Raw genomic sequence first — 288,358 nt, forward strand, 5'->3', positions numbered from 1 at the left:
CTAACTTCCCACTTGGATAGCCACATTTCTTGCTTCACCAAGGATGAGCTTGGCCTCACAGTTTACCGTTTTGATGGTCCTCTGCTTTGGCTCGGGCTTCAAGCCAAATCGCTTTGCCTCTTTCCACGAGACAAAGTTGTGTGTAGCCCCGAAGTCTACCATATTTGAAGTAGACTTTTCATTCGTAATGACTTCGAGATACATCAATTCTTTGCTAACATGCATGTTCTCAACTGCGTAACTTCTAGCTGCGTTGATGGACCGCATGGCTCCCATCCGCGATTGCATAGCCTCAGTGTCACTGCATTCTTCCTACATTGCATTGGCTTGCCCGTCGTCCTTCATGAGGCGCTTGGGGCATTGCCTGACGATGCGCCTATCGCCACAGAATCAACATGTCACAACCGCACCCTTGTTGGTGTTGTTATACTTTGGGTAGTATTATTTCTTGTCGGATTAATGACATGTTGATACCTCACCTTTGTCATCGCGTCACTCGTCCTTCTTGCCTCTGTGGTAAGGCTTCTTCTTGACTTTGGTTGATGGGGTAAAAAGCTTGCACTGAGTATCAAATAAGCACTCGGTCGCCACATATGCATCTTTCAAAACATGGGGGTTGCTCCTTTCCACTTCAAACTGTGCTCATGGCTGAAGTCCCACAATAAACCAGTTGAGCTTGTCATCTTCTGGTATGTTAGGAACCTCCAGCATGAGCATCTGGAACGTTCTAACATAGTCTTGCAATGAAACAGTATGTTTAAGCTCACGATCCCTTTAATACGCCTACCTCTGCACATTCTTTGGCATGAAGTAATTGTGTAACTCCATTTTGAAGTCGTCAAAGGTGTCTATCACGCATTGACCCCTCTCCATGTCACTGCGCTTTTGCCTCCTCCAAGCGATAGCATCCTCATCCAGTAATGATACTGCAGCCTTGATCCTAAGATCTTTAAGTGTCATATTTTGAATATCCAAGTGGTCTTCTACTTTGAATAAAAAGTTTTCAATGGCCTTGTTGTCTCGAGAACTATTAAACTTTGTTGGTCTTGGCACATCAATCCTTGATGGACTCTCACCATTTTCTCCATTTAGGGTCACTGACCGCTGCAATGTGCAATTTTTCAACTGAAGTTCCCCTACTTCAGTATGTAAGTCAGCCAGTGTTGTCGACAACGAAGTGATCTGCCCATCTGTAAGTTCACCTGCTCTTGCAGGCTCGTCACCATATCATTCAGTCCACCGAATGATTCAACTGCATGCGAAATCACTTTCTCATGTGAAGTCACATCTTTCATCAGCTTGTTGACAGTTGCATCCATCTCCTCTTGGCTCCGAGGTGAACCCATCCCCTCAGCTTCGGCAACTGTCTTGCATTTGGTGTTGCGCAGGTTTTGATAAGGCGCCACAATGTCTTGCTCACAAATTGCAGCTTATCGACGTGTCTGAAGACACCGACTCCAAAGTCCCTTCCCTAGCACGAGAACAGGCTCTGATATAACCTGTCATGGACATATTTTCTTTAATGGGTCAGCACAGCGCGATGATCCTTCCTTACCGCCACAAGCCTACTTATCAGCTCGCTTGTAATCAGAGTGCAAGAGAGCAAGAGAGAATAGAGGAATAAGAATTGCAATCACAAGAAGCAATCGCAATGAGGGTGAACAAAAGAAAGCTCAACACATTTAATTCATTCACAATTTTGCCCGAGGGCTATTACAGTTCAAGCATACGGGCTGTCCCTTCGGGGTATTGATTCACCTGAACCGGGTAGCTTACATCAGACTCAACAAAAGCAAAACAGACTCTAAGCACAACTTTACAATGTAAGACGCAAGGGAACACCTACAATTTCACTACAAAATTGCTAGCCAACTGCGTAAAATCAAAAGTTGTCAACATAATATCACAATTTCAATGTGCTTTCTTGCAGGAATATCGTATTCATGATTGCGATCTGCTTGCAAATAAGGGAGTGCATTCTCGCTCTAAGAGGAAATCACTAATTTTCATACTAATGCTTGACATAAATAAGGCATTCAACACAGTCCATTGACATTCATTACAATCTTGTATGGAAAATATGGGCTTTAGGTGCAATTTCAACAAGTGGATCTTAGCATTAATCACCAATGCAATTGGCCATCTCATTGAATGGTGAACATGAAACTTATTTCCGCATGCATAGAGGGCTCTGACAAGGTTGGCCCCTTTCACCCCTCTTATTCAATATAGTGGGAGAAGCCTTAAATGCATTGTTTAGAAAGGCGATCTATGAAGGGCTCATTAACGACTTCCCCCTTCATGGGGCTTGATCAGTTTTATATGAGATATCATCTTCAGAACAACCACACCACCATAAATTGCACGTATTTGGTTACTGTTATAGGATTTTAATATATCATCAAGTCTATCAATCAGTGAGCCCAAGTGTAGTGTAGTTAAGCTCAACGCACCAACTGAGTTTTGCTTGCTTTGCCCAACACATGTTCAAACGAATCAAAGCCAAAACTACACTGTGTGCAACATAATAATAAAACTTCCAAACAATCGTTCATATCCAAAACGCCAAAATAATGCAAAAAAACTTCCGAAAACCAACCCCAACATGATACATCTACATACAAAAAAGACTTTACAAACAATAGTTCTATCTACATTGTGGGCATGTTTGTGTGTCATGGAAACAAGGGGGTTTATGTGTAACGAACGAAGCACAAAGCGTTTTCGCGGACCTCACTGTGGCTACAAAAACATGGCCCTCTCTTTCCTCACAGAAAAAGAGGGTTGTTTTCAATGTGACCTCTCTCTGCCTCGTCGATGGTTGCACAGGAGAGAGAGAGGAACGAAAAAGGGAAGAGAATGAGAGGGTTGGGAAGACACCTCCCCCTCCCCCTTTTTTTTTCTTCTCATACTGACCTTGGCATAACTAGGGGGTTCTAGAGACACCGAGCATGCACCACGTCTCTTGTTTGGTGGCCCCAGCTTGATTTGATTTGTCGTCGTATCGTCCCAAATCATGCTTAGAACGAGTCACCAAACAAGCCCTTAAATAGACACTCCAAGATACAGTGGCTGGTCCAACTAGCTGTTGGACCAGCTCCAATAGCTTATAGCCATTGGGACTGGTCCAATAGCTATTTTGACAGTCCAACAAATATATTACAAAAAATATATAAAACAAAAAATAAGTCTCTCTCTATAGAGAACTGACACCTATTACAATTACAAGGGACATGACTGAAATATCCTTAAATGGTATTTCAATTTACACAACACAGAAAACATAAATAAATATATATATATATATATATATATATATATATATATATATATATATATAACTACCCTGACAAACTGCATATAGTAAGGGCAGAACCAAATACATATATGATTTACATCAAGCTAACTGACACAATAGGTCTCCATGAACAAGGTCAAAATGACTATCAAACTCGACCTCCCTACAACTAGAGGAGAGAGCATGAAAAAGCTTACATGATACAAAGAGTCAACCCTTACAATACACAAAAATATATCCATCATTTACAACCAACCATTTCAACTACACTATGTACAAAATAATAACAGAAAAAACAAAAATCTTTGTATCCTTAACTATTTAAAAACAACTATTCTAACTACAACGTACAGAATAATAATAGAAAAATGGCACAAATGTAGGTCGACCCCCCATTCTAACTTCCCACTTAGGCTTTTTGACTTTACAACCTGATAAGCGATGACAAACATCATATACAAGGAGTAGGGCTAAATACACATCATACACAAAGCCTTCAAGAAAAAGTTAAAAAATGGCCATCAGACCTGACCATCCCATATCTAAATTAGATAGCATGAACCCTATCTAACACACAACTCTCATTATACCTAACCTCAACAAATACTTTATATTTATATTCTCTAAGAGCACCAAAAGAACAAATATACTACAACTAAGTAGGCAGACACAATAGGAGGTAGCCATGGACGATCAAAAGAACTGTAACTCAACCTCCCTATATCTAAAGGAGAGAGCATCAACCAACTAAGCAAAAACTCTCATAGTAACTATATTCATCAAGTCTACATAACCGACCTACACCAAAAGGTCAAAACATATAAAAACTGACTCCTACTCTAAACTCTTAGACTTTTACAATCATTATATAATTAGACTCTAGTGGGGTTAAAACCAAATTCACATGATGTAACATATACAATATAAGAAGGATCAAAAGGACTAATCTAAAAGAGAGCGTGAACCTTAGCTAACGTACAACTCACAAAATACCTACAAAAGAAGGAAGATTATTTGCAGTCAATCATTCTGACTACACTATGTACAACATAACACTATGTACAACATAATAATAATAAAGAAAAAAGAAAACTCTGGTCATATCCCTAGTATATCAATCAAGTTCACATACAAAGAACTATACCATGTACATAATAATAGCAAACTAGTAAAAATTACCAGCCAGTTGTATCCCTAATACATCAATCAAGTCCACATATAAAGAAGTCTATTTACAAAACAACCATCCTAATTACACTATGTATAAAACATTGTATCCCAAAGACATGACCAACCTAATATTCAAATATAATAGACTAAATTATATCCAAACATCTAAAGAATGTCAAGACTTTAAAAAATGAACCTGCATTCTAACTTCCTATTCTAAAACGGACAACAATGAATATAGTGGGAGTAGAACCAAATACATAGTACATGTCTGACCCCATATATATCAAATATTCAGGTGATGAGTAGTAGCGTTGCAAGCGATGGCGTGATGCGATAGCGGTGCCAAGAAACAAACATTCCTTAGGATCCTGATAACTTGACTTAGATTGTTATTAAGTCATAAAAAAAATCATGTGTAGGATTTGAGGTTTTTCCTAAATTTGAATTATATCTGCATATTAGAATTGAGTTTTATGTAAATCTGAATTTTAAATGCATGTTAGAATGATATTTTATGTGAATTACAATGTATGCATATGTTAAAATTATATTTTTATGTAAATCTAAATTTATTCATATATTACAATCATATTTCTAAGTAAATATAATTTTTTTCATGTATTACAATCATGTTTCTAACTAAATCTGAATTTATTCACATGTTAGAATATGTTTTTATGTGAATTTGAATTAAAACATGTGTTAGAATCATGTTTCCTTGCAAATCTAAATTTATATATGCATTACAAATGTGTTTTTATACAAATCTAAATTTATACAAACTTTAAAAATGTGTTGTTATGCAAATCTAAATTTATACATGCATTACAAATATGTTTTTATGTAAATATGAATTTTTACATGCACCAAATTTTCATATTTGATAGAATGCATGAGTAAAATATATATTTGATAAAATAAATCGATGAAAAGAAATTTCAGATTGATAGAATACATGTGCAAAAAGAAATTCAAGATTTGATAGAAATGTATGTTTATAAAATAAAATAAATTTCAGATTTGAGAGTGTGCTTGTATGCACAAAAATTTCAGATTTGATTATATATATATATATAAGAAATGTCAAATTTGATAGAATGCATGTATGTAAAAAAAATTCAGGTTCGAGAGTTTGCTTGTAGGCACAAAAAATTCAAATTTAATAATATACTTGTGTGAAAGAAATTTCAGATTTGAGTGTGCTTATATGCATAAAAAATTCAGATTGATTATGTATATGTGTGCACAAAAAATTAAAATTTGATAGAATGCATATGTAAAATAAATTTCATATTTGAGTGTGCTCATATACACAAAAATGTTAGATTTGAAATTGTGCTTGTATTCACAGGAATTTCAAATTTGAAATGGTACTTAGATGTACATAAATTTCAAAGTTTATATGGTCTTTATATATACAAAAAGTTTAGATTTAAAATGGTGTTCATATACATAAAAATATTAGAATTTATATGGCGCTCATAAGGACATAAATTTTAGATTTAAAATGGTGCTTAGATGCACATAAATTTTAGAGTTGAAATGGTGCTCATACGCATAGAAATTTTAATTAGATTTAAAATATTGCTTATATGCACAAAATTTTCAGAATTTATATGATACTTATGTGCACAAAAAATCAGATCTGAGTTATGTGAATAGTGACACGCTTATGTGCAGAAAAAATAAGATTTGATGTATATGATTGTGCAAAGCTTATGTACATAGAAAATCAGATTTAAGGAATGTGATTTGCACCATGTATATGTGCACAGAAAATCATATTTGTTGCATATGTTGATTATATAAAATTTATGAACCGCAAGAAACAAGTATTGAGAATGAAGACTATTCTCCTTGTCAAAGTGTGTTGGAAACATCACAGTATTAAAGAATGTACATGAGAACCCGAAGTCAATATGAGAAAAAAATAGCTCAGCCTATTTGAGTAGTCCTTATATTGAATTTCGAGGAGAAAATTCTTTTAAGTCGGGAGGATGTAATATCCAAGATTTTTTAATTTTCCATCATTATTACATAAATAAAAGTAAAATTTTGCCTTAAATATGGTTTATAATTTTAATTTATATTTAAATTGCATTTGAATTCTGAGTTGAATTTATTTGCTATTTTTGTTGAATTAGCATTTAATTTTGGTTATATTTAAATTGATATTTAATTTTAAATTTAGATAGTATTTAAATTTTGATTTGCATTTGGTTTATATTTTTAATTTAATTAAGGTTTTAATAACCCTTAAAAAAAATGTCTAAGTAATAGTATTTGGACCTGGATGAGGACCTAAGTGTGGGTTGACCCATGGGAATGCAGTTTGAACCGACTTGGAAGGGGATCCAAGTGGGAGGGTGCATGAGCATAGTGGAGATAGTGGTGGTGGGGAGCATTCATTAAGGCATCCCAAAAAGGAAAGGAGGAGAAGCTCCTCTCCTCTCTCCTTAGCCGCCACCCCTATCCCTCTAGTCATCTCCAAAAGTCGAGTTTCACTATCTCTCTCTCTCTTTAAAACCAAACTCTAACCATAATTTTTTACTATTTCTAAACCCAACTTCACCCCTCTTATCATCCCCCATTGATCTCTCTCATTCACATTTTGGAGGAAGTTTTTTATCTGTCTCTCACGATTTTTTAGAAGGCTCGCTCTTTCTCACTATTTTGAACAAGGAGGTCCCTCCCATTCACGGTTTTGGAGAAGTTCACTCTCTCTCACATGATTTTGGAGAAGCTCAGTCTCTTTTTCTTTCACAATTTTGGAGAAGGTTCTCTCATTAATGATTTTAGGAATTCTATATTTCATGGGTTTTTTTAAGAATTTGAATTCTATAATTTAAGATGTAGAGAAATATTCTAACATTGTATGGTTGTACAACTTTAAGCATGCTAAATTTGAATTCTATATATATGTTAGAATTAATAGAATTAGGTTTTATATAAATCTAAATTTTAAATGCATGTTAGAATAATGTTTTATATGAATTAGAATTTATTTATATGTTAGAATAATGATTCTGTATAAATCCAAATTTATTCATGTATTACAATCATATTTCTAAGTAAATATGAATTTATTCATGTATTACAATCATGTTTTTATATAAATTTGAATTTATTCATATGTTAGAATCATATTTTTATGTAAATCTGATTTGAAGCATGTGTTACAGTCATGTTTCTATGTAAATCTGAACTTATACATGCATTAGAAATATGTTACTATACAAATTTAAGTTTATACATGCATTATAAATGTATTTCTATGAAAATCTAAATTTAACATTCATTAGAAATGTGTTTTTATGCAAATATAAATTTATATATGTATTAAAAATGTATTTCTCTCAAAAAAAATTAAATATGCGACAATGACGATGACTGAAATTTCTTAAAGACTCTGAATTCATGCTTTCCTATCATTCTGAAAAGGGGAATGTTGTAGTCGATGCCCTTAGCCACAAGACGAATGGCACTCTTGATAGCCTCATAGGACAATGGAGGTTGATGGAAGATTTCGTTAGTTGAAAGTCATTTTAAAGATTCAATTATCGAATCTAACAATGGAGCCTAAGATCTTCACCTTAATTGTAGTTGAACAAATCATGGATTGTCAATACGTAGAGCTAAAAGTAAGAGCTGTGAAAGATGATGTTTTTCTTTCATTTGAAAGAAGACGAGAGTATATGGATGAAGGAAAGGCTATAGGTCCCAAATAACCCTAAGTTAAGAGAATAAATATTACAGAAAGTGCACAATAGCAAATATATCATTCACCCAAGAAGCATCAAAATGTTCAGAGATCTACAAAGAAAATACTAGTGGAGGGGTATGAAGAAAGATGTAGCTATGTACATTTGAAAGTGCTTGACCTGCGAGTAAGTAAAGATAGAACATCAACAACCTGGTTGTATGACGCAATAGATTAAAATTCTATAATGAAAATAGGAAGACATTATGATGAATTTTATCGTAGGATTACCTCTATCTAGAAGACAACATGACTCAATCTGGGTGATCATGGATAGACTCATTAAGTCTGCTCACTTTCTGTCAATCAATACTAAGTACAAAAAAAAATGGCAGAACTCTATATTAAGGAGATAAACTGCATGGAGTACTAGTCTCAATTATCTCTGATTGTGACCCAAAGTTTACCTCTCACTTATGGGAGCAGTTGTAGAGAGCCTTAGGGACGAAACTGAAGTTTAGCATGGCATTTCATTCCCAAACTGATAGACGATTTGAGTGCACCGTAGAAACTCTAGAAGATATATTATAAGTTTGTATGTTTGAATGGAAAGGGGATTGAGATTCACACCTAACATTGGCAGAGTTCACCTACAATAATAGTTGTCACGCTAGCATCGGGATCGCACCATACGAAGTCCTTTACGAAAGGCCTTGTCGATCACCAATCCACTAAGGTGAAGTTGGTGAGCAAACTTTAGACTCACCCATCGTGCTTCAGCACTACACTCAGCAAGTGTGCATGATTCAAAAGAAACTGATCACCGCTCCTAGCCGACAGAAAAACTACGCAAATCAACAACGTAGGGAACTCATTTTTTCAGTTGAAGACAAGGTTTTTGTTAAAGTATCTCCAACTAAAAGTGTTTTTCGCTTTGAAAAGAAAGGGAAGTTAAGTCTCAAATTTGTCGGTCCCTTCGAGAACTTGAAAAGAATTAGAGAGACAGCAAACCAGATAGCATTGTCACCCCAATATGCTCAAATACACAATGTATTTCACATGTCAATGCTTAGAAAATATGTTCATGACCCTTCTCACGTCATTCAACATGAGGACATTGACAACAGGGAAGACATTACTATGGAAGAAAGATATGTAAAAATCATGGACCGTCGAGAAGAGGTGATTAAATCAAAGGTCATCCAACTTGTTAAAGTGAGATGGCAATACCATATAATAGGCGATTGCACCTGGGAGCTTGAGTCTAATATGCATGAGAAATATCCTGAGCTATTCATGTAGTACGTACCTACAACGAAATTTTGAGGACGAAATTCTTTTAAAGGAGTAATGATGTAAGATTCATAATTTTTTAGTAAATTTTAGAATAAAAATGAGGTATTTTTACGTAATTTCATCATATTGACTTGTTATGCAGAACGAAAGAATTCTGCAGAGCCAATTATACTTAGGACAAATATATCTTCAAGGACATACGCTCAAACATTCAGAGAGTCATATCGCACTCATTTGGCAAAATTAGAAAATTTAGCAGTCCATCAGATTCGAGACAAAGAGAATGATATAGTTACTTTTTTTATGAAAAATATCGACAAAACCCGAAAAAATGTGCGGGGCCCCACATAAAAAAATATTTTGTGGGCCTTATATAAATATCTCAAAAATATCTTGTGGGTCTCATATAAATATTTCATGAAAATATCTAGGTGGGCCTCCGTAAAAGATGTAGTTGTCCTTATCTAAAAAGGTAATTGTAAAAAGAAAAAAATGAACATGTTTATCCCTTGGAGTGGGGCCCACACCCAAGGCCTATAAATACCCTCACCACCTTTAGAAAAAATTGCCCCCCCCCCCCCTTTCTCTCTCTAGTTTTCTCTCTCCTCTTTTTCTCTCTTATTTCTAGCCTAGATCAAGCCCACATGAAGTGGGCTGAGAAATGACAACTCCTAACCTCTTTTTTGTTTTTGTTTTTGTTTTTTTTACACTTTTTGGGTGGTCAGCCATTTTTGGATCGATGGGCCCATCAAATGGTTGGCCGATGGCATCCTTTTGTATCATTTTTTTAAATGTTTTGGGTGATCAGCCATTTTCTGTCTAGCCACTGGCAATTCTCGGCTGGTGGGTAGCTGGGAAATGGCCGGCTGTGCCTTGAAACCTGACAAAAAAAACTGGTTATTTCTCAACTGCCAGAAATGGCCGGATAACAGTGAGATTAAGGTGAAAAACTTGTTTGGTAGCCAATACCAATACCTTGTATTGACAAAACCATTTGAAAATCAAAGAGAGTTTACAAACAACTCATGGAATTGATAGCATCATAATTTTTCAAAACCATGTTTTACCAATGCATATTTCCTCCCAAAATGTAAATTTCTACGGAAATGATTTTTTTTTTTTTTGAAAGACACGATAAACGTTTTTTTTACTTCCTCCCAAAAAAACAAAAAGAAGGAATCAAAAACGGCCACTTGATGCTTGAACTTAAGCGGATAAAAAATTTATTTAATTTCTTTTCTTGATGTCAGGAAGAAACCACCGATTTTCTGGGTCACCAAGTTGATAAAAGAATTAAAGATCTAGCGCCTGGCTGTTCTTTTTTTTTTTTGGATAATCCAAAGGAAAATCCAGCTTGATATTTATTTGGTGAAAGAAGAAGAGTATTCATGACTATAGTTTATACTTGTTTTTGTTTCAAAATGACATCATTTCTAAAGATATATTTAAAGAAATTTTGGATTGTTTGCCCTTACCATTGTTGTATACCAGTATATAAATGATGTCTAAGTTGCTTTTATTAAATTTTGACTTTAAATACAATATTTGGTAAATTAATGAGATACTCGTTTTCTCTCATTTAACATGTTTATCTTTTACTTTTTTAGATAAAAATTGCTCATGAATTCTTCGTAAAAATTACACAACCCATGGTGTCAAAAAAAAAAAAAACTCGTCACTTTTTCGTTTATTATACTTTTGTTTGAATTAGAATATTTTAAAATGCTTGTGTCCTGTCTTTTAGCTATAAGTAACCTAACTTTTATCTAAATTGTTTGATCTTATCTTCACACATTCTACTTTGTAGTCAAACTGGGGATAGCCCTGGGTATTCCAACTGTAAACACTTTGGTAATGACAGTGTGATCTAACAATCGGGATACTGCATTTCACCCTTATCTTTACACTTTTAGGACCCGTTTGGAAGCGAGAAAGATGTAGGAAAAGTGATGCAAAATGAAAAATTCATTTTGCATTTTTTGACCCTTCCAAATAGGCGAGACTTTTTTGCTGAGAGTTTTTCTAAAACGTACACTTTTTGATAGGAAACATTCCTCCACGAGGGGTGGAAAAATGTTTCCTACAAAGAGAATTTATTTTAACACTCCCCCACCACCCATCTTACCACATGTCACCACCACCACCCACCATCTCACCATTACCACTATCATTCATCTCACCACCACCCACCACCATCAACACCACCCTTCTCCTCCTCTTTCATTTTTTCACATTTTCCCACTTTGTTTCTCATGCTACACAAAAAAGCGAAAAACTTTCTTTTGAAAACTTCTCATATAAAAACTCTCATAGGCAAAACTTTCTTTTCCTATGAGAGTTTTTGTCTTCCAAATGTGCCCTTAATCATAGTTAAAAATATCACCAAGATTTTGAAAAATTATAGTGTTTTATTAACAAACAGTGAGATGTTATTGCAAGATTTTCAAAATCTCACCTATTTTAGACATACTATGATATTATTGTAGTTTTACCATTGTTAGTTTTGCTTTTTTGCGTTTTGTTTGGTTTTTTGCATTTTTTAAAGATGAAGGAAAACCTTCACTGAGAATGGGGCCCCTACGAGGAAAAACTCAGGGTTGAGGACACAACCACACCCAATGGTGATAAAGCAACAGCAGCACGCACTTTCAGGTTGACAGAGGACCCGCATGGGCAACCAGAGTTTGCTACTTTTAAATTATATAAGCAAGGGCATCTTTGTAGAAGCAGGTTATATGTTCTCCCCCGAAGAGTGCAGTTAGCTACATCTTGTGTTCGGGGGTCCCAATGAGCACCACGTATTTAAGCATGTGTGTCTTGTATCCCCATGTTTGTCAGCATTAATTAGCGTTGGAGTTTGATGTGATTACAAAGACTTAAGTACCATCTTCTCCATTGGTGCCAAAAAAAAATGATGATTCTAAAAAAAGGAGTGGTTGTAAAGACTTAAGTGTCACGAATATGATTATTTAAGACCCAGTCTCTGCACTGCAGGATTATCCGAGAAAGAAATCTCCCGTGGAGGAGGCCATGAACATCAACCCTCTCACTCTCTCTCTCTCCCTTCTCTTTCTGCTTCTGTGCACATCCAGCAGAAGATCCTACATTGCTTCATTAAGCACCGACTGACCTGCACATTGACTGCTGTGGAGCTTGATTCAGAGTTTTTGCCCTTACAGAATGAGGGTTTGGGGGCTCCTCCCAGCGTGGATAGCATCATTAAACTTAATGAGTTGTGGAGCCTGATTTAGAGTTTTTGCCCTTACAGGAGAGGGGTTTGGGGGTTCCTCCCACCGTGGGTAGCATCGTTCAACTTGATGAGTTGTGGAGCCTGATTCATAGTTTTTGCCCTTACAGAAGGGGGTTTGGGGGCTCCTCCCAGCGTGGGTAGCAGCATTCAACTTGATGAGTTGTGGAGCCTAATTCAGAGTTTTTGCCCTAACAGGAGGAGGGTTTGGGAGATCCTCCCAACGTGGATAGCATCATTAAACTTGATGAGTTGTGGAGTCTAATTCAGAGTTTTTGCCCTTACAGAAGGGGGTTTGGGGGCTCCTCCCAGCGTAGGTAGCATCGTTCAACTTGATGAGTTGTGGAGCTTGATTCATAGTTTTTGCCCTTACAGGAGGGGGCTCCTCCCGGCGTGGGTAGAATCATTCAACTTGATGAGTTGTGGAGCCTGATTTAGAGTTTTTTCCCTTACAGAAGGGGGGGTTGGGGGGCTCCCCCCCCCCCCCTGGGGGCGCCCCTGGCAGGGGCTCGGGCGGCAGCGCCCTCCGGACCAAATTTTTTTGGGGCCTTGTATAATTTTTTTATTTTCTTTCCCTCTTTTAACTATCGAAAAAGAGCAAATCACGTTTTGTTTAATTGTGTGGCTCATGTTTCCTTCGGTTGTTTCTTGCTCGAGGTTTGCATAACACCCCTTCCCACAATTTTTTTATTTTTCTTTTTCTGTTTCTTTCCCGTGAATTTCAATGACTCCCCTACAGTGTTTTTTAGTGTTGTCGGGTCTCTAACGAGCCCCACAGCGATTTATAGTGTTGTTTGGTATTTCAACAGTGATTTATAGTATTGTCGGGCCTTCCTACAGCGATTTGTAGTATTTTCGGGACTCCAACAAGCCCCACAATGATTTATAGTGTTATTCGGCCTTCCAACAGCGATTTGTAGTATTGTCAGTCTTTCCTACAGCGATTTGTAGTGTTTATAGTGTTTTTGGGTCTTCAACGAGCCTCACAGCGATTTATAGTGTTTGATCTTTTAACAGCGATTTATAGTATTATTGGGCCTTCCTACAACGATTTATAATGTTTTCGGCTCTCCAACGAGCCTCACAGTCATTTATAGTGTTATTCAGTCTTTCAATAGTGATTTGTAGTGTCTTCCGCAAATCACTATAGCGATTTGTAGTATTTTTGGGTCTCCATCAAGTCCCACAGTGATTTATAGTGTTGTTGGATCTCAGTATAGTGATTTGTAGTGTCTTCCGCAAATCACTATAGCGATTTGTAGTGATTTGAGTTGCACAACACAGAATAATAGGGGTCTGGTTTTTAGTTAAAATGGGGAATGAAATAACAATAGAAATCGCTGAAAATTTACAGTAATAAACTAGACTCAATAACGAAGACACCACTTTTTACGGATTTGGAAACTAAACCCTAAACCCTAAACACTAAATACTAAACACTAAACACTAAACCCTAAACACTAAACACTAAACCCTAAACACTAAACACTAAACACCAAACCCTAAACCCTAAACCCTAAACCCTAAACCCTAAATATTAAGCATTAAACACTAAACACTAAACATTAAACCCTAAACCTGAAACACTAAACCCTAAACCCTAAACCCGAAACACTAAACCCTAAACCCTAAACCTTAAACCCTAAACCCTAAACACTAAACACTACAAATCGTTGTAGGAAGGCCCAACAATACTACAAATCGTTGTTGAAAGGCCAGATAACACTATAAATCGATGTGGGGCTCGTTGGAGACCCGAAAACACTACAAATCATTGTAGGAAGGTCCAACAATACTACAAATCGTTGTTAGAAGACCGAACAACACTATAAATCGTTGTGGGGCTCGTTGGAGACCTGACAACACTAAAAATCGTTGTAGCGGAGTCATTGAAAAAATCGTGGGAAAGAAACAGAAAAAGAAAAAATCGTGGGACTCATGTTTCCTTCGGTTGTTTCTTGTTCGAGGTTTTCGTAGCACCCCTTCCCACGATTTTTCTATTTTTCTTTTTTTGTTTCTTTCTTATGATTTTTTCAATGACTCCGCTACAGCGATTTTTAGTGTTGTCGGGTCTCCAACGAGCCCCACAACGATTTATAGTATTGTTTGGTCTTTCAACAATGATTTGTAGTATTATCGGGCCTTTCTACAACGATTTTTAGTATTTTTGGGTCTCCGACAAGCCCCACATCGATTTATAGTGTTATTTGGCCTTCCAACAACGATTTGTAGTATTGTCGGGTCTTTCTACAGCGATTTGTCGTATTTTCGGGTCTCCAACAAGCCCCACAGCGATTTATAGTGTTATCCGATCTTCCAACAGCGATTTGTAGTGTCTTTCGCAAATCACTATAGCGATTTGTAGTATTTTGGGGTCTCCATCGAGCCCCACAGTGATTTATAGTGTTGTTGGATCTCACTATAACGATTTGTAGTGTTATTCAGTAAGCAAATCGTTGTAAATCGTTACCCGCTATAAATCGTTGTTGGGGCTTATTGGAGACCCCAAAACACTACAAATCGCTATAGTGATTTGCAGAAGACACTACAAATCATTGTTGAAAGGTTGGGTAACACTATAAATCGTTGTGGGGTTCGTTGGGACCTAAAAACACTACAAACACTACAAATCGTTGTAAGAAAGCCCGACAATACTATAAATCGTTGTTGGAAGGCCAGATAACACTATAAATCATTGTGGGGCTCGTTAAAGACCCAAAAACACTACAAATCATTGTAGGAAGGGCCGACAATACTACAAATCGTTGTTGGAAGGCCGGACAACACTATAAATCACTGTGGGGCTCGTTGGAGACCCGACAACACTAAAAATTGCTATAGGGGAGTCATTGAAAAAATCGTGGGAAAGAAACAGAAAAAAGAAAAATAGAAAAATCGTGGGAAGGGGTGTTACGAAAACCTCGAGCAAGAAACAACTGAAGGAAACATGAGCCCCACGATTAAACAAAATGTTATTTGCTCTTTTTCGATAGTTAAAAGAGGGAAAGAAAATAAAAAAATTATACAAGGCCCCCAAAAAAATGGTTCGGGGGGCGCTGCCCCCCAAACCCCCCGCTAGGTGCGGCCTCCTTGGACCCCCGTCCACTGACCGCGCCGAGGGGGAGCCCCCGGACCCCCCTCCTATAAGGCCAAAAACTCTAAATCAGGCTCCACAACTCATCAAGTTGAATGATGCTACCTACGCTAGGAGGATCCCCCTCCTGTAAGGGCAAAAACTATGAATCAGGCTCCACAACTCATCAAGTTGAACGATGCTACAATCAATGTGCAGGTCAGTCGGTGTTTGATGGAGCAATGTAGGATCATCTACTGGATGTGCACAGAAGTAGAAAGAGAAGGGAGAGAGAGTGAGAGGGTTGATGTTCATGGCCTTCTCCAGGGGGAACTCTTTGCCTCCCTTGATTTCTTCTCTAGAGAGAGGGTTTTACAGTGTTTTACAGATAAGGAAGAAGAAGAAGATGATGATGAAAAGTTCAAACAAACATTTTTGATGGCTCAGGTTCGTTTCGTCGGATGACCATCTGATCGTCGGCTCACCATCATTTCGTCGGATCACCATCAGATCGTCGGCTAAGGTTCATTTCGCTGTGTAGACTTTGAAGAGTCAACATCATCCTCGACTTTCTCGATGAAGGACATGTTTGTCCTTTTTTGAACCGTTTGTTTTTCTTTTTTTAATGAAGGACATTTTTGTCATTTTCTCAAATCATCGTTTCATGACAAAAATAGCAAGAAAGGGTACTTAAGTCTTTGCAACTGCACCAGACTCCAATGCTGAGTGATGTCAACATACACGAAAATTTGAGCCCCATGTGCCTATATAAGTGGTGCTTTTTGGGACCCCCGAACATAGACGTGAGATTCAGTGAATCATCAGGGGCAAACATACACCACCCTCTTTATATTTGTAGGTTAGTCGACCTGTCCACTGGTTCAACATTGAGGCTATGTTTTGGAGCCTTGAATTGGCAGTTGTATTGTGGTTTCTGTCATGCTTCCGTAGACTTTCTATTTGAGAGCAGTGGCATTGCCGAAACAACGTGTTGGGATTGGCATTGGGCGACTGGTGTTAGCATGCCCATTACCACACTTCAACACTTTTCATGAGAAAATGTTTTTGGCAACTCCATCTCTCGACATCACACATTGGCAAAATGATATTTTGGCAACACACTGAAACCCTATTTTTATCCCATTGCAAGGGAAGCAGATCTGGTCATGCTGAACATGAGTGTTTTTTCTCATGCTGACATCATGGCCGTCCGATTTGCATTTTAAAAAACTCAAAAGTCACCAAAACCGCGTGGCATTCATCCAAAATGCAAACAGACGGCCACGATGTCCCCATGAGAAAAAACGCTCATCTTCAGCATGACCTGATCTGTGCCCCCATTGCAAGGCTTCCAATCATAGCCAAAAATTCTTAAGAATACATTTAGAAGGTGACTATGTAGGTCGGCTCCAGTCCAAAGGGGCACTACTACACAAGAGGCCTCTTAAATAGAAGGGAGAGGGGCCATACCTTAAACTTCATAACTTGGCGCCTATCCAAAATATCACTTATAAAGGGTAATATGTATCTTACCTTTTATATAAAAAAAAAACTATTTGTTTTTTTTGCCATTGACCAGTTGTTATTCGTTTGTTCGGAAAATGTTATCAAAAATTGTATTTCAGATTCACTTAAAATTTTCAAAATCTGTCAAGATATTTCATTGCTAAGAAAATTGGCAGGAATGACATGTGTGATTATAGATGGGTGGATGAAAATTGATCAAGATGCTTAGGTTAATCTTTTCTACCATTTTCCTTTTTAAATTAAAGTGGAATAAATAAGCAGCTATTTTCTTTAATCAGTTTCTCTTGTTTTTAATTTACAAATAAAAATGCAACTCATTTTAAATGCTATAAAAATGTCTATGACTTTAGCTATTTCAATTTTTTCATAATAAAAGTTTAATGCTAGTCTCACTAAGCTAAAGCCTGTCCATACCGAGAGATAGTTATACTACAGCAACATTTAGCCTTTGGTAGGAACGGGCCATGCTGACATGATTTTTTCACGAATGAACATTATTTTGAAATTTTAAATATTTTTAACGCTTTTTAATAGTACATGTTAACATAGAAAAATATCAAAATTTTAATTGATTAAAAATAAAAAAAGTTGAAATCATTTGACCTGTTTTTTCAAAAACTTTTAGAACTGTGTCGAAACCGAACATGACAGGTCGCACACATATCTTTGTGACATCAAGTATGTGTATTTGGGAACACAGTTTGAGTGCATAGGCGTTGTTTTAGGGATGCGGCATGATATTTGTAAACACCATTTTAGCAAAGAGGGTTTTAGAATCCCCAAAATCCTCCAAAATGCACAAATGCAGTAGTGATTGGACACCCACAGGGAGAAGTGGATTCTGTGGGTTATAGGAATGGCCTCCCTGCTGTCACTGACGGCACATCAGGTGCAATCACATTGCACACTTTGAGTGTACCGCTGCACTCGCTACCCTCCATCTGTTGTTGCCATCATCCCTCGTTGACACCATGCTCGATGCCCTCACCCTCCATCCATTTCCGGCCGGCCACCAGCAAAAAATGGCCAGAAAAAAATACAAAAAATTTATAATGTGGGGGCACAATGGACCATCTCCAGACCACCCACCAGCCAGGAAATGGCCGGGATGGTGTTTTCCACATCGGGCGACATCATCCCGGCCAGTGGGTGGTTGAGAAATGGCCTGATCGTAGCCTCTTTTGTCTGTTTTTTTTTTACATTTTTTGGGTGTCAGTCAGCCATTTCCCGATCGATGGGCCCATCAAATGGCCGGCCGATGGCATCCTTTTTTCTCATTTTTTAAATTTTTTGGGTGATCAGCCATTTTCTGTCTAGTCACTGGCGATTCTCGGCTGGTGGGTAGCTGGGAAATGGCCGGCCGATGGCATCCTTTTTTCTCATTTTTTAAATTTTTTGGGTGATCAGCCATTTTCTGTCTAGTCACTGGCGACTCTTGGCTGGTGGGTAGCTGGGAAATGGCCGGCTGTGCCTTGAAACCTGAAAAATAACTGGCCATTTCCCAACCGCCATAAATGGCCGGACAATAGTGAGATTAAGGTGAAAAACTTGTTTGGTAGCCAATACCAATTCCTTGTATTGGCAAAACCATTTGAAAATCAAAGAGAGTTTACAAACAACTCATGGAATTAGGGATGGCAACAAGGTCTCCACCCCCGCCCCGCCTCAAGATTTTATCCTCCACCCCCACCCCACCTCCCTGGCGGGGATAGATTTTATCCTCCACCGCCGCCTTCATCCCCGTTTCATGTCCTCCATCCCCGGTTCAAACGGGGATGAGGCGGGGATCGTGGCGGGGACGGGGCGGGGAAAAGTGCACGACCTTCCCCGCCTCCACCCCCCGACGGGGATGGATTTTAACCTTCGTCCCCGCCTCCATCCCCGTTTCATACCCTTCATCCCCGGTCCAAACGGGGCGAGGCGGGACGGGGCCCCGCTTTTCCCCGGTCGACTGCCATCCCCACATGGAATTGACAGCATTATAATTTTTCAAAACCATGTTTTACCAATGCATAGAAACCACTTCTGCCATCTAAATGCCCATTTTAAAGTCCCATAATCCTCCTGTTCTCTTTGTGCAAATAAAGCCCGACTACAACAGGAGCCTCTTTGGGTCCGTTACAGATCAACGCATCCGGATCAAATTTAGGATGCAAATGGTTGGCCCAGCCGCCCACGTCCACATTGGATACAACCATACTATCTGATCCAAATAATATGTATCCGGATCTTGTCTTCTGACGAAATAAATTTGGCAAGGTTTGTATGGATTTGGATTATAATTAGGTAAGCAAATATAACAGGGTCCAGGTCAAAATCAGGTTCACCAAGCCGTGTAAGAAGCGTTAAATCTCTTCGGTCGAACATCAGATCCAGATTGTATTTGGATTTCACTATAATATCCAAGCAGATTTTGGATCTAGAGCTACACCCACTCTTAAAAAATAGAAAGTGATGGGTCAGGTCTAGACCCACACATATCTGACCCATTCTCATCCCTTCTTTGAATCCAAATAAGCCACATTGGGTTATATTTGGCCTAGATCGAACCAAGGTCTGACCGATAACATAAGGGGCTGTCAATGGATTGGGTTTAACCAGGACCTGATCCATATCAAACCCTATAGGGTTAGGGTTTGGTGCAAAAGGTCTGATTCGAACTTGAATCAAACTCAAAGGGCCCGATTTAAGATATGGAGTTGGGTATGGCTCGTGAAATTTCATATGATACCTAGATCTGACTCGAATTCTGTTTCAATGTAAAAAAGATATAAAAAATTTTATTTTCCTGAATATGTACCGGGTTTGTAATCTTTATATGAACCGGGTATGTTTTTTTTTATGATTGGTCTTATCAAAGCTGAGAAAAGACCTGGGTTCGAAGCCACCCAGGTCAGACCCGTAGACACCCTTAGATTGCAACAACAGGTTTTGTAAGACCGTTGGCTGAATGTTCGTTTAGGGTTTGGTGTGAACGTTTGGTTAGGGTTTGCTTGCTTAGGGATCTGAGAAGCACAACCAGAAAACCCTAACCCTAACCCCAATATTTCACCCAGGTCGGACCCGTAGACACCCTTGGATTGCAACAACAGGTTTTGTAAGACCGTTGGCTGAATGTTCGTTTAGGGTTTGGTGTGAACGTTTGGTTAGGGTTTGCTTGCTTAGGGATCTGAGAAGCACAACCAGAAAACCCTAACCCTAACCCCAATATTTCTTTCAAGGTCTGCGTTGGCCATGACCGAAGGACAACGCCACACCGTAAAGCCCCTAAAGGTGGGATTTGAGGAAGGCCCAAGGTTGGCCCTAACTGAGTTAGGGTTTGCTATGACAGATCTGTTCCCACACTATGACTTACTATTGATTCGTACTTCTCAAGAGAGATCTTACAAAATCTTCGGATAGAGCACACATATCTTACTTACTTCCCTTACCTTTCTGGTATTGAAGGGCGTATATGAAATTGGATAATTTCTGCCAGCTCCATGAGACGCCATTTAGATGCTCAAAATGATGGTTTTGCCCTATATGATGTTTACAAAGCCAAACAAATCACAAGTGTCTTCCCTTCTAAAACTTAAAAATATGTCAAACCCTTTGTGAATCTTCGTCAAGGCATCTCTTTTGCGGGTCTGCCATGTTCTTAAATTTTAGAGGAGAAGACAGATACGTGCTCTTGCCTTTGCAAACGAAAAGAAATCAGAAAAACGGAAAAAGATCGAAAAGCTATTCAAGATAATTGAAGGACCCAAGGTTTTAATACCCAATCTATTGCCTTTGATTCTTATTTCTCAAGAGACCAAGATCTTAGAAAAACTTTGGATTGAGCTTAGAGATCTTACCTTCTTTGCTTACCTCGACTGGTATTGAAGGACATACATGAGGTTGGATCATCACTGCCACCTCCATGAAGCACCATTTAGAAACTCAAAAAGATGGATATGAAAACCTTGCATCCTTCAGTTTATATGAATAGTTTTTTAATCGTTTTGGCCTATTCTCCATTTGCAAAGTCATACATATCACTTCGGGATCCTTCCCCCCTAAAAATCAAGAACAAGTTAAACCCATCTTGCATCTTGGTGAAGTCATCTTTCTGATGGGATCTGCCTTGTTCTTAAGGCTTTAGAGCAGAAACACCAATCCGTGCTCTTGCCTTTGCGAACCGCGAAAAATGACAAAGGATCGAAGAGCTATTAAGGATTATTGAAGGATCCAATATTTCCATATCAATATATATAGTCGAAATGGTGCTTGATGGAGATAGAAGACATGATCCGGCCGCGATAATGAGACCACCTGAAAGGGTTTCTCAAACCCTAAGTTGAAAAGGAGAAAGGATGAAATTGTGATGATGTTTCTGCCCTTTTATATACAACACATGGGGCTGCCTTGGGTTGTTGGAGGAGCTTCATCTTACCTAGGGTTGTCAACCGGCCTGGTTTACCCGGAATAGACTCTAACCAAACCCTATAGGGTCCGGGTATGATGCTAAATAAGAAGACCCGACTCCGGACTTGAAGTATCAATTAATACATGAATCCGGGTATAGTTTGTGAGATTTTATACCAGACTCGGACCCAACATTTCGATTAAGACCCACAATTTTTCAATGTAAAAATGATAAAATACATGGTTTTACCGGGTTTGGTTCATATAGTTTTTATTGGATCCGGGTATGGTTTTTCTTATAGTAGACCCGATACTATACCCAGAAATATGGTAGAAGTCTGGTTTCATCTGGGTCCAAACCAAACCCGACCCATTGACACCCCTCGTACCCTGATGAGTTCAGACAATGATCCGACTCAGAGATGCTGCCTGTTACCAGGTTTTATGTTGCCTGCTTTAGGGAGATCCAAGCTCAGATAACTTTAAGGTCTACATAAACCAGATCTGATCCATTCTCGGTAAACTAATATTTTCATGTCTTTCACATTGAAAAGTTACAGATCTTAATCAGGACTTGAGTAGGGTCTGAGTCTGGTATCAGATTTCTTAAAGAATACCAGGCTCCGTGTAAAGAATATGACATTGAAAATATTGAGATTTTGTATCCCTATCCGACGGATCAATAAATTGCAAAAGCTGCCCTAATTATTACCAATTTTCATGAACATGCTCAACTTTTTATGTAATCTCTTTTAATTGTCTAAGATTTAAATCATTGGCACAAAGACACATGGTCCTTGTTTGTGGCCTAAAGCGGGCTAAAATACCCAATTTATCTACAAAACATGGTTATTCCATATATGAAGAGTTAAACAGATGATTTTTAAATCTCAAACCCAAAACCAAATTGTTGACATTCAACAACAACAACAACTACAACTACGCCTTCATCCCAAAACAATTGGGGTCGGCGATATGAACCAACAAAGAAAATCATTATGGGTCTTCCACATAAATCCTTCTCCTCCATTCATTTCTATCCAATGCCATGTCCTCGGTGAGGTTCAGAGCATTCATATCCTTTCTTATCACCTCCATCCATGTCTTCCTAGGCCTACCCCGACCTCTTTTAACTAATATATTTTCTCATTTCTCCACCCTTCTAACTGGAGCATCATTAGGCCTTCGTCGAATATGTCCAAACCACCGTAAACGATTCTCTCTCATCTTATTTTCAATGGGTGCAACGTACCTTCTTACGTATCTCCTCGTTCTGAATCTTAGCTTTTATTGTATTTTCACACATTCATCTTAGCATGCGCATCTCAGCTACACTCATTTTTTGAATATGATGTCTCTTGGCAGCCCAACATTCTGTACTATATAGTAAAGTGGGCCTAATAGTCGTCCTATAAAACTTTCCCTTCAACCGCAATGGCATTTTACGATCGCACAACACTCCAGTTGCACTCTTTCATTTTATCCACCCAACCTTTATCCTATGATTTACATCTCCACCAATTTCTCCGAATGATAGATCCCAAATATTTGAAAGAATCATCCACCGGTATTTGGTGCTCACCAAGCTTCACTACACTCCCATCACTACTTCGTTGCTTACTAAATCGACATTCCATGTATTCTGTCTTACTCTTACTCAACTTAAAACCTCTTGCTTCCAATGTTTGTCTCCATAATTCTAACTTAGCATTAACCCCAGCTCTAGACTCATCAATCAAAACAATATCATCAGCAAACAACATACACCACGGAACATTTTCTTGAATTGATCTCGTAAGCTCATCCATCACTATAGCAAATAGGAAAGGGCTTAAAGCAAATCCTTGATGTAACCCAACCGTTATAGGAAAATTGGTTGTCACCCCTCCACAAGTGCGGACATTGGTTACTACTCCTTCATACATATCTTTAATTATACTAATGTACTTGAGAGAAACACCTTTCTTCATCATTGTCCACCAAAGAACGTCCCTAGGTACTCTATCGTAATCCTTCTCCAAATCAATAAAAACCATATGCAAATCTTTGTTCATCTCTCTATTTCTCTCAATAAGTTGTCTAAGAAGATGTATAGCTTCTATAGTTGATCTTTCAGGCATAAAACCAAATTGATTCTCCGATATCATGACAATCTTCCTCAACCTAGACTCAATCATCCTCTCCCAAAGTTTCATAGTATGACTCATGAGTTTTATACAAATTGTTGACATTCTGTTTACAAAAAAAAATCAAGAGGAGACTTACTCGAATTCGCTAAAATCCTTTCTAGAAATGTGAGGGGACACCGTATACGAGTTTTGATCATCCTTCGCCTGACAAAAATTTAAGATCCAAACAAATTTTCTTATCTTCGTAGCTCGAATTGCATCGTCAGTACACTTGAATATGCAATTAAGTTCAAAAGTGTACAAGTATTAGTTCTTAAAATAATAAAAATTGAAATGAAAGAATGAATACATATGAATGATTTAGAAGATTACCTTTTTTGAACTTGAGTTTTTTTTTTTAGTCCGACGACACTTTCATGCAAGTACAATGGTTGTTGAAATGACTTATGTCGCACATCTACATAGGTATGGCAGCTTGAGAGAGGGGTATGGAAAACTAGGGCTTGTTCTCTTTAGTATTGGTACTCTGACAGTAAAAATCTCAATGATCAAACTATAGAGGTGAGACCCTATTTATAGAGTTTGTGAAGGGACACGGATCACTGGATCTCCTATATACAGATCCAACCCGAATAGATTTGAGTCTATCCCCAAATCAGGATAGAGCTCTGATCATGCATATAATTTAGGGTTTATTAACATTTAAATATGCATGATTTTATAAAATAATGTTTCAAAAACCCAATTTTATGTTAGTTTTTGAGTAAATGTGCTAAAATGATTTAAAATTAGAAATTGAATAAAAAATAGTTTTATTTTACATTCTTATGCCTATTTTAGTTTTTTTAGTTGGTTTTAGTTTTTATTAAAAAGAAAAAATAAAAAATTAGAGAAAAATAGTTTTATTCATTTTAAGTGTTATTTTTTTTTAAAAAAAGAAAAAAAAATATATAGTAGATTAGTTTTGAAGTTCTTTTATAAATAGTTTTGTTTTTGAAAATTTTCACAGTTTTCTTTACTTTTGAAAAAAAAAATAAAAATAAAAAATAAAAAAAATATCTAAATAATAATACAAACCGGGTGGAACCGGTTTGTATTTCTAAAAAGGAGAAAGTGAAAAAACCAAACCGGCTGGAACCGGTTTGGAAGTTTTGAAAATAAAAAAAGGGGTTGTTTCAAACCGGTTCCAACCGGTTTGAACCCTTTTAAAAAGGGGCGTAAAGCAGATCGGAAGGGGCTCCATTTTTGCGCCAAAATTTTCTTTTCCCCCTCTGTTTTTTTCCCTCTTCCTTCCGTTTCCCAGTTGTCGGATCTCACGCTACTTCTTCTTCTTCTTCTTCTTCTTCTTCTTCTTCTTCTTCTTTTTCCTCCAGCAGCAGCAGCAAAGATTCATCCGGTGGCAAGGAAATCTTCACTCGATGGAGGCGCCTGAAGTGGAAGCCACCTCTTCCTTCCCTTCCCGGTAAGTCGTTGTTCTTCTTCTTCTTCTTCTTCTTCTTCTTCTTCTTCTTCTTCTTCTTCTTCTTCTTCTTCTTCTTCTTCGTTTTAATTTTTTTGAAAGATAATATGCTAAATCTCAATTTGAAAAAAAAAATATAAAAAGGAAACATAAAAAGAAGAAAATTCTGTGAAGAATCCGGCGATCGACAAGGATCTGCCTGAATATTTGTTCTGATCAATAGTTTTGATAAATACTTGCATTAATTTTTAATCAAAACATTGATCTGGATTTGCTGGATTAAGCTTTGTATATCGATTATCTGAATCGATAGAATTCTGTTTTTAAAAGAAGGGATCGATCACCTGGATCGATCAAAATTTCTGGTGAATTTTTTTCGAAAGTCTGTAATAAGCTAACGGAGACCTCTGATTCACGGTCACTTTTCTAGCACTGTCGGAATCCATTCTGTTCTCCGGTTGGATTTAAAACAAAAAAAAGAATCATATCTTGAGAAGTTGCCGGAATTTTTCATCATTCGCCAGAATTTCTTGATTTGCCGTGAACTACTCTGCAACGGCTTAGCAGAGATCAATCTGTTGTTCATCTGAATAGCATAGCTTGAGATGCTTCATTACCTCTAATTCACGATACAGCAGACTAATCGGCTAAAATCCAGCAATTGAATGTCTGATTTTTGGATTAAATGGCTGAAATGTGTATGAATCCAATCAAATGTATGCATGAATTTTCAGTCTGAAATACATTGAATATCTACCTAAATTTTGTTCATTTACTAAATTCTTGTTGTTAATTTCTTCTGATTTCCTGTTTTCAATCTATGATTGTTTTTACATTCATTTTCTATAATTGTTTTTAATTACATCTTCCTGTGTTTGTTGTAATCATTCCATTTGCTATTGTTTCCTTTATTTCTTATTTTTCAGTTGCTATAAGTCGATTTCCTGTTTTTTTTTTTTACCAAGAATTTTTCCTGTTTTGCCTCATTCAATATTCTTTACATGTTTCTTTTCTTGTTTTCAATACCTGAATTTTGTTTTTCATTAGTCATTCCTTGATTTTTACAGTATTTGATTTTACTGCTTTCAATTCCTTAATATTAGTTTTTCAATCGTTTATGTTCATAGTTTGTTAATGAAGTGTTAGTGGTTTTTTTCACTTTTAGTTAATTGAAATGATTAGATTTCATGTAGTTAAGTGTTAGTAAATTGAAATTTAGTTAATTGTTTTAGTTAATATAGTTTTAATTGTCATTACATTCTGTTGATGATATCTTTCAGTGTTTTTAGTATTTAGTTAGTTTAATATAGTCTATTTCTATTTCTGGTACTGCTCGTGTTCAGTTGCATTGTGCAGGATAGCACAGGAGTGGAGCGAAAGTGATTACACGACACACGAAGTGCAAGAATAGAAGAATTTTACTTTTCAGTTTAGAATTAGGAATTTAATTGGGTTTGTAAATATTGCACTTTACGCCCTCTGCGAAGGGTATTCATTTGTTGTAATAGCTAGTTGTTTTTACTTTTCTGAACATTTTATATTTCAATAATTCGGCAATAAAGAATAGTTTAGATTTGTGTACTTGAATACAAAATATTCCCGTTCCCTGAGTTCGACCCGGTCTCATCCACTAGTGAGAACCGGTTTTTTTTATTATTTGATGTCTGGTTTTCACATGCTTTTCATATAAAAATCTTTTCAAAATTACAACGATTGCAAAAAGCCATCAAGCTCATCCAAATGAATCTTATCCTCTTGAAAAATGCACAAGAGGGGAAGATGATCGAATAGGGATAAGCCATTTGGCTTATATACACAATCGATTAACTGGACGACAAAGACAAGTGGGGTGGCATAATTGTTCTACCATCAAAGATACTAGGTGGGACGACAGAATTGTTCTATCGTCTAGGACACCTAGGATAGGTGGGGCAGGTTGGGACATGATTGGACAGCAGGCAAGACCTATTGTCTAGCCTTGGAATGACAAGAATAGGTGGGATGGCAGAACTGTTTTGCCATCCAAGATACTTGGGACAGGTTGGACGACAAAATTGTTCTACAGTCTAGGACACTTGGGACATGAGATAGGTTGGGACCTTATTAGACAGTAGGCAAGACCTGTTGTCCAACCTTGTGATGGTAGAGACAGGTGGGATGGCTGAACTGTTTTGCCATCCACGACACCTGGGACATGTGGGATGGCATAATTGTTCTGTCGTCTAGGACACCGATGTCACAAGTTATGTCATCCCATCCTAGAACTCTGACAAAGAAAGGGGCGGGCATGATGACACAGACAGTGTCATCCCAGATCTACAACCGGTCATGATGCCCTGTCTCGAGGTAGGACATCCAGTCCCGGGGGTTAATGACTTGTCTTGAGGGGGGGGGGGGGGGGGTTGTCTCAGGGGACAATGGTCTGAGCAGAGAGAATGGCAAACAATGTGCCAACCCTAGACGAGACCCGGGGTCTGGACGACACTTCTGAGGTATCATCCCAAGGTAGGACAAATGGATTTCCTGGGAGTTTTAGGCATTTTGGAAAATTTAGGTGTTTATAGATGTCCCTCTTTATCAATAACTTATGTGCTTCGATTTATAACAAAGAAATGGACACACCCAAATTTTGAAATAACTCGGTTGTTGAGATTGTGTTTAGTCCCGCCAAACTAGGTCAAGCAGTTTTGAAAACCACTGGATTATAGGGACTGTTTGGGTCTTGCCGAACAAGATCAGACCAGTGCTTTGTAGAGAAAACTAGAATGTTGAGATAATGATTGGTCTCGTCAAACGAGGTCGAGTCATTTTGAAAACTATTGGGTTGTGGAGACCATTTGGGTTCCACCGAATGGGATCGTGCTAGTGTTTTTAGAGAAAATTTGGGTTGTCGAGACTATACTTGACCTCATCGAATGAGGTCGAGCCATCTTGAAAACCGTTGGGTTATGGAGACCGTTTGGGTCTCATCGAACGAGGTTAGGGCAATATTTTTTACATGAAAACTAAGTTGCCAAGAACGTGCTTAGTCTCACTAAGAGAGGTTGGTGCCAACATCCGAAGGGAGGAGCTAGACTGTTATGGGTTTCATTGAGTGTGGTCGGATCAGTCTGAGGACAATTGGATTGCCAAGACCATTTGGTGATCTTGTTGAGCGAAGTCAGTGCTAGTGCAGGGACAACTGGATTGTTGGGATCATTTGGTGGTCCCGCCAAATGAGGTTAGTGCTAGTGTCAAAAAAAAAAAAACTATAATGTAGAGACCGTCATGGGTCTCGTCGAACGAGGTCAGGCCAGTTTAAGAACAACTTTATTTGTAGTAGAAAAAAAATGTTGGACTTCAGACACGGATAACACAAGAGGAATGTAACTCTCTTCCATGCCTTTTACTTCTGTTTTGATTTTTTATGTATTTGTGAATGCTTTTTTTTATAGAATTTGTGAGGGCAAATATTAAGAGTACTACACCTCTCATGGGTTTATGGATGGGGCAAAGTTGCCCCAATAAGGCATTAGGGAAGAGGTGCCCTTCTAGGATTAGGGGTGGCAAAATCTGACACGACCCGCCAACCCGCTTCTTAGTCTGGTTCGGGTTTAACTTAAACGGGTTTGTGTCGTAAACGGGTCGACCCGCCTAACCCGTTTATTAAACGGGTCAGGTTCGTGTTAGATGTATGTCAACCCGCCAACCCGTTTGACCCGTTTAATAAATGGGTTAGGTGGGTGGGTCAACCCGCAACCCGTTTATATATATATATATATTAAGTCCAGGTTGTCCAGCATTATTCAAAAAGAGGGAAAAAAATAAAGGAAAATGGTATTACACGTATTTCTTAGAACTTTTCTGACACGTAGATAATTACCACCGTAAACACCAGTTTTTGGACGTTGAGTGTTGAAGAATGAAACAAGCCTCATAGAAGGGTCTCCTTCAACCCATCAGCAATGGTAAGGCATTCCAACTGCAACACATTGTGCTCTTTCATGGTGGCGAGACATTGGATCCCCGTCTGTAATCCTCCAACATAGGGTCGTGATCAGCAACACAAATCAAACATGGAGTTGGAGGAGACCTACTTACCTGGGAAAAGCAGTTCCCACTAGTGCCGACCAAGGAACTCTGGCGAGATTCAAGAACACTAAATCATGAGGAGTCTCCCCATGCAACTTCCTCATTGGCTTAAAGGAAAGACGTCTCTCTGGCTCAAGGTGAATTATTGCAAGCTAGCGTGGAGACCAAAATATGCCTTGGGCACTCCAAGAGACGCCCCTCTAAAGGGTGCTTCATCTTCTGCCAGTGTGTCCTACATTACCTTCCCAAAGAACGTCTCCCCACTTGTCGTCTCACAGAATGCCACTGTGGCTTGAGCAAAAAAAATCTCCACTAAAGGCGCCTCTTGAAAAGTCATCTCTACTTATCCTACCAAAAGATGTCTCTCCTCCCAACGTCTATCATGCCAACCACTAAAAGCTTAAAAAAGAAAAAAAAAGCAGAGCTCCAAATGGCATCTCTGACAAGGATACAATTACTCCCTCTATTCGATTACAACCTCCACAGAAGTCATGTCAGAGGTTATCGTTGTAATCTTGTAGTGTCGACCTGACCCATTTATTAAACGGGTTAACCGGGTCGTGTCGGATTACCCGTTTAATAAATGGGTTGTGTTCGTGTTTGCCACATCTGACCCATTTAATAAACATGTCGGGTTCGTGTTGAGGTATTCTGACCCGCCGACCCGACCTGATTGCCACCCCTACTTAGGATGATCAATTTAGACATGAGACTTCCTACCCTAGTAAAGGAAGTTAAGCAAATTTCGATCAGGTGTTATCACAAAAAAAATAATAGAATTTTTTGTGTACTCTTCAAACTTAGGATCTTTATGGCTCGACTCTTTGGTGCATGTTGATGCATGAATGAACATTTAGGACTTATGCACTTTTAGCATAGTGAGTAGCCTATGTCAACTATGAATGATTAATTATTTATGGCCAAAGATTTTTATTATTTTCTTCCTTTCTCAAATATTAGATCCTTCCTAACAAGTTGGGCACTTGAGATTTTGATACTTTGAACTTTTTCCTCTTAGGCTGGTCTAAGATAGTGATACTTGGCTTCACTCAAATTCTTCTTCTATAATTCTGTCTTGGTTTTAAGCGACTAGTTGTATGAACATCAAATTAGGTCTCAAGGCATTCATGTTTACTCTAATAGTCCCCACTAAGGCTTAAACTCTGAAGGGCTTGGGCTTGATTAAAACGCATCCAAGTACATCTCTTGTCCCTAAATAACTTTTTTGGAGTCTTTGGTTTTAGCTTGGAGGGGGATTATTCCTCACTTTTGCCATCCCTTGAACAAAGGTTTGGCAACCGTGAGTCTCATGGTTCCCCGGTCCAAGAGGAACGCCATTATCTATTTAATACTCGACAAAATTTTGAAATTTTAAAGTAATTAAAAATAAAATTATTCTAACATTCAATTTATTTTTTTGTTTTTAGGCTAATTAATTCGATATTATTCATTAGTTATATTTAATTAAAAAATTAAATAAATTTTTTTAAGGATTTAAGAGAGTAAATCCAAATTAACCAAGTATTGATTTGGATTTATGAGATCATAAAAGGTATTCAGATTTGAATCTTCATAACGATCCGATCAAAACCCACCTATGAGATTTCAAATTCAAAATATCCAATTAGAATGTGTCAGATCCAATAGATCCAAAAGTCATTTGAGTTTTGATCTTAATGGATCCACACGAGTCAACCCACCTAAAACATTTTTTTTTAACCTGATGTGTTTGGATCCTTATTTGGATCAAAGGGACCCAAATGGATCAACATACCTTATTGAGATTGGATCCACTTGATGGATTTGATCCAAATTAAAACTAAATTGTGTTTAGATCCCTATTTAGATCTAGGGAATAAAATGGGTATTGGATTTGAATTTGAATTTGGATATAAGGAGTCAAAACCCCAAATCATTACATCTCCTCACCCATCACATCTCTTATTTCAAATCTTTTAAATGTCTCATCAAACACCATCACAATTTCTTAAATCCTTGACCAAATAATCTCTTAAATCCCTCACCTACCTCTCGCTCACATCACTCATCTTACATCACACTCACACTCACCACTATGTATTTTTCTTTATAAATACCCCTCCCTTGTTAACTTTCTATCTCTCACTCTCATGTTTTCTTTCTCAATCTCTCTCTTTACTCATCCTCTCCATCTACTTTTTTGCAAAACCTTTAGAGGTCCTGCCTCCTTTTCCTCTCCATCCTCGATCTGCTGCAGACATGCGAAGACACTGTTGGACCTCCACCATAGCTTCGTGTTTCCCCCTCTTTGTGTCCCATCGGGGTCGACTGCCACGGGTAGCCCACCCCCACAAATAGTTGGTGGTTCTACCAGTCAACTACTGTTTTTTTATCAATTATCATAAATGCATAATTTATGCTGTTTGTGGGAATTAGAGATTATCATGTTTTTTTATTATCATTGGGTAAGTAATGAATATTTGATTTTCATTAGAATATTAAGGAATTAGGGTTAGCATAAATGCATGATTTTTTTTAGGATTTGGGGTATTGATTTGGATTCTTACAAATAACATGAGTGTTTAATTAGGGTTTTATGTTTTTTATGTTTTTTTTAATTACTATTAAATATGAATTCATGAATAATGAATGCTTGATTTTACTTATATATATATATATCCCACTAATCAAAATTCTATTGTTGAATATAGTGGGGTCATCGTCTATGAATATGAATCAATCGTGGATACACATTCACGATAGAAGTTATGAACCTTATATATATGAAATTGATCGATGTCTTGAAGCGTCACATGCTCATGTTTATTCTGCTTGTAGGACGTGACGCCCATGTCCGGACTGCAATAATAAAAAAATTAATTTTTTATGACTAATCAAATTATAATTGATGAAATGTGGTTTAAGTCTTAAATATATTCAGTCCTATGTGAGTTTGGCCCAAACCCATGTAGATGCAGTGCATGTACATCATGATGGGACCGATGATATGACAAAGGTTCATGATCAGGTCGAAGAAATGTTGCATGACGTTATTATGGGGATAACATTGGATCCAACCGTAAATGATGATGACAAACACAAACCTTTTTAAGACTTAATGGGTAATGCCCGGAGTCATCTATATTCAGGTTATACAAAGTTAACAAAACTAGTTTTCATTCTCAAGTTGTTACATATCAAAACAAGACAATTGGAGTAACAATTCATTCAACATGCCAATTGATTTATCCTAGTTTGTGATCTCAAAACTATAAGATCTCTCTCTTTCTCTCTTGAATGTATTTTGGACATATGAAACTTGTTTTTTTAATCATTTTTTGTATAGCCAAACTTGAATAGATTTTTTTTATAAGTTTTGTGTGTATGAATATTGTCAGATAACTTTTAATTCTTGTGAGTTTGTGTGTTTTTGAAAACTTGATGTTTTGGGGCCATTTGTCTAATACTTGGACATTGGTTCAAATTGAAGTAAGTGGTAGACTACTAAGTCTTGACCTGTATTGATGCTTATATAGTCCTTGAGTGCCTTAAAGCATCCTGATTCAACTTGTTGAAGACATAGTGCAGGTTGCACTGCAAAATGCAAACGAAAAGGCAACCGAGCTGAGGAAAAATTTGGATTGCATTATAGGAGAACAAAGAACTTCTAAGGATAAGATCAAGCAGTTGGATTGCATCATGATCAATCAGGAGAGTTGTATTTTGCAGCATCCTTGTCCTTAAGTTCCATGTTCATATCAAGGTATAATTTCACTACTTATTGCAATGAACATTTAGATTGACATTCTCACATATATATAGTAGAGCATAGGTGCTTAATGGTACATGCTTAATGGGTTTTTAATTTTTTATTTTATTTTTGAATTCTTACTATACATATGTGATCTATGTATTTGATTTTATAGGGATCAACTCTTGAAGGGTTTGATTCTGACATATGGGTGGGTTTTTATAAGGTTAAAAAAAATCAACGGTTCAAAATCTTTGTAAAATTTTTAGGCTCCAAATATCATTTTTCTTTGAAAACACATGATCTAGGTGTGGATTCCTTGTAAATCGATCATGCCCAACACATTTATGGGGTCAGAAGTACAAAAAAACCCGAATCAGCCGAAAAACCTATCAAAGATGTATCATTAAGCACCCACGCTCTACTATATATATATATATATATATATATATATATATATATATATATATATATATATATATATATATATATATATGAGAAAAGGGTCTTCAAAATCTGCATGTTATTTAGTGTAGACAATTGCCGGTCATTTCTGAATGAAGTGTTCACCTTATGAACTTTGTCGTTTGTTTGAACTATTATTTTGCATGTTAGCATGTCTAAATTTATGAAGATGCAATACCTCTGTAAATATTTTTTTTATTGAAAATAAAGCATGGGCTTATACTTGTTTGTGTAATGTTGAAGACCAGTATCATTTTGTGACCTTAACTTTTGTTGTAAATACTTTGAGTTGCCTTAGGTAATGAAGTGTATGATTTATCTTGGAAAGTTTTCATGTTGATGAATAGTCTTGCTTGCCATAGGTACCCAATATTCAAGAAAAATGCTAAACTTTATCAGCAATGTTGCAAGGTACCTAATATTCTGTCATTTTCTTGAGCGTCAATATTGTCTGGTTAAAATGGTGACCGTGTGACTATTTATCAGGTTTTGTTGGTACGTACATTTTACTGTTTTCATTGATGTTGATTAATATCTTTCTTATGCTTGTTTTCCAATTGCTTATCCTTAGGAATGTCTACTTTGTGTCTTAGAGTAAACTTGTAATATTGGTGATGGAGCTTGTTTTTGTCATGATAAATGTTTAGTGCACTCTAATGTTTCAAATTTCTATTTAATGTTTATATTCTCCCAATGTAAACAACAATTAAAATTGATGTTTTGTTTGAGATCTCGCCGTTATAGGCTATAAACCTGTCTCACCATTATAGCCTATACCGACGAGTTAATTCTCACTGTTGTTGGTTATAATGGTGCATAGGATCTCACTGTTATAGCCTATAACAACGAGAATAGTACCTCATTGTCATAACCTATAAGTAGCTTATAACGGTGAGCCAGGTATCTCACTCTTATATCTTATCTTGCCATTAAAACAAGCTCATTGTTAAAGATTGCCACACCGCTTTCGAGGGTGATTCTTCGCTGCTGTTGGTTCACCCTTTAATGGCGAGCAATAAATATGGTTGTTATTACTCAATAAAGGCCATTCATTTTTTATGACTCTTTGGTGAGAATTATTGTCGTTATAGGTCTATAGCGGTGAGTAATAGGCCAATAGTGCCGAGATATATCTCCGTTGTTGACCTGCAACCTTATAGCGGATTTTTAGCATTTTATTTTTATTTAACTGTTATTTATTTATTTAAATATTTACCTTGCTTGTTTTACACTAAAAAAAAAATTGAAAGCCAATGTGAGGCCGATAAATGAGCAGAACAAACCAAATGTATAGTGTTCAAGCTCAAATAGTTTCTATGGCAAATTGAGTGGAGAGCTCATGCTGAGCCTGAGTTGAGCTTGAGCTAGTTTTTTTTAATATCTCTCTCTCTCTCTCTCTCTATATATATATATATATATATATATATATTTCTCAAACAAAAATAATAGAATTTTGACTCAAGATATATGAGTCAAACTCAAACTGTTTCATTTTCAAAAGAAATACATTAGTTAGAAAGTTGTATGTAATGAGATTTGAACTCTACACTTCCGATCGAAGATCCATGAATCACATACCCATGGTCTTTTGCCTCTGAATGCCTCAAGGGTAGCAACAAACCTGTCTTAGTTAGACAGCCATTAGGTTTATACTATGATTGGACTCTATTCATGTTAGCATATGATATGCTAGTGTAAATAGATTGGTAGGAGCAGTCAGTTCCAGTCCCCTTGTGGTATGAGATTGCAGGTTCAAAACCTAATGGTACGTTGAATAGCTAGTGGGTGTGTCTGCCTAACCCCAGCTTGCCTTTAAAAAAAAAAGAAAACCGCAAAACAAAGTAGAACCTGGAAAAGGGTGAAAAACTTACGCCATGATTGAGAATGATATTGTCATCGGGGATTAGATCAGTTGGTAGTAGGTACGATCAATTAACTTCCTGCCAAGAGGCTAAGGTAGCTTGCTTACTCTCTATCATTAGTTAGAAGGAAATGCACCTTGATTGATGGGGGGAGGTTGATATTATTCAATTCTATTTTTTATAGCGGGTTGGTCGATGATGTGATTGGAATTTGTCCTTTAGAATCATGATACTCCTCGCTTCATGCTTCATTTATTCTTATATGTTTTCTTATTCAACTTTGCATGTTTTTTATGTGTTTTATCTTACTATTTTCACTCACTTTCACGTGCTTTCTCTAAATAGGTAGTCATCAGTTTTATATTTTGTTAAAAATATAATTCTTACACTAAAAAATCATGAAATTGAATATTAAACACTTTTATTTTAGTTTTTATTTGCGTTTCATTTTGATTCACATTCAATTTTTATATATTTTTTTATTTCTCGCTTCCTACTTTCTATACATTTTAAAATGCATCGATTGTTGCTTTCCCTTTCGGTATCGTTTTTTGCTTCCGTTTCCTACTCAAAAAACCTTGAGACAAACACTTATAAGGAAATTAGTTTGTGCCTTCTTCTTTGATAGCATCAATTAAATAACATCATTGGAAAAGATGGCCGTATAATGGGCTTCATGCACAACCTAGTCCGTTACAGCCCCCTCAAAGAGGTCATATGCATCAATGTCATTTGTACTAGTTCTTGCTAACATTGGATTTGAGGCATCAATGCACTAACTCCTTCGTTGTTTGCTTGCCTTTCTTGATTCTTTGTTTGGTTTCTTTCATGCAAACTCACACTTGGACTGAGGATGACATTTCTTTCCTAGCTTGAAATCCTTGTACAACTACTATTCATGAAAACATTCCCAGTTGCTCATACTTCTTTTCCCTTTCCCTTCTACTCTGAACTTAAAGATAGCTTTGTTGTGGTGACAATCAACTCAAATATTTAAGAGGGTGTTGTGTGTTCTCTCCTGAACACACACTATAGTTACAGTGCATGTTTTAGGGTTTCAATTGAGCGTCGAGTGACGCTCAGTCGAGTGTACGGGTGCATCGTACACCATCGTACAACAATGTACAACACAACTGTACACCCGACTGAGTGCTATGCGATGCTCAATCGGGATAGAACACGCACTGTAGCTACAGTGCATGTTTGGAGGGGGGTGGGGCATATAACCTGCCCCCAAATATCTTATTTGCTATCCTATAATAAGAATATCATATTCAAGAAAAGAGAGTCAAAGAAAGTTGCTTTAAGAAGCAATTGAACTTTCCTATGAGAATGCAACAACACATAATGAGAGAGAGAGAGAGGGTGGGTTTGGGGGGGGGGGGGATGAGGGCTATAGACAGATCTGCCATTACTAGACCAAGTTCTAAGGCACCAAATAAGAGCTATTCAAAGCATTTCGAAAGAAATGTATGAATAGAAGCGCTATCACACCTCTACCATTTTTGTTCGACCTTACGAGTGAGAATTTTTAGATAATGACTTTTGAGGAAAGAAAACCATTATTTTTATGTCTGAAACAAAATAGTAGGAATCAGCCACTTAAACTATGCTAAAAGGAGTACACCAACTCTGAGGAATTCATTGGGCCAAAGACTAAACCAAACGACACCCTACGATGGAGGGCTTGTTGGGTAGTCTCTTCTTTGAGAAGTATGGGTCGACTTTGCTTGTTTTAATTTTTTAACACAACAAACAAAATGACACTAAAGCTTTAACTGACCCAGCCCAGTACCCCGGATCCATGGTCCGTGGTGGGTGCCTATAAACACTCATGTTTGACGTCAATTTCTTATGCAATGAATTTGATCAATTTCTTAAGGCCCGTGATTTTTTAAATATGTAAAAGATAAAAATATACTTTACCGAGTCTGGTTCATGCAATCCAAATTTGTGTAGGACCTGGCTATGTCTTTTCACATAGTGAACCCGATAGAATCCGGTCCAGACTGGACACCAGCACAGGCAAAACCGGGTTCGGTTCTACCTGGGTCCGAACCAGATCCGACCCGTTGACACCCATACTCACAGAGGATAAATTGTGTTTTTAACGTTCGTGAATTCACCTTTAAAAATCATCACCGGCGCATTATACTCGTCCCCGTTCATTCTTCCCGCCGTCTCTGAGAGAGAGAGAGAGAGAGCAGAGCAAGAAAATGGGCGATCTGAGGGATTGGGATGAAGAGGAATACAGGGACGCCATCCTCCGCGAGAGGCAAACCCTAAACCTAACCCTCTTCCGCACCCTCTTCCCGCCTTCCTCGCGCTCCCCACATCCCGACGTCCTCGTCGCCGCTTCCAGCGACGGCTCCCTCGCCACCTACTCCGTTCCTTCCGCCATCTCCCGCTACGTGAGTTCCCTCCCTTACCCTTTCCTTCTTCTTCTTCTTCTTCTGAGAACCCTAAGATTTCAGACTTCTCCTTCTTCTTCCGTCTCCGTTTCTTATTCTTTATTCGCTTTCGTGTTGCAGTCGATGCGCTCCAATTGGAACGATTCTCATCAGTACGTTACTTTATGTTTTTTTGGGGTTTCTTCTATCTATTGTTTTGTTCTGGGACTGTTTTTTTTTTACTTTCTTTTTTGGGAGGTCTCTCAGCGACGAATTTATAGCCTCAGAACCGCACTCGTTTGTCAAGGCGCATAACGGGCCTGTGTACGATGCCAAATTCTTCGGCGACGATGAAGAATCGTTGTTGTTGAGGTAAGCTTCCTTTCCAGTAATTAAGTGATCTTCGGTTTGATTCGTGCGTCATAAACATTAGAATTCCGTTTATTTAATGAAAAAAGGGGTTTTGCCGACGTATGTCTCGTGTTAGCAGCTTGTATATGACAATCCTGATGCATGCCTTTGTAAAATGTGGTTAGAGTGGGAAACATTTTGAATGCATAACAAGGACTTGCAGTGGTTGTTGGTGTTTGTTTCGCCGCATAATGCGCTGCAGCCACCTCATTTATCAGCCTGCTGACGCTTAGAAATTAGAAGCGTCTCACTTTACCTCACACTGATACAGCTATAGGATGTGGGATACTGCATTTTTTATTCTTGAATTTCTCTGCTAATAATGAGATATATAGGGTTACAGTAAGGGAGTAAAAATGAAGTATCTGGTGGATGTGGGACTCGATTTGTTATCTAACATGCGCTTTTAAGTTGCCGTTGAATGTCTTGTATGGAGCGGTATGGCTGTTAGTCTCTTAGAAAACATGATAGAGCGTCTCCCTTGTCTAATTTATGATTTGGAGCCTTTGATTGCGAGATTTTCTGGCTACACATGCCTATGCGATTTTTTTACTGCTGCATGACTTATATCTGAATGCCTGCAGCTGTGGAGACGATGGTCACATTAGAGGATGGAAATGGAAAGAAATTCTAAACTGTGACATACCCTTAGCAATGCAAGGTAATCTGCACATGGAGCCTTAGTCAATATAATTTTTGACTAGCAATTGCATGGGAATATTTCTAATTTAAAATTCACTGTTCTCCATATGATCTCATTCTGTTTGATACGTGATGACTATGGTGCTTCCAGTGAGACCAATATTTGATACTTTGTTCCATGTTTTTGTTTGCAATTCTAGTGCGGACTATCTGCGCTGTGCACGTGCAACAAATTTTCAAACATTTCCGAGCTTATAAACTTTGCCTCAGATTCCAACCTTTCTTTTTCAAATGATAATTTATATGAAAGTGCTTAGATTTATCATGGAAACTGGATTTAATGCCAATACCAAGACACTTCTATTATTTCATTTAGCTGTAAATCTGTCAACCATTTTGCGTGAAATGTTCATCAAGCTTGGTATCCAGTATCCACACCATATCTCAAATGGTTCCAGCGATTAACCTATATTCAACTTCAGCATTTGAACGTGTCACTCTTTTGCTTCTTGTTTCATCATGAAATTAAGTTTCTTCCCAAAAATATACAATATCGTGACACTGATCTTCCTGTATCTGGATCTCTTTCCAATCAACATTTGAATATTCAACAATAGAGTTCCTTGTGTGCTTTCCAAAATCATTCCCATGATATGTAAGGCCCTAGGAAATGGTTCTCTATGCAAATTGCATTATTCTCTTCACCATTGCCATGTGAGCAGTTGTGGGCGAATGCATAAATTGCTAAACTTGGTTTGATACATATGATATGTCTGACCAAGTTAATATAAGATATTGAAGCACAACAACTGAAATTATGTATCTCTCAGGTTCTTCTAACAATTCTCTTTAATTTCTTGACAATTTTGTTCATTGTACATGGAGTCTCCATGAGATTGAAGTTGGTCATGTTAAATTTATGAAGCAATTATGTGGCATACTTTTGTTGCGATAACTTTATTTCATTTTCTCTTCTATCTATTTCAATATTGAGAAAGTTTTGTAATTCTCTCCTACATAAGAACTCCTTAATTTTACTTATCAAGGCTATGGAGCTTCCTGTAATTATAATGTCGTCAACATATAGGAGTATAATCACCAGACTATGCTTGTTTCAATTGGTGAAAAGTAAATAATCAATGGTGGCTCTGACAAAATTTCTCTGCTTTAATCTGTCATGAAAACTTTTAAACCACTTATGTTATGCTTGTTGTGAAGCTTGAACACATATTTATGAGGATCAACTTCATAAAATTCAACAGGTTGTTTCATATAACCTTCTTTAGTTTTACATGCAAAAATGCATTCTTTACATCTAGTTGATGAAGATTCCATCCATATGTCAATACGAAGGATAAAATTACTTGAACTGTGGCAATTTTGTCCAGTGGACATTTCTTCATAACCTAGTCCATGTTGTTGATGGGATCCTCTGATCATTGGACCTGCCTTATATATCTTCTAATGCTCTCCTCAGATTTGTGTTTTATTACGTAAACCTATTTACATCCTATTATATTCTTGTTTATGAGTCTCCTCACAATTTCTCAAGTTTTGTTAATATGCATTTCCTTGTGTCTCTTTTCACATGGCGGCCATTTATCATCCTTTGCAGCTCCAAAGTATATAATTGGTTCTCATCCTTTCAAAACTTCACTTATTTTATATTCACGAGTAAATCCTTCACAGGACAGCTACCTGCGTATTGAGTGTTTTTCATTGGTAGGCCTTCTTAAATTAACAAAAGCATTATTTGACTAATTTGCATTTTGTGTGGAATTGACAATAATGCTACTTGATCGATATTTCTTTTGGGCATTATCATTTTGTATCTCAGCTTGTTTGGATATTCTATTAACAATTTCAGTAGTTTATCTCCCGATTTGGTAGATTCATTTTCCGCATTCATACCAGTGTCTTGGTCCAGTTGACCTAGTAAGTCTTCCTTGTAAAATTGCTCAAATTCTTCTCCTGAATTGCTCGGTACATTGCCAATATCAAAATTCATGTTGTTATCAACTGTTACATTATTTCCATGATTTGATAATTCACTAATAAATAATTTTTCTTCACGTCGCTCACGATCTGAGATATGTTCTATCTCATTATTATTTTTACTTCCATTAAATACATTTGGTGCAGTAAAGAATTGATATTCCTCAATGGTTGCATGCTTGGACGCCAATATTCTCCTTAATATTGTAGACTAACATCTATATTCTTTGTACATGTCGGGATAACCAACAATCCGCATGGACTTTGTGTCCAATTTCTTTCTCTAACTTCTATCAATGTGGACATAGCAACAACATCCAAAACTTTTTAGACTTGAAGTTTATGAGAAATTTGTAAGGTGTTTTCCTGTTGATGACATTTTTGCTAGTTGATTTATGATATATGTTGCAGTATGGAAAGCTTCTGTCCACAAATATTTTGGAACACCACTTGTGTAAGTGCCAAACCCACTTCAGTTACATGTCTATGCTTTTTTGGCTATCCCATTTTGCTATGGAATACTAGGGCATGATATTTATTGCTTTATTGATTTATTCTATATCTTCTCAAATAGTTTTGAAGTACAAGTGAATAATACTCTCCATCATCACTTTGAAGCTAAGTCACACGGACTCGGCTAGGGAGGCGCCACACCCGTGTTGACACGCCCCGACACGGGTGCGGACATGGGTGCAGTTTAGGACACGGCCCAGACTTGGTCAACGACGAGTCAGACTCGGTCAACGAATCGAGGTCGAGTCTGTCCTCGTTTTCAACTCGATCAACGTTGATCGAGTCCAAAAATATCAATTTCGAAATATGTTTTGGATCTGGGTCGGGTCCGGATCTGGACCGACCCAGATCAAAACTTATCTCAAACCCTAAAAGGGGTTTACGATAGGGGGAGGGGCTTACCCTGTCGATTTTGCCTCCCCCCATCCCCTGCAGCTTCCTCACGCCAGCAATCCAGACTCCGACGACGGTAGCCGCAGGCGACGCCAGCCACCGTCTCCCCCTTTCCTCCATCAACAGGTATGCCCCCCATTCCCACTCTCTCCTCTTTGTCCGGCGGGGGCTCCCCCTTCCTCCTTATTTTCCGGCAGGTGGCAGAGCCCCTTGCCTCCGCCCCTTGCCGGAAATAAAGAACAAGGCTCGTTCTTATTTTCCGGCAGCCCCCCCCCCCACCCCTCCCTGCACCCTCTGCTCGCAGAAGAGGGGCTCAACTCCTCCTTGTGCCTCCAATTCACAGAGGAGGGGCTCGGCCCCTCCTCGTTTCCCTTTTGTCCGGCAGGGGTAAGAAGGAGGAGTGGGGTTTCCCCACTCCTTCTTACCCCTGCCAGAAACGAGGCAGGGGGCTCCGCCCCTGCCTCGTTCTTATTTTTCGGCAGCCCCCCCCTCCCTGCACCCTCTGCTCGCAGAAGAGGGGCTCAACCCCTTCCCTGCTGCCTTTGGCTTTTTGGCAAGGGCGAAGCCCTTGCCATTGATAAGGTTAAGCAGGGGCTTGCCCTGCCCCTCCTTTTTGTGTCAGACAAGGGGTAATCTCCCTGTCTCGAACCTGGTTTGCAGAGAGGGAACAAACCCCCTCTCTGCATCATCCCCTCGCAGAGGAGGGCCCGATTTGAACTTGATTTGCACAAGAGGAACGAACCTTGAGCTCCTATTACTATTATTTTGAAGTGTTTATTAACTTTATTTTATTTAGTTATTTTCTTTTCAGTTTTCACTTTTCAGATATAATGGCGAGTTCTAGCGGTAGTGTCAATACATTTGGTTCAAGTTCTAACCCTGAATTAGAAGATTCTCAATCACTTTGGAGGCTTGTGACAAAAGGGATAAAAGCTAGTGGTGGTGGTGGTGGTGGGAATATGCAGTTTCATTGTAATCTATGTAAGACTGTTTTCACGGGTTCTTATACGCGTGTGAAAGCACATCTTTTGCATATTCGTGGTCAAGGAATTAGGGCATGTTCTGGGGTTGACAAAGACATGTTAAAGCAATTAAAGAAAGAACAAGAGGAAACTGAAAAGAAGAAAATTGCAGAAATGAGAAGTGATTCGATTAATCTGTCTTTTCCTATTGCTAGTGATGTGCAAAAAGAGCTTTTAAAGAAAAGAAAGATGGAAAGCAATAAAACAATACAAGCGTCATTTAAAAACATGGCAAAAACAGAAATTGATAAAAAGATTGGTCAATTCTTTTATTCAAGCTCAATTCCTTTTAATGTAGCTAAAAGTCCATACTGGAAAGATATGATTACATCTTTGGCTAATTGTAATTTGAGTGGTTATGTGCCTCCTAGTTAAGAAAAACTAAGAACAGTCATTCTTGCAGAGGAAAAAAATAGAATTGAAGACTTGTTAGAGACCAAAAAGTTTGCATGGAAACGACATGGAGTGTCGATTGTTTTTGATGGGTGGACTGATATACAAAGGCGACCACTGATAAACTTCATTGCTTACTCACTTAATGGGCCAATCTTTTTGAAGACTGTTGATGCATCTGGAGAGTATAAAGATGTTGAATATTTAAAGAGATTATTTGTCGAAGTGATAAAAGAAGTGGGTGAAGAAAGTGTGGTGCAAATCATTACTGACAATGTTCCAGTTTGCAGTCGTGCAAAAATGAATTTGGCAAGTGAAGATACATATTCACATATTTTTTGGACTCCTTGTGCAGCACACAGTTTAAATTTGGTACTTAAGAGTATATGCAATCCATCAAAAGATGATGCACATGCACGTGAAATGTGTTTATGGATTGAAGAAATAGAGCATGATGTTCGAAATATTAGAAATTTTGTTGTAAACCATCATCATGGCCTTTCTATATTTAATAGACATTCTGTTCTCAAGTTACTAAAAGTTGCTGAAACTCGTTTTGCTTCTCTCATTGTTATGATGAAAAGAATTAAACAACTCAAGAATGCATTGATGATGATGGTTGTTGATCAAGATTGAGATTTTTATCATACTGAAAATGATGTCAAGGCTCAAGCTATCAAAAAATGTATCTGTGATGATTTTTGGTGGGATAAAATTTCATATTTTGTTGAATTTACAGAGCCTATTTGGGAAATGTTGAGAGAAATTGACAGAGATGTACCCATGCTTCATAGAATTTATGAAATGTGGGACAATATGAATAAAAAAGTTCAAAGTATCATTTTTAAACATGAGAATAAAGATATTGCACTTGATGATTCAGAATTTTATAATCATGTACATTCAGTTTTAGTGAGAAGATGAGATAAATGCAATACACCTTTGCATTGCATGACACACTCTCTCAATCCAAAATACTATGCAAAAAAATGGTTGACAACAGGTGTTGGTCGTACTTCTCCAAATGAAGATCCTGAGATATCAAGAAATAAAATGATATGTTTGGGAAGACTTTTTAATGATCCTCACATGTTTAAGGTTGTAAATAGTGAGTTTGACAAGTTTTCTACTGAGAGATTTGATTCTTTAGCAGCACTTGTGGCAACGGACAAGGAAGATTCCCTTAATTGGTGGACAACATATGGATCAGACACACCAAATCTGTAACGTCTTGCAATAAAGTTATTGTGAAAATGTCTATGAATAGACAATACGCATACAAGCATAAATATTTTATAAAAGAAGTGTACGAAGACACTCTCACAACACTTGAACAAAATACGCAAAAAGCGTAATAATAGCAAACATGCAATAATTCATGTATTTCATAAAAGATGCAAATGCTTGAGACTCTCAAGCTTAGGAAAAACAAAGGGGGAACACCCCTATTTATACAAGAAGGAGAAGGTGCAAAGGGGAGCCCCCAACGGAGTCGTTGGGGAGCCCCCAACGACTCTATTGGGGGACCCCCAATGCACCTTTTATGAAAAAGCAAAAAAAATAAAAAATAAAAAAGAAATACAGAAAAATAAAGATGAAAAATTATAACATATTCCAAATGGAATATGCGCAAGAAAGGAAATTACAAGAATACCCTTTTCGGGTAAAATAAAGTAAAATATATAAATATATATATTTATATATAGAGAGATACATATACATATAATATATATATATATATATGTATCTCTATGTATATAAGTATATATATTTATACTTACAACAAAGATTTTTGGGAGGTACATTTTAACACCCCCCCTCAAACTTACGGTGCGATAACCGCAAGTTTGCCAAGAAGAAAATGAAATCTGGGCGAACATAGAGCTTTTGTGAAGAAGTCTACAAGTTGATATTCAGACGTCACGTATGGTAGATCAATAACCTTCTTCAAGTATTCTTCTATGACATAATGGCAGTCCATCTCTATATGCTTTGTTCGCTCGTGAAAGGTGTGATTCTTGGCAATATAAATTACACTTTTGTTGTCACAACGCATCTTTGTTGGTTCTCTGATAAACACTCCCATATCTTCCAAAAGGCGTCGAATCCATACAATTTCCATGGTGGTAGATGCCATGGCTCTATATTTGGCTTCAGTGGATGACAGAGAGACCTTCTATTGCTTTTTACATCGCCATGAGATCAAGGACTCACCTAAGAAAACACAAAAACCAGTGGTGGAGTGACAGTTACTAGGGTCACCTCCCCAATCTGAGTCAGTATAAGCAAATAATTTTAATTCAGAAGAATAAGATATAAATACTCCCTTATTTATTGTCTCTTTCAAATATTTGATGATCCGAAGGACAACACCCATATGAACGGTTGTAGGAGCATGCTGAAACTGACTGACAATGTGTATAACATGTGACAAATCGGGTCGAGTAATGCTAAGGTACATTAAAGAACCTACCAACTGCCTGTAAGGAGTAGGATCGGTTAGATGAACACCGTCGTCAATCTTCATTTTTGATCCCACAACTTCAGGAGTTTCGCATACTTTGTCATCAGAAATTCTTGATCTGTCAATAATCTCACAAGCAAGTTTAGACTGAGATAGGAAATAACCACGTTGCGAATAAGCAACCTCAATTCCAAGAAAATATGTCAGAAAACCCAAGTCCGACATCTCAAATTTTGAAGTCAAGACGAACTTAATACCCTTCACCTGTGATTAGCATGTCATCAACATAGAGCAAAAGTATCACAATCCCTGCATTAGATTTTCTAGTAAATAAAGCAGTGTCAGTATAACATGAGGAAAAACCATTTTCCAGCATAACACTACTAAACCTGTCATACCAGGCTTTGGGGGCCTGTTTCAAACCATAGAGGGCCTTTCGAAGACGAAAAACTTTATCTTTAGGAATCTTCATGCCTGGTGGGGCTTCCATATATACTTCTTCGTTAAGATCATCATTTAAAAAAACATTTTTCACATCCATTTGAAAAATGTTCTAATTTTTAATAGATGCAATAGTAATAAGACATCTAACTGTAACCATTCGGGCTACAGGAGCAAAAGTTTCTTCATAATCAATTTCATATTCTTGTCCATACCCTTTTGCGACTAGGCGAGCCTTATACCTTTCTAAAGATCCGTCACACATGGTTTTAACCTTAAAAACCCATCGACAACCTATAGTTTTCTTTCCTATAGGTAGAGTTTGGAAATCCCAAGTTTCAGCCTTTTTAAGAGCATTAAGCTCATTTTGCATGGCTTCCTGCCATTCTATACATTTTTTAGCTTCTTCAAAATTCTTTGGTTCAAAATAAGAATGAATGGCACTAAGACAAGCCCTATATCGGGGTGAGAAGGAATCAAAAGAGACAAAGCGAGTTGGAGGTCTCCTATTCCTTTCAAATCTTCGGTGATCTAGAGTAGGAACAAGTTCACTATATTGGTCAATAGCACTTCTAAATGTGTTTTGGTTTCTACGAGAGTAGGTTATTGGATCACTTGAAATTCTACTTTCTTGTTCATTATGTGAGTTATGTTCACCCACATCACCATCATTTTCTTCATCATGATTTGATGATACATCATCATCACTAGATATATCATCATTACTAGACAATAAGTCAAATAGGAAGGAATAATCAAAATTTTCTTGTAGAGAAACAATTTTTTCAAAACCACTTTCATTTTCTAAAAAAGTTACATTTCTAGAAACATATAACTTATCATCTCGAAGATCATAACAATGAAACCCCTTTTGAGTTTCGGAATATCCAAGAAAGGCGCAATCGATAGCCTTGGGAGAAAGCTTGTCATTCTTATCCGTAAGTATAAAACACTTACACCCAAAAACTCGTAACCTATTATAATCATGTTCAAGCTTATATAATATCTCAAAAGGGGATATTTTTCCTAATATCCTAGATGGTAAGCGATTTAAACAAAGGCAATAACTGCTTCTGCCCAAAAATTTTTAGGAATATTTTGGGAAATAAGAAGGGTCCTAGTGGTCTCAATGATGTGCCTATGTTTTCTTTCGGCCAACCCATTCTGTTGAGGAGTTTTGGGACAAGACCTTTGGTGAACAATTCTGTGATCCTCAAGGTATACTTTAAATTGATTGAAGAGATATTCTCCTCCAGAATCACTTCTAAATATCTTTATGTTGCTGTTGAATTGATTCTTGATTATTGAATGAAAAGTTTTAAAACATGAAAAAACTTTATGTTTGAATTTAAGAATGAAAAGATTATTTTGATAAGCTATTTAATGAAAGTCATGCTCAGGATCTTGGAGACTTCTCCATTTCTTTTCATGAAATGAATCGTGACTTTATGCGCAAGATTCAAAGGAAAGGAATTGCAGAGGCTTTGAAGAAAATGAAATCAAGAAGGGCAGTTGGCCCAGATGGTATACCTATCGAGGCTTGGAAATGCTTGAGAGAGAAAAGATTTAGAATGGTTGACAAATCTTTTTAACAAGATTTGGCGGATAAATAAGATGCCTAATGAGTGGAGGAAGAGTACTTTGGTGCCTCTATATAAGAATAAGGGTGATATACAAGATTGCACAAACTATCGTGGTATAAAACTCATGAGTCATACTATGAAACTTTGGGAGAGGGTGATTGAGTCTAGGTTGAGGAAGGTTGTCATGATATCGGAAAATCAATTTGGTTTTATGCCTGGAAGATCAACTATGGAAGTTATACATCTTCTTAGACAACTTATTGAGAGAAATAGAGAGAAGAACAAAGATTTGCATATGGTTTTTATTGATTTGGAGAAGGCATACGATAGAGTACCTAGGGACGTTCTCTGGTGAACAATGATGAAGAAAGGTGTTTCTCTTAAGTACATTAATATAATTAAAGATATGTATGAAGGAGTAGTAACCAATGTCCGCACTTGTGGAGGGGTGACAACCAATTTTCCTATAACGGTTGGGTTACATCAAGGATCTGCTTTAAGCCATTTCCTATTTGCTATAGTGATGGATGAGCTTACGAGATCAATTCAAGAAAATGTGTCGTGGTGTATGTTGTTTACTGATGATATTGTTTTGATTGATGAGTCTAGAGCTGGGGTTAATGCTAAGTTAGAATTATGGAGACAGACATTGGAAGCAAGAGGTTTTAAGTTGAGTAAGAGTAAGACAGAATACATGGAATGTCGGTTTAGTAAGCAACGAAGTAGTGATGGGAGTGTAGTGAAGCTTGGTGAGCAAGAAATACCGGTGGATGATTGTTTCAAATATTTGAGATCTATCATTCAAAAGTATGGAGAAATTGATAGAGATGTAAATCATAGGATAAAGGTTGGGTGGATGAAATGGAAAAGTGCAACTGGAGTGTTGTGCGATCGTAGAATGCCATTGCGGTTGAAGGAAAAGTTTTATAGGACGACTATTAGGCCCGCTTTACTATATGGTACAGAATGTTGGGCTGCCAAGAGTCATCATATTCAAAAAATGAGTGTAGCTGAGATGCGTTTGCTGAGATGGATGTGTGGAAATACAATAAAAGATAAGATTTGGAACGAGGAGATACGTAAGAAGGTAGGCGTTGCACCCATTGAAAATAAGATGAGAGAGAATCGTTTACGGTGGTTTGGACATATTCGGCGAAGGCCTAATGATGCTCCAATTAGAAGGATAGAGAAATGGGAAAATATATTAGTTAAAAGAGGTTGGGGTAGGCCTAGGAAGACATGGATGGAGGTGATAGGAAAGGATATGAATGCTTTGAACCTCACCGAGAACATGGCATTGGATAGAACACAGGTGGAGTTACGACACAGATGTTTACTGAATATATTTTTCAATTTGGAAATCAATCTCTTATTGCATAGGACGAGAGTGATTCTTGACTACAATGACCTAAACGATTGTGCTAGACATCAGATCATTATTAACCCTTGATTATATACCTCACGAGTTCTGCCAAGCGTTGGTGGAGGAGATCATTATTAACTCTTGATGCTATATTTGAAGCTTCTTTGACTCTCCTTCTAAGGCGTACAGTTCTCCATGTCACAAACCTTCAGCGTCCGTGGCCGCTGTTCTCATCCTTCAAGATAAGAAGGATGCACTATTTTCTCTAGACATTTGGGACGTTGATATCAAATTTGTATGGAAATCAGGGACAAGAAAAACATTATTTATTATAATCAAACCTTTAGAAAGTTTATGATTTGCTGCATTTGTATGTGTAACATGCATTATGCCATCTTTGTAAGGGTGGTTGCATTACCTTTGTAAGGAGCAAGAATCAAAAGCAAATCTAAGTTACCCATCACAAATGCGTTGTTGCAAGTTTGTTACTTTTTAGTCATGGGTAGCAAAGGTCCAAAGACCTTGGTCACTGAGTCTCGTGGGCCATCTCTAAGAAATTCACCAACTTTTTGAGAACTGAAGAATTTAGAATGAACTTTTATCGAAAACACTCTTTAAAGTTCTCAAACAGTGTAATAATACAAATTTAGGTGATCATAACTTTTTAAGTATTCAACCACAGTTGGTCTAGATATTTATGATTGAATAGGAAGAAGTATCCAAAGAGTGGAGAAGGTTATTAGGCCACTCATCTGAAGAGAAGGCAGGACCTCAAGTAACATTTATTTTCCTAAAAAAATATTTTAATCATAAATATTTATAATATTTATTCTCTTTAAATAATAACTACTGGGAATTCCAAATTATAAATGTACCATAAAGTGTAATTTCTTATTCATGTTTACCTGATTTCTATGGGGACACATTGAATTTAAATAAACCCAATGCTCATGTTGAGTAAAATGTGCTTTCATAAGGCGTAAGCTGGCTACTTAAGGTAATTATGCAATGAGTCCATGAACCCTGATCTCTATATAAACTAGCAACTTGAATTGGGATCTTAGTCATGTAAAAACACATGCTGGTGATAAAGTTCAATTTTCCATGCCTGTTAGGACTGTGAACAGACCATAGTCTCAATGGTTGGTGAAAGCTCTTAGGTCTAAACCATTTCCCAAAGTAGGCATGGATAGACACACAAACAATCAAGACCTGACAACCCCTCCTCATGTCATTAGTAGTTTGCACTTCCACTAGGTGGCTCCATGCATAATTTCTCTTATATAAAAATCAATTATTCATTGATACATTATTTACTGCTTGAAAGGCTTTCAGAAACTAATGGGGAACAGTTCAGGGCCATCATAACTAGCTTCCTTATCATGATGCTCAATTTTGTTCCTTAACCCATTTAAATACATATCATTTTGGATATTGTTATTAAGAAGTGAAATGTATTCTATATAGAATTCCCAATTTGAGTTTTTTTGTGTTTTGTTTTGTTTTTGTTACCTAATTCTAGGTGAAAGGAGCTTGCTTTTTAGTTACTTATAAATGCTTTTTACGTTCTATAATGATATGTGCAACACATTTTTCTGTGACCAGCTTATTTTAATGGAATACTGGGGTCTAATATTTGTTGGCTATGGTTAATTATGTGGTTACTTATATCAGACTATGGTAGTCTATACCTTGGATTTGCTATTAATATTTAGTCTTCTTTGCTGCAGAGCAGCATTTGGGGCCTTCATTTGATTTGGTGAGCCCTCAACACAAGTGAGTTCGTAGAGGTTTAAGTTTGTCGTATATATTTTATTTTTCAAGAGCTACACCATTTTTGAGACTTTTGGTTTTTGATATTTTTTGGTATGACAAAGGTTGTAAAGAGGCATTTCAATTGTTGTCTTCTTTTTATTTCAACACACAGTATAACAGTGATTGTTTTGTCATATATATGAGAAGAAGCACATATACTTTACAGATCATAATGAACCACAGTTACAAGTATTAAAAAATTGAAGTTTTTCTTTGAATCATTAATATCATGTGTCTTTTAATGACAATATAATGGAATTTTCTAAATTAGATTCTCTTGTTTATATATTGTGGTGTAAATTCTATATTTATGGCGTTTGCATTGATGATTTTAGAGGGCCTTGGGATGCACTCTCACCAATTCCAGAAATCAATTCCATTGCCACTGATATACAAGTGAGTGGATCTGCCTACCCCTTTATTTTCAATGGCATGCTAAACTTGGTTTGCTTGTAGCTTTTAGGTATTTGTGGTTATGAGTAAGCATATGTTAAAATGTAATCCTTAATCTCGTTGTATGTAAATATATATATATATATATATATATATATATATATATATATATATATATATATATATATATATATATTGCTCATAATACCCGAAAAGGGTATTTCTGTAATTTCCTATTTTACACATATTCCATTTGGAATATGATTGTATTTTTTTTTCTTTTATTTTTTTCTTTTCTTTTCTTTTCTTATTTCTTATTTATTTTCTTTTTGTGGTTTGTGCCACTTAGGGAAGACTCCCCAAAAGAGTCGTTGGGGGCTCCCAACTACTCCTTTGGGAGCCCCCTATGTGGCTCCTCTTGTGATGGATAAATAGGGGTGTTCCCCCTTGTAAACCGTCTGCTTGGGAGCTCAAATTCTTGTTCCATTTTCAATATATTTTTCTTTTTCATGCCTTTGTGCATGTTTATATTATTTTACGCCTTTGTGCGTACTTGTTCAAGTGTTATTTGAATGCCTTTGTGCACATCTCTTGTGAGGTATTAGTGCTTGTATGCGTATTGTCTCTTCGTATACATTTTTACATGGTATTAGAGCTTGGTTAAAGATTGAAGATTGTGTGATTTTTCATTTTTTGGGTGCCTCGAAAAATGTGCCTTTAGCTTCTTGGAGATTGGAGTGAGGGCTTCTCTTCCTTCAATATTTTAGAAGGGCATTACGACAAGACTTAAAAGTCTTATTGTGGTACGTATTTCCTCTTCCATCTTTCCTCTCTAATGGGTGAAAAAGAGTCTCATTTCTTCGATTTAAACTCAATGGCTCAAATATCACGTTTGGGCCGGAAACATGGAGGCTCACATAAAAGGAAAATGTCTTTGGGGTTATGTGTAAGGCACAATCTCGGAACCAGAACAAAAAATCACCTTGATTGAGAAAGGTGAAATTAAGATCCTTGAAGGAGAGAAAAGAACCAAAGCCCTTGAGGAATATTCGAAAAAACATGATGAATGAGAAATGAAGAATTTCAAAATATTAGCTTGGATTTTTGCTTCCGTTGAGATAAAAATCAACGCGAATATTATCCTATTCAAAAAGGTTTCTCAAGCATGGGAGTATCTTGAGAAAATGTATACCTCAAGGGACTTGTTCCATAAATATTACCTTCAAAAGAAGGCTCTAACTCTTCTTCAAGGCGAAATGATCATTAGGGAATATTTTGCCGAACTTTTTTCCATTTGGAACGAGCTTGCTATGCTCGAACCAAAATGGAGTGAAGAGGCGATTGAACTTCGCCACAAATAATTAGAAGAAGATCAATTCTTCAATTTTTTGAATGGGCTAAGGCCCAAATTTGAACAAATAAGGTCTTCTCTTTTGTCATCTTTCACTCCCCCTACTCTTGAGGATGTTCTCACCAAATTAAGTGGGGAAGAAACCCGTATGGGTATAAGTAAGCAAGGGTCAAATGTGCTTGTGGTTCCATCCAATTTCGAAGAGAATGATGGGGTCAATGCGGTGTCTAGGCCCGAAAACAATTTAAGAGTTTATCGTCCCCCTCATTTTTAAAATCAAAATCAAGGAGGAAATAGTGGACAAGGTGAAAAAAAGATTATAGCAAAATTGTTTGCCATTTTTGTAAAGAACCGGGGCATATCAAACCCATTTGTCCCAAGTGAAAGAAGTTGTTAGCCAAGACCATCACCTCTTAATCGCAAAAGGAGGAGACTTCTTCAAGTGAATCTCTTTCACTAAACCAAATTGTGGAGACACTTCAACCTCTCATCAAGCGAGCCATCTCGGGAGCCGCTGTGTCTACTTTCTCTCCTCCAAGTAAAACTTCTTCGCTTTTGGATTCAAGTGTGTCTTTTCATATGTCCCCAAACATGTATTCTCTTTCCGAATATTCAAAAAATATTTCCTCTGTTTCTACTACGGATGAGACTTCTCTTGAAATTAAAGGTGTTGGGAATTTTGAAACTCAAAACTTTTTCATTCCTAAAATTAGATTTATACCAAAATTAAACTTGAACCTTCTCTCCGTTTCTTAACTCTCGGACCATGGATGTGATATTAAATTTTCTTTTGATAAATGTTTATTACAGGATCGTCAGTCCGAGAAATTGATTGGGGAAGGCTCTAGGAAGGGAGACTTATATTATATGGACTCTCTTTAAGTTCTTAAAAAATCTTTTTGTAATGTTGTCCAACATAAGGATATAATTGTTTGGCACAAAAGACTTGGTCATCCCAATATTACCTAGTTATTTTATTTGCATTTTGCTAAAAATCTTTGTAAAGATACATTCTCTTGTAATGACTGTATTCTTGAAAAAATAATAAGTATGCCTTTTTAATAAAGATCCATGTTTACTTCTAAATCTTTCGAAATTGTTCATTCGGATGTTTGGGGACCGACACTTGTTGTTTCAAAAAGAGGGTTTGCCTATTATGTGATTTTTGTAGATGTTTTTTCTAGGTACTCTTGGATATATTTTCTTAGATATAAAAATGAAGTTTTTTCATGCTTTAAATCATATCATGTGATGATTAAAAATCAATTTAATAGCAACTTAAAGATATTTAGAACCGATTCCGGATGAGAGTATCTCTCAAATGAATTCAAAAAATAGCTTCAAGATAGTGGTATTGTTTATCAAAGGTCATGCCCTAAAACCCCTCAACAAAAATGGGTTGGTCGAAAGAAAACATAGGCATATCATTGAAACCACTCGAACTCTTCTCATATCTCAAAATATTTCAAAAAAAAATTAAGCTAAAGCGGCTCTTGCATCTGTCTACCTTATCAATCGTTTACCATCTAGAAATTTGGGTAAAATCTCTCCTTTTGAAACATTATATAAAAGGAACCTGATTATAACAAATTGCGAATTTTTGGTTGCAAATGCTTTGTTCTAACAGATAAGAATGACAAACTTTCACCTAAAGCTATTCCCTACGTCTTTCTTGGATATTTTGAGACTCAAAAAAGGATTTTGCTGTTATGATTTTAAAAATGATAAGTTATATGTTTCAAGAAATGTGACATTTTTTAAAAATGAGTGGCTTTGAAAAAAATGATTCTCATCATAAAAATGTTGACTATTCTTTCTTATTTGACCTATTATCTAGTAATGATGATATGTCTAGTGATGATGAAATATCATCAAACCATGATAGTGATAATGAAGTAGACATTAATGACTTCAACTCACCCAATACTCAAGAAGATATAACATCAAATGACCCAATAACCTATTCTCGTAGAGATAAAAATACTTTCAGAAGTGCAATTGAGTAATATAGTGATTCTATTCCTACACATGATTCCAGACGATTTGAAAGAAATAGGAAGCCTCCAACAAGGTTTCTCTCTTTTGACTCATTGTCATCTAAGTATAGAGCTTGTCTTAGTGCCATTCATTCTTATTTTGAACCAAGAAATTTTGAGGAAGCCAAAAAATGTGTAGATTGGCAAAAAACTATGAAAAATGAACTCAAAGCTCTTAGGAAAGCTAGCATATGAAAATTTCAAACTCTACCTTTTAGAAAGAAAACTATAGGTTGTCGTTGGGTGTTTAAAGTTAATACTAAGAGTGATGGATCTCTAAAGAGGTATAAAGCTCTCTTAGTCGCGAAAGGGTATGGTAAAAAATATGGAATTGACTATGAAGAGACATTTGCACTCATAGCACGAATGGTTACAGTCAGATGTCTCATCACTATTGCATCTATTAAAAAATGAAACATTTTTCAAATGGATGTTAAAAATGCTTTTTTAAATGGTAATCTTAATGAAGAAGTTTATATGGATGCCCCACCAGATATGAAAGTTTATAAAGATAAAGTTCTCCGTCTTATGACAAATTTAACAATGTTATGTTAGAGAATGGATTCTCTTCTTGTTATACATATACTGCATTATTTATCAAAAAAATCCGATGCAGGTATTGTGATATTATTATTATATGTTGATGATATGTTAATAACAGGTGATGATGTCAAAGAGGTCAAGGATATCAAATCTATCTTGGCTTCGAAATTTGAAATGTCAAACTTAGGTTTTTTGACATATTTCTTGGGAATTGAGGTTGCTTAGTCCCAACGTGGTTATTTTCTATCTCAAACTAAACTTGCTTGTGAGATTATTGACATGTCAGGAATCTTAAATGACAAAATCTGCGAAACTCCTGAAATAGTGGGCTAAAAAATGCAGATCGATGATGGGATTCCTCTGACCGATCCTACTCCTTACAGACAACTGGTAGGCTCACTAATGTATCTTAGCATCACTCGGCCTGATTTGTCACATGCGATCCATATTGCGAGTCAGTTTCAATATGCTCTCACATTTCCCATGAGTGTCATTTTTCGCATCATCAGATACTTAAAGTGAACTGTAAATAAGGAAGTATTTTTGTCTTCATCTTCTGAATTAAAGTTAATTGTCTATACTGATTCTGATTAGGGAGGTGACCCCAATAACCGTCACTCCACCACTGGTTTCTGTGTTTTCTTAGGTGAATCATTGGTCTTTTGGAGGTGCAAGAAGCAACAAAAGGTCTCTTTGTCCTCCACTAAAGTCGAATATCGAGCCATGACATCCACAACTATAAAAATTGTAGGAATTCGGCATCTTCTAGAAGATATGAGAGTCTATATTAAAGAGCCAACAAAGTTATGCTGCGACAACAAAAGTGCAATATATATTGCCAAGAATCATACTTTTCATGAACGCACAAAGCATATAGAGATGGATTGTCACTATGCCAGGAAAGAATACTTGAAGAAGGTCATTGATCTCTCGTATGTGACGTCTGAGTACCAACTGGTTAATTTCTTCACTAAAGCTCTTTGTTCGCCTATATTTAATTTTCTTCTTGGCAAACTTGCGGTTATCGCACTGTAAGTTTGAGGGTGTGTGTGTGTTAAAATGTAATCCTTAATCTTGTTGTATATATATATATATATATCTTTTGCTCATAATACCCGAAAAGGGTATTTCTGTAAATTTCTATTTTACGCATATTCCATTTGGAATATGATTGTATTTTTTTTCTTATTTCTTTTTTATTATTTTTTTGTGGTTTGTGCCACCTAGGGAAGACACCCCAAAAGAGTCATTGGGGTCTCCCAATGACTCCTTTGGGAGCCCCCTATGTGGCTCCTCTTGTGATGGATAAATAGGGGTGTTCCCCCTTGTAAACCGTCTGCTTGGGAGCTAAAGCTCTTGTTCCATTTTCAATACATTTTTCTTTTTCATGCCTTTGTGCATGTTTATATTATTTTACGCCTTTGTGCGTACTTGTTCAACATCTCTTGTTAGGTATTAGTGCTTGTATGCATATTGTCTCTTCGTAGGCATTTTTACAGCATCTTCGATGCTGAAAAAGTGATTGATGATGTTTCTGAAAAAACAGTTAATTTGCTTTGCTCTAATTAGATAGATATAAGAGCCCTTGCTCCAAGCCAACATAAAGTGCACCATGAAACTAACTTAGAAACTTTTGCCTAATAACCAAATATGGTTTCTTTCAAACCCAGCCTCATCTTCATGCCAAGTTGCCAACATTTAGGAACAAGTTCTTATGTGTAAGTTTGTGATTAGGGTCTTATCTGGTTACTTGATCATGTTTTTGGGATATCATGAGCAAGGTTGTAAAAAATGTATCATAACTCGTATTGGCCAGACCGAAAATAAGATACATATCATAAAAAATCATGTTTTAAATAAACAAATAAAAATACAAAAAATAGGAAAATCTAAAAAATTCATACCACAAGAAATAATGATGAATTACATAAGATAAATCTATAATATCACATATCAAAACAATTATGTGCTATGAATGGCATGCATAAAACACCACAGTATCAAACATTCAATAATAAAAGATAATATGTTATAAATGACATGCATATCTCACAAGAGAAATGCAAACTATGAAATAATATGCATATTAAATAAAAAATCTAAGCTAACAACTCACAAGATTCATAATAATGTGTCTTTACAAAAATGTTTTTTCAATACTTACAATTTTACATAACCAATTTTTTTCAAAATTCAAACAAAAATGAATTAGATAACGTCAACCATGAGTATTATATCTTCTTCTTCCTTTTTTTTTTGCAAAAAATCTCCCTAAATCACTCTTAAGCTCTTTAGCGATGTATATGAACTATCCCTAAGGGGCCTTATATGTTTTCCAAAACAAAAAAATTGAAATGAGTGCATGCAAACTGCATCTATAGCATATCTTACGATGCACCCCATATCAGAGTGCATCATAAGATATAGGGGTGCATCATAAGATACAGGGGTGTATTATAAGATTAACACCCGTATTAAGATCCAGGCATGTATCATATTGGAACACCTCATAGATACGATACGTATTGTACGATACACTACGATACTTACATCATTGATCATGAGATGCACATTGTATGCAAAATTTTGAAGAAATAGAATACCTACTTTTATTTCACAAAATCCTTCCTGATGCTATGATTCAAGCCTTGACTGTCATCTTTTGGTGAAGAGGTAAATCCAAGACAAGTTTGGTCTTTTGGGGCTTAGAGTCTACTTTGGGATAAGATTTGGATCCATGAAATTCCAAACTTGAGGAGGAACAATATTTTCATTCAAAACAAATCAACGTGCAACAGATGCATAAAAAACAATTCAAAGAAAACAATGAGAATCTTAAATTGAGAATATAATTGGATCTTAAAATGCACCTTTTTTCAGAGTCTGGGTGAAAATCCAAGAAATTTGATGAAAACGATGGTAGAGTTGAGAGGAAAGAGAAGAAGACGAAAGGCCACCTCACACTTTTCTTTTCTTGGAGTGTTTTTTTGGAAATTGATTTCTGAGAATAATTATTGCCTTTTTATGACATTTATTTTGTCTATCACAGAATTTTATATGATACATCATTTTTTTTGGCCTTGTTATCAGAGATCTTTTGATTTGTGAGTGTGTTGTATCACTCATTTGTTTTTGGCCATTGTTATTATTATGAATGCTTATAATTTTGTTTATATCTGATGATTATTTATTTTTTAAACCATGGTGTTTCGAAAAATTGATATTTTTATTGGTAACATTTGTGTGTTTTCATTATAAGCTTTCTTACTTCTAGTATGTTCTCATTTTATGCCTCTTATCTAGGTGTCATTATATGTAGACAAGAGATGTTTGTTCACACTTTTGTGTGTGTTTTTTATCTCATTGTTGGCATTGTGAATATACTCTTGATCTAGTCACTGATACACTTGTTTTCAGTGTCATTATATGTAGACAAAAGATGTTTATTCACACCTTCGTGTGTGATTTTGACCCATTGTTGGCATTATGATTATGTTCTTGTTCTAGACGTTGATACACTTCTTTTGAGTGTCATTATATGTAGACAAGAAATGTTTATACACACCTTCATGTATGTCTTTGGCCTTTTAGTGACATTATGTTTATGCTCTTGTTCTAGTCGCTGATACACTTGATTTTTTAGGATTGGAGGTCTAGTGAGGTGATTGCTTGTGATGGTCAAACTAGAGTTTTGATTTGCAAAATTCATTCATTATGATGTATGAGTTTTTATAAATCTCTTTATAATTTTTGTAAACTCATTTGCTCTTTTATGAGAAATGGTTGTTGAAAATTTTCATGCATTTTGCATTGTATATGCTTTAGTTGTATGAGTTATTCTATGATTGATTGTCTTGCCTAATTTGCATAAGTTTTATTAATGCTTTTGTAAGCATTTCATTAGTGAAATCTCTTATGTATTGTATTGTGTATGCCTATAAGTGGCTATTATGTGCAGAGATTGTTCTCACTTTGTATTACATTTTGACAAACTAGTGTCTGAGCACTCCTATTGTATTTGTGTGGATCCTTATTGGGATCTCTTTTTTTTTGTAGTTTCACTTGTTTCTAAGCATGAACTCTTGAAAATTTATTTATTGTTATCTCTTAAAATTGATCCATAAGTGACCTTTTTAGTTGTATTACTGATATTGCTTCCAAAATGTAATTGATCTTTGTATTTAACTTCTCTTAATTAAATGATGGAAATCATTTCTTGTATCTTTCATTGTATGAAAATGATTTGTAATCCTTTGTGAGTTTTTTCTTCATGATATTGATAATGTTGATATACATTAATGTGACCTTTTATGATAAATATGTGTGCATGATTTTCATAAAATGACTTTATCGTTACTATTGTTTGCATCTCTCTTCAATAGTATTCTATTATGTTCTCTTGTGAATTAAGAACTTTTGATTAAGACGAGTCTTTCAATGACTATCATATTTGAAGTTAATAACTGTTTAAAATTAATTCTTACTTTAAATGATTTTGAAAATATTAAATTGACTTATTAAATATTTTCTAATATTGTATGTTTGTGTTCTTGGCCATCCTCTCTCCATAATTCATATAAGTATAATTATTTCTTGTTAGATTGCTCTTGTTAGATCTTCTGGTAAGTTCCTTTTCTTGAAGATCCTCTGTTTAATGGAGCATATGATTGAACTCTCTCTAAAGAAGCACCAAATAAAAGAACTTAATAAAGTCCATGAAGACATTTTATGTAAGTTTGAGGGAGGTGTTAAGATGGGTATAATCTTTTATATATATAATATCTTCATATACTTTATATAATATACATATATATAATATATAATATATATGTATATATTCATGGCTGTTCACATAATATATATTATATATTATTTAGTGAGCTTGGGTTGACTAAGTCAACTAATGTTGACTTTATATAACCGTTGAAGAGGGTCCAACGGTTATATTTCTAGCTGTTAGATCTTCTCCAATGGCTAGAAGGGTTCTCCCCTCCTTTTTTTCTTTCCTTTTCCCTATAAATAGGGGTGGGTGTGTGCCTTTTAAGGTGAGAGAGTGATGGGTAGTTTTATGATTATCCGAGTATTTTGAGTGGTTGTAGTGAGGCTTCTTTGTAATTTTTTATATTTTTTGTATTATTTGAATTTCATTCTTAATGAAATTGTTTATTTTTAAGTCTTGTATTCTGTGTATTTCTATTGTGAATGAGTGTTCAAATACATTGTATTCTTGGTCCTTGGGATCCAATTCGGAGCTCATTGGGATCAGTGCTATTTCGTGACACTACCTATCATGCACACTTATGAGGTAGAATACATGCTTGGAAGTAATTTTCAGTCATGACTGGCAAAAACTGTTAGTAACTATAAAATGTTTGGCATTGAGTGGCAAGGTTGCCAACATTTTTGAAAGTAGAATGCGATTATAAATAGAGCTCTTTATGGTCAGTCCGTAGTATTGTCATTACATCTGGTTTAGAAATCAGAACAGCTTTTTGCTTTTGCAGTCATTGGCGGTTCTTTTAGTCTAGGTAAGATTTAAAAGCACTGAATTGTCATTGTCTGGCATTTTTTGATGTCTTTATTTGGTTTTATATTATTCCTTCGTTCCTTTCTTCACATATTAATCAACACTTTGAAAGTTATTATAAAAAATTCAACAATTTGAAGGTTCCATGGCATTCTTTATCTCAATTTATTTGTATGATTATTCTAGTTTCCTGATAATGACATTTATCTTATATAAATTCTGCATATGTTTGTTTTCTTTGACAGGGTGGACGTGTTTTTGCAGCAGCTGGTGATTCATGTGCCTATTGTTGGGATGTGGTAGGAAAATTGTGCTTTTCTCTCGACTTGGTGATTTTTTTTGTTTCATTTAATTTTTGTCTCTTTGTTGCTTTAAGTGAGTCTGATATCTGACCACCTGGAATCTGTCCAGTTGGGTTTGGTATAGAAACCTAAATTCAATTGCTAAATTGAATTGGATTTGGTATAACATGATAGAATATGATTGGATTGGAATCCATATTACATCACTTCTAATCTTTTATGTGGAGGTTGGTTGAGTGACCTAAGTACAGCATTGCAGTCTTTATGGCCTCAAAAGGAATTCACCATTTCTGACAATGGAAGATCTATGATGCTTTCCCACATTTATTCTTCTCCATGTAATTTGGTTCATAACATTAATCTAGTTTCTTGGTTAAGATTCTCGATTTTGGCAGAAAAGTGCACTGGTTATTACTGTTTCCCTTCTGAAAAAAAAACTCTCTGGATAGCACTTTAGTGGGCAATGTTTTGACAAGTTTGAAATTTTTGAAATGCTTTTCTGCCTTGGATTATATGCTACTGAATCATGCACTTCATGGTCTCAATGATCACTAGTGAGCTATAGGGCCTTCAAGTCGTGTTAGCAGAAGGAAATTTCACTACTGGTAGTATTTTTCTGTAAATATTAGTCGTAATGCATATGTATTTTGCTTTTCAGGAAACAGGTAGAAGAATGATGACTTTTGCTGGACACTCAAATTACTTACATTGTGTTGTTTTTCGAAGATCAGCCAATCAGGTTGAAAGTCACTCCCTATCAAATTATAAACAGTGAAAGGAGTTGAGACCTCATCTATAGTGAAATTTATTAATGCCTTGGTCTTTTGAGATGCTCCCACCAATGCTCTTTTATGCAGGGAATGCCATTTAACTGGAAATTCTTAAACTAGCTCCTCTTTGAAAGTTACTTGCAATGGAGTTAGTTTTGTTGATCATGATCTTGTGATTATGTATGCATTGCCATTTATCTCATTCAGGCTTTTAGGTTGAACAAAGAATAAGATATGATTCTATTGTGGCTTGGTATTTTTTTCAATCACATGGGCATGGATAACCCTATGGTAGAGCCTTGTAAATTTGGTGCATTTACGAGGTCATTATACATTTGGAAGGATATTAGGGTAAGTTGGGAAAACTCAAAAGTTACAAGTGATTGTTAAGAGGTAACTTGATTTTAAAATTAATAAATGAGTAAAATAATAAACTGAAAACTTTCTAGTTGGAGTAAAAAATTAAATGATTTTTTCTCCACTTTTCTCCCTCTCACAAATAATGTCAGCTTAGATGGTTAACTCATGCCTTTATAATTTAAGAATTTAATAAAAGAAATTCCTCAATCTTTAAGTTGGATGTCGAGTCACCAGTGGCTGGTGTTCTTTACAATTACATCTTTTGATTTGTTTCTTTTTTGTCATACTTGTTATAATCTTTAGAAGGTGGTGTTATAGTTGTAAGGAAATGAGGATCTTCCATGAAAGCACAAATGCTTGCAACAAGTGTCTGTCAAGGACACCTTAATCATAACCCACAAAAGGGCACAAATAAGAGAACTCAAAAGAAAAATAATAAACTTTATTTCATTCACATAAAATGCTTAAGAAGCAGTGATACAATGAGAGGGGAGTTACCCGTATTTATATACATGAGAGAGAGAGAGGGAGAGAGGAGCCTTTAGAAGGTTCCAAAAGAGTCGTTGGAGCTAGTCCAACAGCTCTATTTGTAGCCATCAGACTAGCTCCAATGGCTATTCAAACTAGTCAAAAAGTTTGACTAGTTTGAATCTAGTTCAATGTGATCTAAACAACCTAAAAAAGACAAAATAAATAAAGAAAAAGAAAAAAATATAAAAAATATATTATATATAACTATATTTATATGTATATACACTTTTTAACACTCTTCTTCAAACTTACGGTACAATGAACGAAAGTTTGTTTAAGAGGAAGTGAAATCTAGGAGTAGCGAGAGGTTTGGTAAAGAAATCTGCTAATTGGTATTCTGATGTAACATAAGGTAGATCAATGGTTCCATGTAGATGTTCCTTTCTGACAACATGACAATCCATTTCGATATATTTGGTGTGTTCATGAAATGTTCGGTTGCTTGTAATGTAGATCATACTCTTGTTGTTACAGTACATGCATGAGTTTTTTGTCACTTCAACTCCTATGTCAGCCAACAGTTTTTTGAGCCAGACTACCTCCATCGTTATGGTGGCCATGACTTGGTATTCAGCTTCTTTGACGAAAGAGAGACATTTTGCTGCTTCTTGCACCGTCACAAAATCAAGGATTCACTTAAGAAAACACAAAAACTAGTGGTTGAGTGTCTGTTATTGGGATCACCTCCCTAGTCAGCATCAATATATGCAATTAAATCTAATGAAGATGAAGCAGACAATAGACTTCGAAAGAGAAGACTTAATGTATCTAATAATAATCCAAACTACTCCCATGTGAACAGAAGTGGGAGCGTGGTGAAATTGACTACTTGTGTGTACAATGTATGTTATATCAGGTCTAGTAATGGCAAGATAGAAAAGTGCTCTAATAAGTTGTTTGTAATGAGTAAGATCTTCAAGAGGTTCTCCATTATCATTTCTCATTTTGGTGTTGACAACTTCTGGAGTATCTACTTTCTTATCATATGTGATTTCAGATCTGAAAACAATATCAAAAGCAAACTTAGATTGAGAGAATAAATAACTTTGAGGAAAATAAGAAACTTCAATTCCTAAAAAATATTTCAATAAACCTAAATCAGTCATTTCAAAATGATTTTTAAGAGGCTTTTTAATGTTTTCAACTCCCTCTTTGTCTCCTCCGGTGATGATCATGTCATCCGCATAAATAAGAATAATAATAATCCCTTTCTCAGAAATCTTAACAAACAAAGTAGTGTCAGTCAAACAAGTTCTGAATCCAATATCGAGTATAACATGACTAAACTTGTCATATCAGGCTTTTGGTGTCTGTTTAAGACCATAAAAGTTTTTTCTAAATGAAGAGCCCTACCCTTAGGAATACTTATACCAGGTGGTGCATCCATATATACTTCTTAAACTTGGTTTTCATTGAGAAAAACATTTTTGACATCCTTTTGAAATATCAGTCATTTTCTAACAGAGGCTAAGGCTATTAAGGTCCTAACTGTGGTCATCCTGACAACTAGAACAAAAGTTTATTCGTAATCTATGCCATACTCTTGGGAATACCCCTTGGCCACTAATTTGGCCTTATATCTTTCAAGAGTTCTATCACTCTTGGTTTTAATCTTATAAACTCATTTACAACCTATAGGTTTCTTTCCTTGTGAAATATCTTGAATAGTCCAAGTGTTGGCTTTTTGTAAGGCTTTTAATTTTGCCCTCATGGCTTCTAGCCATTTTATATGTTCTTTAGCTTTAGTATAAGATGAAGGTTCTATATACGAGTGTATCAATGCAATGAATGCCTTATATGTGGGACAAAAGGATTCGTAGGACACAAATTTACTGGGAGGTTTAGAGATTTTGGATGACCTTTTGGTTTGTACTTCTCAATATTTCTCCAATACACATGTAAGATTTGATTCCCTAGGTCTTGAGTATTGTAAACAATTAGTATTCCTATGGGTTTGCTCTTTCATTAATTACATTATGTTTTGTATCTATAATATCTTGACCATCGTCAAGGTCATTCATAGTCTCATCTATCAGACTTCGAAGTCAAATCTATCAAAAAAGAATATTCAGTTTCTTCCTTGGCCTTTTCAAAATAAGAAAATCTTTCTTTTTTCAAGAAAGATACATTTCTTAATACATAGAATTTTTCATTTTTAATATCAAAACACCTATAGCCTTTTTGGTTATCTGCATAACCTAAAAAATCACAAGGAATGACACAGGGAGAGAGTTTATCATTCTTGTTAGTGAAGACAAACATTTGCATTAAAAAACTCTTAATCTAGAGTAATCATGAGATAATTTAACAAGTTTTTCAATTGGAGTTATATTTTTTAAAAAAGAAGATGACATTCGGTTAATAAAGTAGGTAGCAGTTAGGGCTTCTTCAGCTTAAAACTCTTTTTGGTATTTGGTTTGCTATCAATAAGGTCCTAGTAGTTCTATAATATGTCGGTGTTTTCGTTCGGCCAAACCATTTTGTTGTGGTGTGTGAGGGCAAGATCTTTGATGTGTGATGCCATGTAAATAGAGATAATCTTTAAATTCTTTTGACAAAAATTCTCTCCTTTAGTCTGTGCGAAAAATAAAAATATAATTTTGAAATTTATTTTTAGCCATTTTGTGAAATGTTTGAAAATACAAAAAACCTCTGATTTATGTTTAAGGAAGTAGATCTAAGTATACCTAGAGAAATTATCAACAAAAAATTACATAATATGAGTATCCGCCTTTTGATATGATTGGTGCGAGACCCTAAACATCTGAATGTATTAACTCAAGTGGTCTAGATGAAACAAAAGTTCTATCATGAAATGGTAATCTTTTCATTTTTCTAAGAATACAATCGTTACAAGCAAACTTTTTAGAATTACAATTTTTTCTTAAACTTGGAAAGTATTGGATTTTGGATATATGAGGATGGCCAACTCTTCTATGCCATAAATCCAAATCCAATTTCTGAACACTATAACAAAAAACATTCTTGGGTAATTCAAAAAAATTCATATAGTAGAGTCCTCCTCTGTGGCCTTCCCTAATCAACTTCCTTGACTGACGATCCTGTACCCAACAACCATGCGAAAAGAAGAAGATGTTACACCCATAATCAAATATTTGAGAAACAAATAAAAGATTTAGATTTAATTTAGGAATATATCTAACTTTTGGGATAAAGAATATTTTGGAGTTTTGAAATTTTTCGAAATTTCCTATTTCTTTTATTTCAAGAGATGTACCATCGGCTGTGAAAATATTTGACATGAGTTATTATTATGACATTCAGAAAAACTATTATTATTTGAGGTCATATAAAAGGAAGCACTAGAGTCAAGAAGCTAAGAAAAGTTACCAAGATCGGAAAATGATGAAACAATTGCTCAAGTTGAGGCTTCAGTTGAGGAAGATGCTTCTTTGAGAAGAGGTTCAAGAATTTTCATTAGTTGTGCCATAGATACGAGTGCATCTTGATTGACTTGGTCTTTTAATTCTTGTGATGAACCAACTTATGCAATTTTCTTTTCATCTCTTCTCTTTAATTTAGGACATTGAGGCCTATAATGTCCTAGTTCATGACAATGGTGACAAATCACTCTTAAAGTATTGTGTATATATCTATACCTAATTGATATATGTATATTTATAAAATATACGTATATCAGGGGTATTTTGATCATTTTATGTGTATTTTTGGTACAGTCTATTAGGGACTGAATGATCATTTTCTTTTATTTCTTTTTCTATTTTTTTTATTATTATACAATCATTTGACTATTGGGGTGACATTCCAACCATGTGAGGCTCTTCACCTTTCCATGTAAAAGCATGCTTTTTCTAAGCATATTCAATACAAGCTTATATTTATTTTAAGTGTTCTTGTGGGTTCTTTCTGTGTGAGGTAATCTTACCCATAAGTGGCTTATTGTATTTGGTCTATAAGTGACCCTTGTGTTTGTATTTGTGCACCTTTGTAGCCCTTTGTGGCATTATACATTGTATTTGTGCACGTATTGTTTCATTACATGGTATCAGAGCTCGACTCTTGGAGTAGTGAAAGCTATCTTGGAATTGCTCTCCTTGTGGTGCTCTTTAGCCTTTAGTTCTCATTCATTCATTCTACACAAGTCTTCTTCGTTATGGGAGATAGAGATTTCGCCCCCGTCATCTCCTACAAGCCCAACAAAAACAACTATTTGATGTAGGCGACCGCTATGGAGAATCAAATCAAAGATAAAGAACTTTGGGGTTTTGTCAGTTGATCCGCTAATGAACCTCAACTTAAATTGACAAGAAGAGAAGGCGATCAAGTCAAAGCTCTATCCGAAGAAGAAAAAGAGAAAGCTTTGCAAGAATATCAAAATAAGTTAGAGGATTGGGAAGCTAGCAATGCTTAAATTCTCTCCTGGTTCATGAATACCATGGAGTTCAAAATTGCCACCAACATCATTAAATTTAAAAGGGCATGTGATGCATGAATTTTCCTAAAGAGCATCTCCATCCAAAAGGATATGGCTAGGCTATATTATCTTCAAGATAAAGGTATGGAATACCAAACAAGGAGATAAAAGTGTAAGAGACTTTTATGGTATTTTATCTCCTATTTGAGATGAACTAGTTATGTTAGAACCAAAATGATAAGGTTCGGCTATTGAAATGAGGAAATTGCAAATTGAAAGAGAAAACCTTCTCTTTTCTTTATGGTCTCCGACTAGAATTTGAGCAAGTTATGTCGCTTCATAGGACGTCGACTCTTTCTATAAGTGAGGCTTTTGCTCAAATTTGCCATGAAGAAACAAGACTTGGAATGTACAAGTCTAATGATGAGGTTCTTGCCGTATGAAGACCCAAAATTTTTGTAAAGACTTATAAACCACATCCCTTTAAAAGAAAATTCAATGGAGGACATAATGGGGGAGGATACAAAGGTAAAATTATTTGTCATCACTGTAAGAAACCGGGGCATATAAGATCGGTTTGTCCCAAGTTCAAGAAAGTGACCGCTATAAGTGAAGAACCTCAAAGAATCCAAGAAAGGGGGCAACTTTAATGATTTGACAATTGCCCAAATAGCAGAGGCCGTCTCACAATTTCTTAAAGCCACTCCTTCTACATCCGACACCACCATCTCCTCTTCTTCTCCTTCAGGTAAGTCTTCTTGGATTTTAGATTCGAGACCCTCTTTTCACATGACTCATAATGTCTCTATTATCCGATTACACTAATTCATATTTTTCATGTGTATCAACCGTCGATGGTACTTCTTTAAAAGTTAAAAGTATAGGAAACCTCAACAATATCTCAAAAAAACTTTTTGTTCCAAATGTGAGGGTTATTCCAAAATTAGATTTAAACCTTTTTTCGGTATCTCAAATTTTTGATTATGGGCGTAAAGTATTCTTTTCATCTAAGGCTTGTTGGGTGCAGGATCTCCAGTCAGGAAAGCTGATTGGGCAAGGCTATAAAAGAGGAGATCTTTATTATATGAATTTTTTATGTTTACCCAAAAATCTTTTTGTAAACATTTCAAAGACATTAATTTAGATCTTTGGCATAAAAGATTAGGACCCAGGTATATCCAAATTATCTAATAGATAAAGATTTTGTATGTGAAGATTGTATACTTGAAAAAATGCGAATGATGCCTTTTGAATTTAAAACTTCCTTTTCTAATGAAATCTTTGAATTAGTGCATTTGGATGTATTGGGTCCTGCTCTCGTTATGTCAAAAGGTGGTTATTCATATTATGTTACATTTATAGATAATTTTAGTAGACATACTTGGATATACTTCCTTAAACTCAAATCCAAAGTTTTTCGTGTTTTAAAATTTTTCATAATCTAGTTAAAAATCAATTTAAAACAAATATTAAAGTATTTTGCTTCGACTGAGGGGGAGAGTTAGTTTCAAATGAATTTCAATTATATCTAAAAACTCATGGTATTTTACACCAAAGAGCTTGTGCTAGGACCCCACAACAAAATGACATTTCTGAAAGAAAGCATCATCACATTATTAAAACTACTAGGACCTTACTCATTTCAAAAGAAATTTCAAAAAAAAATTGGGCCGAAGCTGCTCCCACCGCGGTATATCTAATAAATAAAATGCCTTTTCAAACTTTAGAAAACAAATCTCCTATTGAAAAGCTTTTTAAAATCTCTCCCATTTTGAAAAGGCTAAGGGTATTTGGATGGAAATGTTTTGTGCTTCTTGAAAAATATAACAAACTCTCTCCTAAAGCTATAAAATGTGTTTTTCTTTGATATGCCAAAAATAAAAAAGGTTATTGTTGTTATGTTCCAATAAATGATAAATTTTATGTCTTTAGAAATGTTACATTTCTTGAAAATGAAAATGAATTTGATTTTGAAAATACTAAGAAAGAATTCGAGTATGCCTTTTAATTTGATTTATTACCTAAATCAAATAATGAAATTGTTGATAATAATGATACCGATAATTTTGAGTCTATTAACGACTCAAGTAAAGAAAGAGAACCAACTCATAATCTCGTACAATATTCTAGACGAGATAATAGGGAGCATCCATGTGCTTTTGAAAGGTATAATCAATCAATAAATGTTAAATAAACTAGTGTTAGAAGATCTGAACGAATACATAGGACTCCAAATAGGTTTGTTTCTTGTGAATTCTTTTATCCAAACTATAGGGCTTGCCTTCTAGCAATTCATTCATATCATGAACCATCTAACTACAAAGAAGCTAAAAACATAAAAGAATAGGTAGAAGGTATGAACATCAAATTAGATGCATGACACGACTCATACTTGGGCAGTTCAACCTCTTCCCAAAGGAAAGAAGACAATAAGTTGTAGATGGGTTTTTAAAATCAAAACAAAGAGTGACGGGTCCCTAGAAAAATATAAAGATTAGTTGCAAAAGGATACTCCCAAGAATATGAAATAGATTATGAGAAAACATTTGCCCTAGTAGCTCGTATGACGACAGTTAAAACTCTAGTTGCAGTAGCATCCATTAGAAAATGACTTATATATCAGTCTGACGTTAAGAATGCTTTCTTAAATAAAAATTTAAATGAAGAAGTGTACATGGATCCTCCCCCTGGTCTGACTATTGAAAATGGTATGATTCTTCGTCTTTAAAAAAGCTTTATATAGGCTTAAACAAGCTCTTAAAGCATGGTATGATCGTTTTAGTGGAACTGTGTTGAACCTTGGATTTAAATCTTGTTACACTGACACTGCTCTTTTTGTAAGATCTACATGTACCTCACTTGTCATTCTACTTTTGTATGATGATGATATGATCATCACTGAGAATTATCAGAAGAAAATTGAAGAAATTAAAATTATACTTAAAAAATCTTTTGATGTGACTGATCTTGTTTTTTTGAGATATTTGTTAAGAATTGAAGTAGCATACTCGCCAAGAGAGTACATTTTGTCTCAAATCAAGTTTGCAGCTGATATTGTTGTGCGTTCGGGAATCACTGACACAAAATGTGTCGATACTTCTGAGTGATAAATACAAAATTGAGAGTTGAAGACAAAGTGTTATTAGATGATCCAATTCCTTATAGATTCAATATTAAGAATAGTTCGATACATCAAGAAAACTATATCTAAAGGGCTATTCTTATCTTCTTTATCTTTCTTAAATTTTATTGCTTATACTGATTCTGACTGGGGAGAAGATCCCAATAACCGTCACTCAACTACAGGTTTTTGTGTGTTTGTAGGTGATTCCCTCATTTCTTGGCGATATGAAAAGCAATAGAAGGTGTCTTTATCTTCCACGGAAGCTGAGTATAGGGTGATGGCTATAACCACCACCGAGGTCGTGTGGATGAGATCATTACTTTTAGATATGAGTGTTGATGTTTCAGAACCTTCAAAATTATGCTATGATAACAAAAGTGCCATATATAGCCAACAATTACACAATTCATGAGCGAACAAAACATATTGAGATAGATTGTCACTATATTCGAGAATAATACTTGAAGGGGACAATTACTCTATTGTATGTTTAGTTCGAGTTTCAGATTGCGGACTTCTTCACCAAAGCTCTTCCTCTACCAAGATTCTTGCATCTTCTTATCCAACTTTTGGTGATTTCATCGTAAGTTTGAGGGGGAGGGGGTGTTAAAGTATTGTGTATGTATCTATACCTAACTGATATACGTATATTTATAAAATATTTGTATATCATGGGTATTTTGGTTATTTTATAATGTGTATTTTTGGTACAGTCCATTAGGGACTGAATAGCCTTTTTCTTTTATTTCTTTTTCTATTTTTTATTATTGTATAGTCATTTAATTGTTGGGGTGACAGTCCAACTAGTCGTTGGACTGCCCCCAACGGTCATAAATATGATCGTCGTTGTACTTCCTCCCTTAAACCATGTGAGGCTCTATAAATAGAGCCTCACCTCTCTATGTAAAATCCTACTTTTCTAAGCATATTTAATACAAGTTTATATTTATTTTAAGTGTTCTTGTGGGTTCTTTGTGTGTGAGGTATTCTTGCCCATAAGTGGCTTATTGTATTTGGTCCATAAGTGACCCTTGTGTTTGTATTTGTGCACCTTTGTAGCCCTTTGTGGCATTGTATGTGTGCACGTATTGTTTTATTACAATCACTTTCTTTTTGTCATAATCATTGCCTTGTCTACCAAAATGAGACGGCCTATAAGTGCGCATATAGTTCTCCGGTCTAGATTCAACTAGAACAAAATACTCTTCGTTCTCTGGAGTATTCTTTTTTAACCTATTTTCCTCCATAGTTAATTCCTCAATAGTGTCAACAATAGAGGAAACTTTTCCTCTATGTAAAAGGGTTGATTTGATTGTTTCAAATTCTGGCCTCAAACCATTTACAAATTGGTAAAAATGTTCCATGTCGAGTTGTTTTTGTCGAAACTCGATATCTTCAGGACAATGTCACTTTGGTTCAAGAAGAACCAACTCTTCCAAAAGTTCGAACAACTCATTATAGTATTCTCTAATACTTTTGTCCCTTTGGGTCATACTTCACACCTTGTCTTGTAAATTGCATACATGTGCAATGTCTTTAAGGGAATACATATTTCTAAGATATTCTCAAGCCTTGTTGGCATGCTCAAATTTTGTAAAACTAGAGCATTTCTTGATATCTACGCTATTAATTAGCCAAGACATGATCTTGGCATTGCCTTATCCTCCATTCTTTCCACATTTTCTTATATGTAGCTAATGCCTTAGTTTTCTCTCCTTCCGTGAGAGGTACCTATTTCTTATTTTCAATTTTTGTGAGAATTAGTTTTGGTTTCGAATCAGAACCATATACTTGTTAAAATATGTAATCTCATATAATATCTCATATGTAATCTCATAGGCTTGTAGTACCTTTCTCTTTTTCCTAGTTAGTTTTTAGTTTAGTTAATCTTAGTTAGAACATAACTAGAATTAGGTTAGTTTTTTTGTTTTTGGACCTTTTTAAGCCTTCACCTTTTTGACTAGTCAAAAAGGTGCTTTTTGACTAAAGTCAAAAAGCATCTCCTCTATAAATATGGGGACTATTTCCCCTTGTATTTTATGGTTTTTGTGGGATTGTATCCCAAGTTAATAAAATTCTTTTTCTTTTGAATACCCTTTTCGGGTAGTGTGTGTTCTTATGCTTGTATGAACCCTTGTGGTTTTTGTAACCTCTTCGTGAGTGTGTGGTGAAGACATAATTTGGTTGTGAGTTTCATTTTCTTTCATGGTATTAGAGCAAGGTTGGTAGAGGCAATCAGTACAAACTTCTTTGTGTGCATTGGGAAACATGTTCAAGTTTTCTTCAAGAGAGTGAAGCCTCTTTGAAGGCCTCTTTGAAGGAGTGGTCGTGTGTAGCCTTGAAAGCTTGGAGGACTACTTATTCTTGCTCTTTGTGGTAGAGTATTCTCCTCTTTTACTCGTTTATTTCTCTCTTCTCCTTCCCAAGTGTGTAAAATGGATGACAATGAAAATGTCACCATTAAACCCATAAAACTCAACGATTCAAATTATGTAACATGGGCTTCTATCATGAAGCACTTTATTTGGGGAAAAGGTCTATGGGGATTAGTGAATGGAACCGATGAGGAACCTAAACTAATTTTCACCAAAGAAGGAGGAAGACAAGTACCTCTTTCGGAGGTAGAAAAAGCCAAAGCCATCTCCACATATGAGAAAAAGTGAAAAGAATGGAGAATGGGCCACGCCAAGATCATGTCTTGGCTTATATCTAGTGTTGATATAAAGAAGTGTTCAAGTCTTGCAAAATTTGAACACGCCAATGATGCGTGGGATTATCTTAAGAGAATGTACTCTCTTAAAGATATTGCCCGCATATGTAATCTTCAAGAAAAAGTCCATAATATGGTTAAAGGGGATAAAAGTATTAGAGAATACTACAATAGCTTGTCCGAGCTATGGTAAAAATTGGCTCTCTGCCCTTTCAATGTTTTTTTTTCACAGTTCTGACCCCATAAATGTGTCTTGCATAGTCGATTTACAAGGAATCCACACTTGGATCATGTGTTTTCGATAAAAAAAAATGTTATTTGGAGCCTCAAAAATTTACAAAGATTTTGGACCGTTGATTTTTTGAACCTTATAAAAACCCACCCATGTGTCGGAATCTAACGCTTCAAGAGCTGGTCCGTATAAAATCAAGTACATAGATCACATCTGTACGATCAAAATTTAAAAATAAAATGAAAAAAGGTTGAAAACCCCATTTAGCAACATGTGGGCGACTAACAATCACTCATATATATTATACATATATAATATTATTATATATATATATATATCTTAACTCCCCCCTCAAACTTATGGTGACTCACCGTAAGTTTAAAGTTACAAAAGAAATACCATTACATGAGATATCAACATGTTTTTCATAATACAAATTCTTGAAAGGGCTTCTAGAGCTTCCTTGATATGCTCGAACTGTCTTTAGAATTATCAATGTCTCCAATATTTTGAGAACCTGTAAAGAGAGCAAAACAATAATGACAAACAATCATCTTTCTACCTCTACCATAGTTATTATTGTAGTTACCTTGCTTCCCAAAGTGTGGGGGTTTGTATGTTTTAACATTGTTGCCGAGTTTAGACACGGCTAGGACCTTATGGACACTCTTACTCATGCCAAGCCGAATTTCTTTTTGAGTAATTTCGGCAATAGCATTTTCCAAAGGAGGAAGAGTGGATCTATGTAGAAGGGAGGATCTTACTTGCTCAAATTCGGGACGAAGCAAAAATAGAAATTAAAGCAATCTTTCTTGTTCCATTTGTTTTTACTTAAGTTTCAAATCCTCAATGGCCACCCACTTAGGCTCTAAAAGTGCTAATTCATCTCATAGAGGATTTAGAACGCTATAATAATCTTGAATGCTCAAATCACCTTGTTTGGTGGTTTTTACTTTTTCTTGCAAAAAAAATCTCTTGCAAGATTTTTTTGAGTATACATACCCTTCATAAAGAACCAACCTTCATTGGCTTTACGAAATTTAGCTATATTAGCACATACCTTGAGTTCTACATTATTCATGAACCATGCAAGAATCTTTGCATGATTGCTCTCCCAATCTTTCACCTTTCTTTGATGTTTTTTAATGGCCTTAAGGCGAGCATCTCCCTCAAGAATTTTTTCTTGACCTCCTTCTATCTTGGTGAGCTTTAGTTGAGGTTACGGAATAGAACCCATTACATAACCCCAAAGTTTTTTTCCTTTGAGATTATTTTTCATTGCGAATGCCCATATCATGTAATTCTTGCCATTGAGCTTGAAGGATAGGTCGATCTTGGATTCCATTGCACAGATCAAATGTGAGAGGGAAGAAGGAGAGTGTCGTCACAACTTCAACTCCAATAACCATATGACTCTGATACCATGTAATGAAGTATGCGAAAATGTAATATAAGAATGCTAATGCATTCACAATGTCTTACAAAGGCACAAAAGAAAGATAATAGGGAAGTCCATCATGGGACAATACAACAAGCCTTAAAAGGCTACACAAATAAAAGAAATAGCTTTATTAGAGAGGAGCTCTAGAAGCTTAAGAATACAAGGGGAGAACCCCCTATTTATACACAAAAGGAGATAGCCAAAAGTGAGCCATTGGGGCCTCCCACATATTGTCGTTTGGGGGTCCCAACGACTATATGTGGGATCCCTAATGTGAATTAAAAAAAACAAAATAAAAGAAAAGAAAAATAGAAAAAATTAAAAGGAATCTAACTTATTTAAAATAGTTGTTAGAAACAATTATGTAAAAAGATAAAAATACCATATACACATATATATACATATATTTTAACAAGATCATCTTCCAATCCATTCATCAATTAAGAGTTTTCTTTAGAAGAACAAACGAACAAGATACCAAGACCAAGATGCCAAGCTCTTATACCGTGCCATGAAATGGCATAGATCCCAATGCACTCTGGAATGCATCTTATGAGCCAAAAATACAATGTAGTTAAACCCTCATTCACAATGAAAATACCCATAGAACACATGACTTAAAAATAAACAATTTCATTAAGGATGAAATTCAAATAATGCAAAAGAAATAAAAAAATTACAAAAGAGACTCACTACAAGCACTCAAAACCTAGAAAACTAGCCATCACTCTCTCACCCTTATAAAGGCATACACCTGCTCTTTATATAGAGAATAAAAGGGAGAGAGAAATTAAAAAGAATGCAAGGAGGTCCAATCTAGCCGTTGGACCAGCAGTTCACAATCCAACAGCCAACCATCCTCAAGTCAACCAATAGTTGACTTGGGTATAATATATATAGTAACTAGAATATGAGAACTGAAATGAAGTCTGAGATCCAATATGAGTGTTGAATCCTGGATCCTAAAATGGATTTGGAGTTAAATTCAAAAGATGAATCAAGAATTTCCAAGTTTAATTTAAATTTGAAAAAATGAATTGGATCTTTTGAATATACAAATGGATTTCAAAGTCAAATTAGACCTTGGATTTGAAATTTAGAAGATGAATCAAGAATCTCAAAGTTAAATTGAACTTGGAGATTGGATTGGAGTTTTGAATGAATTTTGGAATGTCAAAGTCAAATTTGATTTTTGAAATCTGATTTGAATTTGAATATAAAATGTATTTTGGAATCTCAAAGTTAAATTGAACTTTTGAGATTGAAAATAGAAAAATGAAAGGATGAGTTGGTTTTTACAAGAATTGAAGATTGATTGAAGAAGATATTTACATCACTTGGAGTTTTGGAAAGGAAATTTTGAAAATATGATGTTGCTCTATCCTAAATGATGAATGAATTTGAAGAATTGGATTTTGAAAAGCTATTTCATTCTTTTGATGAATCAAAATAAGATTGAAGACATAATACATCCTTGACTGTGGTCATCGGATGTATTATATAATAATCTATATTTAGATTCAAGTAAAGAATAAAATACATTTGGTGCTTTTATAAAATTTAAGATGAAATGAACTCTCAATATACCCTGACTATGGCCATTGGTATATGTTTTGAGTTAATTTTAAATTAAATTCTGATAAAAGGAGAAAATATTTAAGAAAAATATGAATTTTGAAAACGGATCCAGTGTGGGTCCAATGTTATTTCGTAAAAGATAAAAATGCTAAGTTTTGTCCACACCCTGACTATGGCCATTGATATGGATCATCAACTTAGTATCAATTACCTCTTACGAAACAGTGCACGTGCCATTCGTGTTCCACCATTCGTGAGTTTTTAGAAAATAAAAGGTAAAATGAGATGAAATAAGTAATTTCTAAAGTGTGTGCATGCTTATGCATTCTATTCTAAGACAAGGAACATAAATTTTCATTATATCTAGCTATTACAATCATTGAAATCTGAAATTAAAATTGTAAGACTCCCTAACTTAGGATGGAAAGTACCATTGTTATACGTTTCCTGCAAAAACCAGAGTTTAGCATAGGACAAATTTGCAAAAATACTAAGAATGATGGAAAACATGAAGTAAAATCTAAATATTATGCTTATACTGAATGGAAAATGCACAGATAAATATATTTACTTAAATGGAGATGCTATGTAAATAATAAAATATATGCTGGGATGATGTATTGAGTGAATGCTAAAATATTGGAATTTTAAACACTTTTTTTGCAAATCCAACCATGTGGATGTGCTTGGCATGGTGAATTTGCTAGGAATCAACCATTGGATCATGTATTTTTGATGAAAAAATATGATTTTTGTCTTGAATATTTATGAAGACTATGAGCCATTGATTTTAAAGCCTTAAAAAAATCTCATTTATGCATCAAAATCGGATGATTCAAGAATGAGTTCTTATAAAACCAAGCTTGCAGATCACATCTTTAGGGTTAGATTCAAGAGAAAAGAACAAAAAATCCATGAAAATCGCGGTTCACACATTAGTTCTCATATTCTAGTGATTCTCTCTATATATATAATATACACGTATATACATATATAATATTATATACATATCTTAACAAAACTTTGAATTGATTTTCATTGCTAAACAAGATTTGTTGAGTAACACAATTTCCAATAAACTCAAAGAAGGTAATATCAAAACCAAAAGTGACATGCGTATAATTAAAAGAACAATCAAATCCATAAGAGTTGTAGTTAATTGCTTTTTGAAACAATTGTGAAAATCCAATAACTTTTTGAAGGAGATTGTAAAAGCATATTGAATAACAATAAAACTTTGTGATTTAGGAAAAATCAACAATTTTAGAAAATATGAAAGTTGGAATATGTTATTTGACTTACAAGATTTACTTATCAATTACCTAATTAAAAAGATTAAGCATTCAAAACAAAATTCTAAATCGCTAAATCAGTTACTTACAATAACTAATTTATCAAAATTGTAAGAATCATCATCATCAACTAAGTCAAGAAATATTACTTGATCCTAATTATCAAACAATAATACGTGCAAAACTAATTTAAGAAATCTAACTCTAATTTTTTAAACCATAATTAAACTACTCATAAGACTAATTTAAGAAAAATCTAATTATGAAAAGTATAATTAATCACTTATAAGAAAATAACCTAATTACCAAAACTATAACTAATTACTTGCCTAAACAATGGGAGCTTCACATGTGGCTCTGACACTTATGCTCCTTAACTCCTCTTCCCTCCTTCCTCTTTTCATTTTTGTATCCCCTAGGGGTGTTTATATGGAGAGCTAACACGATAAAGTGGGAGGGGTAGGTTAGTTTGTAATAGAAAAAAACTACAAATTTGCTCATGTGCAAAATTACAAAGTTGCAAGTAAACGTCCTCATTTACATTTATTTTATTTTCATTCTTTGTTTACTTAAAACATTACATGTAAATAAGCAAATAATTCCCTATTTGAACCTATTAAAAAAAATAAAAATTCAAATTCCTGAAGAATAAAAAGTCAAATTCAGGCCCATTACAAATTTCAAAATTTTACTGATGGGTCAAAAATTGTATTTCTTTAAATCATAGACTTTTATTTGGTTTTATATTTTTTAAAATTCTATTTTAACATGTTATTACTTTGTTTCAAAAGTTCAGGAAAAATTCCTCTTAATTTAATTATTAAAAAGTATTTTCTCGTTATGGGCACCTTTTACATCACTTGGACAGATAAGGACCCAGGAAAACAAAATGGCATTTACTCATGCAAAATCTTAACTTTTATATAAATTGTCTTTTTTGAAGTGAAATAATTGGGGAAGATAGGGTGTTATGTTACAAAAATACTAGAACAAAAGGTCACCTAAATGTCATGATATGTAGCAATACCTATATTTTAGTTGGTAATTTACGTAAGCTGGGTTTTAAGTTGTATCGCTGTATATTGCATTTTAGTGTTGATATATATACAACATTGGCAATGGTGTGAATGTCTTTCCTTTTTCCCTTGATTTCCTTTAAAATGGTTTAATATGGTAAGTTGGACTTGGTTTACTACTATAAAGTATAAACTCTTATTCAACAGTTCATAAGGATAATAAGCTATGTCACATGGGTGCGGGTGCGACACGGGTGCGGTGCAATTTCAAAAAATTTGGACACGGGGACTCGGCTATATATATATATATATGACTCGATCAAAGTTGTGCCCATTAGGGGGACAGGTGATGAGTTGTGAAGCCTGATTCAGGGTTTTTTTCCTTACAGGAGGGGTTTTTTTCCTTAAATTCTGTAGCCCAGAAATTGAAAAAAAAAATAAAAAATGGACCAAAATGACCCTGAGTGCGTTGACCGCACCCAGGGTTGGGTTGACCGAGTCCGAGCCGCACCTGTGTCCACACCCGTGTCGGTGCGTGTCGACGCGGGTGCGTCGACCTTGGAGCCGAGTCCGTGTGACATAGATAATAAGTCAGTTTTTTGGGATTTATCTCGGTTAGTTATTTTCTTGTGTGTGGGCACACAACTAGATCTTATGATTGACATCCATAATTAGTGGAACACTATTATATTATTTATTGCATGGAACTGAGCAATCAATTTCCTCTTTTTGTAGCATATTCCAAAGTCCTTAAAAAAAGTGTAGTTCCTTGTTATTGTTTGCAACACATGTTTGTCTCTATATATGATTAGTTTCTTTCTGGCTCATCATAGTATGAGTTTATGCCAGTGTTTTAGAACTTTGATACTTCCTGGTGAGACATTTGGAGAAAACAGTCTGTTTTCAAATTTTTCTTTATGTGGTTATCATGCTTGATGTCTGTTGTTTCTTGTTCAGTTATTTACTTGGTCATTTTTTATTTTTTTTAGATCATCACTGGTTCTGAAGATGGAACAGTGAAGCTTTGGGGTGAGTATTAGTTATAGACTTTTTGTTGGTATTTGCATCTTTCTGCTTAGTTGGTTTTCCAATTTCTCTTCCAATGGTGTGGGGTGTTCTATTGTCTTTTCTTGGTATTTTGGATCTTGCTGCTTAGTTGGTTTTCCTATTTCTCTATGCATACCACTCTATGTATGTATGTTTCCTGTTGCTACTCACGATAATGGATTACATTTCTTTCTTTTGATTGTCATGTTGATGGCAATATATGGAACTATTTATGTGATGTATTACCCTCCACAGATAGGCATTTACTTTTTACCATTCAACTTTTGGCATTTTTGGTCGGTGCAACATGTCTCTCCCTTTGTTATAGTCATGGAATAAATGACTTAAATCACAAAATGGGCTTTTGATCAAGAACAAGACCTTATTAGAACTGTCCATATCACATCCTGGATGTGGTGAAACAGGATGAACTTGAGATGGTATTTTTTGTACATGTATTTATCTTGAATATATTAACCGTTTCTTTCTTTTCCAATTGCCTGGTAAGTCGAGTTTAGACCTTCAACCTAGCTCAAGACTTGTAAATTAACAAACTTGTCTTTTATTTATGATCAGATAGAGAAATGATGTTATTTGTAAGGTTTAAGATAGTGAAGTGGGAGAAAAGTGAAGTGGAGGAAAAGGAAAAGATGACTTTGAGGGAGATAGAGATTATTTATTCTAGAAATAGGAAGAGGAGAAATTGATTGGGTAGGAATTGAATCACATTTGTAATTTTGTCCTTTGATATGTGTGTTCTCGCCAAGCAGTTTTTTTTTAAGGGTTAACTATTTTTGAGAAAGCAAAAGTGAACTAAGAAAGAAGAATATCATATTCAAAGATGCTTTCTTGTGGAGGGTCATTTATTATGTAATTTTTCCCTTTGTGAAATGCGTCAGCATCACTGCTCTTCGTGGCCTTTCTTTAAGGAAGATATTTTATAGGGAAAATTCCATTTAGGGGCCTACCTTTTGCCATTAATCCTTGTTAAAATGTAAAAAATGTAATATATATAATAATAATAAAATTATATTATATTATTTATATATATATATATTTTTTACTCTTCTTTTTCTTTATTTTTTCTGTTTTATTATCTAGTTCAAATAGAACTAGATTAAATAAACTAGTCAAGTCTTAGTCAAGACTTGACTAGATAGAGAGTCGTTGGACTCTAGTCCAACGACTGTATTTAGAGTCGTTGGACTAGGTCCAACGACTCTATGGAGTCTTCTCCTCCTCCTCTTCTCGTGTGTGTATAAATAGGGGTGATTCCCCTCTCTTATGTATCAATGCTTCTTAAGCATTTTGTGTATGAATAAAATATAATTTATTTTTTGATTGTTCTTCCATTTATACCTTTTTAAGGGTCATGCTTGTAATGATCCCAACTCATACCCTTTGAAAATACAATTTTTTTTTAAAACCATTGCAAAAATCTTCCTAGAGACCTGGGGCCTTTACAATTCTACTCACAATTGGATAACGAACTAAACCACTAGGGATATTACATTTATCATCCACACCATAGCAAACCAAAATTTTATTAATTAAGAAATGTATTGAGACAATTGCATAAGCAAATCAGAGTGCATAGACATTTAAATGTAAAGAAGAAGTAAAGAAAAACAGAGTCATGTTGTTTATCTGTGAAGTTGTTTAGCAAATGTGTAGCACTCGTAGCTCTCCTAGAAGCGAGTTACTTCATTGATCCCCTGAGGCTGCGAAAAACACCAAAAGTATGGTGTCAAAATCCTCCAAGAAATTTTGTGTATGAATCCCTCTAATGAATCAAAATAAGATTCATGTAATATTTTAGAGGAAAACAATTATGACAAATTTATAATTCAATTAAGCATTCATGTAATAAAGAACAATTATTAAACATGAGAGAACATTTAATAAATAGCAAGAATCACAAATTAAGCAATACAATCATTTAACATGCATTAGGGAACATCATGCATTCACTAGCATGTAACAATTTAGGAAACGAGTAAATATGCATGATCTAATTCCAAATAAGAAAATGCATGATTTCTGTGCACATGCATGAATACTTTATTATCTTTAATCAAGTTCTCTTTTTATATGCATGCTCCTATTAGAATGCACACAATTTAAGTTCTTCTTTTTATTACCGTTGCCTGCGGATACACCAAACAGGTAAAATTTTCCGAGGTAAAGTAGGGTTCTTAGGGTAACTTAGCACACAAATTGTATTTTATTACTGGGTTCCAAACTTAGCCCTCGACCGAATCACCTTCGGAACATTAGACCTTCACATCTAATATTGGGACGCTAAAGACTTCCACATCCAATAATGTCACTTTCTTGGCATACCAAAACAACAGTTGTGTCTACACACCACTCCCAGGTAAAGTGACAGACTCTCCCTAAAATCGTGGTCAGGAGAAAGAACTTCAATATCGGGTTCAGGAGTAATCAATAATGCACACAGAGTTTTTCTATCCTCGTGGTCCTCCAAAACTGAAACTTTAAGATTCTCATTCTAACGACGGGAGATCTCAGAACGTATATTACACTGTTTTTTTCTTTTCTTTATCTTGTTATTAAAGGCCAATTATTTAGTTTGCAATTCAACATGCAAAAGCAAAGGCACAAGCTCACATATTCCCCCGCGAGAACCATCAAGGGACTACCGCTCGCGGAAAAGCATAGAACAGTGCAACACCATTAATGTGATTTTTTGGGATGCATTATAAACAAGTAAAGAATGAGCAAACCAAAGCTCAGGGCTCACCAAGCCTACGATGATTCATTTAGATCATCAATGCATCATACGCAAAAACCATAGTGACATGCCATATATGCAATAGAGTCACATGCTCTCCAATGCGCATCCACATATGCCAATTTAACAATGAGCAAGGACTACAACAGTCATATGCACGTGTCCACACTATTCATGTGCATGTATTCATGTACTCATGACACACATGCTTTTTATTCAATACCCATATTCATATTAAAGCATGATTCCTTTTAATGCATGTGTGCATGTCAAATGCATATGCATGCCATTATGCACGTGCAAAGCCTATCTATCTCACATATGCATGTGCACATTAAAACCACCTTGCATTAACACTTTAATTAGGCATGAGGTACTAAGGTGCAAGCATCCAAAACTTTTACTCTTCTATATGCACAAAGTCATGTCTAATGCACATAACCAGCTTGGAAATTTACATGCAAACTTAACATGCCATTTTCAGATTTAATGAAACATATTATATGGGCATCAATGAAATTCACAAGGTAGCCACCTGTACATGACAACCCTATGTAATTTTTTTTTAACACCTATGACCCAGCCGACCCGGTCGGCTGGGTCTGGCACACAACCAAACCCACCCAGCCAACCCAGTCGGCTGGGTCAGTTTCTCAGCCCAGCCGGCTGGGGCTGACTGCTCATGGCTCAGTCGGCTGTAGCCCAAATAGTTAAAAGAAAACTGTTTTTTTAAAGGTTCACACCCAGCCGACCTAGACGACTGGGGTTCCAACCAGGCCTAGCCGACCCTGGCCGGGCCTGGCAGTGGACTGCCAAGCCTGCCCAAGGGATGGACTGGGCCTGACAGGTCCCTGCCAGCCCAGGCTAGCTGAGCCAGCCCATGCACATTATATATATATATATATATATATATATATATATATATATATATATATATATATATATATATATATATATATATATAAAATGCTGCGATGTATGGTAAACATCCATATATACATATTCAATTTGACATGCCGACTTCAGCCTTATAAATCTATTTCACACTCATGGCCACACTCAGCATGCTTGTAGATGGAATTTTTCTTGTCTAAGTATAAATACCTTGATCAAGTGTACTAAGGTCCATAACTCAGAACATGGTCATACAATACATATCTTTTAGTACCACAACAGCAAACATTTTCATTTTTGGTGAGCACATATGAAAAATAACTTAAACATATGTATGCACATCTCGATTTTACGATCAACTCTTACATAAACCCCTCTACACAACCCATTGTCATGAAATATACCTTTAAACATACCATCATATCATGGTAAAAAAATTGTTTTAATATAAAAATACATCCACATATATTTTATTCCACAATAACCTTCAAAAAGAGGAAAATACATTGATTTCAACCATGGATCTTAGAGTAAATAATCAAGATTACTCTTTTTCATGGATTTTCATGTAAAATATTGCATGAAATACCGATCCATGCTTTTTTTCTCATTCGAAACAAAAGAGGAACCCGTACCTTTGCGTGAATCGAGAAAAAAAAACAAAATCAATGGTGGGAAACACGGATAATAGAAGAAGGAAACCCTCTTTCTTCTTCCTCTCATTTTTCCTCTTTCTCTTTTTTTCTCTCCCTTCCTCTCTTTCCCCTTTTTCTTTCTCTTTCTTTCTTTTTTTTTCTCTCTCTTTTTGATCTATTTATAAAGTTCTAGATGGGCTAGTGAAGAGAGTGCAGCCCCAGCTGGAATTCTCTTCTCTCTCACCCACTTTCCCGAATTTTTTGAAACTTTTCAAGTGTTGACTTTTCAAAGTTAAGTGTTTTTAAAAGTCTTTCTTAAAACTTCTAAGGCATGAACAAGGGCTCTATAAAGAGTCCTAAACTCTCTAAAAATAAATCTCATAATTAATTAAAATTAATTAATTAATTATTATTTATTAATAAATAAATACCTAGAAGCTTTCAAAAATCATATGATTGAACTGAACACTTCTAAAGTGATTTTATATGGGTTTAAGGGCTCTACTTAGAGTCCTAAACAATTGTCAAATTAAATTTTTGGAATTACATTAAATTAATTAATTAATTAATGTTAAATATTAAAAAAAATCCAGAAACTTTCAAAAATTACCAAATTAACCTAGGAGGCTTCTTAACATTAATAAACCCTAATTTAAAGGTTTCTAATGAATTTAAAGTTGGCAAAATCGTTGGGCATGGATTTAGATATGGATTCGGATCCAAGATCCAAATCCATCTCAAAAATCCAAATGGGTCTTGGGTTGGATCAATACCAGATTAATATGGGTCTTGGGTAGAGCCCAAATTCATATTAATTTGGATCAAATCCATCAGATCTGGTCCGATCTGAATCTTGACCCGAACCAACAAACTGCTCTATTTTTAAAAAAATGTGATTTTTGAGCCAACCGTTGCCCGAATCAAGGAAAATAAAATATCGTTGCGCTCAGAATTTTGATACGCATCCATCGACATATTACATGAATATCAAGTTCTGAATTTCACCCTAAAATAACCTGAATTTTGCTTGAATTTCGCTTGAATTTAAAGGTAAAAAATAAAACTTTTTCTCACGTTTGGCTCATTTAGGCCTTGACAAACAGACCTGGGCCAAGCCCAAACTCAAAAGTATCGGTTTAATATCGAGGTTCCAATGATTTTTCTCTCAGACTTAGCCAAATTTTTTAAAATGTCAAATTTAACTAAGGGTGAAAATACACGATATTACAATGCTTGTAGTGTCTCCAATAGACACCTCTTTGTGAGTTCTTCGTGCATTTGTGGAAGACCACCATTTGATTACAATCCCAAATATGGGCCTCACGTTTTTGAAATTCCAAATATGGGCCAAACTTTTCCTGAAAACAGTCAAATAGAGACCTCATATCAATATCTATCATCTTGGAAAACATGATTTCTTTTTGGTTTCTTGTGTTGTCCTTTGGAAATTGAAAAGTACTCATTCATCCTCATAAAAAAGGAAAAGTAAAGAGTTTGAACTCTTAATGATGAAGGCCACTCTTGTAATTTGACTTGTGATTTAACCTGAGTTAAAGGACAATAATAAATGCAGGTCTTTATTTGGCACTTTCCAGGAAAAAGAAGATGATATTTGGAATTTCGGAAATGTGATGCCTATATTTGGAATTAATGACAATTTTTTGGCCCCTAAATGGAAATTTCCCTATTTTATATATGCTCATAGATCCCTCTGATATATTGTGGAGCTTTACATCTATGTTGTGAGATACCTTTCAGGTGGGGAAGTTTTTTATGGCAGTGTGACATGCAAAAGCGAATTCTTTAATTAGTCTAATTTACTTTTACATACTTTTTTGTCTTTTCTGTCTCCATTTATTTGATTCGCTGTCTTGTAGACTGTAGAAGTGGTAAATGTGCTCAAGTTATAGATCCATCAACGAGCCTGGCCGTACCAAAGGGAAATAAGCGAGCCTTCTCGTGGATTAGCTGCATAGCTATTGATACTAGTGAAAGCTGGTTGGTATGTGCTTCCATATTTCATATGGTACCGTTCTGACGGAACATACATCGTGTCTGTCTTGAGGGTTGCTTGTCTTTTCCTTTTACCATATTATAATAATTGCAGATGAGTATCCAAGTCTTTTAATCGCTCTTGATGTGTTAATGGTTGCCTTGTAGATGCACTTTTATAAATTTATCTTTCTTGAAATGATGATGAAAACTAATTAAGAACTGATGTACATGAAACAGCCTAAGCAACAAATGAAATGAGAAATTGGAAAATTGTCAACCTCCATTGAACTAGGTACTAACACAATGAGATGAGATATTACACATTACACCTCGAACAAACACCTCCACCATTCCCCTCTAACTTGCAAATCACCCAAAGCCTGCCTCTGAACCTACTGCAAATTCAATCCATTCTGTTCATTTCATTTATAAGACTTGGAAATGTAATCCCTTTAATTTATTGAATCATTGATAAAATAACTAAACTATTAAAATAAGACTAACTCAAGTTTCTGAATAATTTCAACTGACTTTTTATGCAGATGATAAGTAAAAAAGCAGTAGGAACTAGAACGAAGCCAGATTCTGTCCTCTCAAATCTGTAATATCCTTGTCTGAGAATAACGTATCTGATTGTGATGTGATTTTGTGATAGGAAACAAACACATATTTATGAGGATATATAATGATAGTTTCTTTTAGCATTGTGGGAGTGGTTCAGTCCTTGTCCATTGCGCCTTCTAACACCTACAAGAAAACTATTAGGATGATGAACTCCAGGTCATCTTTATGCAAGACCCAACCAACCTAGGTGAATGCATGCGAACTTGATTTGATTTTTTCTCCTCATACATGGCCATCTGATCACTAAACAAGTCATTGTATGCTTTTCATTGTTGAAATAATTTCAGAGCAAGTAATCCCTTATTTCATTACCGGTTGTTTCATGGATCCCATGTTCTTGTTCCATCAATTATTTTTATTCTTTGATCTCATTTGAATCATGATATTAACAAACGAGAAATATACTCTGTATATGGAAATTTCAATCATGATTAGGCATGGGAAAATGGGATGAGTTTGTGTCCATTTATGTAATATCAATTAGTTTCTTATATTCTATCCCAATTTATTGTTAAAAGGTGATCGAATATTACCGTCTTTGCATTAATAAATGCCCCTTTCTCCCTCTCTCTAATCAGGCAAAGGGAAAGATTCATTGTACTGGGCAGAATAGTAGCAAGAGTTTGATGACAAGAATCGTCCAAGGAATCAATGCTTAAATCTCGTCCTTCTCCAAGCCTCCCAATCATAGTCACAAATCTTTGTTTCAATAATGACCAGAGGCTTTGAGTTACTACAGAAGTAGTGCCTACTATGTTTAAGTCACATGCTACCATGTCAACTTAGCCATCTATCTATAATGTGTGGCCCATTGCCTACATGTATAACTCATTCACTCTTCAAGGTAAAGCATGTTATGCCAAGAGTTTCAACCATATGCACACAATTATTGCCAAACTGTTAGAAAGAGAGCCTTCATCTCTTGACCCCTTTTACAGAGATGGGGACTTTACTGGGAATCATTTGTACAATGGTATACCAACTGGTAGGGCAGTAAGATTAGTTTGGTTTGGGCCCAAGATAGCTAAGTGGGCCAAGATAAGTTTGGGATACAATTCTTTTTAATGTCTACTCAGATGTGTATAGAAATGGTCATTCAAGATGGGCTCCATCTAGGTTAGACTGGGCTAGGCTAATGTGATGACATATCGCGCTGGGCTAGGCTCTTTCATGTTCAATCCAAGCCTACTCTCAGCCCAGCTTGACATCTACCCATAACTGTAATACAGACATGAATGTCCTAAATGAATCTCTGTGAAAACGTTATGAACTATGTGGCCAAATGCACTGAAAGTTGCCTAGGCACCTCAATCTGTCACAAATATCGATGATATTTTTATTTTTTCATAATAAAAAAAGGTAAGATCATGATTTAAAATCACCTCTTTGATATGTCATGATATTATAGTTTTTAGTTTTATTTTCTATTTTAATGTTAATAAATAATTTCTAGTTTTAAATTTATATACCAATATTTTCCTGCTATTTTCCTAAGACAGAAAAAATTATAAATTTATCATGTTCTTTTTCAAGATTTTCCTTGCCAAGAAGATCTCAATACCAAGATTTGTGACTGTAGTTAGTACTCAAGGGGGCCACCATTGTGGTGATTTGCTTTCTTTGTGGAATGAGGACCTCATTGTCTTTGGCATGCCTTGATCAAGACCTGGTAATTATCTTGAAAAGTTTTTAAATTAATATTTTTCTCAAAATATATTTTTATTATTCTAGTGCCAAAACAAGCTAACTCACTGGATGAAATTTGTTGACCCTAACAACTTAGAATATAAAAAATTGTATCTTGTATGATTTTTAAATAAATGTGTAACTAATAAAAGAAGTTGTATTTACTAAATAAGACCCCACATTGGAATTTAACCTGTACTTGGGAATCAAAATCTCATATAGACACACAAACCTTAACTAAGTTTGTGTTATGTGAAAAACAAAATCCAAGATCCCCAATTCTTTGCACTCTTTGAAATAATGTTCATCTTCCTATCTTATTCTTTTTCATTGTAGCATTGTAGGTATATAGGTAGATAGAGACCATTCTCGTAAAAGTAATGGATCAAAATGGACTTTAGCTAAATGAACACAAAGAAAGAGAATAGAAAATATTGTTCGCTAGGTGCTTGGTGCTTTTGACTGCGTAGGTTTTACACAATTGGCCAATTTTATTGATCACTTCTGTTCATTTGAATTATTGCTGATCTTATGGTGGTTATCCAACTAATTATTATTACTTTATTTTGTTATGTAGGTTTGCGGAGGTGGTGATTGTTTATCCCTTTGGAGCCTTCCAGCTTCTGAGTGTATTTTAAGATTTGAAACACATTCTCCAATTCAAGATGTACTCTTTGACAATAACCAGGTATTTTGTGAACTTTTGCTTTAAAAATGACCTTTAGTTGCTTGGCCGGTGCTTAACCAACTGGTCATTTTCATCTAGCTAATTGATTAGTCTTCTTGCCCCCACGTTTGCCTAGATAGAATGATGTTTTTCATCTATTGAATGTGTTTTAAGCTTTTGTTAGGGATTTTTTATGACATTGTTGTATATTTGATCATCCAATATATGCTATTTTTTGTGATCCATTACATTGTTTGAATTTTGGAAAGTGTTTTAGGAATTGCTACCCAGTCCCTGTGCTCTTTGATCATCCAATATATGCTATTTTTGTGTTCCATTACATTGTTTGAATTTTGGAAAGTGTAGGAATTGCCACCTAGTCCCTGTGCTCGACACAACTTGCTCACGATGTTACTAGTTAGGTTCCCTAGTCCTAGGAGAATGAAATTTTTATGTTAATTATTAACTAGACGAGTTCTTTCATTTTGAATCTTAAGATTGTTAAATGTACATATTATTATGTTGTATATAGTCTTCTGTACATACATTATATATGTACATGTGTATACATACCCATGTATATGTATATGTACATATATATTGTTTTTTATTTGTTGTTTGGGTAGAATAGGAATTATTTTTATTTTTCATTTATTCTTTTTTGTATTTTTTTGTAGTAGTCAACTTGGGTTGACCAGCCGTTAGACTAGTCTAAGGTCCTTTTGGCCTCCATCTTTTGTATTTTTAGTGCATCTTTTGTGCATTTTATGAGTGATTAATAAAGTTAATGTTTTCCATTTGTACGAGTGCTCTCTTTCCCTTAGTGGCTTGTGCTATTGGCCCTATTGGCTTGTGTTTATGCCCGTAGTGGCTTTGTGTGTGCATCCTTCTTGCTTCATTACATGGTATCAGAGCCACATGCTCTTGGGTCTTGAAGATTTTGAGATCGAGGTGCTTGTGTGATCGTGAAGCTTGCGGATCGTGTGCTTGTGGATTGCGTGCTCGTGCTTCCTTTATTATCTTCTTTTCTTTGTGCTCATCTCTTTGCCATCATGAAAAACAAGGAGGCTTATAGCTGTCATTCTTGTGAAGCGTAACGACACCAACTACCTTGTGTGGGCATCCATTGTGAAGCACCATATATGGGGCACATGTCTACGGGGGCTAGCGGATGGTGTCGAGAAGGAACCTAAATTAGTTCTCACCAAGACTGATAACGGGAAGGAGGTGGCTCTGCAAGGAGAAGAATCATAGCAGATTATGAAAAGAAGTGGAAGGAATGAAAGATGGACCATTCAAAAATTATGTCATGGCTCGTAAATAGTGTGGACATCAACAAGTGCTCGAGTGAGACTAAGTTTGATTGCACCAATGAAGCTTGTAAATACCTTCATGATATGTATTCCCTAAAGGATATTACACATATATGCAATTTCTATGACAAAGTGAGAACGATGGCACAAGAGGATACAAGCATCGTGAATATCACAACACTATGTCCCTTTTTTGGGATGAACTTGCTCTTTTGGACATTCAACTTGGTGAGAAGCAAATTCAAATAAAGCACTTATATCAATTTATAAATGGTCTTAGGCCCGAGTTTGAGACCACCGAATCCGCTATACTTCATATGAGTATTCCTACTATTGTTGAAACATTTGAAGAGTTGACTATGGAAGAGAATAGACTTAAGAAGAATGCCTCCAAGAACGAGGACACAATGTTGGCAATATCTAGACCAGGATCCAACACTCATCTTTACAAGCCACCACATCTTGGAAAAACTTTCAATGAACATGAGAACAAGAAGAAAATAATGTCACTTTTGTAATGAATCAGGTCACATAAAGTCATTTTGCCCAAAGAGGAGAGATGAGAAGAAAGAAGAATGAAAGTGACTTCCATAAGACCCTCATATGAGAAGGGTGACGATGAAGGCTCTGAATGCATTAGATCAATGTCACTCTCTCAATTAGTGGAGGCCGCCCTACAACCAATTCTCAAAAGTCAAGCCTCTTCACTCTTGGGTGTCGTGGTTTCCACTCATTATGTTCCCGATAAGTCTTCTTGGAATATTGATTCTAGAGCATCATTTCATATGACCCCAAATGCATCTATTATATCTAAATGTCAATTCAATTTAAATGACTCATGTGCCTCCACCACCGATGGAACAACTCTTAAAATTCATAGTTTGGAATTTTAAAAAAAAAATCTAAAAATACTCAAAAGTTTCATGTTCCAAATATTAGAGTAGTGCCCAAACTAAATTTAAATCCTTTCTCGATTTCATAAATCTCGGACCATGGATGTAAGATCACCTTCTCACCTAGTGATTATTTGGTGCAGGATCTCCACTAAAATAGGCTGATTGGGCGAGGCCATAGGAGAGGAGATGTTTACTTCATGGACTCTCTATGCTTACCAAACAAATCTTTTTATAATTATGTTGAAAAGAAAGACAAAAACTTGGCCTAGGAGACTAAGACATAAGTCACATAACATTGCTTTATTTGTTAAGACTTTTGATGTAGGTATTGTTATTCTCTTTCTATCATCACTGTTGGAGACAAACATGGAGTTGATTATATTAAAGTTTTTAAGAAAATTTTTGAAATGCCCGATATTGGTTTTCTTAAATAGTTTTTTTGGAATTGAGGTTGCTTATTCTACCTATGGATATTTATTGACTCAAATTAAAGTTTGCAACTGAGATTATTGACAAATTTGAAATTTCGAATGAAAAGACTCGACATTCCAGAAGTCATTAATGTTAAAATGAAGATTGATGATGGAACATCTTTGGAGGATCAGATGTCATATCGCCAGATGATTGGATCTCTCATATATTTATTAATCATCGACCAAATATTTTTCATGCAGTTCACACAACGATTCAATTCCAACATTCTCTCACCACAGTGTATATGAGTATTATGATGAAGATTCTTAGATGTATTAAAAATAATAATTTTAAATTACTTTTATTATCCTCTTTTTAACTCTTAGATTTATTGCTTAATGATCATCCTTCAACCATTGGATTTTCTGTCTTTTTAGGTGACTCCTTGGTTTCCCAAAAGTACAAAAGCAATAGAAGGTGTCACTCTCATTCAACTAAAGCTTAATATAGAGACACAATAACTACAACTTTGGAGATAGTCTAGTTGAGGCGATTATTTAAAGACATGGGTATAATTATGTTGTAACAACAAAAGCACTGTTTATATTGTTGGTAGTGACCACGGACTCGGCTAAAAGGTCAACGCACCCGCGTCGACACACCCCGACACGGGTGCGGCTTCAGACACAGGGCGGACACGGTCAACTAAGTGTCAGACTTGGTCAACGCACCGGGGCCGAGTTCGTCTACATTTTGGACTCGGTCAACTTTGACCGAGTCTATTTTTGTCCATTTATTAAAATTAATTTGGACTTTTGTTGGGTCCGGATCCGAACCCGACCCGGATCCAACATGGTATCAGGGTCGGATCTTATTATATATATATATAGTCGTGTCCCTGTGTCCAAAAATTTTGAAATTGCTCTGCACCCGTACCCGCACCCATTTGACATAGGTAGTGACACGTTTTATGAGAAGACCAATCATATAGAAATAGATTGCCATCATGTTCAAGAGGAGTATTTAAAAAAGACCACATATTTTCTTTGCATGGCTTTGGAGTACCAATTGGTGGACTTCACTAAAGCTCTTCTCTCTTCGCGTTTTTACTTTCTCCTTAACAAACTTTTGGTTATTACAGTGTAAGTTTGAAGGGGAGTGTACTTGTATGTACATTTTGGTTTGTATCATATGTTATATGTACTTAGGTAAAGGACGTAGTTACGTCGTATGTTATATGCACTTCAAGAGCACTTGTATTTTTTTTCTTTTGGTAAGACTTACTAGCCATTAGAGTCCAACGGCTAACTATGCTAGCCGTAGAAACTCTCTAACAGCTAGTTCCTCTCTCCCTTGTATATATATGTTAAAATACTGTGTATATATTTGTATACCTAACTGATATACATATATTTGTATAATATACGTATATCAGGGGTATTATGGTCATTTAAATATCATGTAATATAGTACAGTCCAATAGGGACTGTTGAGTATTTTTACTTTTTATTTTTTCTTTTTTGTTTTTTGTTTTTATTGTAAGTCCAATGACTGTTGGACACTGCCTCCCTCTCACAATATATGAGGCTCTACTCAATGTATCCTAAGCTTTTCTAAGCTTATTTGCCCATATATAAATTTCAGTTTTTTATATTGTGATTGTGTGGAAGTTGTGCCATTGTGCTCTTGTGGAATTCGTGTTTTTTATCTTTTTTATGATATTGTTATCGGTCCATTAGAGACTGTATTGTATTCGTGCACTTGTGTAGCCCTTTGTTGGCATTGTGATTGTGCACATCTTGTTTCATTACAATATATGTATATATATATATATATATATATATATATATATATATATATATATATATATATATATATATATATATATATATATATATATATATATATATATATATATATATATATATATGGGACCAAGTCCCCTTGTTTCTAATGCATATTTTGTGCGTTTTATCAATAATAAAATTATTGTTTTTTATGTGTGTGCTCTGTTAAGAGTTGTGCAAAATACTGTATTATTAGTTGTGTGCTGCCCCTTTTTCCTTTATTATTCTTTTGTACATTATAACATAACCATGGGTAGTTTTGTCCTGTACATTTTCTTCTTCTTTTGTCTTTTAGTGTATCTAGAGGGAGTCACCCTTAAGAGGGACTCACCTTCTCTTTTATGAAATTAATGAAGTTAGTTTTTCCTCTCCTTGTGCTTTCATTATGAACCCTAATGCATGTATATGTTTTAATAGTCTCTTGTGTAGCTTTGTGAGTGCCCTTAGCAGCTTGTTCATTGCCTTTGTTGATTTGTGAGATTACTCTGTGGGTTTGTGACCTTTTATATTATTGAGCCTATTCCATTACATCTTCGTATCTTATTTCCCAAAAAATTTACTTACTTGTGAGTTGAACTCATGTCATGTGTCCTCGTGTCTACATATCTTTGTGGCATAGGATGCATTCAGTCATTAAATGTATGCTATGATACCTGAACACTCTTGGAGGTCCAAGATATCAGTGTCCAGCTATGTCTGACATTGACACTGCCAACATCAATCCATCAATTTGGACATGGTTTGGACAAGGTTATTTTTGAACTTCAAAATTTCCACTTGCGAAGATGCTGAACACAATATACCGAATGTTGGGTACCCCCTCTGTGGTATATGGACACTTTAAAAACCAAGTGTAACACTTCTAAGCCACTTTTTCCCAAGTATTGACTAGATTGTAAACAGTGTCTACCTTGAGCACCAAACAGGTTCTTGAGTTTAAACTTTCAATTACTTATCTCTCTCTCTCTCTCTATATATATATATATATATATATTGTCACACCTCTTTTCTTCTGCCTTTTCTCACTTTTTGTCTTTAGTTATTGGTGATGGCTTTGTAAAGTTTAAACCCTAACTGGTTTGAAGGATAGGGTGCTATCGGCTGGATTTTCGCAGGTGAACCACTGCCAGCGTCGCATTCTGTCCTTATTCTTCCAATTCTTTGGGAGTGGTCCTCCTATGCAATAAAAAATGAACTTCATTGCCTGGCCAAACTGTGAAGGAGTGGGTTTGATAACTTGATTATCCAAAGTAGGGTAAAAAGGGGAAGGGAAATACATATATCAATGATAAGATCCCACTCAACTGTAATATCCTTCAACATGCTCCTACTTACTGAAATGAAATGAGGATCTTCCAAACACGAACTTAGATCTGCACGAGAAGGTGTCTAAAAAGACACTAAAGCATAACCCTTAAAAAGGGTATAATGGGAAACAAAAGAAGAAATAAAATATTCTTTATTGATATGAAAACACCAAATGCTTAAGAAGCATTGGAATTGAAAATACAAGAGGGGATGCACCCCTTTATATACAAGTGGGAGAGGGGAGCTCTCCTTTGTAGCCGTTGGACTAGTCCAACGGTTATAAATGTAACCATTGGATTAGTCCAACAGTTACATTATTAGTTAAGTTCCAAGTGGAACTTAACTAATAATGTAAGTCTAGTTCTATTAGAACTAGACTTTAAAAAATTAAAAGGAAAATAGCAAAAAATACAGAAAAATAAAAATACATTAATATATATATAATAATATGAATATTATTATATATATATATTTTACATTTTAACACTTACTGCCATGATAGGATGTGTGCCAAAACCTATGGCACATCCTTGCTCCATCTGCTCATTGTGGATAAGGGAGAGTGGGCTGAACCGGTTTACCAATCATTACTCCTTAAATCCTTGTTAATATCCATTCTAAAACTGGTTCAGTTTATGAAAACTGGTTTTCCATCTTATTTGACCCCAACCAAAGGATCAAATCCTGCTCCAAATTACTGTATACACTGATTCAAATTCTTTATTAAACCTTACCAAACCTTGAATATGCACCAAGCTGTATCTAACCCAAGTGTGTTTCCTACTAAACATCTCTCAAGCTATGTCATAGGGATTCGGCTAGCAGGGTGCCGCACCCGCGTCGACGCGACTCGACGCGGGTGCGGTCAACCCGATCCTGGGTGCGTTGACCGCACCCAGGATCATTTAGGTCCATTTTTTTTTGGATTTTTTTTTAAAAAAAAATTGCCCTATGAAATGGGCTGCGGAATTTTAAAAAAAAATCTGCTGACAGCTGCTGCTGCTGCTGCTCCTGACTTTTTCGTAAAGGATTTTCTCTCTCCATAATAAATGATAATGATGGTGGTAGCCTTGCTGATCCTTCTTTTTCGTAAAGGATTTTCTCTCTCCATAATAAATGATAATGATGGTGGTAGCCTTGCTGACAGCTGTATATAAAATGAAATTTGAAATTCGTAAAGTATTCACTGTTCTCCTGATGAGATGGGTGCGCTATCGTGCAGCTGTATATAAAATGAAATTTGAAAAAACCTGCGTCGGGGGAACCCTCGGACCCCCTTATATATATATTTTTATTTTTGCCCCTGCCGCACCACCGCACCCGGGTTTTTTGGAAGTGCCGAATCCCCGCACCCGCACCCGCACCCATGTGACATAGCTCTCAAGATTAACTCAAAACTCATTCAATTAAGACATTGGGATCTAACAATTGTTACTGCATTCAAATCTATCTTAGTGGATCCATTTAAACATGATTCCCTTCTCATTGTTATAGGCCAAAATAGATATTTTTAACCTAAAATTCAAACCTAGTATGGCAGTATGTCTAAACCAAGTAAAATCTATTTATATCATACTTAATGATTGAATCCAAAAGCAACCTATGAGAATCTTACCTGCCCATGACTTGTTTCAAATCCCAAATTTGTTTGCTGCTGATTAACATCAGCTAAAGTTAAAAAAATTCTTCCACGACATCCAAACTGCCATTTTCAGATCTTGTTCAGATTAAATCCCACAATTGCTAGATCCACTTGATCCAGATCTATCATATTCAGTTGATCTTGAAGGTTTCGTAGATGGTTATGAATGGGTTGAAAAGTATATTTGGCCTTCTAAGCTGTGGAATGGACCGTATGTATATTCAGTGTGTTAAGCACCATGAAATTCTTGTTTCGTATTGAGGTCATAACCCACAGCTCAATTAGATGGAAAAAGGTGGAAGATTCATACTTCAAGGCAAGTCTTTCTTGAACCATATGAAATGGCTCTTTCTCCACCCTAGGAAAGGATGCATGTTAGGAATGAATTGCAACCCAGATCTAACTCAGGTCTGTTTAGATCCATATTTTATATTTGGATATTTTGGACTTTGTTTGGATCTTTTAGATCTAACTAATCAATATTGAAAAATAGAAAATGTTCAGTTTTTTGTATAAATAGCAGTTAGAAGAGCTTTAGAAGAGCGATTGATTAATTGAAGTTTAGTTTTTTGTTCTCTGCTTTCCTGTTAATTTGTTCGATCTTCAATTAAAGTTAGTTAGCTTTAGATTAGGGCACTGTAGATTTTTGTTAATTTCTCTCTTTCTGTCTTCCAATTTTCAAAAAGGATGGATCGAGTTAATCATCTCTTTTAAGCCTCATGTCTTTTTGTGGTGATAGGTTGAGAGCTTATCATGACTAGTCCTTAAATTTTTGCCTAATAATAGATAAATTTTACACTTCATTTTACTTTATAAAAAAAATCTTTCCAGTAGATCAAATGCATCTATGATTCCCTTGTCAGTTTATATTCAGAGGCAGCATCACAGAACAGCCAAGATTTCCGCCTTGTGTATTTGTAGGAGTATATATTACTATTATCGAGGCTGATATATCTGGTATAATCCCAGAATGTTCCCAAAATTTTGCATATGAACAGCAATTTTATGTATTGCTGAATATGCTACATTTATTTTCTGGGTTATTTTTGTCATAATCCTTATCCCTTGATCTATTTGCTGGGCTATGCTTAACCTAAACTTTAGGCATTCAGCAATAAGAACAGTGTTGCTTAATGGTGTTGTAATAGGTCTATGAACCTATTACATGAGTAGTTTCCCCCTTGTGTATTTGTAGGAGTATATATTACTATTACCGAGGCTGATATATCTGGTACAATCCCAGAATGTTCCCAAAATTTTGCATATGAACAGCAATTTTATGTATTGCTGAATGTGCTACATTTATTTTCTGGGTTATTTTTGTCATAATCCTTATCCCTTGATCTATTTGCTGGGCTATGCTTAACCTAAACTTTAGGCATTCAGCAATAAGAACAGTGTTGCTTAATGGTGTTGTAATAGGTCTATGAACCTATTACATGAGTAGTTTAAGTCAAGTAGTTGGAAGGTGCTATATCATATTTTTATTGTAAATTTTGGGGTTTTTTGAACTAGGCATGGTACTAAGTTATCCTGCTACCACCACTTTGGCTGGTGGTTACTATGATAGTAGGAGTGATCTACCTTGTCAGTAATTGCACTTTTCATTAAATGGAGCTGCCTTGTTGTCCCGGTGTGTATAGCATTCTGATATCTCAGTCACCCTTTTTGTCAGTTTGAAGATTAGCTTTTGAGGCAAGCATTCCAGAATTCTTATTTGTATATCTTTTCTGTCTTTGGTGAATGTATGCTTCTATGGGTATTTTCCACTGTTTTGCACCATTAATTTCAGAGATTGTGTATTTTCCAAAATTTTCTTTGTGCAGAGCCCTTTATGTCTTTTCTCACATTCAAGTATTATGTATACGTTTTTCCTCAGTGGGTTCTCTGAAGCTATATCACAAATATTGCTGATATTTTGAAATGCCACGATTTTAACACTATTCAGTGGCCAACATTAGACCAAAAATAAAACAATATTTAACATGACGCTATATTGAAAATATCATGTTTTTAACATGATTTTAACCCATCATTAACACTATGAAAACAGTTGTTGCAATATCTTTTATATTAGTGATATATTTAAATATATTTTTCTATATACTGATGTTTTCCTGAGTTTTTCAGTTGAAAAACTAGGATTTTGAAAATATAGTGAGATTTTTTCGAGAATGAGATTTGTGACTGCTCTAAAATGTATGCAAAATTTGTTCGGTCTCTGAGAGTTGCTATCATGTCCGCATCAAACACTACATAATGTGCTAATGTCTTGTGGTGCGCATAGAACAGTTACTAAATTAGTACTGGCCATGCATACTTATGCACATGCATATGTACACCCATGATGCCCTTGTATTTTCACTATATTATGGAAAAATAGTAATTAACTTTGCATAGCATGAGGAGTTTTGCTATTTGTTTTCCTTCCAGATTTAATGGCTTCTAAAGTATCATGTTCCTTTATCAACTCTCAGATTTTGGCAGTTGGGGCCAGACCTCTGTTAACTCGCTTCAATATTGGTGGAAAGATTCTCTCACAGATACAATGTGCTCCTCAATCAGCATTTTCTGTTTCCTTGCATCCCTCAGGGGTATGTTTTTTAACATGTTTTTAATATAATGATTTCATGTCAATAATGCACTATATTTATTTCTTATTTATCTTTCTTTTCCTCTTTTGCATATTGAGTTCTATGTTTCATCAGTGATGATTTAGTCATCTTTGACAGTGTTGGTGTGTTTTTTCGATGACTAGCAAGTCTATATTAGACTTTTTATTTTCCCTCTATTGAATTCTTGGAGAATCTCATTATATGTATCCCAATGCTCGTGAGATGCATGGTACTGCTTACTTGACTTTAATTAATGTTGGACAGACTACCAATTTGCGGCATTGTAATCTAATTCATTCCAATGTTGTCAATATTGGTTTCAGACCTGAATCGATTTAGGGATTCAGCCGATTCGGACTCGATCCAAATTGAGCTGAATGGGTCACTTCTACTCTTTTTTAATAAAAAAATCATTAAAAAATTAAGCATATTAAAATATAAGGGCCTATTTGACCCCGATACTGACAACGTCAATTCATTCCAATAGCATTCCATGGATCAAGCACAAAAATACAATACAAGCATCACTTTGTTGTAACTTAAACTTTAAGCATTCAGCAATAAGAATAATGTTGCTTAATGGTGTTGTTAACCCTGTCCTATAAACCATGGTTATCTGGAAAGTTCAAGATTCGGATAATTGCAGAACATTTTACTAAGTCCTCCACTAGGCGTCTTGTATGTAGCTTTACCACTAATAAAAGGAACATAGTGTGGGCAATTAGATACAACCTGCTCAAAAATTCTGACAGCAACTTTGTTAGGTTGATGTATTGTACATCGATATTACTATGCTTCAATATTGCAAACTGGAGTGTGATATAACACCTATAGATATCTTCCATAACTTGTCATTTGAAAAGAGTGCATTATCAATATTTTGGTAATGGCAGTCTCCGTTTTAGGTATAGTAGTGGACATAGTGACAAATATCGCGAGATTTATGAAATTCTTGCGAGAAATTGCCTGACAGTTTAAAACGGCAATTTCTCGCGAGATTTTCAAAATATCGCGAGATTTATGAAAAAACATAAACACCACGATTTAAACATGATATTTACGTTTTAAATGGCTATTTATCATGAAAAACCATGTATTTTTATTTTTTAAAAAATTTATTAATATTTTCTTATAAAAAATATTTTTTATATTTTTTAATTTATTTTTTATTGACGAGATTTTGCAGGAAAAAAATGCGAGATTTATGAAAAAATTTCAAATTCTCGATTGTTTTTGAAAAACAAGATTTTGCCGTTTTTAATGTTTGTCACTATGGTGGTGGACCCACCACCTTTCTGGCAGACTACTACCTTCTCTTATTGCAAAAATTAGCAGTCGGAATCTCCAACTACATGGCATTGACTAGGTATCTTCTGATGCAGTTGATGCTTTAGACATGAACTTTCTCATCCTTGTTTGTCTGGTTTCGTGTGGCAGTTACTCAGCCTGGATAAACTCCAGTTCATCATTAGGTTAAGTAAAATGTACTGCCATAAGGTCTAAATCAACTACTTATGTAATAGGTCTATGAACCTTGATCTTAGTGTAGAAAAGCTTTTGAATTGAGAGGTTGTCTTTCCGATTAGATGAGAATGCTTTCTGCTTTAGGTGGTGATAAAGTTCATTTTGCAGGTTCTCTTTAGGTCCATGAACAAACCATGCTTGCACAGCCTCTTGATTTTTGTTGAAGCTAAACATCCTTTTCCAACTGGTGTAGGGGTGGGTCACACTTAAGCCACCTGTCATGAAATACAAGAAATAACTATAGGATGCCACTTATGAGCTTTACAAACACACAAAGGTGTACACAACAAAAGACCACTTATGGGTCAAGATACAAACACACACAAAACCCACTAGTGGGCAAGAGAGAGAACATAAAAAATATGGGATCTTTATTTCAACAAGTGCTTGAGATAAGCATAATTACAAGAGGGGATTCATCCCCTATTTATACATAAAGAGGGACCAAAAAGAGCCATTGGGAGTGTTGCCATTGAGAACATTTCCAACGACTTTTATCAAAGGCATTACAAAAACAGTAATGCCCTTGACAAAAAATAAATAAATATAACAGGAAGTATAACAGGACATAGCAGGAAGTAAAACTCAGTATAATCGTAACAGAACTAAATCGATCATACCAGGTTTTAGGAGCTTCTTTAAGACCATAAAGTGCTTTTCTTAGGTAAAATATTTTTCTAACACTTCATGTTCAGGTGGTGGATTCATATAAACTTCTTCCTTCAATTCACCATTAAGGAAGAAATTCTTGATGGACATTTGATAAATAGGCCAACATTTAATGACAGCTACAAGTATAAGAGTTCTAATGAAGGTCATCATAGCTACTGGTGCAAATATTTCATCATAATCTATACAATACTCTTGTGAATAACCCTTGACTACTAATCTAGCTTTATGTCTCTCTAAAGTTCTATCACTCGTGGTTTTGACTTTAAACCATGGTTGCCAGTTGAGGAAGCGGGGGCGGGAAGCAATACGGGAAGCGGGAGCGTGAAGCGAGGCACTTTTGAAATTTTAGGAAGCGGGAAGCATGGGACCACTTAGGAGCGAGTCAGGAATCGTCTCGGTGAAATGAAATGGGGATCTTCGAAACACGAGCTTTGATTAACAAGAGCAAGTGTCAAGAATGACACTAAAGCATAACCCTTAAAAAGGGTATAATTGGAAACAAAATAAAAATAAAAATGTATTCTTTATTGATATGAAAAACCAATTGCTTAAGAAGCATTGGAGTAAAATACAAGAGGGGCTGCACCCCTTTATATACACAGCTGAAAGAGGACTCAATAGAGCTGTTGGGCACAGTCCAACAGCTCTATTTAGAGCTGTTGGAATGTGTCAGTCCAACAGCTCTATTGCTAGTCAAGTCTGGACAGGACTTGACTAGCAACAGTCATTCTAGTTCAAACTGAACTAGATGACATAAAGACAAAAAATAAAAATAAAGGAAAAAAAATATAGAAAAGAAAGAAATTAAAAATGTATTTATATATATATATAATAATATAATATTATTATATATACATATATGTACAGTTTTACATTTTAACACTCCCCCTCAAACTTACGGTACAATGAGCGAAAGTTTGTCTAAGAGAAAGTGAAATCGGGGAGCAGCGAGAGGCTTTGTAAAGAGGTCTGCTAACTGATATTCTGAAGTGACATATGGCAGATCAATTATCCCGTGTAGATATTCCTCTCTGACGTAGTGACAATCCATTTCGATGTGTTTGGTGCGTTCGTGGAATGTTCTGTTATTGGCAATGTAGATCGCACTTTTGTTGTCACAACACATTTGTGAAGCCTTTGTTGCTTCAACTCCCATGTCAGCAAGCAGTCGTCGGAGCCAAACTACTTCCATGGTCGTGGTTGCCATGGCTCTGTATTCAGCTTCGGTGGATGAGAGAGATACCTTCTGCTGCTTTTTACACCTCCACGAGATTAATGATTCCCCTAAAAAGACACAAAAGCCAGTGGTTGAGTGTCTGTTATTGGGATCACCTCCCCAATCAGCATCAGTATATGCAATTAAATCAAGAGAAGAGGAGGAAGATAAGAAAAGTCCTTGTGAAAGTGAGGACTTGATGTATCTGATAATACGCATGACTGCTCCCATATGAACAGAAGTAGGAGCATGTTGAAATTGACTTGCTGTATGAACAGCATGTGCTATATCTGGTCTGCTAATGGATAGATAGGAAAGTGCCCCGACAAGCTGTCTGTAAGGAGTAGGGTCTGCAAGAAGTTCTCCATCATCAATCTTCATTTTAACATTAACAACTTCTGGAGTGTCAACTTTCTTATCATCAGTAATACCAGACCTGAAAACAATATCAAAAGCAAATTTAGTCTGAGATAATAAATATCCTCTAGGAGAATAAGCAACTTCAATGCCTAAAAAATATCTCAACAAGCCCAAATCAGTCATTTCAAAATGAGATTTAAGAAGTGTTTTGATTGTTTCAACTCCCTGTTTATCGCTTCCGGTGATGATCATATCATCCACATAGAGAAGAAGCACAATGATCCCTGCATCAGAATTCTTAATAAACAAAGCAGTGTCAGTTAAACAGAATTGAAAACCAATATCAATCATAACACGACTAAACCTATCATACCAAGCTTTTGGTGCTTGTTTAAGTCCATAAAGAGCTTTTTCTAAGCGAAGGACTTTACCCTTAGGAATACTTAGACCAGGAGGGGGTTCCATATATACTTCTTCAACTAGCTTTCCATTTAAAAAAGCATTTTTGACATTCATTTGAAAAATAGACCATTTTTTGATAGAAGCTAAGGCAATTAAGGTTCGGACAGTAGTCATACGAGCCACCGGAGCAAAGGTTTCTTCATAATCAATCCCATATTCTTGGGCATAACCTTTGGCTACTAAACGGGCTTTATATCTTTCAAGAGTACCATCACTCTTGGTTTTAATTTTATAAACCCATCGACATCCTATAGTTTTCTTCCCTGGAGGAAGATCTTGAATATTCCATGTAGAAGCCTTTTCAAGTGCATCTAATTCAACTTTCATGGCTTCTATCCATTTGATATCATTTTTTGCTTGAAAATATGTGGATGGTTCTTCATATGAGTGAATTAATGCAATAACTGCCCTATATGTGGGTGAGAAAGACTCGTATGATACAAACTTTTCTGGAGGCCTCGAGATTCGGGATGATTGTCTAGTTGGAATGTTAGAATATTTCTCAAGTGCACATGGAGTATTAGACTCTTGTCGCCTGGAATATTGAATACTAGTATCTCTATGAACTTCTTCATTTTCAACATTAAGATCAATAATTCTTGGATCATCATCAAAGTTACAATCAAGGTCATATTCATCAGATGTTGATGTTAGATCTAGCAAAAAGGAGTACTCAGTGACGTCTTTTAATTTTCTAAAATCAAAGAAGCTCTCCTTTTCAAGAAAGGAAACATTTCTAGACACATATAGTTTATTATTTTTGAAGTCAAAACATCTATAACCTTTCTGGTTTTCAGCATATCCTAAAAAGGCACAGGGAATCGCACGAGGGGAAAGTTTATCATTTTTGTCAGTAAATATGAAACATTTGCACCCAAATATTCTTAATCTAGAGTAGTCTGGAGAAATGTTCATAAGTTTTTCAATGGGAGTGATATTTTGTAACGAAGAAGATGGCATCCTATTAATGAGATAGGTGGCAGTTAAGGCAGCTTCTGCCCAAAAGTCTTTAGGGACTTGATTTGCTATTAATAAAGTTCTAGTGGTTTCTATAATATGGCGATGTTTTCGTTTTGCCAGTCCATTTTGTTGAGGTGTATAAGGACAAGATCTTTGATGTGTGATGCCATGCAATTTAAGATAATTTTGAAAATCTGTGGATAAAAACTCTCCCCCTGAATCTGTGCGAAAAATAGTAATATCATTTTGAAATTTGTTTTTAACCATATTATGAAAAGTTTGAAAGTATGAAAATACTTCAGACTTATGTTTGAGAAAGTACATCCACGTATGTCGGGAGAAATCATCGACAAAAATAACATAGTAAACAAATCCTCCTTTAGAAATTACTGGTGCAGGACCCCAAACATCCGAGTGTATTAATTCAAGTGGTCTTGAAGAGAAAAAGGTTCTGTTCTGAAATGGTAATCTTTTCATTTTGCCGAGAATACAATCTTTACAATCAAATGATTCAGAGTTACAAAATTTCCCTAGATTTGGAAAATGTTGGATTTTGGCTATATGTGGGTGACCAAGTCTCTTATGCCACAGTTCCAACTCTATTTTTTGAATATTATAACAAAAAGCTTTCTTCGGCATTTCCAAAAAATCCATGTAATAGAGTCCTCCTTCTCTATGGCCTTCCCCAATCAGCTTGCCTGACTGGCGATCCTGTACCCAACAACCATGAGAAGAAAAAGAAATATTACACCCATAATCAGAAATTTGAGATACAGATAAAAGATTTAAATTTAATTTGGGAACATGTCTAATTTCTGGAATAAAAAAATTTTTTGTTTTATAAATTTTTTCAAAATCTCCTATTCCTTCTATTTCAAGAGAAGTCCCATCAGCAGTAAAGACCTTTGACACACTTGTTTTATTTTTAACACATTTGGTGTCACGGGCCTATTTCCTTCAATGGGCCAGCGCGGCGCGACGGTCCTTCCTTACCGCCGCAAGCCTACTCGTCAGCTCGCTTGCCGGTCGCGGAAGCTTATGATCAGAGTGCAAGAGAGCAAGAGAGAATAGAGGGAGAGAAGTTGCAATCACAAGAAGCAATCACAACGAGGGTGAACAAAAGAAAGCTCAACGCATTTGATTCATTCACAATTTTGCCCGCAGGCTATTACAGTTCAAGTATACGGGCTGCCCCTTCGGGGTATTAATTCACCTGAACCGGGCAGCTTACATCAGACTCAACAAAAGCAAAACAGACTCTAAGCGCAACTGTACACTGTAAGTCGCAAGGGAACATGCTCCCCCCTTCAAATCATGCGCCGTCCTCGGCGCCATCTGTTTCGTGGTAAGCCCTGACTTCAGCCGGGTAGCGGCTGTTCATTCGAAATGCAGGCTCCCACGTTGGTTCCGCTGTTTCCTCCCACTGCACCAAGTATTTCTTCGCTTGCCCCAAGTAGTTGACCTTGTGACGAAGGATCTGACTGAGGTGCTTCTCGGCCCGTTGTGCTGCCGGGGCCCTCTGCATGATGGGAGCGCGTTGCGGCACATTGCGTTCTGGGTATCCATCATCTGGATGGAACTGCTTGAGGTTGCACACGTGAAACACGGGGTGCACCTTGAAGTCTGGGGGCAACTCCAGCTTATAGGCTAGCTTGCCCACCTTCTTTGTGATGGTGAATGGTCCCTCATACTTTCTGAGTAGTCCGCGGTGCCGCCCGCGGAAGATGCCTGTGCGACCAGGATATAACTTCACCAACACTTGGTCCCCAACTTGGAACCCTGCGGGCCGACGGTGTTTGTCCGCCCACTTCTTCATTCTCTTTGCCGCTTTATGTAGGAATGCCTTCGCCAACTCATTCTGCTCGTGCCAGTCGCGAACAAACTGATAGGCAAAGGATGGCCTTCCCTTTTCTTGTGCGGCAAGCGTGTGCGGGGTCAGTGGCTGCTGCCCCGTGGCTATCTCGAACGGGCTGTGGCCTGAAGACTCGCTCTTCTGCAGATTATAGCAAAACTGTGCCACATCAAGGAGCTTCACCCAATTTTTCTGATTGGCACTAACAAAGTGCCTGAGGTACTGCTCCAAGATCTCGTTGATACGCTCTGTCTGCCCATCAGTCTGCGGATGAAAGCTAGTTGAAAACAGCAACTCAGAGCCAAGTAGCCGAAATACTTCACGCCAGAACTTGCCCGTGAAGCGAGCATCGCGATCACTCACAATGCTCTTTGGTATGCCCCAGTGCTTCACCACATGCTTTACGAACAACTCTGCAGTCTTCTCTGCAGGGCACTCCTTAGAAGCTGAAATGAAGGTGGCATACTTTGAGAAACGATCCACCACGACCAAAATAGAACTGAGGCCCTCTACCTTTGGCAGACTAACAATAAAGTCCATGGAGATGCTATCCCAAGGACGTTCTGGAATTGGTAGAGGCTCAAGGAGACCGGCAGCCTTCTGGTTTGTCCCCTTATCTTGCTGGCAAATGAGGCATGTCCGCACATACCCCTCAACATCGTCTCTCATCTGCGGCCAATAGTAGCCGCGCTCAAGGAGTGCTAAGGTCCGCTCCTGACCAGGATGGCCGGCCCATAGTGTATCATGGCACTCCTTGAGTAGCTCTCGGCGGAGGCTTCCCCACCGTGGTACAAAGATGCGCCCCCCTTTTGTTACGAGGAGGCCGTCTTGTAGCCAAAATCGCCGAGTCTTCCCTGCCTGCGCCAGAGAAACAAGGTGTTGTGCGGTCGGATCTTGCTGCGTACCCTCGCGGATGCGGCTCAACAATGCACCCTCCAAATGCACTTCAGAAGACTCCGCACGCACAGCTGCCAGTTCAGCCCTACGGCTCAGGGCATCCGCCACAACATTGGTCTTTCCAACCTTGTACTCCAAGGCAAAGTCGAACTCAGCCAAAAACATCTGCCATCGAGCTTGCTTGGGCGTCAGCTTCTTTTGCGTTTGAAAATAGCTCGTGGCCACATTGTCCGTCTTGACGACGAACTCGGCACCCAAAAGGTAGTGCCGCCAGGTCCTGAGGCAATACACAATGGCGGTCATCTCACGTTCGTGCACTGTGTACCGCCTCTCTGCATCCTTCAACTTACGACTCTCATATGCGATCGGATGCCCGTCTTGCATAATAACTCCGCCAATGGCAAAGTCTGAGGCATCAGTGTGGACTTCGAAGGGTCTCGAATGATCAGGCAGTCGCAGCACTGGCTCTCTCACTAAGGCTTTCTTCAAGCCCTCGAAGGCATCTTGGCACGCTCCTGTCCAGAGCCATACCCGATTTTTCTTCAACAAGTCTGTGAGAGGCGCAGCAATGAGGGAATAACCTTCGATGAAACGCCGATAATAATTTGCCAAGCCGAGGAATGACCGCAATTCTGGCACTTTGCTTGGCGGAACCCATTCCTGGATGGCCCTTATCTTCTGCCCATCCATACGCAGCACACCACGCCCCACAACGTGGCCAAGGAAGCTGATCTCCTCCTGCCCGAAGAGACACTTCTCTCGTTTAACACAGAGGTCATTCTCCTTCAGCACCTGAAGCACTGTTCGCAAGTGCCCGACATGTTCCTCCATGTTATTGCTGTAGATCACGATATCATCCAGATAGACTACCACAAACTTGTCTAAGTAAGGGTAGAAAATCTGGTTCATTAGAGTCGTGAATGTGGCTGGAGCATTTGTCAACCCGAATGGCATTACTAGAAATTCGTAAGCACCATAGCGGGTGACACAAGTTGTTTTCGGCTCATCACCTTCGGCAATCCTCACCTGCCAGTAACCCGATCGCAGATCTAGCTTGGAAAAGATACGGGCACTGCCTAGCTGATCGAACAAGTCTGCTATCAATGGCAATGGGTACTTGTTCTTCACCGTGACCTTGTTCAAGGCCCGGTAATCCACACATAACCGTTTAGAGCCATCATGTTTCATCTGAAAAAGGACCGGGGCACCAAATGGGGCTTTTGATGGACGAACAATGCCTGCGTCCAACATCTCGTCTAGCTGCCTGCGCAGCTCCTTCAACTCTGCTGGCCCCATACGGTATGGAACCATTGCGGGAGGCTTTGCTCCCGGGGTCAACTCAATCTTGTGGTCGACCTCGCGTCTTGGCGGAAGACGCTTTGGCAATTCCGGAGGCATCACCCCCCGAAACTCCTCCAATAGAGGGGCTAGGGTCGGCGGCACTGCTGCTTCTACCTTCCCTTCATCTGCACGCACTGCAACTAGGAATGTCTGCTCCCCATGCTTGACACCCTTCTTCAGTTGCATTGCTGATAACACTGAAGACTTGCCTTTCTGCGTGAGGCACTGCACTGTGTGGGACAGGTCTGATCCCATGATCGTCAACGTGTTAAACTTTGGCAGCATCATCACATTCTGGCTTCGCAGAAACTCCATACCCAGAATCACCTTGAAATCGTCCAGGGGCACCACAGAGAAGTTGGCTTTGCCGACCCAACTCCCCACTTGAGTAGTCACATCTCTTGCTTCACCAAGAATGGGCTTGGCCTCAGAGTTTACTGTTTTGATAGTCCTCTGCTTTGGCCCAGTTTTCAAGCCCAACCGCTCTGCCTCTTCCCGCGAGACAAAGTTGTGTGTGGCCCCGGAGTCTACCATTGCCGAAGTAGACTTTCCATTCATAATGACTTCTACGTACATAAGTTCCTTACTGACCTGCATGTTCTTAGCTGCGCAACTTCTAGCTGCGTTAATCGATCGCATGGCGCCCATCCTCGGTTGCATGGTCTCAGTGTCACTGCCTTCAGTGTCGCTGCATTCTTCCTGTGCAGCATTGGCTTGCCCGTCGTCCTTTACAAGGCGCTTTGGGCATTGCCGGGCGATATGTCTATCACCACAGAACCAACATGTCACAACCGCACCCTTGTTGATGTTGTTATGCTTTGTGTAGTTCTGTTTCTTTTCGGGTTGATGGCGTGTCGACGCCTCACCTTTATCGTTGCGCTGCTCATCCTTCTTGCCTCCGTGGTCAGGCTTCTTCCCAACTTTGGTTGATGGGGTGAAAGGTTTGCGCTGAGTATCAACTAAGCGCTCCGCCGCCACATATGCATCTTCCAAAATACGGGGGTTGCTCCTTTCCACTTCGGACTGTGCCCATGGTTGAAGTCCCACAATGAACCAGTTGAGCATGTCATCCTCTGGCATGTTAGGTATCTCCAGCATAAGCTTCTGGAACGTTCGGACATAGTCTTGCAACGAACCAGTATGTTTGAGTTCACGAACCATCCGGTAAGCCTGTCTCTGCGCATTTCTTAGCATGAAGTAGTTGCGCAACTCTACTTTAAAGTCGTCAAAGGTGTCTATCACACATTGACCCCTCTCCATGTCATTGCGCTTCCGCCTCCACCAAGCAATAGCATCCCCATCAAGTAAGGCTGCTGCAGCCTTGATCCTCAGATCTTCAAGGGTCACATTTTGGATATCCAAGTAGTCTTCTACTTGGAACAAGAAGTTCTCAATAGCCTTGCTGTCGCGAGAACCATTGAATTTTGCGGGTCTAGGTACATCAATCCTTGATGGTCTCTCACCATTTCCGCCATTCAGGGTCACCGTCCGCTGCAACGTACGGTTCTTCAACTCAAGATCGGTCACTGTAGTCGTCAACGAAGTGACCTGCCCCATTAGTAAGTTCACCTGCTCTTGCAGGCTCGCCACCACATCATTCAATCCATTGAATGATTCACATGCGCGTGAAATCGCTTCATCATGCGAAGTCACATCTTCCACCAACTTATTAACAGTTGCAGCCAACTCTTCTTGGCCCCGAGGTGAATCCATCTCCTCAGCTTCGGCAACTGCCTTGCCTCTGGTGTTGCGCAAGTGTTGATAAGGCGCCACGATGTCTTGCTCACAAATCGCAGCCTGTCGGCGTGTCTGTCGACACCGACTCCGGAGTCCCTTCCCCAGCACGAGAACGGGCTCTGGTACCACTTGTCACGGGCCTATTTCCTTCAATGGGCCAGCGCGGCGCGACGGTCCTTCCTTACCGCCGCAAGCCTACTCGTCAGCTCGCTTGCCGGTCGCGGAAGCTTATGATCAGAGTGCAAGAGAGCAAGAGAGAATAGAGGGAGAGAAGTTGCAATCACAAGAAGCAATCACAACGAGGGTGAACAAAAGAAAGCTCAACGCATTTGATTCATTCACAATTTTGCCCGCAGGCTATTACAGTTCAAGTATACGGGCTGCCCCTTCGGGGTATTAATTCACCTGAACCGGGCAGCTTACATCAGACTCAACAAAAGCAAAACAGACTCTAAGCGCAACTGTACACTGTAAGTCGCAAGGGAACATTTGGATAAACTTTGATTATTTGGGGTCATATGAAAAGATGCACTGGAGTCAAGAAGCCAAGAAATTTTACCTAAATCAGAAAAAGATGAGGCTGTTGCGCCGGTTGAAGCTTCAGATGAGGAAGAGGCACCTTTGATGAGAGGCTGAAGGATCTCCATTAGTTGGGCCAGGGAAACTGGTGCATCCTGATCTTTAGGCTCCGATCCAGCAATTGCAGCTCTTTTTTCTCTCAGCTCCTTAAGTTTGGGACATTGTGGCCTGTAGTGTCTCGGTTCATGACAGTGATGACAAATAACTTTCTTCTTATCATAGTCACCATTTTGTCGGTTAAAGTGAGGAGGCCTATATGATCGAACATGATTCCCTGGTCTAGACACGGCTAAAACGGAATCATCTTCAATTTTTAAAGAACCTTTCCGGAGACGATTTTCTTCCATTGTTAACTCTTCAATAGTTTCAACAATAGAAGGAATTTTTCCCCGGTGAAGTAGGGCCGATTTAGTGGTTTCAAATTCCGGCCTTAATCCAGTGATAAACTGGTAAAAATGTTCAACATCGAGTTGTTTCTGACGAAGCTCGATGTCTTCGGCACAATGCCACTTTGGTTCTAAAAGGGAAAGTTCTTCCCAAAGTTCGGACAACCCATTGTAATATTCACGAATAGTTTTGTCTCCTTGTGTCATCATTCGAACTTTTTCTTGAAGGTTGCACATGTGTGCAATATCTTTAAGGGAATACATATTCTTAAGGTATTCCCATGCCTTATCGGCATGATCAAATTTGGCAAGACTTGAGCATTTTTTAATGTCAACGCTATTGATAAGCCATGACATTATCTTCGCATGAGATATTCTCCATTCTTTCCATTTCTTCTCGTATGAGGCAATAGCCTTGATTTTCTCTTCTTCCGATAGAGGGACGTCTTTATCTCCCTCCTTTTTAGTAAGAGATAGCTTAGGTTCTGAATCGGAACCATCCACAATCCCCCATAAGCCTTTTCCCCATATATGGTGCTTCATGATTGAAGCCCATGTTACATAGTTCGTATCGCTTAGTTTCATAGGCATGATGGTGACTTTATCATTGTCATCCATCGATTACAAGGAGAGAAAGAATAGGGATAGAAGAGAAACAAGAAGGAAAATGAGAAAGAAAGAAAAAAAAAACAATACAACAAGATGTGAAATCTTCTCCAATGAAGTGATAAAACACTTCTCTTCAAGTGGCGAACACTTTTGCAAACGGGCACGGAAACCGAGGCAGCTTTTCCTCAAGATTTAGTACTTCCGCGGCTCTGATACCATGAAATGAAATGGGGATCTTCGAAACACGAGCTTTGATTAACAAGAGCAAGTGTCAAGAATGACACTAAAGCATAACCCTTAAAAAGGGTATAATTGGAAACAAAATAAAAATAAAAATGTATTCTTTATTGATATGAAAAACCAATTGCTTAAGAAGCATTGAAGTAAAATACAAGAGGGGCTGCACCCCTTTATATACACAGCTGAAAGAGGACTCAATAGAGCTGTTGGGCACAGTCCAACAGCTCTATTAAGAGCTGTTGGACTGTGTCAGTCCAACAGCTCTATTGCTAGTCAAGTCTGGACAGGACTTGACTAGCAACAGTCATTCTAGTTCAAACTGAACTAGATGACATAAAGACAAAAAATAAAAATAAAGGAAAAAAAATATAGAAAAGAAAGAAATTAAAAATGTATTTATATATATATAATAATAATATAATATTATTATATATACATATATGTACAGTTTTACATTTTAACACTCGGAAGCGACCTAGGAAGCGAACCAGAAACGAACAGGAAGCGACCTAGGAAGCGAAAAAACTAAAAATAAAAAATACAAAAAAGTTGAAAAAAATGAGGAAGCACGGGGGAAGCGTGATAGGAAGCTTCCCATTTAAAAGGGACGATTCCCCGCACGCTTCAGAAGCTCGACGTTTCGCGCTTCTGAAGTGCGCTTCGGGGAAGTGCGCTTCCCCTTTTACCTAGGCGCTTCCAGTAACTCTGCTTTAAACGCCATCTTATTGTCTTCTTTTCATGAAGATCTTTCAAGTCTCAGGTTTTGAATTTTTCTAAAGCTCCTATTTCTTCATTCAAGCACTTATCCATTCAGGATAATTCTTGGCTTGGTTGTACGAGGAAGGTTCAAAGTAAGAAAAGATCTTGGCGAAACATGCTCTATATTATGGAGTAAAAGACTCATAGGATACGAACCTATCAGGAGGTCTATGCGTTCTTTTTTATTTTCTAAGAGTGTTTGGTTCTTGATTTTATAAGTTAGAATAATTTTCTAGGGCATTAGAAGGTCTCACTTCCTCTTCTCCTATATTGGATAACTAGTGATTCACTATCTATGTCATGAGACTCACCACATTGTATGTTGGAATGAAGTTCATTATCAATATCACTATTGTTATTTAACAATTCATTAAATTTGGGAACTAATTCCAGAAAAGAGTAATCATTTTCTTCCTTAAGCACGTTTATATCAAAGAAACTTTCTTGCTCTATGAGGGTAGCATTCCTTGAAATATAGGGTTTATCATGTTTAAAATCATAGCATCTAAATCCCTTAGCTTTCACCATAACCAAGAAAAGCACAAAGAATGGCTTTGTGAGAAAGTTTGTCATTCTTATTTGTAACAACAAAACATTTGCGTCCAAAAGTCCTTAATCTAAAATAATCAGTAGTTTTATAAAGTTTTTCATATGGAGAAATATTTTGAAGTTTGGTTGAAGGAAGTCTGTTTATACCACAATAAGTGTAACTTCTGCCCAAAAATGTTTTGGAACATGTTCAGAAATAAGCAAGGTTCTAGTAGTTTTTATTATATGCCTATGTTTCCTTTCGGCCAAAGCATTTTGTTGAGGTGTGTTTGCACATGATCTTTGATGCAAAATGTCATGATTTTTAAATAGTTTTTTAAGTCATTTGACATAAATTCTCCCCCCTAAATCAAAACGAAAGATAGAAATATTGGTTTTAAGAAAGTTTGTAACATATGATTATGAAAAGTTTTGAAAGTTTTAAACACTTTGGACTTGTGCATAAGAAGGTAAATCCAAGTAAAACGAAAATAGTCATCCACAAAAATCACATAAGTATATTCACCTTTTGAAGTAACAGGAACGAGACTCCATATATCAAAGTGTATTAATTCAAGTGGCTTGGAGGCAAAGAAGGTTCTCTCTTGATATGGAATGACTTTCATTTTCCCAATATATAGTCAGTACAACCATGATCGGTTATTTGGGAAACTGAAAGAAGATTTAAATTAAGTTTTAGAACATTTCTAACTTTTAGAATAGAAAATTTTAAATTTTTTTAATATCAATGGAGTAACCGTCGGAGGTAAACACATTAGATTTACTTGAATTGATACCACAATTGGAGTGCACAAAACTATTTGGGGTCATATAGAAAGAGGACCCGGAATCTAAGAGTCAAGAAATCTTACCGATAAGAGAGGAAGAGGATGTAATGAGATATGCGGAAATACAAATAGTGCTATAAGCACTTGCAATGTCCACCAACGGACAAACAAAAGAGATAATAGCCAAGTCCACAATGGGACAACACAACATAAAATGTAAATGCCTCTTTATTGAAAGAGAGGGAGCTCTCAAGAATGAAAAAATACAAAGGGGTTCACCCCTATTTATACAAATAAAATGAGAGAAGGGGGAGGCCAAATGACCTCAAAAGAAGAGCCACAAAGGGGGCACCCATGGAGTCGTTGGGAGCCCCCAACGATCACAAATGTGACTGTTGGGGGCCCCAACGACTCAATGGTGGGGCCCCCTTAAGTGGGTAAAAAGGAAGAAAATAAAAAAAGAAATGCAAAAAATAAAGAGGAGAAAAACAAGTACCCCTATTGGGTACATGTGAAATGACTAAAATACCCCTATCAGGTATGATTGAATATGTATATATATATTGATTACATGTATTTTAACACCCTCCCTCAAGCTTTACGGGGATATAACCGAAAGCTTGTTGAGAAGGAACATAAAACGAGGAGCTGCAAGGGCTTTAGTGAAGAAGTCCGCCAACTGGTACTCGGAAGTAACGTAAGGCAGTGCTATGGTTCCTCTTAGGTATTCATCACATAACACAATAACCTTGAAAATAAATGTGTGAACATACACACTCAAGAACACTTGTGCACAACAAGCACAACACACCGAATCACAAATGTGCAATTGCACTCATAAGATTCATAAACAACTAAAGAGGTTGGGCTATAATCCCAAATCCCCTTTTTAAGAAATACAAGAGGAGCTGCCCATATATATAGGGCTTTGGAGGAGGCCTTGGGAGGGGCTCCACATAGTCGTTGGAGCCCCTCCAACGGTCACAAATGTGACCGTTGGAGGGGTCCAACGACTAGTGGGTTGGGCCCCTCCCAATGCATGTACAATGCATTAAATGCAAAAGCAAAAATAAATAAAGAAAAAAGAGAAAAAGAAAATACAAAAAACATATTCTCGAAAAAGAATGTGTAAAATTCCTAATCTACCCTTACTATGACTATATATATTTTATATATATAATTGGTAAATACATATACATATATTATATATATGTATTACCTTATATATATAAAATATATATACGAAATTACAAGTTTGATTACATAATTTAACACCCCCCCTCAAACTTAGGGCAAGATGACCGATAGTTTGCCAAGAAGGAAGTTGAACCGCGGAGCGCACAAGGCTTTAGTAAAGAAATCTGCCAACTGATATTCGGACGTGACATAAGGAAGATCGATAACTCCTCGGAGATATGCTTCACGAACATAGTGACAGTCCATTTCGATGTGTTTAGTCCGCTCATGAAAGGTGTAGTTCTTTGCAATGTAGATTGCACTTTTGTTGTCGCAGCATAGCTTGGTGGGTCCTTCAATTTTGATCCCCATGTCTTCTAGCAGTTGGTGAATCCAAACACTCTCCATGGTAGTAGTGGCCATGGCACGATATTCAGCTTCAGTTGAGGAGAGCGACACCTTTTGTTGCTTCTTGCATCTCCACGAAATTAGTGAGTCTCCTAAGAACACACAAAAACCAGTGGTGGAGTGACGGTTATTTGGATCACCTCCCCAATCTGAGTCAGTATAAGCAATCAATTTTAAGTCAGAGGAAGAGGACAGAAAAACTCTCTTATTTAGAGTACCCTTTATGTATCTTACGACTCGTAAGATGGCACTCATGTGAACGGATGTAGGCGCATGCTGAAACTGACTTGCAGTATGGACTGCATGGGATATATCTGGTCTGGTAATACTCAGATACATCAGAGATCCTACAAGTTGTCTGTAGGGTGTAGGATCCAACAGGGGAACCCCATCATCAATTTTCATCTTTGCTCCTACTACCGCAGGAGTTTCACAAAACTTCTCATCTGTAATACCTGACCTGTCAATGATCTCAGAAGCAAGCTTAGTTTGAGATAAGAAATATCCTCTAAGAGAGTATGCCACTTCAATTCCCAAAAAATAAGTTAAAAAACCCAAGTCAGACATTTCAAATTTATCTTTTAAGATAGATTTTATACTTTTAACCCCGTTAGAATCACTCCCAGTGATGAGCATGTCATCAACATACAGAAGTAAAATTACAATCCCTGCATTGGATTTTCTAACAAATAGAGCAGTGTCAGTAAAACAAGAGGAAAAACCATTCTCAATCATAACAGAGTTAAATCTATCATACCAAGCCTTGGGAGCTTGTTTTAGGCCATAGAGTGCTTTCTGAAGACGAAGCACCTTTCCCTTAGGAGTCTCCATTCCAGGAGGAGCATCCATGTAGACTTCTTCGCTTAAATCGCCATTTAAAAATGCATTTTTCACATCCATTTGATAGATGTTTCATTTGTTGATAGAGGCAACGGTTATAAGACATCGAACAGTGACCATACGAGCTACAAGAACAAAAGTTTCTTCATAGTCAATACCATATTCTTGACTATATCCTTTTGCAACCAAGCGAGCTTTATACCTTTCAAGGGATCCATCACTTTTAGTTTTTACTTTGAAAACCCATCTGCACCCTATTGTTTTCTTGCCTTTAGGAAGATTTTGGAATTCCCAGGTTTTGGCTCTTCTCAGAGCCTCAAGTTCATTGTCCATGGCATTAATCCATTCAGGGCATTTACGTGCTTCTTCAAAATTTCTCGGTTCTATATAAGAGTGGATGACACTAAGGCAGGCTCTATATCTTGGTGAGAAAGAGTCATAGGAAATGAACCTAGAAGGAGGCCTTCTACTTCTCTCAGTTCTACGAGGGATCACTTCATTCTGAGAGGCATTGGGACTGGCATCATTATATCTGTCAAGAGCACTCCTAAAGTTGTTTTGATCTCTATGAGAGTAGGTGATAGGGACTCTAGGTAACTCAATAGGTTGATGTGATGAAGGAGACAAGGAGATGTTTTCCTCGGTTTCAAGTTCATTTGGGTTACTTTGATCGGACTCATTATCACTAGTATCATCGTCCTTATTCAATAAATCAAATAAAAAAGAATAATCCATATTTTCATTATGGGGGTCACAACGTTCAAATCCACTAACATTTTCCAAAAAACTCACGTTTCTGGAAACATACAATTTATCACTTTTGATATCATAACAACGAAACCCCTTTTGGGTTTCAGAATAGCCAAGAAAGGCACACGGAATGGCTTTTGGAGAGAGTTTGTCATTCTTATCAGTAAGAACAAAACACTTACACCCAAAGACCCTTAACCTGCTATAATCAGGTTCCTTATTATACAGTTTTTCAAAGGGAGAAATTTTGTTTAAAATTTTCGATGGAAGTCGGTTTATGAGATAGACAGAGGTAAGGGCTGCCTCAGCCCAAAGATTTTTTGGAATGTTTTGAGAAATGAGCAAAGTCCTAGTTGTTTCAATGATGTGCCTGTGCTTTCGTTCGGCTAACCCATTTTGTTGAGGGGTTTTCGGACATGATTTTTGGTGAAGAATTCCAAAATTTTCAAGATAACTCTTAAATTCATTTGAGAGGTATTCTCCTCCAGAGTCAGACCTAAATATTTTTAAACATCCATTGAATTGATTTGAAATCATCATGTGAAAACTTTTAAAGGTTGAAAAAACTTCATGTTTATGTTTAAGGAAATAGATCCAACAAAACTTAGTATAGTCATCCACAAAGATCACATAATATGAAAAACCTCCTTTTGACATTACCGGAGCCGGTCTCCATACATCGGAATGGACAATTTCAAATGGTTTTGTCGTAAACATGGATCTTTGAGGAAAAGGTAAACATTTCATTTTCCCAAGAATGCATTCATTACACAAAAAGTCACTTTTACAAAGATGTTTAACAAAAGGCAAATACGAGATTTTAACAATATTGGGATGACCCAATCTCTTATGCCATACATGAATGTCTTTGTTTTGGACGACGTTGCAAAATTGACTCTTGGGAACTTGAAGAAAATCTACGTAGTAGAGGTCTCCTCTTCTAGAGCCTTCCCCAATCAATCTCCCGGACTGGCGATCCTGTATCCAACATTTATTAGAAGAAAATTTTATATCGCAACCATGGTCCGAGAGTTGGGAAACGGAAAGAAGATTTAGGTTAAGGTTTGGGATAAAACGAATTTTTGGAACAAAGAAGTCTTGTTTTTCAAAATTACATATTCCTTTAATCTCAAGAGATGTACCGTCCGCGGTAGATACAAAGGATTGAAAAGCATTTTTAGAAAAATTTGAAAGAGTGCAATAACTAGGGGTCATGTGAAAGGATGCCCCGGAATCTAAAAGCCAAGATGTCTTACCGGAGGAAGAGGATGATATAGCGGCTCCGGAAGTACCTCCCTTGAGAAGAGGTTGTAGGGCTTCCACGATTTGTTGAAGAGAAAGAGACTCACTTGATAAAGAGGGTCGTTCTTCAACTTGAGATGCCATAGCCGTTGCAATCAATTTCTTCCATTTAGGACACAAGGGTTTGATATGTCCGGGTTCTTTACAATGATAGCAAGTTACTTTGCTATAGTCTCTTTTGCCATACCGATCATTTCCTCCTTGATTCTTGAAATGAGGAGGTCTATAGGTCCTCATGTTATTTCCTGGTCTTGACACGACATTAGCCATTTCACCATCTTCTTAAGTAGAGGAAGTAACAAGAATGCTAGGATTATTTTTGCCAATCCCCATACGGGTTTCTTCACCACTTAGCTTGGTGATAACATCTTCGAGTGAGGGGGATGTGAAGGCGGAGAGAAGAGAGGACCGGACTTGTTCAAATTCGGGTCTAAGGCCATTTAAAAAATTGAAGAACCGGTCTTCTTCAAGTTGTTTGTGCCTTAATTCGATTGCCTCACCACTCCATTTAGGTTCAAGGATTGCGAGCTTGTCCCAAATAGAGGATAATTCGGCAAAGTACTCCCGAATGGTCATGTCATTTTGTTGGAGAGTCAAAGCCCTCTTTTGGAGAAAGTACTTGTGGGATAGATCTCTTGAGGTGTATATTTTCTCAAGATATACCCAAGCTTCGGAAGCCCTTTTAAATTTGATGATGTTGGCATTTATCTTGGTCTCAACGGATGAGAAAATCCAAGATAAGATCTTGAAGTTCTTCATTTCCCAATCATCATGTTTCTTAGAATACTCTTCAAGGGCCTTTTGTCTTTCATCTCCTTCAAGGATCTTAATATCCCCTCCTTCAACAATGGTAATTTTGGGTTCCGGTTCCGGTATGGATCCATGAACGTAACCCCAAAGCCCCTTTCCTTTAATATGGGCTTCCATATTACCGGCCCAAACATGATAGTTTGAGCCATTAAGCTTAAACCCAAGAGAGAAATGGGAGTCTTTTTCGCCCATTAGAGAGGAAAGAATGCAAGAGATAGTATGTACCTTAATTACTTTTTGCGTCTTTCTTGACAAAAGAGGCTCCTAAAATATTGCTCGAAGAAGATGATCTTCTTTGATTTCAAAAAACTTGAAGGCACGCTTTCCGAGGAATGCAAAAGAAGGCGAATCGCAATTCTTCTTCTTCAACGAGGCTCTGATACCATGTAAAAGTATCTTCAACAAGATACTTTAGTTGATAACACAATAACCTTGAAAATAAATGTGTGAACATACACACTCAAGAACACTTGTGCACAACAAGCACAACACACCGAATCACAAATGTGCAATTGCACTCATAAGATTCATAAACAACTAAAGAGGTTGGGCTATAATCCCAAATCCCCTTTTTAAGAAATACAAGAGGAGCTGCCCATATATATAGGGCTTTGGAGGAGGCCTTGGGAGGGGCTCCACATAGTCGTTGGAGCCCCTCCAACTGTCACAAATGTGACCGTTGGAGGGGTCCAACGACTAGTGGGTTGGGCCCCTCCCAATGCATGTACAATGCATTAAATGCAAAAGCAAAAATAAATAAAGAAAAGAGAAAAAGAAAATACAAAAAACATATTCTCGAAAAAGAATATGTGTAAAATTCCTAATCTACCCTTACTATGACTATATATATTTTATATATATAATTGGTAAATACATATACATATATTATATATATGTATATGTATTACCTTATATATATAAAATATATATACGAAATTACAAGTTTGATTACATAATTTAACAGAACATAGTGGGAGTTCATCTCGATGTGTTTAGTACGCTCATGGAAGGTGTGATTGCTTGCGATATAGATTGCGCTTTTGTTGTCACAACATATCTTTGAAGGAGTGGAGATGACTATGCCCATATCACTGAGGATACTTCTTAGCCACACAAGCTCCATGGTTGTAGTGGCCATAGCATGATATTTTACTTTTGTTGAGGACAATGATACTTTGTGATGCTGCTTGCATCTCCAAGAAATCATAGTCACCTAAGAAAACACAAAAACCAATAGTTAAGACTCTATCATTGGGATTTCCTCCCCAATCAGCATCAGTATAAGCAATTAAATCAAGTGATGAACAAGAGGAAAAAAAAACTCCTTTAGTTATGGTGTTTTTGATGTATCTGACAATCCTTAAGACTGCACTCATGTGCACAGTTGTAGGTGCATGTTGAAACTGACTGACTGAGTGGACTGCATGAGCTATGTTTGGCCGAGTGATGGATAAGTAGGTCAGAGACCCAACAAGTTGGCGGTAGGGAGTAGGACCCTCGAGAAGTGTTCCATCTTCCAACCTTAACTTTGCATTGATAACTTCAGGGGTTTCTGTCTTCTTATCATCGGAGATACCAGACTTGGAACAAATGTCAACAACAAGTTTTATCTGAGAGAGAATGTACCCTCAAGGAGAGTACGCTACTTCAATTCCTAAAAAATATCTTAAAAACCAAGGTCAGACATGTCAAAATTTTCTTTTAAAACTTTCTTAATATCATTGATTCCTTGCTCATCACTTCTAGTGATGATCATATCATCAACATAAAGTAGTAGAATAACTACTAAAGACCCTGCACTTTTCACAAACAAAGCAGTGTCAGTATAGTATGAACGAAAATTCAAACTTGTCATTACATTGCTAAATCTATCATGCCAAGCCTTTGGAACTTGCTTTAAACCATATAATGCCTTTTTAAGTTTGAGAATCTTATTTTCACCAATACATACTCCTTGTAAAGGATCCGTGTAAACTTCTTCATTTAATTCACCATTTAAGAATGCATGCTTAACATCTAATTGATAAATATGCCATTTTTTAATTGACGCAACCGCAATAAGAGTCCTAACACTAGTCATTCTAGTTACGGGCGCGAAGGTTTCTTCATAGTCTATCGTATTCTTGAGCGTATCCTTTTGCTACCAACCGGGCTTTATAGCGTTCTAATGATCCATCACTTTTAGTTTTAATTTTGAAGACCCATCTACATCCAATAGATCTTTTTCCAGTGGGTAATGAAGTTATTTCCCAAGTTTTTGTCTTTTCAAGGGCACTAAGTTCTAAATTCATGGCTTCAACCCATTGGGGAATGTTTTTGGCTTCATGATAATGTGAAGGTTCATGAAAAGAGTGTAACGCAATTAGACACGCTCTATACCTTAGGGTTAGAGACTCATAGGAGACAAACCTATTAGGAGGATTGGAAATTCGGCCGGATCTCCTTAAAGAGGTTTCTTCTATGTTGGAACCTTGAGAGTATTTTTCTAAGGCACTCATTGGAGCTTGTTGACCACGCCTAACATAGGTTTGGATGGTTCTATCACTTTCATTTTCAACATTGTTAAGAGGAATATCCTCTAGATCATTCAACAAATAATTAGAGATTTTCTCTTCTTGAGGAGTCTCATCTTTTTGAGAGAGAAGATCAAATAAGAAAGCATATTCGCTTTCGTCAATATCTTTAGTTTTCTCAAAACCATTTTCATTTTCTAAAAAGGTTACATCTTTGGATACATAGAGTTTGTTATTTTTAAGGTCAAAACATTTAAAACCCTTTTGATTTTCTTCATATCCTAAGAAAACACATTCAATAGCTTTAGGAGATAATTTGTCTCTTTAATGTGTAAGGACAAAACATTTACACCCAAAAATTCTTAATCTTATTAAAATCGGGTGTTCTTTCAAATAGTTTTTCATATGGAGATGCATTTTGTAAGGATGAAGATATCATTCTATTTATCAAGTAAGTTGAAGTTAAAGCGGCTTCAGCCCAAAAACTTTTTGGAATTTCTTTGAAAATAAGAAGTGTCCTAGTGGTTTCCAAAATGTGTCTATGCTTTCTTTCGGGTAGACCATTTTGTTGAGGAGTCCTAGGACATGATTTTTTATGACAAATTCCATTTGTTTTCAAATAATTTTGAAATTCATTTGATAGATACTAGGGGTGGCAATCGTGTCGGGTTGTCGGGTTGGCGGGTCGACCCGACGGGTTGGCGGGTCAACATACCTCAACCCGAACCCGACCCGTTTATTAAACGGGTCGGCTGTGGCAAACACGAACCCGACCTGTTTAATAAATGGGTAACCCGACACGACCCGCCAACCCATTTAATAAATGGGTTGGGTCGGGTAAACGGGTTCTCAGGTTCGCGGGTCAAGTTGACGGGTCGGGTTGGTGGGTTGGCGGGTCGGGTTGGCGGGTTGACCCACCCGCCTAACCCGTTTATTAAACGGGTCAGCCGGGTTGGCGGGTTGGCATACCCCCAACCCGAACCTGACCTGTTTAATAAACGGGTTACGCGGGTCGACCCGTTCATTAAACGGGTTGGCTTAAGCCCAACTCGAACCCGCCTAAGAGGCGGGTTGGCGGGTCGGGTTGGCGGGTCGGGTTGGCCGGTCGTGTCAGAAATTGCCACCCCTAATAGATACTCTCCACCCGAATCGGATCTAAGAGTAGAGATATTACTTGAAAATTGATTTTTGACTATCATATGAAATTTCTTGAAGAAGTCAAAGACTTCGGATTTTAAATTGAGAAAATAGATCCACACATATCTAGTGTAGTCATCAATGAAAGTAATATAATAGGAGTATCCTCCTTTCGATATGACCGGAGAAGGGTCCCAAACGTCCGAATGGACTAACTCAAAAGGTTTTTTGGACACAAAAGTTCGATTTGGAAAATGAGTGGATTTCATTTTTCCAAAAATACAATTCTTGCAAACAAAATGTTTCTCATTACAAAATTTCTTTCCAAAAGGAAAGGAGTACATTTTTGAGAAACTTGGATGTCCAAGTCTTTGATGCCAAGTTTCAATATTTTTATCTTGGACATGATTACAAAAAGAGTTAGTGAAAAGTTTTAAGTTGCTCATATAATAGAGATCTCCCCTCCTATGGCCTTGCCCAATCTGCGTCTCGGACCGGAGATCCTGTATAGAGCAATCCTTAGTTGAGAAGGAGATTTCACATCCATGATCACATATTTGAGAAACAGAGAGAAGATTTAAATTAAGTTGAGGTACCACTCTTATGTTTGGCACAAAGAAATCTTTGGAAAATTTTAAAGTTCCAAAACTTTTTACTTGTAAAGATGTACCATCGACGGTTGAAACATAAGAGTTTTTAGAGTTATTACATAAATCGGAAAACCCATTTTCAAGAGGGGTCATATGAAAGGAAGCTCTAGAATCAAGAATCAAAGAAGACATACCTGGAGGAGAAGAATAAGCTATGGCGGCACCCGAGGTTGATGGCAATTTGAGTAGAATTTGAAGTGCTTCCGATAGTTGAGCAAGAGAGGACTCCTTCGCTTTGATAGTTTCCTCCTTTTTTGAGTAATTTCTTCAACGGAGGCAACCTTATTCTTTGGTGCTTCATTTAGCTTTGGGCAATTAGGTCTTATATGACCCGGTTCTTGGCAATGATGGCAAATGACTTTTCTATAGTTGCTATTATAGTTATTTTGCCTCCCAAAGTGTAGAGGCTTATAGGCTTTCACATGATTGTCGGGTTTAGACACGGCCAAAACTTCATCTCCTCCCTTAATCATGCCAAGACGAGTTTCTTCTTGGTATATTTTGGCTATGACATCTTCCAAAGGAAGAGGCTTAGATCTATGAAGAAGGGAAGATCTAACTTGTTCATATTCGGGCCTAAGCCCATGTAGAAATTGGAAAAAATGTTCTTTTTTCATTTGTTCTCTTCTTAGTTCCACATCTACACTAGAAACCCACTTTGGTTCTAGTAAAGATAGCTCATCCCATAAGGGTCCAAGAGTGCTAAAGTAATCTCTTACACTCATTTCCCCTTGCTTAATAGTCCGGATTTTTTCTTGGAGAAAGAATTGACGAGCAAGGTCTTTTTGAGTATACATACCTTTCATAAAGAACCATGTTTCATTAGCCATCCGAAATTTAGCAATATTGGCGCAAATTTTAAGCTCCACATTGTTCATGAACCAAGCAAGAATCTTTGCATGCTTGCTTTCCCAATCTTCCACTTTAGATTAATGATCTTCAATGGCCTTCATGCGGGCATTTCCTTCAAGTGCTTTTTCTTGATCACCATCCATCTTGGTGAGTTGGAGTTGCGGTTCCGGAATGGTGCACATAACGTATCTCCAAAGCTTTTTACCCTTGAAGTTGTTCTCCATGGCGGCCACCCACATCATGTAGTTGGAACCATTAAGTTTGAAAGAGAGATCAATCTTTTGTTCTCCTTTCATTTTAACCTCTCTCAAGAAGATAAACCAAGAAAGAAAGATACAAAATAAAAAATATAACTAGTCAACTAGTTATATCAAAAACCAAGAGCATACACAAGGCTCTGGTACCATGTAATGAGATATGCGAAAATACAAATAGTGTTATAAGCACTTACAATGTCCACCAACGGACAAACAAAAGAGATAATAGCAAAGTCTACAAAGGGACAACACAACACAAAATATAAATGCCTCTTTATTGAAAGAGAGGGAGCTCTCAAGAATGAAAAAATACAAAGGGGTTCACCCCTATTTATACAAATAAAATGAGAGAAGGGGGAGGCCAAATGGCCTCAAAAGAAGAGCCACAAAGGGGGCTCCCATGGAGTCGTTGGGAGCCCCCAACGGTCACAAATGTGACTGTTGGGGGCCCCAACGACTCAATGGTGGGGCCCCCTTAAGTGGGTAAAAAGGAAGAAAATAAAAAAAGAAATGCAAAAAATAAAAAGGAGAAAAACAAGTACCCCTATTGGGTACATGTGAAATGATTAAAATACCCCTATCGGGTATGATTGAATATATATATATATATATATATATATATATATATATATATATATATATATATATATTGATTACATGTATTTTAACAGAGGAGACCCACAACATATGTTATGGAGGATGGGCCTTTAAGGAGTGGTTGTAGGTCTTCCACCAATTGCGACAAAGACATGCTTCCAATAGATTTTTTATCTTTATTGGTTGCATCCTGGGAAGCCTCTAGCATAGCTACTCTCTTTTCATCCTTTGAATTCAGATTAATATGGCTTGATGTGTCACGGTTCTCTACAGTTATAACATGATTTTTTTTCTCTCCCATCGTTTCTCTTATCATTGTTGTGTTGCGTCCCAAAGTTATTTTTAGAGAAGTGAGGAGGCTTGTAGAAATGAGTGTTAGCACCGGGTATTTAATCATGTATTTAAGTCTTTAGACCTACAACACGCCTTTAGACTCCTTAGATTCAATCATGTATTTAAGTCTTATTTCTTCCATGCATACTTGAGCCAAAATCTTGTGAATGGGTAGTAGCTCTTCTTGCTTACGGTGGATGATATTACTTCGAACTTGTTCAAATTTAGGTCTTAGACTTCTCATAAATTGAAAAAATTGTTCACTAAGAATTTGATTTTTCCTAAAGCGAGCATCATTAGGGGAATCCTAAATAGGCTCCATCTTGGCCATTTGGTCACACAACCTCTTGGGAGTTCCATAATACTTTCTAACACTTTTTTTTCCTTGTCTACAATTGTGAATTTTATCTTGTAATTCCCATTTATGGGCGGCATCATTTTGCGTGTATGTTTCTTTGATAAAAAACCCACACTTCATCGGCCCTTTCAAACTTCAAAATATTTTCACGAGCTTCTTCGCACATACTTCCCATAAATAAGGACAAAACCTTGGCTTGTTCAACTTCCCATTCTTTAGAAACCTTTTTATAATCCAAAAGAGCATTTTCTCTCTTTTTTCCCTTTAGAGTTTCTTTCTTAGTTACTCTGTCTTCCTCACGAATAGATTTAGTGAGAATAAGTTGAGGTTCGGGTTCCCACAACTCCTTTCCAATCAAGATTCTTTTATAGCGGTAGCACACATATTATAGTTCTTCCCATCAAATTTGACGTGAACAATCGTAACCAAATCATTTTCGACCATAGTACCAAGAGAGAGAGAGAGAGAAATAACTATAGGATGATGCTCTTTTCCTTCAAATATACCTCACGCTCTGATACCATCTCATAAAATACAAGAAATAACTATAGGATGCCACTTATGGGTTTTACAAACACACAAGCGTACACAACAAAAGACCACTTATGGGTCAAGATACAAACACAAAACCCACTAGTGGGCAAGAGAGAGAACATAAAAAATATATAATCTTTATTTCAGTTAAGTGCTTGAGACAAGCATAAATACAAGAGAGAATTCATCCCCTGTTTATACACAAAGAGGGACCAAAAGGAGCCATTGACAGTGTTCCCAACTACTCTTTTATCAAGGGCATTACAAAGATAGTAATGCCCTTGACAAAAAGAAAAATAAAATAAAAACATACCTAAAGTGTCCCTAATGAACATGACTATTTATGAAAAGTAAAAAAAACAAAATACCCCTAATGGATATATATATATGTATACTTTAACACCACCTTGGCCACATTCTGTTACTAGATGGTTCAACATGTGACCTCTCACACAAGAACCGTTTAATATCTTTTAATACATTCTTATCACTGGGAAGGCTTTTAAAATTCTTGGAGGCCTATAGAAAACAAATCTCTCATGATCGCTCAAAACCATGAACTTTCCAGCCAGCACCATGCCACGATGATCCACTTAGACAAGCCAGCATTGGAACAGAACCAAACGAAACCATGCACTATGCTATGCACTGCTTGTAGCCCATGATCATACCAATGACCATGACCAGCGGCACATTGATGATGTTGATTTTATTTCTCTTCTTTTATCATGCAGCTGGTCATCAATTTCTTGCATAAGAATTTTTATTATCAGCTTAAGCTGCCTCAAGTTTAGTGGAAGAACTTTTCACTGTGAAAAAATGAATCTGAGAAAACAGATAATCTGATATATATATATATATATATATATATATTTTATTTTTTTATGATGAGGAACCCTTGCCGAAGCAAGGAAAACCCTGGGTGGGGGGGCCCACAACCACCCTGCCTTACGTGGCCCACCTCTGAAAACTACACACATACCTGTGAGCCAGTGGGGTTTGATCCAGTGCCTTCATCTCAGGATGCTCACAACCACCCCGCTGGCTATATAGGCCATCCCCGCAGTGGTAGATAATCTGGCATCTATATAATATGTGTGTGTGTGTGGAAAAGTGGTAACGATACACCACTTTTTTGGCCTACCACAAGAGAACAGGTGTTTTCAGGTTATTTTTCACAAATCCGATGCTGCAGATGTGTTCAACATGGTCTGATTTGCGAAAAACAACCCAAAAACACCCATTCACTTGTGGTAGGCTGATGGTAGGCAGCTACCAATTTTCCTATATATATATATATATATATATATATATTGTTGAAAAAACCTGCAGATTTTGATCCAAGGGTTTCAGAACAAGTGATAGTTCTCTCAAAGAGGGCTAGATGAAGTTTAGGCCCCTTGCAATGAGTTTACTATTTTGTTCCTTCTTTCCTCAATTGTGGAAAACTCCTACCTAAAATGCTGTCCTGAACTAAACAAAGTTTCTAAGCAAGCATCATGATCCAAAACCAAATAAGAAAAGCAAAGCCTTGATCTCAAAATCTAAGTGACAATCCCACTTAACCAGGTCATCATCTCTTTGTCATTTGCTTAAGAACTAAGCATCTGCTAATTTGGTTTTTCCAATTTCGTTTTCTATTTGTCACTGAGGTATTAAAACTAATTGGCAAAGGCTATTCTCATGCCACAGTGTAGGAGCCCCATGCAATGGCAATGGGAGAGAAGGGACAATCCTCGTGCATGAAAAGAAAAAAATGAAATAATGTATAGTGCATGGTGTAAAACGTGTCAGATACACTTTAAAAAGACCAATACAATCTAAAAGAGAAACACATTACTGTCTTTGTATCTAGCATTTTCTTCTGTAATTTAATTAATGTTGGCATCTTATGTCTGGTACAGGTTGTGGCTGTTGGAGGCTATGGAGGATTGGTTGACATCATTTCAGAGTTTGGGAGTCATTTATGTGCTTTTCGCTGCCAAGCCATGTGATCGGTAAGTTTTGATTTTCTATTTAGCTATGGCTGACTTTTTCTTTTTTTTCCTCTTTTTTTCTGGATTTTTGTACATTTCCCAAGGGTGAAAGACATGAAGGGACGACCATACACCTTTAGTAAGCACTGGTGTTGACTAACTGTTTGGTCGCACTCTCAAAAGATTGGTGCCACTGTTGATTTTTTCTCTGATTCAGCCTCCTTTATGAGTAAATGATCCACAGATTATTTGGCAATATGTACCAAGAAATGGGTGGAGCAAAAAAGAGTTGGCATGGTTGACTTTGTTGAGAATCTGCAACGGAATCCGGCCTTCTGTTTTGAGTTCATTTGTGCACACCTGCATGAGTAAGGACTTCAGATTGGTAGAAAATGGAATTTGATGCCTATTCTATTCTTGTTTCCTAGGATAGGCATGCACTTATTGAATATGCATGTTATAATCTATTATAATCTGGTAATAAAATCACAACTTTTTCTATCCAGCTTTCCTTGAGCAAATTGCATCACTCGTTGCCTTGATTTTACATGTGAGGGGTGTCTTCAGTAAAGAGCTGGGACATGAGATCTTCTCGCGGTTGGTTTCATGATAAACTCATAAAGAGCTCAGTTCAAACTTGTAAAATAGGAGCGTTGGTTGGACTTGGGTATTAAGAGCTACACTGTTTCTCTTTTCGGGTTGGAATAATGGTTTGCTGAACCAGGATTGTGTTTGAAAAGTAAAGCCTCGGGAGCTTTTGCTCATCCGGCATAGTTTCGAGTGTGGATGTGGTGGCTCTATGGAAAGTGGCTGCCAATGAGGAAGCTAAACCAACCCGCGAATGTTGTAAATGAGATAGTATTGCCTGATTCTAGGAGTGGAGCAACAAGAGCGAGCTGCAAAGCAAGAATTGTTCCGAATGAATGAGCCATGCAAGGGCAGTTTCTTCTTTTTGTGATGGTTCCTCTCTACATGTGCCAATTTTACAATTGCAACATATGTTTTGGTTTCATTGATGAGGCTGCTTTCAAGTGGAGTAAATAAAAAAAAAAACAAATTGTGTGTGACTAAGTTAATATCACCAAAGAAGGCCAGTTGTCAGAGATGAGCTATTTAGCACCTAGAGAGATCGGGATCTATGGTCAATCAAACAGTTCACCAGCTTCACCTTGAGGTTCATTTAGTTGTCTTACATCAGACACGATATTCCTCACTCCATGGAACCTTTTGCTTGCCCATTCCTTCCACTTGGCCAGATGCAATACCCCTCCTTGGCATGTACCGCCTTTTTTCTTTGGTCACGAGCACTGCTCTGTAAATTATCTTGAAATCTCATTTTCTTTCCTCAAGGATTGCACCAAGAAGTGTGAACTTGACCTGCATCATCAGCTTTTGCAATCCATACAAGAGTGCTCATTCTTTTCCTACGAATCTGCTCACAACTTTGACTGGGAAATCCAATTCCGAAACAGCTGTAACACAGGTTCAAACCATGAATCAAGAAAAAACAATCGATCAGGCAGACCATAAACTCTATTGCAACTGATTCGAGGGTGACACGGGGTCAGGGTTACTCTTTCTCCATCCATGGGGAAGAACGACACCAAACCACAACCAAGTCGCATGTCTCAAATGGCCCCACAAAAAATTTCAATACTGGTCTTGTTCGCAATCAACGGCATTTATGGCACGTTGACTGGATGCTTGAAACACAAGCAAAAGCTATGGTGGTTTGATGCTGTTACTCCTATGGATGAGTGTCATCCAAGGGCCGTAGACAGTTTACCATCAAGGGTATCCCTGGCCTGCATTTAAAAGAGGCCAGCATTTAAAATAGACAGCTGAATCGGAAGTTCCTACCTATGCCAGCCCTATGAAACTGCATTTAAAAGAGATCAGCATTCGTGAGCTCGGAGCTCAGTTCAGGTGACGTGCTATATCACTGTTGGACAGTGATATGGCATCATCACTGTCCACCATAGCATTCATCAGGTAGGGGACGATGAGATCATGAAGCACCTTCAAGGTGGTCTTGCTCATCGCTAATGGACGGTGGAGATGTTCACAGACATAACGCCATGTCACTCAAGAAACAATGTTATTGCCTTTTTTTCAATAACGAGAATAAACCACTATCATGGTTCAGACAACTCGTTACGAGCCGAGAGGGGTAATGTTAACTGTTGCTCTGTTGCGGCATCTGTTTACATTATGAGTACTCCCCTCTCGCCCATTGTAGAGTTTTTCATTTGCTTCGACCTGGCAGCAAAGATGCACACTGAGTAACAAGCTGAGGATGTTCAACTTGAACGCCTTAAGCTGAGCCATCTAGTCAGGCATTCAGATCCCTTGTAAGCAAGATAAGCTGACCCATCTTTTCAGGCATGCGGATCCCTTGTGGGCAAGCTTCTTGCTTGATAACCAAGGCCATTTTCTCTCAGTCTATCTATATTAGCCACTGAAGAGTAGGCTCCAAAAGCAGTAATGATAGATTCGCTCAGTTCAATTTTCGCACCTACACCTACAGTAACCATACAATGTAAATGGTGTTTTTAAGGAGACGCGCAGTTAATTTGGCGTTGCAATTCAACAGCCAGTGCTTCTGGCATAAGGCAGCTGCCATGCATGACATCAACGGCTCCTATGAATGACTACACTAAGCCAACTGAATGCCTTCATCAAGGCTTGACTACCACAGCGATTTCCCATGTAAACTAGAAAGCCCATGGATCATGCCTCATCAGTCATGCACATTGAAAACAAGACTATACAGAAAGAAAAACATATATTTCTTCTAGGTACATTCTGAATCTTATTTCCACAAAGCATATTGTGCAATGCCTTCTACAAACATCTAGAAATTCTGCACCACTGTGTTTGCAAACCTGTAACGCAGAGTGACTTGCAGCAACGAGTTGAGGAGACATGGGTCAAGCCATGACGACAACTTTGCCGCGGGAGCCTGCCACAAAAAATAAAAACATAAAATTACAATATGCAAAAGCAAATATCACAAACATGAGGTTTGTCGTACCCTACATTGCTCATAAAACTCTTTTGCCAACTGTAACATTGCATCCGTCTTCTCAGCTAGCCTCTGAACACGCTCTGCCTCCATTATAGCTCGGTATGCCATGACTGATTTTGATTCAGCATCAGCAATTTTATAGGCTATAGAGATTGCTGCTTCCTCAACCATGTTTGTTGGTGTATCAAGAGCCGAATGCTGTGATTGTTTTGCACGGCGAAGCGGGTCTGTCTGCTTCGGGGTGGGCGTTTTTATACCAAGTGAAGAACTTGTGAGCTTGTATCCATTATGGACCTACATCTCATGAAGCTAAGAATTAGCCAGAAAGAAATGGACAAAATATCAAAAGGGAAAGAAATAAATGACTCTCTTAAGAGGCTAAAAATTGGAACATGTTGCAATTCCATGATGATGACCTATGTCACCTGGGTAAGGGTATGGATACGGAGGGTATGACACGGCAATTTCAAAAAGTGAGGGTATGAGGACACGGCTATATATATATATATATATATATATATATATATATATATATATATATATATATATAGAGAGAGAGAGAGAGAGAGAGAGAGTCTTTTTTAGTTTTGTTGAAAAAACTTGTTTTTTTAAAAGTGTTTAACTTCGTTGGCTAGGTTTGGATTTGTCCAAACCTGGTCATCGAAACCAACTTGGTTTAACAAAGTTATAAAAGGGGAAGGGCGTGAAGAATAAGAGAGGAGGAGGTACTTTCTCTCTGTTTGTTGCAGCGAGACGAGGAAGAAGAAAAAGAAGAGAGAGAGAGGGAGACAGAGAGGGGGGAGACGAGATAGAGGGAGACAGAGGGGAATAGAGAGAGAGACTCGAGGGTTTCAGGGTGGGGGGGATTTTATTTTTCTTCTGAGATTCGGGTCTGCATTGGACCTGATCCGCAGCGTACCCGCACTGTACCCGGTACCCGTACCCATGTCGACACGAGTACGGCAGTTGAACTGGCGTGTCGTCGTTACATAGATGAGGACCAAAAAATCCACTATAATGGGAGCATGTTCTCCAAAAATTTGGACCTACAATTCATACAATGGCTCCCAAATCGTGTTACTTGATATGTAAATAGGTCAGTTGGGCTCGGGCACTACTGAATACTACAAAATCTAAGCTGGGGATAGAGACTATAGAGAGACTTTAGTAAACCCCAACGGCATTAGCTGTTGGTCATAATCCATATCTGAAAGTTCTCACTGATACCAATAAACAGATACAGGTTGGTCAGACATTCGTTCCAAACATGCACCATTGGCATCCCTACATGTCAAGGGGAAAAAAAGTGTAATCTTTAAGCGTTGAATCTTACCATTACATATCTCCTTTTAATAGAATCTGCACGAAAGAATTTGGACCAACTCCTTTCTTTTTCCACCTAGCCTTGGTTGGGTGGTTTCTCTGGCTACTGTTCGGTTCATGATGTTTGTTAGGCACTTGGAGTGTTGGATACCCTGCTAAGTTATTACTCTTGAATAGCAGGGCCTCTCAGGTTCTTTGGCTACTTTATTTACCCAGTATGATCTTTTGCGAGGTGATACCTCGCCATCTACTCCTTGGGATGTGTTCCTACTCTTTTCATAATATTATCTTCCTTTACATAAAAAAACACTAGCAAAACAGTACATTTCATTTTATTCAAAAGAGCATATTAAGGCATGCTAGAAACATACAAGAAATAAGGAGCAAAAAAATCTCCAAAGAAAAATGCAGCATTCTTGGTGATAATGGATTCATTCAACTATAAATTAGCTTGGATATCATTAAAATTTGGTCAAGAAAGTGCTGACTCAATAGGTGTATGATTTATAAACTCTGTTAGAAAATCAGAAAAAACCAAGTAATGGATGCAGAAAAAAAACATGATCAGGCCTCTTTCATGATTTATTTCCAATCAATGGGACCCTCTTCCATGAAATTGTAGCAAACAAATTGAAACTTTACCTTTTCAATTTTCTCCTGTGCAACTAGTCGTCTCAACTTTGAACCTAGCAGCCTTCTAAAATTTGATGGCACTTCGTGTCTTTGCTGTATGAACAACATTAAATATCTGAAATTAAATTATTGAAAGAAATCTGTATAAAACAACCGAATGCACAAAATAAGAATTTCAATCATTTTTAATGGTGATCATCATATTAATCCAAGTGTCAAAATTCCAAAACTTATCTATTGGACATAACTCTTTCAGCATTACAAATGAGATTTCTGTTTGAGACACACAATGGTTTCTCAAATTTATGTGTCAGAGATGAGTCTGTGCATCAGACACACAATGATTCGGAAATGCAGCCTAACCCCTTAACATCCTTGATTGCATAATCAATTTGGAAAAACTCTTGACCATGAAAACCATTCCAAATTTGTCAACAACTGTTCATACTCAGAGATCCTTAATAAATAAAGGCAATTGACAATTATTTTTTTACAATCATTTGTGGAATACCCATCACTATAAACTAAATTATATGCATGTGGATAAAAAAGCACAGTACCGTGACCAATAGCAAAAAACATTTAAGCACACAAAAAAGACCTAATTTTTTAGTTGCAACTCTTTGGACTTTTTGATACTCAACAGAAAAGAATGGACAGTGTGAAATACCGATGATCATGGAACTAAACTATACAGGAAGTGTCAAGAGAACTGCCGACAGAATGGCAAGACCCATGTATGAAAACTATACAGGAAGTATTTTTCATTCAAATCTTGCTTCAAATTGCAGGCAACATCTTCAATATTGCAGCCACCAAAGTTTGGTACTAGAAAAATACTTCAGGTTTCATATTGTGGAAGCATGCTGAATTGCATATGAATACATCACTGAGGTGCAGAGAAAGAAGATTTCGAAGAAAAACTACACTTGAAAGCATCTATGATTTTGAAAATAGCTATGAAGCTGAAAGGTTCAACATCTGTTCCTTGATTTTACTTATGATATTGATTGGTATTGACCTTGAATTTCTATGTGCAATTTGGATGTGGATTGGCCTCTCCTACATTAAATAGATATTTTCATGATTTTTTTATCACAGTTGCATGGGAATAAACTCACCTGCTTGATGGAAGAAATTTTTACAGTGGATAAATTTCAAAAGTAATTAATTTTTTTAGCAACATTCTTTCCACCGAGAAAATTTCCCATTACCAGTACACAAACTACAGAACATGGATTTGTAAACTTTTCTCAATGCAGCTGATATGAAAAAAAACTTTTACTTTACTCCAACTAGCAACATTATGTAAAGATACCCAAATGTGTCAAATGGTTCAGTCTCTTAAGTCTTAATCAATGACATGGGAAATGATTTCCAACTTTTTCTCAAGGAAAATAACTTGCAAAATAGATTAACACAATGAGTAGTTATAGGTGCATGCTGCCGTGACAATTATGCACAATCTTCTCGTGGACTTGGCCAATGAGACTTGGGTTAGTTTAGGTGTGAAGGGGCTGGTGAGGGAGAGGGAATGCATGGCTACAACTCAGACCATGTTTGGCTCCATCTTTTCCAGAGTCACAAAATCTACCCATGATAGATGTTCAGCTAGGCAATATTAGCTGGCATAAATAGTTCTCCTTGTATGTAGAAATTAGAATAGATGGCTATATAGTCTGATTTCTTCTCATAGAGGCAAAGATGTTAATGTAATTTGTCATTTACATGAGGAAATAGAGAAAGAAAAAAACAATACATGAAAGCAGAGGAGAAATGAACAATCAAATAAAACATTTTTTATTTTATAATTCTTTATTTCCCCAAAAATTTCTTCCTCTTGTTCATCCCTTTCACCTGAAAAATATCTGAAGATTCAAATTTTCATGTCAAATGCCTTCTGATGATAAAGATAACCACAATAGTAGTGAGTTAGACCAAACATGGTGAGTCATGGAAGTGGCTAGTATGTGAAAAGCAAAAAAAAAATACCAACCAACCTCAATGAAACTCGCAATAGCACCAATATCTGTTCCATTAGGATCACGAATAGCTGAAATGGCTTCAATTATCATTGCATTGTACCTGTTTGAACAAAAGAAAACTATTGGTGGAATAAATTTGCATAGACATCCAACAGCAAAACAGGTATGCTGAAAATGTCTGTTGAAGACAAACCAAAAGTAGGCTATCAAGAAACCACAACATTCAATGGACAACAAAGAAGCATCAGATGCAAAAACGAAAAGAAAAAATTTAGAAACCAAGAAGATAAGTACCAAATTAAGCAGAAAGAAAGACTAGGGTATGAATGTATAGTGAATGTGTAACACTGAATGAAGAATTTTATTCAGCCATCACATAATGTACTTATCAAATTATTTCTGAGGCAAGGCATCTTCTACATAAAAAGGAAAGACAAAAAACAAAAGAATAAAAAGACAACAGTATCCACAGCAAGGTGGATTTCCAGGATGAACTCTTCCAATAGAGAGACTTACTCTATATAAAAAGAAAATGAAAAAACAATTAGCAACAGAAATCTGGATAACATTGTGCATATCAAGGTGGATTTTGATGATGGACTTGCACAAAGATACTGGAGGAAAGAATCAGGTAATCCTGTAGGGATAATTTGATGGGTATAAAACAACTCATCAACAAAGTGGAGCTCATGGAAACAGACTACAGCCAACAACCAAAGTGCACCTTATCTCAAGAAGCTGAACAGATCTCATAACACAAGGTACTTTAGAGAACATGACAAGCTAGGTCCAATCTATGCTTCATTAATTTTTTTATCACTATCCATACCAGAGTTACTGGAAGCGCCTAGGTAAGTGGGGAAGTGCGCTTCGGAAGCGCGAAACGTCGCGCTTCCGAAATGCGCTGGCAAGCGCCATTTTTAAATGGTAAGCGCGCTTCCCCCATTTTCTCCAATTTTTTTGTATTTTTTATTCTTTTTGTTTCTCCCTCGCTTCCTAGGTCGCTTCCGAGACTATTCCCAATTCGCTCCTAAGTGGTTCCACGCTTCCCGCTTCCTAAAATTTTGAAAGTGCCTCGCTTCCCGCTTTCCGCTCCCGCTTCCTCAACTGGCAACCATGATCCATACTTTATCTTCTGTTACATAATGAATAAATAATCAGTGTTGTAAGTATTGTACTGTATTGTATGATACATATTGTTACTTTGGGGGGAAATGTATGATACACCTCCTGTATCATACCATATTGTGCGGTACGGTACGATACATATCGATTTTCTTTTTCTTTTTTAATTTTCATAAACTTGGTTATTTTGTTTATACTTATGTAATATGAAAGTATATGAGTCTTCTGGCATTGTTCTTGTGAGATATGCATGCAATATTATCTATGATTCTATATTAGTTGATGTTTGATTATGTCTTATGTAGCTCATACATACATAAATGTGATTTTATGGTTGTATTTTGTGCAATTCATCATTGTTTCATGTGTTATGATTTTTTTGAATTTTTCTGATTTTTTAGAAATTTTTTATTTAAAATTTACGATACATTTACAATACGATACGATATGCTGTTACTTTGGGCCTAACTGATACGGGTAACGATATGATACTTACAACCTTGACAAATATGTCATCTAACCTACTCACAATGTTATGGCGCATATAAAATAAAACAAAATCAAGAGCCTATTCTCAAAAGTAACGAACAAGGAAAAGGAAAAGAAAAAGAAAATCATATCAACAGAAACAACTAGCAATGTATCACTCATTGAAGAATGACAGACCTTGGAGGTGGGGTTTTCCCATCATTTAAGCCTTTTGAGTCAGCAACCTTTGTGGTTGATGGAGTAGAGGTCATGGCACTTGCAGGAGTGGATGAAGAAGGAAGACTAAGATGGGACTTAAGCTTTGGAACCCTTGCTTTTTCTCTTGAACCTTGACCATTAGCACTGACACTCATGTTCCTCCATTTGTCCTGAATATGATAAGCACTCAGAATGATTTAAAAAGCTCATTTAGGGTTAATAATGTTGACTTGTGTATTTCCAAGATCAGCACAAAATAGAACCCAACAAGCCCCCCCCCCCCCCCACACACACAAAAAAAAAATATCATTCAACCATATTTCATCTGAACATGGGAAATATCAACTGTTTTCATAGAGCTGCATCACATGGCACACTGTTTTTACTCCCTTAGTGAATCCACACACTCCGTTTTCACTCCCAGACTACATCCCCTTTATGAAAAAATCATCAAAATGGCCATATCCCCATGTCTACAGCCATACCCCCATGAAATATAGGCTGGGGAACTTTTATTGTGGTGATATGCCTGAATTGTCTTTATAAAGAGTTCAAATTCAGCATTTACAAAAGTAAAAAGGTAAAAGAAAAGGTAAATTTTATAAACTAAAAGTACTACTTCAGAATGTGATCAACAGATGAATCCAAAAGAAAAAGAAAAATCATATTCATTTACTTGTAATAAAAAAGGACAAATCATATTCATCTACTTGCAATCAATGCATTAGGTCAACAGATGGCTTGAGTGAAGGCACTTAATTTCAGGTCAAAACATCTACAGGTCAGAGAATGCTTTCTAATTTCACCCTGGCCTGGGAAAAGTAATGAAAAATCAAAGTTCATTGTAAGTCAAATGGTATTTATCAAACAAAATTATACTTTTTCCAATACTTTTGCAAATCTTTTGATCCTTTGATCTTTTGAAGTGATGTTAAGCATATTCCATCTCATCATGGGCATATATAATGCTGAATGTTATCACAGTGTAAATGTATCCAAGCATTAATAAGCATGCCAACATGAACACATTATACAATTAATCTATATGTATGCACATTGCAACATGCATACATATACATAACTAAGCATATGAGTCACTTATGATTTACAAAGTGTACATTTGTAAGATCATATAAATGATTTACACATATATACAATGCAAAAACACATAATACTATAAGTGAATAAATGAGTATAAATAAAACAAAATTACAAATAAATCAATTATTATGAATATTTATAAATGTTGATTGTACATGATAACATAAAAGGCCTTCACAGTTCAGATAATTACCTAATGATTGCCCCATTTGTTACAAAATAATATTCAAATCATTATCTCATAGTTTCCATTTATACACCATGATTGTGTGCATGAGTGAGTGAGTTCCCCACAAGATATGTAGAGCCAATTTGGGTGCAAAAGGCATATAATCATAGGCCTTCACGATAACTAGCATGGAAAGTGACATGTGTACATGACAAGGCCCAAGACACAAAAGGCCTCAGGTCTTTTGCTTGTATCAATAGCTCGCTCCAAGATAGTGGCTGCACATTGTTATCTTGTTTTCAGATTTCACCACGACAGACGTTCAAACTTTAACTTTTCATATTATAAGACAATGAATCATTTACATCCTCAGGGGAATACCATATTTGTCATTTATGTTCTCATATCATAACTTATATAGCTTGATAAGGTGAATGATTGCCTAATTTAACATGTCTTAATCCTTTCTTTTTCATCCTTCTTTGCTTTTCATCTTCACTAATATGTGAAACTATTCTGGTATTAGAGCATTCCCTCCTAAGAGATTTAGCTCAATTTAACAGTTTCGACCTCTTAGTAGATGCACCTCCCATTATCAAGTGACATCATGTCCTTGGCAACTAAGAGATATTAGCTCTTGAAACCTGGCATAAATTTAAATAGATATTCTAACTCTTTAACGGCATATTAGAAATGCAAGCTAAAGGGTTTTGGAAATATAAATAGTGTAGATATTATGAGGCTCCTGGTCCAACATGTAAGCTGATACTAACTACAGCTCGTGACAATGGTGAGAGTTCATATACTGGAGGGCCACAGGTAGTTCTTGAGGATGTTTTGACAGTGCAAGAGAGTGAGAGACTTGGGATTCCCCTTCGTACAGAAATGAACACTGGTCCAAACAATGTGAACATATTGTTAAATGAAGAGTTAAGCCTACTAAGACTCAATGAGTAATATAATAATAGCTATAATTTCTCATTTCTCCAGCATCGAGTGGATTATTTTTGCTTTCATCTTGTGGGTACCAAACTGATGAACTGAGTATTCCACAACAAAGTTAGTCAAGTCACGCAAGTCAGTCCAAAATCCCTCTTTCAAGCATTCTAAGGACAGGAAAACAACAAACGACCTCCTCAATCTCTCACCCGCTACTATGATACTATCACCCAGTGACAATTTATCTAGCAAACTAGCAAATTCTCATAATTGCTCGTCTTCGATTATCTTAGTTCTGGAATTTTTTGCTTCAAAAGGGACATCTAAACAGGGAATTATATATTGGTCTTATCACATTCAAGAAGCCTTTATAAGTTCACAATACGTTGTTTGTCCAACAAAGTGGGCGACCTAATTTGGAGCTTTACACATCCACGTGTTCGACTCGCAGAGGCACGCCTGACTCCCCTCCCTAATCCTCAAACGATTTTTCTTATTGAGGACATGTGAAAGAGAAACGTTCGCAAGGCTATTGGTTAAACACTCAGTTAGCCAATGCCTGACAGAGAAGAAAAGAGGGAATCAAGCAACATAATTCAAATATATTCATGATTCCTTCATACCCACTTTCAACGAAGACTAAAAGCCCCATTTTTGTGAAGCCTAACCCAAACTCAAATTTTCCTTTAAAATTGAACCAGAATACGGTTAAAGAAGGAAAAGCGAGATACACAAACTCCCTCCTTCCTTTGAACCGACAAAAATAAAATAAAACAAAGATCAATTCGATCCACCATCACGTGCCTCCTATGGAGAACAGTGGAAGAAATTCCCATATTTAAACCAACAAAGCACCACCAAGAAAAAAGAATGAAAAATTGGGACGACCATCGATCATAATCTCATGCAGAAAAAAGCAAAAAACACAGAAAGGCCAGCCATAGGACCAAAATAACGCAACAACGAGGCAGCGACGACGAAGGACGAATAGGGAAGTGGGTGATACCTTCAGATCGATATTGGAGCGAGCAGAGAGCCAATGGCTGAACTCTGGGTCCTTCTGGATCGTTCGCCACTTGCCCGGCCCATGTTTATCGACACCTGCGCGGAGCGCATCCTCCTCCTCCGACGTCCATTTTTGCTTGGGGGCTCCCATTCTTCTTCTTCCTCCTCCTGGTCTCCTTGGCGTAGAGGGAGGGAGAGAGATAAGGGGATGTTGCAGGGAAAAGGGAGAGTTAATGTGTCAAAGGTTGTTTTCAGGAGAGAGAGAGAGAGAGAGAGAGAGAGAGAGAGCTAGGGTTACATGCCCCAATTGGTTTAAAAGGGGTTTGTTGTTTGCAGCCTTGCAGGGAGAAGAAATAGGGGAGATTGGTATTTTTTTCTTTGGAGGGAGTGGGTCTCTCTCTCTCCTGTCTGTGTTTAGTTATGGTAGGCTTAATTGGGTAGTTGTGTGGTGCATGTGGTACTTACCATGGTGGTTTATGAAGATCTTTGGAGAGGGGAGCCGGTTCTGTGAAATTCAACTTAAAAATTTGTTGGTAAATTATGATGCTTTAAAAGCATTGCCTAATTTTAACATTTTAAATGATTTTTTTTTTTGTAATTTGTCATAATATATAATGTTTTATCAACAAAGTTTTAAAGCGCATCTAGTATATTTTTTAGTCGAATTTTATTTTAGCAATGCTTCCAAAGTTTTTTTATTTAATTTTTAGTCTGTTAGCTTCGGCCCCAACTTAGGCTGCTAGGCAGACTGTCTAGGTTTAAATCCCATGAGCATCACCTTTTGTGCAATCCTAAGTGTAGCGACTTCCTAGGGGCAAGGGGTAAGCCCAGTAACCGTAAGTACAGCAAGCAAAGTCAGCACGATTTGGTCTCTAATTTTATGGGTGATTCTTTCATGTAAATAAAAAAAAGTCGGTTAGCTTCACCGATTTCTTGCCAAAGACATAATTTTAATACCTTCTGAAAATCCCTCAAGGAATTTCATTGTAGACAAAATTTTGTTTGGGATTGTTGTCAGTAAGGCTAGGACCAAGGCTTGGTTGATTAGATCGCTTCTTTTTGTGGTCTATGTCGCATGCAATATGGTGGTGGTTGAGGAAGGTGGGAGGTAAACATGCTAGAGTTAAAGGTTAGTTGGTCTTACAAGGTCTGGTAAATTAATCAACATGCTTATTGGGGCAACTTGTGAATGTCACCAAGTTGATGGGACGTTACAAGTTTGAAACCCAAGGGTGGTGTGCCATTTGCCACAAGGCCAGGGGTGTAGCTAGGATTCATGTGAGGGGGGGGGGGGGCAAACAGGGGTGTAGCAAAAAAAAAAGTATTTATGTGATAGTCGGGGGTTCGGGGGTAGCGGCCCCAAAAAAAATTTTTTTTGAGATAAAATAAAAAATGGCTAGAATTATTAATAAAAATCTATTTCATATGGACAAATAACTTCGCCTGTGTATAATTGTTTAGTTATACACTGTCGGTTCCAAGCCCGGATAAAGGAGGAGGGTTGTGGTAGGCCTGTGACAGCCAACATAAAAAATTAGTCATACCCTATGAATATGAACCAATATGAGAATTTTGTTGGGCGTTCCCTACTGAGCGACGCGTTGTACTCTATAGGCCCGGAGGCAATGATAAATGGGCAAGGGTTGCTAGGTCGTCGCCCGGAAGCGACGCGTCACACCGGCGCCCGGGTGTGGTGTCAAATAGGCAAGGGTTCCCTCACTTTGTTGGACGGGTGGGGGGTAAAGAAGTTAGTCCAAGACCATAAAATTAGGTTAGCCACTTGGAACATAGGATCTTTAACTGGTAAGTTGGTAGAGTTAGTAGATGTTATGTGTAGGAGAAAGATTGATATTTTATGTCTACAAGAGACCAAATGGGTAGGTGAGAAAGCAAAAGTGATAGAACCTTGGGGATATAAGATTTGGTATACAGGAATAAATAGGAATAGGAATGGAGTAGGGATTGTTATGAGTCGTGAGTTTATAGATAATGTAGTTGAGGTCCGTAGGAAAGGTGATAGGATTTTACTTATTAAATTAGTATTAGGTACAAATATTATTAATATTATTAGTGTTTATGCACTTCAAGTAGGTTTAGATGATTCCATTAAGCGGCAATTTTGGGAAGATTTAGATAGAGTAGTACAAGAGATATCTTATGGAGAAAGGTTTTTCATCGGCGGTGACCTTAATGGGCATGTAGGCATTAGTAGGGATGGATTTGAGAGTATCCATGGAGGCTATGGTATAGGAGAAAGAAACGAAAGTGGAGAAAAGATTTTAGATTTTGGTTTGTCCTATGATATGATCTAAGCAAACACTTGGTTTAGGAAGAGGGAGTCTCACCTAGTAACATTTAAAAGTGGGGTTAATACGAGTCAGATAGATTTTTTCCTACTTAGAAAGAGAGATAGGGGTTGTTGCATCGATTGTAAGGTTATACCGGGAGAAAGTGTAGCTACACAACATAGAGTCTTAATTTTAGATCTTAGAATTAGACAATACCGCAAAAGGGATAGACATATGATAGATCATAGAATTAAGTGGTGGGCACTGAAAGAAGCTAAACAAGGAATGTTTGTAGAACGGATAGTTAAGGAAGTTGATTGGTGTCTCGAGGAGGATTCAGAATCTATGTGGAATAAGATAGCGGGTGACATGAGAAAGGTGGCTAAGGAAGTATTGGGTGAGTCTAAAGGCGGTGCACCGCTAGGTAAGGATATATCGTGGTGGAACGAGGATGTCAAATTAGCTATTAAGGTTAAAAGAGAGTGTTATAGAAATCTAAGTAAAAATCGTGATAATGAGAATTTGGAGAAGTATATGATAGCAAAGAAAGAAGCTAAAAAAGTAGTTCGGAATGCGAGGGATAAGGTATATAAGGAGGTTTATGACAAGTTGGATACCAAAGAGGGTGAGAAGGATATTTATAGGCTTGCAAAGATGAGAGATAGGAAATCGAGGGATCTGGGTATGGTTAGATGTATCAAAGATGAAACACAAAGGATTTTAGTCAAAGATGAGGAGATTAAGGAGAGATGAAAAGATTATTTTGATAAGCTATTTAATGAAAGTCATGCTCAGGATCTTGGAGACTTTTTAATTCTTTTTCATGAGATGAATCGTGACTTCATGCGCAAGATTCAAAAGAAAGAAATTGCAGAGGCTTTGAAGAAAATGAAATCAAGAAGGGCAGTTGGCCCAGATGGTATACCTATCGAGGCTTGGAAATGCTTGGGAGAGAAAGGTTTAGAATGATTGACAAATCTTTTTAACAAGATTTGGCAGACAAATAAGATGCCTAATGAGTGGAGGAAGAGTACTTTGATGCCTCTATATAAGAATAAGGGTGATATACAAGATTGCACAAACTATCATGGTATAAAACTCATGAGTCATACTATGAAACTTTGGGAGAGGGTGATTGAGTCTAGGTTGAGGAAGATTGTCATGATATCGGAGAATCAATTTGGTTTTATGCCTGGAAGATCAATTATGGAAGCTATACATCTTCTTAGACAACTTAGAGAAATAGAGAGAGGAACAAAGATTTGCATATGGTTTTTATTGATTTGGAGAAGGCTTACGATAGAGTACCTAGGGACGTTCTCTGGTGGACAATGATGAAGAAAGGTGTTTCTCTCAAGTACATTAGTATAATTAAAGATATGTATGAAGGAGTAGTAACCAATGTCCGCACTTGTGGAGGGGTGACAACCAATTTTCCTATAACGGTTGGGTTACATCAAGGATCTGCTTTAAGCCCTTTCCTATTTGCTATAGTGATGGATGAGCTTACGAGATCAATTCAAGAAAATGTGTCGTGGTGTATGTTGTTTGCTGATGATATTGTTTTGATTGTTGAGTCTAGAGCTGGGGTTAATGCTAAGTTAGAATTATGGAGACAGACATTGGAAGCAAGAGGTTTTAAGTTGAGTAAGAGTAAGACAGAATACATGGAATGTCGATTTAGTAAGCAACGAAGTAGTGATGGGAGTGTAGTGAAGTTTGGTGAGCACGAAATATCGGTGGATGATTCTTTCAAATATTTGGGATCTATCATTCAAAAGTATGGAGAAATTGATGGAGATGTAAATCATAGGATAAAGGTTGGGTGGATGAAATGGAAGAGTGCAACTGGAGTGTTGTGTGATCGTAGAATGCCATTGCGGTTGAAGGGAAAGTTTCATAGGACGACTATTAGGCCCGCTTTACTATATAGTACGGAATGTTGGGCTGCCAAGAGACATCATATTCAAAAAATGAGTGTAGCTGAGATGCGTATGCTGAGATGGATGTGTGGAAATACAATAAAAGATAAGATTCGGAACGAGGAGATACGTAAGAAGGTAAGTGTTGCACCCATTGAAAATAAGATGAGAGAGAATCGTTTACGGTGGTTTGGACATATTCGACGAAGGCCTAATGATGCTCCAGTTAGAAGGATGGAGAAATGGGAAAATATATTAGTTAAAAGAGGTTGGGGTAGGCCTAGGAAGACATGGATGGAGGTGATAAGAAAGGATATGAATGCTTTGAACCTCACCGAGGACATGGCATTGGATAGAAATGAATGGAGGAGAAGGATTCATGTGGAAGACCCATAATGATTTTCTTTGTTGGTTCATATCGCCGACCCCAATTGTTTTGTGATGAAGGCGTAGTTGTTGTTGTTGTTGTTGTTTGTATTTCATATGAACAAACCAAACTATTTGCTGCAGTCAGGGCTGGGCTAGGACTGGACTGGGCTACAAAAATGGATAAAAATCTATTTCATATGGAATCAGGGCTGGGCTAGGACTGGGCTTTTAAAAAACAAAACAAAAAAAATAATTGTTTCGGGAGGCAGGACTGGGCTACAGTCCAGTCCTGCCCCCCCCCCCCCTAGCTACGCCCTTGCACAAGGCTAAGGCTAGATGTACTCCTCTGTGGGCAGGGGGACCTCAAGGGTTTTACCAACTAGAGGCTAGCCGATGTGCGGCCAAGTGATTGGTTTGGGGGTTCCCTTTGACTATCCAAAAAAAAACCCAACCTGCTTGTAACTTGGTTCGATGTTGTTCATTAAAAGATCGTGAATGCTTTTGAAATAGGCTTGTATTGAGCTTGATATGAGTTCACCATGTTTAATGAGTTCTATTGCTTGAATAGTAGCTGCTTAATTTAGATCAACTGTGTTTGGAAGGCTCAATAAATTAAAACTCACCCACAACCACTCTGCTCGTCTGGTAGGGTTGACTTGTGAATGTCACCAAGTTGGCGGGATGTCACAAGTTTGACCCACCCTTTGCCACAAGGCTAAAGTTGGGTGTACTCCTAACTTGGTTCATTGGGGCTCGTTAAAAGATCGTGAATGTGTTTGAAATAGGATTGTATTGAGCTTGATATGAGCTCATCGTGTTTAATGAGTTCTAAAGCTTGAATAGTGGTTGCTTAATTTAGATCAAACATGCTTGGAAGGCTTTAGAAATTAAAATACTCACCCACAACGGCTCTACTCATCTGGCAGAGGTGACTTGTGAATGTCATTAAGTTGACTGGATATCACAAATTTGAAGCCCATGAGTGGCGTCCCTTGCCACAAGATCAAACTGAGTGTACTCCCTAATGGGCAGGGGGAACCTCAAGGGTTTCACCAACCATAGGCCAGCCAATGTGCAATCAGTGATGGGGAAATTTTTTCCCTTGGATTATTCATGAAAAACAAAATATTTATTTTTTTATAGGTTCTATTATTATTGGGGGAAAACAACCTTCATTGTGATCGCTGGTGTAAAACCCAAGGTTCCTCTTGCCCATTGAAGAGTACACCTAGCTTCATCTTTGCGGCAAAGTATATGCACACTTGTGGGCTTTAAATTCATGATGTCATGTAGTGATGTTCATGAGTTGCCCCTACCAGAGTGAGGCTTAATAATGTATTATATAACAACATACTATTTATCGTTGTTTGTGTGTATGCATTAATAATAATAGGTGCTCCTCGATCATGCACTCGTTGGATTGAAATAGATCCAATAATTGTTGTAGTGAAGAAGAGTGAACTTGTCGGTTCTATGATAGCTTCAAGTAGGGGCAAAATTTGACAAGTGAAGTTGAGCCAACATTGGCAAGGAATTGATTTGTTGCTAAGCGATGCAAAGTGCACACACTTACTCTTCTTATGTCTACAACATTTTCCAAGGCAAGTATTGATAAGATTTTTTTTCTCAAAATTCACTTCCAAAATTTAGCGAGGGGCACTTTCCTTTTTCTGAAAAAAAAAAGTCTTTTGAAGCATCTTTTTAGATTTAGGTCATCATTCATATGACATTTCATAAATTCTTTCATAATAAGTTTCATCATGACATTATGTCATACATCGTGGTCATTCATGAGTGTAATTTTTGTCTTGTCATTTGTTTAGCATGAAGTTCTTTATCATCATGTTTTGGTTCTCTTATCAATAACACACATATTTCACTCAATTATTTAGATTGTCTCATTTGATCCTATAAAAAGTTTACAAGTGTATCCTCCAACAAGGTTAATTTTGACAAATTTTCTGTATCTTTTTTGTTGATTTTATCCAAAATTGGTAAATTTTTATAATGGGTGGATTTATTGTCATAGCTTTTGCAAGAAGTGTCATTTCAAGTCAAAATTTCAAAATGTATTATTGTCCCACTACATTTTGTTCAATTACTTGTTTCGTCTTGAGGCTAATGGTTGATCATCGACAAGACCCTCTCACATTGAACAACTGATTATTAAGCTGAAGAGTGATGAATAATTGTTGATGCATAATCTTTTTGTTAAAATTTTCAATATTGACTTCAAGAAGGCTAAGATCACGTGTCTTTTGTATGGTTTTCTAAAAAGAATTTATCTTTCATAAGTCAAAAAATTTATCTTAAGAGCTTGCTTTATGGTTGACTTGACCAAAAGAGGTCAAGTCAAGAGCATCTCATACATGTGTACATTTTTTTTCATGTTACTAACATGTTTTCTTGCAGATGACATAGTTCTTAGAAACTCAATTGTTCTATTAGGAAAACTTACTCAGTCTTATCATATGATCATCGTGTAGATAGTTGGACATTAGGTCCATGGGTTTTCTCATACTATCAAAGATTATCACATTAACCAAAACACTTTCTCCAAGTGAACAAATGTTCTCCTATTGTTTTTTCAAATAAAACATTTTGTGCATTTTTTATTTGGTCAACAGTCAAAGTCAAATGTTTTAAAAAAAGTTTGTCACTCATAATTGTCTTAACATAATATCTTTCAAAGTCTTTTCATCTTTCTGACTTTCCAACGCTCATAGGAACTTGTTATGTCTTATTTAATCTAACATTGTTCAACAATACCTCCCACTTTCAATGATGAATAGTGAGAGATACCTTTTGTGTATGGAACAAGATGTTGACTTTGTCTTATTTAATCAAACCTCGCTTGACAAGACCTCCTACTGATAAACACAAACAGTTGTGTAAAGCCACACATATGCTTATGCTATGGAATGCACATTATTTTATGTCATTTGACCTTTTTTTTAAAGATTATTTATGTCATTTGTCAAAAAGCCTTTTGAAAATACCTCAAGATTGTCAAGATTTTCAAATTGTCTTTCAAAAGCAGTGTGTCTACTTCTTTGTTACTAACCGAGTTTCTCAAGCTCAATAACAAAAGAGGCATTTGTAGACATACCAATTTTGATCAATCATTATCTCAAGCATTTTGTCCAAATGTTTATTTTCTCAAAATACCAATGCCTCTTGTTCAAAACTATTAGATCTATTTCAAATACATTTTTGGCCTAAAATATTATGTTTTCAAGCTTTTTATTCAAATGATGGATTAAAGAAGACACTATAAGCTTTCCAAGTCATAAAAAATTACATCAAACAAATATCAAGATCAAAAGTTATGACGAAAACAAGGTTTTTGACCTATTCAGATTTGATTCTGGATCCAGATCTATTCCAGATTATTGCCCAAACTCTGTTGTTTTTTGTATCTTGTCGCACAAACCCAATTTCCATCGTTACTATTTGGATTTGAACTTACTTGGAATTCCAAGTATGAATATGAACCAAAGTTGTCATTTAAACTGAATGGATCTTGATAAAATTCGGTTCAGTTGGCACCCTTGTTGTTTGGATTTGGAGCAAAACTAAACTAGGTTGTCACCCAAGCTAGGTTGTCGTTCTTGTAATTAAGATATGAATTAGGATCCAATCAGTGTTGGTGTCGATATAAGCTGGGTTGTCTTTCCAAGGAATGGATCCAGACTCATTTCACTCATACGACAACCTTGACTAAGTCCCTTCATAACTAAATTTTGTCGAATTCACCTCAGCCTAGTGCACCTATACTTGAAGTATGGACCGTACAGATTTATCTAATAGATATTGTATTGTTTGTTTTGTATCTTGTTTGAGTATTGGTGGTGTCTTCACACCATCAAGCTCACCTTTTTTTTAGGAGTTGTATACAAGTTTGGTGTTGCACACTTCAAATCGAAGGGGATCTAAAGTTCTTGATGAGGTTGATCACTTCTAAGTGGAGAAGGAAAAATGCTCGCCTGGTAAGCGGGGATCTTGCATCTCCTTCAACCAAATTTCAAATCTATTTCAAAACTACCACTCATTAAAATCACATCAGATCCATATATTCATAATATATATATATATATATATATATATATATATATATATATATAAACTTTTACATTTGTTGTTTAAGTATGGTGGAAGGTAGAACAATTTCAATCCTTAAGATCTTATGTCTAAAGTTTAACTCAATATTTCACATGTTACAGACTTCTCCATTAATATGAATAGAAAACTACCCATTGTTATTGATGGCAGTTAGAAAGAAAGAGTATTGGTATTCAATTTCAAATATAATAAGCTAAAAAAAAATTCACTATTAACATGCTTCATCACAATACAGTGAAATAAATATTGGCATAAAACGTGTACAAATACTATATTACAAATGTCAAAAAATATATTTTGTGACAAACAACTAGTAATTTTGTATAAATTAGTTTTTATAAAAATTGCTTAGTAGATGGTCTGGTAAGTTCAAGAGCATTTTACAAGTTAAGAAAGATAGTATTCTTAATGTTCCAAAGATTTGTTGCAAGTGTCTATGTTATAAGCTAAACCGCCATCAGAGAATGCAAGAGAAAAGAAGAAAAAGCAAAGTATGATGACAAATCACATTGTTAAAATGAAAACTAATTTCACAACTAAGGAAGGCAAAAACAAATTAATACAAAAGTAACTCTAATTTTTTTTATTGTAAAAAAGTAAAGACATGTAGAATTATTTTAGTGACAAAACATGCAAAAAGCAGGACATTAAAATTAAAAGTGTCTACCAATTTAATGCAAATGAATAAAAAAAACAACAAAAACCTCCACCCATATTATACTAGTTGTCAATAATGATCTTTCATATCGCCCTTGCACCAACTTCAAACGCCTTCTATATAGCATTGCCTAGTGCCTCTGTACTTATTTAGTGTCATAAGAAATATGAGAGAGAGAAACTCACCCTCTTAATCACCAAGAATTCAACAAGAACTATATCTCTTTTATCTAAAAGCAAATGGTTGATATCCTAAAGGTGCCACTCCACAACCACATAGAGACATTCCAACCTTTGAACTCTTGGCCTTCATTTAACTAGAGCAACATTATTGTATAATCTTATTATGTGCTCAAAATCATGTATACACTTGATATTCAACTAAAGTCTGATCAAGTAAAAACTCTACATCAACATTTAATGAATTGACTTTAGTTATAAACAACAAATTGTTTAGTCGAAGCCGATACTTGATTTAGCTTTGCATTTAAAGATGCGAGTTATGATTAGCTCACAATGGGTTATACTTGATTTTGTATCAAGCAAAAATATCAATGTTTTGAATTGGAAGTTTAATTTTAAATAATAATGAAAAATAAGTATACCTTGATGCTAATTAAATATTTTTAATCATTTTAATTCTTTTTTAATTTCAACTTACCCATTCATATTTTTATTGTTTTGCATTTTAGCGATCAACAAGTTAACTATAAGTTTATAATATTTAGTTAGGTACCTAGCAATATTATTTATTGATGGCAAATACCAAGTTGTCGATATATGTTTTGCCAACTAAGGGTGTTTTTTTAATTGAAATCAATGATTGATGAAACTTGGTTTTGTTTAGTAATGTTTGATATGCTAATTAAATTTAAATAACTATACTATATATAATATATTTTTTTAAAAAGACTCCATCTTAAACTCAACTCAAACAAAACATCAACTTGTTAGAGAGTGAAAAGGTAGAGCTTGCATGAACTTTAATAGATTAGCATTGGTTTGTCATTAAATATTAAGCAAAACTTAAGATAGAGTTTCCCTTGAGCCTAGCTTGTTGAACTTGATTTTGATTTGGTTTAGTTTAAAAGGTTATTAACTTGAGTTTTAGTTTTAGAGATTCAATACTTCTTACTAGTAATAAACTTTGATCTTTAAATTCATTATATCAAATTAAATTAAAATGTAAAAGAATATATTTTTTTATAAATAGATAAACAACTTTTTTTTTAACTCCGCCTGTGTATAACTGTTTAGTTATACACTGCCGGTCCCAAGCCCGGATAAAGGAGGAGGGTTGCGGTAGGCCTGTGACAGCCAGCATAAAAACTTTGTCATATCCTATGAAAATGAACCAATATGAGAATTTCGTTGGGGCGTTCCCTACTGAGCGACGCGCTGTACTCTGTAGGCCCGGAGGCAGTGATAAATGGGCAAGGGTTGCTAGGTCGTCGCCCAGAAGCGACGCGTCACACCGGCGCCTGGGTGTGGTGTCAAATAGGCAAGGGTTCCCTCACTTTGTTGGACGGGTGGGGGTAAAGAAGTTAGTCCAAGACCATAAAATTAGGTTAGCCACTTGGAACATAGGGTCTTTAACTGGTAAGTTGGTAGAGTTAGTAGATGTTATGTGTAGGAGAAAGATTAATATTTTATGTCTTCAAGAGACCAAATGGGTAGGTGAGAAAGCTAAAGTGATAGAACCTTGGGGATATAAGATTTGGTATACAGGAATAAATAGGAATAGGAATGGAGTAGGGATTGTTATGAGTCGTCAGTTTATAGATAATGTAGTTGAGGTTCGTAGGAAGGGTGATAGAATTTTACTTATTAATTTAGTATTAGGTACGGATATTATTAATATTATTAGTGTTTATGCACCTCAAGTAGGTTTAGATGATTCCATTAAGCATCAATTTTCGGAAGATTTAGATGGAGTAGTACAAGGGATATCTTATGGTGAAAAGCTTTTCTTCGGCGGTGACCTTAATGGACATGTAGGCATTAGTAGGGATGGATTTGAGAGTATACATGGAAGCTATGGTATAGGAGAAAGAAATGAAAGTGGAGAAAGGATTTTAGATTTTTGTTTGTCCTATGATATGATCTTAGCAAACACTTGGTTTAGGAAGAGGGAGTCTCACCTAGTAACATTTAAAAGTGGGGTTAATACAAGTCAGATAGATTTTTTCCTACTTAGAAAGAGAGATAGGGGTTGTTGCATCGATTGTAAGGTTATACTGGGAGAAAGTGTAGCTACACAACATAGAGTCTTAATTTTAGATCTTAGAATTAGACAATGCCGCAAAAGGGATAGACATAGGATAGATCCTAGAATTAAGTGGTGGGCACTGAAAGGAGCTAAACAAGGAATGTTTGTAGAACAGGTAGTTAAGGAAGTTGATTGGTGTCTCGAGGAGGATTCAGAATCAATGTGGAATAAGATAGCGGGTGGCTTGAGAAAAGTGGCTAAGGAGGTATTGGGTGAGTCTAAAGGCGGTGCACCACTAGGTAAGGATACATCATGGTGGAACGAGGATGTCAAAGTAGTTATTAAGGTTAAAAGAGAGTGTTATAGAAATCTAAGTAAGAGTCGTGATAATGAGAATTTGGAGAAGTATATGATAGCAAAGAAGGAAGCTAAAAAAGTAGTTCGGAATGCGAGGGATAAGGTATATAAGGAGGTTTATGACAAGTTGGATACCAAAGAGGGTGAGAAGGATATTTATAGGCTTGCAAAATTGAGAGATAGGAAATCGAAGGATTTGGGTATGGTTAGATGTATCAAAGATGAAACACAAAGGATTTTAGTCAAAGATGAGTAGATTAAGGAGAGATGGAAAGATTATTTTGATAAGCTATTTAATGATAGTCATTCTTAAGATCTTGGAGACATCTCCATTCTTTTTCATGAGATAAATCGTGACTTCATGCGCAAGATTCAAAAGAAAGAAATTGCAGAGGCTTTGAAGAAAATGAAATCAAGAAGGGCAGTTGGCCCAGATGGTATACCTATCGAGGCTTGGAAATGCTTGGGAGAGAAAGGTTTAGAATGGTTGACAAATCTTTTTAACTTGATTTGGCGAACAAATAAGATGCCTAATGAGTGGAGGAAGAGTACTTTGGTGCCTCTATATAAGAATAAGGGTGATATACAAGATTGCACAAACTATCGTGGTATAAAACTCATGAGTCATACTATGAAACTTTGGGAGAGGGTGATTGAGTGTAGGTTGAGGAAGGTTGTCATGATATCGGAGAATCAGTTTGGTTTTATGCCTGGAAGATCAACTATGGAAGCTATACATCTTCTTAGACAACTTATTGAAAGATATCGAGAGAGGAACAAAGATTTGCATATGGTTTTTATTGATTTAGAAAAGGCATACGATAGAGTACCTAGGGACGTTCTCTGGTGGACAATGATGAAGAAAGGTGTTTCTCTCAAGTACATTAGTATAATTAAAGATATGTATGAAGGAGTAGTAACCAATGTCCGCACTTGTGGAGGGGTGACAACCAATTTTCCGATAACGGTTGGGTTACATCAAGGATCTGCTTTAAGCCCTTTCCTATTTGCGATAGTGATGGATGAGCTTACGAGATCAATTCAAGAAAATGTATTGTGGTGTATGTTGTTTGCTGATGATATTGTTTTGATTGATGAGTCTAGAGTTGGGGTTAATTCTAAGTTAGAATTATGGAGACAGACATTGGAAGCTAGAGGTTTTAAGTTGAGTAAGAGTAAGACGGAATATATGGAATGTCGGTTTAGTAAGCAACGAAGTAGTGATGGGAGTGTAGTGAAGCTTGGTGAGCAAGAAATACCGGTGAATGATTATTTCAAATATTTGGGATCCATCATTCAAAAGTATGGAGAAATGGATGGGGATGTAAATCATAGGATAAAGGTTGGGTGGATGAAATGGAAAAGTGCAACTGGAGTGCTGTGCGATCGTAGAATGCCATTGCGGTTGAAGGGAAAGTTTTATAGGACGACTATTAGACCCGCTTTACTATATGGTTCGGAATGTTGGGCTGCCAACAGACATCATATTCAAAAAATGAGTGTAGCTGAGATGCGGATGCTTAGATGGATGTGTGGAAATACAATAAAAGATAAGATTCGGAACGAGGAGATACGTAATAAGGTAGGTGTTGAACCCATTGAAAATAAGATGCGAGAGAATCATTTACGGTGGTTTGGACATATTCGGCGAAGGCCTAATGATGCTCCAGTTAGAAGGTTGGAGAAATGGGAAAATATATTAGTTAAAAGAGGTCGGGGTAGGCCTAGGAAGACTTGGATGGAGATGATAGGAAAGGATATGAATGCTTTGAACCTCACCGAGGACATGGCATTGGATAGAAATGATTGGAGGAAAAGGATTCATGTGGAAGATCGCAAATGAATTTCTTTTTTGGTTCATATCGCTGACCCCAATGGTTTTGGGATGAAGGCGTAGTTGTTGTTGTTGTATAAACAACTTTTTTTTGAGATAAAGAAATTGTTTAATTAATATATAATAGATTACACATTCAAAGAGAAATTAACGGTCAATACATGAAAAAGGATTGGGAAAAACAATTAGTCAACACTCCGCTTGGATGCAATCATGCAAAAAACATCAATAAGGATTTGTTTCTCAATAGAAACATCATTGTGGGATGTTTAATATTTTATATGGCTTTGGATAACTTTTTAATGAAATTCATGGATAATCAAATATGACTTTGATTATGTTCATAAAATATTGTTTAGGTATTGCATACAACTATGATTTATGCAAGATCTTATATTGGTTTTACTAGTTTTAGTTGTAGGATGAGCTCATATGGAAATTTTTATAAGTTGTATTAATTTGAACACAAAAAAAAACCAGCTTAAAAATTTTGGATACATAGTCTTTGATGTCTCACAAATCATGTTAAGGGTACAAGCCTGAATGAGTTGAGTTGATGTAGTGCATCTTATTTTTTTTTATGTAGCATGGTCTCTTGAAAATAAGGCATTCAAGAGATAAACCTACTCAAGGTGCCAGTATAGAGAAATCACCCGAGGACTCGGCAGAGACTATGGAGCTTGTATTAGACCCGATATTATTTATTTGCTAATTAGACAATTTAATATGCATCAGGGTAGGTAGCCCTATTGAAATACATTGGTTGATATCCACACTTGTTAGTAGCCTTCGAAATATGTTGATTATATGAACTTTAGTCTTAAAGAATCAATATGTCTTATATTAGTATTGTATGTCTATGAATTGGGTGAATAAAGCTTATCTGCATAATAGTAACTAGCATGAACACATTATATTAAGGACATACTTATAGTATGTCTTTTAATATCATCCCAATTAGTGTACTAGTAAATATTCATATATTGAGTCAAAGTCGTGATTTGCTAAATAAGTTTTATAAGATATGTTTATAGTTATTGCGTGTTAAATTTTATTTTGATATCCTTAAAATCTTTTTAACTTTTAGAGTTTTATTTTAATTAAAAATATTACCTAACAAGGGATGACATTAATTAAAAAGTGTGATTCGATGTTGGCATCAACTAAGACTCATTTTCTTAATGTGAGACTTAAGTCTTCATACTCTATAAATAGAGGGTCTCACCTTAAGGAGAAATAATGAAAAAATCTTTTTGGGTAGCCTTGTGCCATGTAGTCAAAAGACAAGCTCAGGTCTGCTCTTAAACCTAGGGTGAATACAAAAGCTTGAACTTGTTTCTCTGAGTGGTTCAAGTTAAAGTAAGTTGATACATCCTTGTGCTTTATTATTATTATTATTTTCAATCAACATGGATTTGGAAGTTTTGGCTTGTAAAAGGTATGCTTTCTCTTTATCTTTTTTTTAAAATGTTATTATTAATTTATGTATATTATTTATTCAAATTCATGTATGGATTTTTTACATATATTAAGTTAGATTATAACCTTAAACCAGATAGCATTTGATATAGTCAGTTTACAAAAGCGATAATTTTGCAACCATATATCAAAATTCAGTGAATTTGAATGTGTTGAAAAGTTTGTTCGATTATCTATATTTTATTTTTTAATTCGAAAGCAAATTCCTTTTCTTTCTTGTTCGAAATTGCATAACAATAAAATAATTTTTATTTTGGTAAATTCGGTTGCTTATTTAAACAAGCTTGATTTTTTTATCTTAACTAAAATTATGTTGATGATTGTTCATCATAATCATATGTTTGTTTCTAATTACAAGTATAAAATATTTATAATTTGATTAATCTAGATATGCTTAGATATTTTAATTGATTATTTATAATTTTATATACTAATTTAGAACATTGATATGGTCATGAAGATTTTATTTTTTATATATTTAAATTAATATGTCATATGGATCATGTACGTCATATTTAAATTATTATGATTATTTTAAATAAATAAAAAAATTGTAAACACTTTTCATAAATAAAGTAATAAAATTCTATATTTAAATGCAATCATATGTAAATATTGCATACTTAAATTGATAAAATTTCTTGTAATATTTAAATTTTATAAAATTTTATAAGTTATATTTAGTATCTTGACCAGTCACGTTTTCCAACATCTAAGAGAGAGAAGAGGCATGAGTTGCTATCTTTTCATCTAAACCCACCAAGCCGTGATTAACCAACCAGCAGTGCCAAGTAAAGGAGCAATTGTGACTACGTGAGAAAGGAGGACTCAATAAAAGATCATGTCACCAAAAAGCACTCTCTTAACAGAAGATCATGTCACCAAAAAGCAGTCTCTTAACAGAAAAATTGTATAGATGCCAAAAGAATCACTACTCTTCGCATCGGCTGCACAGTAAGCATTTGTTAGCCAAATTAAGACCCCATCATTGGAGGTTAACCTGCCTTAGAACACGCTCAATTAGCACTAGCTGGCCAAAAAATGTTGACCCAGGGGACAGACCAAGTCCCCATAACCGGTTCCATGCCAAGGTGGACTTGGAAAAATACCAAGAAGCAACAGTAAAAACACACACACAAAAAAAAGAACACCGTCACCAATAGGGGGTTCCGTTGTCTGGTAGGAGCAGTTAGTGCACGTCACCTTGTGTTGGGACTTTGCAAGTTCCAAACCCAATGATACTTTGTAGAACTGGTAGCGGTCTGCCTAACCCATAGTGACAAATATCGCGAGATTTATGAAAATCTAGTGATAATACCACGAGAAATTGCTTGAAAGTTTAAAACGGTAATTTCTCGCGAGATTTTCAAAATATCATGAGATTTATGAAAAAACATAACGACTGCGATTTAAACACGATATTTACGTTTTAAACGGCTATTTATCAGGAAAAAATCATGTGTTTTTATTTTTAAATAATTTTTATTAATATTTTCTTATAAAAAATATTTTTTATATATTTTAATTTATTTGTTTATTACCGAGATTTTGCTGAAAAAAATGCAAGAATTATGAGATTTTTTCAATTTCTCGCAAGTTTTTGAAAACTAGAAATTACTGATAAAAACGTTTGTCACTATGGCCTAACCCCCAGCTTGCCTATAAAAAAACAGTAAGAATAAGCCAACAGTGGTTTGGGAGAGAAAACCCTAGAACTCTTTCACTGGCGTACGCAAACTGCACAGCGGGCGCCGTCCATCTTAGGGTTTTTGGGGTTGCTGTTAGGGTTCCATTCCCCAGTTTTTCATCTCCGTGGTCTTCGATTCGTCGTCGTTTCTTAGGGTGGTGAGTTTCTTTCGATTCTGTCCCGATTAGCTCTCCAAATGTTTGCTTTTTGCTTGAATTCGAGGGTTTCGGTCTGTTTTGCATGGATTTTTTTTTTTGGTAATTTGAAGCTGTGCTTTCGTTGATTTGGGGTTTCGGAGATGCAATCGCGTTCGAAGCTCGAATTCAGAAAATAATTGTCTCTTCGGTTTTCTTTGTGTTTTTTTTGGATTGTTTGGTGGTGTAGTTTCGTTTATTAGGGTTTCTGTGGGATCCCAATCAGAAATCCTAATTTGAGGCATGATTGTGTGCAGTATTTTTTTTGGTCGACCATAAAATTTTCGGAATTAAATAGAAACTAAGAGACCTAGCCCCATCATCTCTCTCTCTCTCTCTCTCCATACTTTTTTGGAGGTTGGTCAATTTGATATATACAATATTTTTTTTCTTTGGTCTCTTCTTTTATTAGATTATACATTGATTTATGGTTTATTTCAGGCTTTAGTCAGTTAGATTCATGGATACTTTAAATCATATAAGATCATGGATTTTGTTTTGATATTCTTAATTTGAATTGTCTCCAAAGCCATCCACCTCTCGAGTCTCTCTCTGTGGCGGTTATAATAATAAGAATGCATTTTAAACTGAAAAATTTCTTCAGCTCGTGTTTCATTGCATTTTTTATTGGTATAATTGCTTATGTAAGGCCTAATAGGCTGCAATTCGTACGACAGTTTCAATTTGAATGTTTAGTTTCAGTATTTGTTATGTGTTGATTTGGTTATTTAAATGTCTTGAATGGTGTTGAATCTCAGTTAGATGTATTTATTTTCCCCTCTTTCATATGGTAATTGCAGTGTGGAAATGACATCAAATGCCGAGGGAGGAAGAAAATTTGAAAGGAGAGACCTGCTGTTGAATATACAAGCAGAGGTTCAGAGGGGATGGGAAGAGGGTGATGTCTTCAGGGCTGATGCCAATAAAAAGCCACCTGAGCTTGGGGAAAAGTTCTTTGGCAATTTCCCTTATCCTTACATGAATGGTTCATTGCATTTGGGACATGCATTTTCTCTTTCAAAACTTGAGTTTGCGGCTGCTTACCATAGGTTGAGAGGGTGTAATGTGCTTCTGCCATTTGCTTTTCACTGCACCGGGATGCCCATCAAGGCCTCAGCTGATAAAATCAGCCGGGAGATTGAACGGTTCGGAAATCCACCAGTGTTTCCCACTGTGGAAGATGAGGGAGGGGATCTGCAGATTGGCGAGGGCACACCTGAGAAGGAAAATGAGGTTCAAAACCCACCAGACAAGTTCAAAAGCAAGCGGTCTAAGGCTACAGCAAAGTCAGGCGGTGATAAGTTTCAGTGGGAAATCATGAAGAGTTTTAATCTCCCTGACAGCGAGATTGCCAAGTTTAGCGACCCATATCACTGGTTGACCTATTTCCCTCTTATAGCAATGGAGGACCTCAAAGCTTTTGGTCTTGGTTGTGATTGGCGACGGTCATTCATCACAACCGACACGAACCCTTATTATGATTCATTTGTTAGGTGGCAGATGAGAAAGCTGAAGACTGCAGGAAAGATAGTGAAAGACATGAGGTACACTATCTACTCGCCTCTTGATGGCCAGCCTTGCGCAGATCATGACAGAGCTTCAGGTGAGGGTGTTCAACCGCAGGAGTACACTTTGATAAAGATGGAGGTGGTTCCTCCCTTTCCTGGGAAGCTGAAAGTTCTTGATGGGAAGAAAGTTTTCCTTGCTGCTGCAACATTGAGACCAGAGACCATGTATGGGCAGACAAACTCTTGGGTTTTGCCTGATGGAAAATATGGTGCTTTTGAGATCAATGAGACTGATGTTTTCATTATTACTAAGAGAGCGGCCCTTAATTTGGCATATCAGAAATTGTCTAGGGTTGATGAGAAGCCGATCTGCCTGGTTGAATTAACTGGTCATGATTTGATTGGTCTTCCACTGAAGTCCCCACTTTCATTTAATAAAATTATATACTCACTTCCCATGTTGACTATTCTTACAGACAAGGGCACTGGGATAGTTACGAGTGTGCCAAGTGATTCACCAGATGATTACATGGCTTTGCATGATTTGAAATCAAAACCGGCTCTTAGGGCAAAGTACGGTGTGAAGGATGAGTGGGTTCTACCGTTTGAGGTGATACGAATAATCAACATTCCAGAATTTGGGGACAAATCTGCCGAGAAAGTGTGCATTGATTTGAAAATAAAGAGCCAGAATGACAAAGATAAGCTTGCTGAAGCCAAGAGGTTGACGTACTTGAAGGGCTTCACTGAAGGAACAATGCTTGTTGGAGACTTTAAGGACAAGAAGGTCCAAGAAGCAAAACCGCTGATAAGGAGCATGCTTCTGCATACTGGTCAGGCTGTGATGTATAGTGAGCCTGAGAAAAAGGTTATGTCAAGATCTGGAGATGAGTGTGTGGTTGCTCTCACTGATCAGTGGTATATAACTTATGGGGAGGATGAATGGAAGGCAAAGGCCGAGGAGTGTTTGGCTGGAATGGAACTGTACTCTGATGAAGCTAGACATGGTTTTGAACATACCTTGAGCTGGCTTACACAATGGGCGTGCTCTCGTTCATTTGGGCTTGGAACCCGACTCCCTTGGGATGAGCAATTTCTTGTTGAATCCTTGTCAGATTCTACACTTTATATGGCATATTACACAATCTCTCATCTTTTGCAGAATGGGGACATGTATGGAAAGGATGTTTCGGCAGTAGTGAAGCCGGAACAAATGACCGATGAAGTTTGGGACTACATATTCTGTGAAGGGGCATCACCCAAAAACTCGGGGATCCCCTCAATTATTCTTGAAAAAATGAAGCAGGAATTTGAGTATTGGTATCCCTTTGATTTGCGTGTTTCAGGTAAAGACCTTATCCAGAACCACTTGACATTCTGTATCTACAACCATACAGCACTTTTGCACAAAAAATTGTGGCCTCGCTCTTTCAGATGCAATGGACACATCATGCTTAATTCTGAAAAGATGTCCAAGTCTACAGGGAATTTTCGAACTTTACGTCAAGCCATAGAAGAATTTTCTGCTGATGCCACTAGGTTTGCCTTGGCTGATGCGGGGGATGGAATGGATGACGCCAATTTTGTTTTCGAGACTGCAAATGCAGCAATTCTGCGACTTACAAAAGAAATTACCTGGATAAAAAAACAGGCTGCAGAGTCTTCTTTGAGGGAGGGTCCAGCTTCCTCATATGCGGATCGTGTGTTTGCCAATGAAATCAATATTGCCATTGAGACGACTGGGCAGAACTACAAAAATATGCTGTTTAGGGAAGCATTAAAAACTGGATTTTATGATCTGCAAGCTGCACGAGATGAGTATAGGCTTTCCTGCAGTACAGGAGGCATGAACCGGGACCTGTTATGGCGTTTTATGGATGTCCAAACCAGGTTGATTGCTCCCATCTGCCCACACTATGCAGAGCACGTCTGGAAGGAACTCTTGAAGAAGAATGGCTTTGTCATAAATTCTGGTTGGCCTGTTGGTGATTCACCCAATCACACTCTTAAACGAGCTAATAGATACTTGCAAGATCTTATTGTGTCGATGAGAAAGCTTCTTCAGAAGCAGGTCTCTGGCCCAAAGAAAGCCAAAAAGGGAATTCAAGCTCCCGAAGCAATAGCAGAAGAAAACAATCCTACCGTTGGACTGATATTTGTGAGCGACCAGTATGAGGGTTGGAAAGAGGAGTGCTTGAAGGTACTTCAAAAGATCTATGACTTGAAGGCACGTAAAAAGATACCTGAAACAACTCCAGCTGTTCCCGAGGCTGAGGCCATGCAAGTGCTGATAGAGAAAGCCAAAGATCCTCGTGTTTTTGCTTCAGATCCTGAAATCCTTGAAGCTTTAAAAGAAAGTCCAATTAGTCAGCAATCCAACTTTAAGGATATTCAGAAACAGTGTATGCCCTTCTTGAAGTTAAAAAAGGATGAGGTGCTTGTTGTTGGTCGCCAGGCACTCGATTTAAAGCTACCCTTTAATGAGATGGAGGTTCTGCAAGAAAATATTGAGCTGATAAGGAGGCAGCTTGGTCTAGAGCAAGTGGAGGTCTTCTCTATTTTAGATAGGGATTCTACTTCTAGAGTGGATTCATTGCTTCAGAAGATGGTTCCTCCTTCACCTGGCAATCCGATTACCATCTTTTTGACAAAGGCGGAGATTCAGCAGACCTCCAGTAGAACAGAGGCATAGACACTGAATAGTTTGCTTTTCTATGTGAGTTTGGCATCTGTCTGTTTGAGCATTTTGAGGATATTCATTTATCCTCACAAACTGTGGTTTGTGATCCATTTTTGACATGTACCATTTCTTTTTACCATCTGTGAATGGGATATGCTACACGTGTTCCGTGTTTATCATTTCGAAAATTGGAATTATTGTTGAGTGAGCAAGTTTTCAGTGCGACTTATGATTTTCCGATGACTGCAATATGTTCCAATGTCATCAAATTCCAAGCGGTATACTTGGCTGAATAGAACAAAAAGTCTTGTATTCTTTGACGGTCATTGCAGAGTATACCTGCCTTAATGATGCCTTGATTCATGTTAGGTCTCTTCTATAGTTTCCATTGGCCGTAAGTTCTATACTATTGTGCAGTTTGAGTCTTGGCGGTGGCAATTTTTATGTATGCTGTCTTGCACTTGTTTGTTTTCTTTTTGGGTCTTACCTTGATTGTTGTTGCAGTTGTAGCATCTCTTTGGGTCACCATCCTTGTGATTATTATTTGCCACAAGTAATAACAGCACCATCGGCAACTAAATATAAATTTAATAAAAATAGTAATAATAATACATAAGAATGGCTTTATAATTAATTTCAGTAGATCCAGTCATAAGTTGTATCATGTGGTTATCCTTTGGGATGTTATAACTTGGTTGTCTATTTTTCACGGTTTCGATAATAAAAACTAGCTTTTGGCTCATAGTTGTAGTCTTGTTTTTGCACCGCACCTCTCTTAAGGGTCACAGCACAGCATATCTTTACCTCCTTGCCTCATTCAGACTCGTAGTCGTAGCAGATCGTGAATCAAGGAAAACTTAGGTGGTCATATGATCCAAATGATGCATATATGAATCTTTCCATGCATTTTTGTTGATTCTGCTTTTTATCATGTTTAATGCAGAGCCACCCGGCAATAATGCCATTGACAACCTGCTGTATGATTGCTTCAGGTTTATACCAGAAAAAGGTATCCAGAGTTCACCTAATCTCTTTTTCTTTCAAGAGCCTTTCAATCCATGAATCTTTAGCTATGAAACCAAAGTACTTCAAATTGATTTGGTTTATTGTTTAACACAATTATTGTTACATTGTTCAAAAGACAAAATCATTTATTGTTGTTACTTCTATCTAATTTGGGTTGTTCTCTTTCTTTTTTTCTCAACTAAAATGCCATAGCCCTCGTCCTCCACCAGTGACTATTTTTTTGCCTCTATGTGTGTATACATGTGCATTATTCAAGCTAGGATTAATATAGACTTCTATCACTTTATTTATTTAGAAAATAGGCAATTGCAAAATGAATTTCTCCTTCCAATCTTAATACCCATTAGGATTTTCTAGCTAAGCTAATTTTGATTAAGCACAATATAGATCATGACATAAACAAATCCAAAAGACTAAAAAAATATTAACCACTTGAATTGATTATACTTCACACTTATCGAAAACATGTTGCTTATTTTCTGTCACCAAAAAAAAAAGGAAATCCGTTATGAGCTATTAGTTTAAGAAAAGTGGGTTGAGAATTTCCACCCATGTTAAACTATACATATGATAAGGCCCTAATGGCCTATACAAACAAATGATAAGGTGTTTAGATCTTTGACCTTTTTATGAGTCTCAAGGAGAAACCCAAACATCCGATCATTCAGGAAAGAGAAGGGGTTTTACTTGGCTTTGTACCATATTGCCATGTAGATTCAACTTATGGTGAACATAACTGTATAAACACATGATTGGCTCTGCTACGTCTTGCTTGACTTCGCAAGCAACATAATTTGATTTGTTTTTTTTTGTGCTCAGCCAATTGTGGCACCTTAATTGATTGTGGGTTTCTTGCTCTTGTATTTGCATTAATGCTTGGAATAATTCTTGAGTGGCTCCATTACCTGCATTATAACATAAAAGTGATTTTCTGCTATTACAACAAAATTTTTTCTGGCTTAATTAGTTCTTCATTGGCCAAATGATACTCTACTAATTTTGTTTGGACTTCTATGGTGGGTTCTAGTGGTTTGAGAACATTTGCTTGCTTGTTTGAAGCTTTTCTTTCATATATGAAAAAAGCATCTTTTTATAAGCAAAATTTCAAAAGTTTCTAAAGGATATCCTAATATTTTTTCTTGTTTTCCAGGTTTGTGAAGCCTTCAAACATGGAAGTAAGGGAATGGGAGCAAGCTCGGATGTGCCACACACTATGCAATGTTTACTAGAATAGGGAACTTTCGATTTTGGACTCTTTCAAGAGCAACTTATACATTTTTAATGGTTAATTTTATCCAGAACCTATGCTTCCAATTGAAGGATTTGGTAATTTTGTTTTTTATTCTTAAATATGGATGCCCAATTTGCTTTGTTTCTGTATATTTAGACAAGTTGTGAGAAGAGCAACCAATCAAGGAAGCAATGTAATTTTGAGAGAAAAGTAACTTGCGTGGGAAGAGCTGGAACAATAGTTTGGATACAACTGAAGTCATGAATAGTTGTTAGAATGGTGACTGAAATAGAAGCTTTTAGTATTCAGATCATATGTTGATGATGATAGCTAATGGAAAAACTGAGACTGAAGGCAGATTGGAATGGCAGTGAAAAGCATTCTTGAAGACGAGATTTTACTTGCACTAGTCCCAACTTACTTGGGTTTGCAGACAATGAGGTGATGCAGATTCTGAGATTGGAGTTGGTCCGTATGTTGGATACCCTTTCAAGGAGGACAAGCATGGTTAAAGCTATCTGGGTATTGGAGTCAGTAAGGCCAATTCAAATGCGCGAGAGGGCACAATGGTGCTTTGCAGAGAATGAGATGCAGTTTCTGAATTGATATTGTTTTTCAAATGACTTGATTGATTTTTTTTACATTTGTATATTCCTTTCACCACTTTAAAATTCTTTAGATTTTAGCTTATGAAATTTCATTAATGGCCAAGATTAAGGCACAATCTGGAGAATATTAGGAGTAATTTACAATCTTTGTTGAAAACAATGGCTGATACTCTCTCCTCTCACTAGCCTAGTGGCACAATTGCTACAGCTGGTGCAAGTATGTCCTCCCTACTCCAGCCAAGGGGAGCAACTGATGTCCAAACTCCAAATACTTACCATTGACTTGAGGTATCTTAAACGTGACCATCCGATTTTGGTGTTCAACCTTTAACGTGTCTCTACAAGTGATCTGCAAATAGCACAAGCCTTTCATACCTAAAACACAGTTGGCCTATTAAAGTCCAAAAAAAAAAAGTAAGCTCATGCATCCCTCTTCCATGAAAAAAGAAGTGACTTCATTGGTCCAAAAGATAAAAGAAAAATCTTTTCACAGAGAAAGAGAGGGTTCATTGATTTATCAAAGTTAGTGTATGGTTTTACATAAAGGGGGCTTAATGCATGCCAGGGTTGCTGCATACTGAATTTCAAAATTTCTCCAAAGCAATAGGGAAACAATTTTATCAGTCATCAAGATATGTATTTCAGCTAACAAGGTGGAATTGGAGGGGCCAAAAAAAAATGCCCAGCAGACTTCACTTAGTCTTGAATATTATAGTACATTTCTTGTTGTCAATTTCATGTATTGACCGTAGAAGCATCAAGCTTAGGATACTGCGGTGCTAACCAACTACTGAAGAAACTTGTTACTGCCAAGCAATGGGTTCATAATTTCTTAACTCCTCAAATATGACCCTGTCCATCACTTAGAAGTCAAACCATCATCCAACTTGTCCATTTCGGAAGAGAAAATGCCATTTGCTAAATTGAAATAGATTAGAGCATATTTAAACGATGATTCTACTGTCTGCATGTGCAAAATGGGAAAAGAAATATCTACCCCTTGTTTGTTCTCATCAAGCAATCAAGCCCTTCTTATAGACTTCTGAGAGAAGCCTATAGTGGGCAGTTACCACAATCAATGGTTACCTTTCATGGTTAGTTGCAATAACTGCCCTGTAGTTCTCATCAAGCAATCAAGCCCTCACATGAGTTATGCTCTCTCATGATGTACCCATGTCAAACCGAGTCATATCAGGTTAGATACAATCCATATTTCAACATTCTCTCACTTGACCCATTGGCATGAAAAAATACTTCATCAATGTTTTATTGTTATCTTGATCCAATTTTCATGTGGGTTCACATGCTATCTTGTATTAGAAAAATAAATCATATGAATCATGGAAATGAACATTTCTTTATGAAATGTTATATTTTTATGCACTATAATATAATTCATTTTCAGTGCTTTAGCATGTTAAGATTACATTTATGAATAGCTTGGTCGTTAACCCATTCTATTGGTAATTTAATATTGTTATTCTGCTATTCTCTCAAACCAAATGAGATTCCTTTATGCAGAACGAACAATACACAAAGTCATAGAGAATCAATTTAGCTTCACAAATGTGATCACATATAACAATAATGTATTTTCATACATCAAAAGAAATAAAAAAGACTCATCCTCTTTACATGTTGAGAATATAATCACAGTACTAGCCATTTAGTAAAGAAAACTATAGTCATTTTCTTTATACCAGTTGTATCAATATATACTAGATAATTATCATTCATTTGTTTAACAACAAAGTACTTTAACTTTATGTAGCGACACAAGGTTGAGCTCTTGTTGTTATTCAAGAAGGATAGAATGACTTCATTATCACATAAGATCTTTAATAGGTTTCTAATAGAGTTCACAATACCAACATCTACAATGAAGCTTCTAATCAATATGGCCTAAGATAAAATATTGTATAGATTAATAATTTTGGCCCCAATGGCTTTTATAAATTCTTTCATTGTCCTGTAGTGAGAGATGACACATCGAATATTTTTAGATACTCATGATTGCAAAAACAACATGCTAAAGATTATTCGAGCATTCCCATTTTTCATAGACATCCTTTTAAGCGTTCTCACTTCTCATAAACAACCTTCAGAGTGGTTGTTCTATTCTTCGTATGAGTGAGATATTAATCACTTTATACGAGATTCATATTGAAAAGGTAAATGTGTGACCCCTTATTACTCATCTTTTTTGAGACAAGCATAATTAGATCATTATTGTCCCACTTTGGTGTAAACAATAATACTCATAGTTGTTTCATCTTCTTCATTCATAAGAAATTCATTTTAATTGGTGAAACTAGCAGATCATGTAACCAGAGGCAATTCAATATTATATATTTAGGTATAAACATGCTTCATGAGTTGGTATACATGTCTACTATTATACCCTATATGAATTTGAAACAAAATGACCTACCATTGGGTCAAATTATTGTTTCATAAAGTCACATACATATCATAATACCGAACCTTAACACGGTCCAAAGAATCCTCAATGATGAAATGTAAGTGAAATGTAAAAGTAGGTGTAGGCCCGTAACCCATTGTTGGTGTTCATCAAAACATAAGCGAAATGTAAAAGTAGGAATACATATTGGTAGACAACATGGATGAAACTTGCTTACACGGGTGCTCAACATTCTCCTCTGCTTATCAACACCCACGATGAGCCTAGGTCATTAAGTCGATGGTGAGCAAGACCCTGAACCCAATTGAGAAAAAAGTGGACACCCCTTGGTTGTTCTCATCAAGCACCTTCTTATAGAGTTCTAAGAGAAGCCTGTAGTAGGAGGTTACCACAATAAGTGGTTACCCTGCATGGGTAATTGCAATAACCGCCCAGTAACTCCAATGAGTCATGCTCTCCTATGATGTACCCATGTCAAACCAGGTCACATCAGGTTGGATACGATCCATATTCTAACATTTTGTTTGCAGGCAGCCAACGTCCTCCGCCAGTTTTGTCTACATGTGGTCACCGGCACCGACAACCGACCGAAATGTTGTCGATGACGATGACCCCCACCTCGATTGGGCAGGCGATGACATCGACGATCCCATTGTTGGTTGCCCGCTTGAGAGCGAGTTGCACGTTGCTCGTCTTTGGTAGGCTCCCATCCAACGAGTCTAGGTAGGCGGAGAAGAATCAGCGGCACTCCCCAAACACCGATACGAACCAGTCATCCTCCTCCTCTTTACCAGTAGGAATGGCATTGGACCAGGGTGAAACAGGGCCCCACTCCGCCTCACCCCATTTGGATCAGGGATAAAGGTCATGAAACGGAGATGAAGGCGAGAATGAAAGTTAAAATCCATCCCCATGCAGATATGGAGACAGGGATGGACTTACGCTTTCCTCCGCCCTGCCTCGCCCTCATTTGGACCGGGGATGGAGGCGAGGGTGGAGGTTAAAATCCATCCTTGTGCGGGGATGGAGGCGGGGATGGTGGTTTGGATTTTGAGACGGGGCTGGGGTAGAGACCTTGTCCCCAGTCCCCGCTACGGTCCACTGCCATCCCAATTTATCGGGTTCACTGTTGCCACCGTCGCTGATGAAGTCAACCTCCTTCTTAACAACTGTCATGATCTGCCACTGTTGATCTGTCGTCGCCGCATATACCATCAAGTCGATGGTGAATAGGACCCTAAACTCAAAATGAGAAAAAAGAGGACCTCTGTTGGTTGTTCTCATCAAATAACCAAGCTCCCTTCTTATAGACTTCTGAGAGAAACCTATAGTGGGCGGTTACCACAATCAGTGGTTGCACTACATGGAAGTTATAATAATTGCTTTGTAACTCCCATGAATCATGCTCTCTCAAGATATACCCATGTCAGGTCACATTAGATACGATTCATATGTTAGATCATATTTCAGATCACATCATTTCACAACCAACATCATGATAAAAAATTGAGTAGGTATTAACATAAAAACCATGATTAACAGTCGATCAAAACAAAAGCAGGGAGCAGACACATCGATTTCTATATGATACCAAAATTCAGACAAAAACAAAGGACCAAACAGATGTATAGAACATAATAAAAACAACAATAACATGTTAATATTGTGTAACAGGCTAAGGCGTACAAAAGTAATCCCCTTAGAGAAGATTTGCTCTCACATACGATGCAAAAAGGGTCTGGCGTCCTTCCCTCAGGATACAGTAGCCTCGACGATCCATATCGGTGCACTCCGACGGTAGATCATCCTTCAAAGACAACCTCTCAGAACCGTTGTTGCAGAAAACCCCTTTTTGGGAAACGCAGGAGAGAGAGAGAGATAGCAGGGAGAGAGAAAAAGCAGAAACCTTTCACGTTTTGTGTATCTCTGTGTACCTATATGCGGTGACCCTCTAACCACGCCCTTTTATAACCACTGAACGGTTACAAAAGACGTGGAAGAGACCCATTACCATCTGATCCAATGAATGTGACGATCCAACTGATCGATCCGTTATCAATTCTGCTTTTTCTCTTTATTTTAATCCAAATAAAAACAATAATTCAGTACAAAAAGAATATTGGACTTAGAATAGATGTGGCCCTAAAGGGACAATTACCCGAACCCCAACCTGAGCCCAAACCCAATCCGGCTCGACACGGCATGGCCGGCACACACGTATGTGTGTGGTAGCCATCTGACTCCCTTAATCTTTGGAACAAGTGTTAGAATCTCCATGTAGGTTATAAAGCCCACAACTCCCTTGAGATTCTTCAATATAGGACTATTCCACATCATCAAAGTCCAAACACACTCCATAAAAGAGTGGTCTCAAATGTTTTCTTTATTTGAATTCCCTCATCTCCTCTTCCTTTCCACAAATTCAAAGAATGAAAATAGGAGGAAACAAAGAGGCAATATAGAATAATCTGCAGTAGAACATATCATGCTTTTAATAATGGTACCTTCCGGTTTGAACCACCACCTTAGTTGACTAACTTTACCCCCATAGAAACGAAGTGAACTAAAGTCTTGAACTTGAACCTATGATATAGGAGTGTCCATTAGAAACAACACGATAAAGGTTCTGGTTGTAATTTTTAAGGGCGACGCGATAATGGCCATGCACCCGAATCCTGTTTTATGAGTAACTCCAGGAATAACCCAATTCATTAAACTGCGGCCATACAGTCACACTCACATAGGTGGGCTTCTCGAGAGATGCACTACTAACATCTCACCTAGAAGGCTTTGAACACATTCAGAGTTTTAACTCTTCCTTAACTTGCAGCTACAACACCTTTCCAGAGTAATCAGGGGAAAAGACACAGATACTTAGTATCACATTAAGAAAGTACTATCCAGTTCACGCTACAACTTGTTATTACCATATTGAACCTACTTTGTGAGATCTCCACTCAGATAGGTTGGGTTGCCACTATAGATGAACTACTGATGGGTTTCAGTCACATCCCCTCTCTGGATTTCAAGACTAATGACTTATCTAGTCCTTTCGTTAATGGATCAGTTGTGTTCTCTTTGGATCTAACATAGTCCACAACAATCACTAACTGAGACACCCCTTCCCTTACATATTTTATTCTGACTTGGATGTGTCTTCTCTGCTTTTGATTATATTTTATGCTTTTGATTTTTGCAATTGTGGTCATATTATTACAATGCATAAATATTGCAGGAATTGATTTGCTCATTAAAGAAAGTTCCTCAAGAAGTCCCTTTAACCATTCAGCTTTCATTCCTAAGATATCTAAAGCACAGAGCTCAGCCTCAAAAGTAGATCATGACAAGATGGTTCGCTTTACTGGTCTCCAGGCGAATGCGTCACCACCCAAGGTAAATACATACCCTGTTACGCCATAACTCTCAGAATTCATGACTATCCAGCTTGCATCACTATATCCCTCAAGTACGGCAAGAAATCTCTTGTAATGCAAACTCAAGGAAATAGTTTCTTTCAAGTATCTAAGTACCCTGTCCAATGCTTTCAAATGAGTGCGATTTGGACAACTTGTGTATCTACTTAATTTTGTCACAGAGAATGAAATATCTGGTCTCGTACAATTTGCAAGATACATCAAACTTTCAATAATCTGAGAATACCTTAATTGAGACAAAGGAACACCAGTCGTATTCTTATAAAGAGAAGTAGAAGGGTCATACAGAGTTGCTACAAATCTTCCTTGGTTATAGCCAAATTTCTTAAGTACTTTCTCAACATAATGAGATTAAGAAATAACTATACCATCAGCTGAACGAGTCAGCTTTAAACCTAAGATCACATTTGTAACACTCATATCCTTCATATCAAATTTACGCATATTTTTCAAAAATAGAGGCGAGTTATTTTCAAAAAAATCTTTTTCAAAAGGTCAAGTGGACCTTGCGATAGTTTTCTTCCTAAAAAGGAAAAAAATGCAATGATCACAGAAGTTGTTAAATGGACTCCAAAGAGTCCCTAAATTGCTAAGAGATAAGAATAAAAAGAGTGATTAAAAAGTAGAAAGTCTTCTTTAGGAAAGAATTGAAAAGTCAACAAAAGAGAGAATTTAAAAAAAAAATGGAAAGTGGGTGAGAGGGACTCCCAAATGGGGAAGTCCTCTCTCCAACCCACATTTGAAGGGGTTGGAAGGATAAGGGCCTATTTTCCTATAAAAGGGTCAAAAAAATAAGAAATAAAGAAAGAGAAAGAGAGAGGAAAAGACAGAGAAAGAGAGAATGGAAGAAGGAGAAGAAGAGGAAATTCTCTTCCTCTCCAATTACCCGTCATTTTTTTTTGTCCTTCGAAAGCTTCAAGAAAAGGTATGGGTGTTCCCTCTTGTCTTGGAAAAGAAAAAGAGCCCAAATAGGCTTTAGGCAATATTTTTTTAGAGAGCCATGGATTCTTTCTTGATTTTCCACTATTTAATCCATGAAAATTGATGTAGATAGGTCTAGAATATGTGAGATTTGATTTTCTATGCTATTTTTGCATGTTTTTGTGTTTTCCCAATATATATATATATATATATATATATATATATATATATATATATATATATATATATATATATATATATATATATACATGAAGAAAACATGTATGTCTCCATGGACACTTTGGACAGATCTATCCCATATGTTTAGCGGACAGATCTGGACATCATGATGATGGGCAGATCTGAGTCCCTGTCTATTCTATTCATTTTGTCCATTTTGGAAAGATCTGCCCACTGAACAGGTGCGTTCATCCGAACAGATGGACACGAGACTGTGGTTCTTGAAAGTGAACCTAATCCAGGGAAAAAAATAAATATATATGCATATTCAGTTTAAAAAAAATAATAGAATTTTGTGTTTTTTGGTCTGGGACAGGACAAATAGTTGTCCATTCTTAGCTTGGACAGTCGGTTGTGACAGGATAGTCTATTGTCTAGTCCCAGACGACTGTTCAGTTTGGGACTGGACCTCTGTTAAAAAGAATAAATACATATATCTATATATATATATATATATAGATATATATATCGATTCAGTCGGTTGGGCTGAACCAGAAACAGTCCAGTCCCTACTGATTGGTCCGCTAGGTTGGCACACTGTTAAAAAAAATGGCAGAAACTAAAAATTTCAAAAAGAAAACAAGATAGCAAATAAATGTATTTTTTTTTTTGTTGTCAGTGGGCCCAGCCGAGCCATTATTCGGTTGGGCAGATGGCTCAGTTTTAGCCTGAGCTAATAGTCGACTGGGTGCAGTTCAGTTGAGCATTGACTCAGTCGACTGAGTTCGGCTGGGCAAGGTGCTTGCAGTTTTCAAAAAGAAAAAAGAAACATGTGAAAAAAAAAGAATTGCTTTTGTGGGCAGTTGGCTAGATTAGTCCTAGCAGACTGAGTCAAACTGAGTAAAAAAAAAGAATGTGTCCTTGTGTCCTAATCTTTCAAAAAGTTTATATTGTATCTGCATTGAATGAGTCCATGTCCTTGTTCATGTGACATGGGCTTAACAAAATCTTGCATTCTTGTTGGTTATGATGGTCAAAGGAAGATCCTTAATTTGTGTAACTATATGTTCTACAAGATAATCACAAATTCTTAGTTCTGTAAATCTATGATTGAGGTGAGTAGAAAATCGGTTAGTCTTCATAGGAGTAATTTTCTTGTGATTTGTCTAGTTTTGACTCTCATAAAGGTTTTCTAAATTATGTGGGCATTTATATTGGCATGTATCTTCTTATTGTCGGACCTGTTCCTCTCAAAGTCTACAGTTATTGTAAAGCCTCCATGGTGTGGGCAACAGTGGTCGTCTGTTTTCCACACCTCCAAGAGATCGCGCCCCCAGCAAGTAAGAAGACGTACCCAGTAGTAGACTTTCTACTATCTTGGCATCCTCCTAAATCCGCATCTGAGTAGCCAATGACCTCGAAGTGATCAACTTTATGATACGTCAACATATAGTCTTTTGTCCCTTGCAAGTACCGCAAGACTTTCTTTGCAGCCTTCCAATGGGGTAAACCTGGGTTAGACTGAAATCTGCCAAGCACCCCTACTGCAAAAGAAATATCTGGTCGAGAATATGTTTGCGCGTACTGCAAGCTGCCAACAACTGATGCATATGGATAAGCACACATCTGTGCTTTGTCAATATCGTTCTGTGGACAATCATTTAGGCTCAGCTTGTTACCTTTTGATATGGGTGTAGAACTAGGAGAACAATTCTCCATCCCATATCGCTTTAACACCTTATTTATATAAGATCTCTGGGAAAGGCCTAGAATACCTTTTGCTCTGTCTCGACGAATCTCAATGCCAAGAACATAAGCAGCCTCACCCATATCTTTTATATCAAAATGTGATGCAAGAAACTGTTTTGTCTCTGAAAGCAACTTTATATCGTTGGTTGCAAGTAAAATGTCATCCACATACAACATCAATATAATGAACTTACTCTCACTTTTCTTAAGGTATATACATTGATCAATAATATTTTCTGTAAACCCGAAAGTCACAATGACTTGAGAAAATTTAATATATCACTGTCGGGAGGCCTGTTTAAGTCCATATATTGATTTGTTAAGCTTGCAAACCAAACGATCATTTTCAGAGAAACCAAAAGGTTGTTCCATGTATACCTCTTCATTCAGATCCCCGTTGAAAAATGTTGTTTTCACATCCATCTGATATAGCTCTAAGTCATAATGAGCTACGAGGGCCAAAATTATCCTCTTTGACTCCTTAGTTGAGACAGGAGAAAATGTCTCATTATAGTCAATGCCCTCCATCTGGGTGAATCCTTTAGCAACCAATCTTGCTTTATGTCTCTCTATGTTACCTTTGGAGTCCTTCTTGGTCTTAAAGACCCATTTACACCCTATGGGCTTTACTCCTTTAGGTAACGTGACATGATCCCACACTTGATTTTTAGCCATAGAGTCTAACTCTTCTTTCATAACTTCTATTCAGTGCGAAGATTGTTTGATTTTAATAGCTTCCATAAAAGTCAACGGGTCATCAACCATATCTATGAAATCACCAGGCTTCTGAAGGTACACCACATAATCAGAATGTATGGCAGATCTCCTAATCATTGTGGATCTCCAAACAGGTCATTCTTCAGGCTCAGATTGAACTTGATCATCTTGTTTGTGCTCTTCTGCATTATCCACAATAGGTTCACTTTGGATTTGTTCATTAACAATCGAATGATCAACCACACCATCATTAGGAATAACAATGTGGTATCTTTCGATGTTTTCCTTAACAGGTGACAAAACTGGATCATGTACTTCCTCAAAACTAGGGCTTTGAAGTACACTTAATCCTACTGAACCATCTTCTAAGAATCTTGCCTTATCCGTTTCAACAATCTGTGGTGAGTGAGATGGACAATAAAACATGTACCCTTTTGATCTTTCTGGATAACCAATGAAATATCCACTTGTAGTTCTTGGATCAAAGGCTTTAATATAGGGGTTATACAATTTAGCCTTTGCAGGACATCCTCATATGTGCATATAAGTCAGTGATGGTTTTCTACCTGTCCACAACTCATAAGGAGTTTTAGGCACAGATTTCGTAGGAACCTTATTCAAAATATGCACAGTAGTTCTTAAGGCTTTACCCCACAACTTTATGGGAAGTGTTGAATAATTCAACATAGCTCTGACCATTTCTAAAGAAGAAAGATTCTGAGGTACACCAACTTTCATGGGAAATACATCCTCAGATAATATAAGTTCTCGAAGCTCAACAATAGAGTTTACATTTATGTCAGATATCTCAAACTTAATTACTAAGAACTTATAGGCATAGTTGTTCTCTATACAACAAAAAAGACAACATCTACAATTTTAGGACCCAACTTCTTCCTGTTGTGCTATGGGATAAGTACCTTTGCAAGGCACTCCCACACTTTGAGGTATTTCAAGCTAGATTTCATATTTCTCTAGAGTTCAAAAGGGCTATTGTCCTTATACTTCTTAAGAACTCTATTCAGAATATAACAAGCCGTATTCAGAGCATCCCCCCACATATAGGTAGGTAATCCAGAACTCTCAAGTAGAGCATTTATCATGTCAGTTAAGGTTTTATTCTTCCTTTCTGCAATCTCATTAGATTGAGGAGAATATGGAGCAGTAAACTCATAAACTATGCCAACAGATTTGCAATATTCATCAAGTTTGTTAGAGGTATATTCTCCCCCTCTATCAGACTTCAATCTTTTAAGTTTTCTATCAGTTTGTGTTTCTGTTTTATTCTTAAAAATAAAAAACTTATTAAAAGCTTCATCTTTTGATTTTAGCAGATACACATAACAATATTTAGTGTCATAATCTATAAAAATAATAAAGTACTTTTTATGATTTCTGGTCAATACTCCATTAAATTCACAGATATTTGTGTGCACTAGATCCAATATTTCAGAATCTCTAACAATCGTATGGAATGGTTTTTTACATTGTTTTGCTTGCACACAAATTTCACATTTTTTAGTTTTATCTATGGAATGCTCAAGAATCATTTTCAAATTTATCATGCATTTCACATGACCCAATCTATTATGCCACAAATCAGATGATTCTATGTTATAAGCAACATTAGACAATCAATCAAAAGAAACAACATTCTCTAATTTATTACTGCAAACATGTTCAACATGAAGTTTAAACAAACCATCATCTAAATACCCCTTGCCAATAAAGGTTCCAGAATGTAAAATAACAACTTTATTATATTTAAAGTTAAAATCATAACCCTCTCTAACTAGACATGACCCACCTAAAATGTTTCTTCTAACTACAGCCACATGGTGCACTCTGTGTAGAGAAAGAACTTATCCTAAAGGAAACTTCAAATCCACGCGTTCAATTCCCAACACCTTTGCTGCAGTGGAGTTGTCCATAGTCACAGATCTACCTTCAGCAACCTGGTATGAGACAAAGACAGACTTATCAGCACAAACATGCACATTAGCCTCAGTGTCAACCAACCACTCAGTTAGATCATAAGCAAGATAGATTTGAGGGTTAACCAAGACATACTCAGTGCTGGTATCAACCACCTCAGTCACCATGTTGACTTGAGGAGTATCATATGTGGTCCCGTGAGCTTTAGCTTTCTTGGAAGGACATTCCTTGGCCCAGTGCCCAAACTGTCCACAGTTCCAGCACAGTTTGCTCTTTGTCTTTTTTTGGATTTTGGCCTTAGGTTTGAATTAGTTTTTCATTGTAGGTTTGGATTTTTGTCCCTTGCCTTTAAAAGATCTGATCATCATATTCACTTTAGGTTGTTCAGTTGGCATCACAATTTGTTTCTGACTCCTATGCTCTTCTTCAATGACTATGGCTACCATAAGATCATCTAGAGAGATCTTTCTTCTACGGTGGTTGAGAGACATACCAAAGTCTACCCAAGACTTAGAAAATTTTTCCACGATGGTCATTACTTGAAACTTCTCAGGAAGTTTCATATCAGTCTCAACCAAACTGTGGAGTAACAACAGAAACTCGTGTGCATGTTCAGTGAGCGACTTGTCCTCAACCATCTAGTACTTCAAAAACTTGGCAACCGAGTACTTTTCAAGACCTTGGTCTTCGATATTGTACTTTTTGTCAAGTTGATCCCATAAGGCTTTAGCAGTGATAGAGGAGGAACTGTATACGTTGAACAAAGTGTTGAGCAGAGCCAACAGAATACAACCACGATATATACCATCCTTCTCTTTTCATGCTATTGCCGCAGAAACAGAGGCTGGATCAGGATCAATTTCAGAAACAGTAGGGCATTCGAATTCCAGAATGGAAATCAAGCTTATAGTCGTGAACCAGATTTTCATACGTTGTTGCCAATGCTTGAAATTCTGACCAGCAAATTTTTCATGAGGCATACCGAACATGTCTACTTTTGGTATAAAACTGAATGAAGACGACATGCTTAGAGTCTTCTCTAAGACTACTGTTAGATCATATTTCAGATCACATCGTTTCATAACCAACATCATGATAAAAAACCGAGTAGGTACTAACATAAAAATCATTATTAATAGTCGATCGAAATAAAAGCAGAAAGCAGACACATCGATTTCTATATGATACCAAAATCCAGACAAAAACAAAGGATCAAACAAATGCATAGAATATAATAAAAACAACAGTAACATGTTAATATTATGTAACAGGCTAAGGCATACGAAAGTACTCTCCTTAGAGAAGATTCACCTCCATATATGGTGCAAAAAGGGTCCAACGTCCTTCCCCCCAGAATACAGTAGCCTCGACGATACGGATCGGTGCACTCCGATGGTAGATCATCCTTCAAAAACAACCTCTCGGAATCGTTATTGCAGAAAACCTCTTTTTGGGAAAGGCAGGAGAGAGAGATAGCGGGGAGAGAGAAAAAGCAGAAACCTTTCTCATTCTGTGAATCTCTGTGTATCTGTATGCGGTAACCTTCTAACCACGGCCTTTACATTAGACTTAGAATGGATATGGCCCTAAAGTGCCAATTACCTGAACCTAAACTCGAACCTGGCATATCGTGGCGGCGTGTGTGTGGTAGCCATCCCACTCCCTTGTTCTTTGGAACAAGTGTTAAAATCTCCATGTAGGTTATAAAGTCCACAACTCCCTTGAGATTCTTCAATATGTGACAGTTCCACATCATTAAAGTCCAAACACACTCCATAAAGGAGTGGTCCCAAATGTTTTCTTTATTTGAATTCCCTCATCTGCTCTTCCTACATCTAACACCATATTCACACAGAATGATCATTAGCAAGATCAGCTAGCACCAAATGGAAACTCTTTTCCATTGCCAACCTGAGAGCGAGAAGCAACCCAGGTGCTGCCTACCTTAACTCGGAATAATGTTCGACCATATCCCCCTTTGGTGGGACAGAAACAAAACGTGAGTGAGAGGGAAAGGGAAATAAAGAAAAAGTGAGAGAGTTGGTTGGTAGGAAATGCTCTGTAGGCTAGGGTAGGGAAGGAATGGAGGTAAGGGTTGATTGAGGGGTAGAGACGGAGGTGACGAGGGAAAGATGGCTCATCAATCCAAAAGAGAGAAACAGGTTTGGCTTGCTCTTTTTCATTCAAGCAAATAGATCATGGGCCGTCAGATCTTTTTGATCCAGCGGCGAACCTGAAACCTATCGAGGCTGAATGAATAGGGGGCCTGAAGGAACCCATTACTCTCTCTCTCTCCATATATATATATATATATATATAAAGAATACAGAAAATATATAAAAAAAAGATGAATGAAAATTATACACATAAAATATGAACTATTAAGTGTAATATATCAATAACATGGAAAGTTTTGACATGAGCGAGCTCGTGTTTGGCTCGTCTCATTCTTGAGCTTGGCTCAGCTAAACACTAATGCGAGCTGAACCTGAATATGCCCTGTGCGGTTCGGGGGCATCACCCCCGAAAAAAAAATTGAGATAAAATAAAAAAATGGCTACAATTATTAATAAAAATCTATTTCATATGGACAAATCAAACTATTTGCTGCAGTCAGGGCTGGGCTGGGCTACAAAAATGGATAAAAATCTATTTCATATGGAATCAGGTTTGGGCTAGGACTGGGCTTTTAAAAAAAATTAAAAATTAACTGTTCCGGGAGGCAGGACTGGGCTACAGCCCAGTCCTGCCCTCCCCTAGCTCCGCCTCTGCTAGTCAGTAAGTTCATGAGAGAGAGAGAGCAATTAAATAAGTTCATGGAGTTACATCGTGAGGAGGTTCAGTGGCAGCAAATAGATTAGCAGTTGAGATATATAATGTCATGCATGACGTGTGGGCATGGGAGCATCTGGTATTCATGATATCACAGAACATGCTAGTCGTGGGAATGATGTGCACAAGCCGTGTAACATGATCTAGCATATGGGGCTCATACGTCATAACAACATCACATTCTCCATTATGTATTCCGCATCATCACTCCACATAATCTATCATAGGCTCATGCATGAGATTGTACAAGAGCCGAATCAATCCGTCAAGCATAGCCTGATGAAAGTAAAAGGGGCATGAATGGCATACTGTCATCACATCTTCCATTGGAGTGGGATTACCAAATCCAATTAAACATGTTACTCAAGACGTGATACCATATAACTCTCTAACTCTCCTAGTTTGAGCTGCACTTATGCTAGGGTAAAAATGGATCGGGTTTAGGTGGTTACCTGATGCGAATCAGAAATGATATCCAGATATGAATCCTTACTCTAAGACCCAAATGTGTATTGGGATCAGATTCGGATATGATTAATCCAATTGTTTTAGAATTCAAATCAATGTTCTGTGGCAGATCTACATTTGGATTCGGATAAGGTCTGATTCATTTATTGGTTTTCCGGGTCAAAAGATAGATAAGATCTGATCCGTATATGGCACATAATCAAGTAGCACTAGTGCATGATCTGATTCAACTAAGTTATCCATCACACGCAAATAGGGCTGGGAAAAAAGCTGAGCCGAGAGCTCATTCAAACTAATAAAATTGGTTCAATAAGCCGAATACGAACAATAGATACTCTCTTACTCTCTTTGGCTCAACTCGTATAAGGTCTTTAGGTAGTAAGAAATATATTTTAGATACATTTTTGCATATATAATTTTGTAATTTTATTTTTATCAGCCCCAAAATAATGTTTTTTTTTATAAACAAACTAGCTCAAACTGGCTCGTTTAATTTGGATTGATTATAAGCTCAAACTCGGCTTGGATAGCCACATGAATAAGCCAACCTTAAACACTTGACAAGCTTGTTCCATTCACCTCGTTTATGAGCCCTATGCACAAAATAACTATACAACATGAATGATATATGTTAGTGCACATTAAGTGCATGACATGTAGCGCGCAAGGTCATATACCATACATTAGGAATCATGAATACAAGACCTAGCACCGCTACATCCATAGTTCCCCAAAAACAACGTGGCATTCTTCCACAACATTAGCGTTTGCAACATCATATAATTATTTGCCAATATGGTAAAAATGATGTGTTTCTCTAAAATCCTTACAATTTATTAAAATTTGCTTGATGATCAAAATCGTAAATAACCAACTTCGTTAGTATCTTTTTGTCTTTCGCATGTGCAAAACTCATAAAGTTTGCGCGATATATCGCTCCGCTCGTTGGTTATTGCAAACTCCCATTTAAAAGGAGGTCCACACATTTTTTTTTGCGGACCTTAAGAAGTATGCAAAAAATTATGTTATTTATGTGGTCTTCTCTGTTTAATCATAAAATTATAAATACCTTAGTAAATTCAATATTTTATATCAAAGTCACAAGAAACTTTGTGAACCTCTTTTCTCCTTTCTTTAACCCTCACTTAAATGTATGTTCACACATATTTTTTATGGTCTTCATGAAGTGCACAAAAACAAGTTTTGTGAACCTCCTTATGATCGTAACTTTACAAATACCTTACTAAAATCACATATATCTGACATCTATAAAATGTGATTTTCATGAGAAAAAATGCTTATTTTGTGTTACGAACATAAAGAATTTCAGTACATTACATATTTGGATCTCTCTGCACAATTAGATATGTGATCTTCTTATAAAATATGCAATTTTTTGTTTGAGCATAGTATAAAAAGCAAAGCTTGGATTTCACAGAAACTAGGGGTTTTGTGGTCTTCAACCAATGAGAAAATATGGCCATTTTTCCAGGGCCAATCATCGGTGTAAGAAGATCGATGATACTTCATTAGCAGTGAGTTTTTTCAAAAAACACATCTTATGGTATGGGTGAGATAGGAAACAAAAGTCTAAGTTGTTCGTAAGTGTTGTGATTGATCATCTAAAATCTTATTCTCATTATAGAGAATATAAATGATGATGATGTAAAATCGATGAGGGGTATGCGACTTTAACGAATTATGATAGCCGGATAGATATGTTGAATGATATTGATGATGTAGAATTGATGGCATACGCATTTTCTCACCATCAACACAGAGTCGACGTATCTCACAATCAACGTTCAATCACATGATATGGGTGGGATAAGAAAAATCAGAAGAACACAAAGTGTATAATCAACGATGATACATTGTGTTTTCTCTCCATCAAAGATGGGATGATATACATCATTCTCGAGTCCCAAGAGATGAATGTACATATGCACATACTTTATTTTTCTCCATCAAAGAGGCAATGAGAAACATCATTCTTATCAAAGAATATAATGAATGCAATGCATGAGCGACTTCATTTTGTTAAAGAATAAAATGAATGCAATGTATTATCATTCATTCATTTTGTATAAGAATGGTATGAATGCAATGTATGAGCAATTTTATTTTGTGAAAGAATGAAATGATTGCAATGTATGTGTAACTTTATTTTGTAAAAGAATAAAGTGAATGAAATGTATGAGCAACTTCATTTTATGAAAGAATGAAATGAATACAATGTATGAGCACTTTCATTTTGTAAAAGAATGAAATGGATACAAACAAGTTTGTATAGATTTTATGTGAGGATGAGGGACTCTGCATATATTTTATTAAGAAGACTTCACAAAGTTTGCATATTATAGGAAAAAAATGAACAATATTTACGAGAATCTGCATAAAATATCATGTGAATCTACCTTTTAGTCAAAGGGTATGATACAACTTCATTTAATTCATTCAAACTAAACATGGCCATACATATATTCATTTCATTCATTCAAAAATGAACTTGATCACACACATATATTCTTTTCAGTCATTCAAAAATAAACTTATACTCATACATATATTCATTTCATTTATTAAAAAATGATGTTATAAGTATTTACACTACATAGCTCAATATTAGAGGATTCAATGGACTATGCCTACCATGATCATTAATTGATGAAATAAGAAAATGCTCAACATCAAAGAACGTTCTTTGGCTTCTTAATACCAGTCGGGTTACTGATTTTGTAACGCCTCAGATTTCTAAAACAACACTTTATACAAATTTCATGTATTTTTTTCTTTGCAGCAAAATTTAAAAAAGACTTTAACATCGAAAATAGATGATAGTTAGTTGCCCGTTTAGAAGATGTCGAGTAGGTCACAGGTATATAGCCAATCACTCATTGTCCACCAAAATATTTCATTTAAGCAAACCAAAATGAGTTATTTATTACAAATAGTACTACTTAGTAAAGTAGTACTAGATAAACTAGGTTTATAAATGAAATGTCTAACAAAGTTTAAAAAAACCCTGGATTTTGATGTCGCCCTGCTCTATATTTTACACTGTAGATTCAGTACATTATCTCCCATAAAATGGGGTTGAAACTATTCCTGGTCTGATAGAAAAGCATTCTAATTCTAACAAGTATAATATGTTAAAGATATAAAGGATCATCCTAAGGTTGTTGAAAATATCGAAGCTCAAGTCTCCATAACTTATTGTATAGGTATCCCATGGACCAAAGAAAGAGCTCCTTGAGCTTAGCTTAGCCATACGAATACAACTTAGGTCTTTCACTCGATCAGTTCAATAGCTTACCGAGATCAGTACTTTACGTAAGACGATATATGAGTAGTACTAATGTGCATCCATTCATTTGTTAGTGTACCTATGACTATCACATTGTTTCAATAATTAGAAGTTCACCCTATGGTACATAGAAGAACCTAACTTCAACATCAAACAAAGTCATCTCGAAGTTTCTTATGCTATGTATTTTTATATCCAGATGTCTGAATGACTCTGTCCGTAGCGGGGTGACTGATTTTGGTCGAAAGAACCCCTCGCTAGGGCGGTTTGGATGCATCCTAATACTGAAGTAGTGAGGTCAACCCGTAGGTCTTAGGGATAACCCTGTCTCCTAACCTTCGAGTGATTGGGAGACCTCTTGAACTCTTTGGTTCATAAAATAAAGTATGTCACTCGAGGCGGTACTATCATCATCTTTCATGATAAGCATAAGTTCTGAAGGGGTTCAACGATATAATCTTTATTATTAGAACGTTGAGTACCACATAGACAACCAGTGCATTATGCACAAAAAATATGAATTCAAACCCAACCAGTTTTTTGAAGCACGGGTCAATTTTTGTGTAGACAAGGACTATTGTTATATTTGTTTATATGCATGCAGACATTGCTCTTGGCGTCTACAACCTTCATGAGTACTTCACCCCTTGTGGGTGGATAACCAACTCTAGCATAATAACACTTACAAGTAATATTCTTGTAACAGTAGTTTACAGAGGCATGCATAATCAATGATTTCTTTTGATCCACTATTCAGGGGTATTTAAACGCAAGGAGCACTTGCCTAACAAGGTGCAATAACTAGCATCCCTTACAAGTACTATGCCTTTAAAGATAAAAATAGAACAAGCCATTTTAATACGGTTCCAACAATAAAGGCATTATTGTGCCATCCATACTAGCTTAGTTGAGTATGTTGCCAGAATTTTTGGCAGCAACATCTCTCCTATTTAATGGAAAAAACACTATGCTTGTTCGAGGGCACATACTTGCCATTTAGGATTCGTGTAATCATTTGCCAAAAAATTTTGGTAGCATCTCCACTATTTAACGGGAAAAATGCTATGCCCTTTTTAGCTTAGAGAGCATCTTGTTAAAAATGTTGTCAACATCTTTCCTATTTTAACGAAAAAATACTACTTTTATTTTTGGATAGGTGTATATCGTTGTGCGTACATTGTATCTCTTATGGTTTATCGAAAACCTAGTCCTTACGTTGATGACTTAGATGTTTATGATACATAATTCACCATAAATATCGAGAACTAGTTATAAAAATATGCATGTGAACATCGAAACAAGCTTGTTGCGACTTAGAGGGAATAAACCAAGAATTAGGACCCGATATCATTTAAAAATGTGTACGGTAAGAAAAAATCTATCGTACGTGGTAGTTATTTCAATAAATATAACACAAAATAGAGAATGGTGTGCAAACCTACCAAAAAACTTATAGAGGTGGCTTAGCGCAAACATAGAGGTGCTCCTAGGTCGTGGTTGGCACGTCTTTATGTTTGGTACAGTCACAACCAAGAGTGTCTCGCATGGAACCCATCAGAGCGAATAAATACAAAAAAATCTCGATATATCTCTTTTCTAGAGAGAAAGCACTTTTCTATAAAGAGAACTTTTTTCTAGAGAGGGTTTTTTCTAGAGAGAAAAACTAGAGAGAGAAAGACAAAAGCAAGAGAGAGAGAGAGAGAGAGGAGAGAACCCAAAATTGTGAATGCTAGAAAGAGATTCCCCTCTCCTCTATTTATAGAATACTAAGTGGGTCTTGGATTTGGATATGGGTCAGATTCAATCCATATCCAAATTCAAGAGCAGTTACTTAGGCGAGAAGTAACATAATAACTTTTATGTCTCGATGGGACTCGCTAGTTTACTTTTATGGGATATTTATGTTGGATACACGAGATATTTTTGTGGGGCCCGCAATTATTTTATGGGACCCACATATTTTTGGGGTTTCACCGATATTTTTTATGAAAAAAATTGAATAAGCCATTCTCTTCGTCTAGATGAGACAAAGCGGATTTTTTTTGTGGAATTCTCTCATTTTGACAAATGAGTGTGATATATCTCTTTGAATATTTTGAATGTATATCCCTAAGGATATACTCCTCCTAAGTATAATTGGCTCTGCGAAATTGCACTTAAGGTTAATACAATGAAATTACCTAAAATACCTCATATTTTTATTAAGAAGTTTACTAAAAAATTATGGATCTTACATCACTGCCCCCTTAAAAAAAAATTATCCTCAAAATTTTGTTGTGGGTACTATGTGAATAGCTTGGGATATTTCTCCTATATATTAGATTGAGGCTCCCACGTGCAGTCATCTATTTCATAATATTGTCATCTCACTTTAACAATTGGAATGACCTTTTATCTAAGCACTTGTTCCTGACGGTCCATGATCTCTATAGGTTTTTTTTCTACAGTCATGTCTTTTCTGATGTCAATGTTCTCATGTTAAATGATGTGAGAAGGGTCATGAACATATTTTCTAAGATTGACATGTAAAATATGTTGTGTATTTGAGCATATTAGGGTGACAATCCTATGTGGTATGTTGTCTCTCTGATGCTTCTCAAGATATCGAAGTGATCGACAAATTTGGGACTTAATTTCTCATTTTTTACAAAGTAAAAAACACTTTTGGTTGGAAAGACTTCAACAAAAACCTTGTCTTCAACTAAAAAAATGAGTTTCCTAGGTCGTTGGTTTGCATAGCTTTTCTGTCAACTATGGGTGGTGAGTAGTTCATCTCAAATCATTCACTTCCGGAGTGTAGTGCTTAAGCACGATGGGTAAGTCTAAATTTTACTCACCAATTTTATTTCAGTGGATTGACAATCAACAAGGCCCTTCATACACGGCTTCATACAGTGTCATCCCGATGTTAGCATGATAACTATTATTGTAAGCAAACTTTGCCAATGTTAGGTGTGAATCTCAATCTCATTTCCATTCCAACATACATGCTCATGGCATATCTTCTAGAGTCTGTATGATGCGCTCGGATTGTCCATCGGTTTGGAGATGAAATGACATGCTAAACTTCAACTCCGTCTCCATGGCTCTTTGCAACTACTCTTATAAATGAGACATAGACTTTAGGTTGCGATCAAAGATAATCAAGACCGACACTCCATGCAGTTTAATTATCTCTCTAACATAGAGCTCTGACAGTTTTTCTGTTGAGTGATTGGTATTGATTGGCAAGAAGTTAGCAGACTTGGTAAGTCTATCCATGATCACCCAGATTGAGTCATATTGTCTTCTGTATTGGGGTAATCCTACGATAAAATCTATCAAAATGTCTTTCCATTTCTATTATGGAATTTTGATCCATTATATAATACCGCTATTTCATTGATATTCTATCTTGACTTGCTGACGGGTCAAGCACTTTGAGACATACGTAGTCACATTTTTATTCATACCCCTCTACCAATATTTTTTTTAGATCTTTGTACATTTTGGTGTCTCTTGGGTGGATGGTATATTTGTTATTGTGCACTTTTTGGAGTATTTTTTCATTTAGCTTAGGGTTACTTGAGACCCATAGTCTTTCCTCTATCCATATACTCTTGTTTTCCTTTAAATGGAAAAGGCATGTTTTTGAGCCCTTGCTTTCAGCTATATATGCTGATGTTCTTGATTTGTTCAGCTATGATTCAAGTGAGGATCTCAGACTACATTGTTAGATTCAACAATTGAATCTTTCCTAGATCTACTAGAAAAGGCTTTCAGTTAGCGAAGTCTTCGATAAACTTCAATTGTTATACAAGGCTGACAAGAGCGCTGACAGCCTTGCTGCTAAGGGCATCAACCACGATATTCGTCTTTTTAGAGTGACAGGAAAGCATGAATTCATGGTCTTTAAGAAATTTCAGTCATCGTCATTGTGACATATCTAACTTATTTTGAGAGAAGAGTTACTTCAAGCTTTTATGGTCTGACATGACCTAAAACTTCTCTCTATATAATTAGTGTCACCATATCTTGAGAGTGAATACTATAACGGTAAACTCTAGGTTATGGGTTGAATAAATTTTCTCATGAATCCTCAATTGCCATGATGTATACGGCATCACATTTTTTTGTTGCATCAACACACAACCCAAACCCGTTTTCAAGGCATCAGTGTATGTCATGAAGCCTCCCTGACTAGAAAGTAAGGCAAAGACAGGGGTTGAAATAAGCCTCTGCTTAAGAATTTAAAAACATTCCTTACACTGATAGTTCCATTCAAACTTGACTCCCTTCTTTAGGAGCTTTATAATTGGTAAGGCAGTCTAGGAGAAGTCTGGTATAAATTTTTGGTAATATCTGACAAGGCCCAAGAAATTGTAGACGCCAATGATATTCTCTTATTGTTTTCAATCCAACACAACTTTCACTTTAATAGGATTTACAATTATTCCATTTTTGAATATCATATGTCCAAGAAATATCACTTTGTCCAGCCAAAACTCGCATTTCGAGAATTTGGGGTATAGCTTGTGTTCTTGAAGAGTCTTCAAGATAATCCTCAAGTGCTCCTTGTGTTGTTCTTTGCTTTCAAAATAGATAAGGATATCATCAATAAAGATGATGATAAAAGTGTCTAAATAGGGCTAGAATATTCGATTCATTAGGTTCATGAAGGCAACATGGACATTAGTGACTCCAAAAGATATAAATACAAACTCATAATGGTCATACCTCATTCTGAAGGCAGTCTTCCTCCTTGATTCTGAGTTGATGATAACCAGATCTGAGGTCAATCTTTGTGAACACTTTTATTTTCCAGAGTTGATCGAATAGATCTTCAATCGTAGGTAATGAATACTTTTACGATTGCCTAGTTAAGCATCCTACAGTAGATACACAACCGTAATAATTCATCCTTCTTCTTTATGAATAACATGGGTGCTTTCTACAGTGATACACTAGACCGAATGAATCCTTGCTCCATTATCTCTTTCAGTTAGCCCTTCAGCTCACAAAGCTCTGTCGGTGCCATCCAGTAAGGTGCTTTAGAAATTGGCGTTGTTTCTGGTAAGGATTTGATCCCAAACTCGATCTCACATAGCAAAGGGAGTCCTGGCAACTCTTTAGGGAATACATCAAAAATTTTTTTGCACTACTTCAAGGTTGTCACAAGGCGTAGAAGTCAATTCCTCTATCGAAAGATTGACCAAAAAGGTTATACAACCCTTCTTGAGGTGCTTTTATGCTTGCAATGTTAATATTACTCGTTTTAGCAGAACAAGTTTGAATATCTTGTATTTCACCTTAGGTAACTCGAGTTGAGACAATATGACTCTACCCTTGTTGCACAAAATTTTAGCATGGTTCTGGGTTAACCAACTCATGTACAAGATGATGTTGTATTGTGTCATGTCGAGTAGGATAGCTCTAATAGGCAATTGTTACCCTACTATCTCTACGCCTAGATTCTTTTTACATTTAGTGCAAGAACCCAACGAGTTATACACTTTGATAATTTTATCCATGGGTTCTACTGAGGTATGAAGTTGTTTCATGAAATCGTTACAGATAAAAGTGTGTGTGACCCCATAATAAAAAAAGATGAAAGCATAATGCCCATTAACAAGTATGGTACTTTCAATTAGGTCATCATTTATGAGTTGTTTGGCTGATACATCGTAAACATGACCCACCGTGAGTTTCGTTGGAATGGAGGATGCTGTTACGGTTGTTGTGAAGGTCCTATTGATCCCGTATTTTTTCATCGTTCATCTAAGGCCTTCTTGTTGCAATCCCTCATGTAGTGGCCACATTTATTGCATTATAAACAATCACTCATTTTTTGCCAGCTAAAGTTGGATTGCTAGCTAGGCTAGACGACTCTTTTTTTTTTGTGTGTCCTCATGGTCGGTGGAGTAGAGTTCTTTCCTCATAACTCAGTCTTACGAAAAGGTGGTCGTGACTCCTGTCCATTAAGGGATGACCTCTTGTTGTTTTCGTCACTTGTTGTTGGTTTCTTTTCGACGATCCCTTTGGATCGCTCCTAGTCTATATTTATTTTTGAAGTTGCTGCTATGGCAACATGAAACGTTTACAACATGCTTGTTATTACGCAAGATCACAACCCTTTTTGTAGCCCATGGATGTACTTACCGGCTCTCTCCTAGTTAGTCTCGAACAACGTTGAGCAATACCACTCGAGGTTCTAAAACTTGGTAGTATAGTCGATAATACTTATACTACATTGTTTCAATTCTAGGAACTTCATCTTCTTTCGGTTTCTAGTGTGTACAAAAAAGTAATTATCCAGGAAGGTCCTTCGAAAATCACCCTAAGGGATGACCTCGTTCTTAGAAAGCTAGATTAACTTGGTGGTATTCTACCACTTTTGTGTGTTATCTTTCAGTCGGTAGGTGCCAAAATTGGTTTTTCGTTCCTTCGGCACTGTTAGTACTTGGAATGCACACTCAGCTTTCTCGATCCAGCTCTCTGCGCGTTCTGGGTTAGCTTTGCTGACGAAGACCGATGGGTCTAACTTGAATTTTTTTACAAGTAAACACAACACAATTAAGAGATGGGTTTCTTTTTTGAAGTAAACAACCTTAGATATAATTGTTTATTCATATATTGCCTTGGTTTGGGCACAAAGTTATATGTCAAAGATGGCATATTTGGATTGTGCTCTGATGATATTTGTGTATGCTCTGGTGAAGTCAGGGTATAGACCAACGATGCTTGTTCTTACTGAGGTATGACAGGATGATAACTTGGGAAATTCGAGATATCAATCGATGTATAGAATGAGTTGTATGCCTTTTCTAGGCCGTATAGACCATGGAGAGGCGTTGTCATGTGGTAACTTGACAAATTATAGGCTGCAGTAGTGAAGACCCATTTGTCTCCTCCCAAGCTCGGTATTCTCATCAAAGTTGATAAATCACTACTTTTACTGGAGTTTCAGAGTCCACAAATATGCAAGGTCATGTCCTTAAGACCATACATTGCTCATCGACCACCGTCGTGGGTGTGTTTCTTTTGGCATTCATTGGAGGAATGTCGTTCCTTCCCGCAAAACTGGCAATCCTCAAAATCGAAGGGACAAAGTCATTGGCACCGATTCTAAAAACCTCCCAGGTCGTGAGTTGCCATCTATATTTAACAAAATATTTTTTTTAAGGTTAGAATCTTGAAAGTAATACTTACAATGTGATATCGTGAGCACTATGGATCTTGAACTAGGTTTACCAAACTAGGTTTACCAAACTTAGGTTCTGATACTAATTTTGTAACGCTCGAGATTTTCAAAATAACACTTTGTCCAAATTTTATGGATTTTTTCTTTATATCAAAATTTAGAAAAGACTTTAGCTGCAAAAATAGATGATAGTCGTCAATTTTAGAAGATGTCGGGTGGGTTACAGGTATGTGGATAATCACACATTATCCACCAAAATATTTTATTTAAGCAAACCAAAATAAGTTATTTATCATAAACAATACTACTTAGTAAAGTAATACTAGATAAAATGAGTTTGTAAATGAAATATCTAACGAAGTCTAGAGAAGCCCTCTATCTTGATGTCACCTTACTCTGCATCTCACACTACAGGTTTAATACCTGTATCCACATAAAATGGGGTCAGAATCATTCCTGGTCTGATAGAAAAACATTTTAATTCTAACAAGTATAATATATTGAAGACATGAAGGGTCACTCCACAGTCATAGTTGAAAACATCATAACTCAAGTCTCCATGACTTAGCGTATAGGTATCTCATAGACCGAAGCAGAAGCTCCTTGAGCCTAGTTTAGCCATACGAATATAATTTGGGTCCTTCACCCGATCTGTTCAATAATGTTCCGAGATCAGTACTTTACATAAGGCAATGCATGAATAGTATTAACATACATTCATTCATTCATTAGTGTACTTATAACTAATGTATTGTTTCGATAATTATATGTTCACCCCTTCGTACGCGGAAGAACTTAACTTCAACATCAAACTCAGCCATCTGGGTGTTTCTTATGCCACATATTTTTGTACCTAGACACCTGAATGACACTGCCTATAGCGGGGTGACAAATTTTTGTTGGGAGAACCCCCACTAGAGAAGTTTGGATGTATCATACTACTGTAGTAGCATGTTCAACCCCTAGGTCTTAGGGATAACCCGATCTCCTAACATCCGAGTGATTAGGAGACCACATAAACTCTTTGGTTTATAAGATAAAGTATGTCACTTGAGACGGTATAATCATCATCTTTATTGATAAGCATAAGTCTTGAAGGGGTTTGATGACATAATCTTTATTATTAGAACATCGAGCGTCACATAGGCAACCAATATATTATGCATAAAATAAAATATGAACCCAACCCCAACCAGTTTTTTAAAGCACATGTCGATTTTCATGTAAACAGGGACTATCGTTATGTTTGTTTATGTGCATGGAGACATCACTCTTAGTGCCTATGACCTTTATGAGTGCTTCACCCCTTGCGAGTAGATAACCAACTATGGAACAATGATACTTACGAGTACTATTCTTATAACAATAGTTTACATAGGCATGAATAATCAAGGATTACTTTTGATCGACTCCTTGAAAGTATTTAGCCACAACAAGCACTAACCTAATAAGGAGCAATAAGTACTCTAGCACAGTGGCCCTTACAAGTATCATGTCTTTGAAGGCGGAAATGAAATGAGCCATCCTTGCAGGGTTTCAATAATGAGTGTATCATCGTGCCATTCATACTAGCTTAGGTGAGTATTTTGCCAGAATTTTTGGCAGCATCTCTTATGTTTTATAGGGAAAACACTACGCTTGTTTGAGGGCACAAACATGTCATTTAGGATTCGAGTAATCATTTGCCAGAAATTTAGGGTAATCGCTATGTGTACGTTACATCTCTCATGGTTTCTCAAAAACCTATGCCTTAGTTAGAACTTACACTCGTAACTTAGATGTTTATATAAATACGGTTATGAGCAAATATGAAACTTTTTCAATAGGGGTTTCTTCACCAAACAATGTTTTGAACGCGATAAGGCATTTGAATCGCTTTGAGCGATAGGGATTAGTCACCCTTTGTACCCTTATTACAACATAATTATATTTATTAAAAGTAGAAGTCTGTGCACATAACAGTGCGACGACAAAGTAAATAGCGTAAAGCAGAAACCTGTGTACATAACAACACGATGACAATGAAAAGTGCATAAAGCAAGGCCCATGCTTAAAATCATGCATCAAGCTAAGTAACTTGCATAAAAGAATGTATATATATAGTAAATAAAAAAGTAGTCGTAAAGATACATACATGAATACCGAAATAAGCTTGCAGTGACCTAGAGGTCATGAACCAAGGAGTAGGACCTTATGACACATAATTCACTATAAATATCAAGAAGTAGTTGCAATGATATACATGTTAATATCGAAGCAAGTTTGCGATGGACTAGAGGGAATGAACCAAGGACTAGGACCCAATATCGTTTAGAAAGATGTACGGTAAGGAAAATCCCACTGTACACGATAGTTATTTCAACAAATATAATTTAAAATAGGGAACGACGTGAAAACCTACCAAAAATCTGGTAGATGTGGCTTAGCGCAAGCGTAGAAGCGCTCTTAGGTTGTGGCCAACACGTCCTTACATCTGATACGGTAACAATCATGACTTTCTCGTGTAGAACCAGTTAAAGTAAAGAAACATGAAAAAAATCTAAAGAGATAAAGCTATTTTATAAAGAGAGTCTTCTTTTAAAGAGTGAAAAGAGATAAACTAGAGATAGGGAGAGAGCGAGAGAGAGGAAGGGTAGAGAACCCAAAATCGTGAACGCTAAAAAGGGTGCCCCCTCTTCTCTAATTATCGGTCACTAAGTAGGTCTTGGATTTGGATATGGGTCAGATTCAATCTAGATCCAAATTCGAGAGCAATTACTTAGGAGAGAAATAATATAATGACTTATATATCCCTATGGGACCCACTATTTGCTTTTATGGGATATTTATATGGGACCCACGATTATTTTATGGGACCCACATATTTTTGAGATTTTATAGCTATTTTTTATGAAAAAATTATGTACGCCATTCTTTTTGTCTCGTTAAGATGAATTGATTTTCTTTGCGAAATTCTTATACTTTGCCAAATGAGTGCGATATGGCTCTATGAATGTTTTGAGAATATATCCCTGAGGATATATGTGTTCTAAGTATAATTGGCTCTATGAAATCCCTTTGTTTTGCACTTTAGGTAAATACGTTGAAATTACCTAAAAATACCTTATATTTTTATTCAGACGTTCACTAAAAGATTACAGATCTTATAATTTTTGTCTGCAGTCCCTCTCTTCCCTTGGGCAAATGTTTGAGGTAAAACTGCCTCCTTTGCAATCTGACCCAGAGCACGCACATTTGATTTGATCTTTGGCTTCTTAATGCTAGTCGGCTTACTGTTTTTGTCTGCAGACCCTATCTTCTCTTAAACAAATGATTGAGGCAAAATTGCATATGTTGTGCACTCTTCACAATCAGGGGCAACTCTTTTTACTGAGAACCATCAACATCATTCACCACCTCAACATCTTTACCTACTATCTTCTCCATAATCATATCCACCTCAATCATGGCATCCTCCCCTAGCTATTCCAAAATCTTCTCCACCGTCATTTTTTAAAGGACAAAAAAAAGCTTAAATTGTGAATCGTCGCTTTTCTACTATCGAAGCGTCATGGTAAAAATTGAAGTATCATAATTAATGTTGGTAGAAACTTTCAAACAAAAAATGGGGAGGTTCACATTTGTCTTTAGTAAATTTGCGAATATCATGTGCACTATTTGCGAAGTCTTCGTTCTATGCAAATTTTATGAAAATATATGTGAAGTTAAACTAAACCAGGTAACTTTGCAAATAGTGGATGAAGTTCACATATATTGTATACAAATATTATACTAATTTTGCATATACCTCACAAACTCCCTTATCCTCACAAATATTGGTCATTGTTCGCTTATATTTTATAGGAATTTCCTCATCCTTGCAAATATTAGTCATTATTTACTTATATTTTATGTGGACTTTTTCATTCTTGTAAATATTTATCATTTTTTGCCTATATTTTGTGCAGACTTCTTCATCCTTACCAGTTTATAGTTTAACTGTTTAAGAAACATCATTCACTTACAAAACATAGTTTATAGATCATATAATATTTAAAGAACATCCAAATCTTATATTCATAATTAACATAATTAAAGTTTGGCATTTCATACAAATTTATATTCACTACTCAAACTAAACTCCCCATAATTGAATATTCTAATACATTGCATTTATTCTATTTATATAAAACTGAATATGCTCATACATTGCATTAATTTCATTTATTAAAAAAAATGAGTTTGCTCATATATTGCATCCATTTTATTCATTCAAAAAAATTAACATACTTATGTATTGCATTCATTTATTCAATATTGAATTTGCTCATACATTGCATTCATTATGTTTATTCGAAAAAATGAATCTTCTCATACATTGAAAATTGAATCTACTCATACATTACATTCATTCAAAAACATGAACCTACTTATACATTGTCAGTTGTTCTTGCATGAATCCATAGATCGGGATCCATATCGTTGGCATTCCTTGCAAGCAACTACAACTACTAACTGATCAATGTCAATTATTAGTCATCTATTGGTTTTCTATCCCACCCATACCATATGATTGAACTCTGACTTTCCAAACATACCTGTGTGAAGTTCAATTCTCAGTTTTTGCTCAAGTACTGCATATACAATAGAATAAATATATCACAATCATACATGTAATAATCATATACCAAGACAAGATATGCCTAACATATGCATAGAAGACATATAAGTTATTTAAGGAATTCATGAAACAATTCTTAACAAATCCTAAATTTTGCAAAGTATACATACTCTTAACATACTATTATTTATGCTTTTGCCTATTGTGGACAACTTTACTACATACATGATAATTGTATGGCATAACATCTTTGTATTTTATTCTTCATCTTTTCATTTTAGGTTTTTCTACTTTATTGACCACTTTTGGTGGATACACATGTACAAGAGTCGATGAAGCAATGCATGAGTCATTATCCGCCATCAGAAGGAATGGATATGCATTATATGCAGCTATATATAATTCAACTGTAAAGAACTTGTTGCAATAATCTTCTGATAGTTTTTCCTATACAAAATGCATGTGATCACATAAAATCTCACTAACTAGACACTCTTCACAATAGCATTTTTGGTTGTCAATACTAACATTGCAGTTGTGAGATTGTTTGCGGGCTTTGTACATATGTTAATGGCGATACACTACTTGCAAACATAGTTGTTGTGCCTTTTTTTTTAAGTTTATCTAGCTTTTCTTTTACTTTTAGCACCACAATACCTGATATATGTTGCACAATTTTTTTTCTTTTTTAAAAAGTTTCATAAGCATGCAACAAAGCCTTTCAATAAGAGAAATTAAGGGCTTGTCACATATGGCAAGAATCTACAAACTAAAGTGCTTTATTATATTAGGCGTTAAACACCATATATTTTCACTGGAAAGTAATTGTTAGCCTAATGTTTCGGTTTCACATTAGTGACAACATAATTGTATGCAGTTTCATCTTGCTCCAAATTTAAAAAAAAAATAATTGTACTCTCTTTTCGTGGTTGCTCAAGTTGCACTTTACCAAAATACACTGAATGGTGAACCAAATTTCTTAGAAATTTTTTAATCAAATGCTTCATGTAATATTCAACACGATATGTAGGTCATATGTGGAGGAAAACATACTTTAGACCTTCATGCCTATCTCGGATAACTATAAGTTATATTCCTTCATTATATTTATTGAAGCGTATGAGTTCTTCCTTTAGATGCTTCAAAACCAATGCCCATGTATCTAAAAATATCTCACCATAATGATTAATACTATATGCCGACAATAATATACTATGTATCTTTTTTTGAGAATGTGCCATCTACTATAAGAATTGGAGGACATCCTTTCAAAAACCCATTGATGCTTGGATGGAAGGATAAGAACATATACTAAATCGATATTTTCAATACATCTTAATGTACCCTAATGATCCTTGGTTAGTCTTTATCAAATGATTCAAATATTCGATAAGCATCTTGAAAGACTCTTTGAATGAACCATACTCATCCACATTATTCTTGTCTGTAAGTAACCTCCATACACTACAAGAAACCTGTGGATTAGCGACGACCTAAATCCATAATCCATCGCTAATTTGTCGCTAAACAGTTTAATGTTGGATTAGCATCGAATTAGAGACGAATAGCTTTCATCGCGAATTTTTTGATGCTATGTAGCGACAAAACTTATCCGTCGCTAATTTGCGATGGATTAGCGACGAAAATGATCCGTCGCGAGTCTATCACTATTTTAAATTAGCAATGGATAATATCCGTCGCGAGTCCTTCGCTATTTTAAATTAGCGACGAATAATATCTGTCACTAATCCATCACTAATTTAAAAAAAAAAAATTAAAAAAAATCTTGCTGCCGGGAGGTATTCTGGCAGCAATAGGCTGGACTTGGAGCGATTCGTCGGCGGCGACGGAGGAGGAGGACGACCCACCACCGGATCCCAGCAAGCCGTACTCCCTCGACCCCAAGATCTCTGATTGGGTCTCGCAGAGGTCGGAATGGACCGATCTCGTTGTCGACGGCCATGACAGAGACGAGGCCGGTGTCGGGGCGGATGACGTCGCGGAGGCAGTCGAGGTCGAGGAGGTCGTCAGAGCCGACGGGGAGGTAGGTGGCATGGAAGCGACCTGCTCCCTGGCGCGCTCGACTACCTTGTCCGACTCCCAGTCGTAGAGGTGAGTGCGGGAATGGGGGTTGCCGAAGTGGCCAGTGAAGAAGGGCAACATCGCGTCTAGCACCCGCGGATCCACTGACGACGTCGGCTGCATGTCCAGGTACAACGGCTGCCCCGCGATCCGCACGCCCTTCATCGAGATTCCTCCGCCCTCCTCTGCTGCGTCGGAGTTGGGCGACGACAGTCCTGACGGTCGACATCGTCCAACAAGATCGTCCGGTGAGCCTTACTGCGGCGAGCATGAGGCTCGGCTTCATCGACCAGCGGGAGCACGAGACTCAGTTTAAATCGAACATCAGTTTAAATTTCGAACGGGGGAGAGAGGGAAAATTTCGCGCCTTAGGTGGGACAATTTAAATCGAAAATTAGCGAGAGAATTTTTCCATCGCTAAATCCGTCGCTAATTTCCTACAGTTTTGCAGTGAAAATTTTTTGTCGTCGATCTGTCGATAATTAGCAACGGATTTGAGATGGAATTTATACCGTCACTAATTTCAAAAATATTTCAAAAATTGGCGACGAATAATGTTCTCTCGCTAAGTCCGTCGCTAATTTGCGACAGAAAAAATCCGTCGCAAAGATCCGTCGCTAATAAGGGTTTTCCTTGTAGTGATACCTTTAAGTGTCTGTTGTCATTCATGATTTTTTTTAGAGTTATTTTGGTTAATTGTGCATGTATATATGAATAACACCTGAAATTCGCTTAAAAGAAACTTTTTTTACTACAAGGTTGCCCAGTGATCCACCACATGTGTACTCATTTTGATACTTCTTCACTTGAATGAACCCTTGTCCGTGCACCTTTGTCCAATAGATCTCCCATAAGCAATCAACCGTCATTTGCAGGTTCTTTCTCGTGCATATGTCTGTAACTCTGTTATTACAGCTCTTTAGGAATTTTGCTTTGTAGTTATTCCTAATCACATTATCTTTTAAAAACCCACGACAACGTTGAAGATCATTAAACCTTTTGTCGAAAGCAATTTCTCAATTATTTGAGCCTGTTGTTAGCCACTGCAATTTTTATAATCAGTAAGTTGTTCATTGCTCAAGTTGTCATACAAACGAGATGCCTCCGTTTTAATGTTTTTTAATTGATCTTTATTATAGAAAAATTTATCGAGTGAGAACCTATTTAACCACCTCTCATTAGTATAATAATATAAAACAATTATACTATCAAACAAATGTTTATATAGGTTATACAACATACCAAGGGTTCAACTTCTCAAATGCCATTTGTCATATGTCATAATTGTCTTTCTCTTTTACCATTAACATAGTATAGTCATCATCATCGATTTATTTGATTTTTCAACATCAACATGATAACAATTGCCATTAATTGACTGTTTAGTTGAACAAAGTAAATCAAAATTCATTGTATCTATCACTTTCATTGCGTTTATATATTTAATATTCTTCATTCTTTTTAACAGTTGGAGGATCACCAAATTCTTGGGCTCAATAGATGGTGCTTGAGATAGATACACTTTTTTCACTTCTTTAGCTTTACGTGCGACTAAATAAACGTCATAACAAAATAACATCGATTTCACATCATCATCTTCAAACACATCTATCCATATATGTTGGTTATCTAGGTTCAAAGAAAAAATGTATTGAAAGGTTATACTCTTTCACATATCCAATTTTACGAGACATCAGAGTCATAATTTTTTTATAGCTACTGTTTTTTTTTTAACAATTATAGATCTTCAAGTAAAGTGATCAGTGTTATTATAGTGTACTCAAACAATTTTAGAGTCTATCATTCACTATCTACATTAACTACACAACATATCATTTATCTAATGAAAATAGCATGTTAGAAAAGACCATCCATATACACTTAATACATTCAATTAATATAACCTATAACAACCACTTTAAAAACCAACTACCCACAATAACCCATTAACTCATGTTCAATGGTTGTGTACAATAAACCCTAACCCCATTACACCAACACAATAACATCGAATATTAACTAAAGGACAAACAAACAAATATAAACCAACTACAATACAAACAAACATATATCTATAAAAAATTCTAAAGATATTAAACCCTAAACGGTAAATTCAGTGACAATTATTAAATAAAACACAAAAAACATAAAAAATATCTACAACAACCAAAAACAAATATACATGCATTGATTAAATATTCATATCTATCAAAAAAAAGTTTGGAATGAAATATAATAATATGCATATATATATATATGTATATTGTTCATATGAAACTTAACTTTCAACCTAACTAGGAAAGTCAATGAGAAGGATGATACCACAACTTCATCTGAATGCAACAAAAAAATTTGCAACTCATCGGAATGGGAGAATGAAAACATTTAGGGTTTAAAAAAAAAGAGTTACGGTTCTTTCTAGAAATAAATGAAAAAGAAAAATAAAATGAATAAAAAAAACTTTATATATGATTCAACAAAGCATGAAAAGTGACACAGGTTCGTATGCCAAAAATTTGTGCAGATCGATATGTATTTATGGATCTCTTGAGAGAAAATTCTCATATTTGGGAGGAACACATATTTGGAGGAACTTCGCATATTAGGAGGATATATATGCCCACTTAGTTAGGTATTTGGAAATTTTGAGGTTTTGGTTTAATAGGATGTTCTCAAATATTATATATGATTCAACAAAGCATGAAAAGTGACACAAGTTAGTATGCCAAAAATTTGTGCAGATCGATATGTGTTTATGGATCTCTTGAGAGAAAATTCTCATATTTGGGAGGAACACATATTTGGAGGAACTTCACATATTAGGAGGATATATATGCCCACTTAGTTAGGTATTTGCAATTTTTGAGGTTTTGGTTTAATAGGATGTTCTCAAATATTATTATGCAAACTTCTTAAGACCTTAAAAAAAATAAACATGAAAACCTTTTAAGTGGGAGTTTGCGATACATGATGAGTAAAGTGATATTCCTGACAAACTTTGTGAGTTTCACACATATAAAGGATAAAAAGGCCTAACAAAGTTTTTTATTTGCAGTTTAATCATGCAATTTTGACAAATTGTAAGATTTTTGAAAAATACTATATTTTTCCCATAAAGTACGATCATTTTTTTGATTATTTGCTACACTATAAACTTCATGAATCGTGACCACCATGATAGTGATGAACATGTTCATATCATATACCCTACCATGATGATCGTAATATGCATGTCATAAGTCATATGAATCATGATACAACATCCCATTCTGTTGGTTTGGTTTCAATCTCACGTTGTTGGTTTGGTTTCAATCTCACGTGGATGGTGGTGGTTGGTTAGACTGAGAAAGACATTACCGACCACAAAATAAGATCATCGATTGCACAAAACAAACCCCCAATCTCTTTAGAAATTGTCACATGTACCTTGCATTCACCATTCACCACCTCAAGCATTCTTACCAAGAATAGCCTCAATAATACACAAAATACTACCAACAAAACACCTAAACACAATAAAAAAAGAAATTTAAGGAGTCCCTTTTTGTAATTACGGGAACAGAATGCACCTGCCACGTGTATGTAAACTTTTGGCTGACAAAGGGGACACGGTTTACGTAATTCTTGTGTAAATTTTCATGACCAATCGTACGTAATAGAACACGAGTGTCCCTGTGACGCAAATGTGTAACGGTGGGATTAAAACTCGAGAGCATCGGTCCGTTTTTTCCTTCACTTGTTGGGAGAAGGGTTTGCTGCTTTTGCCTCGACGAATACAACGTTTCTTGGGCTCTACCATTCCTCTCTCCTCTCCCCTCAACGATCCTCCATCGTTTCTCGGTCATCTTGCTTGCAGAAAAGCGAGAAATGGCGGAGGGGAAGCCCAAAACGGGAGCTTGGCAAACAGTGAAGCCGTTCGTCAACGGCGGGGCGTCGGGGATGTTGGCGACATGCGTGATTCAACCGGTCGATATGATCAAGGTGACCCATTTTCGCCATCTTCTGTTTTTCGCGTTCTTTTCGAGATCTTGGGTGTCCGATTTTTTCGCGGTTTATTGGGAATTTTGTGGGACTTGGTTGTTTTTTGTGAGTTTGGGCGAGTTGATTTGGGCCTGGGAATGGGCTATGGTGATTAAGGGCCACTGCCCATATCTTTTTTGTTTCGATTTAGGTTTTTTTGGTTAGATCTGTGTTTTGTGACGAAGGAGTTGCTTTTATGTGTTCTCTATGGTTTGGTGCCTCTCCGGATCTGGAAATTGTAGTTTTGTATAGTGATTTCATGCTTTCATGAGAAAAATCATGTTTTTGGGATCGGTTTTTTTTTTTTGGGTTGATGATGCTCTCTCTCTCTCTCTGGTTTCTTTAACGGATGATTTGCAATCAGATGATTGCTATAATATTTTCTTTTTCTGGTGTTGAATTCTGATGTGTAGGTTAGAATTCAATTGGGTCAAGGATCGGGTTTGCATATCGCAAAGACAATGTTGCGGGAAGAGGGCGTGGGTGCTTTCTACAAGGTCTGCTTCTTGCTTTATCTTCTACAGGATGCAACTAATCTTGATTTGTCTGAAATGCTATTGTTATCTTGAGGAAAAGTTATTGATTTTTTGGATCGACTTGTGTGGCACGTTCAATAGCAAAAAAGAAACATGAAGAATACAGTGTGTGAAATTATAAGTAAAATATATTTATGATTTGTTTTATTATATTTTTCATGTTTAGTGGTGTATCAGCAAAGTTGGTGTGAGTTGTTGTTTCATGAGATTTTGGCCAATAGTTTGGTGTTGTATACTATCAATATTTTTATAGATAATAATGGCTATTGGAGTTACGAATTTCATGTTTTCTCTTGATAAGTGATATCATTATGTTAAGTTATCTTTTCTTTATTCATTATTTGAAGTCAGTGTACTAGGGTTGTGGGATTTACCTATCGTGGCCATGGTTTGTGGGGAGTTTGAAAATGCCTTTTCTATGCTGTCGATGTTTCATGTTGTTGGATTTAGTTCTTTGATTGAAGATATGTTAACGCTGTGTAGTGCTCACCTGGCATGCATGACATGTACATTAGTTCCTTTTCTTCTTCTTATTTTCCCTATCATCACAATACAATTGTTCATGAATTATATTCACAAGTTATATTAGCCAGTTCTTCAGATTTATTATTTCTTGTCAAAACAATAAGTAAATGAAGTTTCAAAGCTCAAAGATGCTCTTCCATTGCATGCACAATCACGCGGTGCACTCACTTTGGTGTTGATGGCAAAAAATCTCAAAGTTTCATCTCAACTTAGAGATCTTTTTGTTTGAGCCAACCATGTTTGGACATGCGCATTTAGGGTCAAAGCTGGTGAATGGTCTCTATTGATCTAATTGGGTGGAACTTTGTTCATCTACCTGACTCAGAATTGTTCACTTCAACTTGTACCCACTTGTATTGGTTTGGCCTGGGTATGAGTGCTTTGACTCTCTGGAATCTCCTTGTGTCAGGCACTCAAGTCCACCGTCAAATGTTAAATTCCTATGGTCTGCTTGCCCATGTCAAGATATTAATGTATCTGCCAGTTGCTAAATTGTATGGTGTTGACTTTACAAACATGGGAAACTGTTTAATACTCTTATCTGTATCTATCTAAGATTCTAAATTTATCATTGATTATAACCAGGTTCTTTAGGGACTTGAGTTTTAGGATTTATGATCAGATATTACATGTCCTTCAGATATTTCTGACCCTGGTGCTTTTGTATTTGGTTCTAGCAGTGTTATCAAAAATGTGCCTTGAGGCTCGCCTCGCCTTGAGGCACGGCCCTCTGTGCCTCAAGGCGCAAGCTTGAGGCGCAATTTTTTTTTTTACAACAAGAATTCTGAAGCATATATGTTTATTCTTTTGAAACATTTATGCTGCGAAGTTGGTGCTGAATCATACGCATTTCCTAAGGCATTTTCACCGTAAACATTTCTGCTGCGAAAAGATAAATTTTCCCAGGGAAAACTCCCTTCTACGATCATACCATCACTTCCCCTTTCATCGATTAGTAAGGTGCTGAATCATACGCATTTCCTAAAGCATTTTCACCGTAAACCAAGGTTTTAAAACCTGTGACTCGGAACTCGACTCGTTCTTTATTGACTCGTGACTCGGCGGGTCAACTCGGTGACTCGGACCGGGTTTTGTTAACTTTTGATTTTAAAAGAAAAACAATATATAATTTGTCTCAAACCATGTTTTTTAGTAAACATATTGTCTAAAGAGTTGACATAATAAAAAATTGCAAGTTCAGAGTAGAAAAAGTACAAACTTCTTCATAACAAGGTCACATGGAAAGATCAAGTTACATGAAGAAACTTCTTCATAACAAGCATGTCTTTGGTATTCAATGAAGGCCCCATGTAACTGAGTCTAGAAACATACTTAAACTCAAGTTTCTAAATAGAATGGTTTAGGAATTTCAGCTAAACTTCCCCAGAAGACACCCTAGCTTTCTAGTGATCTCACCTCATTGAGAACAGCAACACATCATCTTGCATAAAAAGCCAGATTGAATTAGTTGCAACAAGGTAAAACAACAATAAGAGAATGAATCACCAGAAGAAATTCCAATTATGACCAAGGGAAATGCTGTCACATGGATACATGTACAAGCATATTGTACAAGATCAGCACAACTGGTATGATATGGGTGTTTCTGTCAAAAAATAAGGATGCTAGGGTACAGATTGTTATGCACAGGTGTGATACAGACTTTGTACAAAAATGTATTTTTATATACAATGAAGGATATGATATGTGTTCATAAAACAACACTCAAAGGCGCCCAACACCAGAACATGAAGTACAAGCACCGATACGTGTATGCTTCACTTTTTTGTTAGATCTTTGAATCATTTTTTTTTTGCCAATATGTTTAATCAACACATAAAGATTGATAGATTATTGTATCTTTGAACTGGTTTGTCTTGTAATTTATTATTTATTATTAAATTGTTATTTTGAAATACCCAAAAAATCAAATTTCAAATATCCCAGAACTCGGCTGAGTCAGGCCGAGTCAAGGCAAGCCGAGTTTACCCTGCTGGGTTGACTCGCTGGAGGGCCGAGCCGAGTCACCGAGTTGACTCGGCGAATTTTAAAACCATGTCGTAAACTGAAAGAAGAATCACTATCTTCGATTTTGAGAAAAATGAAACAAACGATCGAGTGGGCGAAAACTCAAAGCGCTTACTTTAGGATCAAAGAGCTCAGTTGTCGACAGAGCTCTTGCGGGATGTTGCCAGAAGACGCAGGATGCAAGTAAACGCATAGCTTCGCTTTCGAAACCCTAAGCGCCTTCATCAAAACAGCTTATCTTCCACTTCCCTCATTTGGAATCCAATGAACTCAAAGCCCTACGGCTCTCCCCGCGGGGAGCACTCCTCTTCGATGAGATTGCCCATCGGTAAAGGCGAAACCGAGCGATGATTCGTTGACGATGCAAAAAAAAAAGGACAGAAAGATTTCCGAACTGGCGCCTCTCTTAGGCGAGGGTTTCCGAATGGTAATCGGCCGGAGGGGCGTGGAGGTTCGGTGGGGGATTTGTGAGGGTTTCTTGTTGGCGCTTAGAAATTTTGGCTCCCACCTGAGTGAGCGAAGGAGCCGCGCGCGTTCTGGAGGGTTAGAACATAGAAGGCTCCCTTTGGCCTCCGTAGAGATGACAGCGGGTCAGGTATAACCTGAATCCATTTTATCGGATTCGGTACTAATTTTGCGTTGAAATCTGAATCCGAATCCGAATCCGAATCCGAATTGGTTTAAGTGTAAATACTGGGTTTTGGACTAGTTGGATCCGGATTCAGTTTTGCCATTTTCATCTAAATCTGAATTCCACTAGGTCAGTTCAGTCGAACCTAGATCCGACCCGTTGACATCCTTACTTACATTTCGTTTTATTACCGTAGGAATAAGTCAATGCATGAGTCTGTTTGCAAAGTGAGAAGCGAGAATCTAAGAACGTACATGAAGTGTGAAGCATTTAAGAAAAGTAATGAAAATTCAGTAGGGATAGAAAATAAATGTAAGGAATGCATAAAATGCAGTTAAAGCCTTTATTATTTTAAAACTTGTTTTTTAAAAAATCATTGCATGCATAAATTTAATGTAAAAAATATACAATTAAAATACCAAAGTACAATTCTTTTGGCATGAAAAACACATTTCCCACATCAGGAGAATCCATTTTTATATTAGGAAAACAATATTTTTCACTTTTTAAGAAGCTTGATTTGCATAAAGTTTTCAAAGTGTGATATGCTGAGTTTCCTCTTATAAAGTGAGTTTTTAATCGTTGTAGGAAGTAACTATAATTTATGTACAATTAAATTTTTTTTTGAGGCTTACGCTTTGCGCCTCGAGGCTTACGCCTCGCCTCAGATTTTGGTGGATCGCCTCGCTACGCCTCAACGCTTTTCACAACACTGAGTTCTAGTGTTTACAATGGTTTTATTTGAGTGAGCTTAAGTACGAGTCTTGGCAGTAATTATCATCTAGCCATAATTGAAAATAATAGAAGTGGATGGTTCTTATTATATGTTAGTAGTAATCCATGGTTCTTATTGTGCATTACTCAAGGTTGTAAGTATCATATCATTATCCGTATTGGTCGGGCCCAAAGTAACACCGTATCGTATCGTATCGTAAATTTTTAATAAAAGATTTTATTTTTTTTAAATCTAGAAAAATCAGAAAATTTTAGCATAAATTATAAAAAAATCATATCAAATAAAACTATGATGAATTGAACAAAATACAACAATAAAATCACATATGAAGGCAACTACATAATTTAAATTAGTAACAAACCATGCAACTGATAGCTTTTAATGTAAATAAAAGACAACTACATAATTTAAATTTTAAGCACAATTAAAGCCTTACATTTAACCAACTAACTAACAATATTAAATTCACATTCCAGTTATACTAAAATGTCATAAGTCATAACTAAACTATTAAGAATTCATAATAACTAAAAAAATTACATTTAACCAACGTCTTACATGCCAATCTTTATCTCTAAAGTTCTAAACTATAAAGATCCTAAAACTAAACTATCTTCTAGAGCCTATTTGTCAAACATCAGGATAATATTTCTTCAATTCTGCATCCAACTGCTGATCGCTGATCTCTTTATGTTAGGACATTTTTTTGGAAAGTGGATCGTCATCATCATCATCTTCAGAATCTAGAACAATGGTTGAAAGTCCTTCATCTTTGCATTTTTTGCAAAATTCTTATTCGAATTTCTTCTAGTTCAACAGTAACATCAACACGAAAAGTGACAAGAATAAATGAAAAATCACATGGACATATATTGTGGTCGGTCCACCTATAATAGCATCACAAAACAAACATCTCAAATTCAATGGTAACCCTAGTCGTTGTACATCATCAATGCTTGTGCAATATTACCATGTGGGATCATCTCTAATATGACATGAACGTGAAGATGACATCGAATGATCTAAAATAAAACATAACCAATTAAAAAACACAATTAGAAGCAAAGAATAAAAAGCACTAGACACACCTTTCCCCAAAAACACTCAATAAGAAGCAAAAAATAAGGATTTTGTACCTTAACCCACTTCCTTGATTGAAGAAAATGGTGGAAATGCACTCTTGATAAAATTGCAAAAGCCGTCTCCTTTGCACATGAATCGGTCCCTAAATCGATCTAACAAAACCTAGGGTTTGTGGGTTCTCTTCTAACGGACTCTAGACATATAAAGAACTCGACCCTCAAGAGACCTTTTAAACCCAAAATGTAAAAAGAAAACTTTCGGCCTTTTTTAAGTGCGCCGATATTGTATCGTAACCATACGTGTCGTACATATGGTTCTATACGTACAACCATGGCATCACTACTAGTTCATTTATGCTTTTCCTTGGGTTTTGGATTAGTTGATTTTATTTAGCAGCTGTTTTTCAGTTTGTAATTTTTTAGAAATTAGAATTTGGGCTATCTGCTCTTCATGCTGCCTCTTCCTTATAGTGATTCTCATGAATGTTGAGTATTATTAGAGGTGCGAAGGAATGTGAATGGCTAAGTTCATGTAAATTATGATTTGTTGCAACAGGGGCTGTCAGCAGGTTTACTGAGGCAAGCTACTTATACAACAGCACGGCTTGGAACTTTCAGGTAAATGACTTGGCATATTGTGATGTTTTTGATATAAAATAAAGGACTGCTTTTTTAGCATGTAAAGAATAGAACTTGTAGCATTTTGGCTGTGATCCTTAGATGCAATACCTGAGAGACATTCTGATGTGAAGCAGATTAGGTCAAACCATTCAAATTTATGCTACTTATCAGTGTCACTGATATTGGCGACATTTTGAAATATTGTGGTAGTATCGAAAAAATCTCACGATATTTTCAAAATATCACCAGCTATGAAAATATCACAATTTTTTCATGATGTTTTTGAAAAAATTCCTTCTTTTATATATTTTAAATTTTTAAGCCATTTTTTGTTATTTTTGTATTTTAAATACTTTCCAAACTTATTTCCTTATATTTTTGAAAGGAAAATTGATACAAACCTATTATCTTCTTATCTTTCTTATTATTTTTTATAATTTATAATTTTTAAAACTCCCGAGATTTTCCGGAGGAAAACCAGTTTTTGAAAATCTCTCTGAGAAAAACCTTTGCAAGAAATTACCTCGAACAATATAGATGACTATGCTACTTATAAAGGAGCGATGAGGGGCAATGGCACACAGAAATGTTTTTCTTTACAAACTTTTTGAAAATGACACAAAAGTTTTGCTAGGTGTAGATGTCTTTTCCAATTTTGTATAAAAAGTTAATACCACGTCAGCTTGTTTAATGTGGATCCAGCTTGAATGTATCCATATTTGATCCATTTTCTACCCTACCTATGTTTTAAATCAACCCTAACAACAATTTGAATGATTGAAGTCCTGTGTCTACGTGACTAGACGTAAACCCAAACCCAGTGAACATAGGTAGATCTATGATGGAAGATATTGACCTGAATCCTGTTAAGTTGTGTGTGTGTGTATATATATATATATATGCTTTGTATGTATTGACATATATATACATACTGATACATATGTATTTATAATGATGTAATAGGTAAATATCCATTAGGGGTATTTTGGTTATTTCATTCCTTGTAATAGGTTGTGCCCATTAGGGGGCACATTTGTACTTTTACTTTATTCTTTTCTTTTTTTCTATTTCTGTTTTTATAGAGACTATTTGATCAAATACCAAATAGAGCTGTTGGGTTCTTTTTTGACTAGTCAACATAGAGTTGAATAGTCAGTAGAGCTGTTGGAACAGTCCAATAGCTCTATTGAGACTGCTTCTTGTGTGTAACCCCTTTTGTTCTTTTATGCTAGTTCTCAAGCACTCTCTTGATAGATTCTTTATATTTTTTATGTCTCTTGCCCATAACTGGCATTGTGTATTTGATTGTATCTTGACCTATAAGTGAACTCCATTTGTGTATGTTATACTTGCCCATAAGAGGCATTTGTTTGTATTTGCCATATTTCATTATGGAACCAAATTCATACTGAATTAGGTTTGGTTTTGATTTCAGACCCAATTTAGAATTGGGTCAATAAAGCCTAATCCAAACTTGATTCAACCCACTTATGCTCTGGCTCCAAATTGATGTACTACCTGGTTTAGGTGTTCTAAAAGTGCTTGGATCCATTTGAAAATATATTAAATACCCATATATAAAAGAAAGCAAAATATTCATCTAAATATTGTTTGGTTTATAAAAATTAAAGTGAAGTGAGGCGGAAGGTACAGGTGAAAATGAGTTAGTTTCATGCCGGCCTCCGATCAAAATCTAAAACCTTTCTTTTAGATGCAAAAAAAAGAACCTTAGGACCAGATCACATAAATGAGTCACATTCTGGTAAAAAGAAATCCACAAAAAATGCTTTTAAGTATCAAAGAGATGCAGTTTGTACAACGATTTGGAGTTGAACTAATCAAAGTTTTTATTTTTTCTGTTTAAATTAATTTTTACCCTGGTAATGTGAACCGTCTGTAAGGACAGGGCATCTTCTAGTAAACATAATTGACTGGAAAACCTGGTTGTACCTTTTTTTCATATTTATATTATTTGTTTTTGGGGAAAACCCAAATGGAAATTTAATTGAAATGTAATTATGCATTTTGTGTATATATAATGGAGATCTAGAGTCAACAGCTTCTTGTTTATCTATAACTGTTTTATGTCTGTTTCTGCAGGGGGGAAACAGTCATGAATATTATTATATTGATCCAACCTATGTTTTTTTCTATTTTATTGCTTACTGCCATCTTGATGCAATCGGGTTGGTAAAAAATGCTAGTTGACAATTTGCTGACTGGAACTTTGGAATCTAAAGTTTCTCAATGAATGGTTCCAAAAACACTATTACTAGGTTGTAGTTCTTCATGGTGTTTCTGGGATGCTATGTATCATTGCAGTAGTATTTGATATTATCAAGATGCCATGAGTTATTTAATTTATGGGAATCACCCATCATTTACTGCATTGAAAGGAAAAAGATACTTTCATATCATTGTTCAGTTTTGGTCCGAAGTTTCCTCATGTAAGTTGCATAGTCACTGGGATCATGATAGAAAAAACAAATACAAACACAATTTCATAAGGATTACAGATTCTTTCTTGCTACATACACCAACATTCAGAGATGCATGCATGCACACAAACATGAAACTAAACAAGTATATGTGTATGTGTGAACATGTGTGTGTATATATTTATATATTCACACACACACACACACACTGTAGTCTCACACACTGTAGTCTTTGTTAATCGTAGAGTCAAGGGTACAATGATGATGGTCAAGCTGTAAACAAAAAACAATATAACTAGTATGTCATATTTTTTTTTGAAAGGCAAACTGGGTTTAGACCATGGTTGCCAGTCGAGGAAGCGGGAGTGGGAAGCGAGGCACTTTAAAAAAATTAGGAAGCAGGAAGCGTGGGACTACTTAGAAGCGAATCACGAACCGTCTCGAAAGCAACCTTGGAAGCGAACTAGGAAGCGAGGGGGAAGCGAAAAAGAAGAAAATAAAAAATAAAAAATAAAATGGAAAAAAGAGGGAAGCGCGCTTCCCATAAATGGGAAACATGCTTCCCAAAAAAAGGGGACGTTTCCCCACGCGTTTCGGAAGCGCGACGTTTCGCGCTTTCGAAACAAGTATCGGGGAAGCGCACTTCTCCGACTGTAGGGGCGCTTTCGATAACTCTGGTTTAGACAGACCCCTACCAGTTATACAATGATACCATTGGGATTTGAACTTGCAACGTCTCCCAACACAAGGTGACGTGCACTAGCTGCTCCTACCAGACAAGCGAAGCCCCCAAATGCAGTTGTTTCTGTAATTACCTATGCCACACAGACTCTTCTAACAGGGCACCGCACCCGCGTCGCACCCGCACCCAGGCGGGTGCGACACTTGGACACAACTTCCTTTGTGTTAGGTGAAGTCAACCACACTGAGGTCCATTTCTATCCAAAAGCAGATTCAGTTAGCCCTAATCAAGTTCATTTTTATCTATATTATCTATATATATAAATACATAAATGCACACAAATACATATAGTGTTAACTTAAAACTGTTAAATTATATATATATATATATATCCTTATATATCCTCCCCACACCCAATTTTTTTTAAAGTGCCGCACCGGCACCCGCACCCGCACCCGCACCCGCACCTGCACCCGCATCCGCACCTATGTGACATAGGTAATTACTGATTGTACATAACCTTATTTACGTGATTTCTTGGTGGTTTATGTCACTATCTTAGATGTGTGTCTCCATTAAGGGATCTAAAACCACTGCAAATTCAATGGAGTAAGATTATGTGATAATAGTTCTCTTACATCATTGAATCCAGTGTTCAATACTGCTAAGTAATGTGAAATAACCACTAATTGTTGGAAATACATGATATTATAAACTGCCTTAGATGTACTGTTCTTCAAATTACTTATTGACATGCTCAGTTAGAAAATAAATAAAAAACAGTTCAATTTGCAAGAGAATAATACGTACTACCAGATTGACGTACTTCTTGGCTGCTGCTAGGACTTATTCTGAGTATCACTTTAAACCAAGGTTGTAAGTATCATATCGTTAGCCGTATCAGTCGGGCCCAAAGTAACACCGTATCATAATTTTTTAATAAAAATTTTCAAAAATTCAAAAAATCAAGAAAAATCAGAAAAAATAACAAAATTTTTAAAAAAATTCATATCACATGAAACAGTAATGAATTGCATAAAATACAACTATAAAATCGCATATAAAACATTTATGTCTACATGAGCCACATAAGACATCATCAAGCATCAACTGATATAGAATCATAGATAATATTGCATGCATCTCAGACCTTTTTCCTTCGCTGCAAAACTTCTTACTTTTAATCTTATGCTAGGGTGTTATCATCGCAAAATTTTACTTTTGCAAGTCAAACTGACCTTTGAAAAAGATTTTGAAAATAACTCGTCTCCGTTTTTAAAACGCGAGATAATTGTGAGGAATGAGACTCGCCTGTCGGTACGAGGTTCAACCGTTCCTGGCACCTTTACCAGGGGTAATTGAACCAAGGATCAAAAGTGTGCTTAACTTTGCTCAACTTGTCTAAATCGTGTTCTATTTCCTAAATGCACAAAGAATCAGGCATGTGCTATGAATTTTCTGAAAATGTAGATTTGAAAACATGATGTTTGCTTTGAGATTTGAAATACTTGGAGAATTCTTGGAAAAGATGTCACTTGGAAAATCGTGAATCATGGTGAAAGAATATTTCTGAGGAAAATGAAAATCGATTTCTGAGGAATCCAAGTGTTTTGTGAAAATGGATTTCTGAGAAATTTTAAGTAACTTTGGAAAACTTGATTTCTTTGAATTCGAACTTTGAAATTGAATATATAACTTAGAAAATCAAATTTTGAACTTTGAAAAATACTTGAAATACCATTTAAAAGCTCAGAGTTTTGAGAAAATCAATTTCTGAATAAGACTTAGAAAATTTTGAGAAAATCGATTTCTCTGAATTGAAATTGGAATTGGAATTGGAATTGAAATTTGCAAATTGAATGGAATGAATGAATATGAATTTGAAAGATATTTCTTTAAGGAATTGAGAAAATTCTTTTAAGTTTTAAGAAATGCAGTGCATTTTGAAGTTAGCCTAAGAGTGTAGGCTAAATGTGGCTAATACGAAGATCACAAATCTGGGTCTCATTCGTATTCTGACTATGACCATAAATACGAATTCCACAGAGTTTGTCAACTCCCTAAGAGCTTGTGCACGCGCCATTCGTGTGAACCATGGTGAATTTGTAAAAATATGCACATGAATGACAAGTATAACAGTTATATATCAAAGTTCAAACTATATGCAATGCAAATCCTAATCTAAGCAGAAATTGAAATTCTTATTCCAAATTTAACCATAATTTACATCACTAATTGAATTTAAATAACTGAAAATAAAGTCTTCAATATCCCTGCAAAACTAGCAAACTTGTTAGTGAAGAAATGCCGACGTTTCTAGATTTATCCAGTAATATCTGGAAATTACTGGATTTTGCTAGATATAAGCCTTGTTCCATGATTCTCTGAGATAAACGTAATGAAATATGAAGTAAAATTGAAGAAATATGACAATGGGGTTTGAAAATTCGAAATTGAGGTCAAAATGACCAAAACACCTCTGATAGCAAGACTATGGCCTTGAAACCAGGGTTTTTCAGAAAGATATTTTGTAAAATAAGGTTTTGAAATTCAAATGAAAATAAATCAAAATAAGATGATATGGTATGATTGGAAATAAGAAAATCCAAGTTAGGAATTTCGAAAATGAGGTCAAATGACCAAAATGCCCCCGATAGCAAGACTATGGCCTTGAAATCAAGGTTTTTTGAAATAAATTTTGGTGAAAACTTGGGATTTAGGGTTTAAATGAAATCAAATAAATATAAAATCGACCATGAAGCATCCTAACATGATTATAAACATGAACAAACTCTAAAATCATGAACTTATGCATAAAAAAACCAAAAATATCACAAAAATCATGATTTTGGCAGTGTTTCGGGATCCTGCGGGCACCCTGTTTTGCAATTTGGCTCATCTAAGCATCAAATGGGTTCCAAAATTGATAAAAATCGGCACCTGCACTTGTTATTACCCTAAAATTAGATTAGAATCATAAAAATATATTTTGATATTATTCCAATTCAAAAATTGTATTAAAACCCTAAAATATGCTATTTTTACCCGCAGTCCCGTACCAGTTTCAGTGTCAGACCCGAATCAGGGGTCAATTCACCATGGAAATTCCAGAAATTTTATAGAGCAATAGTAGACAGAAAAACAAAGAATCTCCCTTTTACAGATCGGAAAAATCATCTCCGGTTAGGGAGATATCGTTCCGGCATTTTGGACTTAAATTTAACGAATATAAAATTAATTAAAACAGGCATTTCCGGTTGCAAATACAGGGAAAAATAGCAGACTTCATAAAAAATTTATGAGATTTCAAAAGTAAATAATAGACAGAAAAATAAACAGCTTCCCTTTTTACAGATCATGAATCAGATCTACGGTTAAAGATCTATGATCAGTATAAGTTGGATTAGGGTTTTAGTAAATCATAACAAGTTTTAAAACATGGATCCGACTTTCTGACAGAGGAAAAATATCAAACAGTAACAAAAAATTATGAAAATTTTACAGTAAATAGCTGACATTAATATGAAGCCACTGCACTTTACAGATCTTGAATTGGATATCGGATGAAATAAATAACGCATCTACAAGTTATGCTTGAATTTGAACAACGATTTTAACCAACAGAAATCCCGATTTGACTTTGTATTTTATTAACAAGGTTCCCGAATCCCAAAACCTCTGATTTTTTTTATAGGAGCTTACTTACATATCCATGTATCACATATAAAAAAATCAGAAATTTATAATGAAGATTTCAATACGAACTAACATGCTTTCTATGGATCTAAAATTAAAATATACAGAAATCTAAGAAACACTAAAAAACATGATTTAATCAATAAGAAACCATAAAAAAATCTAAACAGTAAAGCGAAATTGATTTCAATGCTGGAATACATGTAATAAACATTAATATGCTAAAAAATAAAAATAAAACAAGGAATCCATGGCTGGAATTAATTTTTACCTTTGAAATCATGAATTTAATCCATTTAACGGATAAATCTCATGATTTCTTGGTTAAAAATATGGAAAAAGACAATGTAAACAATTCTAATGGATTAGAATCTCAAAATACAGCATTGAACAAGCTTAGATCATCTTCTTGGACCGATCTTGGGGTTCTTGATGGTGATTCCATGGTTTAAACCATGAAAGAGGGTTTCTATGGTGAAATCTATAAAAAATTCATAAAAAATAATAAAATAATATTAAATAACTCACCTTGGGGCTGCAACTGCAATGGAGGAAAGTGGAGGTACTGGAGAGGAGAGAGAGGCCGCGAAATTGGGAGAGAAAATGAGCCTCTCTAACCCCTCTAAAGAGCCCTTATTTATAGTTTTTCAAAACCTCCGTAATTAGGGTTAATTAAGGGGTTTTATTTTTTTAGAACTCTTTCTAATTAATCTAATAAAGGGGGCAACGATTTTTTGGAGAATTGTAGCCTAGGTGGGACTCTATCTAACCTAATTGACTTAATTAACTTAATTAATAAAAAGAAATTCCAAATGTGGCGCCACCTAGACGGGCCCACATTTGTTTTTTTTTTAAACTCGAATTTAAAAGCTTTAAAAACTGTTGAAAAGCAAATATGAAGTTTTAAAATCACTTTTGACTCTTCTAACCTAGCTAGGACACTAACTAACCCTAGTCTAACCCTAATTTCTTCAAATGTGGCACCACCCAGAGTGGGCTCCACTTGAATTTTCAAAAACGATTTTAAAACTTGAAATTGAGAGGTTTTTTAAAAGATATTCAAAAGTAGCCTTGAGATTGAAGATTTTGAAACGACACAGAGTTCTGACTGGGTCAGAACTCCTCTAGATATGGTGCCAACTGAGTGGGCCCCACATAAGAGTTTTGAAAATTTGAAATAAATACTGAAAATGGCTTTAAAAAAGGGGTTAAAATCAACAAATGGAATTCAAAGGTTTGAAAATAGAGTTCTAAGCGAACTAGAACTCTGGACCCGAGTCCTGAACTAATTAGGACTCGGAGATTTTTTGAATTTTGATGGCCAAATGAAGAAGTTTTTGAAAGATTTCATCAGAATCAGTAAAAATAAGTTAAAAAAATGCAGTCAGGGTTAGAGTCCTAACTCAACTGAAGCTCCGAAATAGAGTCCTGAATTAATTGGACTCTGCAAGATGACCTAATTTTTGAAAAACAAATGAAAAAGAATGAAAATGGAAGTAAAAACAAACTTAAGGATAGACTTCTAACTGGATTAGGACTCTCGGACAAAGTCTTGATCGGACTGAAACTATAGAGTTTTTGGTATTTTCTGAAAAACAGATAAAAAACTTGTGAAAATAATGAAAACAATAACAAATATTGAAATCAAAACAGAGTCTTGATCCAACTGGGACTTTGGGGACAGAATCCTGATTGGATAAGGACTCTCAGAATTTTGGATTTTCTGGGAAAACAAATGAGAGAATTTTGAAAAACAAGTGAAAACAAGATAGAATTGAAGTTCGGTTTAGAGTCCTGATCTGATTAGGACTCTAAAGAAGAGTCCTAATTTGATTAGGACTCTGACAATTTTTGGTTTTCTGAGAAACCAATGATGAGATTTAAAAAACGCTTTTGAAAACCAGTGAAAATGAAGTGAGAAAACAAACTTTGGATAGAGTCCTGATTCGATCAGGACTCTAGGATAAAATCCCAAAATTTTGAAATTCAATGATAAAGGTATAACAACTTTGATAACTGAAGAGATAAATAGAAGAATTTTTGAAAGATTCTCTCAAAATTGAAATCAGGGTCAGAGTCCTGATCCAATTGGGACTCTTCAAACAGAGTCCTGGTTCAACTAAAACTTTGAGTTTTTGACTTCTCTTTGAAAGATTTTGAAAGAATTGATTAAAAACAGGTAAGAATAACGATGAAAGATAGAGTCTTGATTCGATTAGGACTCTAGGAAAAAGTCCTAATTCGACTAGAACTCTAAAGTTTTGGCTAAAATAAAAGATTTTGAAAATCAGTTGAAAAGGTTTTGAAATCAAGTGAAGAACAGGAATAAAGGATGAAATCGGGATAGAGTCTTGATTCGATTAGGACTCTGAGAAAGAGTCCTAATTCGACTGGGACTCTAGGATTTTGGCAAAAAACAAAGGATTTTGATAGGTTTTCTCAAAAACAGGTAAAAAGGGTAGTAAAAGTTAGAGTTCTGACCCGACTAGGACTCTGGAAAAAGAGTCCTGATCCAACTAGGATTCTGGAAAAAGAGTCCTGATTGGACTGGGATTCTGAAATTTTGGTCAAAAATGATGAGAATGGGCAAGAATATGACCACAGCTGGTTTAAAATCAGAATGGGGTTTTAAAAAGATTCAAAAAGATGAAAATACAGAGTCCTGATCCGACTAAGACTCTAAATTTTTTGAGATTTTTTATAAATAAAGGAATTCAGAAGTGACACCATCTAAATAGGCCTCATCTGAGAATTGAAATCAATTGAAATTGAGTTTAAAATGAATTTAGATTGTTTTTTGAGGAAAATATTTCGAAATATAAGATCCTGGGGTTTGGCAAATGGCAAAAATATCGACTTAAAACCCAGGTTTTGAAATTGATTTCAAAAGAAAAGTTTTAAAGATCGAATCTGGATTAATATTCTGAAAAACAAGAGTTCTGGATCTCGATAATGAGATGCAATGCTATGCAATGAAATGACATATCAAATGCATGCAATGATATTGCAATGATATATGAAGTGTAAACACTGGATGAGGGTGAAAATTTGGGGTGTTTACATAGGGGTTGTAGGATCCGAAGTAGGGAGCTTATCTTTGTAATACACATCCTCTTAGGGCTCTACATACCCCATTTGTATATTATTCGTCTTCTTGTTTTTTTTCCTCTCATATCATCAAGTAATTATTGACATATTGCCATTTTATAACATTCAGCAATTTTCTTGCCGTGCATGCATGCTCATTATGATGTGTCCCAGCTAAATGATGCTTCAATCAAAAGATACCACTCGAAAAAGAATTTTGACAATAGTTGCAATTAATTTTTAATCGGTTTTCATTCATTACTTGAATACCCCATTGCCATGCCAGATCCTCTGATGCCATTTTCCTCAAAAAAAAAACTCAATAAGAAGCAAAGAATATTGAGTGAAAAAATTGTGAAAATGCACTCTTGTGAAAATCACAAAAGTCCTATCCTTTGTGCACGAATCAGCCCCCAAATCGATCTAACGGTTCCTAAAGTGTGTGGGTTCTTTTCTAACAACCTCTAGACAAATGAAGAAGTCGGCCCTCAAGAGGCCTTTAAAACCCAAAACTTAAAAAGTAAGTTTTGGGTCTTTTTTAAATGTGCCACACCCGTATTGTATGATACGTCCTATAGCGTACGATACAACATTATACAGGGGGTGTATCATACGATACACTCGATACAGGTACGGGTATAATACACACTCGTATTTGTATTGCATCATATTTTCAAAAAGTAACGATATGTATCGTACCACATCATACGATATGATACCTAGAACACTGCTTTAAAAATTCCCTTCCTGTGTTGAACATATTGGCTTATCTTTGTTAATTACTTTCCCAGAACATGTTCCAGATGTAGTTCATCATTTTAAGCTTGCTTCATATGTATATGTCATGATGAGTTTGTGTTGAACTTCTCTCTGAAAAAAAGGGCACACAAACTTTATTAATATGAGAATTAGCTGTTATTGCCCTAAGTGGTTTTTTGCACATTTGATAGCTTAAGTCCATTACATAGTAGTTTCAGGTTGTCATATATCTGACAACTATTTTAAAATTCTTCACCTTTCGGAGGTTTTAAACATGCAAATAAACTACCATGATTCAACATAGTTTCACTTTCATATTCCTTGTTTCCATCATGTGTCTCCTATGCAAATTGAGAAGTCGGCCCTCAAGAGGCCACACTCGTATGGTATGATATGCCTTGTAGCATATGATACGGCACAATACAAGGGTGTATCGTATAATACACCCGATATAGGTATCAATACGATACATACTCGTACCGCGATACATGTGTGTATCATATCATATTTCCAAAAGGTACCGATACGTATCGTACCACATCATACGATGCAGTACAATATGTACAACACTGCTTTAAACATTCCCTTCCTGAGTTGGACATATTGGCTTATCTTTGTTAATTACTTTCCCAACACACGTTCAAGATGTAGTTTATCATTTTAAGCTTGCTTCATATGTATATGTCGTGATGAGTTTGTTGCTGAACTCTCTGAAAAAAAGGTCACACAAACTTTCTTAATATGAGAATTAGCCACTTATTTCCTTAAGTGGCTTTTTGCACATCTGATATCTTAAGTCCATTACACAGTAGTTTCAGGTTGTCGTATATCTGACAAATGTTTCACCTTTCAGAGGTTTTAAACATGCAAATAAACTACCATGATTGAGCATAGTTTCACTTTCATATTCCTTGTTTCCATCATGTGTCTCTTATGCCCACTTACTAGCAAATATTGAGGAAATATTGCAAATTCTGATAATCTTATATCTTCAAGCAAAAGAAATGTTGGTCAAAATTATCTGGGATTATGAATTCGTCACATGATGCAAGCTATTGACTGAAATGTGGTCTCATACAACTCGAATTCCTCTGTCTTGCTATGACTTCCATTTATTGTTTGTTGAAGAATTTTGGTATATTGTTTGATGCTCATCCAGTGCTTAAAAAACTCGGGAGTCAACTTGGTGACTCAATTGACTCAACTCTAGGGAAGCAAATGGGTTAGATCTAGTATTGAGGTTTTGATTTTTGATTGTTTTGACCCAATCCAGATCAAGATCTCCCATGTATTTGTCTGTTCCGAATCCAATCCATTTGCATCCCTACTTAGATTAACTCCAGATCTCCCATGTATTTAGAAAAGTGAGCATGCCAAAATATTGGCATGGTTCATAAATATTGTGGATCTCAAAATTTGTGCTAATCTAGCCAAATTTAACAAGGCAAATGAAGCATGGTTCTTCATGAAAGATATCTATACTCAAAGAGACCTTACTAGGCATTTCTTTTTGCAAGAAAAAGTGAGAGGAACCAAGCAAGAAATATGAGTATTAGAGGTTATTATAGTACTTTATCCCTTCTATGGGATGAACTTGCTCTTTTTGAACCTCAATAAGAAGGAAGTGCTATTGCCATGAGGCAATAGCAAATGGAGAGAGAGATTTTTTCATTTCATTCATGGGCTTCGACCCGAATTTGAGCAACTAAGAGGATTCCTACTTCATAGGGCCTCAACTCTTCTTAATAAAGTTCTTGCCAATCTATGCCAAAAAAAACTCACTTGGCTTTAAAAAAAGATGTTGATAAAGTTCATGCAGTATCCAAACTGGGGAATAATATCAGGATATACAAACTTCTTCACTTTTGAAAAAATAACTAATGGTGGAGGAAGAAAATTTGTCATTTTGTAATGAACTGGGTCACGATTGTCCTAAGTTTAAGAAAAAGGTGGCTTTTGTTGGAGATATAACTCAAATAATTCAAATGAAGAACCAAAAAGAGATGGAGACATCAAGGACTTTATTGCTCAACTTACGAAAGCACTTCAATAATTTATGAGAAACAACTCTTCCATACCTTTTAGTTATGGTGCCGCAGTCTCATCAACTCTCGGTATGTATTCTTGGATTCTTGATTCGGGTGCTTCCTTTCATATGACACAAAATGCATTTTTTTAATCTGAATCAATCCCTATTTTAAATCTTTTGTTTCTACGGCCTATGGTACATCCTTAGATATTAAAGGAATAGGAAATCTTGAAAAGACTTTTAGCAATGACATAATTTTGTGTTTCAAAAATTAGAATTATTCAAAAACTTAACTTTAACCTTTTTTCAGTTTTCTCAAATACCTTTTTTGGTTGTAGTGTCTCTTTTTCGTGTTCAAATTGCTATGTGCAGGATCTCCGGTCTGAAAAACGGATTGGGCAAGGCCATAGAAGAGGAGACTTATCCTATATGGATTTTTGTCATTACCATCTAAATGTTTTTTCCATCATGTTCAAATTAAGGATGTTGCCGCTTGGCTCAAAAGGCTTGGTTATCGTAGTATCTCTAAGTTGTATCTCTTTATTTTTTTAGAGAAATTTTGTAATGAAAAAGAATTTACATATAATGATTGTATTCTTTGAAAAATGCATTCTCTTCCTTTTCAACCTAGTAACTTCATTTCGAAAAGACCTTTTGAGTTAGTGCATTCATATGTACGTGGACCAACACCCGTCATGTCTAAAGAAAAATGTTCATAATATGTTGTTTTTATTGATGATTTCACTAGATATACTTGGGCTTACTTTCTTAAATACAAATTCGATGTATTTTCTATTTTCAAAGAATTTTTTGGTCGAAATTGCTCTTTCCGCAATATATCTTATAAATAGGATGCCATCCTCATCTTTAAAAAATGTTTCTCCCTTTAAAAAATTGTTTAAAATCTCTTTGAATTTCAAAAGATTAAGAATTTGGTTATAGGTGTTATGATATTAAAAATAACAAACTTTATATTTCAAGAAATGTGACTTTTCTTGAAGACGAAAATGGATTTGAACATCAAGAACCCAAGGAAGATGTTGATTATTTTTTCTATTTGACTTATTACTCAGAAATGAGTCTAATGAAACCATTTGTGATAATGAAATTGTTTGTGATAACAGTTCTCATCAAAATGATGATTCTCCTAATGAGAATCCTAATGATCTCTAAATGATCATCAAAATGCTTTTGGCATATATTCACAAAATCTTTCTTTAGATGACCAAGTATAGGAATCCCTACCTAGACGATCCTCTAGAAATAGTAGACCTCTTAAAAAATGTGTCATATAATTTATTTTCCCTAAATTATAGAACTTGTTTAATGATGATCCATTCCCATCATGAGCCTTTCATCTCTAAAAAAGCTAAGCAACATCCACATTGGGTAGATGCTATGAAATTATAATTAGAAGCATTCAACAAAGCTAACACTTGGAAAATTGTAAGTCTCCTTTTGGGAAAAAAGGCTATTGAGTGTAGACGAGTTTATAAAGTAAAAACTAAAAGTGATGGGTCATTGGAAAGATATAAGAGAAAGGAAAACCCCTTAAAGTTAACAAAGCTCTTTACGGTCTTAAACAAGCTCCAAAAGCTTGGTATGACCGGTCAAGCAAAATTGTTCTTGATAGTGGATTTACTTCTTGTTATACTAATATTGTTGTTTTTGTTAAGCATGCAGAAGACTAAATAACTATCTTGTTGTTGTATGTTGATAATGTGATTATCACTGGGAGTGATAAAAAGAGCATTAAATCTATTAAAAATGTTCTTAAAAATAACTTTGATATGTCTGATCTTGGATTTCTAAGGTATTTTATTGAAATTGCATATTCTCCTAGAGAGAATATGTTCTTTCTCAAATAAAGCTTGCATCATATATTATTGACAAGTCTGGATTGACTGACGAAAAGAAAGTGGAGACTCCAGAAGTTATAAATGCTAAGATGAGAGCCAATGATGAAACTTCTTTAGAAGATCCTACTTCTTATTGTCAATTAATTGGATCGCTAATATAGTTATCTATTATCAGGCCAGACATTGCTCATGCTATTCACAATACAAGTCAGTTTCAAAATGCTCCTACTACTATTCACATGTCTGCTATCATGCAAATTTTCAGATATCTGAAGGAAACAATAACAAAAGGACTATTCTTATATTCTTCTTCATCTTCAAATTTAATTGCTTATACTGACTCTAATTGGGGTGATAACTCTAATGATCGTATTTCTACCATAGGTTGTATTTTTCTTGAAGTATCCTTAATTTCTTGGAGATGTAAGAAATAACAAAATGTGTCACTGTCTTTCACGAAAGCCGAGTATAGGGCGATGACTACAACTACAATTGAACTTGTGTGGTTAAGAAGTTTGCTCAAAGATATGGGAGTCATCATCTATATTCCTTTGAAGCTACACTGTGACAACAAAAGTGCACTCTACATTACTAGCAATTATACATTTCATAAACGAATAAAACACATCAAGATGGATTGTCATTATGTTCGAGTTGAATTTTTGTGGAGTACTATTCAACTACTATGTGTCACTTTAGAGTATTAACTTACATATTTTTTTACCAAAGCTTTGCCATCCCATCTGTTCTTTTTTCTTCTAAGCAAACTTTTAGTGATCTCACCATCAGTTTGAGGGAGGGTGTTAAAATATATGGTTATCATATATATATATATATATATATGTCTTTTGTAATGCCCATTAGGGGCAGTTTGGTCTTTTTGTTTTCATGTAAATAGACATGTCCACTAGGGACATTTTTGTATTTCTTTATTTTTATTTTTTATTTATTTAAGGGGTAAAAGGTGTTTATATATATAGTCTTGTTTAAAATATCCGATAAGGGTATTTTAGTTTTTTCGCATAGTTGTTTCTAGAAACAACTATTTTATTAGGTTAGATTCTTTTTTGTATTTTTTGTTTTTTATTATTTTTTTGTTTTTCCTTTTTTAATGGCATTGGGGGTCCCACCATAGTCGTTGGGACCCCCAACAACTCTATGTCGGAGCCCCCAATGGTCTCTCACTCTCTCTTTTTGTGTATAAATAAGGAACTTTTCCCCTTGTATTCTTTAGTATTCTCTAGTATTCTCAAGCTCTCTTTAGTAAGGATTTTATTTCTTTATTTGTTTGTGTTGCTTTTTTAAGGCTTTTGTATTGTCCCATTGTGGACTTCTTACTTATATTTCTCTTGTGCCGTCGTGCTTGTCCATTATTGGACTTTGTAAATGCTTTTGCATTCTTAGATTATACTTCTGCATATTTCATTACAAAAGGATCCTCCCTTAAGAGTCATTGGGACCCTCCCCAACAGTCATAAAAATGACTGTTGGGGAGCTCCCAGTGACTCTTTTGGGACTTCCCTTGGTCCCTATAAAGTGTATAAATAGGGGACTTTGTCCCCTTCTCTCTTTAATGCTTCTTTAAGCATTTCAATATATTGTTGATTATATTTTTAGTCCTGTCTCTTTCACATTGTGTGTTTGGTGCCTAGCCCTTTGTGGCTTATTGTATTTTGCCCATTAGTGGCTTCTTGTTTATGTGCATGTGCATTCTTTGTAGTCACTTTGTGACATTGTTATTTGCATAAGTGTTTTATTACACTAAACAGAGTCTAACAGAAAAGGAACTTCCTTTTTCACTTCCCTAGAGTTACTCTTTCCTAGAATTTAGTGGTTGAGTTTCTTGATGCATGTCCATTCTAGCTTTCTTGTGGGGGAGAGAATCAGGAATTTTCTAGTGAGTTGTTCAATGTCATCTAAAGAGTATAAAGGTCTTCATGCGTTTTGATGCATATCTGAGGCAATTGAATTATTTTTCCACCGTTAAGTGTATCACATTTATTTGATTCCATTATTGTTAAACAACTGAAATCAATATTTTCTTACTCCAGTTTGGATAAAACTTGAAAGACTTTAAAAATATTAATGTTTTGCAATTTAGATTTGCATTCAACATAAATCAACCAAAGTTAACTGGTAGTGCTTTTACCATTTAACCTTTCACGTATGTATATATGTATGGAGTGTAGGGATATAATCAAGTGAAATACTAGATGAGACTCGTGAAATGTGATGTCATGGCAGATATAATATATGAATTGCTGTAAATCAAGTCATTATGATTGTTTGGTGGTCTAGGTTTCTATGACAACCTCAAATTTAGGGATCTCAGTGTTACTCACAGTGGAGCACATGGCGATGCACTCTGGTGAGGAAAGGGACACATAGATAAATATATGTATGTATGTATGTATGTATGTATGTGTGCGTTATATGTATATATGTATGCACACTTGTTCTATATCTGATGCTTAGATGTGCTAATGTGATAGACAGTTTATTATGACTTGTGCATCTGAAATGTTGAATTTTATTAGCTTGGTCATTCAGTAACATTATGACATCTCAAGGTCCCGCATTTCTTGATCTAGTTGCCTCATTTTTGGCTGCCTTAACTGACTGAAATTTACCTAAATAATTGTATTGATTTGTTCTGTTCTCTGTTGCAGAATGTGGTTTCTTTTCATTATACGGATGGTGATCTCAATATGACTTGTTAAATGATGCATGCTTGTTCTTTTGATTATAGGGTTTTGACAAACAAAGCTGTTGCAGCTAATGATGGGAAGCCTCTTCCTCTTTATCAGAAAGCTCTTTGTGGGCTTACAGCTGGAGCAATTGGTGCATGTGTTGGAAGTCCAGCTGATTTGGCACTCATTCGCATGCAAGCTGATGCTACCTTGCCACCTGCTCAACGTCGACACTACACAAATGCCTTTCATGCACTGTATCGTATTGTTCGTGATGAAGGTGTTCTGGCCCTTTGGAAGGGAGCAGGTCCCACTGTTGTAAGGGCCATGGCTTTGAATATGGGCATGCTTGCCTCTTATGATCAGAGTGTGGAATTTTTCAAGGATAACCTTGGGTTTTCAGAAGTTAGCACCGTAATTGGTAAGGCAAAATCCTATTTGCATTAGCATTTTATTTTCTTTCTTATTTTCTTTTCTTGTCAGGCAAGCTTAGGCTTAGCAAACCTGTATTAGTAGTTCATTATATTAATAGTTTCTAACATGATTTTGTATATTGTTTTGGACCTGTAGGTTTGTCCTTCTAGACAAAATCTGAACCAAAAACTTTCCCAACAAAACCATGTCTAGTCCGAAAACCCAATTGATCAAATGATAGCATTCCATCTTTTTAGCAAAATGACCTTCGTAAGGGTCGACCCGGCATGATAGGTCAAGAAAAAGGATGAATAGTCAAAAGGAAATATTAGTTCCATGGCTCAGACATATGGGACAACAGCCCTAGCAATAGAATTTGCCCCACAGATTTTGTTCAATTTCCTACTCATAAGCATCATCTTGAGATCTTTTCCAAAGTTTCCTTTTTTCTAGATAAAAAAGGACTCGTGTTCTTTAGGTAAAAGTTGCTTGTTTCTTGCCAAGTTGAATGTCTTTGGCGTCTCAATTTGGAGTACACTGATTATTTAGCCTAATTATTTTTTTTCTTCTGTCATAATGATTGCATCCTTGAAGAAATAGACGATGTTACTGTAAAAGTATCTTCAACAAGATACTTTAGCCGATAACGCAACAACCTTAAGAATAAATGTGTGAACATACACACCCAAGAACACTTGTGCACAACGAACACAACACACCGAATCACAAATGTGCACTTGCACCCATAAGTTTCATAAACACTAAAGAGGTTGGGCTATAATCCCAAATCTCTTCTTACAAATACAATGGAGAGAGCCCATATTTATAGGGCTAAAGGAGACCTTGGAAGGGGCTCCACATAGTCGTTGGAGCCCCTCCAACGGTCACAAATGTGACCGTTGGAGGGGTCCAACGACTAGTGTGTTGGGCCCCTCCCAAGGTAGGTACAACTCATTTATTGAAAGAAAAAAGAAAAATAAAAATGGGAAAAGAAATTACAAGACATATTCGAAAAAGAATGTGTAAAAAAGACTAAACTACCCCTAAGACTAAAGATAGAATTATATATATATTTTACATATATAATAGGTAGATACATATACATATATTATATATATATGTATATGTATTACCTTATATATGTAAAATATATATACGAAGTTACAAGTTTGGATTACATATTTTAACACCCCCCCTCAAACTTAGGGCAGGATGACCGATAGTTTGCCAAGAAGGAAGTTGAACCGTGGAGCACACAAGGCTTTGGTAAAGAAGTCCGCCAACTGATATTCGGACGTAACATAAGGAAGATCAATGACTCTTCGGAGATATGCTTCGCGAACATAGTGACAGTCCATTTCAATGTGTTTGGTCCGCTCATGGAATGTGTGGTTTTTCGCAATGTAGATTGCGCTCTTGTTGTCGCAACACAGCTTGGTAGGCCCTTCAATTGTGACTCCCATGTCTTCAAGCAGTTGATGAATCCAAACAATCTCCATGGTAGTAGTTGCCATGGCACGATATTCAGCTTCTGTTGAGGAGAGTGACACCTTTTGTTGCTTCTTGCATCTCCATGAAATCAGCGAGTCACCTAAAAATACACAAAATCCAGTGGTGGAGTGACGGTTATTTGGGTCACCTCCCCAATCAAAATCAGTATAAGCAATTAATTTTAAATCGGAAGAAGAAGATAGAAAAACTCCCTTATTTAGAGTATCCTTTATGTATCTTACGACTCGTAAGATGGTACTCATGTGAACGGATGTAGGCGCATGCTGAAACTGACTTGCAGTGTGGACTGCATGGGATATATCTGGTCTGGTAATACTTAGATACATCAGAGATCCTATAAGCTGTCTGTAGGGTGTAAGATCCAAAAGTGGAACCCCATCATCAATTTTCATCTTTGCTCCTACAACCGCAGGAGTTTCGCAAAGCTTCTCATCCGTAATACCTGACCTGTCAATGATCTCAGAGGCAAGCTTAGTTTGAGATAAAAAATATCCTCTAAGAGAGTATGCTACTTCAATTCCCAAAAAATAAGTTAGAAAACCCAAGTCAGACATTTCAAATTTATCCTTCAAGATAGATTTTATACTCTTAACCCCGTTAGAGTCACTCCCAGTGATGAGCATGTCATCAACATACAAAAGTAAAATTACAATCCCTGCATTGGATTTTCTAACAAATAGAGCAGTGTCAGTAAAATAAGAGGAAAAGCCATTTTCAATCATAACAGAATTAAATCCATCATACCAAGCCTTGGGGGCTTGTTTTAGACCATAGAGTGCTTTTTGAAGACGAAGCACCTTTCCCTCAGGAGCCTCCATTCCAGGAGGAGCATCCATATAAACTTCTTCACTCAAATCACCATTTAAAAAGGCATTTTTAACATCCATTTGATAGATGTTCCACTTGTTGATAGAGGCAACGATTATTAGGCATCGAACAGTGACCATACGGGCTACAGGAGCAAAAGTTTCTTCATAGTCAATTCCATATTCTTGACTATATCCTTTTGCAACCAAGCGAGCTTTATACCTTTCAAGGGATCCATCACTTTTAGTTTTTACTTTAAAAACCCATCTGCATCCTATTGTTTTCTTACCTTTAGGAAGATGTTGAAACTCCCAAGTTTTGGCTCTTCTCAGGGCCTCAAGTTCATTGTCCATGGCATTAATCCATTCAGGGCATCTACGTGCTTCTTTAAAATTTCTAGGTTCTATATAAGAGTGGATGGCACTAAGGCAGGGTCTATATCTTGGTGAGAAAGAGTCATAGGAAATGAACCTAGAAGGAGGCCTTCTACTTCTCTCAGTTCTACGAGGGATCACTTCATTCTGAGAGGCACTGGGACTGGCATCATTATATCTGTCAAGAACACTCCTAAAGTTGTTTTGATCTCTATGAGAGTAGGTGATAGGGTTTCTAGGTAATTCAATAGGTTGATGTGACGAAGGAGATAAGGAGATGTTTTCCTCGGTTTCAAGTTCATTTGGGTTACTTTGATCTGACTCATTATCACTAGTATCATCGTCCTTATTCAATAAATCGAATAAAAAGGAATAATCCATATTTTCATTATGGGGGTCACAACGTTCAAACCCACTAACATTTTCCAAAAAACTCACGTTTCTGGAAACATACAATTTATCACTTTTGATATCATAACAACGAAACCCCTTTTGGGTTTCAGAATAGCCAAGAAAGGCACAAGGAATGGCTTTTGGAGAAAGTTTGTCATTCTTATCAGTAAGAACAAAACACTTACACCCAAAGACCCTTAACCTGCTATAATCAGGTTCCTTATCATACAGTTTTTCAAAGGGAGAAATTTTGTTTAAATTTTTCGATGGAAGTCGGTTTATGAGATAGACACAGGTAAGGGCTGCCTCAGCCCAAAGATTTTTTGGAATATTTTGAGAAATAAGCAAAGTCCTAGTGGTTTCAATGATGTGCCTGTGCTTTCGTTCGGCTAACCCATTTTGTTGCGGGGTTTTCGGACATGATTTTTGGTGAAGAATTTCAAAATTTTCAAGATAACTCTTAAATTCATTTGAGAGGTATTCTCCTCCAGAGTCAGACCTAAAGATTTTTAAACATCCATTGAATTGATTTGAAATCATCATGTGAAAGCTTTTAAAGGTTGAAAAAACCTCATGTTTATGTTTAAGGAAATAGATCCAACAAAACCTAGTATAGCCATCCACAAAGATCACATAATATGAAAAACCTCCTTTTGACATTACCGGAGCCGGTCCCCATACATCGGAATGGACAATTTCAAATGGTTTTGTCGTAAACATGGATCTTTGAGGAAAAGGCAAACATTTCATTTTCCCAAGAATGCATTCATTACACAAAAAGTCACTTTTACAAAGATGTTTAACAAAAGGCAAATACGAGATTTTAACAATATTGGGATGACCCAATCTCTTATGCCATACATGAATGTCTTTGTTTTGGACGACGTTGCAAAATTGACTCTTGGGAACTTGAAGAAAATCTACGTAGTAGAGGTCTCCTCTTCTAGAGCCTTCCCCAATCAATCTCCCGGACTGGCGATCCTGTATCCAACATTTATTAGAAGAAAATTTTATATCGCAACCATGGTCCGAGAGTTGGGAAACGGAAAGAAGATTTAGGTTAAGGTTTGGGATAAAACGAATTTTTGGAACAAAGAAGTCTTGTTTTTCAAAATTACCTATTCCTTTAATCTCAAGAGATGTACCGTCCGCGGTTGATACAAAAGATGGAAAAACATTTTTAGAAAAGTTTGAAAGAGTGCAATAACTAGGGGTCATGTGAAAGGATGCCCCGGAATCTAAAAGCCAAGATGTCTTACCGGGGGAAGAGGATGACATAGCGGCTCCGGAAGTACCTCCCTTGAGAAGAGGTTGTAGGGCTTCCACGATTTGTTGAAGAGAAAGAGACTCACTTGATAAAGAGGGTCGTTCTTCAACTTGAGATGCCATAGCCGTTGCAATCAATTTCTTCCATTTAGGACACAAGGGTTTGATATGTCCGGGTTCTTTACAATGATAGCAAGTTACTTTGCTATAATCTTTTTTGCCATACCGATCATTTCCTCCTTGACCTTGATTCTTGAAATGAGGAGGTCTATAGGTTCTCATGTTATTTCCCGGTCTTGACACGGCATTAGCCATTTCACCATCTTCTTGAGTAGAGGAAGTAACAAGAATGCTAGGATTATTTTTGCCAATCCCCATACGGGTTTCTTCACCACTTAGCTTGGTGATAACATCTTCGAGTGAGGGGGATGTGAAGGCGGAGAGAAGAGAGGACCGGACTTGTTCAAATTCGGGTCTAAGTCCATTTAAAAAATTGAAGAACCGGTCTTCTTCAAGTTGTTTGTGCCTTAATTCGATTGCCTCACCACTCCATTTAGGTTCAAGAATAGCGAGCTCGTCCCAAATAGAGGATAATTCGGCAAAATACTCCCGAATGGTCATGTCATTTTGTTGGAGAGTCAAAGTCCTCTTTTGGAGAAAGTACTTGTGGGATAGATCTCTTGAGGTGTACATTTTCTCAAGATATACCCAAGCTTCGGAAGCCCTTTTAAATTTGATGATGTTGGCATTTATCTTGGTCTCAACAGATGAGAAAATCCAAGATAAGATCTTGAAGTTCTTCATTTCCCAATCATCATGTTTCTTAGAATACTCTTCAAGGGCCTTTTGTCTTTCATCCCCTTCAAGGATCTTAATATCCCCTCCTTCAACAATGGTAATCTTGGGTTCCGGTTCCGGTATGGATCCATGAACGTAACCCCAAAGCTCCTTTCCTTTAATATGGGCTTCCATATTACCGGCCCAAACGTGATAGTTTGAGCCATTAAGCTTAAACCCAAGAGAGAAATGGGAGTCTTTTTCGCCCATTAGAGAGGAAAGAATGCAAGAGATAGTATGTACCTTAATTACTTTTTGCGTCTTTCTTGACAAAAGAGGCTCCTAAAATATTGCTCGAAGAAGATGATCCTCTTTGATTTCAAAAAACTTGAAGGCACGCTTCCCGAGGAATGCAAAAGAAGGCGAATCACAATTCTTCTTCTTCAACGAGGCTCTGATACCATGTAAAAGTATCTTCAACAAGATACTTTAGCCGATAACGCAACAACCTTAAGAATAAATGTGTGAACATACACACCCAAGAACACTTGTGCACAACGAACACAACACACCGAATCACAAATGTGCACTTGCACCCATAAGTTTCATAAACACTAAAGAGGTTGGGCTATAATCCCAAATCTCTTCTTACAAATACAATGGAGAGAGCCCATATTTATAGGGCTAAAGGAGACCTTGGAAGGGGCTCCACATAGTCGTTGGAGCCCCTCCAACGGTCACAAATGTGACCGTTGGAGGGGTCCAACGACTAGTGTGTTGGGCCCCTCCCAAGGTAGGTACAACTCATTTATTGAAAGAAAAAAGAAAAATAAAAATGGGAAAAGAAATTACAAGACATATTCGAAAAAGAATATGTGTAAAAAAGACTAAACTACCCATAAGACTAAAGATAGAATTATATATATATTTTACATATATAATAGGTAGATACATATACATATATTATATATATATGTATATGTATTACCTTATATATGTAAAATATATATACGAAGTTACAAGTTTGGATTACATATTTTAACAGTTACATGTTGATGACTTGATCTTTCAATAGTAGGTTTGTGTTGTTGCACAGTTCCAGGTTTTATGCAACCCTTGATCATTAAACCAAAATGTTTGGGGAATCCCTCATGTCCTGCTGGCACTAGTTAGTGGGAGAGACCATTCAAACAATATGGAAAGGTTGTATTTTTGTAGATTTTGATTATTTAAATAAGAATGGAGGCTATTTTGATGTCCCTCTTAGTCATGTACTGCCAGTAGATTCTTTGAAAATATATAGCTAGTGAATTATTTTTTATCTTACAAGGCTTAGCTAAATATTGTTGATATTTTCCACTGGATGAGTTAAAATATATGAGCGCCATTATTGATGGCTAACAGTAGCTGTCATGGGATAAATATGATTTTTTTGTTTTTTCTCTTGGGGTTGTTGTCTGGTGGATGATGATAAACATGATTCAATGAAAAGGGGATGGTAGAGCCAGTAAATTGTCATATGTTCTTCAATATGCTGATAATGTTCTAGTGATCCTGGATGCTGGAACATTTGTTTTAGATTGTTGGGAACTAACATGTTTCATCACGCTTCTTCTTCAAGCTATATGTGTTTGTTTATTTATGGGAAAATGTTAACTACCCTTGTAGGTTCCAACCCCCCCAGTGAAAACTCTAATTTTATTTTTTAAAAAGATATTACAATCCAGATGTGATCTACGTGTTTGGGTTTAGTAGAAACCGGCTCTTGGATCATGTTTCTGTGACGTGTATGTCTTATTTTTCCAAGGGTTGAAAAATCAACAGCCTATAATATGCTGAATTTTTACTCAAAATTTTGTATTTTTACATTGAAAAAATGTGATTGAAGGGTCAATTTTTACTATTTTGACCATGTTGAACACATCCATGGGGGTTAGATTTGGTCAATGCATCCTGCCACTATGAGTTTCAACTAGGGATTTAAAACCCACAAGTTATAGCCAATATCTTCCATATATATGTATATATTTGTATGTATAGATAGATAGATAGACAGACAGATGGATATACAGATAGATAGATCAATATATAGATAAATAGGTAGATTGATAGATAGGTACATAGATAGACAGATAGAGATAGACAGATAGTGCAAAAACTTCTTTCTTGCTCTGCCTGACCCATTAGAAGCATTCAACATGGATTGTTTGCTAGGTATCAAACCTTGGATCATTTTTTTTGAATTAAAATAATGATTTTTGAATCACAATATTTTGCCACATTTTGGGCAGTTTATTTGGTAGCCTTTGAACATCCTTCTTACATATCACAATCACATGATCCAAACTTGCTTTTGCTAAAAAAATCATGATGATCATATATTGAAGGAACTCACGAGTAGAAATCACTCTTTTCTTAAAAAAATTCCAATTTTTTGTAGATCAAATGTTACTGATGTGATCTACATGGTTTGTTTAGTAGGAAACTTGTTTTGAATCATGTGATTATGACAAGTAATTATGTTTTTAAAAGGGTCAAAAAATCAACGACCCACAATGTGCCAGAATTTCATAACTCAAAAGATCACATTTTTACATCAGAAAAGCACAATCCAAGGCTTGATCCTTAGCAAACAAACCATCCTGAACATCTATGTGATTAGATTGAGTTGATACAACATGCACCTATGATTTCTAGCTCATTAGTTCCTTACCGTAGTGTATCATAAGATACGGAGGGGGGTATATCGTAAGATACACACCCGTATCAAGATACGGGTGTATCATATCGGAACACCCCATAGTGTAATGATATGTATCGTATGATATGGTACGATACTTACAACATTGCGCTTATGTGTTCGGTAGCCACCAGTGTAGCCGATGTTATATATATATGCACTTTTTCTTCACTTTTTAAGACTGCATCAAAATTTATTTTTATCCCATGAAAAACAGTGTCTTTAGCTGATAATTCCTGATTATGAAAGTCAAACTTTTCTTTTTTGTGTTGCAGGGGCAAGTGCTGTTTCTGGTTTTTTCGCATCTGCTTGCAGTCTGCCTTTTGACTATGTAAAAACTCAAATACAGAAAATGCAGCCAGATGCTACTGGGCGGTACCCATATACTGGTTCTTTTGATTGTGCAATGAAGACACTGAAGTCTGGGGGTCCTTTCAAGTTTTATACTGGGTTCCCTGTTTACTGTGTTCGAATTGCACCACATGTCATGGTATGCTGCTGGAAACAGTTGTTTCTCTCTTTCTCTCTGTGCTTGACTAATATTTACAAGGATATTAATGAGCATGACTCATTTGTTATTTGGTTTGACATTGCAGATGACATGGATATTTTTGAACCAAATCCAGAAACTTGAGAAGTCTGCTGGGTTGTGAGGATATCTTTATCTTTTCGCTCTCTTACCAATTCTTGTTCCTCCAATTGAGTGATTCTTCAGTTTTAAGGAAATGTTTTTTTCACCGTTGCCATTAGCTGTGCCCAGGTTTTCTCTTCTCTGTGGCACTGAACTTCGTCGGAGTGTACGACTAACCAGATGTCTGTAATAAAACTCGAGTAAACATTTCTGGTTAATACACTTAGGTTGTTTGGAATAAGACTGAGAAGAGACCTTGAACAAGTTTCCAAGCATGAAGAGCGGCAGTGTAATGGTAGGTTGGTTTCTAACTTTCTGTCCTAATCGTTTTCTGTGGCTACCGTGATTGCAAACTTTTTTTTTGGTGTAATAAGCTTCTCATTATTGTTTTCTAGGTTGAGAGCTGTATTGTTTGAAATGCCATCTTTGTTGTGGAAATTTCTTTATTATTGTTATGTTTTTTATGTAGTTAAGAATGAGGCTGGCAATTCCTGTAAAGATTACTTGATCTTTGCATGCTTTGTTTTCTTACACTTTTTAATAATGGTAGTGTATGAAAATATGTGAAACAAAAAAGAAATAAGGGAAATTTTGAAAAAAGTGCCTAGAGTATTAGCAGAAATCAAAACCAACATTTTGGAAATTGTTACACACTTTTTCATGGTTAATTAAAAAACCTAGATTTACTTCCATCATAGTTAATGTTTAATGTGTGTTGCAATTACCATGTTACCCTCAAAAATTTGTTTTCAGAAAAACACGTAAGTTCAAGACTTCAAGGTTAAAATCGTAACTTAAGTCTCAAATTTCAGCTTGAGGACAACCTGTGACAATGGTAAAAACATAGGTCTGATTAACAACCATAGGTGTTAGGTGTATTTTTAACGATTTCAAAAACTTAGGTGTGTTTTCCATTATTGCTTACAGTTTAGTTTTGTTTTTGAAAATTTGCAAGAAATAATGTCAGAAACTTGATCAATGGCCCTTTAACTGGGTCATGGGGCAAGTGTCATTCTTGTCAAGTTGCACTGCTAAGACTATTATTCTGTTGTAGTGTCAGAAATAATCGAGTAGAAATGATGGCCTTAACAGTACAGTGAAACTTATTACTTCAAAAACTAACCATGCTTCTTCAAAATGCTGAACTTTCCTTGTGTAAATTCTGTGGTGCAACGCCCAAAACAAGCTTCATGCCCACGGGGAAGCTTGTTTTGGTAGCGGAAAATTTCTGGCTTTTCCGAAATGAGGTTAAGCTTTGGTAAACCAGCTTTTGAAATACAGAAAACTTAAAATTCTTTTTAGTGGAATATTTGCTTCTCCTTTTCTCAAATCAATTCCCTTTCACTTCTTTTATTGTTACTCTCTCGCTTCGTCACTTTCCACTTACTTTCCTTTACTTTTTATGGTTTTTATATTAAAAATATTTTTAAAAAAAGCTTTCATGTTTTATATCATTTTATACTTGTGTTCATGTAATTTCTTTGTTTCTGCCTTCACTTCATATTGCTGTGTTTCTTTTCCATATTTTATTTGCTTGCATAATCACTTCACAACCATATCTTGCTTCCCTGTTCATACTATTTTTTAACACTGGCTTCTCTGCTTCTGCTTCACAAATATCTTCACATATCCATTTTGGTTTTTGGTAACTATGATCCTTCATTTTTTTACTCTGCATCCTTGGTGGTTAGCCCTTGTCACTTCAGCTCTGTGCCTGTTTTTTGGTAGGTTTAAGATGACAAGATTATGTTGTAAATATGTAAGCTGGGATGTTTATACCATTTATTCTGTTGGTTAGATCTTATTGATTGAAAGTAGGAAATTGCTTCAGCCCATGTCCACGAGTTCAAATCTCTAGTCTGATGTGAGGAGTGTCTTGGTCAGGCTTACGCGCAGTAGAGAATAGCAGGGGTTTCAAAATAGCTAATCTGTTTAGGTCATTCGCCTTTCATTCAATTATATGTGAACGTACGGAAAATCCATTAATTCAAGTGTATTATGTGAACGTATATGAAATACATTAATCGAACTGTAATGGATAGAACACTTTAAAAAACCATAGGAGGATTCCAAGTGAATGTCTGCTTTTCTTTTCCTTCAAATCAGAGCTGTGGATTCCAGTTTTGAAGTTTTCTCAAGTTCAGTTATTTTCAAGCTGACATGGAGCGGGCATCACTTGCTTGACTGACCTTTCAATGCCACCATTTCCAATGTGCATGCAAGAGTCTCCTCTGACTGAAAATGGTAAAATGGTCAAGCAAGGGAGGTTTTCAAAGTGGAAATTACCTTTAAGTTAATTTTATTTTTTTAACTAAAAATATGTAAATGTTGTTTGTTATTTTTTGAAAATTATGTTTGCCTTTTTCTTTTCTTTCCGAACAATGCTACTCTCAAGGACTCCTCTATATGGTTGGATTCAGATCTAATCCAATTCATTTATAGCTTGTAGATGTAAGTTTTTTGTCCATTAGTTTAGGAATCTTGAGGCTAACAAATTAGATTGTTGATTGAAATAATAAGCAAATTTTTTTGTTTCATTTTTTAATGGCACATAGTTTGCATTTTTAGTTTACTTTTATTAAAAGCCAATGTATCAATTATTGGGTACAACTTTGTAGATTTAAAATTAGACCTAGATTTTTGTGCATTCAATGCAACTATAATCGATATTACATGTAAATTTTTCTCCAACCAAGATAAGGAATCTGATGTACTTGTAAACCAGAATCCTTGGGGAACTACTAGTGCTTTCCATACAATCGAGGGAATCCATATTTCCTTCCTACTGCACTTCCTGTGTTTTTGAATATATAACCCAAAGAAACTGCACCTAGCATAAAGACTTGGTCTCGCGGGCTCAACCTGCCATATCTACGGTCGTCGTGCCAACAGTGTAAAACTCTGAAGCTAAGACCTCTGCACTTGGGCCTATGCTATGCATTGGCTTGCGCAGAGGGGTGATGCCCATGAGAATCTAACCTTGACTGCCCTTTTAACAGCCAAGTCCCCACCCCACTACGCCAACCCCCCTTGGGGCTAATGCACTTCCCTTGAATTCCAGTATTTATGTTTTTCCAACTCCCTTCAAATACCACCAAATGCCTCCTCCCAAATGCAGCTTAAATGTGTTGGGGGGGAAATTGATGGTTGTCAATGGTTCCTGTCTACTCGGTACCCACCTCTACTAGAATCTGTTTACTGTGAGTATGGGCATAAAAAGTTTGACTCGAATAATATTCAGATCAACCAGAACCTGACCTGAACAGTATTCTGGACAGGCTTGGGTTATGATTTTTGTCGGGTACCCGACCTGATCCAACTTTTTTGCCAGGTAGCTGACCCGAGTGTTTTACATGTAATTTTACTAATAGTAAACGTCTGAAATTATACAGATCCGTGTTTGAGATTTCATTTGTGTGACCAGACAAAATCCAAACTTGACAAATTATTATTTAGGTGGGTTAGAATTTACCTGGATGGATCGGGTACCTGACCTGTTGACAACCCTAGTATATGGTACATGGGTCGGTTGGTACCCAAACCTGATTTCCTGGGTATGGGCATAAAAGTGCCGACTCGTGGAATATGCAGACTGAGTTTGGCTGGTGATTTTTGCCGGATGCCTAACCCGACCAAGTTTTTTTACCACGTACCAAACCCAACCCAAGTTTTTACATGCAATATTCACAATAGTAAACTTTTTAAATCATATGGATGTAGGTGCGAGATTACATTTTTGTGTCAACGGCCAAACCGGAACCTAACAAATTATTATTTGGGCGGGTTTGAATATACCTTGATGGGTCAGGTACCTAACCCGCTTACCGCCCTAGCATATGGTACAAGGGTCAATCAGTAACCTGTTTAGTCAAATTCTGTAAAAGGTTTTGAATTCAATTGAGAAATTACATATGGTTTTATCCAATCGGATCCAGATTCAATTCAGTTTTTTAAACATGATCTGATCAGATCCTAATCATATTTCAAAATTTTGACAAACAAAGAGGTTTGAACTTGAGTCAATAAGGTAAAAAAAAATGCCTTTCAATCAACCCATACTTGAAACATAATGGCAGTTTGATAGTAGTACTAATGTTAAGGTGGGCACTATCCAGCCTGACTCAAAACCTTGTATTGGAGATTTTCTGGCCAGGGTGGGGGTCAGCGTGGGCACGTGCCCACCCTGGCCATTACCTAGCTCTGCCCCTGCCCTGTTTAATAGCAAGGGCAAAACCTGCTTTTTGGCAAACCGGGTTTTGCCTAAAAACAAAGTTTTTGGCAAACCTGGTTTGTCAAACCAGCCTTTCCAGGCTGTTTAAGTGACCAACGTTTACTAAGAAATGCCTGTTGGCTCACATTTGTGAGTAGTGGCCATGGTGCTTTCTCCGTGGGGCCGAGGTGAGTTGGGCCCACTCATCTCAACTCCATGGATGAGATAACCATTGTGTTATCTCTGTCCAAACTACCTTTTTAGTTTTCAAAATCTAATCTAGTTTTAGAGATAAGCTCCACTAGAGATGGGTCTTTGCACTGAGTCAGTTTTTCTGGGCACCAGGCAACACCAGGAGGTGAAACTATTAATGACCCAAGATTCCACCACAGTAGAATAAGGTTTTCTGATCAAAGAACCTATATCTCTCTTAGAAGCAAGCTTTCTACTACTATTCTTTTTCTTTTTCTTTCTCTTTTCTATTCAATCTACTACTAGTGAGTAGCACTCTAGGACTTTGGTGGTATCAGAGTTAGGTTCTTCACGATCTAACTACAATTTTCACTCAATCGGTGTTTTCCGCGGTAAGTTTGGACGATCTTTTCTTCGTCTTTGCTGCTGTGTATTTAGCTGATTATTTGGATAACACAAATCAGGTAAGCATACACCCTTGAGGCATTTTGATGAATACATTGTGCAGAACCTATTTTTTGCACATCGTGTTCCAGCCTCTTGCCCTTGGGGAACCAACTCAAGCCTTTGGTTTGCAGATCTTGTTCAGCACTTTTTTTGTTTCTTTTCTCTCTACAAAGACTCTTAAGGTCCCTTATTTCTGGGGAGAAGATAAATGATCTCTAAGTATTTTATTAATCAAACATATTGGGTGTATCTTAGTTAAAGTATCTGTAAATTCATATTCTGTTTCCTGTTGATAGCATCATCTTTGTTACTTGCCTCTCTGCATCTGACTTGCTTGAAGTTTTGCTTGTATACTTGGCTATCTGCATCCATTCTTGTGTTTTTCTTCTTCCTACTGTTGGTTAAATACGGCCGGCGGGAGTCATCTTCATCCTTTGTTCTGTTTCACACAACATAAAGAAGAAGAGGAAGATGAAGATGAAGATGAAGATGAGAGTGGCTTCTCGTTCTTCACTTGTTTATTTTTTTGTATTGTAAAGGTGACAATACCCATCACTATTATTCATTGATAATTGTATTAATATTTGTTAAGAAATCACCTTGATTCTTGTTATTTATCTTCAATCATTCTGATATAATATATTTTTGTTTAGTGGATCATGTTTAAAAGTAATTACTACTTAACACTTAGAATTACTGAAAATTAGTTCTATTCAAGGTATACCATTTTTAAACATTGTTGTTTAGTGCATGGTCAGTATGTATTTTCTTTCTTTTGAAATTATAACCGAGTGGTTCACACTCTTGGTGTTGTCTTTTAGCTTTATTACCTTAATCCTTCACTTATTTTAGGTTTAGTAAGCACTGTAAAATAGTAAAAAAAAATTATTTTTATTTTGGTAAAGGCAATTCCGACAATTTACTTTAAAAGGTGGATGCTGAGTTGCGGTTATTACCCTGCTATTATTTTAGAGCAATTATTATTTTCTTTTATCCTATTCTTTTTGGAGAAGGATACTGAGGGAATATTAAAACAGTGTTAATTTTATATTTGTATCTCTATATTTATATTTATTTAAGACAAAAGTAAGGGCAGAACAATATTTGTTCTCATTTAATTTAAATTACTCTTTTAGCCTTCCTTTTTAACTTGAATGGAGAAAGCTCTTTATTGTCTGCAAGTATTACAAACTTGCCATTTTGTTTATTTACATGTTTTGACACTTAAAATTTTTGACATTTACTCTCCAAGGAAACATACTCACCTTTTCTTTTACGAATATTGACTATTGTTGCTTTTGTTGAATAGTACTTTTATATTGCCTCTAGTGACTGTTTTTCCTTAGTGATAAGTGATATTGCAATCATTTTCTGTTGTTATCTATAGTTTTATGTGCAGAAATTTTCACTTAAAAAAATATTATACGGTTGTTGATTTTTTTTATAGTTGCAAAAATTGATTTAGTTTTACTAAAGATGGATTGTCTATTAATGACGGTGTAGAACCTATTTTCTATTTCTTTGATATGTACATGCTTGTTGCGACCAAATGATATGATTATTAACTTTTTATTTCCATCCATGTGGATATTGGATCCTTAATACTTATATATGCTAAAATTTAATAATATTTAGAAGCATGACGAGAAAAATTTGTGCTAGTGAGCTAGTTAAAATAGAAAAACTCAATAGAACAAATTTTCATACATGGAGAATGAGGATCTCACTTGTATTATCCTTGAAAAGAATTGAATATGTTTTAGAAAATGAAATGCAAAATCCAGGCAAGGCATTTGAGGATGATAAAAAAAATAAAAAATATAAAAAAGATGATAAACTTGCTAAAACTATCATGCCTACTTATATAAAGGATAATCTTCTAAGTGTTTTTGAAGATTACCCTACTGTTGTTAAAATGTTTGAAGCTATTTCTTTGAAATATATTATGACCTATGACATACACATATAGTTACTTCTTGAAAACTATAATTCATGCAAAATGATTGAAGACGATAATGTGGTAGATCATGTGAATAATATGATGGTTATGGTCAAAGATCTTACTGCTATGAAAAAAGTAATCTTAGACTCCATGCAAATCTTCATAATTCTTAATAGCTTACCTACTTCCTAAAAAATGGTTGCCATGAGATTGAGCTCATCTCAGGTCAAACTTTCCAAGTTGCCTATTAAACTAGCTATATAATAGGAGAACACATGAACAAAGAAAAAACATAATGAATTGCTAGTTGCTAATGATGATCCCAGACTCTTTAAGCACCTATAATTTAAAAGGAAACCAAACAATAAATTTGGTCCTCTCCTCAGATCAAGTGCTACAATTGTGACTGGGACACATCAAGAGGAATTGCCATCCCACAAGAACAAGTTCAACAACAACAATAACAGTGGCAACAACAGGCACAATAAGGAGAAAGATATAGTCTGTGTGATATCAGATTGCATGTTTGCTGATCAGGAACTAACTAGATGGTGGGTGGACTCAGGAGCAACAAGACATATTGCTAAAAGCAAATAAGGGATAGTTGAGATGAAAAAATACAAAGTTGGCAAGCACTATTTTTACATGGGCAACAACACCTATAGTGATGTTATGGGTATTGGTTAATATAGAATCATTGTTTTAGGCACTAATGTCTTATTAATTGATCTATTATTTATGATATCTGGTGTCTGTTTCAGCCCTCATAAAGAAGGGTATGAGGTTATGTAAAACCTGTGAAATTTATGAAATTCTAAATGAATAAAAGGGATCAGTTATGTGAAATAGTAAGATTTTAAGTTAGGTAGTACAATTTTTATGACTTGTGGTTTCTAGAACGAAACTGATAACAAACTCTCACAAGCGGTTTTGGATCCGGATCTTGGCGAGATCCGATGATCCGACCCGACTTACGGGGCCCAATGGGAAACCTAATGGTTTCAGAATGATAGCGTGAGATCCGAAACACAATTAGAGTAAGCGAGTGCAAGTTTAGACCAAACGGGTGAAAAATCCATGTGAAAATGAAAGAAATCCATCAACAAGGAAAAATGTCTCATTGTGACATAAAAAGAATTTTCTGCAAAAGTAAACACCAAGTGATGGTGTGGTGTTGTGGTAGGACACACGGTGTGTGATACCACCACCCAAGTTCAAAACCCCTTGTACACAAATTATTTTTTTTTACAAGAAAGTGATGATTTCTACCTTGGTGAAAAGGGTAAAAACGTGGGATTAAGTTAAGCCTAAATTTTTGGCTTTTTCATCTAGCTCTATCAAGGATTGAGGAGAATCCCATGTGACATGGAAGAGGGATACGCATAAAGCAAATAGTGAGGGAAGTTAGAGGAAATCATGCCAAAGAGAGGAGGGGGCATTGTTGGAAATAGACATCACCCACCAAAAACGTGAGATTTGGGTGAAGATTTAATGCTTTGAAAATTTAGTAACTTCTCCCTAAATAGAGGAGTTATATGAGAGATTTTGGTAAGGAGTTAGACTAGACGTCTCTCTCTCTCTCTCACGGTAGTGGTCGACCTCCATAGTTGGTGGTGGAGTTTTCTATTGCTGCACGACTGGACTTCCATTGGCAAACGTAGTGTGCTACTCCAACGAAGGAAGAAGCGTTGCTTCGTTCGCTTGACGCTCCAACAAGAGGTAAGGAGCATTGCTATTTGTATGTAAGTGGTTGATGCCTTGTTGCACATCTATGTTGCAATATCATGGAGTTTACGCGACAAGCACCACTTATATGTAGGTATGTTTAGGGCCTCGAGACCCAAGTGACATGAGTTGAAACACCTACTCGCCAATAGGTCAATATGTAGTGGTTCAGCCAATGGTTCTCACCCTTGGCCAACGTTGGGGCACTGTGGTGTTCTTTTTAAGGGCATTATGTTCCTATGTGTATGCCTGGTGATATGTAGTACTCATATCAAAATCTGCAGTTCGAATCTATGTAGGGAAATGCATATATTTTTGGTGTGGGCGTTAGCCATGACGGATTCAAGATCGAAACAAAATAAAGTAGGCGAATGGCATGAAACCTTAAATATCTCGGATTATTATTCATGAAATTATTGTTTGGTTGTATTTTCTTATTCAATACACCTTTCATACTTTGTAGATTGAATGATTTTAATCAAGTCTGAAGTTATGTATACGTGATTGTTATTTCACACCATGATAAAATAAAGATATATCATTCCTATTGGGTAATTCGATTGGATTTGAGGTTTTTGAGTGTGAAATGCACTCATATTTATAGTTGAAAGATTCCATACATTAATGATGAAAGGGGTGGCAAAACACTCCATTTAGAATGATCAAAATGTTTGAAAAATAAAAAGATACATTTTTTTAGGTTACAGAAAAATGGCAAAATTAGTCGACTGGAACAATAGTTAGTCGACTGATAATATGTTCAGTCGACTGATAAAACCTTTAGTCGACTGCTGCTAAAATTTTCAGGAAACAGACACTCTGTTTAGTCGACTGATACAATTTTTTTTCCAGAAAACATACATTCTGTTCAGTCGACTGATGCTAAATTTTTTTCCAGAAAACTGATATTCTGATCAGTCGACTGATAAAACCTTCAGTCGACTGATGCTAAAATTTCCAGAAAACAGACATTTTGATCAGTCGACTGATAAAACCTTCAGTCGACTGCTGCTAAATTTTCCAGAAAATTGATATTCTGTTCAGTCGACTGCTGCTAAATTTTCCAGAAAATAGACATTCTGTCTGGTCGACTGATAAAACTTTCGGTCGACTAATTTTATAAAAAATATATATATATATAACGTTTTGCTTAGAAGATTTGAAGCAAAAAGGTTGGTCGACCGGTGAGCCTATTGGTCGACTAATAAACATGAAAAATTGAGTAAAGAGTTTTCTAAAATGATTTTCATGAAGGGTTCTTTTAGAAAAGTTTTCTAAAGACTTTTTAGGAAATGCAATTGAAATATCTATGAAGGAAATAGTTTCGATGGTAAACTAAATATGTGATTCACATATGGACTTTAGGATTATGTCCAATACATGGAACACACACGATAAAGTTGAATAATGCCATGTTGCGGCATAACCAATGGGGGTACGGAACGTACACTCGAACTCATAAACAAAACTGAAAATGCTGAATGTTTAAGTACTCGAAACAAAGTTGAACCAGAAGTATGAGAAATTGTGGTTGGTGCCTTTAAGGCATTCGATGGGTAATGTGCATATACTAAGATCAACCTGAGTATGTGTTGGGGTTTTGAAAATCCCTTGTGGTGCAATGACTTGCACATAAGAATAAATAAAATTAAAAATATGCACATATAAATTAAATATGGGATTCTGGGTATACCTGAAAGATGATATATGTTACTGGTTTTCCCAGGGTTCTGGGTACATCTGAAAGAAGATGTATGTTACTGGATCCAAACAAACAAGAATGAAAATTTATACACATATAAATTAAATATGTTGGATTCTAGGTATACCTGAAAATGATATATGTTATTGGTTTCCCAGGGCTCTGGGTACACCTGAAAGATGGTGTATGTTACTAGACCCATGGTCTACCTTGGAGAGGGTAGGTGGTACAAGCTTCGTGGACATTCTTGTTCTTGTGAGAGCTAGGCGTCTCACCCGGTCCCCAGTCCACGAAGTTAGGGGACCAGGACTACCAGTATGTCCTAGGTGGTAGATCCAAGTCTTCTGCAGAAGTACGGGGTGCATCCTAATTTTTGTTCTAGCCACTAGGGAGTTCTCTCTCGGTCACTGAACGTCCCCTTTGGATATTCGTACGGATAGTCATACGGGTTATTAAATACTAGACCCCCGTATGGTCTCGGTCCGCTACAAGGTCTATGCCTGTGCGTACCCACAGGGTAAGAGTAAGATAAGCATTAAATAATTTAAGTTGATTAGAAACTTATCTCTGAAGAATTATATACTGTTGATTTGACTTTAGTAAAACTTGTGGAAATATACAACTTGTACTAATGTGGATAAATATACATCTAGTTCAGTCATCTTTTGACTGTATCATGAATTAGAAAGCATAATCATCTTCTTAGACTGTTATAAACTTCCATGCTAGTTATATCTGTAGTTATTACACATATTTGTACACAAGTCACTGAGCACCATATATAAATATAATGCTTCTTACGCAGACACGGGAGTCTGACCCTTCTGCTTTAAATGTTTTTCAGGTAGCAACTAATTGGAGCATCGGGGCGTCGTTTTGGATAAAGCTAAGAGATCTCATTTATTCAGTATTTTGTGTTTGAACTCTAATTAGTAGATTTACATTTCTGTTATGGGATGTAATCATTGACATTAATGTTTCAATTAATGAATGATATGTTTAGTATTTCTTTGTTTTACCCTGTAATGCACCCGACTTGTGTTTTCCGCACTTCGGCTATTTAAAAAAAAAATTTACTCCAAATTTTTTACTATAAAAAGTTGGGGCGTTACAGGTTAGGTTTAACCCTCATAAGGTTATAGTTGGCAAACATGCTCGTATTAATTTTGAGGGTGTATTTGATAAAGAACATGGATTGTTTAAGCTCATGTATGATAATTTGAATAAGGCTTCTACTTCTGCTTATACTGATAGTGCCTTAATTGTTTATATGAATTTTTGACACCAAAGACTGAAACATGTTAGTTTAGATAAGATGAATAAAATAGTTAGACTCAATTTATAAACTAATTTTAATAAAACATTATTTAATAAATATGAGTCTTATATATAGAAAAATGATTGGAAAACCTTTTCCAAAATAAATCATTAGAGCATAAGAACTATTTGAAATAGTTTATACAATTATTTGTAGATGCTTCAGAGTCCTGACCACAGATGAATGAAATACTTTATTACCTTCATTGATGACTTCTCTAGATTTGAAGATATATTTGATGTCTCATAAGTTTGAGGCATTGAAAAAATTTGAAGAGTATCATAAAGAAGTGGAAAGGCAATTTGGACATAATATTAAAATCTTAAGGTCTAATCGAGGTGGTGAATATACATCGAATGAATTTAAAGAATATTGTCAAGGACATTGAATTCTTCGACATACAACAATGCCTCGGACAACACATCAAAATAGTGTATCTAAGAGATATAATAGAACTCTCATGAACATGATCCGGTCTATGTTGTTTAATGCATCTCTGCCTAAAGTGTTCTTGAGAGAAGTTGTGTGCACAACTATATATATCTTGAATAAAATATCCTACAAAGTTGTAACTTAAACTCCCTATGAACTTTGGTTTGGTAGGAAGCCAGACTTAAGCCATCTTCGTAGATGGGGTTCCGTAACACATGTGAAAATCCTCAATCAATCAAGAGATAAGTTGGATACCAGGTATATTAGATGTACTTTTATTGGATAACAAACTCGATTTAAAGGCTTCAAGTTTTATGATCCGAATACCGGTCTCATTGAAAGCAGAGATGTTTACTTTTTGGAAAATAAAAATGCCAATGATAATGCTCCCATGGATGTTGACAATTATCTTTATGATCCTATTGATATTGATGATTCTATTGAACAATTAGATAATGAATCAACCGATGAGGATCATTTTCACCATCCATGAGGTGATGTACCTTCAAATAAAACTCCTTCATCTTCGTATCTGACAATTATTGGTCATAAAAGGCTAAGAGCTCCTCCATCTTACTTAGATGATTACTATGTGTGTTTAATTGAGGAGCTATGTTACTCGATACATCTGAATGAAATGACTCATAATTTAACATACGCTGAAGCAATTGTTTCACATGAATCATCAAACTAGGTGAAATCCATGAATGAAGAAATTGAATCTATTGAGAAAAACTATCCAAGAATGATTAGATTTACCCAAGAAAAAAAAACCATTTAGTGTAATAGGTTTTATGAAAGAAATATAAGTCTAATAAAAACATTGATAAATTTAAAGATTGGTTGGTGGCGAAAGGTTTTTCGCAAAGAGGAGTGGATTATGGAGATACGTATTCTCCAATTGCAAAGTTTGTATTTATCAAGATAATTTTGGCTATCGATGAATATTATGATATAGATCTATATCAGATAAATGCTAAAACTGCATTCTTGAATGTTGATCTAAAGGAAACCATTTTTATATTACAACCAGAAAGCTATGTAGATGTGAAAAAGATAAAGTATATAAGTTGAAAAAATCCTTATATGATCTTAAACAATCACTATGTTAATGGTATTTAAAATTTCACAAAGCCATATGTAATATTGGATATGTGGCTAATGCTCTTGACCATTGTATATATCTGTGGAAAAGTTAGAGCAAATTTATTATTTTATCTCTTTCTATTGATGATATACTCTTGACTAAAAATGACAATGATATGATTCTCAAAACTAAGACGTGGTTAAATACACAATTTGAAATAAAAAACATGGGTGAGGGTTCCTATGTCCTTGAAAAAAAAAATTCTCGCGATAAGAATTCTAAAATTTTATGTCTAAGTCAAGAGATATATATTGATTCTATACTTAAAAGGTTTAAAATGCATTACTGTAGGTCAATAGAAATTGCTATGGTTAAAGAGGTCAAGTTGAATAAGAATGATTGTCCTTGTGAAGAACAAGAGAAATTGAATGTCCCATATGCTCAAGTTGTTGGAAACTTGATGCAAGCTATGTTATGTACTAGGTTGGACATTAGCTTTATTGTGGGTCTGGTAAGCCAATATCAAATTAATTTTGGATGGTCTTATTGGCAAGCAGTAAAAAGAATAGTTAGATATTTGAAAGAGACTAAAAACTTAAAATTATGTTAGCAGGTAGATAATTTAAAGCTAATCGGTTATTTCGATGCTGATTTTGCTAGAAGCAGGGATGACAAAAAATCTACTTCAGACTATATTTTACTCTTAGAAGGTGGTGTTGTTTCTTGGTCTTGCAAGAAACAGGGTTGTTTAGCTTTACATACACAATAAGCAAAATATGTAGCATGTAACATGACTGCTATGTTTGCCGTATGAATAAGCTGCTTCATAAAAGATTTGAAACTAAAAATAGCCGACGGATCTGTGATAATCAATCTGCTATTAGCCTAATGAAAAGTAGAGTAAATATCTCTAGAAGCAAACATATGATGGTAAAATACCATTACATTTATGACATGATTGAAAAGAATGAGATTACAATCATTTATTTGTTAACTACTGATATGGATGTTGACTCATTGACAAAAGATATATATGATGAATTATTTTCTAAACATGTTTCATGCATGAGTTTAAAATATGTCTAGTAATCTAGTTATGATGGGCAAGCCATATCAAAAGGCAATACCTCATTATTAGATTTGAATGCAAGTGGAAACCCCTAATTAGTGGGACGTAAATCACTACATCATTTTATGTTCTACTCTCATGGCCAAGTGAGAGATGTTGGCTTATGTTAGGCTCTCATGGTCAAGTGGAAGATGTTGGCTCACATTTGTAAGTCGTGGTCATTATGCTTTTTGTGTGGGGCCCATGTAGTTGAGGTGATTTGGCCCACTCATCTCAATTGCATCTGCATGGATGAGATAGCCATTGATTTATCTCTATTCAAACTACATTTTTAACGTTGTTTTGCATTTATTCAAATGCTTTTCAAAATCTAATCTCGTTTTTAGGGATAAGGCCCACTAGAGATGTGCCTCAGCAGAGCCGTTTTTTCTGGACACTAGGCAACATGAGGAGGTTAAACTATTAATGGCACATGATTCCACCAAAGTAAAAATAAGGTTTTTTGATCAAAGAACCTATACCTCTCATGAAGCAGGGTTCTACTACTACTCTCTATCTTTCTCTCTCTGCTATTCTATATACTGCTGAGTGACACTCTAGGCCTTCAGTGGTATTAGGTCAAAAATAAGGTAAAAAATTGCCTTTCAATCAACCCATATAACTACAGCCCATTCCCACACTTGAAACATAATGGCAGTTGATAGTAATAATAATGTTAAGGTGGGCACTATCCACCCTGACTATTGGAGTTTTTCTGGCCAGGGTGGTGGTCAGCGTGTGCACGTGCCCACCCGGGCTATTACCTAGTTCTGCCCCTGACCTGTTTAATAGCAAGGGCAAAACCTGCTTTTGGCAAACCAGGTTTTGTCTAAAAACCAAGTTTTTGGCAAACCTGGTTTGTTAAACCAGCCTTTTCAGGATGTTTAAGTGACCAACATTTTAATGAAAAAATGTCAACTCCTTATCCTGTGTAGCTTTTAGGGTTGTCTCCCCAACTGCCTTGGACCAGCGGCTGCTAAATTTATTGTTCTTGTAATGGATAAATATTCTTAAGCCTTACGTGGGAGTTAGGGATCAAGTGCAATGCAATTGCATAAAAAAGTGGCCTTACATTGGAGTAGACATCAGGTACAATATGATTGCACAATTTTTTGTGCATTAAGCACCTGATTACCGTCCATCTTTGGGACGGGGCCTGTCAGGTGTGAGACCCAAGACCTGATGAAGGGTAATGGGCTGTTTAATGCACAAATTTTTGTGCAATCATATTGCACCCAATCAGGTGCAATGCAAACTGTGGGTCCCACTAAAGTTCAACATGCACCATGCAAAAGGGGTGGCACCTTTTCTTAACGATCATATTGCACATGATCCATGCTCCTTACATGGTGAAATGGAATCATCTTCTTTTTTTTTAACTTGAAAACAATGAACAGCCTGACATCAAATGTGAGGTTGATCTGTGCAGCGTGATTAGTGCAAACCACACAAGTTAAATAAAAAGATTTTTTTTAGAAAATACACTTAAAACTTTGGGCATGCAGTAATAGAAAAAGTACATAAGCTTTTATAATCCTATACTCTTCATATATATATATATATATATATATATATATATATATATATATATATATATATATATATAGTTTGGGCATGCGATCATACATCCATAGTTATCTAGCAAGTTTTGTACGTTACGTAGTTAGCAAGTTTTCTTGTGTGGATATATAAATATGGATAGTGAGGGAGAGAAGTATGTATTGATTTTTGATCATTCAAAAGTTTTCGTATAAATGTATTTTTGAATAATAAAAATTAATTTATACTAATATTTTTTTCTCAATATATATATGGTTTAATCTAAAATTAAGCTAATTGTGTTTAACATTAGATAAATTCAATCTTATAAAAATAAATAAAAATTATCCTTACAAATTATACTTTTAGAAATGCATGCTTATTTTTTGGACATTATAGGTCTTTTGAACTTGAATGTAATTGAAAAGTTAACCACCTTCTCCCAAAAGATACTTTATGAATCCATCAAATTTACCTTTTTTAGCTAAAAAAACAATCATATATTTAAAAAAATACTACTTTTTAATAGTATTTTAGTTCTTTTAAATATGATTAAATTCATCTAATCATTAAACACAATTAGTTTAATGCTAGATTAATCTTATATGTATTTTATATTAGCCAAAAACACTATTTTTAACCAATCGAATATAAAAAAAAAGGAAAATAAAAAAATTGAGATTGGTGCATCACCATGCTAGTCTACTGATACAGAAAAAGTAAAAGCTCGATTAAAGGTGAGAATACGTAGCTTGGGAGACAAGTCGCTATCATTATGAGGGGTGATCATTACGTTTGAAATAAGAACGATAAATTAAGTATATCTCATCCTTGCGTCCACTTGTAGAGCCTTTGTGGGGTTCAGGGCCTAGCCTCCTCAGCTAAGACAGTGCAACTTGTATCAACTGCCATTTTAAATAAAAAGAAAAAATTTACAGAAAGATGTTTAGCATACTTACAATCACCTGCTCACCCTTTGGAATTTTACAGATAAGGACCTGAGTTTAGAAGCCTGTCATCAAACTACTGCTAAGATAGTGCAACTTGTATCAATTGCCACTCCAAACAATTTTCTTGTCCTAATTTTTCAAAAAATTCTAGAATCTGTATTTAGTTTTATGTTATGATAAAACATATATGCTTACACATACATATATACATACACATACTATTATTAAAGCCAAGTTTTCATGCTTTAATTGACCTGGATACATGATTTTAGAGCAACTACTAACTTCATATGAACACATTGGGTCAATGGTCAAGAACCTTAAACACAGATCAATTCAGTGGCTTGTAGGCCTTTCTTGAGGTGCTCCGAGTCATCCCTATTAAAATATGGCAGCTCATTGGAATCCATATAGAGGGTACCCTGTTGGACTAATCATGTTGGTCACTTCAATATCTTATTGGCCACCTGGACCCAAAATCTCATAAATCTTGATCTTTAAAAATATCACTGAGCTAAAATGTTTGAATAAATTAAAGAAAATTCGTTTAAACAAAAACAAGAAAAAAATAATGGTATATTAAAGTAAAAATAAAATAAAAATTTATGTTTAAGTAAAAGATATTAGAAAAATGTACTGTAACATTAACAAGTCAAAAGGGGGTCATTTTTCTATGCAGCGGCGCTTAGCATGCAGTTCCACTACTGCTGGTCATCCATCTCAACATTTCTCGAGATGGACAATGCAATCATCTCTAAAAATGCCAAGATGGATGGTTGTCAAGCAGGTCGCTGCGCTGCTGCGCGTAATTTATACTTTTTTGGATTAGATGTTATTATGAAAACATAAGAATTTTTGGAGAATGTCTTCACATTTACAAACATTGAAAAAAATCATGACATTTTTCAAAATATTGGTGATACCTTAGAGGTGATTGTTGCTTTAACCTGTTTGGTTAGAAACAACTGGTCAACCATTGACTTTCAATTTAACTTGGACAATTCCAAATTAGTTAAGCAAAGTAGGTAAACCAGACCTAGTCGAGACTTGTAGGATCTGCTCATGTGCTAGCGGCTGAGGGTGGAAGGCTGTGCTAACCCCACATTTCGAGTTCAAACAGCAGCATATGCACTCATGCCCAAGCCAAAGTCAAATGTACCTCCTGGGATCAGGTAGAACCTCGAGGGTTTTCTCAATGTTCCCACATGAGTTCATGGCTGGGTTTTCCCTTGGCATAGTCAAAACAAAAAGATAAAAAAGAACCTAGTGGGCTCAAACCAAATATGTGTCAACGACTCAACCGAACCTAGTGGGCTCGAACCAAGTGGTCAAACATAAACCTAGCTAGTTGACCAAAGCAAGGCCAAAGCCAAAATTAGTAGATCATGTGATTGGGGTTTAGACTAAGATGTAATTGAGGTTTAGACTAAGAAAAGAAAATCCCACCGCGATCGTTTTTTGAACTAAAGGGGTTGCCATTTGACGTCGGTGGATTCTATTGCTCTTTTTGGTCCCTTTGGTATCGAGTGATCCCTCAGGTTTGGTTTCTTCCCTTTTATAAGGGAGAGAGGACGATGAGAAAGTGAGGAGGCGTTGAGGAGAGAAGAAGTTGGTCGATCGAGAAAATGTCTTCCGAAGCTCCCTCCTCCCACCACCATACTTACATCCCTCTTCCTGCACAATCCGGTACTCATTTCTTGTTATTCTTCGTTGATCGATTCGTTTTGGAGATAATTGGTGCTTGTTTTCTTTGTGGGTATTGGTCGTTTGTACTGGTTTTTGTGTATCCTTGGGAATGTTTGATTCGTTTCTGCGAGATTCTTCTTCTTCTGCTTCTCTTTTTTGTTTTTCTTGGTATCAGAGTTATTTGAATTGTTGTGATTGATCAGAAGTTACTAAGAAAAGAGATTGATCACAAAATGTGATCCCCGATTTGTTTCCTTTTTGGGGTTTGTTTGTTCATGGAGTTCTCATTTATTGGTAAGGTATTCAATATGAGGATTGTTTGATTGAATTCGGAAATTGGTGCCTTTTGTCCTTTTAAAGATTTCTTTGTGCTTGTGGGTATTGCTTGTTTGTAGAGATTTTGGTGCTTCTTGGGTGGAAGATGTAATATGAGAAATGTTTGACAGGTTTGTGTGGGATTCTTCTTCTTCTTCTTTCTTACTATTGTTTTGGAATTTTTTGGGTTGTTCTGATTAATCAGAAAGAATAAACCCCAATTTTTCTTTGTCAGCCATGGGGAACTACATGCGCTTGGTCGGGGGGAGAGGGTGGACTTTATTTGTTCATGGATTTTTCCTTGTTCCTTGGAAAATAATTCACTATGGCAATTGCTTGATCAAAATTAGGAATTTGGTATCACATTTCTTTTTCAACGTATCTTTGTTTCCTTCTCTTGTTAAACAATTCTTTGGGTATTCTTTTTCTTGTTTTGTTTATAGGGTGTAAAGTTCATTACGGAAATTGTATGATCAATTTTGAAATTGGATTATCGTCTTTCAGTGTAAACAAATTGCAGCGTGAATGCTTCACAAGATTGTTTTACTTGATGGCCTTATCTGATAGATGTTTATCATTATGGTGATTTTTTCTCTATTTAATTTCCTTATATTTTTCATTTCCTGATTATTATTTTGTTATTTGATGTGTTATACAAAGAGTGTTCCATTCCTGAATTTCTATTTTAATATGTGAATTTGGTTGTTTCCTAATTCAGTTTGATGGTTTTATTGTTGTTGGACTTGGGTTGCATGTTGGTTTTCTTTGCATGTCCTATATCTTATGGAGTCCTTGTTTGACTTTTGTAGAAATTAATGACTATTTGATAGTTTTTATGTCTTGAATTAAAGGATAGAAGCCAACAAGAAATGGTGTTAATCTTATTGTTTCATTCTTTCCCCACGGTTCCTTTGCTTAAGGTTCCTGCAGTTTCTTCTCTTGTATTTATCTGTTTTATTTGTTTGATTATCTTTCATATTCTGTGCTTCACAATGGGAAATGGTGATCTACTACTTAGCTACATTACATGTGTGTGTCTTTCTCTCTCTCTCTCTCTCTATATATATATATATATGCATGTGTAATAGACTAATAATTGATATTTGTGAAAAGCATAGCATAAGACATATGGAAATGACTAACATGCATATTTATCATATCATATTGTAGGATACACAAATAGAGAGATTTTAAAATTGAATTAAAAATGAGAAATAAAAAAGTGGAAAACATATTTTTCTTATCTTATCACAAAGAAGAAAAAAAATATTGTGAAATAAAACTGCCACATCAAGCAAACTTAGATACCTAAATATGAAATAAGTAGAATATGAATGAGTATGTAACAATTAATACATAATACATGACATTAACAATAAAAGCAACCATCATTGGCATCTATAGCCTAAAATTGAAAAGATTTATGGCATTAGACAGTTTACATGCCTCATACAAGGACCATTCAACTGCTAACTCAATTATTTACAATGAAGTCATAGGAGAATGGTTGTCAAGTCATATACTTAGGGTTGTTTGGGTTGAAAATAGCTAGAAATTCTCTTCACTAACCAGTAAACCCTCTTCCTGTATCTTTTCTTCTGCTACTAATAAACACATGCCTATTTCATTATTGACACCCTTACCCTTTTATATTTGAAGTCTTCCCTTCTTAAGGGAAACTGGCATACAAATTTCTTCATCACTGGGGAACACCTCTTCACATGGTTGAGGCATGTTCTGTCCTCAACCCAATTTTTATCTCATTTTTCCTCTTCTTTTTTAAAAAATAAATTGTTCATCTGCAATTGTATAACCTTCTTGTGCCTGTCAAGAAAATATTTTGGTCAGGATATATTCCATATGCAACTCCTTCTTACAATAGATATATGGAAAAGTTAGTTTCTTGTATACGAGAAGACAATGGTCCCAAGTTGGATCTTTTAAGTTCATCTCTTAAAAACAAAAAAACTGATAAACTCCTTGCAAGAGCTATACACCTAGCCTTGACCTCATGATTTCATTTTCTGTCTTTAAATTCCTGGATCAAGTCTTCCACAGGATGAATTATGATGAGCTTCTTAAGATCACTGGATTGGGTATTCAAAAGTCACATTAGGGCAAAAATTTGGAGGCCGTGTAAATCAGGCCTTCAAGAATTGGCTTAGGGCGAAATCTCAAAAATTCTCAATTTTTGAGAAGTAGAGAACCCTAGAATTTTAGAAGGAATGTGCCTCTAATGCTTTAGGGGGCATTTGACGTGCAGAATGCATGCGTCCTTGGGATGCTCTGTGCATGGGCCCCACATGCATCTGCATGCCCATGCAAATGCGGGACGCTAAAATGGAGTGTCCCGTGGACACTAAAACGGCATCCTCTGCTGTCACCCCCTCCCCCCGGACGGAACAGTGGAGGATGGACACTGCCAGACACTTGAAAAAAAACTTTTTTGGGCACGTGGACAGGGTAGGACAGCCCGTCCTGTCATGTCCCCCACCAGTACAAGACAGGATGGTGCATCCCTGTCCAGCACTGTCCAGCACTGTCCGCAATTCAAACGGGCCCTTAGGTATGAAACAAGATCAAAATGTCCATGCTAAAGGAAAAAGTTTGGCCAAAATTGGTCAGGAGAAAAGGCTTAACCAATCAATAGTTTTGTCGAGTCATCCTTATACATCATGTTTATACTTCTAAGTCTTTTTCATTCTAACTTTTCTTCTGAATATATGTTTCTCTACTTCTTGTGACACTTATGGCTGCATGATGATTATGCTGATCAGTAATCATACATTTCTTAAATTTATGACCAATTTCTAAAAAATGCTAGGCACTGGCAGTCCAGACAATGAAGCTGATTTTCCACAAGCTCCCATTTTCATTGTCACTCGTGCATCTCAACTTCCACCTGCATTTTTGGAGCCCTGTGTGGATACTCAACTGATCATTGGTTTTGACTGTGAGGGTACTGATCTTTGTCGAACTGGTTCTCTTTGTGTCATGCAGGTAGTGCTTATATTTACCTTACTTTAGCGCATCTGAATTTTACATTTCCACAATCTATTTTTGCTGCACTTTGTTGATTTATATTTATTAATACTATTTAGACTTTGTTTCTTCTTTCAGAATTAAAATACCCTTCATCATAGATTAGAAGAAAGCTTCAAAATTTGCTATTTGTTCAACAACCGTTACTAGGTTGATTGTTGATACCTTGCAAAGGAAGATGAATGGTCAATATAATTCATCATAATTCCATAAATCAGCATATGTTATTGACCAAATTAATAGTTTAATTTTGTGATACCTGCTCACTTCATATCAAGAAATCTACATATCGAAAGGTACAAAGATAAAAAAGAACTGCAGATAGTACATGCATATATGTTTATTAAGATACCTACAAAACATATTGAGTGACTCCAACCTAATGTATGTACTGGGGACAATTGTTTGCTTGCAAGTTAACAATCTTGTCTTTATTCCATCCTTACATGTGTAGCTGTTAATCATAGGCTGTTTGATCCAATGATTAGATGGTATGAATTATCAATTATCCTATCATTGGTTGGATACTTGCATTCTTTGGGAAGATTTTGCATGAGAGGAACTAGAAGATATTCCACAGCTGCTACAATACTTCATCACAATCTATCAATGCTTATTCTATTGGATATCCAGTCAGGAGTATTTGCAGATTGGCTGTTAGAGGTTTAGATCAGTGTGAATGAGTTGCATGAGCCATAATGGTGCAGTTCTGACCTTCTCTGTCTTCTCTTTTGTTCTAGAAGGCACACCAATTGGTTGTGAAACTTGTATTTCTGTGTCATAGCCACAAACCTTATTCTCAGGAAAATATTGGTGAGGAGTTTTTTTGTGATATTTTCAAAAATCCGTTTTTTCTAGGAAAAATCATAGGAAAATATTGGTATATATAAAATAAATATAATATAAAAAATATGCAAATAAAATATCAATAGGAATAGGTTATAATACAAATAACATGTACATAATCTAAAAAACATGCAAAAAAGGCGCTTATATAACATAAGTATCAAGTTAAAAAGCTATAATTTCAAAATGCGTTATTATTTTAAAATTTTTGTTTAATTTTAATATAATATCAAAATATGAAATATCATGATAAAATAGTGATATTTCAATATATTGGCAATATTGGTGAGTCGGTGACTATTATCTGTTTCTATTTCTAATAGAACATATATCAGAATCCACAACACCAGCATTCTATGCTCTCCATATCCAAAATCACTTTAGAACAATGTTATTAAAGTAAATTTGAATTGGTTGATTTAGACCGGATCGGCCTTTGTCTGAAACAAAATAGGGGTTGGTTCGACCACCCTCCAAAATCGGTCGATTTTTGCTAGAATCGGTCAATTTTTGCCAGAATCGGTCAAAATCAACCGATTCTGCAATGAATCGATCTTTAGAAAAAAACCCATGGCTTTAACACCCCCTCTCCCTCTCTGCTATGCCCCACTCAATTCCCAAAGCCTACAGGCTAAACCCTGTCCCCGTGCCCGCCAATTGCTGGAACCTACCCACTGGCACTGGGCATTGGAATCAACCCAATGTCATCTCTATCTCTCTCTCTTAAAGGGGTTTGATTCTGTGAATGATTTAGTTGGTTCTTTGGAATTGATTCGCTATATTTTGCTCTTCCATTCTCCTTTGCATTTTTGTCTTCGAGCTTTTAAATTTGTTCATTTTGTTGTGAGGTGATTTGATTAGGTGTAATGCTAAATTTTGTCTCTTTTCACCCATAAAATCTGTATATTATTTCCTTTATTTCTTTCAAAGTGTTTACCTAGTATTTTGGTCATTGCACATGTATCCTTCTTTAAATGATATAATTTCAGCATAAATGTTCTGATTTCATTTTAAGTGCATGCACATGTGTCTTCATATATGGTTGTGGAGTATGACACATTTGTTAATTCTTATGCAATTTTAGCAATATGGATGGTATATAATCATGTAATATAATTCAGCGCTTTAATTTTAATTTTTAAGTAACTCCATAGTTTTATCTTTTGATTCCTAAAAATGTTATATAGATAAATCTTATTTGTGCATTTAATTTTTAAAATTTCTGTTTTTTCTTATTTTTGAATAAAAAGCAAAAATATATTTTTTCTGATTAAAAAATGGTTTGATTTGATTTGATTTTTTCATTTTTTAAGAGAATGATTCACCTAGTGAACTGATTTTAAATTCATTGTTGTAGAAAATTAATCTGAAGAAAGCTGAGGTCTGGCATGTCTATGCCCAGGGATAAAATACAACCATATATCAACAGACAAAGCAATGTGTTCCAACTTTCAACATATATTATCTAAATTAATAGTCACATAGTCTTTTATTTTCTTTTCTTTGGTTCTTTACATGCATACATACACTTGGATGAGTATATCAAACCAACGAGTAGAATATCACCTACCCATTCATCTTCAAGTAAATCAGAGTATAGTTACCAGAAGCTTCTTGCTACATGGGGAAGCTCGCTTCAGAAGCGGGAAGCTCTTCGCTTGCCCGAAAGGAGGGGAAGCTTTGGGAAACCCACTTCCAAAATATGAGAAATTTGATTCCCTTTAGTGGGAAGCCCGCTTCTTCGTTTCACAAATTGATTCCCATGTGCTTCCTTAACGTTGCTCTCTCGCTTATTGTCACTTTCCACTCATTTTCTCCTCATTTCCTACAATTTTTCATATTAGAAAATTAATATTTTTTTGTAATAAGTTTATATGTAGCTTTTATTTTGTTTTATATTTGTGTTTTGGTCATTTCTTATTTGCTTCAGCCTGTACTTCATATCATTTTCTGTGTTTTCTTTTATTTTTCATGCACTTACATAATTGCTTCAAAACCGTATCCCGCTTCCTGCTTCATTCTACCATTTAACACTCGCTTCCCCGCTTCTGCCTCCCTCTTCGCTTCTCGTATCCATTTTGTTTCCTGGTAACTATGGATCTGATTGTGTGGATGAGTTTATCATGCTTCATTACTCGCAATCATGATTAACATCTATAATCTAGCAAGTTGGATATTAATCATTTTTCTTGACAGTTTCAGTTTGATACAATTTGGGCGATTTATTTTAGTTTTTCTTTAAAATACATTCTTTTTTTTGTGATTGTTGATTCAAAGCATGCCCCGTGGTAAATGAACAATGATATATCTCATCTGTAAGGTCTGATTAACTAAAAATTTATGAGTAGATGAAATTCTTCTCACTGATAGCAAATTTATGGTATATGTGCTCACCCTTTTCTTTTAATAATACATTTGCAGCTTGCATTTAAAGATGCTATATACTTGGTGGATGCTATTGAAGGAGGGGGGCTGCTTATTCAAGCTTGTAAGCCTGCTCTTGAGTCAAATTATGTCAAAAAAATTGTTCATGACTGCAAACGGGATAGTGAGGTTTGCTTTACCTGCATTATGTTGTTGTGCATTAGTGATTGACTGTTCCAGTGATTAATCCTTGAATACACTGCTTACTTGCAGGCACTGTATTTTCAGTTTGGCATCAAATTGCAAAATGTCATGGATACTCAGGTGAGATTTGATTATTGTCATGCCAAGGTATGTGTCAAATTGTTACAATTGTTTCTTTCTTAAAGACATATCTTTGGTGTTGATACTAGAGCACATATTTTTTCTAATTGAAACATGACTATTTACAGTAAAAATTCATATGTTTTTAGCAGAGTTACCGGAAACACCTAGGTAAGTGGGGAAGCACAAAACGTCGTGCTTCCAAAACGCGGGGGGAAGCACCATTTTTTTGGGAAGAGCGCTTCCCCCTCACTTCCCCCATTTTTTCATTTTTTCATTTTTATTTTCATTTTTTTTTTATTTTTTTTCTCTTTTTTTGCTTCCCCTTTGCTTCCTAGACCGCTTCCGGTTCGCTTCCTAGGTTGCTTCCGAGACGATTCCTAATTCATTCCTAAGTCGTCCCCCGCTTCCTGCTCCCGCTTCCTGCTCCCGCTTCCTGCTCCCGCTTCCTTCTCCCGCTTCCTGCTCCCGCTTCCTGCTCCCGCTTCCTGCTCCCGCTTCCTGCTCCCGCTTCCCGCTCCCGCTTCCCGCTCCCGCTTCCCGCTCCCGCTTCCCGCTCCCGCTTCCCGCTTCCCGCTCCCGCTTCCCGCTCCCGCTTCCCGCTTCCTCAACTGACAACCATGGTTTTTAGTGCAAGTTCCATGAGACATAGTGATGCATTATTTTCTTTTGATGGTTATTGGTGAATTGCTGGGGGACATGCATAGATAGCACAATCGATTTCTTTTTGTGCAATTGAAAAGCACTTGTCAATTTATCAATCATAAACCTGTCGACTTTTTTCAGGTTATTGATAACAGGAATCACTTATTTGTACTTGTACAGTTATGCATATGATGATTTGGCACAGTTATTTGTAGGCTGAAATGGCTTGGCATATTCTTTCTCTTTCTTGCAGATTGCTTATACCCTGATAGAAGAGCAAGAAGGAAGGAAGCGATCCCCTGATGACTACATTTCATTTGTCAGCTTGCTTGCAGACCCACGCTACTGTGGTACATTCTTGTTTTTGGGTTTCTTTTTTTACCTTGTATATTGGTATTACTGCAGCTGCATGATAAATTCTTGTGTACTTTGACTCTATCTCTATGTGATAATTTGTGGACAGTAATATTATCTACTCTAACCATTCAACCACTTACTTTGATGCATAAAATTTTCCCTCACTTGGACGCATACGATTTTCCATTCTTTGTATATAATGAAAGCAAAGGGGATCTTTATAATATTTCATATACCATATCAAACAATTTTTAAACTTAGGAAGTGGAGGTGGGGCTTTCTCCTAAATTTGTTCCCTTTTCGCTGTTTTTCTCCTTTTTATAGCAAGGAGTACGAGGTACATTCTGTATTTTTGTATTTCTGTGGTGATACGCATTGCTCCCTAGTATCCCTCCCTGGTCTTAGTCTGATAGGAAAACCCCTTATCATATTTATATAGTTTTCAGGTAATATCATGAGACCACATAGTACTAGAGTGAGGTAGATGCAATCTCCCTTAGATGTTTATGTGACTTAGAGCGGACTCGCGATACTGCTGACCCTGATTCTACAGTTTTGGGTCCAAACCAGCAGCCTAGTGATTCGGTTCTCTAAGTGGATCCTTCTATGGATGCAGAGCTTAGTTGTGGTGATCGTCATGTCCGTAGATCTAATAGGTCGATGACAACCATTGTAAGAACCAGATCCCGATTCATTCTCACAATCTAGATCCAATTTCACCACTTTGAGAAACTATTTATTTGTGTTTTGAGATAGGAGAGATTAGTTTTGAGACTTTGAAAACCCTAATTGTTATTTCTTTGCTTTTGCTTGATTTCAATTTCAGTTTATAGATTCTGTTAGTTTTTGATATCGATTGGTGGAGTTCAGGAGAGATCCTATTGATCACTGCATCAGATTGTGGTATATGAGAGCTTTGGTTGCCTCCTGGATCATCGCCGTCTTGCGAAGTCAAGGAAAGATCCATGGAGGAACATCAAGCACGTTTGGAGCCCTCGAGGCTGACCAACAAGAAACACATAAGAGACGTGATCGGCTGGGGGAAGACATGGGTGAGATAAGGAAGCATCTCAAACACATGCAAGAGGTTTTCTTCCAAACAATGGTGCAGTTAGGAGACAAATTGAAGGATGGACGAAAGGTTCACCGAGTTTGATAAAAGAATTACAAATATTCAGAATCCGCCTTCAAATCAATATCTGGTGGTTTAAAGTGAAATTAAAAGTAGAGAGATTGTGCAAGGTATGCAACACCCATAGTTGACTGACGGTCCACCTAGGCTTGGGGCACCGGTTGTGGCTGGAATCCCCCTTCCGCTCGGAAATAACCCTAGTGTGGTAGGGGCTGATTCCAGCTAGGGAAGCCTTCCAAATGTTGACGGAACTGCCAGTGACGTTAGTGCACCGATTCAAACCCTTTTGGGGAAGCTATCAAGAGGGCTATTGAAGCCCTAACTGTTGTAAGCCCTAAGCTTGGGGTGTTTCAAAATCTTGCCGTCATCTTCATCCTATTCTATGATTTCACTTAAATTTAGATCTAAGGATGAGCAAAAGATTGTTGGGCATTTTCAATAAAGCAAATATGGATTGAAGTTTATTCTTTGATGTAAAGAAGTATTTCTAACTTATTTTTGAAGAACACAACTGGTTGTCTGACAGCATCTATCTTGGACATAACCTTGCAACTGGTAGATCCTTCTTTTTTTTTCTCCTTTTTTCCTTGACAATGTTATGCTTAAGTATAGGATTATTGCTTTAGTGCAGATTTTGACCACTACATTAATATGCTGTTGCATGACATATATCTTCAATGGACTTTTTGTATTTTTCATTTGAAGTGTCTTCGGTTGCTTTCTGTTCTTGCTTCCATCTAATGGAATGTATATGGAATTTTTAACTCATATGATTTTGGCTTTTGATACACATGTCTCCAGATTGATACGCTTGTCATCTTTTAATGGTATGGTTGTAGGTGTATCATACCATGAGAAGCAAGAAGTGCGTACTCTTCTTCGAAAGGTTAGTTTTCTAACCATCAGTATAATTGATGGTCACATTATTGTTAGTAAATGTGCTATCAGTTTCACTCCCACTAGAGACACGTGCACATGGCACTTGCATCACACAGAAACATGAATCATTGGCACCATCACCAGATAAGCAAAAGAAAAATAAAAAATAAAAAATAAAAAATAAAAAATTATATATATATATATATATAAATATATATATGCCTGTAATCTATGGCAATGATTGGTTTGGAATTTGGTTCATCAAGCAGCCACATTCGTGTTTAATTAATTCTGGCCTGTCTTGGGGAGTATTTAAATGGTGCTTTATAAATATGTGATAATAAGCAAAATTAGAACATATAGAAATTAAATAGGTATACACTATACAGTAGCAGTGGTATACAAGGTTCTGAGTCAGAATTGCTAGTCTTTCACTGTTCACATGCACTCAGCGTTTTGTTCCAAGTGACCAATTGTAACGTCCATGCCCTCTATTGTTTAGAAGCGTACAACCATTTATGAACTGGTATTGACCTATAACATGAGCTCATATGCCACAAGTGAAAATGGATGTTCATAAAAGTTCTCTATACTGATGGGTATATGGTGAAAGGGAATGAGACAATAATTTATATGACTTGCATATAGCATGATGTCATGTTATGTATATTTCATTTGCTTATTTATATCACAAGTAATAAAAATGAAGTAGAATTTATTTTCACTTCCTGGTTTTGTATAAATTTGATTCATGTTGTCCATTTCAGGACCCTGCATTTTGGAGTTACAGGCCATTGACAGAGTTGATGATCCGTGGTGCTGCTGATGATGTTCGTTTTCTTCTTTACATCTATCACAAAATGATGGAAAAGTTAAACGAGCGATCCTTGTGGCAGCTTGCAGTGCGTGGTGCTCTATATTGCCAATGCTTCTGTATCAGTAATAATGATTTTGTAAATTGGCCACCTCTTCCTTCTATTCCAGGTTTTTATGCTTTTAACTTCATATGTTAATTTGTTTCAGTCTGTCCATTATTCTGTTAAAAAACATTGTAATTGATAAATTGTAGTGCTTTATGAGCAGCTGTTGAAAGTTTGCGTTGACAGGCTTTGCTTTTGTTGCTTAACATACTCACACATACTACATACTCTAAAAATTTGGAATCTTGAAGTCAATCCTTGTGTCTTTAATAGACGCACTGCGACGTTTGGCTAATTTGCCTTTCTTATCAGAAATATGTTGCAAAGACATCTCACTATAGTATAGGCCCATATTCTATAAAATTTTTGCAGACGCAGATAAAAAATTATGTTCATTGATTTTTGAAATATGTCCAAACTTATTAGAACTTTAACAGTCACAAATATTTACCCCTCCATGTGCATGTTGTTAAAATGTACATATTGTATATATATTGTATGTGTATTTATATGTATACATACTTATGTATGTATATGTACATATATAGGTATATACATATATATATATGCATATATATATATATACATATATATATTTTAAAATGTACATTATTGTATATATATTGTATGTGTATTTATATGTATACATACTTATGTATATATATATATATATATATATATATGTGTGTGTGTGTGTGTGTGTGTGTTACGACAACGAAGCCGTATATGACATTTTTAGAATTAGATTTTGATGATGAACAAGTGAATCAACTGCATTTCAGCTAAGGCAATGAAGAAAGATGATAAGAATTGAAGAATTCAATGAAGAATCTTTGAAGACAAATGCGCAAATGTAAATTTCATTAAATGTCTTAGATTCTTGTAAGAGCCTTACTTAGAGTGCATATTTCAATTGCATTTCACATAAAAGTCTTTAAAAAAACTTTTCTAAAAGAACTCTTGATGAAAATCGTTTTATAAAACTCTTTACTTAATTTTTCATGTTTATTAGTTGACCAACAGACTCACCAGTTGACCAACTTTTTCGCGCCAATTTTTTAAAGCAAAAACATCAACTTTTTGAATTAGTCAACTAATCGACTCTTAGGGGACCAGACCCAATGTTTAATTTCTGAAAAATTTAGCAGCAGTCGACTTAAGGTTTTCTTAGTCGACCGGACAAAATGTTTGTTTTCAGAAAAATTTAGCAGGAGTCGACTGAAAGGTTTTTCAGTCTACTGATGATTTTATCAGTCGACTAACTTTTTCTTTATTCGATTAAGTTTCAAACTCCATATTTTAAAACGGCTCTGTTAAACACAGTAGTTGACTGACGATAACTGTCAGTCTGCTAATATTTGATTTCAGTCGACTAACTACTGTTCCTGTCGACTAATATTGCCGTTTTCCTCTAACTTTTAAAATGCGTGTCTTTTCAATTTTCAAACGAATTGACCATTCAAAAGTGACTGTTTTGACACCCCTTCATACCCTCAACGTATGTGATGTTTCAACTATAAATATGAGTGCATTCCACACTCAAAAACATCGAATTAGATCGAATTATATTGAATTATAAATATCAAATTCTTTACTTTTCACTCCTATTCATTCAAGTATTCATTTTCTCACTCGATATTTTCACTCCAGTTTTTTACTCAAATTCTTTTAAGAAATAGTGAATTCGTGAGTTGAGTATTTCAACAACCTTAGAAGCCAATTGCATTTCATCTGCATTCATAAGAAAGGCTCGTAGGTTGATTGTAAGTTTGCTTACTTATAATTTTCTGTAAAAGGAAAAAGATCTCCTTGGTTTAAAGGAGTTGTTTGCTTTCAGTAGGGTTGTTACTGAAAGTGGGATCGGATTTGGTCTGTACGTTCTTGTGGTGACACAAGCTTGATAGTGATAATCTCAAACGAGTTTTGCTTGGGGACTGGATGTAGGTCAAGAAGACCGAACCAGGATAAAATCTTGTGTTCTTTGTGTGATTGCTGTGTGAATTTCAAAATCCTTCAAAATTCTAAAGACGTTATTTAAAAGCACTATTCACCTCCCCTCTAGTGCTCGTTGCCTCGATCCTATAACACTTTCATTTGGTATCAAAACATGGTTTGCTATATCGTGATTTTACCATCATCTAGCATGACAACAATATCGTCTTCTCAGCACAAAGAAGGATGCTCCTCAGTTTGTCCTTCTCTTTGACGAAACAAATTATGGCTATTGGAAAGTAAGAATGACAATATTCTTACAATCTATGGATCTCAAAATTTAGAGAGTTGTTTCAGAAAAGTACCAAGCACCATCAACTGATTTCAGCCTATGGACCGATGAAGAAAACAAGACTGCTTCACTCAACACCAAAGCTATGAATGCGCTATATTGTGCCATTGGCAAGGTAGAGTTCAATCGCATCTCTCAATGTTCTACAACAAATGAAATTTGGCATACTCTTCTTGTTATACATGAAGGTACGCCAAAGGTAAAAGAATCTAAGATTGTTTCTTTAGTTCATAAATTTGAATTGTTTAAAATGAAGCAAAATGAGTCTATATCAGACATGGTAACAAGAATGACCGATATTAATAACACTCTAAAATCCCTTGGAAAAGAATATTTGTAAGTGGATTTAGTTAGAAAAATCTTAAGGTGTTTAACTCCTGAATGTAAGAGAAAAACTACAACAATAGAGGAAACAAATGATTTAAACACCCTTTATCATGAAGATTTGGTTGGCAACTTAATGACATATGAAGTCCAACTTCATGATAGATAAGAAGAAGAACCCAAGAAAAAATCTCTTGTTTTCAAGGCCACTTCTGACTCTGAAAATTCAGAAGAAGAGGAAGATATTGCCCTCATCACTAGGCAATTCAAAAGATTCATAAAAAAAAGGAAGATTTTAAAGGAAGGTAAAAAAAAACTGATTCTTCCAATCCTAATGAAGTCAAGTGCTTTAACTGCAAAAAGACAGGACACATCAAGAAAGATTGTCCTTTTCTCAAAATCAAGCCCAAGGACCAATTTAAGAAGAAAAAGGCATTTCAAGCAAGTTGGGATGATAGTGACTTCTCTTTTGATGAAAAATCAAATGAAGAAGTCGCCAACATGTGCTTTGTAGCAAAAGAAGACTCGGTAAGTCAATTTGAGTTTGATGATGTATTAAAAGCATTTAATGATTTATATGTTAAATTTAAGAGTCTAAGTTCTAAAAACAAAGAGTTAAAAACTGAAATTCAACTCTTGACTCTCAAAACAAAGTGTTACTTCAAGGGATAGAAGATCTCAAGAAGAAAAACTCTTGTCAAGCATCTGAGATAAAAGAAATTGGAATTAGAACCAATATCTTACAAGAAGAAATATCAAGTCGGAAAGAAAAATCAAATGATCTTCTTTCTATAGTGACTAAGTTCACTAATGGACAAGAAAATATAGAAAGACTTATTGGTTTTCAAAGATGCTCGGTTAATAAAACCGAATTGGGATATAGTTTCTTTGATACTCAAAATAGACCAAATTATGTGGTAAAGAATCAAAGTCAAAATTCTCAATCATTGGTTCAAAGAACTCAATTTTCTAGTTATAATAGAAATGCATCTAATCATGGTACTTATAAAGCTTATAAGTCTAGATATGATTATTCTAGAAATACTAAATCTTTTTATAGAAAGAATATTTATTCTCAGAGGAAACCAAAATCCAAATGGATATGGGTTCTTAAGGCTAACGCTCATAGACCCGAAAATAAAAAGGGGTCAAATGCTTTGTCTTCCAATTTTGTTGTAGGTACACAATAAGAAGCAAATGGATCTTAGACAATGATTGTTCCAAACATATGACTGGAAGGCCGGAGTTATTTTCCACCCTCCAAAGTATGGATGGAGGAACTGTCATCTTTAGTGACAATAACAAGGGAAAAATAATTGGTATTGGTAACATTGGTAATCCAAAATTTCTCTCGATAGAAAATGTTCTTTTAGTAGATGGTTTAATGCATAATTTATTGTCCATTAGTCAATTATGCGATAAAGGTTTTGTCGTTTCTTTTGAACATAATTTATGCTTAATTTCTGATTTTCATTCTAAAAAGATCATTTTTAAAAGAAAAAGAAGGAATAATGTATATGAACTTTATCTAGATGAGTTATCCACTTTTAATGAAAAATGTCTTATCGCTTCAAATGAAATTCAATGGTTATGACACAAGAGACTTGGACATGTTAACTTTAAATTGATTTCTAAGTTATCCAAGAATGATCTTGTTAGAGGCCTACCTAGAATACCATATAAGAAGGATCATTTATGTGATGTTTGCCAAATGGGTAAACAAATCAATAGTTCTTTCAAAGCAAAGATATAATTTCAACAAAGCGTCCTCTTGAACTTTTACATTTAGATCTATTTGGACCATCTTGAATTCAAAGTTTGAATGGTAGCAAGTATGCTTTTGTTATAGTAGATGATTATTCTCGATTTACTTGGGTGATTTTTCTAAAAAGCAAAAATGATGTTTTTTCTGAATTTTCTAAACTTTGTAGAAGAATTACAAATGAAAAATCTATATCTATTATTATAATTCATAGTGATCATGGTGGTAAATTTGAAAATGAATCTTTTCTAAAGTTTTGTGATTTACATGGTATATCTTACAACTTTGCTTTTCCTAGAGCGGCTCCACAAAATGGAGTTGTTGAAAGAAAGAATAGAACTTTACAAGAATGTGTTAGAACCATGCTTCAAGATAAGAATTTACCAAAATATTTTTGGGCTGAAGCAATAAATACAACATGTTATGTTTTAAACCATATTCTTATTCGACCATTCTTACATAAAACATGTTTTATTTTTCAAGCTTGATTTTTTTTTGTAATATTGACAATTTTATTTGTGGATATGCATATTATGTAATATTTGTTGATGACTTTTTTAGATATACTTGGATTTACTTTCTTAGTTATAAGTATGAAGTCTTCTTACATTTTCAAAATTTTCATAACTTGGTTAAAAATATGTTTAAACATAATATTTTTATCTTTTGCACTTATTCAAAAATAGGTTTAGTCATAAGTACCTAAAGGTTTTTGGGCCGAAGCAACTTTGACCACTATCCATCTTATAAAAAAAATGCCATCTTTATCATTGCAAAAAATCTCTCCTGTTGAAAAACTTTTCAAACTTATTCCTGATTATTTCAGATTAAGAGTTTTTGAATGCAAGTGTTTTGTAGCCAACAAAAATGACAAGCTTTATCCTAGGGATATTCTTTTTGCCTTTTTTGGATATGTTGACAACAAAAAAGGTTGTAGGTGTTATGATTCTAAAAATGAAAAATTGTGATATGTTCCAGGATTAATTCAGATTGGCTCTCAAGAAATGTGCCCTTTTTGGAAACTAATTTTTTTATTGTGAAAATCTAAGGCTTTTTCGATTTGATTTTGTTTCAAAACATGATACTGATGATTGTGATTGCGGGTTTGGTCTTGAGAATGTTGATGAATCAAGAAATGAAGTGATTTGTGAATAGCAACCCCATAGTGATAAAACCTACTTGTAATACACAAGACGTCGAGCTTAAAAACCTGTAAGTTCTCTTGAAAAATATTCAAAGATTGGAAGTGAAGATGATGTGCAATCCAGGAGATCATCTAGAGTATCAAAGCCTCTAGAAAACTTTGTATCTTATGTTTCTTTTTCATCCAAATACAAGGCATGTATTGAGTTAATCCACTCCTACGAAGAGCCCTTGTCTTATGCCTAAGCTAAAGAACATTCTGAAGTAAAGTTATCGGCCTTAGAAAAGCCAAAACTTGGACTCTATAAGATCTTCCGTAAGAGAGAAAACCTATAGTATGTAGGTGGATGTATAAAGTAAAAAACCAAGGGTGATAAGACCCTTGAGAGGTATAAGGTTAAACTAGTTGCCAAAGGATATCTTAAAGAATATGTGATAGATTATGAATAAACCTTTGCCCCTGTTGCCCGAATGATCACTGTTAGGACCCTCTTAGCAGTTGCATCTATTAGGAGCTGTCCAATATACCAAATGGACATTAAAAATACTTTTCCTAATGAGGATCTTGTTGAAGAAGTGTACATGGAGACACCTCTTTGTATGATCATCCTTGAAGGAAAGGCACTTCATTTGAGGAAGGCACTTTGTGGCTTGAAGTAGAAGCAAGCGCCAAAAACATGGTATGATAGATTTAGTAAGGTTATGCTTGATATTGGTTTTAGATCCTACCTGATTAATACAACTTTGTTTGTTAAGGAAACTGATGCATGTATCACCATTCTACACTATTATGTGGACTATATGATCATCATAAAAAGGAGACAAACAGGAAGTTGAAAATATTAAAAGGTTTCTTAAAAACAATTTTAAAATGACATATTTTGGTTTTTAAAATACTTTCTAGGGATTGAGATTGCTTATTCTCGTAGATGGTATTTGTTGTCTCAGTCCAAATTTACTTATGATATTATTTTCAGGTTTGAAATTATGGATGATAAGAGAGTTGATACCCCTAAGGTTACTAATGTCAAGATGAGAATCAATGATGGAGAGCCACTTGAAGATCCAACACCTTACCGACAACTGATCAAAGCACTCTCTTATTTGTCAATTACTAGACCAGACATTACATACATTGTCCACACAACTAGTCAATTTCAGAATGCTTTTATATCTGTTCACATGAGAGTAATATTATGAGTTATTTGATATATTAAAACTTCAACTTCTAGATACTTTTTTTTTATCTTTTTTATTTACAATAGATTTAATTGCCTATATTGATGCTGACTGGGGAGGTGATTCCAACAATAGAAACTCAACCACGTTTTTTGTGTGTTTTTAGGTAAATCTATGATCTCGTGAAAGTGCAAGAAGCAGTAGAAGGTCTAACTTTCATCCACAGACGCTGAATACCGAGCCATGACTGTTACTACGATGGAGGTGGTCTGGCTTAGAAGATTACTGGCAGACATGAGAATTCGAATAAAAGGAGCTTCAAATATGTGATGTGACAATAAGAGTGTTATTTACATCGCCAAGATGCTAACAACGATACGTTTCATGAGAGAACGAAGCATATTGAGATGAATTGTCACTTTGTACGAGAGGAGCATCTTCAAGGCAACATTAATCTGTCATATGTCACATCAGAGTACCAAGTGGCGGACTTCACTAAACCTCTCCCAACTTCTAGGTTTCACTTCCTTAGTAAACTTTCGGTCATTTTACCGTAAGTTTGAGGGAGAGTTAAAATGTGCATATTTGTATATATATTATATATATATATTTATATGTATACATATGTATGTATATGTATATATATATATTGTATATATATTTTATTTTTTGTTCTTGTAATTTTTTTTATTTTTTTGGTCAATTCAAGGTTGACTAGCCGTTGGAGCTAGTCCAATGGCTAGAAATCTAGCCTTTGGAATAGCTCCAATGGCTAGAAGTCCTCCCTCTTGTTGTATATATAGGGGATCTCCCCCCTTCTTGTAAATCATGCATCTTGCATGCATTTTGTTAGGATAAATAAAATATTATTTTATATATTGTGCTCTCTTTGTGTGTGACCTTAGTGGCTTTTCCGAGCTTGCCTCGTAGTGGCTCTTTCGTGTTTGTTCATTTTGGATTCTTTTGGTGGACATTTGCTCTCTTTTGGAGATTCTGCTCTCTTCACACATCATTTCTTTGTTTGCCTTACAAAAAATGCTTGGGAAGCCAGGAGCTGTTCTTTATGATGCAATCTGCCGAATCGATAAGTGTATACCCAAGAAGGTGAACTTCATGGCACATGGTGGAACTGATTATTGGTTGAGAAGGCGAATCTGCCTGTAATGGATATGATTTAGCAATTGGATATGACCACAATTCATTTAGAATGTGTTCACATGAAGAGTGTGGGTGTTATATTGAGTATTCATGCTCAGGAAACCTGTGATGTCAAAAAGCCGGAAAAAGAAATAGGAACATAGATGATAGACTAGATTCCTGCATTGTTGATGCCATTTTCTTCTGCTTTTAAAAATATGGACACACAGGAAACCCATTGCTGTTGTGCCAATCACATAGATGGAGTTTGGTGTAGGATGCTCTTGAGAATTCTCATAATTTATGCACATTATGAAAAGAATGCCCCTCTTTAGCAGTTGCCAAATGTAGAGTCCATGCTTTCCATGAATTCAATAACACCAGATTGTTAAGTTGACTGAAAATAGAATAGTGATTTGCTTCCATGTAATGAGTTCATAGTTCCACATTGCCAAACAGGCTATCAAAGTCAGTAGGAAACCAAAATTCATAAGGGATATTTAGTTTCATGCAAGTTAGGCACACTTCAGTTTTGGAATTGTACCTAATTCCTTCTAATAATCTAGAAACTTTGGATGATGATCAAAATGACAAGTTTTTAAAAAATCATACTAATGCATATGGCGGTACTGTGATTTGGCAACCATAATCCATTCTTCACTTGAACAGCCCTGGCTGAGGCTCATCTCATCCAATTTGCCGTATTGCAGCACTATAAGAAAGCAATGATTTTTATTGACTTGGAACAGGAAAGGAAAAAGAAAATAATAATCCTTATTATCTGAATATTCTTATAGATCAACCAGTGGGGGCTCCGCTTGTCTGGTAGGAGCAGCTAGTGTAATCAAACAATATAGCACTATTACAACTCCAATGAAAGGCTACACAAGTGCATGAATATAAAATGGTCACTAATGGACCAATAACAATCTCACGAAGGTGATACCAAAAAATCAGTCTCACAAAAAATAGCACAAGGCTTAAAGCCAAAGGAGAGTTTTATAAACACAAAAATGCTTTTGAAAAGCATTGCATACAAGAGAGAGGTGAGGCTCTATTTATAGAGCCTAATGAATGGGAGGCAGTCCAAGAGACGTTGGACTGCCTTCCAAGAGTCATTTTTATGACCGTTGGGAGGCAGTCCAACGTGTCTCCCAACAGTAAAAAATTTTGACATGTACAGACAAAAAACAAAAAAAGTAAAAAGTGAACAGAAAATAAAAAATTACATTTCAGTCCCTAGTGGACTGTTCTAAATAAAAGGACAGAAATACCCTTGTCAGGTATTTGTATACACTTAATTTTTACACTCCCCCTCAAACTTACGGTGAAATCATCGAAAGTTTGCTAAGAAGATACAAAAATCTAGTCCAAGGAAGAGCTTTGGTGAAGAAGTCTGCAATCTGAAATTCAGATTGAACATATGGCAATATAATAGTCCCCTTCAAATATTTTTCGCGAACATAGTAACAATCCATCTCAATGTGTTTTGTTCGCTCATGGAAGGTATGATTGCTGGCAATGTGTATGACACTTTTGTTGTCGCAGCATAATTTTGAAGGCTCTGAAATATAAACTCCCATATCTAGGAGTAATGCTCGCATCCACACAACTTCAATGGTTGTTGTAGCCATTGCCCTATACTCAACTTCAGTGGAGGATAAAAACACCTTTTGTTGTTTCTTGCATCGCCAAGAAATGAGAGAATCACCTAAAAAAACACAAAAATCAGTTATTGAGTGACGATTATTGGGATCTTCTCCCTAGTCAAGCAATAAGATTTAAAGATGAGGAAGATGATAGGAATAACCTATGTCACACGTACTCGGCTCCAAGGTCGACGCATCCGCGTCGACACAGACCGACACGGGTGCGGCTCGGACTCGGTCAACCCGGCCCTGAGTGCGGACGTGCCGGGGGGACCCCCCCCCTTTAAGGAAAAAAACCCTGAATCAGGCTTCACAACTCATCACCTGTCCCCTAATGGACACAACTTTGACTGAGTCATATATATATATATATATATATATATATATATATATATATATATATATATATATATATATATATATATATATATATATATATATATATATAGCCGAGTCCCCATGTCCAAAATTTTTGAAATTGCGCTGCACCCGTGTCGCACCCGCACCCATGTGACATAGGGAATAACCCTTTAGAAATAGTTTTCTAGATGTATCAAACTATTCTCAACACGACACTCATGTGAACTGATGTGGGCGCATGTTGAAACTGGCTAGCATTGTGTAGAGCATGTGCAATATAAGGTCTAGAAATAGAAAGGTACATTAGTGATCCGATAAGTTGTCTATAAGGTGTTGGATCATCTAATAGTACTCCATCTTCAACTCTCATTTTTGCATTTATCATCTCAGGCGTATCCTCATACTGTGTATCAGTGATTTCCGAACGTGCAACTATATCTACTGCAAACTTGATTTGAGATAAAATGTATCCCCTTGGCGAGTAAGCCACTTCAATGCTTAGGAAATATCTAAAAAAACCAAGATCATATCAAAAGTTTTTTGAAGCATACCTTTAATTTCTTCAATTTCTTTTTGATCATTGTCAATAATGATAATGTCATCAACGTACACGAGAAGAATAATAAGAGAGGTACATGGAGATCTTATAAACAAAGCAGTGTCAGTGTAATAAGATTTAAAACCAAATTTTAATATGGTATTACTAAACCGATCATACCATGTTTTAGGAGCTTGCTTAAGCCCATACAAAGCCTTTTGAAGTTGAAAAATCATGCCCTTTTTAATAGTCAAACCGGGAGAGGATCCATGTACACTTCTTCAGTTAAATTTCCATTCAGGAATGCATTTTTAACATCTAATTGATAAATAGGCCATTTTCTAATGGCCGCTATTGCAACTAAAGTCCTAACTGTGGTCATACGAGCTACTAGAGCAAATGTCTCTTCATAATCTATTCCATATTTTTGGGAGTATCCTTTTGCAACTAATCGTGCTTTATACCTTTCTAGGGATCCATCACTTTTTGTTTTGATTTTAAAGACCCATCTACACCCTATAGTCTTCTTACCCTTGGGAAGAGGTTGAATAGTCTAAGTATAGGCTTTATGTAGAACATCTAACTCTATCTTCATAGCTTCTACCCACTCGTCTATGCTTTTAGCTTCATTGTAGTTAAATGGTTCATGAATTGCATGGACAACTAGAAGATAAGCTCTATAATTTGGAGTAAAAGATTCATATGATACAAATCTATCTAGAGGCCTATGGATTCGTTCAGATCTCCTAACGCTAGTTTCCTCGATATTTGTTAATTGATTATATCTTTCTAAGGCACACAGATGCACCCCAATACTTCGTCTAGAATACTGTAAGAGATTTTGGCATAGTTCTCTATCTTCACTAGAGTCATTAATAGACTCAACATTTTCAACGTCATTAACAATTTCATTATTTGATTTAGGTAGTAAATCAAATAAAAAGGCATACTCTACTTCTTCCTTGGGTTTTTCAAAATCAAATCCGTTTTCTTTTTCAAGAAAAGTGACATTTTTGGACACATAAAGTTTATCATTTGTTTGATCATAGCATCGATAGCCTTTTTGATTCTCGGCATATCCAAGAAAGACACATTTTATGGCTTTGGGAGAGAGTTTGTTATATTTTTCAAAAAGTACAAAATACTTACATCCAAATACTCTTAGTCTTTTCAAGTCAGGAGAGATTTTAAAAAGTTTTTCAATTGAAGAATTGTTTTTCAAGACTTGAGAAGGCATTCTATTTATTAGGTATAATGCAGTAAGTGCAACTTTGGCCCAAAATTGTTTTGGAATATTCTTTGAGATAAGAAGAGTTCTAGCAATCTCAATAATGTGACGATGCTTTCTTTCAGAAATTCCATTTTGTTGAGGAGTCCTTGGACAAAATCGTTGGTGTAAAATTCCATGAGTTTTTAGATATGATTGAAATTCATTTGAGAGAAACTCTCCCCCTGAGTCGGAGCAGAAGACTTTAATATTTGTTTTAAATTGGTTTACAACATGGTTATGAAATTTTTTAAAACACGAAAAAACTTCTGATTTAAGTTAAGGAAGAAAATCGAAGTATGTCTACTGAAATCATCTATGAATGTAACATAATATGAATACCCTCCTTTTGACATAACAGGAGCGGGACCCCATACATCCGAGTGCACCAAGTCAAAGATTTCACTGGATGAGGAAGTTCTTGATCCAAAATGTATCATTTTCATTTTACCAAGTATACAATCTTCACATACAAAATCTTTATCTTTACAAAATTTTTCCAAAAATGAAAAATGAGATAATTTGGATATACTTCGGTGTCCTAATCTTCAAAAGATCTAAATCCATGTCTTTGACATGATTACAAAAGATTTTCTGGGTAAACATAAAAAGTCCATATAATAGCGATCCCCTCTTCTATGGCCTTGCCCAATCAGCTTCCCTGACTGGAGATCCTGCACCCAACATGCCTTTGATGAGAAGAAGACTTTACACCCATCATCGGAAATTTGAGAAACTGAAAAAAGGTTTAAATCTAATTTTGGAATAACCTTTATGTTTGAAACATTTTTTTTTTAAAGTGTCTTTAAGATTTCTGATGCTTTTGACTTTTAAAGAAGTGCCATCGACGGTTGACACACATGAAAAGTATGAATTGGTGCAATCAGATAGTAGGGATCCATTATATGTCATATGAAAGGATGCTCTCGAATCCAAAATCCAATTGGACTTACTTGGATAAGAAAATGAAGAGATGATGGCACCCGATGTAGAAGGAGTAGCCTTAAGGATATTTGAAACGGCCTCCGCTATTTGGGCAATTGTCAAAGCATTGAAATTGCCTTCTTTCTTGATATCTTGAGTTTCTTTACTTAGAGCGGCTACCTTCTTGAATTTGGGGCAATCCGGTCTTATGTGTCCCGGTTCCTTACAATGATGACATATGATTTTGCCCTTGTATCCTCTATGATGTCCTTCTTCATTGTTTTTTCGTTCAAAATGAGGGGATTTATATGTTTTTACAAAATTTTCGGGTCTTTCCATGGCAAGAACCTCATCATTTGACTTGTGCATGCCAAGTCTTGTTTTCTCTTGGCAAATTTGCGCAAGAGTATCACTTATAGAAGGAATTGAGGTCTTATGAAGTAAAGATGACCTAACTTGTTCAAATTTTGGCCGAAGGCCATAAAGGAAAGAGAAGATTTTCTCTTTCTATTTGAGCTTTTCTCATTTCAATAGCCGAACCTTCCCATTTAGGTTCTAACATTGCTAATTCATCCCAAATGGAAGATAGAATCCCATATAAATCTCTCAGACTTTTGTCTTCTTGTTTGGCATTACGTATCTTGTCTTGAAGGTAATATAGTCTAGCCATATCCTTTTGAATGAAAGAGTTCTTTAAGAAGATTCATGCATCACATGCTTTCTTGAACTTGATGATGTTGGTGGCAATCTTAAATTTTATGGTATTCATAAACTATGAGAGAATTTGAGCGTTGCTTGCTTTCCAATCTTCCAACTTATCTTCCTTTTCTTCTTCAGACAACACTTAGACTTGATTTCCTTCTCTTCTAGTCAACTTGAGTTGAGGTTCACTCGTGGAACCACTAACAAAGCCCCATAGCTTTTTGCCTTTGATGTGATTCTCCATTGCCGTCACCCACATTAGATAGTTGTTCTCGTTTAGCTTGTATGATGACCGAGGCGGCATCTCTTTCTCCTATAATGAATTGCAAAATTTTGAATAGAGGAGCGGCTAGCAAAGCGTGAAGGGCACAACAACACAAAGGATTACTAAGGAGGCCTTTTCAAAAGACCTTGCTCTGATACCATGTAATCAAACAAGATAGCACTATTACAACTCCAATGAAAGGCTACACAAGTGCACAAATATAAAATGGTCACTAATGGACCAATAACAATCTCACGAAGGTGATACCGAAAAATCTGTCTCACAAAAAATAGCACAAGGCTTAAAGCCAAAGGAGAGTTTTATAAACACAAAAATGCTTTTGAAAAGCATTGCATACAAGAGATAGAGCCTCACCTAATGAATGGGAGGCAGTCCAACAACAGACGTTGGACTGCCTTCCAACAGTCATTTTTGTGACAGTTGGGAGGCAATCCAATGTCTAGTTGGACTGTCTCCCAACAGTAAAAAATGCTGACATGTACAGACAGAAAACAGAAAAAGTAAAAAGTGAACAGAAAATAAAAAATTACATTTCAGTCCCTAGTGGACTGTTCTAAATAAAAGGACAGAAATACCCTTGTCAGGTATTTGTATACACTTAATTTTTACAGCTAGCGCATGTCACCTTGTGTTGGGACGTTGCAGGTTCAAAACCCAATGGTATAGTTGTATAACTGGTAGGGGTCTGCCTAACCCTAGCTTGCCTTTGAAAAAAAATTCTTATAGATCACTGTTTTTGTTTTTCTTTCTCAGATAGACAATTTAAGAGGTTTGGACATGGGTCACTTGGTTAACATGACCCAGCTTAAGCATTGATTCATCACATTCAACTCCTCATACATTTTGTATGCTAACAAGTAAATATCATGTCATTGACATACAAATAAATGTCCAAGATAAGAACCCTCCGTATCAACTTGGGTTCAAGCTTAGTGTGTGGTGTCTGACTTAGTTTTCTGATAAAAGATAATGTATCACCTTTTCATATTTTTACCTGTTTGTATCAAAGGTTGTTATTTCTGATAAAAGATAATCTCTACTATCTGTAGTAAATGCATCACCTTTTAATATTTTTACCTGTTTTTATCAAAGGTTGTTATTTCTATACATGTCTGCATATATTTCTGTTCAGGGGGAATCATTTAGTTTATCTGTTTTTTTTCCCTTGGTAGAAAACCTACTTAATGAGGGGAATGTTCCTGAGAGAGAGATTCTCTCTGTTATAAATGTACCTTTGGGCAAAATGGGACGGATTATTGGAAGGCGAGGGGCATCTATTCTGTCTATAAAAGAGTGTTGCAAGTAGGTTGCTTGTTCTTAACTAGGTGGAAGTTTGTTATATGAGGTTTCTTAATGTAATAGATAGCAACAAGCTCCTAACTTTATGTTCCTCTTTACAGTGCAGAAATTTTAATTGGAGGTGCCAAAGGGCCGCCAGACAAGGTAAGTTAATGAGCACTTGAATGTTAGTGAAACTTATGGTTTGTACCTTAAATCAGATCCTGAAATTTGTTATGCTAGTGTGGTGTTAAATTTCAATAGTTGATTGATACACACGTGCATTATTTATGTGTAATGTGTATATATTTGTGTGTATGCATGGATATAGTGCACTAGAAGGGAAACTGTTGTCATGATTTATCAGTTTGGGATTTTATGCAAAAAGTATGATGTGGGAAATTTTCAGTGTTTAAAAAATTGCGTGAGGCCAAGTCAACCCAGATCGGCGATTCACTGGTCAAACCAGTGAATAACCAGGAATTTAAATGAGACTCAACTGAGTCATATATGGTGGTTAACTGGTTTTTTCTTAGCATTATGGAATAAACTAACATGAGCACTTGGCCTATTATGAAGTTCTAATACTTTTTAGATTTTTGTTCACATTGCAGTAACCGTAGTAGATTGTCTATTAGTTGGGCATGGGAATGCCTTCTCGAATGGAGATCTAGAGAATATCTTCTTGCTTTCCCTATGTTGTTCTCAAAGTGTATTGACTATATGGGGAGGAACTTTAGAAATTATTTAAACTATTGTTATGTAAGTTGTGATTTGCCCTACTTGACAAATACAATTTCTTGCCGAAGGTAGCCTAATTTGTATATTCTCACAATCTCACATCTTAAGTTTTTGAGGTTTCCTGTATGTCTCAAGAAGCTATTTTATTAATTGGGTATCCATCTCCTTGTCTGATCCAAGGAACATGTTACATTGACCATGTAGTCTTCTACCTAAAGGCCATCAAGTGTAGCAATGGCAAGCACTGCTTTTCTACACTTGCTTGTTTGATTAATAACTTAAGATTATTACTGCAGGTGTCTGCATAAAGTACATTGATTTTGCAGATGCTATTTGCCAGTATCTGAATATTATGCTAGATGGCTCCAACAGAGCCTTGCGGTTTGTGAGAACAAACCAGAAAGCAATATATAGTGTGTTTCACACATTGTATCACTGTGCTATCGATACAAGTAGCACTATCACAGCCCAAAGGTCTCAGTTTTTAATCCCATAATGTGGGGTCCATCCTCACTGCTTTCCTAGCAAAGAAAAGGAGAAAAAAGGACCAAAAATATAAAATGATAGTTCAATCTCATTGAAATCTGAAGCTTTTATTCTGCATGTAAAAGGAATGCTTATTTCATGAGTTTGTGCATGTGCGTCTTTGTGCGTGTATCTTTTCTTGTATTCACATTATACTCATCTGTTAGTGTGTTTTTTATGTGGAGCAGATTTTTGTGATTGGTTCTGAGAAGGAAGCGAGGAAAGCAGAAGCCATCATTCGGGGTCGGATGTTGGACTAGGGGAGACCTTACAATACCGAATCTGGTTCATCCTACTTTATGCATGATTTGATAGACTCAAGCTTGGTGCGGTTACGCTGTAATGTTACATTCTTCTGATCAATAGTGCATTTGCACCTGCATCCTTCTGTTTACGTTGGTCACACATGCTCCAGATTCTTGTCCTGAGAGAGAGAGAGAGAGTACTTAGTAGGGTCGGACATGCAAAACAAAACTAGGCCTAGCTTAGCTTAGGTGTCTGTCGGTCACAGGTGTCTATCTCTATGGGGGCGTTTGTGTGGCGGGGAAAAACCTGCCGTGCACAAGTTAGCTCACAGTGCGTTACTGCCGAAACACAATCCGATCACCCCCTATGTCGGACTTTGTATCCACGGTAAATAGGGGTCAATCACAGAAAACAACCAAAAGATAGGGGACTTTCTATGTGGAACAATTCCATTGTTTGCATATGACACACCACCACTTGCTGACCCCACAGAAAATACCCTTTTTACCATGGAAATAAGGTTTTTTTTTGTGAAACTGTTGCACCTTCCTCAAGACCCGATTGAATCGATTAAAAGCTTGGACCAAAAAAGGAGTTTATAGCTAGCAACAAACGACTATTCTATACCTCTGAGGTTGAGTTGGACATGTCTAGTTTACATACCTTCGCTCAACGTGATAGGGTAGTCGTCTAAGGGTAAACATGGTGTAGATTTTTTTGGTGGTTTTGAAAAAAATCTAAGAGAATAGAGAAATCAGGTGTGGTAAAAACGGTTTCAAAAGTTAATCGGGAAAGGGTTTTGGTTCAGATATGATATGGGTTCAACCCAGGGCTTGTTGGGCACTTAAGGATGTGTGTCAAGTTTAAGATAGATTGTTGGAGGTCAGAGATCACTAAAATAAGCCGTTGGATAGGTTTTGGTGTCGACATGTGTCAGGCTTTCCTTCCTTCAAGTATGGATACATGTTTTTTATTTTTTCACGAATGAAAATGACACATTAGTTGTCAGATCACTCTCCTGGGTTCCACCTAGGCTTTGACAGTCTTCAATGCCCGCAGAAAAAGGCGTGTGGATTTTAGAGTTCGGATCCGCATCATCTTTTGAAATTCGGACCGTAATACAAACATACACTATGGGCTTCTTTGGTGGCCTGTTCACAGTGTCTTTGAAATGGTGTTTCACCATTCCACCCCTGTTATGCTGAGAACAAGACATGGGGAACATACTTAAAAAAAACTTGGGCAGAGAGGTTTCCCAAACCCTCTCATTCTTCCACCAAGGCCGGAGGTAAGCTCTCGCTCACTCTCTCCCCTTTTTCTTCTTTCTTTCCCTTCTTCGTTCCTCTCTCTCTCTCTCTCTCTCTCTCTCTCTCTCTCTTGTATAGCAACCGGCGGCGAGGCCAACAGTGAGGCGAATGATGAGCTCTCTCCCTCACTCACTTTTCTTCTTTCTTCCCCTTCTTCATTCCTCTCTCTCTCTCTCACTTCTTCGTTCATTCTTCTTCTTTGTCTTCTTTTTAGGACTTTTCTTTAAGTTTCTTTGATTAGTGCTTTTATTTTTTCTTTGATCTTTGTTTTTTCTTTGATTTCTTTTATTAGGGCTTTGATTTTTATTTGATTTTTTTTTATTAACACTTTGATTAGGGTTTTTTGCTTTGATTTTTATTGATTAGGGTTTTTTTCTTTGATTGTCATTAATTATGATTTTTTTCTTTAATTAAGGCTTTGATTTTTCCTTGATTTTTTTTATTAGGGATTTGTTTTTTCTTTGAACTTCTTAGTTTTTTTTAAATAATTAGGGGTTTTCTTTGATTTTCATTTATTAGGGTTTTTTCTTTGATTTTGTTTGATTTGAGCTTTGATTTTTTCTTTGATTAGGGCTTTGATTTTTCTTTGATCTTCTTAACTTTTTTTTTAAATAATTAGGGGGTTTTCTTTGATTTTCATTGACTAGGGTTTTTTTTCTTTGGTCTTTATTGATTAGTGTTTTTTTCTTTGATTGTCATTGATTAAGTTTTTTTCCTTTGATTTTCTTTTATTAGGGCTTTGATTTTTTTGGCTTATTTATGATTTATTTTCTTTCATTTTGGGGTTTTAGGATTTATTTATGGTTTTTGTATTTGTATGTAAAAAATATGGTTTTTTTCTCAAATCACCCAAAATTTAAACATTTTTCTTGTATTTTGATCCAGTTCGAGATCCATATTTGGGGCTAAAATTCATAACTTTTTGATAAACTTTTATAATTAGATCTGATATGACACTGATTAAAGCATTTATTCTTATTTTTTTTCAAGTTACTTAAATTTTAAATAATTTTTTAGATCCAATTTGAGATCCATATCCGAAGTTAAAATCCATAATAAACATGTTAAAATACTCGTATGGTTGAGCAGATCAAGTCGTATGATCCAAAATGAAGTTATCCAACCCATTATCCATGTGTTCAAGCTGTTTGCAAAGCATAAAAATCAAACGCTGGTCACAAGGAACACATCTTCTTGTCCAGTCCAAACTAACATTGGACGTAGTACAGTTATTACATAACAGACAGAACATGTGTTCTCTCTGTTATGTTTGGCGTTTCTGTCCAATTTTGGATGAGCCACCAAACATACCCTATATGTTCTTGTGAGGAAAATCCATGAAACAAGTGTTGGTGATATTTTGAAAATGTGTTATCTTCACAAGCAGATATAATCCCTAAAAAAGGTGATATTTCAAAATCACATATTCTCATAAGTTACGTGTTTTTCTTATGATCTTAACATGATAAGAACACTTCTTCACATATTTATACTTTAAGTATACTTAGTTTTTAAATATGCCTATGTTTTCCTGAGATTTTTAAGACAATTTTAGATGATACATGATATTTTTTCTACAATGAGTTTTTTGGCAATTGTGGAAATTTTACATTCTTTTAAGGTTAATATTTGGTGCTATTGAAGGCACCAAACTATATGAAACTATTGAGCTGAAAATCATAGATTTTTAGATTTTTTAAAAATTAAATCATATGGATGTGATCTACAATGTTTGTTTAGTGAGAAATGAGTTTTGAATCATATGATTGTGACACTTAAAGGCTTCAAAAATTAACGGTACACAATGCACTAAAATTTCATGACTAAAAAAAAAATTAAAAATCATATTTTTAAATCAAAATAACATGATCCAAAGTTTGATCCTTAGCAAATAAACCTTTGTGAACACATGTTTGATTGAGTTGATAAAGTTTGAACGTATGATTTCCAGCTCAATAGTTCCATATAATTTGGTGCCTTCAACAGGACCAAATATTGACCCTTTTTTTTAAGATCATTTTCTTATCTGGGGTGGTGCTACTTCTCAATGCTCACTTACAGACTTTCTGGTTTCAAATTGTTTCACGCTATCTTGCATAAAAAAGAATTAACCAAAAAGGAATCTTATCTTTGAATTTAATAATTTATTCTCCTATTTTCTGTCTATCTCTTGTAACAGTAGTAACCTATTGGTTTTAGAAGAGTAAATTAGCAGATTGAAAAGGCAAACGATGGTCATCCAAAGTAAAAAAGTTCCAGCTTTTGTTAGTAGCTAAGGCTCACCTTGTGTTGGGACGTTAAAAGTTTGAATCCCAATGGTATCATTGTATAACTGATAGGCGTCTGCCTAACCCCAGCTTGCCTTTAAAAAAAAAAGGGTGTTGGAGAGGAGATGAGAGGAGTGGTGGAAGTGGAGAAGAAAATGGGTTGTGGGATTTCAGTTGTCAACTACATCCTTATATGAAATGGGAAAATCAGAGGCTATTTCTACTCCAATCTCCACTCTCATGACCGCTAGATCCCATCTTTCAAACAACAGTATCAGTCATGACCCCAAAGGAAAGGTGGAATGACAACTCTTCATAGGACGATTGTTTTTTATAGTAGCTGGGAAAAAACTCGACCACAGATCAGGCGATTTGACAAAACACAAATTTTTGAGTTTTGAAATCACCACCATCCGTTGTGAAATGATGATATCAGCAGTTTTTGTAGGCCTCACTGCTTGCACAATGAATAGTGGTGATTGAAGATGGTGTTGCGTCTTCTCCCCCTCCCCCGAACATGCATTGTAGCTACAGTACATGTGAGCACCGTATATCTGCAATCGAGTGTATGGCAGGTACCGTACGCTCAATTGAGTGCCACGCGGCCCTCAGTCGGAACCCAGAACACGCACTGTAGCTACAGTGCATGTTTTTTTTTTTTGGGGGTGGGGTGGGGGGGTGGGTGGGGGTTATAACCTGCTCCCGTGATTGAAGATGGATGGTGGTAATTTCTAAACACATATTTTTTGTCTTTTGTCAACCACCTTATCTGCCTTGCTTACTAAGTTCATTGATGCAAAATGCCAGACCTTTTGATGGCAGTCTAGGTTCAAATTTCATGGGCGTCACTCTCCTGTGTAAGCCGAAGCTTGGAGTTCTATGGGGTCCAGGGGTAAGCCCCCACAGTTTTACACTGACATGGACAGAGACCGTAAGTACGACAGGCTGAGCCAGCGCGGCTAGGTCTCTGTGCCTGAAGTAGCTTGAGTAAAAACAAAAAAAAATTGATGCAAAATGCCAGGTCTCCTTTGCCCTTAATGGGATTTGAACCTGATATCCCTTCGGTGAGATAATGCTAGTGTAACTGGTCCATCGATCTTATTAGGCCCCAATTTAGCATATGATGTACCCTTCCTGCAGGGGTTCTATACACCTAAGTAGGTGGCGTGGCTTAAGGCGTTCAAGCCGTGGCGGAGCCAGGGGTGGGCGGTCGCCCACCCTAGAATTAGAAATCGAGTCAGAAAAAAAATTTAAAAAAAATTCAGACATGTGTCCAGCACGTGTCAAGGGTGCTCCCTTAAGTCAGATCGGATCCAAGCCAGACCCGAACCCGAGCCCGACCTGGGCTCTCGATAATTCAAGAGCCTGCGCCTTTAAAAGATGCAGGCCGAAAGGGGCGAGGGGTAAAACCCTCGCCACTTCTCTCTCCTCTGCTCCGCCCCTCCGTTCCCCATTTTTCACCGACGACCACATCGCCGGCTCTCCTCCCCCGTGCTCTGCAGCCACCGATGACTGCATCGCCGACCTCCCTTCAGTGAACCCGCGATGCCCCCTTCTGAGCTTCTCCCTCTCTGCTGCGAGCTCCGGCGATGCGAGCCGCCGGTGTCGGACCTTCCTCCGTCATCTTCCTTTCGCTGGCGACCATCACCAACCGCCGGCCATTCGCAGATAACCTCCCCACCCCCCTCTCTCTTGCTTTTCTAGTGGATCGGCAGGGGCTGAAGCCCCTGCTTGTCGCTCCGCTTTCCGGCAGGGCGCGGCCTGCCGGCGGGTGTGGTCAGCAGGGGCTTTGGGGGCCCCTGCTTCTTGATGTTGTTCGACAGGGGGCTTCGCTCCCCCCTTCCTTGTGTTGTTTCCCGACAGGGGGCGGAGCCCCCTGTCCCCTTGTTTCTCGGTGGGGGGCGAGCCCCCCCCCCCTTCTCTCTTATGTTTTTCCAGCAGGGGGCTTTGCCCCCTGCCTCCTTGATGTTTTTCCAGCAGGGGGCGAAGCCTCCCCTGCCCTCTTCTTGGTTCCTGGTGGGGGTGACCCCCGCCTCTTCTGTTGTTTCCCGGTAGGGGGGGCGCCCCCTTGCCTTTGTTGGTGTTTCCGGCAAAGGGCTTCACCCCCTTGCCTCAGCGAGCCCTTCCTAATAGGGGGCTTTGCCCTCCTGTCCCTCAATTGTCGGCAGAGGCTCTGCTTCCCCTGCCCACCCAACGAAAAACTTCTGGCTCCGCCAATGCGTTCAAGCTGAAGGACATCATGAGTTTCATACTTGGAGTGTGTGTTCCATGCCATAAAGTTGAAGCAATAGCTGATGGGTCTGGAGGGGGTACCCCAAGAGGTTCTACGTTGTGGATATCAAAACAGTGTACCACCATTGCCAAAATTTACTTAAAATTTTCGTGTTTTTTAGAATTTTCTATACATTTTCACAAATTTTCTAAATTATTGATAAATTTTTATAGTGCTATACAAATCTTCAAAAAAATTCAATTTTTTTTCGTAAAATTCTCTGATTTTTACAAACTTTTAAGATTTTTCTGTGAATTTTAAAAATATTTTTCAATCATAAAAGTATTTTTCTGTGAGTTTTTAGTATTTTCCATGAATTGGGTTTTCTACTTGGATTATCAGAAAAATAAAAGTCCACCTAAGGTCAGGACATTCGGAGAAAGGAGCCTTGAAAAAATGCCGATGGCCGACTAACTTGATTTTCCGACCTCTTCCATTCTATGGAGTGATGCCACAGTTGAAGCTCCTAGCTTAGGTCTTGCAGAAATCTCTGTTGGTACCTCTCGATTGACGCCAACAGATGCCCCAAAACACTGTCATCATAGTCAAGGGAAGGAGCACCTGAGCTGATAGGATTATAGAATTTCATCATCTTCATCTTATAGTTATCACCTTGACTTTAATATATCATGATGCTAACAAGTTTTCAAAAATCTCTTTCATCTTGAATTTTTTTTTTTACATCTTAAAGTAACTGTCTAATTTTTTTAATATTCTGATATTTTCTAATATTTTCTTAAAAACAAAATCTTTCCAGTTATAAGGATATTTTTTTAATGAGTAAACCTTAATATGGTTTTGACTATAGATCTTGCTCACCCCCCAAGGGGGTCACCCCCAAGGGGGTCGCCTGCATGGCCAGCAGGGTTGTTGTGAGGGTGCTGAGGTAAAAGCACAGGATCAAACCAGTCTACGCTGGCGTACAGGTGTGTCTGCAGGTGGGTCTCGTAAGGCAGGGTGATCGTTGGGCCCCACCCGTGTTTTTTCTTGCTTTGGCTAGGGTTCCTCGTCATAAAAAAAAAAAGACGAGATCCTTGCTCGGAGGCCTAGTGCAAGCTAGAAGCCTGGATTACTCCATGGATGGCTATGAGAAAAAGTCAAAGGTCTATCCTGTTCTTAATCTCAAATAAAGACAGATCTGAATCCAAATTGAAAAACAAACAGTAAATCCAAGTCCAAATACGGATCCAAGTAATATTCGATCAGGTAAGGTTGAATTAGGATCTGAAATATAATGTAGTAATACTGGATCCCAAAAGAAAAAAAAAACTAGCCCTTTTTACAAAAAAATGCAAATGAATCAAATTTGCTCCAAGACTGAATTGGATTGAACCAGAACTACTGATCCAAATCCTGAAAACAATCTAATTTAACAAACTTTGTTATCATATGAATATGCATTTAGGTGATACTTTAAGGCACACTTGATCGGCCGGAATGATTAACCACTGGATGATTGCGTCTTGCCAAGCTAGGGCCCCACGTACCACGTGGTTGTCCAGCCAAAGTGGGATACAAGTCACCCATTCATCCGGTATTTGTAGGACACTTTTGCCGCACCCTTATATGTGCGACAAACTCTCCTGGACACACACGTCTAGGAAGAGCTGCCTTGAGTGCCAGTGTCCAGCAATACAAACGTGCTCATAGCTAGGGAATGTTTGAGTGCTTAGATATAGGGCAATACATCCGTGCTAAAATGGTTTTTGGGATTCTTTTTTTGTTTTATTTTTATTCTGATTATACAGATATGATCTATGTACTTCAAAAATATGATTTTTGGTTGCTTAAATATTTATAAAAATTTTGAGCTATTGATTTTCAAGCCTTAAAAGATCCTTCTTATCCATCATAATGGATGATTCAAGAGCCTGTTGCTATAAAACTATGCATCTAGATTACATCCGTACTGTAAAGTTTAAGAAAAAAATAAAAAAACCATGAAAATCTCGGTTCATATATTTTCAGTTAACATATTCTAGTGGTCCAATATGTAAAATGCTAAAAATATTTTCAGTAAACATATTCTAGTGGTCCAATATGTAAAATGCTAAAAATATTTTCAGTTAACATATTCTAGTTAGCTTACTAAATAAATGATAAAAATCTAATATGTAAAGTCCGATGATGAAAAACTCCATCTTTTGTGAAGAAACACCGCTTGTAGATTTAAGACCTTTCTTTTGGTTGGAGGGTCCTTCTCCTCTCTCTCTCTCTCTCTATATATATATATATAAATATATATATATATATAAATAAATAAAAAAAAAAAAATATATATATATATATATATATATATATATATATATATATATAGAGAGAGAGAGAGAGAGAGAGAGAGAGAGAGAGAGAGAGAGAGAGAGATTTGAACCCAAGATCCCTCAACCTCATTGTCGACCTATCTCATTCAACCCTCATCATGATAGGGTTATTTATTGTCGGGACATTGTTTATATTGCACCAAAAACCTTTTTGATTGAGACAACTCAATGTTTTTTGGTAAAGAATTAATGATGAACACATCTACTGAATTAGAGAAAAGGATAAACCTCCTGCAGCAGCGAATTTGGAGGTGGTCCATGCCTAGTATGTATATTAGGGAGGGCCGACCAATCTCTCTCTCTCTTATGCAAAAAATTGGCCCTCATGCCATCATGGAAGTTTTTTATTTTATCTTTTTTAAAGGCAAGCTGTGGAATAACCTCGAGATTCGAACCAACACCCTCAGTTATGACAGTGTAACCTCACTTTGGACCTATCTCATTCAAGCCCATCACGGTTAGGGCTGGCTATTGTTGGGACAATGTCTATAAATTCCTGCACTCAAATAATGAACACCCAAATTACATGTTCCATGCAAGGAAATAAACTTTTTGAATACATGTAGTAAAGTCATTGTCGCTTTTGGGGATCTTAGTCACAGTACAAGTTGCTTATAGAATCTGAATTCCTTGCAACACAAACAATAAACTAAGCTATCTATACACCACCTCCTCCCTACTTTGGTTGAAACCACCAGCGGCCACAGATGGAGAGTACTGGCATATCATCCACAGTAACAAATACCAAATAGGATGCTGTGGTCAATCTTCCAACTCCTTCCTCAAATTAATATTCTTAAAGCTCATACAAAGCCAAAAGTTGAAAACTCCTCTTTTGCTTATTTCCCAAGATTTTTACCAACAATTTGTCTACACTGTTAATGTTGGCATATGGAATTTGACTGTTGACAAATCCATACATTGGCTTAGAATAAGATAGTTAAATCTTTGACTAGCGTGAAAGTCACTTCTTGGTCTTATGACATTCACAACTACTGCTGTATGTAACATTAAAAAGAAAGATACCAAACTGTTTCATCCAGTTCCTTTTGCAGTATCATCAGTTTTGTATCGGGAAAGTGCTGTGCACTGCTCGGCGGGACCTTCGGGTCTTGTAAATCCATTGTAAATTCTTTCTATGTTCTTTCATAGCATGATCCTCCTGTAGTGGACGAATCATTGCAGGCAGGCTACCTGTATGCATTAGTGGAAGCACGATTGCTCTTGCTACGACTCCAATGCATACAAGTCTTCTACTGATGTAAAGTTTTCTTTTGAATGCACATATTTTCTTCAAGTAATCTAGCTCTTCTTGCTTACTGCTTAAGTGATGTTTTCCGTGCGTGTTTGTGAGACTACACCCGTTCACTCCCTTTGCAATCTTATGTTTGTTTTTATATGTCTGCGATAGTTTTTTTAGGCTCGTTAGGTTGACCTGGTCAGGATCACCAGGTGCCGCACAATGCTTTCAATGAGCCCATGACACCAACTTTACATAACTTCCACCGGGCCTATATGTCAATGAACAATTGAAGACTTATGAATTTGGTGAGTGGAGAAGCCTAGTGAGAAGCCTTTGAGTGTTTTTTTTTGGTTTTTGTTTTTAAGATTTTTTTTAAGAAAAACCATCATTATGGTTTGAACATCTCCGATATGAGTCTTAGATGTGTCACATTGACCATGGCCTTGTTTAAGTATTTATTATGTAAAATTTCTTTGGGAACCTCCTCAGTCTCCAATGTCCACCTTGAAAATCTTCTTAGGACTATGAATGTTTTGATGCATGTATATTTTTTTGGATAGTTTCTTATTGGGTTCTCTTATTGTATGAATCCAGTGTTGGATTAAAAAAATATAATGTCGGATATGGAGTATGAATTCATTTGAATTTGGAATCTAAAGATATAGATTTGCATCCTTTGTGACCTATGGTTTCATTTGAGCTATTTAATTAAGCTTGCATGAAAATTCATTTTTCTCCATGGATCGTGTTGGACTTGATAATAACATCTCAAGTCAGTTTTGGATATGAATATAGTTTTTTTTGTGGATCCAGTAATGGATCTAAACTTTTATGTTCACCGGCTTGTAATTTGATTCATTATTATTATTTTTTATTATATTAAGGCCTTGAAAAATGAATGGGTTTATCAGGTTTGGCATATCCAAAT

At 36.3% G+C, this 288,358-nt stretch overlaps 4 protein-coding genes and 1 pseudogene across 13 annotated transcripts; 4 read left to right on the forward strand and 1 right to left on the reverse strand.

The window, feature by feature from the left end:
* The first annotated feature begins 37,582 nt into the window (after positions 1 to 37,582).
* On the forward strand, positions 37,583 to 128,692 carry DWA1 (DWD (DDB1-binding WD40 protein) hypersensitive to ABA 1). Of its 2 annotated transcripts, none has more exons than XM_089989553.1 (14): positions 37,583 to 37,830; positions 37,951 to 37,982; positions 38,068 to 38,181; positions 38,805 to 38,881; positions 50,760 to 50,805; positions 51,180 to 51,240; positions 60,940 to 60,993; positions 61,655 to 61,735; positions 79,436 to 79,475; positions 85,655 to 85,779; positions 88,660 to 88,770; positions 98,647 to 98,763; positions 128,116 to 128,208; positions 128,432 to 128,692. In XM_089989553.1, exons 1-13 carry the CDS (start codon positions 37,636 to 37,638, stop codon positions 128,203 to 128,205), a joined length of 1,143 nt encoding a protein of 380 aa, XP_089845679.1. In that variant the 5' UTR covers positions 37,583 to 37,635; the 3' UTR covers positions 128,206 to 128,208; positions 128,432 to 128,692. The 2 variants fall into 2 exon arrangements, with proteins under 2 accessions (XP_089845679.1, XP_089845680.1); XM_089989554.1 differs by having other exon boundaries at positions 38,077 to 38,181.
* On the reverse strand, positions 128,511 to 140,586 carry LOC149814894 (single myb histone 3-like). Of its 4 annotated transcripts, XR_016427982.1 has the most exons (8): positions 140,184 to 140,553; positions 136,948 to 137,138; positions 135,172 to 135,256; positions 133,181 to 133,264; positions 131,222 to 131,509; positions 131,073 to 131,149; positions 129,356 to 129,659; positions 128,511 to 128,547 (listed from the first exon to the last, which is right to left on the reverse strand). XR_016427982.1 is itself a non-coding variant. In XM_089989557.1 (7 exons), the coding sequence occupies exons 1-6, from the start codon at positions 140,331 to 140,333 to the stop codon at positions 131,118 to 131,120; spliced, it is 825 nt and encodes a 274-aa protein (XP_089845683.1). In that variant the 5' UTR covers positions 140,334 to 140,548; the 3' UTR covers positions 129,535 to 129,659; positions 131,073 to 131,117. The 4 variants fall into 4 exon arrangements, 3 of the variants coding, with proteins under 3 accessions (XP_089845683.1, XP_089845682.1, XP_089845681.1); XM_089989557.1 differs by lacking the exon at positions 128,511 to 128,547 and having other exon boundaries at positions 129,535 to 129,659; positions 131,227 to 131,509; positions 140,184 to 140,548; XM_089989556.1 differs by lacking the exons at positions 128,511 to 128,547; positions 129,356 to 129,659 and having other exon boundaries at positions 130,954 to 131,149; positions 131,227 to 131,509; positions 140,184 to 140,586.
* Positions 140,587 to 157,120: 16,534 nt separating this feature from the next.
* On the forward strand, positions 157,121 to 163,830 carry LOC149814895 (leucine--tRNA ligase, cytoplasmic pseudogene; annotated as a pseudogene). 3 transcript variants are annotated; one of them, XR_016427866.1, is made up of 4 exons: positions 157,128 to 157,264; positions 158,101 to 161,524; positions 162,432 to 162,497; positions 163,665 to 163,830. The product of XR_016427866.1 is annotated as a leucine--tRNA ligase, cytoplasmic pseudogene, transcript variant X1 (transcript). The 3 variants fall into 3 exon arrangements; XR_016427868.1 differs by lacking the exon at positions 162,432 to 162,497 and having other exon boundaries at positions 157,121 to 157,264; XR_016427867.1 differs by lacking the exons at positions 162,432 to 162,497; positions 163,665 to 163,830 and having other exon boundaries at positions 158,101 to 161,801.
* Positions 163,831 to 199,901: 36,071 nt separating this feature from the next.
* On the forward strand, positions 199,902 to 233,011 carry LOC149814896 (mitochondrial dicarboxylate/tricarboxylate transporter DTC-like). The gene is made up of 6 exons (XM_089990032.1): positions 199,902 to 200,161; positions 200,614 to 200,697; positions 206,295 to 206,356; positions 223,659 to 224,020; positions 232,158 to 232,372; positions 232,479 to 233,011. The coding sequence occupies exons 1-6, from the start codon at positions 200,048 to 200,050 to the stop codon at positions 232,533 to 232,535; spliced, it is 894 nt and encodes a 297-aa protein (XP_089846158.1). The 5' UTR covers positions 199,902 to 200,047; the 3' UTR covers positions 232,536 to 233,011.
* Positions 233,012 to 250,704: 17,693 nt separating this feature from the next.
* On the forward strand, positions 250,705 to 278,153 carry LOC149814897 (3'-5' exonuclease domain-containing protein / K homology domain-containing protein / KH domain-containing protein). Of its 3 annotated transcripts, none has more exons than XM_089990033.1 (10): positions 250,705 to 250,851; positions 253,991 to 254,166; positions 257,476 to 257,607; positions 257,692 to 257,769; positions 258,641 to 258,737; positions 260,716 to 260,762; positions 261,523 to 261,739; positions 276,403 to 276,532; positions 276,631 to 276,673; positions 277,963 to 278,153. In XM_089990033.1, exons 1-10 carry the CDS (start codon positions 250,791 to 250,793, stop codon positions 278,032 to 278,034), a joined length of 1,053 nt encoding a protein of 350 aa, XP_089846159.1. In that variant the 5' UTR covers positions 250,705 to 250,790; the 3' UTR covers positions 278,035 to 278,153. The 3 variants fall into 3 exon arrangements, with proteins under 3 accessions (XP_089846159.1, XP_089846160.1, XP_089846161.1); XM_089990034.1 differs by having other exon boundaries at positions 257,692 to 257,742; XM_089990035.1 differs by lacking the exon at positions 276,403 to 276,532.
* Positions 278,154 to 288,358: the final 10,205 nt, after the last annotated feature.

The sequence above is a fragment of the Nuphar pumila genome, chromosome 15, assembly GCF_984573655.1.
Source record: "Nuphar pumila chromosome 15, dmNupPumi1.hap1.1, whole genome shotgun sequence".
In the NCBI taxonomy this organism is placed as follows: Eukaryota; Viridiplantae; Streptophyta; class Magnoliopsida; order Nymphaeales; family Nymphaeaceae; genus Nuphar; species Nuphar pumila.

Excerpts from the sequence above, each read along its gene's own strand:
- DWA1 (XM_089989553.1), top strand. The coding sequence starts at position 37,636 with ATGGGCGATCTGAGGGATTGGGATGAAGAGGAATACAGGGACGCCATC. Across the intron at positions 38,882-50,759 it reads CATACCCTTAGCAATGCAAG|AGCAGCATTTGGGGCCTTCA; the intron begins GTAATCTGCACA and ends TCTTTGCTGCAG. Across the intron at positions 98,764-128,115 it reads TTTCCTTGCATCCCTCAGGG|GTTGTGGCTGTTGGAGGCTA; the intron begins GTATGTTTTTTA and ends TGTCTGGTACAG.
- LOC149814896 (XM_089990032.1), top strand. The coding sequence starts at position 200,048 with ATGGCGGAGGGGAAGCCCAAAACGGGAGCTTGGCAAACAGTGAAGCCG. Across the intron at positions 206,357-223,658 it reads GCACGGCTTGGAACTTTCAG|GGTTTTGACAAACAAAGCTG; the intron begins GTAAATGACTTG and ends TTTTGATTATAG. Across the intron at positions 224,021-232,157 it reads AGAAGTTAGCACCGTAATTG|GGGCAAGTGCTGTTTCTGGT; the intron begins GTAAGGCAAAAT and ends TTTGTGTTGCAG.
- LOC149814897 (XM_089990033.1), top strand. The coding sequence starts at position 250,791 with ATGTCTTCCGAAGCTCCCTCCTCCCACCACCATACTTACATCCCTCTT. Across the intron at positions 257,608-257,691 it reads ACTGCAAACGGGATAGTGAG|GCACTGTATTTTCAGTTTGG; the intron begins GTTTGCTTTACC and ends GCTTACTTGCAG. Across the intron at positions 261,740-276,402 it reads ACCTCTTCCTTCTATTCCAG|AAAACCTACTTAATGAGGGG; the intron begins GTTTTTATGCTT and ends TTCCCTTGGTAG.
- LOC149814894 (XM_089989555.1), bottom strand. The coding sequence starts at position 140,333 with ATGGGAGCCCCCAAGCAAAAATGGACGTCGGAGGAGGAGGATGCGCTC. Across the intron at positions 137,139-140,183 it reads GCTCCAATATCGATCTGAAG|GACAAATGGAGGAACATGAG; the intron begins GTATCACCCACT and ends TATCATATTCAG. Across the intron at positions 131,510-133,180 it reads CACAGGAGAAAATTGAAAAG|GTCCATAATGGATACAAGCT; the intron begins GTAAAGTTTCAA and ends CATGAGATGTAG.